Below are 288,358 nucleotides of genomic sequence, written 5' to 3' on the forward strand. Positions count from 1 at the left end.
CCAGTTCTGAGGAAGGGCCACTGGACCCAAAACATTAATTCTGATTTCTCGTCACGGCTGCAACCAAACCTGCTGAGATTGTCCAGCAACTTCTGTTTTTGTTTCTGATTCAACAGATGACCGGTTACAGCAAAACATCTCAATTTCCCAAAACAACTCAATTAACCAAAGACATCTCAATTAACAAAAAACATCCTGATTGACCACATACCAATTAACAAAAATATCCCAATTAACCAAATATAGCCCAATTAACCAAATACAGCCCAATTAACCAAATACGCTCAATTACCCCAAAAAAACCAGTAAACAAAAACATCCCAATTAACCAAAAAAAAGGAGTCATACAAACATTCCAATGCACAAACTTTTCCAATCATTAAAAGTGAGGCACCAAAATATCAAACCTAACTTAAAAAGTATCAACCAAATCGCCCAAATAATCAAAACAGCCAATTAACCACAGCATCACAACTGATCAAAAATGATCCACCAAAACAGCCCCCCCAAGGATGGGCTCTCAACCCCCTGCTGTACTCCTTGTACACCCATGACTGTGTAGCCAAATTCTGAATGAATGCCAACGATAAGTTTGCAGGTGGCACCACCGTGATAGGACAGATATTAAATAATGACGATTCAGAATGCAGAAAGAAGATAGAGGGCTTGATGACGTGGCACCATGATAAAAACCTCTCTCTCTCTCTCTCTCTCTCTCTCAATGTCAGCAAAACAAAGAACTGATCATTATCTTCAGTAGGAAATGATATGGAGGTGTTGGTATTAGACTGGGGTGGACAAAGTCAAAAATCACATGACGCCAGGTCATGGTCCAACAGGTTTATTTGAAACGGCAAGCTTTCAGAGCCCTTGCTCCTTCCACAGGTTGCTAGCTGATTTGTGTCTTGTGATTTTTGACTTCAGAAAGAAAGGAGGAGAACAGGCCTCCACCTACACCAAAGGTGCTGAGGTTGAGAGGGTTGAGCGCATCAAGTTCCAGGAAGTGACGATAACTGACAACCCGTCCTAGACTTCCTGTGTAGATGGGATGGGTCAAGAAGGCACAACAATGCCTTTTCTTCCTCAGGCTGTCTGGGAAAGTTGGCATGTCCATAAGGACCCTCACCAACTTTTGTGGACTGCATTTCTGGAGGAAGATCACAATTTCCAGGCCGCTGAACGTTTCTACAAGAGGTCAAAAGGTCACGAAATAGAGCTGAAGCCAAAAAAAACCCATAGGTCCCCTACAGTGTGAAAACAGGCCATTCGGCCCAAAAGGTCCACACCAAACCTCTGGGGCGGCACGGTGGCACAGTGGTTAGCACTGCTGCCGCACAGCGCCAGAAACCTGGGTTCAATTCCCACCTCAGGTGATTCTCTGTAAGGAGTTTGCACATTCTCCCCGTGTCTGCGTGGGTTTCCGCCGGGTGCTCTGGTTTCCTCCCACAATCCAAAAAATGTGCAGGTTAGGTGGACTGGCCATGCTAAATTGCCCATAGGGTTAGTTGAAGGGGTAAATGTAGGGGAATGGATCTGGGTGGGTTGCGCTTTGGCGGGTCGGTGTGGACTTGTTGGGCTGAAGGGCCTGTTTCCACACTGTAAGTAATCAAAAGTATCCCACCCAGACCCATTCCCTTACTACTCTACATTTACCCCTGTATAATGCAACTCACCTATACATCCTTGATGGGTGGCACGATGGCTCAGTGGTTAGCACTGCTGCCTCACAGCACCAGGGTCCCAGGTTCGATTCCAGCCTTGAGTGACTGTCTGTGTTTGCACATTCTCCCCGTGTCTGCATGGGTTTCCACTGGGTGCTCTGGTTTCCTCCCACAGTCCAAAGATGTGCAGGTCAGGTGAATTGGCCGTGCTAAATTGCCCATAGCGTTAGCTGCATTAGTCAGAGGGAAATGGGACTGGGTGGGTTACTCTTCGGAGGGTTGGTGCGAACTTGTTGGGCCAAAGGGCCTGTTTCCACGCTGTAGGGAATCTAATCCTTGAACATTATGGGCAATTTAGTATGACCAATTCACCTAACCTGCACATCTTTGGACCGTGGGAAGAAACCAGAGCACCCAGAGGAAACACACGTAGACAAAGGGAGAATGTAAAAACTTCACACAGACAATCACCCAAGGTGGAATCAAACACAGGTCCCTGGTGCTGTAAGGAAGCAGTGCTAACTATCAAGCCACAATGCCATCCAGTGCCTCAAAAAGTGCTTCAAAGTTGTGATTTGTTTTGGTGCAAAGTTAGCTCCTCAGTATAAACTTTTATTTCAATAAGTATGATCTGAAATAGCTATCATCAGACCGGGTCACATAGAAATAATGGGAGAGTATTAGGAAGGAATCATTCAGTGTTAATTTACAAAGTAGAGACAGAAGTCTCCAACCATTGGGAAAAGAATGTCACTTCAGCTAAATCTGATTTATTTGTAATCAAAAACAAACCAACACAGGCTGACACCGATTGATCAGGCATTGAAGTCATTCATTATTGGTTACCTTCTGTCTCGATATACTTGACTAACAATGTTCAAGTTCCAAGGTGAAAATATCACCAACAATCTGTCCCAGTACATCCTTGTCGTCGCTACAGTCAAGAAAGCACACCAACGCCTCTACTTCGTCAGGAGGCTAAGGAAATTCAGCATGTCCACAATGACTCTTACCAATTTTTATAGATACAGCATGGAAAGCATCTTATCCAGATGCATCACAGCTTGATATGGCAACTGCTCTGCCCGAGACTACAAGAAACTACAGAGAGCTATGAACACAATCCAGGCCATCATTCAAACCAATCTTCCATCCATTGACTTCATCTACATGTCCCACTGCCTCAGGAAAGCAGCCAACATCATCAAAGACCCCTCCCACCCCGGTTATACTCTCTTCCACCCTCTTCCTTCGTGCAGAAGATACAAAAGTTTGAAAACACGTACCAACAGATTCAAGAACAGCTCATTCCTTGCTGTGATCAGATTTATGAACTGACCTCTCATATTTAATGGAGTTGATCTTTTTCTGCACCTTCTCTGTAGCTGTAACACTACATTCTGCATTCTTTTCTATTTCCCTGATGTACTTATGTAAGGTATGATTTATCTGGTTAGCATGAAAACCAGTACTTTTCACTGTATCTCAGTGCAGATGACAATAATAAATCAATGTCAGAGACTGAATGATTTTGGAACACACTCCTATCATTGTTCACCAAGCTTCCTGATGCCTCGTTGTCCTCACTGAGTCATTATCAGTTCACTATCCTCACACAAGGCCATTGCTTTCCCATAATAATCTGTAAGAGATTTTCAGAAGCGACTTGTGGAAGTTTGCACTATACTTTCTGGACTCAGGGAAAGGATCAGTCAGCATTTAGTATCTGAAATATCTGATAGTAACATTCTATTTGGCAGCAGCAGTAGATACAACCTGTCCTGGACCATCCACATCGTTGCGATCGTCAAGGAGGCACAACAATGCCTCTTCTTCCTCAGGAGGCTAAGGAAATTCAGCATGTCTATAAGGACCCTCACTAACTTCCACGGATGCACCATAGAAAATCTTCTGTCCAGATGCACCACAGCTTGGTCAGTCAACTGCTCTGCCCAGGACCGAAACAAACTACAGAAAGTTGTGAACACAGCATAGACCATCACACAAACCAACCTTCCATCCATGGATTCCATCCACACTTCTAGTTGCCACGAAAACACTGCCAATATCATTCAAGACCCCTCCCACTTGTTATAATCTCTTCCAGCCTCTTCCATCAAGCAGAAGATGCAGAAGCTTAAACACACGCACCAACAGGTTCAAGAACAGCTTCTTAACCTGCTGTTATTAGACTGCCGAATGGGTCTCTCTATTTTCAAATCTTATGTGGATCTTGCTTTTCTACTCCTTCTGTATAGCCATAACTTTGCATTCCTTGCTCTGTTCCATCACTCTATGACCCACATGTCCTTGTGTGGTATGATCTACCTGGACTGTTCACAAAACGAAACTTTTCATTATCCTTAGTGATAATAGTCGATCAAATCAAATCAAATCAATAATGAAAGAACAGTTTAACAGTGAAAGTACAGATTAACAGTGAAAAACAGGCAGACAACCCCAGAACATTGGCTGCTGTCTCTTTTTCTGTGCCATTTTCTTCATTGTAAAAGTCTGTTCATGGTGTTGCACTAGATAGGTTAAAGGTATTGAATACGATTAGATTAGATTACTTACAGTGTGGAAACAGGCCCTTCGGCCCAACAAGTGCACACCGACCCGCAACCCTACATTCCACCCCTTCACCTAACACTACGGGCAATTTACCATGGCCAATTCACCTAACCTGCACATTTTTGGACTGTGGGAGGAAACCGGAGCACCTGGAGGAAACCCAAGCAGACACAGAGAGAATGTGCAAACTACACACAGTTAGTCGCCTGAGGCGGGAATTGAACCCAGGTCTCTGGTGCTGTGAGGCAGCAGTGCTAACCACAGTGCCAACGTGCTGCCCACTTAAGTAAGATAGGAATTTTGTCAAGTCAAAATTGGTGGCTAAAATGGTTCGCAACATACTCCACAAGTGAGAAGAGAAGGATTTTATTGGGGAACTACAACAAAAAACATGGTACTGAAAGAAAAACTTGTATTATGCAGCATATTTCCTGACCTTAGGATGTCTTAAAGGCAATAATACGCTTTTGACGCGGTTGTGGGAAAGTGTGACAAAGAATCCACTTCTGCAAACAGACACACAAGTGCTGCTGTGTAGTATTAAGTGTGCATCTCACTGAAAAAGACAAACATGACATCAAAGCTTTGCCTTCTGTCCTCATCAGGACCAACACAAGAATGCCAAAACTTCGAACACTCACAATCAGTCAAAATCCTTATTCACGTTTGCTGGAAACGATGTATATTCACAGGTAGGGACCCATTCTTTGCAAACAAAAGGAATATGCTCATGCCAGATGCCATTAGGTATAAATTTGAGGGTTGTTTCCATTGGCTTCCACTGTGGCAACACCTCAGCCAATCAGAGTCAACCTCCCAACCAATCAGCAGCTTTTTCTACTAGAGTATATATTGCTATGAAAAATCAACTAGGTAAAAACTAGGTATATATTGCTGTGATCACTTGAAATTTAACATGCTTGAATTTGCCCTGATGGGTGGAAAGATATGAAAGATCAGAAGCAGGTCTCTGTTTTCAACAAGTATTAGAAAAACAAACTACTGCGAATGGTGACTGAAAAATATATGATCTGATTGAAGTCAATGCTGTGGCTGAAAGACCGTAAAGTACCTAATTGAAAGATAAGATTGAGCTTCATTGTAGAGTGTAGGGGGTTGACAGAAATATGTTGCTACTGTAATTTTTACCATGTTATTGATAATGTTATATAAATTGTTAATTGTATTTAATTATATGGTGGTAGAGGGCATTAATTGGAGTTTTCCTTGAACAGATACAAAGAAACATTCATTAAAACTGTGGTGGAGTTGAGGAACAAAATGTATACCTGTTATGTTTCATTCTGGAACTTAATGTTAGTTTGAAAAAACACTATTTCCGATTCTATACTTCACCAATTGACTTGCTGGAGTATAACAACAGCTTTTCACCTGTGTCTGACAGTAAGGAATTGTAAGTCATTTTGGTGCCTTAGCCAGTGAACTGAGGAATTAAAACTGAGAGAACAGTCAGTCTAATTTAGGTGTCGCTGCTATGGTTCAGCCAGTAGTAGACTCACCTCAAAGCAATTAGCTTCTAGATTCAAAAGTCCACTCCAGGACCTGAGCACAAAACCCTACATTTTTTTGATCGACCCTTCAAGAAGGTGAATTGAATTGAATTGACTTTATTGTCACGTGTACCGAGGCACAGTGAAAAGCTTTGTCTTGTGAGCAATACAGGCAGATCACAGAGTTAAGTAGCATAGATAGTAAATAATAGGTAAACAGCAGCAAAACCAAAAATACAGGTACAAGCGAATGTTAAGATTTTGAGAGTCCATTCAGTATTCTTACAACAGTAGGGTAGAAACTGTTTCAAAACCAGCTGGTGCATGTATTCAGGCTTCTGTACCTTCTCCCTAATGGTAGAGGTTGCAGAAAATCATTCAGGGTGGGGTGGATCTTTGAGAATGCTGGTGGCCTTTCCTTGACAGTGGGCCCGGTAGATGGATTCTATAGATGGGAGGTTGGACTTTGTGATTGTCTGGGCTGAGTTCACCACCCTCTGTAACCGTCTCTGATCATGAATGGTACAGTTGCCATACCAGGTAGTGATGCATCCAGACAGTATGTTCTCGATGGCGCACCTATAAAAGTTGGCAAGGGTATTCGCCGTCATGTCCAAATTTCCTTAGCTGCCTGAGGAAGAACAGATGTTGTTGGGCCTTTGTAACCAGTGCATCCACATGAAGAGTCCAAGAAAGCTTGATGTGGATGACCACTCCCAGGAGCTTGACATTCTCCACTCGTTCCACCTCTGTGCTGTTAGTGTGTCGGGGGAGGGGGGGCATGACAGATGTTGAGGGTTTGCATGATGCTGTATTGAGTCTTTGGCGAATTTCTGCAGTGCACCTTGTAGATAGTGCACACTGCTGCTATTGAGCGTCGGTGGTGGAGCAAGTGGATGCTTGTTGATGTGATGCTGATCAAGCATGCTGCTTTGTCCTGGATGGTGTCAAGCTTCTTGAATGTTACCGTTGGGGTTACACCAATCCAGGCAAGTGGGGCGTATTCCATCACACTCCTGACTTGTGTCTTGTAGACGATGAACAGGATTTGGGAATCAGGAGTTGAATTACTCACTACAGAAATCATGGCCTCTGACATGTTCTTGTAGTGACAGCGCTTATATGATAAGTCCAAGTGAGTTCCCGGCCAATGTTAATCCCCAGAATATCGATAGTAGAGGATTCAGCGATGGTAACATCATGAAATTTCAAGGATTTGGTGGTTAGATTGTTTCTCACTTTTGATAATCAGAGCCTGGCATTGTGTGGCTTGAATGTTAATTGCCACTTGTCAGCCCAAGCCTGGATATTATCCAGATCTTGTTGCATTTGAACATGGACTGCTTCAGTATCTGAGGAGACACGAATGGTGCTGAACATTGTGCAATCATCAGTGACCATCCCCACTTCTGACTTTATTATGGAGGGAAGGTCATTGATGAAGCAGCTGAAGATGGTCGGGCCTAGGACACGACCCTGAGGAACTCCTGCGGAGATGTGCTGGAGCCTAGATGACTGACCTCCAGCAACAACGACCATCTTCCTATGTCCTAGGTATGACTCCAACCACCAGAGACTTTGCCCTTGATGCTCATTAATTCCAGTTTTGCCAGGGCTCCTTGGTGCCACTCTTGGTCGAATATGGCCTTGAAATCAAGGGCTGTCACTCTCCCTTCCCTCTGGAATTCAGCTCTTTTGTCCATGTTTGACCCAAGGCTGTAATGAGGTCAGGAGCTGAGTGGCCCTGGGGGAACCCAGACTGGGCGTCACTGACCAGGTTATTGCTGAGCAGGTGCTGCTTGATAGCAATGTTGATGATCCCTTCCATCACTGTACTGATGATTGAGAATAGACTGATTGACCAGGTTAGATTTGTCCTGCTTTTTATGTACAGGACAATTTTCCACATTTTCAGTGGAACATGCACAGTGTTGTGACTGTGCTGGCACAGCTTGGCTCGGAGAGCGGCAAGTGCAAGAGAACACGGTCTTCAATACTAATGTTGTCAGGGCCCACAGCCTTTGTAGCAGCCAGTACCATCAGTAATGCCTTGATATCACATCAAGGGAGTTAAATTGGCTTAAGACTGCCATCTATGATACTGGGGATTTCCATTTGGTATTTTGGCTGAAGATTGTTGCAAATGCTTCAACCTTATCTTTTGCGCTGATGTAGTGGGCTCCCACATCATTGAGGTTATGGAAACTCTATCCTCCAGTGAGTTGTTTAATTGTCCACCACCATTCATGACTGGATGTGGCAGGCCTGCAGAGCTTAGATCAGATACTCTGGCTGTGAAATCCCTTGCTGCTTATGCTGTAAGTAGTCCTGTGTTTTAGCTTCACCATCTCATGGTTGATACCTCATATTTTGGTATGCCTGGTGCTGCGCCTGGCATTTCCTTCTACACTCTCCATTGATCCCCTGGCATGATGGTAATGGTTATGTGGGGCGAACGTGTCAGGGCATGAGATTACAGATTTGTATTGGAGTTTGATACAACTGTTACTGGTGGCCCACACTCCACCTAGCTTGGTGATAGTGCTGGTTGAGATGTTGTAGGCTATTGTCAGTGTGAAGATGTCTCCACAATGACTGCCAAGTGATCAATCCCATCAATATCATCATGGACAAATGCATCTTTGATAAGCAGATTGGTGAGGATGAGATCAAGCATGTTTTTCACAGTCATAGAGTCATACAGCACAGAAACAGACCCTTCAGTCCAACTCATCCATGCCAACCAGATATCCTAATCTGATGCAGTCCCATTTACCAGCACTTGACCTATATCCCATTGCTGGACCCATGGTTGACTCTTAATTGCCTTGTGGGCAATAGGAAAGGGTAATAAATGCTAGCTTAGGTAGTGACGTCCACATTTCATGAATTAATTCAATAAAAGGCTGCATGGAATGACAGATTGGAGAGCTCTTCTCAAGGTTATCGAAGGTTACAACAGGATCTTGATCAATTGGGCCAATGGGCTGAGGATGGCAGGTGGAGTTGAATTTTGGCATTTCATTTTAGTAACATGAACAAGGGCAGGTCTTACACAGTTAATGGTATGGCCCTGGGTAGTGTCGTTGAACAGAGAGACCAAAGGGTTCAGGCACGTAATTCTTTGAAAGTTGCATCACAGGTAGACAGGGTGGTTTTGAAGGTGTTTAGCACACTTGCCTTCATTGCTCAGACCACTGAGTACAGCAGTTGGGACATCATGTTGTGGGGCTCAGGACATTGGTGAGCTCACTTTTGGCGTACTGTGTACAATTCTGTCCACCCTGCGATAGGAATAATATTATTAAATTTGAGAGGGTTCAGAAAACATTTACCATGATGCTGCCAGGACTGGAGCATTTGAGTTTTAAGGAAAGGTTGGATAGGCTGGGGCTTTTCTCACTGGAACACTGGAGAAATGGAGAGAGAGTGTGAGAGACATGGAACACAAGTGAGGCATGAGAGTGTGTGAGATTAAACGGTAGATAAGAAGAAGAACAGGATTTTGGTCATCTGACTTGCTGTCTCCCTCTGTGTCTTTTGTGACAAATATCTCAGACAGATTGTTACTGATATCACTCTTGCAAAGTGCGTTCACATTGCATTTAATTCATTATATAAATGTTACTACTTACAGTAGTTATTCAAAAACGCATGTGCTAATTATAAATCTGTACAATTCCATACTAAATTTCTGCTTCTGAAAGGGATGATATAGTCGCAGATGTTGTATTCTGCAGAACTTATTATCAACTAATTAAAGCTCTCTGTAATATGTACACTGGAATGTATTTCAAGAAAAAGAAGCAACTTGCATTTATAAAGCACCTTTCATGACCGGAGGGCATCCCAAAGCACTTCAAAGAGAACAAAATAATTTTGAAATGTAGCTATTGTAACAGGGCAACCATAGCAGCAAATTTGTGCACACCAAACTCTTGCAAGTAGCAATCTTGAAATAATCAGCCAATCTGATTTTAAGGATATGTGATGGCCGAGCTGCCAGACATAACTTGCCTGCTCTTCAAAGTCATCACGTTGGACCTTTTGCACCAACCTGAAAAAGCAGTTGGGTCCTGGCTTTAATGCCTCACGTGAAAAGAAGAGGCATCTTTGACAGTGCAACATTCCCTCAGTACAGCACTGCAATGCTCGCAGTAAAGGGAAGCAACAAGAGAGAAAAAGTTCCTCGAAGGTGGAGTTGCAGGTAGATTGTGTGGTGAAGAAGGTGTTTGACACGCTTTTTGCTTTCCTTGGCCAAGGTCAAAAGTCACATGACACCACGTTATAGTCCAACAGGTTTATGTGAAATTGCAAGCTTTCAAAGCGCTGCCCCTTCGTCACTTGACGAACCACTTCACCTGAAGAAGTTGGACTATAACCTGGTGTCATGTGACTTTTGACCTTGTGCACCCCAGTTCAACAATGGCACCTCCAATCCATTGTTCAATGCATTGAGCATAGAAGTGGGGAGGTCATGTTGCGGTTGTACAGGACATTGCTGAGGCCACTTTTAGAATACTGCATACCATTCTGGTAACCGATCTATAGGAAGGATGTTGTTATACTTGAGAGGGTGCAGATAAGATTTACAAGGATTATACTGAGACTGGAGGGTTTGAGTTATCATGACAAGCTGAATAGGCTGGGACTGTTTTCCCTGCAGCCGTCAGAAGCTAAGGTGTTATCTTATAGAGGTTTATAAAATCATGAAGGGCATGGATAGGGTAAATAGCAAAAGTCTTTTTCCTGGGGTGGGGGAAGTCCAAAGCTAGAGGGCATAGGTTTAATGTGAGAGGGGAAAGATTTAAAAGGGGTCTGAGGGGCAACTTTTTCACACAGAGGGTAGTACATGTAGGAATGAGCTGCCAGAGGAAGTGGTAGAGGCTGGTACAATTACAACATTTAAAAGACATTTGGACAGGGAGGTTTAGAAGGATATGGGCCAAATGAAGACAAGTAGGACTAGTTCAGATTGGGAAACCTGGTCAGTATGGATGATTTGGGCCAAAGGGCCTGTTTCTGTGCCATTTGACTCTATGACTTCTAGGGATTGGTAATAAATCCTGGCCCAACCAACAATGTTCCCTTGAAGCTGATCCACACATGGCGAACAGCATTGGTATTCCAATCCTGGCACTGACGCCTGGAACTTGCTGCCAGACTGTGGTATCCAGCAGGAAATTTAGAGGGAACACAGTCACACTCACATTCCACGGAAAAATATATTTTAAAAAATCAAACCTCCAATCACTGTCAAAAAGTGCTGCAAAATTCTTGAGTTTCACTCAGGGTTGTTCATCTTGAAGCAAGGGAGTATAGAAGAACAGCAGAAAGTGCTGGAAAAACTCAGCAGGTTTGGCAGCGTCTGTGGAGAGAGATGCTTCCAACATGGGTCGACAAGGATGAGGGGAGTGATTCAACTGAGCAAGATCCTGAAGAATCTTGACAAGTTGAACGTGGGAAATAACGTTTCCCCTTGGAGGTAAACCCAGACCGAGAGGGCACTGTTTAAAAATTAGGACACAGTCTTTCTAGGACAGGGTTTAAGGTGTTTAGCACACTTGGTTTCATTACTCAGACATTTGAGTATGGGAGTTGAGACGTCGTGTTGAGGTTGTACAGGATGTTGGAGAGACCTCTTCTGGAATACTGTGTCCAGTTCCGGTCACCCTGTCATAGGAAGGATATTATCAAATTGGAGAGGGTTCAGAAAAGATTTATCAGGATGTTACTACAACTGGAAGGTTTGAGTTATAAGGAGAGACTGGGACTGTTTTCACCGGAGCGCAGGAGGTTGAGGGCTGACCTTATCAACGTTTATAAAATCATGAGGGTTGTAGATAAGGCGAATAGTAGGTGTCTTTTCCCTAGAGTGGGGTATTTCTAGACTAAGGGGCATATTTTTAAGATGAGAGGAGAAAGGTTTAAGAAATACATGAAGGGCCATCTCTTCACAAAGTGGTTCCTATGTGGAATGAGCTGTCAGAGGAAATGGTGGATGCACAGTTATAAAGACATTTGGATAAGCACATGAATAGGAAAGGTTTAAAGGAATATGGGTTAGGACCAGGCAGGCAGAACTAGTTTAGTCTAGGATTATGTTTGAGATGGGTCTGTTTCTGTGCTGTATGACTCTATGACATGGAACTTCTGCACATGGCGTTTACCGTTTTTATTTCAGGTCTCCAGCTTCTGCACTTTTACTTGAAGTTTAAAAAGGTGATTGCTCAACGATTTCAAAATCACAAAGTGTTTGTCCATGAGTTATTCAGGGGGTCGATAACCGGAGGGGAGCAGATTATTGTGATCTGGAATGTGTCATCTGAAGAGCCAGTGGATGCAGATCCAATCAGAATATTCCAAAGAAAAATCGATCCAATTTTTAAAGGGGGACCTTTAGAGGGCCGTGGGAACAGAAGAGGGAAGGTGAAGCTGATTAGACAGCTGTTTTGAAAAGCCAGTGTATTTACTTGAGTTTAGAAGAATGAGAGAGGATCTCACCTTTGTGGGTGGCACAGTGGCTCAGTGGTTAGCACTGCTGCCTCACAGCATCAGGGAGCCAAGTTTGATTCTACCCTCGGGTGACTGTCTGTGTGGAATTTGCATATTCTCCCCGTGTCTGTATGGGTTTCCCCTGACATTCCAAAGATGTGCAGGTGAGATGGACTGGCCACACCACAAACTCTCAATACATCCTCCCATCCCACCAAAAAAGAGAGAGAAACTTTAAGCCACAGATCAAATTGGAAGACGATCATTAACATCCAAGGATATTATTAAACTGGGAAGGTTTACCAGGATGTCACTGGGACTGGAGGGTTTGAGCTATAAGGAGGGGCTGGATGGGGCTGTTTTCCCTGCATTACAGCATTTAAAAGGCATCTGGATGGGTATATGAACAGGGAAGGTTTGAGGGATATGGGCCAAGTGCTGGTAAATGGGACTAGTTCAGTTTCAGAAACTTGGTTAGCATGGACACGTTAGGCTGAAGGGTCTGTTTCCATACTGCATTACTCTATGATTCGCTCTTGGTTTCCTATTTTCATTCAGCAATTCAAGAGGTAAAAAGGTCATCAGCCAGAAAACATTTTCAATTAAACGCGAGAAACCTTTGACGGTGTAGAATCTATTTTTCACAGAAAGTTGAATGATACTTTGAGACGTGAGACACAATTAAGTTCTTGCAACTTGTTTAGTCTGGGATGTGATTACAGAGCATGGATGGTGAAAATGATCCAGGAATACATTCCACCTGATTGTAAAATCATTGCACAGTCTGTAATCTTCTGAAATAAATGGAAAAAATATTTACTTTTTGATACATATAAATCAGTCTGCTGGAGCAAAACAAAAAATAGCAAGGAAAAAAACCTTTATAACAAAAGGAGTGCTCCCTGTGGTTTATAACACCTACAGAGGTGTTAACGCTTGTCGGGGTCTGGTTCCAGAGAGTCAGGCTTATAGAGTCATAGAGTCATAGAGATGTACAGCATGGAAACAGACCCTTCGGTCCAACCCGTCCATGCCAACCAGATATCCCAACCCAATCTTGTCCTACCTGCCAGCACCAGCCCACGAAGAGAGGGAGGGAAGGAGGTTATGAGAGAGGGAGAAACAACGGGACGAAGGAAGGTCTGGAGGGAAGGTCTTATGAGGAAAGGCTGAGGGACTTGGATCTGTTGTCATTGGAGAGAAGGCTAAGAGGGGATTTAATAGATACATACAAGATGACCAGAGGATTAGATAGGGTGGACAGTGAGAGTCTTTTTTCCTAGGATGATGATGTTGGCTCATACGAGGGGGCATAGCTGCAAATTGAGGGGTGATAAATTTAAGACAGATGTCAGAGGCAGGTTCTTTACTGAGAGAGTGGTAAGGACGTGCAATGCCCTACCTGCCAATGTAGTTAACTCAGCCACATTAGGGAGATTTAAACACTCCTTGGATAAGCACATGGATAGTGTAGAGGGAGGAGCTTAGATTAGTTCACAGGTTGGCACAACATCGAGGGCCAAAGGGCCTGTTCTGTGCTGTATTGTTCTATGTTCTATGTTCTAAGGAAGGAAGAAAGAAAGGAACTTGTATTTATACAGCATCACAGCTCAGTCCATAGGAATAGACCTGACCTTCCAATTGCTTGCCGTTTTAATAAACCCCTGGTTCCCGTGCTAAGGTTTCCACCCGGAGTCCCCTACAATGTTCCAACAAAGCTCAATGCAGCTGGAATGCAGCATTTTACACATCAGTATTTTTTGGCCTCTGGGACTCAATATTGATCAGAAGAATAATGAGCAGAATAGACCATTTGGCCCATCAAGTCTGCTCCACCATTTGATTGTTTCTCAAACCCAATTTCCTGCCTTCTCCTCATAACCCCTTACTAATCAAGAACCTATCTACGTCTGTCTTAAGTACACTCAATGTCCTGGTCTCCACAGCCCTCTGTGGCTATGAGTTCCACAGATTAACCAACCATTGGCTGAAGAAATTCCTCCTCATCTCAGTTCTAAGGGATCACTCCTCCACTCTGTGGTTGTACCCTCATGTTTTAGTCCCTCCTCTGAGTGGAAGCACCTTCTCCATGTCCACTCTATCCAGGCCTCTCAGTATTCTGTAAGTTTCAATCAGATCCCCCGTTCCTCCTTCTAAACTGCATCAAGTACAGAGTTCTCAACCACTGCTCAAGCCCTTATCCCCAGGAGCATTCTTGTAAACCTCCTCCGGACCCCCTCCAAGCCAGAACATCCTTCCTTAGATACGGGACCCAAAACTGTTCATGATTTTGCAAATGTGATCTGACCAAAGTGTTACAATATTGGGTCAGAACCCCCAAGTAGCACAGGAATTTTCAACTCTTAACTTCAACATGTGTTTTTGAAAGGAGGACTGTGATAGACGATTGATAAATGTGCAATATGTGTGAATTCAGTGGTTGAATGAAGGTTTGGCGAAACAAGTAGAAATCAGTCTGAAAAAATGGGAAGGTAATGCAAGAATCAATACTTTGGTCACAGTTGTTTACAAAAAAACATCAATTATTTGAATTTGGGAACGAATGTGATGTTTCTTAATTTGAGGATGACACAAGGCAAAGCACAAGTGTGAGTTTTAGGAAGTTGATAAATGGTTTAAGGAGGATTTGGACAGACTTAGTGATTAGGAAAGAACATGGCAGATGGAATATAATGTGGAAAAATGTGAGGTTATCCACTTATCTTGGAGGAACAGACATAGAGAGTTTTTCTTAAATGGTAGGAGGTTGGAAGTACAAGATCTACAAAGGGACTGAGATGTCTTTGTTAATTAACCGATGCAGGTGCAGCAAGCTGTTAGCCTTTATCTCAGGATAATGAATGGTAGCCTTTATCTCAAGAAGATTTGAGAACAGGAGTACTAAAGTCTAATTTCAAAGTATAGGAGCTTGTTTAGACTACATTTGGAGCACTGTATGCAGTGTTGGTCTTTATATCACACAATCATAGAATTCCTACAGTGTGGAAGTAGGCCATTTGGCCCATCGAATCCATACTGACCCTCAAAAGAGCATCCATCAAGACCCACCTCCCACTCTACCTCGTAAACCCGCCCTTCCCCATGCCTTACCCACCTAGCCTACGCATCCTTGGACACGATGGGCAACTTAGCATGGTCAATCCATCCTAACCTGCACATGTTTGGACTGTGGGAGGAAACCGGAGCACCTGGAGGAAACCCATGCAGACACGGGGAGAACGTGCAAACTCCACACAGACAATCGCCCGAGGCTGGAATCAAACCTGGATTCCTGATGCTGTGAGGCACCATGCTGCCAGTAAGTTTATCTCAGTAAGGAAATCTTTGCCATTTGGCAGGGCACATCAAAGAGAGATTGGGCAAACTGCTCCTATATACTCTAGGGTTTTGAACAATGAGAAGTGGTCTCATTACAAACTACATAAAGGGGTAGATATGGGCAGGCAAGATATCTGTTCCCTGGTCCCATCAATTCAGAAAAAAGAAATCATAAAAGCATTATCCACTCATTTGGATACATGACTATAAGGTTAATTTTGTAAACACACCATAATGCATATGCTATATTTATCTGAATACGCACAAATTCTCCAATCAAATTAAATACTATGAAAACCCAAGATTCTAAGTTAATATAGTCCACAAAAGATAAATGGTAAATAGAGGTTTATGAAGAAGTAATGGAGACTGGTACAATTACTACATGAAAAAGACCTCTGGGTGAGTATACGAATAGGAAGTGTTTAGAGGGATATGGGTCAAGTGCTGGCAAATGGGACTGGGTCAGATTGGGATGTCTGATTGACATGGACAAGTTGGACCGAAAGGTCTGTTTCCACGCTGTGCATCACTATGACTCTAAATTAGAACCACTATTTTTGTATTATTTATATTTTGTTGTTCATCAGTGCTGGAAACAGGAAGCATTTTCGAACTTGTTTCAAGCCAATTTTGTCCTTGATTAACACCAGAATCACCAAGATAAAACACATCGTACTCCATACCGCATCCCAGAAAACTACATGTAAAAAAAGGTTCTCCCCGGTGATTACATTTCGTGTATCCCTCAACCTCTACACCATGACCACTTAAAGCGATTATCTGTCATTATCATGTTGCTATTTGCTGCACTTTGCTCTTGCTCATTTCAGCTCCTGTAATTCCAACATTACAGCCATTCAATCAGCTGCAGATTGTTTTGGAATGTCTCTTTATAAATAGATCATTTCCTTTCCTTCAGTTCTGGAAAGCCAATGGAAAAACCATTACATTATAGTGTTGCAGAGACATCCATTCGCAATTATTTCTATTAATAACAGCTGGAAATTAACATATTTTAACATGTCGGTTCTGCTGCACAAATGGAACCTGATGAGTGACAGAGGATCACAGATCCATTAAAACATAAAAACAAAATATATCTTCAGCGCATGACCTCTGTCCTCCATTTATCTTATATTACCCACCCTCTCCTTTGTTGGCTTTGCTGTCAGCAGAATAATTCCATTTTCTCCTTCTCGCAGCTAACATTAACACCTCTCTTACATCTCTATCACTCCCTTCACCACCATTATCATTATCTTTGGTTTTTGCTCTGGGCACACTCACTGTAGAAATATAGAAACCAGCAGCTGTTGATACTGCCGCTGAGGGACAACCATGCGTGTGTGTACACTTGCAAGCACACACCTCCAGACCCTCTGTGTTGTTGGGCCATGCATAATGTCCTCATAAGGCACATGTACACACAGCAGACATAGTGTGGAAACAGAATGCAGACAGGGTTGGGGTTCCATGGGGATTGGAGGCTGTGGTAGACAAAACAGATTGATCCAGTCTCCCCCCTCCATGGCACATTCCCACCCCCACATTTCCTCATCCCCCTTTCACCCACCTCAGTCCCTTCTCCTAGCCCGGTCTTCCCCCTCCCTGAACTGTTCCTTCCTCCTGCCTTCCTACTGCTTTCTCTTTACCCCCACCCATTCCCGAACACCATCCTCGGCATGGCCCTTCCCACCTCCAACCCATTTTTTCCCCTCGCTGTGGAGGGGAAGGGGCAAGGTTTGGCTGGGGGAGAATGCTGATGGAGCTAGAGCATGGGTGATCCAACTTAATGAAGCTTCCCTTTTCAGCCAGTACAGCCATTCTCAGGTAGGGAGAGACCAAACCTGTCCTGAGCTCTGCTGGTCTGGTCCCAGCAAGACCCTCTTCCACTTTCCCCTTCTCCCCCTCTGCCTAAAGCTTGGAAATAAACATAATTTTCAGTCCTGAGGAAGATTCATATTGGAATTGAAACATTAGATTTAGGTTTAGATTTTATTGTCAAGAGTATTCGAGTACAGTGATATAGTGAAAGTTTACAATGACGTCATTCTCTAGCGCCATCTTACTTTACAAATGACAGGATTAAAAACAGAAATAAAACTAAAAGAAACAGCCAAAAGCAAAGGAAATGCCCAGATCATTCGCCCGTTTCCACCACAGATCCTCGAAGCCAGAAAAACCAAGCTTCAAACTCCATCCCTCAGTCTGTGAACACCCGGGTGCCAGGTGACCCCACACACTGCTACAGCTGGAACGCTACCACTTCCACCATCAGGTACCCAAGCCACAGACAGGGTCTGGAACTGTGTCTCTGCTGGACCTGTGTATCCCCTGGAACTATGTCTCTGCTGGAACTGTGTATCCACTGGAACTGTGTTTCTGCTGGAACTGCGTTACCACTGGAACTGTGTCTCTGCTGGAAATGTGTCTCCGCTGGAACTGTGTCTTCGCTGGTCCTGTGTCTCTCCTGGAACCGTGTCTCCGTTGGAACAGTGTCTCTGCTGGAACTGTCTCAGCTGGAACTGTGTCTCCACTGGAACTGTCTCCCCACTGGAACTGTGTCTCTGCTGGAACTGTGTCTCTGCTAGAACTGTCTCCCCACTGGAACTGTGTCTCTGCTGGAACTGTCTCCACTGGAACTGTGTGTCTGCTGGAACTGTCTCAGCTGGAACTGTGTGTCTGCTGGAACTGTGTCTCTGCTGGAACTGTGTCTCTGCTGGAAACGTGTCTCTGCTGGAACTGTATCTCTGTTGGAACTGTGTCTCTGCTAGAACTGTCTCCACTGGAACTGTGTCTCTGCTGGAAGTGTGTCTCTGCTGGAACTGTGTCTGCTGGAACTGTCTCAGCTGGAACTGTGTCCCTGCTGGAACTGTCTCTCTGCAGGAACTGCGTCACCATTCCTCAGCACCATGGTGCCTCCACCGAGGTCATCAGCGCAATGAGACAGTCCTGGGCTCAAACCCAACACTGTGCCCACCATGCAAAAGCAACCAGTACCCTGTTCTGGATTATGTTGCTACCACTGCCCCCTCCTAGAACTGAATATTTCAGTAAAGGAACACCCCCCTCTCCATTGCCCCCACTCTGGGAAGGAAACTGCCCCCACCCCCACTCCAGGAAGAGGAACTCTGTATCCCCAAAAATGGCAAAAAAAAGAATAAGAGTAAAAGAAGGAGACAGGAAAAAAATTGAATTGAATTTATTCTCATGTGTACTGAGGCACAGCGAAAAGCTTTGTCTTGTGAGCAATACAGGCAGATCACAGAGTTAAATAGCATAGAGCAGTAAATAATAGGTAAACAGCGGCAAAAACAAAAACACAGGTACAGGCGAATGTTTAGAGTTTGTGAGTCCATTCAGTATTCTAACAACAGTAGGGTAGAAACTGTTTCGAAACCGGCTGGTGCATGTGTTCAGGCTTCTGTACCTTCTCCCCGATGGTAGAGGTTGTAGAAAAACATTGCCAGGGTGGGATGGATCTTTGAGAGTGCTGGCGGCCTTTCCTTGACAGCGGGCCTGGTAGATGGATTCTATAGATGGGAGGTTGGCCTTTGTGATTGTCCGGGCCGAGTTCACCACTCTCTGTAACCGTCTCCGATCTTGAACGGTACAGTTGCCATACCAGGTAGTGATACACCCAGACAGAATGTCCTCGATGGCCCACCTAAGTTGAGGACCTTGCATGAACCCTGCTTCTCCGATGATGCCATGAACTGTTTCTCTCTCTCTCTCTCTCTCTCTCTCCACAGACGCTACCTGACCTGCTGAGCTTCTCCAGCACTTCCTGTTTTATTTCCGATTTCCAGCATCTGCCTCACCTTGCTTTTGTTTGCATTATCTTTACTCTAACACAAACTATCCCAAGGCTCTTTGCTGAAGAGGCGTTGGGTAAACATTTGGATAGATCACTTGGGGAAATTCCCCTGGATCAGATCTTGATCCCTTTGGATCTTTTCCATCCTCCTGAATCAAGCCTTGATTTAGTGCTGCATCTGGATGATGCAAGTGGCACATTCCCTCAGGTTGCAAATGTCAGCTGAGATAGACCTGGGAATCAGGAATGGAACTTAAACTTCTGATTCAGAGTCTCGTAACATGGTAATTAATTGGTTTACAATCAAATATAGCATGTGGATAAGGTGATGTCCTAGTGAAATTATCACTAGAGTATTAATCCAGAGACTCACATAAAGTCTTGGGGACCAATGTTCAAATCCAATATGGCAAGAAGTCAAATTTGAATTCAATAACAATCTGGGTTTACGTGTCTATTGGTCACCATGAAACTGTTGCCGATTGTCTGGGGAGAAAACACCCAAATAGTTCACTAATGTCTCTTGGGGAAGGAAATCTGTCATCTTTACCTGGTCTGGCCTACATGTGACTCCAGGCCCACAGCAATGCGGTTGAGTCTCAACAGCCCTCTGTGACAGTTAGGGATGGGTGATAACAACAGGCCTGGTCAGCAAGATCCAGTGAATGAATTTATAAAAATGTGGATAGAGAGACAGGTTCATAGAATCATACTGGACAGCAAAGGCCTCTTGGCCCATCGAATCTATACCAATAAAAGGAGGATCTCACCTGCGGTAGTTTGACTTTCTCAACTTGGCCCATAGTCTTGAATGTTATGTGCTCGTCTCAGTACTTTTTAAAGGTTAAAATCAACTGAGTGAAAGTGAGGACTGCAGATGCTGGAGATCAGAGTCAAGATTAGAGTGGTGCTGGAAAAGCACAGCAGGTCAGGCAGCATCCGAGGAGCAGGAAAATCAACATTTTGGTTCCTGGTGAAGGGCTTTTGCACGAAACATCGATTTTCCTGCTCCTCAGATGCTGCCTGACCTGCTGTGCTTTTTCAGCACCACTCTAATCTTGACTTTTTAAAGGTTGCCAGGTTTCCCACTTTGACTACTCTCTGAGGCAGAGCATTCCAGACCTCCAACCTTCTGGGTGAAAGGTTTTTTTTACCAAAATCCCCTCGAAACATCCTGTCTTTCACCTAAGAAATGTGCCCCCTTGTTCCTGACTCTTTTACTAAGTGGAACAGCTGCTTCCTCTCCATCCTGTCCACATCTCTTGGGATCTTATAGCCCCTCTATCGGGTTAACACACCCCACACCACAACCTCCACTGTTCGAGTGAAAACACCCTACGTCTACCCAGTCTCTCTTTGTCGCTGTAATGCTGAGTCGTGGGCAATATCCCCACTGCACCCTCTCCAGTGCAATCACATCCTTCCTGTCGGCTGCTTTGGTTTGTGTAAATAGACTGAGAGAGGAAAAACTAATCGATTCAGATCAATGGATAATGCACTGGGAACCGGGTTCAAGTCCCACCATAGCAGATGGTTAAAATTGAATTCAATGAAAATCTCCAATAAAGAACTGGCCTAATGGTATCCATCAACAGAGATTTAATAGGGGCAATTTTTTTTTACACAGAGAGTCGTTCATGTGTGGAATGAGCTTCCTGAGGAAGTGGTGGATGTGGGTAAAATTACAATGTTTAAAAGACATTTGGATGGATACATGAATAGGAAAGGTTTGGAGGGATATGGGCCAGGAGCAGGCAGATGGGACTAGATTGGTTTGGGATTATGGTCGTTATGAACTGGTTGGACCAAAGGGTCTGTTTCCACGCCAGATGACTCTATGACTCTACATAACCATTGGCGATTGCCATTCAATTCACTAATGCCCTTTAGGGAAGGAAATCTGCCCTCCTTACGTAGTCTGCCCTGTATATGACTCCAGACCCCTCAAGGCTGATTTCTAACTATCCTCTGGGTAATTAGGGATGAATAATAGATGCTAACCTATGGCAATGCCCACAACCCATGGAAAAATTATTTAAAATGACCACAAAGCTGATATTAATTATCATTAAACTCGATTCTGAGGAAGGGTCACTTGACCCAGAATGTTAACTCTGATTTCTCTCCACAGATGATGCCAAATCTGCTGAGCTTTTCCAGAAATTCTGTGTTCCTACCTGGTCTGGCCTGCAGACCCCCCAGTAACACGGTTAATTCTCAACCACCTTTTCTGGTCAGATCAAGGGCAATTAGGGATGGGAAATAAATTGCTAGCAGCATTCACACCCTAGTGAAGGAATTTTTGTAAAACTACCCCCCTGCGCATTGAGCTGCTCCCTCAAGCTGTGGGATCCACTTGATTACAGTTTCACCGAATCTCTACAGTGTGGAAGCAGGTCATTTGTCCCATCACGTCCACACTGACCATCCCATGCTGACCCATCCTATCCCTGCACTTCCCATGGCTAACGCACCTAACCTACACATCCCTGAATGCAAAGGGCAATTTAGTCTGGCCAATCCATCTAAACTGCACAGCTTTGGACTATGGGAGGAAACTGGAGCACCCGGAGGAAACCCACACAGACATGGGGAAAATGTGCAAACTCCACACAGACCTGAGGGTAGAATCAAACCAGGTCCCTGGCACTGTGAGGCAGCAGTGCTAACCACTGTGCCACCATGCCACTTCTGATTACCTTCTGAAGATGATTGTAATCAGGAAGATTCTATATTGGGTCAGATTGCTGGTTGGTCAGTGGCGGCACAAATTATTCCCACAGGGCAATAATACCATGGTCAGATAAAGTGAGATGGATGAATAGTTTGATTCGCAGATGAGAAAGATTGATTCGTGCCATTTGTCTTTGTTGTTTCACTGTAAGACCACACAAAACAAAGAGTTATAAAAGGAAGCTCAGAAATGTTCTTTGGCTGCTGTGGTAACAGAGACCTTTAATCTCTGATGTTTTGAAAACAGCATTAAAACAGCTTGCCTCGAGCAATCATCTGTTTCCAAAGCTCAGGGCTTGTCAAAGTGCTCTCAGTATCGGGGATCATTGTGCGTTTTGCTCAGATTAAATGCTCAGTTTTACTAAGCGAAGAATAAAGATGAAGTATTTGAAATCTGAATAAAACAATTAGCAGTGGAAGTATATCGTTCTCAGTCCAAGAAATACTGAACCATTTTCATCTTGTTTTGGTCTGAACTTGCCTGATTTGTGTCTCCTCGCGGTGAAGCATGTTTTTATTAAGCATTAAATCATTTTACCTGTCATCATCTTTAATTTGCAAGTCTGATCCTGATCGTTTGCAACTGAATCAAGGTTGTGGAATCACAGATGGCAAATGGTTAGGTATGGATCGCCCTCTAGTGGATTGAATGGTTTCTCACTCCGCGGAATGTTGCATTCACAACTGAGTCTTTGTCAAGTTTATTTTTATTCACACGCTTAATATCATGCTCTGGGTGTTACTGGTCGTACTTGTTCGTTCTCTGTTGTCCCGGAAAGACACTGGTATAACCCAATGGCTCTTGAGGCCACATCGGCGTCATGCAAGAGACAAAAGTAGAAATTGCTGGAAAAGCTCAGCAGGTCTGGCAGCAACTGTGGAGAGAGATCAAGAGTTAACACTTCGGATCCAGTGTCCTTCACTCAGAACTTCCGCAGAGTCATGCATGCTGGTGTGGGATTCACAGTCAAAACATAGAATCCTCACTGAGCATAAAGAGGCCATTCTGCCCACACTGCCTCCTGTCCTCCTCCCCCCGTTCCAAATAGTATCCCACCCACCCATCCCTGTGACCCTACATTTACTGTGGCTAATCCACCTAGCCTGCAAACTACAGGCAATTTTTGTGACAGCCAAACTACACATCATAGTAGGAAACCCACACGGACACAGGGAGAACAGACAAATGCCACACAGTCACCTGAGGCTGGAATCAAACCTCAGTCCCTGGTGCCATGGGGCAGCAATGCTAACCACTGTGCTGCCTAATTGGGACCTATTTGGCTAGGTATTATAAGGGTGCTGAGGTTTGTTCAACACACCCCACCCCCACCTGGTTAAAACATCAATGGACTGCCCCTTCAGGAAAATAGCCACTGCTACACTGCCATGTATCAAATCAGTTTGGAGGGCTGCTGACTAATCGGAGGTGCCACTGGGAGTGTGGTGGTCACTACGGATACTGCATCCCAGTGCTCTGTTAGATGAACACTTTGATTTGGGGGTGAGGGAGATGGGTAGGGGAGATAGGTGGGAGGTCCAATTCTCTTGTCCTGGATGACATTGAGCTTTTTGAGCATTGTTACAATGGAAGGAAATCTGCCATCCTTACTTGTCTGGCCTATACCAACAGGGATAGGTTCTTAATCGCCATCTGGACAAATTACAGGAACGAAAGGAGGGGGAGTGGCTCAGGGGGGAACCAACACTATCATGGTCTTCCCTTATAACTGCTGCCTCTGAGGTGACAGAAGCTACAGGTTTGGAAGGTGCCACTAAAGGTGGGGAGGGGAGGGGGTTGGTGAGTTATTCTGGATGGTACACAATGCTGACGTTGTGGTGGAGGGAGTGAGTGTTGGAGATAGTGGATGGGCACCTTTGTCCTGGATGGTGTCAACCTTCATGAGTGTTGTTGGAGCTGCACCCATCCAGGCAAGTGGGGAGTATTCCATCACACTCCTGACTTGTGCCTTGTAGATGGTGGACAGGAGGAGAAAGTGAGGACTGAGAAGGGCTTATGCCCGAAACATCGATTCTCCTGTTCCTTGGATGCTGCCTGACCTGCTGCGCTTTTCTAGCAATACATTTTCAGCAGATGGTGGACAGGCTTTGGGGAGTCAGTGAGTTACTCGCTGCAGGATTCCTAGTCTCTGACCAGCCGGAGTACTTAATGTTGAAGGTGCCAGATGCACTGATGGTCAAACCAACCATGAGAATGCAGATTTTGAGAGATTCCAAAATTTAAGAGTGAAAGGGTGTTGGTTCCACATTTTAAGGCAACACGGAAATGGGAAATTCAGGGGAAGGAATGGGCAGGATATGCAAGAAATCCAAAAAGGCAGCTGACAAATTTCTGCTACCGAAGAGGACTCAGGATAATTGAACTTAAAGAAAAATCTTGCATTTCCAAAGCATCTTTATGCTATTAAAACATGCCCAAGCAGTTCAGAGGTAGAAAGGCAAAATGATAGAAATCTGAAACAGACACAGGCAACACTGGGGAAACTCAGCAAGTCTGGCAGCGTCTATGGAGAACGAAACAGAGTTAATGTCTGCTCTGACTCTTCTACAAAACAGCAATCATACTGGACTCAAAACGTTAACTCTGTTTCTCTGTCCACAGATGCTGCCCGGCCTACTGAGTTTCTCCAGTGGTCAGTACATTTGTTCAATCTGACACATAAATTACCACTGAGAGAAAAAAGAAACAGGTGAGTTCAACAAAGGGTTTTGAGTAAGGGCAGAGTGACGAGGATGTTTAGGAAGGATGTTCCATTGCTTAGGGCCGAGATGGCTGAAGGCACAACCACCAACAGTGGAATGGAAAACACGAAGGATATAAAAGAGTTGAAGGAATGTAGAGAATGTGTAGGGCTCGAGGGCTGGAGTTGGTTGCAGCTATAAGGGTGGGGAGAGATTGTGGAATGATTTGAACACGGGATCAGAATGTTTAAGTGAGGATGTTGTGGATCTGGGAGTCAGTGTGGGTCAGAGAGAGCAGGGAAACTGATGGATGAAAGAGACCTGGTGCATCCCAGTATGTCCCAAAGCAGCTAGAGGAACAATCCCTTTTCTAAAGCAGGGAAGCAAGATCCCAGAGACAGTCGTGAGGCAAGGAAGACAATTGGTCTATAATTTTATTGTTCACATTTCAAAGTATAGTTTGAGACATGGGGGATGGCGTTTCTTCCATCCATCAAATGGTGCCGTTGACGTTTTTGCCTCTGTACAAGAGGGCAGCGGAAGATGTGGCTTCAGTAGATGTGAACTTTCAAAAGGCTTTCAACACGTTTCCACACAAGAGCAAAATCACGCTCATAGTATCAGAGGTAATGTGATGACGTGGATAGAGAACTGGTTGGTAGACAGGAAGCAGAGAGTTGGAATAAACAGACCCTTTCCAGAGTGACAGACAGAAAGAAGGGCTTATGCCCAAAATGTTGACTCTCCTGCTCCTCGGATGCTGCCTGACCTGCTGTGTTTTTCCAGCACCACACTCTCGACTCTGACCTCCAGCATCTGCAGGGTTCACTTTCTCCTGCTTCACCTCAGTCTATCCCCCTACCTTTCTATTCCTTTGTTGTTCATGTTATCCCTTTCATTGTCTCTCTGTTGTTCATCTCAACCACCCCCTGTGCTGGCGAAGTCCCTAGTGCAGCCACATTCTACGAGACGTTACTCCTGAATGTATTCTTGATTTCCCATCTTCGTTGCTTCTTTTTGTTTCCCCTCAGATATTTCCTTTGAAAGGAGGATACCTTAATTTCTGCCCCAGTCTTCACAATTTTCTTCATGGAGATCCTGCCGCAAACAACGACCTTTGGACATTACAAAGCTTCAACTGAAAATGATAGAACCTACAGGCAGCAACGTCCAAATGAGAGGTTTTATATCGGGGCTGAAACAGTTCCCTCTTTGACTGATCAGGTGGCTATCATTCTGCACAGTTGTGCAATAACGTTCCATTTCATCTCAGAAGTTTTATATTTCAGGCTAAATGCTCCTAACAATTCCATTCCAGTCCCAATCAACAATCTATAGGGAGCTTCCCATTAACTCTCCCGACCAACTGAAGTTTTAGGTGGTTATTCTCTTGCCTTTTAGTCAGAAGGCTTTAATCCCCAATCTGGAGAATTCTGTACATAATCTTGGCCAACACTCCCAAGTGCAATACTGAGGGCCAGCCGCAGTCCTTCCGAGGAGATATTAAACTGAATCCCTGTCTACTCGTCTCAAGTGAATGTAAGAGATCACTCGAGGCTTATTTCAAAGAGACGGAGAGATGTCATTGGTGTCCCGCTCAATGTTCACTGCACAATGAACAATGGAAACAGATTACCTGGTCATCTGCTTCATTGTCATGTATGGAGGAGCCGGTGTTGGATTGGGTTGGACAAAGTCAGAAGTCATATGACACCAGATTATAATCCAACAGGTTTAAATGATCATTTTTGGAAGCTTCCTGTGCACATATTGGTTTCAACAATTCCTACAGTGCCACAGTGACTACTTCATTTGCTGTCAAGTTTGTTGCTGTCCCATGGAAGGTGCTATATAAATGAAGCTCTTTTCAAAGCTCTATTAGGGTTTGTCTTCATCTTTAAAGGTGGCCCGTGGTGACCAAGCCCTTCGTGCCTTCAACATTGAGTCTGAGAGCTAACCGCTTTGACAATGCAGCATGCCCCCCTGCAGTGAACAGGAAACATGTGCTTAAAACCGGGTGGCGTTTGATACACATTCGCCTTCAACATGCACCTTCAGAAGGTTCACTACTGAGCCACAGCTGACAACGAACTGTCAGGGTAAAAACAATGACTGCAGATGCTGGAAACCAGATTCTGGATTAGTGGTGCTGGAAGAGCACAGCAGTTCAGGCAGGATCCGAGGAGCAGCTCCTTGGATGCTGCCTGAACTGCTGTGCTCTTCCAGCACCACTAATCCAGAAACTAACTGTCGGAACAATTGTCTTGCAAATAAAACACACCAAATAAAAACCAAGTGCTCACTCCAAGGGACTGAACTATTTAATTCCCCCTTTCTGACAATTCAGCAACTCAGATCTTCAGGTGGGAACATCCTGATCATTTTCAGACACTCTCATGTTTTTATGTTGTGGTCCTACCTGTGGGATCCATCAAGTCTTCCTTATATTTAGGAGGTAGCCATTTGAATAGCTCCAGAGATGGTGAGCATTCACCTGGGAGAGACACGAGGAACTGCCTCATAAGGGAGAAGAATGTTGGGAGGTCATTGAAGAGAGCTGAAAATGTGTTGCTGGAAAAGCGCAGCAGGTCAGGCAGCATCCAAGGAGCAGGAGAATTGACATTTCGGGCATGAGCCCTTCTTCAGGAATGAGGAAAGCGTGTCCAGCAGGCTAAGGGAGTGGTCTTTTCGGAATGCTGATAGGGGAGGGGAGGGAAATATATCCCTGGCGGTGGGGTCCGTTTGGAGATGGCAGAAATGACGACAGATGATGCACTGTATATGGAGGTTGGTGGGGTGGTAGGTGAGGACCAGTGGGGTTCTGTCCTGGTGGCGGTTGGAGGGGCGGGGCTCAAGGGCGGAGGAGCGGGAAGTGAAGGAGATGCGGTGGAGGGAATCGTCGATCACGTCTGGGGGGAAATTGCGGTCTTTGAAGAAGGAGGCCATCTGGGTTGTTCGGTATTGGAACTGGTCCTCCTGGGAGCAGATGCGGTGGAGACGAAGGAATTGGGAATATGGGATGGCGTTTTTACAGGGGGCAGGGTGGGAGGAGGTGTAATCTCGGTAGCTGTGGGAATTGGTCGGTTTATAGTAAATGTCTGTGTTGATTCGGTCGCCCGAGATAGAAATGGAAAGGTCTAGGAAGGGGAGGGAGGAGTCTGAGATGGTCCAAGTGGATTTGAGGTCGGGGTGGAAGGTGTTGGAACTGCTCCCAGGAGGACCAGTTCCAAAACCGTACAACCCAGATGGCCTACTTTTTCAAAGACCACGATTTCCCCCCAGACATGATCGACGATGCCCTCCATCACACCTCCTCCACTTCCCGCTCCTCTGACCTTGAGCCCCACCCCTCCAATCGCCACCAGGACAGAACCCCACTGGTCCTCACCTACCACCCCACCAACCTCCATATACAGCGTATCATCCGTCATCATTTCCGCCACCTCCAAACGGACCCCACCACCAGGGATATATTTCCCTCCCCTCCCCTATCAGCATTCCGAAAAGACCACTCCCTCCGTGACTCCCTCGTCAGGTCCACACCCCCCACCAACCCAACCTCCACTCCCGGCAACTTCCCTTGCAACCGCAAGAAATGCAAAACTTGCGCCCACACCTCCCCCCTTATTCCCCCACGGCCCCAAGGAATCCTTCCATATCCGCCACAAATTCACCTGCACCTCCACACACATCATTTATTGCATCCGCTGCACCCGATGTGGCCTCTTCTATATTGGGGAGACAGGTCGCCTACTTGCGGAACGTTTCAGAGAACACCTCTGGGACACCCGGAACAACCAACCCAACCACCCCGTGGCTCAACACTTCAACTCCCCCTCCCACTCCACCAAGGACATGCAGGTCCTTGGACTCCTCCATTTCCAGACCATAGCAACACGACGGCTGGAGGAAGAGCGCCTCATCTTCCGCCTAGGAACCCTCCAACCACAAGGGATGAACTCAGATTTCTCCAGTTTCCTCATTTCCCCTCCCCCCACCTTGTCTCAGTCAAAACCCTCGAACTCAGCACCGCCTTCCTAACCTGCAATCTTCTTCCTGACCTCTCCGCGCCCACCCCCACTCCGGCCTATCACCCTCACCGTGACCTCCTTCCATCTATCGCATTTCCAACACCCCTCCCCCAAGTCCCTCCTCCCTATCTTTTATCTTAGCCTGCTGGACACACTTTCCTCATTCCTGAAGAAGGGCTCATGCCCAAAACGTCGATTCTCCTGCTCCTTTGATGCTGCCTGACCTGCTGCGCTTTTCCAGCAACACATTTTCAGCTCTGATCTCCAGCATCTGCAGTCCTCACTTTCTCCTCGAAGGTCATTGAAGAGAGTTGGTCAAAGCCACGAGATGTCATAATAGAAAAGATTGGGCAAAACCCTTCCTGTTGTCAATGGGGTGACAACACTGATCTAATAAGGAGATTGCAAAGGCAACATGAGGAAGAAGTCCTTCATGTAGCAAATCATTAGAATCTGGAATGGACTGTCTGAGAATGTGGTGGTGCAGTTTTACTTTTAATTCAGTCATGAGAGGCTGGCAACATTGGCAGATCCAATATTTATTGCCCTTTGAGAAGGTGGGGCTGAGCTGCCTTCTTTAACCACTGTGGTCCATGTTCTGTAGATAGACCCACAGTACTCTTAAGGGAGGGAATACCAGGATTCTGACCCTGCGGCAGTGAAGGAACAGCAATGCATTTCTAAGTCAGGATGGTGAGTGGCTTGGAGGGGAACTTGCAGGGGGTGGTGTTCCCATGTACCTGCTGCCCTTGTCCTTCTAGATGCAAGTAGTCATGAGCTTAGAAGGTTATGTCTGAAGATCGTTGGTGAATTTATCATAGAGGGGGCACATTGCTGCTACTAAGCGATAGGGATTAAGGAAATGAATGTTGCAGGTGAGAGATTCAGTCACACAGAAAGCAATCAGACACGTGTATAAAGGGAAAAGGTTTGTGAGGCTGTGAGAAAGGGCAGAGGTGTGGAATTAGCTGAGGAGTTTTTCACAGAGAGACAGCACAGACAGGAAAAGCCAAATGGCCTCCTCCTGTACTGTGCTGAAAATGTGTTGCTGGAAAAGCGCAGCTGATCTCCAGCATCTGCAGTCCTCACTTTCTCCTTCTGTACTGTGACCAGTTAATGATTCAGTCACAGGCCAATTAAAGGGAAACAGTTCGCAATTGGCCTGAGGATCATCAGCACAAGAACCGGGTGCAGTGTAAAACAAGGAACAGTGCTTTTACACAGCATGTGATAGTGAACAGGCTCTGATCATCAAACTCAGTCCCCGATCCTACTTTTTCCCCATACCCTTTGATTCCTTTACGCTCAAGAACTATGTCTAACAACTTCTTAAAAACGTTCAATGTTTTGTCCTGTCGCAGAGAATTCCACAGGTTCCCCACTCTCTGGGTGAAGACATTTCTCCCCATCTCAGTCCGTAATGGTCTACCCAGTCTCATTAGACTGTGACCCCCGATTCTAAACTCCCTCTGTGCTTTAGAGTGACTTAATCTGATCTGCTATAGCAACTTTCCTGTCGACCACTAGGAGGGGCACCAGAGCCACTCTTCCATTCAAGATCATCTTCTTTTGTTAAAGAAGTGTCTCATTGAGATGGAAAAGTTTGATTCAATCTTGTACTGGCTCGGAAATTGAATGTGTGAACCGCAATGGAGCTGCTCCAGTGACTGAGATTTGGACGTAACTTTGGGAACATGCTGCTCCAGGATGTGGCAGAGTTCAGAACCTTCTCCCTGGGACTGAATTCCTCCAAGGAACCAGAATCCGAAGTGGGCATTGGGACCCAAGGGTTGCATTGTGCAAACCGCAGGGGTTCCCAGCGGCCAACCAAATAGGTTGGTTGGGGCTGAGAGTCGGGTCCGCTTGGGAATTACTTGGAAATTCCTGATGGGAGTTCAGCAAGAAAGTGGATCATGGTCAACTGAACTTATGTTCATTCATACCCTGCGCTCCAATAGGAATGGATGAGATGTGAAAGGGGGCTGGAGGAGGAGGGGGAACAAACCAAAACCCTACCATCAGTAACCTCCTTGGTTCACTCAATGGTTGTGAAATGGGGATGGGAGACGGTTTGGAGGATGTAGGTGCTGAGGCAGCCTCCCCATCTTAACTCATTGTAAATTCTTGGCTAAACATCCACCCTTGCAAACATCCACCATGACACTCAATAGCAGCACTGTGTACTATCTACACAACGCACTGCGAAAATTCACCAAAGATCCTAGAACAGTACCTTCCAAACACACAATCACTTCCACCTAGAAAGATAAGGGCAGCAAAATCTTGGAACATCACCCCCCGCAAGTCACTCACCATTCGATCATTGACGTTGGGTCAAAATCCTGGACCCTAAGGGCATTGTGGGTCTAGATACAGCACATGGACTGCAGCGGTTTAAGAAGGCAGCTCACCACCACCTTCTCAAGGGACAACTAGGGATGGGTAATAAATGCTGGCCCAGCCAGTGATGCCCATGTTCAGAGGGGGGGAAAAAAGTGACTGGTTCATAGATCAATTTGTTCCAAAAGCTAGTCACTGTGGTTTGTTTTGTAATCTATCACTGATATTACAGCCCACTAGGATAGCTCTCTGTAAATCAAGCCCTGCTTTTCTCAGAGTTGTAACAAATGTAGTATTTCTTTTTTAAGGCATACACAGAGCCCCAATTTACCTGACTTTCAAAATCAAGGTCAACAGAAAACATGCTCCAGATCTATACACAAAATTAGTATTTATTATAAGTAATTAGGCCTTTGTTACAAGTAAATGCATAGAAACCATTGATACAAGCTACAATCGAAAATTGGAATCCCCTTAAAAAATTCCTCAAATGTATACACACAGATACAAACAAATAGGGGAAATAGATTATTATTGAAAGTAGAAAACACTAAACAATCAGTTCTGTGGTCTTTGTCTCCTAATTCTGACGTTGAAACTATTCTTGCCCTTCGTGTTCAGATTACAACAGGATCAGGACCAGATGGGCCAATGGGCTGAGAAATGGCAGATGGAGTTTAATTCAGATAAATGCGAGCTGCTGCATTTTGGGAAAGCAAATCTTAGCAGGACTTATAGACTTAATGGTAAGGTCCTAGGGAGTGTTGCTGAACAAAGAGACCTTGGAGTGCAGGTTCATAGCTCCTTGAAAGTGGAGTCGCAGGTAGATAAGATAGTCAAGAAGGCGTTTGGTATGCTTTCCTTTATTGGTCAGAGTATTGAGTACAAAAGTTGGGAGGTCATGTTACAGCTGTACAGGACATTGGTTAGGCCACTGTTGGAATATTGCGTGCAACTCTGGGTTCCTTCCTATTGGAAAGATGTTGTGAAACTTGAAAGGGTTCAGAAAAGATTTACAAGGATGTTGCCAGGGTTGGAGGATTTGAGCTATAGGGAGAGGCTGAACAGGCTGGGGCTGTTTTCCCTGGAGCATCGGAAGCTGAGGAGTGACCTTATGGAGGTTTACAAAATTATGAGGGGTATGGATAGGGTAAATAGGCAAAGTCTTTTCCCTGGGTTGGGGGAGTCCAGGACTAGAGGGCATAGGTTTAGGGTGAGAGGGGAACGATATAAAAGAGACCTAAGGGGCAACATTTTCAGACAGAGGGTGGTACATGTATGGAATGAGCTGCCAGAGGAAGTGATGGAGGCTGGTACAATTGCAACATTTAAGATACATTTGGATGGGTATATGAATAGGAAGGGTTTGGAAGGATATGGGCCGGGTGCTGGTAGGTGGGACTAGATTGGGTTGGGATATCTGGTCAGCATGGACGGGCTGGACCGAAGGGTCTGTTTCCATGCTGTACGTCTCTATGACTCTATGACGCTATGTGTTTCTCTGTAAGTGTCCATTGACTTGTAAGAAGTATAAAGTCACTGATTCATGTGGAAAATGACTGATTTACCAATCCAAAATTTACAGGTTCACAGCAACCACTGGAGGAAAGGTAACCGCGTTTTCTTCAAGTTGACTTTTACTGCAGAGAACAGACATGAAAATAACTGAAAGCAACAAATGCTGGAGATCACCAATGGGTCAGATAGTATCCATGGAGAGAAAGCAAGCTAACATTTTGGGTTTACATGACTCTTCATCAGAGCTGAAGTGAAGTGTGGAGGGGACAGCATTTATACTATAGTTTGGGGTGGGAGGGTGTGGTGTTAGTGGGTGTAGGGTGCTGGTGAAGAAAAGATGCTGATAGCTCAGATTAAGTGATGGGAATGTGAGAACGGCAGAACATTGGTGTGTCTCCTGCCAGACTGGGAAGGACAGTAACTGGAATGGGGGGAGGGGAGAGAGGACATGATAACAAGCTAAAAGAGAGGTAAGAAATGTTCACAATCTGAAGATGTTGAGCTCAATATTAAGCTCCAGAGGCTGTAAAGTGCCCAGTCTGAAGATGTGATGTTGTTCCTCCAGATTTGCGCTCGGATTCACTGGAACACTGCAGCGTGCTGAGAACAGACACATGGGGCACGCGATTGGACGCTGTGATGAAATGAGTGGCTTTGTAAAGATTGGGGTTCTGCTTGTGCACAGTCGGAGGTGCCCGACAAAGTGGTCACCCAGTCCGTGTTTGGTTTCTCCAATGTAGAGCAGGCCACATTGAGTGCAGTGAATAAATCCACAGGATTGGGAGGAGGTCCACTGGAAATGCTGCTTCCCCTGGAAAGCCTGTTTAGGCCCTTGGATGGTGAGCAGGGAGGAGGGGAAGGGGCACGTGTTGCACCTTCTGCAGTTACATGGGAAGGTGCCGTGGGGAGGGAGGGTGGAGTTGGTGGTTGCGGAATGGACTAGGCTGTCCAGGAGGGAACAATCCCTGTGAAAATGCAGACAGGGGGAGTGAGAGGAAGATGTGTTTGGTGATAGCGTTCTGCTGGAATTGTCTGAAATGGTGAAGGATGGTCCTTTGACTATGGAGGCTTTTGGGATCAAAAGTGAGGACAAAGAACTGTCGATGCTTGAGATCTGAAATAAACAAAATCAGAAAATAGTGGAGAAAATCAGTTGGTCTAGAGGTATCAGTGAAGAGAGAAAACAGAGCTAATGTTTCAAGTCCATAACCCTTCTTCAGAACAGCTTGTTCTAGTTTGTTTCTGCTTGTACAGATTGTCGTGTTCACTGACCTGTGAATCACTCTCACTTATGACTTTGTCCCCTGCTGTTCCTCATCTCCAGCTAAACCAACCCTCCATCCTGATCTCCTGAACCATGGTCATCTGTAACTACTGCACTAATTCCATCTTTGATCTGGAATTCCACACACTGCTTTTACCTAGTTTCCTAGCCTCCTTGAATGTCATATCCCCCTGCATATTCAGAACCAAAGTTCATCAGCTCATATTTACCAGAGCTCAATTCCAACCTAATTTTCCCACCTTCTCCCTTTAACTTTTGATCCCCTTACGAATCAAGAGCCTAGCTATCTGTCTTAATGACATTCAATGACTTGGTTTCCACAGCCCTCTGTGGCAATGGGTTTTTTCGATTCATCACCCTATAGCTGAAGAAATTCCAGTCCTAGGTCATCCCTTCACTCTGAGGCTGTGCCCTCAGCTCTAGTCTCTCCTATTTGTGTAAAAACTTTCTCCACATTCACTCTATCCAGTCCTCTCAGTATTATGTAAGTTTCAATCATATCTCCTTTATCCTTCAGCAGTCCATTGGGAGCCAGAGTCCTCAACCACTCCTCCTCAAGTTCTTCATTGCCTTATAGACCTCCTCCGGATCCCATCCAATATCAGCACATCCTTCCTCAGATATGGGGACCAAAATAAGGTGCTCACAATATTCCATATACAGCCTCAGCAGTTCATCCCTGCTCTTGTATTCTAGCCCTCTTGAAATGAATGCTATCACTGCATTTGCCTTCCTAAATGTCAACTGACCAATATGTTAAGCTTAAAACAGCTAGGACTCCCAAGTCTCTTTGTGCTTCAGATTTCCAAAACCTTTCTCATTAAAAAAAAAGTATACACCTCTATTCTTCCTATCAAAGCACATGACCTTCCACTTTCCCATATTATATTCCATTTGCCAATCCTTTGCCCACTCTCCCAGCCTGTCCAAGTCCTTCTGCAACCTCACCACTTCCTCAACACTATCTGTCCCTCTACCTATCTTTGTGTCACCAGCTAACTCAGCCACTTGCCCAGATCATTAATGCATAATATGAATAGTTGTGGTCCCAACACAGGCCACTGCGAAACTCCAGTCACCGGCTGTCATCCTGAAAAAGACCTTTTTATCCTGACTCTCTACCTTCTGCCAGTCAGCCAGTCCTCTATCAATGCCAGTACCTTGTCCCTAACACCATTGGCACTTACTTAGCAGCCTCCTGTGCAGTACATTGTCAAAGGCCCTCTGGAAATCCAAATAGATCACGGCCACTGGCTCTTCTTTGCCCAACTGGCTCAAAGAAGTCTAACAGATTTGTTAGATATAACTGTGTTGACTGAGCCCTATACTACAAAGCACTTCCAAGTACTCTGCAATCTCCTCCTTAATAATGCACGCTAAAATCTTACCAGTGACCGAGGTCAGACTGACTGGCCTATAATTTCCTGTCTTCTGCCTCCTTCCCTTCTGAAGCTGGGGTGTTACATTAGCTATTTTCCAATCTTCACCTGACTCCAGTGATTCCTGAAAGATCACCACCTCTACAATCCCCTCGGCTATCTCGTTCGGAACTCTGGGGTGTAGTCTATACAGTCCGGGTGATTTATCCACCTTCAGACCTTTCAGCTTTCCCAGTACTTTCTCCTTAGTGATGGCCACTACACTCACCTCTGCCCTGAGTTTCCTGAAGTTCTGGTTTGTTGCTGTTGTCTTCCATTGTGAAAACCGATGCGAAGTAGCTATTCAGTTCCTCCGTCATTTTGTTGTTCCTCATTACTCCTTCTCCAGCCTCATTTTCCAGTGGCCCTATGTCCCACTCTTACCTTTTATATATTCTTTCAATCTTCTCTTCTATTACTAGCTAGTTTGCTTCATATCTCATCTACTCCCCTTCTTATTGCTTTTACGTCCTCTGCTGGTTTTTAAAGACTTCCCAATCCTCTGGCTTCCCACTAATCTTCACCACATTGTATGCTTTTATTTTGCTTTCTGCTGTCCCTGGTTTCCCTTGCCAGCCATGGTTCCCTCATCCTCCCCTTAGTATGTTTCTTCTTCCTTGGAATGAATTTCTGCAGTGCCTTCCAGGTTACCCTCAGAAACTCCTGCCATTACTGCTCCACCATCTTCCCTGCTAGGCTCCTCTTCCAGCACCACTAATCCAGAATCTGGTTTCCAGCATCTGCAGTCATTGTTTTTACCTCCCCATCCAATCAACTCTGGCCAGCTCCTCCCTTATGTCTTTGTTGTTACCTTTACTCAATTGTAATACTGTTACATCTGATTCAATCTTCTCCCTCTCAAACTGCAGGGTGTATTCGATCATATTATGGTCAATGCCCCCTAGGGGATCCTTCACCTTAAGTTCCCTAACCAAGTCTGCCTCATTACACAACTCCAAATCCAGGATTTCTTATTCCCAAGTGGGCTCTCCCACAAGCTGCTCCAAAAAAAAAACATCTCGGAGACATTCCTTTTCTTGGGATCTGCTACCACCCTGATTTTCCCAGTCCACCTGCACGTTGAAGTCCCCCATGTTTATTGTATGAGAGCCTTTAGTACATGTTTATTTGATCTCCTGGTTTACTTTCTGCCCCACACCCTATTACAAGGGGGAGTTGTAAACAATTCTCATCAAGGTCCTTTTCTCCTTTGTGGTCAGTCAACTCAACCCACACAGATTCCATGCCTTCTGACTCTATATCACATTTTGTTGCTGATTTAATTTCATTTCTTCCTGCTGAGGTGTCCCGTCCCCCTCTCCCCACCTTTCGATAGGACAGGCATTCTTGGATATTTAGTTCATAGCCCTGATCGGCCTGTAGCCATGTCTCTTGATGCCCACAACATATACCCCAAGAGATACCCTGTTCTTCCTCCCCATTCAGATGCATCCCCTTTTGCTGATTTTGCCCCTCCTTACTCTTCTTGCTAAAACCAATCTCTTCACACTTACATACTTGATACAGCATCTGCCACATGTCCTTTCCTACCACCAGTCCACGTCCTTATAACCAGAAGACCATAGGAACAGAAGCAAGCCATTCAGCCCATTGAGTCTGCACTGCCATTCTATCATGGCTAATGTGATAATCATCAACTGCACTTCCCTGCCGTTTCTCCCATAATTTTTGGTACCCTCATTGATTAAAAATCTGTCCAGCTCAGCCTTGAACATACTTAACGACCAAGCCTCGATAGCCCTCTGTGATACAGAATTCCACGGATTTACTACCCTCCGAGAGAAGAAATCATCTCTCTCTCAAATCTTTGACCCCTTACTCTGAGATGATGCCCTTTGGTCCTAGATTCTCCCATAAAAGACCTCATTACAACCTTAGTACAAACATGAACAAAAGAGCTGAATTCCAGAGATGAGGTGAGAGTGACAACCTTGACATCAAGACTTCATTCGAGTGACTGTGGCATCAAGGACCCCTGTCAAAACTGGAATCAATAGGTGTCAGGGGGCAAACTCCCTGAGTTGGTGTCATACATGATGCATTGGAAGATGGTTGTGAATGTTGGAGGTCAGTCATCTCAGCTCCATGATGTCTCTTCAGGAGGTCCTCAGGGTAGTGTCCTAGGCCCAACCATCTTCAGCTGCTTCATCAATGACCTTCCCTCCATCATAAGGTCAGAAGTGGGGATGTTCGCTGATGATTGCATAATATTTAGTGCCAATTACAACTCCTCAAATACTGAAGCAGTCCGTGTTCAAATGCAACAAGATCTGGACAATATCCAGGCTTGGGCTGACAACTGACAAATAACATTTGTGCCACACAAATCCATGCTATGACCATCACCAATAATAGACAATCTCAGCACCACCCCTTGGCATTCAACAGTGTTGCCATCACTGATTCCCTGACTATCAGTATCCTGGGGGTTATCATTGACCAGAAACTCAACTGAACTAACCACATAAACACAATGGCCACAAGAGCAGGCCAGATGCTAGGAATACTGCAGTGAGTAACCCACCTCCTGACTCCCCTGTCCACTATCTACACGGCACAAGTCAAGAGTGTGATGGAATACTCCCCATTTGCCTGGATGAGTGCAGGTCCAACAACACTCAAGAAGCTTGACACCATTCAGGACAGAGCAGCTGCTTGATTGGCACCACATCCACAAACACCCACTCCCAAGTTCAGTCACAATAATGTGTACTATATTGAAGATGCACTACAGAAATTCACCAAAGATCCTCAGAAGCCACCTTCTGAATCCACAACCACTTCTATCTAGAAGGACGGGAGCAGCAGATACAGGGGAACACTACCCCCTGCACATTCCCTTCCAAGCCACTCAGCATCCTGACTTGGAAATATATCACCTTTCCTTCAGTGTCATTGGGTCAAAATCCTGGCATTCCCTCCCTTAAGGACACTGGGGGTCAACTCACAGCAGATGGGCTGCAGCGTTCAAGAAAGCAGTTCAGGCCAACCTTCTCAAGGGGCAACTAAGGTCAGGTAGTAAATGCTGGGCCCAGCCAGAGATGTCAACGTCCCACAAATGGGTTAAAAAAAAGCAAAACTGCATCTACCCTGTCCAGCTGTTTTAGCAGCTCATGCGTTTCAGTAAGTCACCTCTCATTCTTTTAAACTCAGTTGAGTACAGGCCCAACCTACTCAACCTTTCCTCATAAGATAGTCCCTCTAAACCTGGGATCCATGCAGTGAGCTTCCTCTGAACTGCCTCCAATAGCAGCCTAACCTTCCACAGATTAGCGACCCAAAACTGTTCATAGTATTCCAGCTGTGGTCTGACTTGTGCCTTGTACAGTTTTGGCAAAACTTCCCTCATTCCTCTTGGTGTTTATGTTGAATAATAAGACTTCAGCAGTTTGAGTAACGATGTGATGACAATATCAGGGTCATGCAATTATGTAGAATGCACTGGGAATGCTCTTGAAGAGAATGTATGCATCTATAAAGCTGTCACTAAAGCGTTCTTGGAGAAAGCCCCTTGGATTCCAGCAACAGAACCTCATGAGACTAAATAATATTAAACCCCCTACTTGTAACAAAACAATCACTGTCTTCTGGGTTTTGCATTTAGATTTTCAGATTTCCTCTCCGTGCCCTGCTCAAGGTCATCAAGCCTGTTATATGGTGCATGATCAGTGATTGGGCAACAGCTCAGGCCGTGATGAGATTAACCCAGGCTGCCCCGCTCTGAGGAAAGGGTCCTGGGCCTTTGTAGCATCATCCAACCTCGGGTAGTCTTCAGCAGATTTCAGCACTGTATTCCAGGACTCATCAGAACGTTGGGATGGATTTTCAAAGCAGTGTCACTCCCATGACCATTTCTGATCTGAGATTCTGGTCATGCTGTTGTGATAATCCACAATGGTACTCCACACTGACACTGTCTGGGACAGACTAACCACATTCCCCTTTACCCGATGTTCCGAGATTGAAAGGTTCTTCGCAGCCACTGTGACAGATGCTGGCAAATGGTAAATATAGACGTGAAGCGCGGTGTTCAGTAGCTTGGGCGGTATGGAGCATGGTGCCAGGTAGACTTGGTGCCATGTGTGTATAGTGCCAGGTAAATAAAGTGCCAAATCAGTATAGTGCCATGTGGATAGGGTGCCAAGTGGGTATAGTTCTAGGCAGAGTGCCAAGTGGATATAGTGCCAGGCAGCATGCCAAGTTGCTACAGTGCCAGGTAGATAGACTGCCAGGTGGGTATAGTGCTAGATAAATAGGGTGCTAGGAGGGTAGAGTCCTGGGGTACCAGGGAGATAGGCTGTCATTTAGGCAAGGTGCCAGGTAAGTAGGGTGGCAGCAAAGGACAGAGTATGGTACCAGGGTTATAATACCAGATGAAAAGGATAACTACAGTACCAATTGTACAGGTTGGATAGGGGATAAGTTTTCAGATCCATCTGATACTAAGTGGGAAGAGAGCCAGATAAGTGATGTAGTGTTTAGAGTAGTTAGGTGGGAGAAACCAGGTCTTATGGGGGGTGGACAAGGGCAAGGAAGGTGGGTGTCCTCTCAGGCAGCAGGAGGGTGCGTATGGGGGCTCGGGTTGGGTCTGATGGTAGGCTGATGGAGAGGGTTCAGGAGCATTCTGACAAGGTTGTGGGACTCGTGGGACATAGGTCTCTCCGGCTGGGCCCAGCATTTATTACCTGTCCCTAGTTGTCCTTGAGAAGATGGGGGTGAGCTGCCTTCTTGAACTGCGACAGTTCACCTGCTGTGGGTAGACCCACAATGCCATTAGGGAGGGAATTCCAGGATATTGACCCAGCAACAATGAAGGACCGGCACTATATTTCCAAATCAGGATGGTAAGTGATTTGCAGGGGTGGTGTTCCCATGTATCCGCTGCCCTTGTCATTCTAGATGGAAATGGTCATGGGTTTGGAAGGTACTGTCTAAGTATCATTGGTAAATTTCTGCAGCGTATCTTGTAGATAGTACACATTGCTGCAACTGAGCATCGATGGTGGAGGGAGTTGGTGTTTGTGGATGTGGTGCCAATCAAATGGCTGCTTTGTCCTGGATGGTGTCAAACTTTTTGAGTGTTGTTGGAGCTGCACCCAACTAGGCAAGTGGGAAGTATTCCATCACACTCCTGAATTGTGTCTTGTAGATGATGAACAGGCTCTGGGGAGCCAGGAGGTGAGTTACTCACAGCAGTGTTCTTAACCTCTGACCTACTCTTGTAGCCATTGTTTTAATGTGGTGAGTCCAGTTGAGTTTCTGGTCAGTGATAACCCCCAGGATATTGATAGTGACGGTTACACCATTGAATGTTAAGGGGTAGTGGTTAGATTGTCTCTTTCAAGAGATGGTACTTGCTTGGCATTTGTGTGGCGCAAATGTTACTATCCACTTGTCAGCCCAAGCCTGAATATTGTCCAGGTCTTGTTATATTTAGCCATGGATTGCTTCTGTGTCGGTGGAGTCATAATTGGTGTAGATCAATGTGGAATCATCAGAGAACATTCCCACTTCTTCGCTAATGGAGGGAACGTCATTGATGATGCAGCTGAAGATGGCGCTGAGGGCACTCCCCTGAGGAACTCCTGCAGAGATGTTCAGGAGCTGAGATGATGGACCTCCAACAACCACAGCCATCTTCCCATGTGCCAGGTATAACTCCAAACAAAGAGCTTTTCCTTTGATTCTCATTGATTCCAGTTTTACTCAGGCATCTTGATGGTTGAATGTGGCCTTGATATCAAGAGCAGTCACTCTCCCCCTAACCTCTGGAATTCAGCTCTTCTGTCCATGTTTGAACGAAGGCTATAATGAGGTCAGGAACTGAGTGGCCCTGGTGCAACCCAAGCTGGGCATCACTGAGCAGGTTATTGCTGACCAAGTAGCTAAAGTGAATGCTGCTTCTTTGGAGAATGAGACTGGGGTGTTAATAATGGAGAACACAGAATTGGCAGAGTCACTTAATCAACATTTTCCCCCAATTTTCATGGTGGAGAACAGATTAGAATTCCTACAGTGTTAAAACAGGCCCTTCAGCCCAACAAGTTCACACTGACCCTCCGAAGAGCCTAATCACATCCAGACCCATTTCCCCTCCACTATATTTACCCCTGACTAATGCACTTCACCTACACATCCCTGAACACCAAGTGTGGCCAATTCACCTAACCTGTATGTCTTTGGATTGTGGGAGGAAACCAGAGCAGCCAGAGGGAACCCACGCAGACACGGGGAGAATATGTAAACTTCAGACAGGCAATCACCCGAGGCTGGAATCGAACCCAGGTCCCTAACGCCGTGAGGCAGCAGGGCTAACCACTACACCACCTGACTAATCTCATCCCAAGAGTAGTAGGTAGTGCAGAGATTATCGAAAGGGAAGGATGTAGAATAATTATCACTACCAGGGAAAAAAGTACTGAGCAAACTAATGGGATTGAAGGTAGACATGTATCCAGGGCTAGATGGACTACAATCCAGGGTCATAAAGGAAATGGCAGTAGACATAGTGAAGCCATTGGTTATAATATTCCCTGGATGTGGGAAAGGCAACAGTGGATTGGATAATGCCATTATAACTCTCCTGTTTAAAATGGGAGGGAAGCAGAAAATAGGAAACTATAGACCAGTTAGTTTAACAAATGTCATTGGGAAATTGTTGGAATCCATAGTTAAGGAAGTAATAACAGGACATTTGGAAAGTCAAAATGCAATTGATCAGAGTCGGCCTGATCTTATGAAAGGTAAATCATGTTTGACTACATTGCCAGAGTTCTTTGAAGATGTAACAAGCAAGGGGAAAAGGAAGGTAAAGGTCACCGCGAGTGTCCCCACTGACTTCATCTGCGGGAAGTGCACCCAACTCTAACTCCTTGGAAACCTCGTTAGGGTACAGGAGCTGGAGCTGGGTGAACTTCGGATCATTCGGAAGGCTAAGGGCGTAATTGAGAGGAGTTACAGGAAGGTAGTCACACCACAAGTACAGAAAAAATGTAGATTGGTTACAGTCAGGGGATGGAAAGGGAACAGGTAGACAGTGCAGGGAGCCCCAGTGGCTGTTCCCCTCAATAACAAGTATACCATTTTGGATACTGTTGGAGGGGAAGACCAACCGGGGTAAGCCATGTGGTCTGAGCTGTTACTCAGAAGGGAAGGGGGAAGAGGATGAGAGATTAGTCATTGGGAATTCCGTAGTTAGGGAGACAGATAGGATATTCTGTGGGAACAAGACAGACTCATGGTTAGTGTGTTGCCTCCAGGTTCCAGGGTCCCTGATGTCTCGGATCATGTTTTCCAGATCCTTAAGGGGGAGGGGGATCAGCCCCAAGTTGTTTTCCACATAGGCACCAGTAACAGAAGTAGGAAAAGGGCTGGGGATGCAAGGCAGAAATTCAAGAGTCTAGGGTGGAAGCTTAGAGCTAGAACAAACTGAGTTGTTATCTCTGGTTTGTTACCCGTGCCACATGCAAACAAGATGAGGAATAGAGAGAGATAGAGAGAGAGAGAGAGAGAGGGGGGGGGGCAATGTTTGCTCTTTGCTAATGCTCTTTGGGAGGATTTTAACTAATGCAGCAAGGGGATGGGAACCTGAATTGTAGCTCCGTTGTACAGGAAGTTGAGAGTAGTGAGGTCAGGAATAAGTTTCAAGGTTGCAAGAGTTCACTGGCAAGAAGGAAGGTGATTTGACATGTGTCTACTTCAACACCAAGAGCATCCAGAATAAGGTGGGTACCTGGGATTTTGATGTTGTGGCCAACATGGTTAGAGTGGGGACAGGAATGGTTGTTGCAGGTTCTGGGGTTTAGATGCTTCAGTAAGAACAGAGAAGATGGTAAAAGAGGGGGAGGTGCAGCATTGTTAGTCAAGAACAGTAATACAGTAACAGAAAGTACATGTGATGAGGACTCACCTACTGAGGTAGTATGGGCTGAGGTTAGAAACAGGAAAGGAGAGGTCTCTCTGTTGGGAGTTTTCTATAGGCCTCCGAATAGTTCCAGAGATATAGAGGAAAGGATAGTAAAGATAGTTCTGGATAGGAGCGAGAATAACAGGGTAGTTGTTATGGGGGACTTTAATTATCCAAATATTGACTGGAAATACTTTAGTTCAGGTACTTTAGATGGGTCAGTTTTTGTCCAATGTGCGCTGAAGGCTTTCCTGACACAATATATAGAGAGGCCAACAAGGGGCGAAGCCACATTGGATTTGGTACTAGGTAATGAACCTGGCCAGGTGTTGGATTTGGCGGTAAGTGAGCACTTTGGTGGTAGTGACCACAATTTAGTCACTACCCCCTCCCATTTATCTCTCCATGCTGAAGGCTCCCTGCCTTCGTTCCTGATGAAGGGCTTTTGCCCAAAATGTCGATTTTCCTGCTCCTCGGATGCTGCCTGACCTGCTGTGCTTTTCCAGCAGCACTCTAATCTAGACTCTGGTTTCCAGCATCTGCAGTCCTCACTTTCGCCTAGTTGATTTTCACCTTACTGAGAATCCTCTTGCAAGGATGCCTACCTTGAAGAAGTTCTCCTCCTCTCTCCACAAGAATCTCAGTCAGTCTCTCTCTCACTGCAACCCCCAGGTCATCTCCTCTGCCCTGAAGCTCTTCAACCACGTCCTGAAACAGACTCGCTACCACAGCCACATCTGCTTCCTCAGTGCTTGCCTCCACAGCCAACTGATCCCACATGGACTCCAGACTACAGTTAAACCAGCACAGTTTGGATCTGAACAGGACAACCAGTGCAGACTACAGATTCAAAACCACCAGCAATGGTTCTCCTTCAGGCTCCTCTGCTCCACACTCACAGCCATGCACCGGAACCTAACCTCTCTACAGTCAGTTATGCCTCACTCACTGAGTGAGGGCCACACTCTCTCAGAACTGCAAAGGACCCCTGTACTATATCCTAAGAAGAATTCATACTCTTAACAAACAGTATTTCAACGCCATTTCAAACATCAAAACTGTAAGTACAACAAACTTTTACATACCCACCTCCATAATCAGCACTCCTCAAACATTCCAGAAGGTTCCCTTGGCCTCCGGAACAACTCAGCCACCATTAGTTATGAGACTGGTACAGCTACCACCCCTATGGTGATTGATGACGTCACTTCTGCCCCCATCATGACTGCTTCCACAGGTAGTTCCACCCCTCACGGTTTCACATTCACCATTTGTGACATCACTTCCGCCCCTCACGTCATCGCTGATGTCACACACTCAGCAACTTCTGCCCCGCCTACTGCGTGTTTGCCACGACTTCCGCCCCCACCAACGCCACTCACCTGCATTCTGCTGACAGCCCCCAAGATCCCACTGTCACTATCCCCACCCCCCCATACCCTGAGGGGAATATTACCCCTGCTCATGACTCCACCCCCATTTCCCCCCCTCACCACACCACTCCAGTAACAGGCTCCGCCCCCACCCCCCCCCCCACTCCCAGCTCCATACCTACACCAGGTCCTAGCTCCAAACCCTGCCGAGCTTTCACCATCCCCGCCGATCTCTCCCTCATTGAGGACAAATGATCAGTCCTCAGCAAAGGCCTTACCTTTATCTCCCTCCGTCCACGCATCAATGAATTTAACACACGCCGTGACGTCAAACACTTCTTCCACCGCCTCCGCCTCCGAGCTTACTTTTACAATCAGAACTCCCACCCCCCTTCCGAGGACCCCTTTACTCACCTTCAACACACTCCATCCACCTGGACACCCCGCCCTGGCCTATTACCTGCCCTCGACCTCTTCATTTCCAACTGCCGCCAAGACATTAACTGCCTGAACCTATCTAACCCCTCCCCCACTCCAACCTCTCACCCTCACAATGCGCAGCCCTCCAATCCCTCTGCTCCAATCCCAACCTCACCATCAAGCCAGCAGATAAAGGGGGTGCAGTGGTAGTTTGGCGCACTGGCCTCTACACCACTGAAGCCAGGCGCCACCTCGAAGACACCTCCTCTTACCGCCCACTCGACCATGACCCCACCTCCCATTACCAAATCATCATCTCCCAGACAATACACAACCTCATCACCTCAGGAGATCTCCCCACCGCCCCGTGGACCAACATTTGAACTCCCCCTCCCATTCTGCCAAGGACATGCAGGTCCTGGGCCTCCTCCTCCACCACTCCCTCACCTCTGGGGTGGAGAGATAAATGGGAGGGGTGTGGGACTGGGGAGAAGATAGCCAAAACTACAATAGGTGGATGGAGGTGGGGATGAAGGTGATAGGACAGAGAGGAGGGTGGAGCGGATAGGTGGGAAGTGAGATTGGCAGGTAGGACAGGTCATGAGGATGGTGCTGAACTGGAAGGTTGGAACTGGGGTAAGGTGGGAGGAGGGGAAATGGGGAAACTGGTGAAGTCCACATTGATGCCCTGGGGTTGAAGTGTTCCAAGGCAGAAGATGAGGCGTTCTTCCTCCATGTGTTGGGTGGTGAGGGAGAGGTGATGGAGGAGGCCCAGGACCTGCATGTCCTTGGCAGATTGGGAGGGGGAGTTGAAATGTTGGGCCACAGGGCGGTGTGGTTGATTGGTGTGGGTGTCCCAGAGATGTTCCCTAAAGCGCTCTGCCAGGAGGCGTCCAGTCTCCCCAATGTAGAGAAGACCGCATCGGGAGCAACAGATACAATAAATGACATTGGTGGATGTGCAGGTGAAACTTTGATGGACGTGGAAGCTCCTTTGGGGCCTTGGATGGTGGTGAGGGAGGAGGTGTGGGCACAGGTTTTACAATTCATGCGGTGGCAGGGGAAGGTGCCAGGAGAAGAGGGTGGGTTGTTGGGGGGTGGGGAGCGTGGACCTGACCAGGTACTCACGGAGGGAACAGTCTTTGCGGAAAGCGGATAAGGGTGGGGAGGGAAATTTACCTCTGGTGGTGGGGTCCGTTTGGAGGTGGCAGAACTGTCAGCAGATGATGCAGTTTATGCAGAGGTTGGTAGGCATCAATATGGACTTCACCAGTATCCTCATTTTCCCTCCCTCCCCACCTTACCCCAGTTCCAATCTTCCATGTGGAATGTCCTACCCAGAGCAACCCACCCAGACCCATTCCCCTATATTTACTCTTTCGCCTAACACTACAGACAATTTAGCATGGACAATTCACCCAATCTGGGCATTTTTGGACTGTGGGAGGAAACCAGAGCACCCGGAGGAAACCCACACAGACACGGGGATAACGTGCAAACTCCACACTGACCATTGCCTGAGGCGGGAATTGAACCCAGGTCTCTGGGCCTGTGAGGCAGCAGTGCTAACCACTGTGCCACCGTGCCCCCCATCTGCAGTAATCACTTTTGTCTCCTTACTTTGGTTGTGGTTAAAGTCTTGGAAAAGGTTATAAGAGATATGATTTATAATCATCTAGAGATGAATAAGTTGATTAGGGATAGTCAACATGGTTGTGTAAAGGATAGGTAGTGCCTCACAAACCTTATTGAGTTCTTTGAGATGGTGACCAAACAGGTGGATGAGGGTAAAGCAGTTGATGTGGTGTATATGGATTTCAGTAAAGTGTTTGATACTGTTCCCCACAGTGGACTATTGCAGAAAATACAGAGGCATGGGATAGAGGGTCATTTAGTCAGTTTGGATCAGAAATTAGCTAGCTGAAAGAAGACAGAGGGTAGTGGTTGACGGGAAATGTTCATCCTGGAGTTCAGTTACTAATGGTGTACCACAGGATCTGTTTTGGGGGCACTGCTGTTCGTCATTTTTATAAATGATCTAGATGAGGACGTAGAAGGATGGGTTGGTAAATTTGCGGATGGCACGAAGGTCGGTGGAGTTATCGATAGTGTTGAAGGATGTTGCAGGTTACAAAGGAATATAGATTAGCTGCAGAGCTGGGCTGAGAAGTGACAAATGGAGTTTAATGTGGAAAAGTGTGAGATAATTCACTTTGGAAGGAGTAACAGGAATACAATGTATGGGCTAATGGTAAGATTCTTGGTTGTGTAGATGAGCAGAGATCTCAGTGTCCATGTACATAGATCCCTGTAAGTTGCCACCCAAAGTTGATAAGGTTGTTAAGAAGGTGTACAGTGTGTTAACTTTTATTGATAGAGGGACTGAGTTTCAGAGCCATGAGGTCATGCTGCAGCTGTACATAACTCTGGTGCAGCCGCACTTGGAGTGTCGCATACAGTTCTAGTCACCACATTATAGGATGGATGTGGAAACATTGGAAAGGGTGCAGAGGAGATTTACCAGGATGTTGCCTGGTATGGAGGGAAAGTCTTATGAGAAAAGGCTGAAGGATTTGAGGCCAGCACGAGGGGACATAGCTTTAAATCGAAGGGTGAAAGATATAGGACAGATGTCAGAGGTAGTTTCTTTACTCAGAGAATAACAGGGGCATGGAATACCCTGCCTGCAACAGTAATAGACTCGTTAAATTTAAGGACATTTAAATGGTCATTGGATTAATGTATGAATGATATTGGAATAGTGTAGGTTAGATGGACTTCAGATTGGTTTCACAGGTAGGCGCAACATTGAGGGCCGAAAGGCCTATACTGCGCTAAGTTCTATGTTCTAAGAGGGGATCCTATGTATAGTATATCTGAACATCCAGAAGGCATTTGATGAGGTGCTACACAAAGTAAGATGATATGGGGTTAGTGGTAATCTATTATCTTGGATACAGGATTAGTTAGCCAACAGAAAGCAGAGGATCAGAATAAATGGGTCTGTTTCTAGTTGGTAAACCATAACTAGTAGAGTAGTTCCTTGGCCCTCAAATTTTTAATAAGTTGGATGCAGAGATAGAATACAACAGTGAGGTTCAATTCCCACACTGGCTGAGGTTACCATGAAGAACTCTTCTTCTTTATCTCCCCTTTTAACTGAGGTATAGTGGCCCTCAGGTTAAACAAACAGCAAACATCACTCTCTTGCTCTCTCTCTTAATGAGACAGTAGCCCGGTAGTCTGGTGAGATAATGGAGACTTTACCTTTATCTTTTTTTAAAAATGTACAATGGTCAAATTTGCAGATGACACGAAGACAGGTGAGTAAGTAAGTTTCAACGTGGAAGTATGAAACTAATAAGTGGATATGGGTAGGTTTGGTGAATGCACCAAAATCTGACAGATGAAGTATAAAGTGGATAAATGTGAGATTATCTATTTAAGTCAGAGGAATAGAAAGGCAACTATTGAAATGGAGAGAAATGTCAGAGTGTATAATGATATGGATGTTCTTGTGCATGGATCACAGAAGCCTAGTATACAAGTTCAGCGGGTAATAAGGAAGGCAAATGGAATTTTAACATTTATTGCTAAAGGTTTGCTAAAGTGTTGCTGCAACTATACAAAGCATTAGTGAGATTACACCTGGAGTATTGCTTACAATTTTGGTCTCCTTATGGATGTAGGTTTGCTCACTGAGCTGGAAGGTTTGTTTTCAGATGTTTCATCACCGTACTGGGTAACATCTTCAGTGAGCCTCCAGATGAAGCACTGCTGGCATAGCCCGCTTTCTATTTATATGTTTGAGATTCCTATGGTTGGTGATGTAATTTCGTGTGGTGACAGCATTTTCTATAGTGATGTCATTCCCTGTTCTTTTTCTCAGGGGGTCATAAATGGGATCCAAGTCAATGTGTTGTTGATAGAGTTCCAGTTGGAATGCCATGCTTCTAGGAATTCTCATGCATGTCTCTGTTTGGCTTGTCCTAGGATGGATGTGTTGTCCCAGTCGAAGTGGTGTCCTTCCTCATCCAAATGTGAGGATACTAGTGAGTGTGGGTCATGTCTTTTTGTGGCTAGTTGACTACAAAACACTTTGCAAGAACTGTAACAAACACTACATTGGACAAACAGGCAGAAATCTAGCCACAAATTGACATCACTAGTATCCTCACATATGGATGAGGAAGGACGCCACTTTGACTGGGACAAGACATCCATCCTAGGACAAGCCAAACAGAGACACGCACAAGAATTTCTAGAAGCATGGCATTCCAACCAGAACTCTATCGACAAACACATTGACTTGGATCACATTTACCACCTCCAGAGAAAAAGAACAGGAAATGACATCATCAACCATAGGAAACTCAAAAATATAACTTGAAAGAGGGCTACACCTCCAGTGCTTCATTCAGAGGCTCACTGATGATGTTACCTAGTATGGTGACAAAACATCTGAAAACGAACCTTCCAGCTCAGTGAGCAAACCTACATCCAGAACCTCAAACTGAGCTACAAATCTTCTCAAAACTTGCTCTGGTCTCCTTATTTGAGGAGGGATGTGGTTACATTGGAGGCAGCTCAGAGGAGGTTCACTAGATTGATTCCAGAGATGAGGGGTTTGTCTTATGAAGAGAGATTGAGCAGTTTGAGAGGCAATCTAATTGAAGCATATGATGATAAAGGGGATTAACAAAGTGGATGTAGACAGCATGTTTCTCCTTTTGGGCAGTCTAGAACAAGAGGTCATAGTTTTAAGATAAAGGGTAGCAGATTTAAAACAGAAATGAGGAGAAATTACTTGTCTTAAAGAGCCATGAATCTGTGGAATTTACTACCTTAGAGTGTGGTAGATGATGGGACATTGAGTCAATTTAAGGAGGAGAAACAGATTTTTAATGAGTTATGGGTTGAAGGGTTATGAGGAGTGGGCAGGAAAGTGGAGCTGGGCCGTTATGAGATCAGCCATGATTGTTTTAAATGGCGGAGCAGGCTTGAGGAGTCGGTTGAATGGCCTACTCCTGCTCCTAGTTCTTGCAATTTTACATTGTCAGTGTTATTTTAAAAAATGGTTAATGACACAATCCGTCACTTTCCTGATGACTGAGAGTAGACTGATGGGGCAGTGACTGGCTGGGTTGGATTGTTCTGGCTATTTGTGTACAGGACATACCAAAGCAATTTTCCATATTGTTCGGAAGATGCCAGGGTTGTAAATATACTAGAAGAGGTTGGCAGGGGATTCGGAAAGTTCTGGAGCACACATCTTCAGTGCTATTACCTGAATGTTGTCTGGGCCTATAGCCTTTACAGTGTCCAGTGCCTCCAACCAAACCTTGCTTTCAAATGAAGTGAATCGAATTAGCTGAAGACAAGCTGCACTTCTGGCTGAAGATTACTGTGAATACTTCAGTCTTACCTTTTGCACTGATGTGCTGGGCTCTTCCGTCAGTGAGGATGGGGATATTTGTCTAGCCTCCTCCTTCAGTGAGCTGTTTAATTGTCCACCACCATTCATGACTGGATATAGCCAGACAGCAGAGCTTAGATGATCCATTAGTTGTGGGATCGCTTAGCTCTGTTTATCACTTGCTGTTTATGTTGTTTGGCATTCAAGTAGTCCTATTTGGTGGCTTCACCAGGTTGACACCTCATCTCCAGGTATGTCTGGCGCTGCTCCTGGCATGCCCTCCTGCACTCTCCATTGAACCAGGGTTGATCACCTGACTTGATGGTAATGGTTGAGTGGGGAATATGCCGGGCCATGAGGTTACAGATTGTGCTGCTATTGATGGCCCACAGTGCCTCATGGATACCCAGTCTTGAGACAGTAGATCTGTTTGAAGTCTATCCCACTTAGCACAGTGCCACACAACACAATAGCAGTTATTCTCAATGCGAAGGCATCACCTTCTCCACACGGACTGTGCGGTGGTCGTTCTTACTGATACTGTCATGGACAGATGCAATATGGAGCTGGCAAATTGGTAGGGATGAGGTCAAGTCTGTGTTTTGCTCTTGTTGGTTCCCTTATCACCTGCCACAGACCTAGTCTAGCAGCTTTGTCCTTTAGGACCTGACCAGCTCAAGCAGTAATACTGCTGCTGAACCACTCTTGGTGGTGGGCATAGAAATTCCCCACCCAGAGTACATTCTATTCCCTTGCCATCCTCAGTGCTTCCTCCAAGTGTTATCCAACATGGAGGAGTACCAACTCATCAGCCAAGGGAAGATGGTAAATGGTAATCAGCGGGAGGTTTCCTTACCCATGAAGCCATGAGACTTTATAGGGTCCAGAGTCAACGTTGAGGACTCCCAGGGTAACTCCCTCCATCCTATGTTTCCAAAAGCTGCTAAAATAGAGGTAATGAATCTGTGGACTTCTTTATTTCTGACAGCTGTTATGTCTTGGTTGTTAAATATATACAGGGTTGTGAAGGCAGATTTGTAATCATTGGGATGAATGGTTAAGGGAAAATCAAGAAAATGGAGTTGGTGATTAGATTAGGCATGACCTCATTGAATGGCAGCAGAGGTTCAATGGGCCGAGTGGTCTACTTCTAGTTAGGAAGGGTGCTCATGTTGTCTGGCTAAAGTTTGATTCTATAAGTATGACTACATCAGGCTGTTACTTGACTCGTCTGAGATGTTATTGTTGGAACAAAATTCCAGCTGTTGACAAAGCAGGGTAGACAGGGTCGAATTTGCCATTGTTAATTCCAGTACTGAGGTCACTGCTTGGCATCATTCCTTCCTTAGCACTTTCCAGCATTCTATTATAACAGTGTGGCTTGCTTGGTCATTTCAGAATCAACCACATTATTGTCTGGAGTCACATACAGACCAGACAAGGTAATGATGGCAGAACCTCCTTTCCCTAAAGGGGCTTTGTGGTCATTTAATACCAGATTTTGTTGAAATCAAATTCCATCATCCACTTGTGGTTAGATTTGAACCCAGAACCTCAGGGCATTTCCTGGATCTCTGGAGTATTAATCCAGTGACAATACCACTAAGCCATTGCCTCCCCACACAGGGACTTTCTCAGAACGGTCGGTTCTGCTATTACGTGTGTTTCTTCAGCACAAATTGGCTTTAATGCGATTGGAGAATTTAAACTGTTATTTGTAGAATGCAAACTTTCCTTACCTGTATTGGCCATAGTGCGATTCTAGTCCCATTGGTTTAAATGGCACGGCTATTGTGCGATTTTCTCATAACGTGGGATCGCAAGGGAACAGAACTACCGCGTTATATCAGAACAGACTATATTAACAACGAACATGCAAGAGTGTATCTAAATTCCCGTACAATTCTACACAGATAAAGTTTAAAATGTCCTAGCCTTACAAATTGTATAGTTTTCCTTAAAAAGTGTTTTGCAAAACTATCTAGAGAGAACTAGAAACGCACATATCTTGTCTGGTCTGAATTAGCAAAATGTTCAGGAAGAATTCTTTCTCCTTAAATAGAACCTCATGTATTTAATGACATGTTATACATAGAACATATTAGAGAGAAACTACAGGCATGAAAATAAAAAGGAATTGGTCTGGGATTAGGATGCAGTTGGAGAATTGCCATGGATGGAATACAGATTTCGGTCCGTAGCTGTGATTTGACTTGGTAAGACAGAAGTGTCTCAGAAACTGTCTTTTCAAAGGAAAATGTGTCCTCACCAACCTCTTTTGCAGGCTGTCACAGGCAATTTCTATCCGCAACCCCACCCTTTCTCCTCCCTCCATCCCACAAACACATACAGCATAGCGAACAACATGACACATGCGTCTTCACACACATGTAGACATATTGACCAGGTCTGCACATGTGATGCAAACACAAATACATGGCACAGACATGCACAAATTATATGATACACACATGCAATCACAAATATATGATACACATGCAAACACATGATCCACACGCAGATATACGTGCACATACTTACTGACATGTCTGACAGACGAGAACAGTGTACACACCCATGCCGTCACAACCACGCACACATGCATGATGCACAAACACACATGATGCATATGTGCAGACAATCACAAAAGCTTGCCACATGCATAGATGCACATGATATACACACACAGGCACAGTAACTCACACATATGCACTGACATACACAGCCCTGCACACTCACGTGCATAAACTCAAACACACACTTGCCCCACACTCATGTACAACTATACACAGACATACATATAAATGCAGTCACACACACACGCACTCACAAGCACACACCTACTCTCACACACACACGTGTGTGCGCAAGCACACACCTACTCTTTCTCTCTCTCACACACACACATACACACACACACACACACACACACACACACGAAAGAAAAGCAAATGTTTTGGGCTTCTTATCAAATGGATGTGTTGTGCATATCACTTGTGCTTTTTGTCTTTCTGGTCTTATTATGACAGATTTCATCGCTCCTCTTGCCTTTGAGATCACAAGTTAATGTTTAGGCTGTTCAGTCAGCGGGAGAACAAGGGACGCAGGGGGTTCACTTTCTCAAAAGCTTCTCATGCCTTTCCTCCCCACACCCCAACACATTTATTTAAAACCCACACCTCCGTCACCCGCACCAGTTTGAAATGAGGTTGTTTGCTCATCACTGCAGTTATGGAATTGCAACAAGCTTTGAGTTCTCAGGCCACTCCTTTGGTAAGATCTCCTCCATGTCTTGCCTCAGTTGTAGTAAACTAGGTGTGTGGGGCTGGCTTTCCTGTAGCCTCCACCTGGCAGGGAAGAAGCCGAGCAGGGTTTAAGGCTCGTGGTTAAAGTCTTCTAGGTGCGGGTCGCCAGAAGGGGTTTTTGGCAACAGCATCGCCGTGCCCCCACCCCCCCCCCACGCCCCAGCCCCTGTCCAAACACAGGGCCTGGTCAGTCACAAGCAGAGACTCAGCTGGCTGCGGATGGTGCATTTCTTGCATTGGACCACACAGCACCAGTGGAAGCGGCAGAGGCAGTTCTCCTCCACCACCACCGTCTGCTCCCGGTAACCCCTGCCACAGCAGAGCAGGTCACAACCACTCACGTCCAGCGCCGTGCTGTTGCAGGTCCTGCCCCGGGTGCCTGGTGAGCCAGTCTTGCGGTTGGGGAGGCAGAAGTCGGGGGAGTTGGCGGAGTAGACCAGATCGTGCTTGTCGGGGGGCTTGATGTTCTGGCCGACTGGGATCAGGCTTTTGCCGTTGTTGCCTCCCATCACTTTGAAGGCACCGTTGAAGCGGTCCAGGAGCCTGGTGCCCACTTCGCGAAGATTGGGCATTTTCTTCCAACACGTCCGGAGGGTGCAGGAACCCGAGAGGCCGTGGCATTTGCACTCAGTTCTCATGTAGTTCTTCACGGCCTACAGCCCGAGAGAGAGAGAGAGAGAGAGAGAGAGGGAGACCATCAACAGGTAGATTGGCACCATAAAACTCAGCAGAAAGTGAGGACTGCAGATGCTGGAGATCAAAGTCAAAAAGTGTGGCACTGGAAAGGTACAGCCAGTCATCCGAGGAAGAGGAGAGTCACTGTTTCGAGCATTAGCTCTTCAACAGGAGTGTGGGTGGGTGGGGTGAGGAGGGGGCAGCAAGGGGGTTGAGAGGTAAATGAGAGGGGCTTGGGGCTGGGGGAAGGTAGCTGGGAATGCGAGTGGAAGATGAAGATGGAGGGGTGATGGGGTCAGAGAGGAAGGTGGAGTGGATAGGTGGGAAGGAACAGGTCATGAGGGCAGTGCCGAGTTGGAGGGTTGGATCTGGGATAAAGTGGGGGGAGGGGCGCTGAGGAAACTGGCTAAAACGACATTGATGCCGTGTGGTTGGAGGGTCCCAAGGTGGAAGATGAGGCGTTCTTCTCTGAACTCATTGAAGGATTCATTCTGATAGCTACATGCAAAGGATTGTCAGGTTCTATCAGTTACATACCTGACTGTATTAATGCACCAAGCCACTGTCAGAAAGGTTTTAGTACCAAAGTTTAATCGTGGTTTGCTGATTATTTCATAGTTTCAGAGTAATAAAAGCAGGAGTAGGCCATTTGGCCCATCGAGCCTGCTCTGCCATTCATTAAGATCACAGCTGATCTATCTATCGTCTCAGCTCCTCCTACTTGTATTTTCCCAATAACCCTTAATTTCTAACATACAAAAACCCAACCGTGTCTTGAATATATTTAATGAAGCTGCCTCTACTGCTTCCTTGGCAGAGAATTCCATAGATTGACTACTCTCTGGGAAAAGCAGTTCCTTCTCATCTCTGTCCTGAATCTACTCCCCCTAATCTTGAGGCCATGTCTCCTTGTCCTAGCCTCACCCACCAGTGGAAACAACGTTTGGAGCGGGAAAATCAACATTTCGGGCAAAAGCCCTTCATCAGGAATAGCCCAAAACGTCAATTTTCCTGCTCCTCGGATGCTGCCTGACCTGCTATGCTTTTCCAGCACCACTCTGATCTGAACTCTGGTTTCCAGCATCTGCAGTTCTCACTTTTGCCTAGTGGAAACAACTTGCCTGCCTCTATCTCATCTTTCCCTTTCGTTTTTTTTAAGTCTGTACAAGATCCCCTCTCAATCTTCCAAATTCTAGTGAGTACAGTCCCAGGCAGCTTAACCTCTCCTCATAGGGCACCCCCTCATCTCCAGAATCAATAGCAAACTGCCTCTGCATCACCTCCATAGCCAGACATATCCCTCCCATAAGTAAGGAAACCAGAATTGCACACAATAGTCCAGCTGCGGCCTCACCAACACCTTGTACAACTGCAGCAGAAACTCCCTGCTCTTAAATTCAATCTCTCTTGCAATGAAAGCCATTATTCCATTTATTAAAAACCAAGGAGGTGAAATCCTGGGAATCCATCACAAGAAAGGTTTAGGATCCAGCGGAAATAATTGAGCTCCCTATCCCTCTCCACCCCGGGCTGTGACTATTTAAGACTCAGATATACTAGAGTCACAGTGGATGCTGCCTGGATCAGCTCTCTCCAAGAATTTCATGAAATATTTTTCCACCGAATATGTGTACTGCAGGCCAGGTCAGCATCATAACTGCCCATGAACTAAGCGTTTGGTTCAGCCATTTAGACTAAAAGGCTACAGGATACTGGTGCAAAATTTTAGGCCAGTCAGCCCATCAGCCATACGATCATTGGTTTCTCTACCTCACTCTCCTGCCTCCTCCCCATAACTCTCAATCCCCTTACTGGGATTATTTTCCCTGGAATGTTGGAGGGTGAGGGAAAGTGACGTTATACAGGTGAATAAAATCATGAAGGGCGTGGAGATGGTGAATAGATAAGGTCTTTTCTCCAGGAGTGGGAGTGTCCAAAACTAGAGGATGGAGGTTTTGGGTGCGAGGGGAAATATATAAAAGGGTCTTAAGGGGTAACTTTTTCACACAGAGGGTGGTGCGTGTATGGAATGAGCTGCCAGAGGAAGTGGTGGTGGCTGGTACAATTACAACATTTAAGAGGCCTCTGGATGGATATATGAATAGGAAGGGTTTATAGGGATGTGGGCCAAGTGCTGGCAAATGGGACTAGATTAATTTAGGATATCTGGTCGGCATGGATGAGTTCGACCAAAGGGTATGTTTCTGTGCTGTACATCTCTATGATTCTCTGAATCTAATCAAGAACTACCTATCTCTTTTTTATATATTCTCAATGACTTGGCTTCCATAGCCCTCTGCAGCAATGAGTTCCACTGATTCAGCACGCTCTGCTGAAGAAATTCTTCCTCATCTCAAAGGCTAGTTCAAACTTAACCATGTTGCATGGAGCTACATAATGGCCACGCTAGACAGGGACAGCAGATTTCCATCGGTGTAGGATGTTAGAGAACTAGATGTGTTTGGTCAGTGTTAGAACATTGAGGCTAGCATTCCACTTTAGACTCAAATTGAATTTAAATTCCAGAAGCTACCGTGGTGTAATTTGAATCCACATCTCCAAGTGTTAGCCTTTCAATAACTTGGCTACTATCACTGAGACTAACTTCCTATTCATAGGAATGAGAGGAGGTTATTCGGCCCATCAAGCTGGTCCTCCACACAATATGGTCATGGCTGATCAAACATAACAATGCCTCTTATCCACACCTTTCCCATACTTTTCTGCCATCCATCAGTAAACATGTATCAACCTTTGCCTTAAATAAACTCAAACACTGAGCTTCCACAGCCTTCTGGGGTAAAAATAATTGGACTTAAGTTGCAACCAGCTACTGTGGTGGGATCTGAACCCATTTGAAACACATGTAGAGAATGCTGGAGCAACTCAGTAGGTCTGGCAGCAACTGTGGAGAGAAAGCAGAGTTAACATTCTAGGTCCAGTGAATACCCCTCCTGTCTTTAGCATCCATCCCACCTTTTCTCAGCTGCTATCAGTCCTGAAGAAGACTCACTGGACTCAAAGTATTCACTCTGTTTCTCTCTCCACAGTTCCTGAATTTCCCTAGCAATTTCTGTTTTTAATCTCTGGAGAACTAGTCCAATGAGGTTATCATCCTGCCGTCATCTCCCTGCTAAATTTATAGCATCCCTACAGTGTAGATAGAGGCCACAAGACCTAGGAGCAGAAACTAGGCCATTTGGCCCATCGAGCCTGCTCCATTGTTCGATCATGCCTGATAGGTTTTTCAACCCCACTTTCCCACCGTAACCTTTGACCCCCTTGGCAACCAAGACTTTGTCTATCTCTGTTTTAAATATACTCATTCAGCCTATCAAGCCTGCACCTGACCTCTGAAGAGCATCCCACCCAGACCTACCCCATCCCAGTAACCCTGCATTTCTCCAGGCTAATCCACCCTAGCCTGCACATCTTTGGGCGCTGTTGGGGGGAAACCGGAGAAAACCCACACAGACACGGGAAGAACGTGCAAACTCCACACAGACAGTGGCCTGAGACGGTAATCGAATCCAGGTCCCTGGCGCTGTGAGGCAGCCACCCTACAGCTCCAAGAGAATTCCAGTTTAGGCATGAAATGCAAAGGTGCCTGGTTGTATGCAAATGTATAATATTCCTTACCTAATGTTCACAAGGCTCTCAATGGCAAGTTGATTCTCCCTGGTCAAAGCTAATAATGGGTTGGGTGAGAATCCTACTCAACACTTGCTGGGCTCAGGGGAGGAAGAGATTTACCAAGAATTTACCATCACAGGAGCCGACTAACCAATTTTTATGCTCCACTCGAGCTCCCTCCCCTCCTCACCTCACCATATCAATGAGTACTTCTATGCTTCTCTCCCTCATCGAGGGCCGAAGGGCCTGTATTATGCCGTACTGTTCTATGTCTTTATCCAACTCCTCCCCTAAAGTGCTAATGTTAGTCAGCAATGAGCGAGTTCTTCATTCTCGTCTCCCTCTTGCTCCTGGGTTCCCTATCAAATCAATTAGTGACTGTCATATGGTGATTGGTGTCCACTGACAGCTATATGCACACAGCATGGGCAACAGGTCAGTGAAATGGGAACAGGCAGAGAGCTGAAGCCAGGACGACAATGCATCTCCAAGGGCATTACTAACAGGTGCTACTGTACACCCAAAAAGGTGTTCTGTCTACCACACATGATCACATTGGTGCTACAGCGCAGCAGGAGGCCATTCAGCCCATCATCTGCTCTTCAAACAAGCATCATTACCTAGTGCTAATTTCCAGCTTTTCCCCTTACCCTTGAATACTATTTCTATCCAAATAATCACCCAATACCCACTTGAAACTCTGAATGGAAGCTGCCTCCACCCGTACCCTGGCAGTGTATCCCATACCTTGACTACAGACTGTGTGAGAATATTACTTTATTGTATCGTGTTTGCTTCTTTTGCAAATCAATTTAAATCTGTTTCTTCTTCCTTTTACGACTGGGAATAGTTTCTCCCTATCCACTCCAAATAGACCTTGAATAATTTTGAAAGCTCGATCAAATCACCTCCCAAATTTCTTCACTCCAAGGAGAACAGTCCAAATTCTTTGCTGTACCCTCACAGAAGTTTCTCATTCCTGAAACCATTCTTGTAAACTACAGCTCTCGGCACGGTGGCACAATGGTTAGCACTGCTGCCTCACAGCACCAGAGACCCCATGGGAGACTAATTAGAAAGGTTAGATCTCACAGAAAACAGGGAGAACTAGCCATTTGGATACAGAGCTGGCTCAAAGGTAGAAGACAGAGGGTGGTGGTGGAGGGTTGTTTTTCAGACTGGAGGCCTGTGACCAGTGGAGTGCCACAAGGATCAGTGCTGGGTCCTCTACTTTTTGTCATTTACATAAATGATTTGGATGCGAGCATAAGAGGTACAATTAGTAAGTTTGCAGATGACACCAAAATTGGAGGTGTAGTGGACAGAGAAAAGGGTTATCTCAGATTACAACAGGATCTTGATTAGATGGGCCAATGGGCTGAGAAGTGGCAGATGGAGTTTAATTCAGATAAATGCGAGGTGCTGCATTTTTGGGAAAGCAAATCTTAGCAGGACTTATACATTTAATGGTAAGGTCCTAGGGAAGGTTACTGAACAAAGAGACCTTGGAGTGCAGGTTCTTGGCTCCTTGAAAGTGGAGTCGCAGGTAGATAGGATAGTGAAGAAGGCGTTTGGTATGCTTTCCTTTATTGGTCAAGAGTATTGAGTACAGGAGTTGGGAGGTCATGTTGCAGCTGTTCAGGACATTGGTTAGGCCACTGTTGGAATATTGCGTGCCATTCTGGTCTCCTTCCTATTGGAAAGATGTTGTGAAACTTGAAAGGGTTCAGAAAAGATTTACAAGGACGTTGCCAGGGTTGGAGAATTCGAGCTATCGGGAGAGGCTGAACAGGATGGGGTTGTTTTCCTTGGAGTGTCGGAGGTTGAGCGGTGACCTTATAGAGGCTTAAAAAATTATGAGGGACATGGATAGGGTAAATAGGCAAAGTCTTTTCCCTGGGGTGGGGGAGTCCAGAACGAGAGGACATAGATTTAGGGTGAGAGACTTAAGGGGCAACTTTTCACACAGCGGGTGGTGCGTGTATGGAATGAGCTGCCAGAGGAAGTGGCGGAGGCTGGTACAATTACAACATTTATGAGGCATTTGGATGGGTATATGAATAGGAAGGGTTTGGAGGGATATGGGCCGGGTGCTGGCAGGTGGGACTAGATTGGGTTGGGATATCTGGTCAGCATGGACAAGTTGGACCGAACGGTCTGTTTCCATGCTGTACACCTCTATGATTCTATGACTCTAAGACCCGGGTTCGATTCTTGCCTCAGACAACTGTCTGTGTGGAGTTTGCACATTCACCACGTGTCTGCGTGGGTTTCCTCTGGGTGCTCCTGTTTCCTCCCACAGTCCAAAAAAAGATGTGCAGGTCAGGTGAATTGGCCATGCTAAATTGCCCGTAGTGTTAGGTGAAGGGGAAAATGTAGGGGAATGGCTCTTCGGAGGGTCGGTGTGGACTTGTTGGGCCGAAGGTCCTGTTTCCACACTGTAAGTAATCTAATCTAATCTAATCTCTACAATGTGTTCTAAACTTTCCTGTAATGTGGTGTGCAGAAGTGTACACAAAACCCCAGCTGAGGTCTAATAAATACCTTGATCAACATCAACTCCTTGCTCTTGTATTCTATGTCTCTGTTAATGAAGCTAAGAACACTGTCTGCTTTATTAACTGCTTTGTCCCCTTATCCTGCCACCTTCAATGATCTGTGCACATAAACCCCCAGCTCCCTCTGCTCCTACACTCCCTTTAGAACAGTACCACCTATTTTGTATTGTCTTTCAGTGTTTTTCTGACCAAAGTATATCACCTCATACTTCTCTGCATTGAAACTCATCTGCTCTTATCCACCCACTCCGCGAACTTATGTTAATGTCCTTTTGGAGTTCCATACTGTCCCCTCACAGTTTATAATTCTTCCAAGTTTTATGTCATCTGCACATTTTGAAATTTCCCCTGTACATCAAGATCCAGATCATCAGTATAGATCAGGAAAAACAAAGGTCCCAATACTGGCCTCTGGGAAATTCCACTAGAAATCTCTCTCCAGTCTGAAAAATATCTAATGACCATTACTCTTTACTTCCTTAACTCAGCCAATTTTGTATCCACTTTGCCACTGTCCCTGTTATTTCTAGAGTTTGTTCCTTAGCTCCAGCCTAATTGATTGTGTCCTTGAACCCTCCAGAAGATCCTCTTTCTCCAGCACTGCAACACCGTCCTTAACCAACACTGCCACCCCACCCACACACCTCCCCCACTGCAACACCATCCTTAACCAACACTGCCACCCCATCCACAACCCCCCCCACTGCAACACCATCCTTAACCAACACTGCCACCCCACCCACACACACACCCCCACTGCAACACCGTCCTTAACCAACACTGCCGCCCCACCCACACCCTCCCACTGCAACACCGTCCTTAGCCAACACTGCCGCCCCACCCACACCCTCCCACTGCAACACTGTCCTTAACCAACACTACCACCCCACCCACACAAACCCCACACTGTAACACCATCCTTAACCAACACACTGCCACCCCACCCACACAACCTCCCCCACTGCAACACCATCCTTAACCAACACTACCACCCCATCCACACCCCCCCACTGCAACACCATCCTTAACCAACACTGCCACCCCACCCACACACACCCCCACTGCAACACCGTCCTTAACCAACACTGCCACCCCACCCAAACCCCCTCACTGCAACACCGTTCTTAACCAACACTGCTGCCCCACCCACACCCTCCCACTGCAACACCGTCCTTCACCAACACTGCCGCCCCACCCACACCCTCCCACTGCAACACTGTCCTTAACCAACACTACCACCCCACCCACACAACCCCCACACTGTAACACCATCCTTAACCAACACACTGCCACCCCACCCACACAACCTCCCCCACTGCAACACCATCCTTAACCAACACTACCACCCCATCCACACCCCCCCACTGCAACACCATCCTTAACCAACACTGCCACCCCACCCACACACACCCCCACTGCAACACTGTCCTTAACCAACACTGCCACCCCACCCAAACCCCCTCACTGCAACACCGTTCTTAACCAACACTGCCACCCCACCCACACACCCTCCACTGCAACATTGTCCTTAACCAACACTGCCACCCCACCCACATACTCCCCTACTGCAACATTGTCCTTAACCAACACTGCCACCCCATCCACACACACCCCACTGCAACACCATCCTTAACCAACACTGCCACCCCACCCACACACACTCCCACTGCAACACCGTCCTTAACCAACAATGCCACCCCACCCACACACCCCCATTGCAACACCATCCTTAACCAACACTGCCGCCCCACCCACACACACCCCCACTGCAACATTGTCCTTAACCAACACTGCACCCCACCCACACACCACCCCACTGCAACACCGTCCTTAACCAACACTGCCATCCCACCCACACACACCCCCACTGCAACACCATCCTTAACCAACACCGGCACCCCACCCACACATCCCTCACTGCAACATTGTCCTTAACCAACACTGCCACCTCACCCACACACACCCCCACTGCAACACCATCCTTAACCAACACTGCCACTCCACCCACACACCCCCCACTGCAACATTGTCCTTAACCAATACTGCCACCCCACCCACACACCCCCCTACTGCAACACCGTCCTTAACCAACACTGCCACCCCACCCACACACACTCCCAGTGCAACATTGTCCTTAACCAACACTTCCACCTCACCCCAACCACCACCAACCCCCCAACCCCCACCCCCCCCCCCCGCCCCCCTTTTCTATCTGTTCAACAGCAACACTTTCATTCATCCACAGGCTGGGCCAGCATTTGTTGCCCAGAGTCATTCCTGTGAGTCTGGAGTCGCAAGTGGGCCAGGCCAGCTAAGGATGGCAGTTTCCTTCGCTAAAGACCATTACTGAACCAGATGGGTGTTTGCAACAACTAACAATGGTTGGCATGGTCATCATGAGGATTTTTTTTTTCTTATTGGTTTTACCACCCTGACGAGAGCTGACCTGGCTGTGTGGGCAGTGGGAGAGGCACTACTACCCTCTGTCTCTTACATTCAAGCTAATTTTGTATCCAATTGCACAGCACCCCCGAATCCTATGTAATCTAACCTTACTAGCCAGTCTACCATGCGGAACCTTGTCAAAAATTTTACTGAAGTCTGTATAAACATCATTCCTGATGAAGGGCTTTTGCCCGAAACGTCGATTTTCATGTTCCTTGGATGCTGCATGACCTGCTGTGCTTTTCCAGCACCACTCTGATCTAGACTCTGTATAGATAATGATTACATCTCTGCCTTCATCAATTTTCTTTGTCATCTCTCAAAAATTTTCAATCAACTTAGTGAGACATGATTTCCCACGCACAAAGCCATGCTGACTATCCCGAATCAGTCTTGCCTTTCCAAACACATGTAAATCCTGTCCCTCAGAATCTCCTTCAACAACTTACCCACCACTGATGTAAGGCTCACCAGTTTATAGTTCCATGGCTTTTCCTTACCACCTTTCTTAAATAATGGCAGCACGTTAGCCAACCTCCAGTCTTCCGACACCTCATCCGTAATTATCGATGATGCATATATCTCAGCAAGGGACCCAGCAATCACTTCCCTAGTTTCCCACAAAGTTCTGAGGTACACCTGATCAAGTCCTGGGGACTGATCTACCTTATTAAGATGTCCAGCCCCTCCACCTCTATATAATATTGACATTTTTCAAGATATCACTATTTATTTCCCGAAGCTCTCTGGCTTCTTCAGTAAATACTGACACAAAGTACACATTTAGTATTGCCCCCCATCTCATGCGTTTCCACACGAAGGCTGCCTTGCTGATCTTTGGTGGGCCCTATTCTCACCCTAGTTACTCTCTTGCCCTTAACATATTTATAAAATCGCTTTGGATTCTCCTTAACTTTATTTGTCAAAGCTACCTCACGTCCCCTTTTTGCCCTCCCGATTTTCCTCTTAAGTATACTTCTACTGCCCTTACACTTGGTAGGGATTCACTCGATCCCAGCTATCTGTACCTGTTAAGTGCCACCTGACCTGATAAGTGGGCGGTACGGTGGCACAGTGGTTAGCACTGCTGCCTCACAGTGCCAGAGACCGGGTTCAATTCCTGACTCAGGCGACTGACTGTGTGGAGTTTGCACGTTCTCCCCGTGTCTGCGTGGGTTTCCTCTGGGTGCTCCGGTTTCCTCCCACAGTCCAAAGATGTGCAGGTCAGGTGAATTGGCCATGCTAAATTGCCCATAGTGTTAGGTAAGGGGTAGATGTAGGGGTATGGGTGGGTTGCGCTTCGGCGGGGCGGTGTGGACTTGTTGGGCCGAAGGGCCTGTTTCCACACTGTAAGTAATCTAATCACTCGCTATTGGCTTGGTGTCAGATTTTACATGGTGACACAGTGATGAGCCCCAAGGCGTGTTGCTATGTCAAAGGTGCTGTGTAAATACGATTTGTTGTTGCATGTACTGTCGGTAACTGCCCAGCCTGTATAATGGAGAAACTATAGGTAGGACCTTTCATGACCTTGAAGGATCCCAACAGGTTTCTTGTGTCATCAGTGCGCAAGGAGGGGAGAGGGGGAGGGAAGAAAGTGCAGTCAAAATTAAAGTTTCCAGAAATCAAAAGGAATGCTTTAAGCAAGTTCAGTTGAACTATTACAGACAATCAAGAACTAGTAATCATTTTAAATGAATCTTTCACTTCTGTCTTCATAAATTAGGATTGCTGGCAATTTCTAAATCAAATTATCTATGGAATCTAAAGTGAATGAGTGTGCGGTAAAGTGTGTAATGAAGAGAATTCAGTGCCTAGAGGCATCTTGAAACAGTCTAAAAGCACTTTAAAATCATGGAGAAAATGAGAGAGGGACTGAATGAAGCTCTGGTGAATGTTCCTAAGAGAGCACTAGGTTTAGGAGTAGGCAATATTGGAGCCAGATTAATACAAAGACAACTAGGAATGGGCAGTACATTTTGGCTCAATCAGTGACTCCACATCCCTTGAGTGAATTTAAAGATAATTACATTTTAAAAAGTCTCATTTAACACCCGCCAACCCAACCCACATTTCCCCCCCTTCTCAAACTATTAAAAACAGCAACGTTTTTTATTCAGCTTTGTGCTCATGGGATGTGGGTGTTGCTGCCTTAGTCACCCTTGAGAAAGCATTGGTGAGCTGCCTTCTTGAACTGTTGCAGTCATTGGAGTGTAGGTAAACCCACAACACTGTCAGGGAAGCAATTCCAGGATTGTGGAACAGGCACTGAAGGACTGGCGATATATTTCCGAGTCAGGACGGGGTGCGACTCGGAGGGGTGCGAGCAGCAGGTGACATTCCAATGCAAGTACTGTCCTTCCGAGAGCCAGAGCTCGTGGGTTTGAAAGTTGCAGCCACAAAACTTTTACACCCTTTATGAATGACCTTATTTTTAAAAAAGAAAGCGAACCTGCATTTACGTGGCATCCTTTGCAACCACAAGATGTTCTAAAGCACTCAGGATTCAATTAACTACTGCTCAAATGTAGTCAATGTTATAATAAGTAAACATTACAAATTTTATCACAGTGTTTTGGCTTTAAATAGAACAATTCCAGCAATAGTATTCTACTTTAGGGGATATCCCAAATTTTCTCTTTCCACATGGGCAACAATTTACCCTTGAATCCTACTATTCAGACATGCAGCTTGGCATCACGATTTCTATTCTAGTTTGTTTAACAGCCAGAATACAGAGGGGTCATGCTTGACAGCACGTCACCCCAGGAGCTGGACTCTATCAGTGCAAATCTAATGAACCTAGAGACCACCAGAAGCTAGGAGCCTGCATAAAGCAATGGGTCACGCCTCACAAATCCACCGGAATCCTCTGTTTGATTAAATTCCGCATCAAAGTGAGATGAAAAGGAGCTGAGAATTGAAGGCGGGATAATTCAGTGGAAAGAAAATGCATCCAGCAGCAGAATGGAGGTGGGGGAGCTGAGAATAAGGGTTTGAATGAGATGTTAGGAAAACTCTGGGATTTTATGGCAGGGACAGGGGGATGTGTAACTGTGCCAATGAATGTTCAGGGCACTCACAGGTCCTTCCATCCACACAGGTTCAGCCAGAAATCCATGGGATTAACTCTCAAATCTGGAACCTTTTCCTTTTCTTACAGATAATTATGTTGAAAGAAAACATTTGTACCTATCATCTTATCCATCAACCCATCCACTTAATTAGCTACCCATCCTTCTACTTATCCTTTTATCCATCCAACTATCTCCACATCAACCTACCCATCTATTTACACATGTCTAGCTATTGGTTAAGCTTTCCATGTCTATTCACTTATCATGAGATGTCTGTGGTTAAGACAAGAATACAGGTAGGGGTAGGTAGATAATGGAGAGATAGACAGATAGAGAGAGAGAGAGAGATTGGAGAAACTGGGCCTGCAGAATTTCAAAGAATGAAAGGTGATCTCATTGGAATCTACAAAGTACTTGAAAGGGACAGCCAGAGTAGATGCAGGTTGGATGCCTCTTCTGTTGGGGGGGCGTCTATAAAGAAGAGATTTCAAAACAAGGTGGGGGGGGGGTCGCTGGTGATGAGGAGGAATTTCTTCTCACACAGAATGGAGAATGTTGCAATTGTCTACCTCAGAGAGCTCGCAATCATTGAGAAAGCTTAAGGTAGAGATTGTCACATTGCTAAATCCCAATGACATAATGGGATTGTATTGGAAAGGGTGCTGATCATGGCTTGATCCACCCCTCACCCCCATGATCGCACTGAATATTACAGTAGGCTCAATGGGCTGAATGGTCTCTCATTGCTCCAATGTTCCTATAAGTTATTAAATTGAGATAAACCTAAAAAAGAAAGACTTGCTTCACCTCTCAAGAGATGCCAAAGGGCTTTCCTGTCAATAAAGTATCTTTTCGAAGTATTGTCAAGATTGTGATACGGTAGTCCAATTTGTGCACGGAAAGATCCCAGAGACTGCAGTGCAATGATTACCAGATAGTCTATGTTTTAGCAATGTCAGTCAGATAACTGGAGACACTGACCAAAATAAAGGAACTGTGGTTGCTGGAAACCAGATACAAAATCAGAAATTGCTGGGAAAACTCAGCAGGTCTGACAGCATCTGTGGAGAGAAAGCAGATTTCACGTTTCAGGTCCAGTCACTCTTCTTCAGAACATAGACCAAAACAGTGCAGTACACGCCGTCTGGCCCTCAATGTTGCGCCGACATGTGGAACCAATCTGAAGTCCACCTACCCTACACTATTACATTTTCATCCATATGACCATTTACATGGCCTTAAAGTTGGTGAGTCTACTACTGTTGCAGGCAGTGCGTTCCATGCCTCTACTACTCTCTGAGTAAAGAAACTACCTCTGACATCTGTCTGTATCGATCATCCCTCAATTTAAAGCTATGTCCCCTCGTGCTAGCCATCACTATCTGAGGAAAAACGCTCTCGCTGTCCACACTGTCGAAACCTCTGATTTTCTTATACGTCTCTATTAAGTCATCTCTCATCCTTCTACTCTAACGATTGGTATATTTGCTGGAGTTTGGCATATATGCTGAAGAGGCGTGGAGAGATAGAGGGGGAGGAGTAAAAAATGGGTGGAAATGGAGCCCAGAGAGAGAGAAAAACAGTTGGGCCAATGAAGGAATGAATAAAGGTCAGCCTGGGGAAAGAATAGCTGCTTATAGGGACCATTAGTGGCTGACAATGGGTTATTTGTGGTGGAAGCCCATGAGATGATAAGGCTTGGTGTATGGGGGTTGGGGTAAGGATGCAAGTGAAGATGCTCAGGCCCCAAATGTATTGAACCTTTACCATTACTTTGCCCCATCTTCAGCACTCCTGTATCTTCAGTCAATGGACCCAACATGTTAACTCTGCTTTCTCTCCCAGACCTGCTGAGGTTACTAGAGTCATTGCCCAACATTTCCTTGCAATGGCGCCCATGGGATCTTTTCTGTCCACCTGAGAGACCAGCCCTGAAAGACAGTCCCTCTGACAGTGCTGTGCTCCCTCAGTAATACACAGCAGTCGCCTCCTGGGCTTTGTTCCCAAATCTCTGGAACAGAATCCTGAACCCACAAGCCCCTAACTAAGAGGTGAGAGTGTTTCCATTGAACCAAAATGGGTTCAGTTACTGAGAGGTTACACAGGCGGCCAGGAACAGTGTATGCCGAGATTTCAAGGATCAGAGGAAGAGTCATACCAAACCCGAAACATGAACTCTGTTTCTCTATCCCCAGATGCTGCCAGACCTGAGTTTTTGCCAGCAATTTCTGTTTTTGTTCATAAAATTAACAAATCTAGAATGAGATCACCGTTTAGAGAATTTGCAAGAGAAGTAAGGACAGATTAAGGACAGGATTGATGGGTATACAAGTTGACAGAAATGATCAAACTATGTATGGGACATGACGGAGCTGCGGTAATGTCATTTGAGGAATGTGGTTGGTCAGCATTGAATAATGTAGGTTTGATGTTAATGTTAGATTAATATCTTGGGTTTACCTTCAGGGCTTGGGGAATAAGTTCATATCACCGTAGTTTCAGTTGTCTTGGAAGGTTTAGCTCCTGCAAAGTCTCTGTCCCTTCAGGCGATTAAATAATGAGTGGATTCTGTAACAGTGCAGGATCTATCAGAGCAATAGGGCCAGTACAACAAGCTGTCTCATCTGCATCTGGAGCCTGCTCCTGTGTTGCTAAAACTGAAGTCTATCCTGTGTTTGTTACAGAGCTGCATTAATGACCCACCTTTGCTCCCTCCACTGCCTGGACAAAGTGGATGCTTCATCAGATCATCCTACAAATCAACCTCAACATGTCTTCTGCTCTGAATGAGGAATGAAAGGATTCAGTAGGGTAGGGGTACAGGATGTTTCCATCGCTGGCTGACACCAGAACTGGAGACCATCAGGTAACAAATTCAGAAGAAAGATTTTTTTTCTTTATCCACAGAGTGAGGGGAACGTGGACCTCGCAGAGAGCAGTTGAGACAAATTGCATGATATATTTAATAGGAAGCTCGCTAAACACATGATAGTGAAAGGAAAACTTGCAGGTTGCTAGTTAGGAAGGCAAATGCATTGTTGACATTTATTTTGAGAAGACTTGAACATAAAAGCAGAGATGTACTTCTGATGCTCTATATGGCTCTGGTCAGGCCACATTTGGAGTATTGTGCACTGTTTTGGGCGCCACATTTCAGGAAGGATGTGCTGGCCTTGGAGCATGTTCAGAGGAGGTTCACGAGAATGGCCCCAGGAATGAAAAGCTTAACATGTGAGGATCATTTGTTGACTCTGGGTCTTTACTGGATGGAGTTTGCAAGGATGAGGTGGATTCTAATTGAAACTCACAAAATATGGAAGGGCCTGGACAGAGTGGATGGTGGGAAGATGTTTCCACTGGTAGGAGAGACTAGGATCCGAGGGCACAGCCTTCGCGTAAAGGGAAGACCTTTTAGAACAGCGATAAGGAGAAACTTCTTCAGCCAGAGAGTGGTGAGTTTGTGGAATTCACTTCTACAGAAGACTGTGGAGGCCAGGTCATTGTGCATATTTAAGACAGAAAAAGATAGATTCTTGAGTATCAAGGGGATCAAGGGTTACAGGGAGAAAGCGGGCGAATGGGGTTGAGAAACATATCAGCCATGATTGAATGGTGGAGCAGACTGGATGGGCTGAATGACCTAATTTCTGCTCCTATGTCCTATGGGCTTATAGTCTAACTATGGTGAGATAAATCGGGGTGGGAGGAAGCCTGTGTGCTGCATCAATACAACATGAACTAGCTGGGCAGAATGGCCTCTTTCTCTGCTGTAAATAATTTGAACACCATGAGGGTGAAGTGTTCAGATGTCCCCTAACAATGAGCCTGCCCAACATGTAATTAATATAATCAGGACAGGACTTACACACTTAGTGGTAAGGTCCTGGGGAGTGTTGCTGAACAAGGAGACCTTGAAGTGCAGATTCATAGCTCCTTGAAAGTGCAGTCCCAGGTAGATAGTGTAGTGAAGAAGGTGTTTTGTATGCTTGGCTTTATTGGTCAGTGCATTGAGTATTAGAATTGGGATGTCATCTGTCCAAGTCTTTTTAAAATTAATTCTTAGGATGAGTTAAACTCAGTTTATTATTAACCCCCTGAGCTGGCCGCAACCATTATTTGAGGAAGAGGTTTCCAAGCTTCCACTAAAATAACACAAAGAACTGCAGATTGTAAAACAAAAACAGAAATTGCTGGAGAAACTCAGCAGACCTGTGCAGAGAGAAAGCAGAGGGATTCTTCATCAGAACCCTGGAATACATAAGACCATAAAAACATAGGAGCAGAAGTCAGGCCATTCAGCCCATCCATTCTGCTCTGCCATTTAGTCATGGCTGATAAGTTTCTCAACCCCATTCTCCTGCTCTCTCCCTATAACCCTTGATCCCCTTGAAACTCAAGAACCTATCTATCTCTGTCATAAATATGCTCAATAAACTGGCCTCCGCAGCCTTCTGTGGCAATGAATTCCATAGATTCTCTAGCTGAAGAAGTTTCTCCTTACCTCCGTTCTAAAAGGTTTTCCCTTTACTCTCAGGCTGGGCCCTCGGGTCCTAGTCTCTCCTACCAATGGAAACATCTTCTCAACATCCACTCTGTCCAGGCCATTCAGTATTCTGTATGCTTCAATTAGATTCCCCCCTCATCCTTCTAAACCCCACTGAGTATAGACCCAGAGTCCTCAAACATTCCTCACATGTTAAGCTTTTCATTCCTGGGACCATTCTCATGAACTTCCTCTGAACATGCTCCAGAACCAATACATCCTTCCTGAAATATGGGGCCCAAAACTACTCATAACACTCCAAATGTGGGAGTCAGGGACTAGATACTAAATTCACATGTTCTTCCTGTGTGGTGTGGTACATCAACATTCTGATGAAGAATCACTGAGCCCGAAACGTTAACTCTGCTTTCTTCTGACAGATGCTGCCAGACTTGCTGAGTTTCACTAGCAATTTCTGATTTTGCTTCAGAACTCTACTACTATTGGTGAGTAGATGAAATACCAATTTCACTTTTGAAATGCCTGCCTCCAACTTTTACACTGTGTCCCTGTTCCTTAATCCCCCAACAATCGACCCTATCTGCTCCTCCCAATATCTTGAAAGGTCTGATCAAATAGTCCCCCAATCTTTTAAATTCCAGGGAATATGTGTAATTTCTTTGCTTAATTTAACCCTTTGATTCCAGGTATTGTTCCAGCCATTTTATGCAACACCCCTTCCAAATCAATGCATCCTTCCCAAAGTTGTGATGCACTCCCAGGTGATATCTTACCTGGACTTGTGTGTCTGTAACTGGACTCAGGAATGAGATACTGAATCCACATCTTACTGCTTTGTGGTGTTGTACACATTTAAAAGTTAACTGTGTCATACGATCATACAGCACAGCCGAGGCCCTTTGGCCCATCCTGCCTATCTACATTAATCTCACTTTCCTGTATTTGTTCCACAGCCTTGAATTTATGACATCTTAAGAGTGGTAATGTCACTGGGCTAGTAATCCAGAGACCAAGGTGAATAATGTAGAAATATAGAAGCAGGAGTAAGCCATTCGATCCTTTGAGCTTGTTCCATCATTCAATATGATTTTGGCTGATCATCAAACTTATTACCCTAATTCCACTGTCCCCCAGATCCCATGATCCCTTCAGCTACAAGAGCTATATCCATCTTAAAGGCATATAATAGAGGGGCTGGTCTATTAATCCAGAGCCCCAGGTAATGCTTTGGGGACTCAGGTTCAAATCCTGTATTGGCAGATGGTGGAATTTGAATTCAATAAAAATCTAGTGTTGAAAGTCTAATGATGACTATGAATTGATTGGAGTCAGAGAAATGTATAACATGGAAACAGACCCTTTGGTTCAACAGTCCATGCTGACCAGATAGTCTGAATTAATCTCTTCCCATTTGCCAGCACTTGGACCATATCCTTCTAAACTCTTCTTGTCCACATGCCTCTTAAATGTTGCAATCGTACCAACCTCCACCACTTCCTCTGGCAGCTCATTCCATACACACATTATTTGTGTGAAAAAAATCACCCCTTAGGTCCCCTCATTCCCCCTCACCCTAAACCTATGCCCTCTAGTTCTGGACTCCCCACCCCAGGGAAAAGAGCTTTTCTATTAATTCTATCTATGTCCCTCGTGATTTTATAAACTTCTATAAGGTCACCTTGTTGGGGGAAAATGGCCTGGTTCACTATTGGGGGCCTTAAGGAGAGGAAACTGCCATCCTTACCTGGTCTGGCCTACATGTGACTCCAAAGCCTCAGCAATGTGGTTGACTCCGAACAGCCCTCTGACCAATAAGGGCTGAAGGGTCTGTACTGCGATGTAACGTTCTAAATGCTGGCCTAGCCAGTGATGCCCTCATCCCCTGAATAAAAAAAAATGTTTTGTTCTCAATCGCTTTCTTTGGTAGTGAATTCCAGAGGCTCACCACTCTCTAGGTGAAGACATTTCATCTCAGTCCTAAAAGATTACCCTTATTCTTAAACTGTGGCCCCTAGTTCTGAACACCCCCACTATCAGGAACATCCTTTCTGCATCGAACCTGCCTGGACCTATGAGGTTTTTTTATAGGTTTCTATGAAATCTTCCTTAATTCTTCTAAATTCCAGTGAATGTATCCTGACTTGACTCAATCTCTCTTCTTATGTCAGTCCTGCCATCCCAGGAATCTAACTGGTAAACCTTCACTGTACTTCCTTTATTGCAAGAACATCCTTCCTCAGATAAGGAGACCGAAACTGCACACAATATCCCAGGTGTGGTCTCATCAAGGCCCTGTATAATTACAACAAGACATCCTTGTTCCTGTACTCGAATCCTCTCACTATGAAAGTCAATATACAGTTTTCCTTCCTTAATATCTGCTACACCTGCACACTTATTTTCTGCAAGGTAAAAACAATGACTGCAGATGCTGAAAATCAAATACTGGATTAGTGGTGCTGGAAGAGCACAGCAGTTCAGGCAGCATCCAACGAGCTGCTTGTTGGATGCTGCCTGAACTGCTGTGCTCTTCCAGCACCACTAATCCACTTATTTTCTGCGACTGGTGCATGAGGGTACCCAGATCTCGTTTAACATTCTCCTCTCTCAATTTATAGCCATTCAAATAATGTGACCTAGAGACATGAGTTCTCATCCTAGCATAGCAGCATGGGCAGCACGGTGGCTCAGTGGTTAGTACTGCTGCCTTACAGTGCCAGGGACCTGGGTTCGATTCCAGCCTTGGACAACTGTCTGCATGGAGCTCGCACGTTTTTCCCGTGTCTTCCTGGGTTCCCTCTGGTTTTCTCCCTCAGTCCAAAGATGTGTAGGCTAGGTGGATTGGATGTGCCCAATTGTCTGTGATGTGCAGGTTAGGTGGGTTAGCCATGGGAAATGCAGGGTTAGAGGGTAAGGTGGGGGTGGGTGGTGAGGGTCAGCGTGGACTCGAATGGCCTGCTTCTACACTGTAGGGATTCTATGAATAACATCTGAAAGTTACTCTCAATAACAGTGATTACAAAATTACCATCAGTTGCCATTGAAACCCCTCTGGTTCCCTTACATTGTTCAGTGAAGGAAATCTGGCCTATTACTGGCTGGGCATGCATTTCTTCCACCTTTGGATGTGTTGTTGTGGTTAAGTCATCCACACCCCACTTGGGGTTTTGCACATCACTTTCCGCTGTTGGTGCTTGGCTACCACCTGTAGCCTGTCACACAAAGACATGAGCAAGGAAGAACAGGAGGCCACTCAGCCCATTGGACCTACTCCACCATCCAGTAAAGATCACGGCTGATCTGACTTCAAACTCAACTCGACATTCCTGCATATCCCCCGATGTCCTTCCGTCACCCTCGCTCATCAAGAGTCTATCAGAGGTGGTTGGTGCCTTCACGCATGTGACCTACGTGTGACACCGTAGCCACAGCAATCTGACTGACTCTCGGCTACCCTCTGAAATGCCACTCAGGTCGAGGACAATTAGGAATGGCCACCAAATGCCTATGATGCCATCCACCCTTGTCCTTGAAGCTCATTTCCTCACAAGATGATGGAAACAGACCCTTTGAGAATGTTTAAGAGAGAAGTGGATGGATCTTTGGTTAGCAAGAGGGTGAAAGAGTCCGAGAATCATACAGCCCTTCGGCCCATTTCATACATGTTAACCATGCTCCTAAACTGAGCTAGTCCCATTTGCCTGCACTTGGCCCATATCCCTCTAAATCTTTCCTATCCATACACCTGTCTAAATGTCTTTCAGATGTTATAATTGTGCCAGCCTCCACCACTTTCTCTGGCAGCTCATTCCACATATGCACCACCCTCTGTGTGAAACCATTGCTCCTTAGGTCCCTTTTATACCTTTCCCCTCTCACCCCAACTGCACCCTCTAGTTCTGGACTCCCCAACCCTGGGAAAAGACCTTGTCTATTTATGCTATCCATGTCCCTCATGATTTTATAAATATCTATAAGGTTACCCCTCAGCCTCTAACGCTCCAGGGAAAACAGCCCCAGCCTCTTTATATTGGAAGGTCCAGAAGAAGGGTTACATGTGAAACATTGACTTCTCCATTTCCTGATGCTGCCTGGCTTGCTGAGTTCCTCCACCCTCTCGCCTGTCTACTTCTTTATGATGGAGATTTACAGGAATATGGAGTTGAGGTTACAATCAGGTCAGCCATGGTCTGATTGAGCTGGCTCACAGGGCAGAATGGCCTCCTCCTGCTCCTAATAGAGACGTCTCACTCAACTTTACAAAGACCAGTGTTGCGCCCCATGTGCTCAGCAACGCCAGCCAGCCTGACCGAAAAGAGAGCGACAAGAATGACTCACCAGCCTTCCAGCCTCATTGTTGTGCAGGTCCACCAGCGTCCTTATGTCGCTTTTGCCCTTCTTCCGCCTGGCATCCATGAACTGCTTGGACTTCTCGTAGCCGAAGTCTACGTCGTCGCCGCAGCCTCCCCACTCCCAGGCGGTGCCCTCCATCCTGGTGCCCACGCCCGGCAGCGGAGGAGAGTGGTTGCGGGACCTGTCACAGCCGCACTGTAGCAGCTCGCCCATGCTACAGGCCTGGGTCACGGTGTGTGTCACACCCGCCGAGGTGATGGCGTAGACAAAGGCCGTCTCCCGGATGTCTGCGTGTGCCGAGGGATGGTGGCAGTGGGGAAGGTGGGAGATGGCAAAGATGGTGCAGGGTTACTGAATGATACAACAACTTTCATTGGAATACCCACCACCCCACCCCCCCACCCATCCTAATAGAATCAATTGGGGTGGCATAGTTGCTCAGTGGTTAGCACTGCTGCCTCACAGTGCCAGGGATCCAGGTTCAATTCTAGCCTCAAGCAATTGTCTGTGTGGAGTTTGCACATTCTCCCCGTGTCTGCCTGGGTTTCCTCCGGTTTCCTCCCACAGTACAAAAATGTGCAGGTTAGGTGAATTGGCCATGCTAGATTGCCCATTGTGTTAGGTGCATTAGTGAGAGGGAAATGGGTCTGGGTGGGTTACTTTTCGGAGAGTCAGTGAGGAATTGTTGGGCCAAATGGCCTGATTCCACACTGTCGGGAATCTAACCCCACTGTACTTCACAGAAATGTGGTCACATCGAACAATCAGGGATCAAAAGAACTGAATCAGAAATTGCTGGTGCACTCAGCAGGCCTGGCAGCATTTGTGGAGAGAGAAAGCAGAGTCAATGTTTCGGGCCCAGTCACCCTTCTTCACAACTCTGGCGTTGGCAGTTCTTTTGTGTTTTGGTGCAGGGAGCAATATTGGGAAGTATGGGAACAGGCTATTGAATTGGATGATCAGCCATGTTAATATTGGATGGTGGACCAGGCTCGAAGGGGTAATAAAGGGCTTTTGCCTGAAACGTTGATTTTCCTGCTTCTCGGCTGCTGCCTGACCTGCTGTGCTTTTCCAGCACCACTCTAATCTAGACTCTGACCTCTAGCATTTGCAGTCCTCACTTTTGCCTTGAAGGGGTGAATGGCCTACTCCCGCTCGTGTTTTCTAATCAACATCTCCAGAGATGTTATCACGCACCTCTGGAACAGGTAGGACTTGAACTCTGGCTCAGTGAGAGGGACACTACCACTGCACCATTCAATCCCGTGCTGTTTTCTAGATTCCAGTGTTTAAATTGGCTCGTTAGTCTACAGGCATAATTCTTACTTTGGCGTGAGTTGGCAAATAAGATACAAGAGGTCTTGGGTTCAAATTCTGTATGGGCCTTTGTTTTACTGTTCAGATGGGCTATCAATTATATAGAAAGGTGCAATAGACAGATCTTTAATGAGTGAGGGAGTCATGGGTTTTGGGGAAAAGACAGGAAAGTGGAGTTGAGGATTATCAGATCAGCTTCAATCATACTTAATGATGCAGCAGATTTGTTGGGTTAAATGGCTTACTCCTGCTCCTATGTCTATAACCTTATAATGAAATATTGGGACTGTTGACCCATCACCAGACAAAGGTGACCTGCTGATGTCCCTCTATTTTTTGGGGTCAGCTTGCAGAGCACAAATTGATTGCTTTGTTTTCCTCCTTACAGGACAACCAGACTACAAACGTTTTTCTTTGCTTGTGGGATGTTTTGCTACCATTTATTGCCTGTCCCCAATTACCCAGGAGGAGATAGTGGTGAGTTTCCTTCTTAGACACCTGCAGTCCGTTTGGTGCTCAGACATCAACAGTGCGATTATCGGAGAGAGTTCCCGGATTTTGACCCACCGACAGTGAAGGAATCTTTGAATTGAATTAGAATCCCGACAGTGTGGAAACAGGCCCTTCAGCCCAACAAGTCCACACCAACCCTCTGACGAGCAACCCAACCAGATCCATTCCCTTACCTGGTTGCTCTACATTTTACTCCTGACTAATGCACCTAACATACACATCCCTGAACACTACGGGCAATTTAGCATGGCCAATTCACCTGACCTGCACACCTTTGGATTGAAGTAGGAAACCGGAGCACCCGGAGGAAACCCATGCAGACACGGGGAGAATGTGCAAACTTCACAGAGACTGTTGCCTGAGGTTGGAATCGAACCCGGGCCCCTGGTGCTGTGAGGCAGCAGTGCTAACCACTAATGGTGATGTATTTCCAAGTGAGTGGCTTGGAGGGGAACTTACAGGGGGTGGTGTTCCCAGGTATCTGTTGCCCCATGTCCTTCTAGAAGGGAGAGGTCATGGATTTGGAATGTTCTGTTTAAGGATCTTTGGTGAATTTCTGCAATGTGCTTTGTAAATAGCACATGTGTCAGTGGTGGTGGGAGTGGCTGCTTGTGGATGTGGTGCCACTGAGGCGGGGGCTGCTTTATCCTGGATGGTGTCAAGCTTCTTGAGTGTTGTTGGAGCAGCACCCATCCAGGTAAATGGAGAGAATTTCATCATACTCCTGACTTGTGTCATGTAGATGGTCAGACTTTAGGGAGCCAGTTACTCACTGCAGTATTCCTAGCTTCTGACCTGCTCTTGTAGCTGCAATATTGATATGGCTCATGGTCAATGCTGATAAGGGGGAACGAAAGTTTCTTGCTTCATCCTTAGCTCCTCAGTAACAACACTCTGGCAGCTCCAGTCATTCCAACAACAGCTTGCATTGTGCAACACCTTAACAGAATTAATCTCAAAGCATGGGAGGTTAGGATGGTGACCTGAAAGATTTGTCAAAGGGGCAGGACTTAAGGAACGTCTTCATGGTTGAGAAGACGTGCAGAAATTTTGGGGAAGAGAATTGTGAGTGTGGGGGCCAGGCAGCCAATAACAGTACTGTGATGGACACCAGAAATGCTCAAGGGGTCAGAACTGCAGGAATGCAGAGTTACCGCTGGATCACAGGAGGTAGGAGTGGGAAGAGGGAGGTCATGGTTTGATTGCAACACACGCATGAAAATTTAGTTGCTTTGCGGCTGTTGGAGGTGTGATTGAAGACGTGAGCATTTCCATTACAGAATATGCACCAGACAGTGCAGAGAAAGTGTTTTTTTTACAGTATTGATCCCACCTATGGGGCTGGAAACTATGCAGTTTACATCCCAATGTCATGGGTTCAGGGCAGATGATGATATTGTGTCAGTGTCATTGAACCAGTAATCCAGAGGTCCACGTTAATGTTCTAGGAACATAATTTCATGTTAAAGGGATTCGTATTCAATGCAATGCTAATCTCTGTCACAGTAATCCCTGAAAGTGTCCTTGATTGTTGCAAAGAAATCCCATCTGATTCACTAACCTCCTGCAGACAGAGAAATCTGCCATCCTCAGCTGGTCTGTCCAACATGTAACTCGATGGCCTAGTGGTATTATTACTGGACTATTAACCCAGAAACTCAGCTAATGTTCTGGGGACCTGGATTGAAAGCTCACAATGGCAGATGGTAGAATTTAAATTCAATGGAAAAAAGCTGGAATTGAGAGTTGAAGGATAACTATGAATCATAGAATCCCTACAGTGTGGAAACAGGCCATTTGGCCCAACAAGTCCACATCGACTGTCTGAAGAGTATCCCACTCAGACCCATTACCCTACCCTATTACTCGATATTTACCCCTGACTAATGCACCTAACCTACACATTCCTGAACACTATGGACAATTTAGCATGGCCAATTCACCTAACCTGCACATCTTTGGACTGTGGGAGGCACCCGGAGGAAACCCACGCAGACAGGAGTAGAATGTGCAAACTCCACACAGACAGTCGCCCGAGGCTGGAATTGAACCTGGGTCCCTGTGAGGCATCAGTACTAACCACTGAGCCAGCATGCCGTCATTGTCGATTTTCAGGAAAAACCCATCTGTTTCATTAATGCCCTTCAGGGAAAAAAATCTGTCATCCTTACCCGGGCTGGCCTACATGTGACTCCAGACCTATAGCAATGTGGTAGACTCTGGGCAATTAGGGATGGGCAATGAATCCTAGCCTAGCCAGAGATGCCCACATCCCTTGAGTTATTAAAAACAAAACTCCACACCTCCAGCAACTTAAGTGTTCTCAAGGGCAATTGGGCACAGGTAATCACTTGTTTGCAACATCCACATCCCATGAGTAAATGAAAACCAAAGCTAGAGGAGGCAATAATTTGGGGCAACAACTGCATGGGACTATGTTCCCCCAGGGAAAAGGAATGCACCCGACACAGAGCACAGGGATATTGACCTTGCTGCTTTTTAAGCTCTACCACAGTTTCCTCTGTTTTAATGGCGTCTCTGCATCCTGGCTCACAGTCCAATATCATTTCTCTCTTCATACTGTGAGAAGCAAAGCTCACTCACTTCAATAATTTCAGTTCGAGACAAGATCTGAAGCAATCAGTATCGTTTATTATACGCTTGCAAGCGTGGTGCCTAAAATAGACACGCAGAGTTCAGCAAGTACATAGTGGGTGGCACGGTGACACAGTGGTTAGCACTGCTGCCTCACAGCGCCAGAGATCCGGGTTCAATTCCCGACTCAGGCAACTGACTGTGTGGAGTTTGTACATTCTCCCTGTGTCTGCGTGGGTTTTCTCCGGGTGCTCCGGTTTCCTCCCACAGTCCAAAGATGTGTAGGTCAGGTGAATTGGCCATGCTAAATTGCCTGTAGTGTTAGGTATAGGGGTAAATGTAGAGGAATGGGTCAGTGTGGACTTGTTGGGCTGAAGGGCCTGTTTCCACACTGTAAATAATCTAATCTTATATAGGATTCACTAATCCAAACCCGGTGCCCATTACTATTGTTTATCTCCTGTCGTATCTGATCTTGAGCATAACAAAGTATAAGTTTTACTTGGCCATTTCAACACATCCTGCTGTGGTCCATTGTTAGGTATATCCTCCTTCACTGCGATCTATTTCCCTTACTTGTGACATTCCCTCCTATTCCTCAAGCATATTGATCCTTATGACCTTTTAATTGGGGTTGGTTTTTTGTTTTTGCAGAAGTGGGAAACAGATGCTTATAACTACTGCTTGTACAAGCATATCTGGCTTAACCTACATCCTCACAGCACCTTATCCTGACCTGGTCTGGCTGATCTTTGACTCCCAAACCTCCAGCCACTGTAGGCCATTCAGCCCTTCGCGCCTGCTCCACCACTCAATAAATGTCATCCAACTTGGTCCCTTGCTGCTGTTTTCCCTCCATTGTTAAAAATCACACAACCCAAGGTTATCGTCCAACAGGTTTATTTGGAAGCACTAGCTTTCGGAGTGCTGCTCCTTCATCAGGTGGTTGTCCACAGCAGTGGTTGGATGATAACCTGGTGTTGCGTGATTTTTAATTTTGTCTGCTCCAGTCAACACCAGCTCCTCCACATCCTTCTCTCCATTGTGCATTGCTTTCGGTTTAGTGATGGAAAATATATAATGGCCTTGCCAGAAACAGGCATGTCCCATGAAAAAGATAATTGATAAAAATGATTGCAGTCAAATCTCCTCCGAATGCGCCTCTGTCCAGCTAATATCTTTCCTTGTAGTTGTATCTTTGCTTTTCTGGGCACCAGAATTATTTCTAGACTCCATGAGCGATCTGCTATGGTTACCATTGCAAGGGATGAAATCCCCTCCTTTAGTTTGCAAGAATAGGCAGCCAGGTTGGGTTGGAGGTGAATACCTTTATTGGAACATGCAAATGCTGCAGTTGACCCCTCCCCCCTGCTCTCAGGGGCTGGTTGTCTTCTGGTACTGCCTGAGACTTCATCCCTCTCATTGTGCCCCAGGCTCACTTCAGCCTGGCTGACCTGACCTTGACTTGAACCCTTAGATCCAGACAGTGTGTGTTGGCCCAAGACAGCGGGCACCCTAGGAAGTAGAGAACGTCCTTTGGTCTCTCTCTCTCTCTCTCTCTCTCTCTCCATTTACGTGAATGCTGACCTGAGCCAATAATCTGAAATATCAACATTTCTGCCCCTCCACTACGGAGCAATGGACTGTGTTAGAATAATCTTTGACCCCTGAACCAAAATGCCCAGAGTGTGCACTTAACCTGTGATGGGCCAGGGAAGGGACAGACAACAGCCATCTCCAATTCCAAAGCACATTCCTGGGTCCTTTAGCCTCACTGGGGCACTGATTGGAACCTGTTTTATCCAGGCCTGCAGATAAAAGCCTATACCACAAGTAAGCGGATTGCGATATCTAGCCCCCTTTTGTAATCAGAGCCCTGTAACAGGCAGGAATGGGAACTGAACAGGTACAAACCTGCTTCCAGTCCTAAACGTGCATTTTTCAAGATGTGAAAAAAATGGATGGGTCAAGGGTCGGTGAGCAGGATATGCCAATTCCTCCTGAGCAGGACTTGTAAAGATAGCCTCTGGTGCATCCATGCCATTAACTCGAGTATATTGATAAGGCGACTTAAATACAGTGGAACGCTTTTAAGTAGCACCTGGGAGCGCGGTGTGAGTGAGTGATTAGCTGACTGGAGCCAGACTGTCTGTAATTTCAACGCTGCAACATTCCCCCAGCTCCCCCATTCCACTATCCCCACACCCACCACACGTCACCCACTCCACTGTACACCCCCCCCCACACCCACCACACATCACCCACTCCACTGTACACCCCCCCCACACATCACCCACTCCACTGTACACCCCCCCCCCACATCACCCTCTCCACTGTACACCCCCCCCCACACCCACCACACATCACCCACTCCACTGTACACCCCCCCCCCCCACCCACCACACATCACCCACTCCACTGTACACCCCCCCCCCACACCCACCACACATCACCCTCTCCACTGTACACCCCCCCCACACCCCCCCCACACATCACCCACTCCACTGTACACCCCCCCCCACACCCCCCCCACACATCACCCACTCCACTGTACACCCCCCCCACACCCACCACACATCACCCACTCCACTGTACACCCCCCCCCACACCCACCACACATCACCCTCTCCACTGTACACCCCCCCCCACACCCACCACACATCACCCTCTCCACTGTACACCCCCCCCCCACACACCCACCACACATCACCCACTCCACTGTACACCCCCCCTCCACACCCACCACACATCACCCACTCCACTGTACACCTCCCCCCCACACCCACCACACATCACCCTCTCCACTGTACACCCCCCCCCCACACCCACCACACATCACCCTCTCCACTGTACACCCCCCCCCACACCCACCACACATCACCCTCTCCACTGTACACCTCCCCCCCATACCCACCACACATCACCCTCTCCACTGTACACCCCCCCCCACACACCCACCACACATCACCCACTCCACTGTACACCTCCCCCCCATACCCACCACACATCACCCTCTCCACTGTACACCTCCCCCCCATACCCACCACACATCACCCTCTCCACTGTACACCCCCCCCACACCCACCACACATCACCCACTCTACTGTACACCCCCCCCCCCACACCCACCACACATCACCCACTCCACTGTACACCTCCCCCCCATACCCACCACACATCACCCACTCCACTGTACACCTCCCCCCCATACCCACCACACATCACCCTCTCCACTGTACACCTCCCCCCCATACCCACCACCCATCACCCTCTCCACTGTACACCTCCCCCCACACCCACCACACATCACCCACTCCACTGTATACCTCTCCCCCACACCCACCACACATCACCCACTCCACTGTACACCTCCCCCACACCCACCACACATCACCCTCTCCACTGTACACCCCCCCCCACACCCACCACACATCACCCTCTCCACTCTACACCTCCCCCCCACACCCACCACACATCACCCACTCTACTGTACACCCCCCCCCCACACCCACCACACATCACCCTCTCCACTGTACACCCCCCCCCACACACCCACCACACATCACCCTCTCCACTGTACACCCCCCCCCACACCAACCACACATCACCCTCTCCACTGTACACCCCCCCCACACCAACCACACATCACCCACTCCACTGTACACCCCCCCCACACCCACCACCCATCACCCACTCCACTGTACACCCCCCCCACACCCACCACACATCACCCACTCCACTGTACACCTCCAACCCTACACCCACCACACATCACCCACTCCACTGTACACCTCCAACCCTACACCCACCACACATCACCCACTCCACTGTACACCCCCCCCCACACCCACCACACATCACCCTCTCCACTGTACACCCCCCCCCACACCCACCACACATCACCCTCTCCACTGTACACCCCCCCCCCACACCCACCACACATCACCCACTCCACTGTACACCCCCCCCCACACCCACCACACATCACCCTCTCCACTGTACACCCCCCCCACACACCCACCACACATCACCCTCTCCACTGTACACCCCCCCCCATACCCACCACACATCACCCTCTCCACTGTACACCCCCCCCCACACCAACCACACATCACCCACTCCACTGTACACCCCCCCCCCACACCCACCACCCATCACCCACTCCACTGTACACCCCCCCCACACCCACCACACATCACCCACTCCACTGTACACCTCCAACCCTACACCCACCACACATCACCCACTCCACTGTACACCTCCAACCCTACACCCACCACACATCACCCACTCCACTGTACACCCCCCCCCACACCCACCACACATCACCCTCTCCACTGTACACCACCCCCCACACCCACCACACATCACCCTCTCCACTGTACACCCCCCCCCATACCCACCACACATCACCCACTCCACTGTACACCCCCCCCCACACCCACCACACATCACCCTCTCCACTGTACACCCCCCCCCCACACCCACCACACATCACCCTCTCCACTGTACACCCCCCCCACACACCCACCACACATCACCCTCTCCACTGTACACCCCCCCCATACCCACCACACATCACCCTCTCCACTGTACACCCCCCCCCCACACCCACCACACATCACCCTCTCCACTGTACACCCCTCCCACACACCCACCACACATCACCCTCTCCACTGTACACCCCCCCCCCCCACACCCACCACACATCACCCTCTCCACTGTACACCCCCCCCCACACACTCACCACACATCACCCTCTCCACTGTACACCCCCCCCCACACACCCATAACACATCACCCTCTCCACTGTACACCCCCCCCATACCCACCACACATCACCCTCTCCACTGTACACCCCCCCCCCACACACCCATAACACATCACCCACTCCACTGTACACCCCCCCCCCACACCCACCACACATCACCCACTCCACTGTACACCCCCCCCCACACCCACCACCCATCACCCACTCCACTGTACACCCCCCCCCACACCCACCACACATCACCCTCTCCACTGTACACCTCCAACCCTACACCCACCACACATCACCCACTCCACTGTACACCCCCCCCACACCCACCACACATCACCCACTCCACTGTACACCTCCAACCCTACACCCACCACACATCACCCACTCCACTGTATACCTCCACCCCCACCACCCGCAACAGTCAGCATCATCCCACAGAACACATCCCCATTCCCCTTACCCATGTCCTTTCCTCTCGTCATCCTTCCAGACTGTGTTCTATTCAGGCAGACTAATAAAGCAGTAAACATTACCTCCTACTGCAGTTTACTCCACCTCACTGAGTGCCAACGTTTATGTGGATCAAGTTGAGTCAAAGCACCCAGCGATATGTGTGGACAGAATCTTATGTCTTTTCTGGGAGGTGGTCCATCAGGTCCTGCATCTACTGTATTTTGCGTTTATGCCCCAGCCTAGATGTTGTCAAGGTCTTGAGTGTTATTGGACCAAACAAGTGGGAAGTATTTTATCACACTCCGGACTTGTGCTTTGTTGATGATGGACAGGCTTTGGGAGTCAGGAAGTGTGTTACTTGCCAAGTATTCCTAACCTCTGACCTGCTCTCATAGCCATTCAAATGGTAAGTCCAGTTTAGCTTCTAATCAAGGTTCACCCCCAGGATGTTCAGAGTGGGGCATTCAGTGAGGGTAAAGCCACTGGATGTCAAGACGTGATGCTTGGATTAACATTGATTACATTGGCAGTGTCATGGCTGCCAACTACATTCCCCTGCCCAAGATTTTACATAGAAAGTGGGGAGCCAACCGCAAGTGTCCAGACGAGACAGACTGATGGCAAGATGAGGAGGTGCCTCCTTTATACTTTACCCTGTGCCTCTGCTCTCGGTAATTCTGCCCACCCAGGGCTTACCCTCTTACCTTCATGCTGCTGATCCCCAATGCCTGCCTTCCCTAGACCAGGTGAGACCTCTGATTCGTCTTCCAGTCTGGCTTGATCATTGTCTTCCGCATCAGGACCGCCCAAAGTTCCAACAGCAACCACAGCTCCCAGTGGCACTGCTGAGCCCAAGAGAGCTGCTGTCCCTCTGATTGGCCAGCAGTGCTTGGAGATGGAATCTCTTTTCCATGTCATTTGGAAACTCATGCAGCATTAAATAGACGCTGGGCAATCTGACCAAACAAGGGTGGCTCATCACCAACTGTCATGTCAACAGCAAGTCAGGAACATCACACCTCAGCCTAAAACTCAGTCCATCACATAATTGGTAAGGGAAGAGGCAGCCAGTGGTCCTGTCCCCCACTGTGCAAGTATCTCTCCAAAACAGCAGTTGAAGATAGAATCCCTACTGTGTGGAAGCAGACCATTCAGCCCATCAAGTCCACACCGGTCCTCTGAAGCCCATCCCACCCAAAACCTGTAACCTTACATTTCCCATGGCCAATCCACCTAACCTGCACATAGAGCCATAAAGATGTACAGGACAGAAACAGACCCTTTAGTCCAACTCATCCATGCCAACCAGATATCCTAAATTATCTAGTCCCATTTGCCAGCATTTGGCCCATATCCCTCTAAATCTTTCCTATTCATATACCCATCCAGATGCTTTTTAAATATTGTAATTGTACCAGGCTCCACCACTTCCTCTGGCAGCTCATTCCATACACGCACCACACTGTGTGAAAAGGTTGCCCCTTAAGTCCCTTTTAAATCTTTCCCCTCTCACCCTAAACCTATTCCCTCGCATTCTGGACTCCCCCACCTAAGGGAAAAGACCTTGTCTGTTTATCCTATCCATGCCCCTGATGATTTTATAAACTTTTGACTGTGGGAGGAAACCAGAGCACTTGGAGGAAATCCATGTAGACACAGGGAGAACGTGCAAACGCCACACAGACAGTCGCCCAAGAGTGGAACTGAACCCAGGTCACTGGCACTGTGAGGCAGCAGTGCTAACTACTGAGCCAATAGGAATAGGAAAATTGATACACAATAAGATTTGGGCTGATAAGTATCTGTCGGTTTATGGGCTGTCATGAATCCCAGTGGGTGGAGATGTCTAGCTGTCAGTTCTGAGGCGTTTTTTATCTAAGGTAACGTGGCTGGTGAGTTAGGTCATGCCATGTCCTTGTCGTGTTTTTTGTCTGTTAGGCAACTATGGACGAAGTTGTGGGGATATCGGTTCTTGGCAAGAACAGACCAGAACCGACCCGATACCCATCATGTGCAAGACAAACGTAGCTTACAAGATTTCATGCAAGAACTGCACGAAACACTGTATTGGGCAAACAAGCAGACAACTAATGATCTGTTAGGTAAAAACAAGGACTGCAGATGCTGGAAACCAGAGTCTCGATCAGAGTGGTGCTGGAAAAGCACAGCAGGTCAGGCAGCATCCGAGGAGCAGGAAAATCGACGTTTCGGGCAAAAGCCCTTCGTCAGGAATACAGGCAGGGTGCCTGCAGGGTGGAGAGATAAATGAGAGGAGGGTGGGGATGGGGAGCAAGTAGCATAGAGTACAATAGGTGAATGGGGGTGGGGATGAAGGTGATAGGTCTAATGATCTGCATCCACAAACACCAACTAGCCACTAAACATTATGACCAGCTGGTCCCAGTAGCCACACACCCAGATGACAAGTTTGACTGGGACAATACAATGATCATAGGACAGCCAGAGAATTTCTAGAAGTATGGCACTTATCCATGGACTCCATCAACAAGCACACAGACCTAGACCCAATATACTAGCCACTACAACGAACTACCAGAACCAGCCACTGAAAGCAGCAGAAACGGAACCAAATACATTCCAGAAGAACACAGCACAGCAGTGCTCCACAGGAGGTTTCTAAGCACTGAAGATGTTACCTAGACAGGGGACGAAATGTCTGCAAATCAACTTCCCAGCTCGGCGAACATACCCACAACTACATGAAGAAGGGCTCATGTGAGGAAAATCTTTATCTTATGGCGAGTAGTTAGGGTCCAGAATGCACTGCCGGGAAATGTGGTGGAGGCAGGTTCAACTGAGGCACTCAAGAGGATATTGGGACATTATTTGGAGAGCATCACTACTCAGGGATTTGGGGGAAAGGCAGGAAACTGGCACTAGATAATAGAACTGGTGCAGTCATGATGGGCCAAATGGTCTCCTTCTATACCATAATAACAAACCTGTGAGCTGTTTCTTGAGGTACCATATCCCATGAGATCCATTGGTCTGGTCCACGGTTTTGCTTGGGTTAGTATGGCGGTGGTTTTGTACAATAGCAGACTGGGAAACTATCCGGTTCAGACTGGCAGCACATGACCCTCTCACAAATTCCCTAACCTCACGTCACTAAAATGAAACAGACTCCCTGGTCAATTGCCGTTTGTGGTATCTTGCTGTGCACTGATTGACTGCCATGGATCCCAGTTACTTCAATGGCTACAGTGCATGAGAGTGTGGCTATGACTCATGGCTGCAGACCAGCATTGTAATTGTGGACATGGCAGCCAGTGGTGAGGTTGGCAGGTGAGGGGGTGGGGAGGATGTAGGGTGATGTTGGGGTCTTGCCAGTCAGCAGAGAGAGAGTGGAATTGCCTCTTCCAGTGAAAACCACATGCCAGTTGGGTAGTGGAAAGACCACTGGTGAACCTAGACCTGAAGCCAAGTCCTCAGGGCAAAGGCACTGCCACAGCTAGAGTTCTCTTGACCAGCTCTTGAGCTTGGCAGTGCCATCAAATTGGGTGGCACGGTGGCTCAGTGGTTAGCTCTGCTGCCTCACAGAGCCAGGGGTACGGGTTCGATTCCAGCCTTGGGGTGATGATCTGTGTGGAGTTTGCCCATTCTCCCCGTATCTGCGTGGGTTTCCTCCCACAGTCCAACAATGTGCAGTTTAGATGGAGTGGCTGTGGGGAAATTCCTTTAGTGTTCGGGAACGCAGAGGGTGATACATGTATGGAATGAGCTGTCAGAGGAAGTTGTAGAGGTTAGTACAATTGCAACATTTAAAAGGCATTTGGATGGGTATATGAATAGGAAGGATTTGGAGGAATATGGGCCAGGTGCTGGCAGGTGGGACTATAATTTCTTTGGGATATCTGGTCGGCATGGATGGGTTGGACCGAAGGGTCTGTTTCCATTCTGTTCATCTCTATGACTCTATGACTCTATGTGTAGGTTAGGTGCATTAGTCAGGGTAAATGTAGAGTAATAGGTTTGGTTCACTCGTTGGGCCAAATGGTCTGTTTCCACACTGTATGAATTCTATGAAAATAGTTGAGGAAGCTGCTGTCAGGATCGCAGAGAGAGCTAAGAACAAAGGAAGGTTAGACATGACGTGTTGGAGGATAGGGATTCAGTGTTTCCAAGTTGGGTATCACTGGGAGAGGGAGCAGCAGAAGCAAAGGCCAGAGCTAGCTCCCAGTGAGGAAGCCCTTAAAACTTAGAACATTAAACACTCCAGCGCAGTACAGAGCCATTGGCCCTCGATGTTGCGCCGACCTGTGAAACCAATCTGAAGCCCATCTAACCTACACTATTCCATTCTCATCCATTTGTTTGATTACTTGATGTAAAGTCCCTCAATCAGGCATTGATAACCTTTCCCCCAGTTCCACTCCCCCCACTCCTCCCAGTTTTAACCCCCACCCCCAGCCAAAGTGACTGCAGGGTGCCAACCCTTGGGAAAAATCACAAGACCAATGAATCCAGCAGCCTCCTGAGGCCTCTCAGTGGACCTTGATTGGCTACTCAAGTCTCAGTTGGTGGTGGGGGCAGGTAAGCCGATTACAATGGACATGGGGGGACCAGAAAGGATTGGAGATGCTCCTACCTAGCTCACCAAATGTCCCTCGGGCCTCCAAACGTGCTAGCACCAGGAACAATAGATACCATTGTTATTGCCTGAAATGCAAACAGACATTGGTGCAAAAGCTCAAAGATGCCTGTGGGGGTCTGTGGAGAGAGAGAGAAACAGACAGACAGAGATAGAGACAGAGAGACACAGAGAGAGACAGAGTGAGAGAGAGAGACAGAGACAGAGAGAGATGGAGAGAGAGAGACAGAGAGACAGAGAGACAGTGAGAAACTGCATTCACGTTTCCAGTTCAACATGGGTCTTCTTTCAAACTTGTGACTGTGGACATTCTGGGAATACTTGACCTGCTGTGGAGAGTTGTGAGACCTCTTTGGAATTGTATAGCACAAAACGAGGCCATTGGGTCCAATTGTGCTTGGGCTGGCATTTTGCAAGGACGATCCACTCTCCATAGCTGTGCGGGTTTAAATTCCCTTTCGAACGTTATCATTAAATCTGTTTCTAGCGAGGTTTCAAGGCAGTACATTCCAGATCACAAAGGCTCACTGTGTAAGGATATTCTTCTCATCTTTCTTTGTTCCTTTTCCAATTACTTTAAATCCACGTCATCTGATTACTGGCTGCCCTGTCAGTGGAAACATTCCCTCTTTGGGCATGTCATCAAAAGTGCATAGAATCTTAGAATCCCTACAGGGTGGAAACAGACCCTTCAGCCTAACAAGTCCACACCAGCCCTCCGATGAGCATCCCACCCAAACCTATTCCTCTACATTTACCCCTGACTAATGCACCCTACCTACAGATCCCTAGACACTGTGGGCAATTTAGCAGGGCCGATTCACCCTAACCTAGGCATCTTTGGACTGTGGGAGGAAAACCAGAGCACCTCGAGGAAACCCACACAGACACAGGAAGAATGTGCAAACTCCACACAGACAGTCGCCCAAGACTGGAGTCGAAACCGGGTCCATGGCACTGTGAGGAAACGGTGCTAACCACTGAGCCACCGTGCCACCCTTATGACTTTGAGCACCTTTCTCCAGTCTCCCATTGACCTTCCCCACTGTAAGGTTTCTGCAGCCTATCCACCTTCACAGATGTCATATAACCCATGTACCACTCTGCAAATCTCCTCTGCACCCTCAGCATCCTTCCTATTGTGTGGTACCCAGAATTGACACAATGCTGAGACCCAACCTCAGGCCTTTCAGTCTTTAAAAAAAGAAAACAGTTTCCACCTAGCAGATGCACCTTGGTAGCAAACCAGGAAAAACGCAGCCAAAAAGGGAACGACAACAACAAAAAAAAAACACCAAGTGTACGGGGCCGTGTCTGGACATGAAAAAGGGAGCAAGGACTGCTAATGTAACTCTGCCGAGAAATTGGAAAAGCAGGGCACACGAGGGGTTAATCTGCTTAAGTAAACACGTTAAGAATGCATTTTTTAAAAAATACTGAAAAAAAAGAACATATTGCAATGATACAGCAATGTTGTCTATAAGGCATGCTTGTGTGAGAGGGGGGCGGAACCCTGTCTTAATACTGAACACTGATGAGTTCACTAGTCCTTCAGGACACAAATTCCGAACAAATTTTACCTGCAAGTCTCTGCCTCAACCTGCCAGGCGCTTTCAGCTAAGTGCCAAGAGAGGACATTGAAGCGAATTTTTTTTTCCATTACTTTACATATTTACATACAAAACCCTGTTTAAAATAAAGCCTCACATTACAAAATCACCCAGGAACACGTAGAGAGAGAAAGAGAAAAGGTTTTTGCCCATTGTTTCTGTTCGATGGGATAGTTGGTAACTCGATCGTTGCGTACCCATGAATATACTGAATAGGGCCTTGCATCTTGAAGAAAGGACAGCACAGATGTTAAGTGCTGGCTTGTGGCAGCTTAGGTAATCTACAGTTGACAGTGTTGTATTTAACTCGAGGTTGAATAGACAACGAAGGCATTTGCCCACAATTTGTTCTCCAGCTGAATCTTGCCAAATTCCAAACTGCTTGCTCCTTCAGATTGTTATGTCTGGCTTGGGGTTTCCGGTTGCAATAGGATTTCAACAAAGGAAAGAGCATTTTTATATATTTTTATCAGACAGTGGCAGAGAAAAGGGTGGAAACTCAATAATAGCTGTGTGTACTATCTATAAGATGCACTGCAGAAATTCACCAAAGATCCTTAGACAGCATCTTCTAAACCCACAACCAGATCCATCTAGAAGGACAAGGGCAACAGATACGTAGGAAAACCACCACCCCCAAGTTCCCCTCCACTCACCATGCTGAATTGGAAATATATCACCATTCCTTCAGTGTCGCTAGGTCAAAATCCTGGAATTCCCTCTCTAACAGCATTGTGTGTCTACCTGCAGCACATGGACAACAGCAGATCAAGGAGGCAGCTCACCCCCACCCTCTCAAAGGACAACTAGGGACAGCAATAAATACATACTCATGTTCTGTAAGGGAATAAAACAAGAACTCAGTGTCCCTCAACTAGTTGGTCCTCTCACACTCCAACCTCATTGCCTTACACCTGACAGAATGACCCTCAGGCAGAGAATGGAACTTTGCTGATTTCAATTAGCAAGGATTTGGTCATTTCTGTATGCAAAGAGATTCGTGCGACACAATGGATACCTGTCTGTGAACCAGAAGCTCTGGGAGTTGATAGCCAAGAGTGGTTCATCCTGAACAGAGTCAACATGCAAATCAGTCAACACAGTCAAGAAGGCACAACAATGCCTCTATTTCCTCAGGCAGCTCAGGGCACTTGGCAAGTCAACGCCACCAACCTCAACAGATGCACCATTGAGAGCATACTGTCCGGGTTCATTACAGTCTGGTACGGCAACTGCTCTGACCGTAAGAAACTACAGAAGGTGGTGTGCACAGCCCAGACCATCACAGAAGCAAAGCTCCAATCTATGGACTCCATTTATACTTCTCGTTCCCACAGAAAGGCTGCCAACATCATCAAAGACTCCACCCACCTCGGTTATGATCTCCTACAACCTCTACCGTCAGGCAGAAGATACAGAAGCTTGAACACATACAGCAGCAGGTTTAGGAACAGCTTCTTCCCTGCTCTTATCAAACTGCTGAATGGACCTCTGTAATTTCAATTCTAATGTTGATCTTGTTAATGGTTATCCTGCTTTGCGCAGCTTCTGTGCAGCTGAAACCTCGCTGTTTCTAAGTACCCTCTGATCAGTATGCCCTTGTATGTTATGATCTGCCTGTACTGCTCACAAAACAGAACTTTTCACTGTACTTAGGTACATGTGACAACAACAAATCAAATCAAATTAAATGTATGCCCATAGCAAACAGCAAGTGTGGCTGAGTTTCCTGGTCTACCATTTGAGAGAAATGGACCCTCTATTATCACTAACCATAGGTTCAATCTATAACAAGCACATTGCTGCAGTGACTCAGATTCTTGGTAATGTACTACCACTGTCATCTCTGGAGGATGATTTACAGAAAGGTAGTAGAGTAGTGGTGTAGTGGTAATGTCATCCAGAATTCCAGGTCAATGGACTTGACCATGGGTTTGAATCCCTCCATATGGAGGTGGTATAATTTGAATTCAGTAACAGCCTGGAAAGAAAAGCTATGCTAATGGCAACCACAGAAACTCTGTCAATCATTGTAGGGAAAAAAAATGATTTTCTGATCTCTGTTAGGGAGGGAATCTATCATCCTCACTGAGTCTGGCTTACATGTGACTCCAGACAGGAGAACGTGAGGACTGCAGATGCTGGAGAGTCAGAGTCGAAAAGTGTGGCACTGAGAAAGCACAGCAGGTCAGGCAGCATCTGAGGAGCATAAGGGTTGACATTTCAGGCATAAACTCTTCGTCAGGAATGATGAAGGGCTTATCTTGCTCCTCGGATGCTGCTTGACCTGTTGTGCTTTTCCAGCACCACACCTTTTGAATAGACTCCAGACCCCAGGAAAATCAGGGTGAGTCTGATGGAGAGTCACCAGATTCAAAAGGTTAACTTTGCCTTCTTCCCATGCTTGCTGCCAGGCCTGCTGAGTTTCTTCAGCAATTTATGATTTTGACCCAGGAAAGCAGTTGACTCTTAACTGCCCTGTTAGGGGTGGGCAATGAATGAATAAAAAACCATGGTTCAAGGTTTTGCCAACAACTCTCTCCCACTCCCCAGTATGCCCTCTCAGTCTCTTCCCTCCCTGTCTCAGAGGAGGACGCAGTAAATTGTGCATTTCTTGTTGTAGTATGTGCATTTGACCAAGAGAAACTGGTATGAAGACTCACTGGACTGATTCCTGGAACGAAGCACTTGACCTAAGAAGAGAGACTGCGCAGACTAAGTCTGTATTCATCCAAGTTTGAAAAAATGAGAGGCAATTTCAGTAAAAACTAGATTATAATTAAAACTGTTGAGAGATTTAATAGAGTGGATGTCAAAAAAATGTTCCCTTAGTGGGATAAACGACCAAAGCGGCAACTTTGTACGCAGAGGGCAGTGTGCGTATGGAATGAGCTGCCAGAGGAAGTGGTGGAGGCTGATACAATTACGGCATGTAAAAGGCATCTGGATGGGCATGTGAATAGGAAGGATTTAGAGGGATATGGGCCAAATGTTGGCAAGTCAGACTAGATTAATTTAGTATGTCTAGTCAGCATGGACGAGTTGGACCAAAGGGTCTGTTTCCATACAATACAATTTTATGACTCTATGTGCATGATTAGGTGGATTGGCCATGCTAAATTGCCCATAGTGTCCAGGGATGTGTAGGTTAGTTGGATTAGCCACAGGAAATGCAGGGTTATGGGATATGGGAAGAGGTTGGTTCTGTGCAGGATACTCTTCAGAGGGTCAGTGTGCACTGGATGGGCCAAATGGCCTGCTTCCACACTGTAGGGATTCCACTGCAGTGAATTTCAGCAGTGCATCTTGCACTTGGCATGTCCCTCAAAGGATGTCATCTCATTGTTATTTCAAATCATTTCATCACTCAAACGGTTGTGAATTATTGGAAATCTCAGCCATGGAGATCTGTAGAAGCAAAGACATTGAACATATTTGCAATAGGCCATCAAGGGTGTGATGGTGAGTGGAGTACATGAATAATCAAAAGTCTTGGTTGATTCTTAGCTGCCCTGTGGGCAATTAGGGATGGGCAATAAATGCTGGCCTAGTCATTGGCACTAATGTTTCATGACCAAATGAAAAACTAATTCATGGATGTGAACATCATGAAATCCCTCAGGCCTGTTCCACCATTCAATGAGATCATGGCTGATCTTGGCCTAACTCCATATACCTGTCTTTGACCCATATCCCTTCATCCTTGTTTAACAACTAAAAATCTATCTCAGATTTACTATTAACAACTGACATGGCACCAACTACTGTGTGTGAAGGAGAGTTCCAGATCTCCCACACCCATTATGTGTAGAAGTGCTTCCTAACATCTCTACTGAATGGACTGGCCACAATTCTCAGACCATGTCCCTAGTTCGAGAATCCCCAACCAGTCGAAATTGTTTATCATTATCTATCCTGTCTTTTTCTGGTACTATCCTTTGAAGACTTCAATCAGATCACCAATTATCCATCTAAATTCTAGAGAAAATAGGGCTCATTTGTATAATCTCTTTTTTATAGCTTAACCCCTAAAGTCCAGGTATCATTCTTGTAAACCTACATTGTACTCCCTCCATCCTCCTTAAGGGGTGGTGCCCAGACAGCACTCCCGAAGTGAAATCTAGTTAGGGTTTTGTACAACTGCAGCATAACTTCTGCATTTTTGTGTTCCAGGAGGAGAAAGTGAGGACTGCAAATGCTGGAGATCAGAGTCAAGAGTGTAGTGCTGGAAAAGCACAGCAGGTCAGGCAGCATCCGAGGAGCAGGAGATCCTGATGAAGGGCTTATGCCTGAAACATCGATTCTCCTGCCCTTCAGATGCTGCCTGATCTGCTGTGCTTTTCCAGTACTATATTCTCGATCCTTGTGTTCCAGTCTAGAATGTAGACCTGGTTCCTTCTACGAAGCCGGCCAACACACAGTCTAATAAAGTATCAGAATGGGAGCCAGCCTCTCAAAGCTTAGATCTAAAAGCCCCTCATTAAAGAAGCAAAGCATTTGTATTTAAGTTGTACCTTTTGTTTCTACATTAACATGAGGGGGAGGGTAAGGGGAGACTTGGCCTAATAATCCAGACTTGGCCTAACAAGCCGAATAATCCAGAATCCCAGGTAGTGTTCCAGAGATCCAGGTTTGAAATCCCACCACAACAGATAGTGAAATTTGAATTCAAAAACAAATCTGAAATAAAGAATCTGATGATGGCCATGAATCCATTGTTGATTGTCGGAAAAACCCATCTGGTTCACTAATGTCCTTGAGGGAAGGATACTGCTATCCTTAGCTGCTCTGGCCTACATGTGACTCCAGACCCACAGCTGTGTGGTTGACTCTTAAACTTGGAGAAAGTGAGAACTGCAGATGCTGGAGAGTCACAGTCAAAACGTGTGGCACTGGAAAAGCACAGCAGGTCAGGCAGCATCCGAGGAGCAGGAGAATCAATGTTTCGGGCATAAGCCCTTCATCAGACATTCATGATGAAGACCTTATGCCCAAAACGTCAATTCTCCTGCTCCTCAGATGCTGCCTGACCTGTTGTGCTTTTCCAATGCCACACCTTGTGACCCCTAAACTGCCCTCTGGGCAATTAAGGATGAACAATAAATGCTGGTCTAGCCAGTGACATCCTCATCCTGTGAATGAATTACTAAAAAATTCCAGAGATCTACACAACCAATTAAGCATTATTTCTGAAGCACAGTCATTGCTGTAATGCATAAAACCTGACAGTGGATTTATCATTTAGGAAGCTCCAAGAAATAGTAATGACATAAATCAGATAAGCTCTGTTTTAAAGATGAATCTGAGCTTCATTCAGGGCAGTAGGCAAATGGTGAGAAGAAGGTGGTAATGTATTAGATGTATCCAGACCACTGTCTAGAGATATGCGTTGAAATCCCACTTGGCAGAAGGTGAAAAATGAAATCAATTAAAGATCTGGAGTTAAAGGCTTGTCTAATGGTAACGGTGTAACCACAGTCAGTTGTGAAAACTCATCTGGTTAACTCATGAAGGAAACTACCATTCTTACCTGGTCTGGCCTATAACTGGGCAAATCCAGACCCACAGCAATGTGGTTGACTCTTAATTAACCTCTGGGCAATTAGGGATGGACAACAAACACTGGCCCAATCAGTGATGGCAACATCCCATGAGCAAATTTTTTTAAACATCCCCCGTCTCTCCTCTGAAACATTCATGTAGACTATGTTACATATAAAGTCATGAACTAGCACCCAAAGTAGGCCCATGTGTCTACTCCACCATTCAAATTGATTTTGTCGAGGATGTTGCCAGGGTTGGAGGGTTTGAACTATAGGGAGAGACTGAATAGTCTGGGGCTGTTTTCCCTGGACCGTCGGAGGCTGAAGGGTGACCTGATAGAGGTTTATAAAATCATGAGGGACATGGATAGGATAAATAGACAAGGTCTTTTCCCTGGGGTGGGGGAGTCCAGAACTAGAGGGCATAGATTTAGAGTGAGAGGGGAAAGATGTAAAGATTTAAAAGGGACCTAAGGGGCAAGTTTTCATGCAAAGGGTGGTACGTATGTGGAATGAGCTGCTAGAGGAAGTGGTGGAGGCTGGTACAATTACAACATTTAAAAAGCATCTGGATGGGTATATGAATAGGAAAGGTTTAGAGGGATATGGGCCAAGTGCTGGCGAATGGGACTAGATTAGATTGGGATATCTGGTCGGCATGGACAGGTTGGACTGAAGGATCTGGTTCCATTCTGTACATCTCTATGACTCTATGGACGGGTTTGAAACTTCACATTCCCATCTACCCTCCCCCCACACACACAGCCATTTCTGTCCGTTGCCTCACATGAACCCATCTTCTTCCACCTTAAAAATATCCAATGAACCCAGCTCCACTGCCTTCTGAGTTCCAAAGTCACACAACCATCTGAGATGAAAGAATTTCTCCCCAAAAGCGTGACTCCGAAATTTTAAACAGTGTCCCCAGGTCTAGAGCTGACCCAAAAAAAGGAAACACCCTTTCCCCATCTATCGTGTCAAGACAGTTCAGAGCCTTATACACTTCAATCAGGTCACTCTTCACAGTTATAAACCTCAGTGGAAATAAAGCCAGTGTGTTCAACCTTTTCGTATATTACCCAACCTTTCCGGTAGCAACCTCATAAAAGATCTTTGACCTGCCTCCAACACATTCCAGATGTGACCTCACTAATACCCTTTATAACTGAAGCATAATAATGTTATGTTCATGTCCAATTCCTTTTGTAAAGAAGTGGCAGATGGAGTTTAATTCCGATAAATGCGAGGTGCTGCATTTTGGAAAATCAAATCATGGCAGGACGTATACACTTAATGGTAAGGTCCTGAGGAGTGTTGCCGAACAAAGAGACTTCGGAGTGCAGGTTCATAGTTCCAAAAAGGTGGAGTCCCAGGTAGACAGGATAATGAAGAAGGCATTTGGAACGCTCGCCTTTCTTTGTCAGTGCATTGAAGAAGAGTTGGGAGGTCACGTTGCAGCTATACAGGACATTGGTTAGACCACTTTTGGAATACTGTATTCTGTTCTGATCACCATGTTACAGGAAAGATGTTGTGAAACTTGAAAGGGTTCAGAAAAGATTTATAAGGATGTTGTCATGATTTGAGGGTTTGAGCTATGGGGGAGGCTGAATAGGCGGGAGCTGTTTTCCCTGGAGCGTCAGAGGCTGAGGGGTGACCTTATAGAGGTTTATAAAATCATGAGGGACATGGATAGGATACATAGCCACGGACCTATCCCCAGGTGAGGGTCTAGAACTAGAGGGCATAGGTTTAGGGTGAAAGGGAAAAGATATAAAAGAGGCCTAAGAGGCAACTTTTTCACACAGAGGGTGGTACGTGTATGGAATGAGCCACCAGAGGATGTGGTGGAGGCTGGTACCATTACAACATTTAAAAGGCATCTGGATTTGTATAAGAATAGGAAGGGCTTAGAAGGATATGGGGCAAATGCTGGCAAATGGGACTAGATTAATTTGGGATATCTGGTCAGCATGGACGAGTTGGACCAAAGGGTGTGTTTCTGTGCTGTGTAACTGTATGACTATGACTGACAGCATTTGTATTTTACATCATTCACCTTCTTAATGACTTACTATACCTACATACGCATTTTACTGTGGTTCATCCTACATCACCAAGATCCCTCAGCACCTCAGAATTCTGTAGACCTTTTCCATTTAAGTGATAATTAATATATAATTTAAATAAGTTTATATCCATCTCAAGGGATAGATGGGGACTCAGTTCATATCACTCTATGGTCTCCCTGGTGTCTGTGTTGTTCCATGAATTGACATTTTATTGAAAGCTGGTAAGTTTTTTTATTAGAATAAAAAACCTTGATGTGTTAAATTCTCCAAGCAACGATGTCAAAAATCCAGAAATCCAATGAGCTGTGAATTCAGGGACCCAGGCTAATTCTTTGGGGGGGTATGGTCTCAAATCCTAGCTCAGTAGCTGGTGCAATTTAAATCCAATTTATTAAAGAAAAACAATAGAATTGGAAACTCGTCTCGGTGATGGTGTTTGTGAAACTACCACTGAACTAACTGGTTCAGTCACAGCCTTCGGAGAAGGAAACCAGCAGCCCTTACCTGGTCTGGTCTATATGTGACTCTAGATCACAATGGTCACCTTGTATATGTTTTTCTGAAAATACTGCACAAGACATTCAGTTCTCAAGGGATGTGTAACAAAGGTTTGCCCTGCCAGTGATGCCCCTGTCCCATGAACACATAAAAAATATTGACATCTTCAAAGCAGGAGTGTCCCTTTAAGAACTAAATTCCAATCATCAATATGGGACATGATCCAGTAATATAGAATTCTGCTTCGAAATGACGTGCAAAGGAGAGATCTATATGTACCTGCAGCCAACTGTATAATTTTTCCAGATTCTGCCAACCCAGGAATCTGGATCCCAATGCATTCAGCCCTGATTTAAATGTTTCTTCAGCTGCTTCCCTTCGATTGTCCGTTTCCTCTGAATTATTCAGCCCTGGTGTAAATTTACTGAACTCCCATGCATTCTAATAAAGTACAGATGGACTGTAACATCAGCCCTTACACCAACTGTTCAAAACATGTCTCCCAAAATGCAAATGTTTGCAAGCAATTTTACCACAGGAATAATTTTTCCCTCTGTGCTCTTTACAGATTTTCTTGCTAACTTTGCCTGCTGCTGTCCCCATTTCCCAATTCCTCTACGTGACAACCCTTTCTGGGAAATCACTGATTCGTAGAATGGTTATAGCATTGAAGGAGGCCATTTGACCCACTAGATCTGTGTTGGCTCTCTGCAAGAGCAATCTACCTGTTGCCATTGAATCACATAGCATGGAAATGGACCCTTCGGTCCAACCAGTCCATGCCAAACATAATCCCAAACTAAACTAGACTTACCTGCCTGCTCCAGGCTCAGATCCCTCCAAACATTTCCTATTCATGAACTTATTCAAAAGTCCTTTAAATGTTGTAATTGTACCCACACCCACCACTTCCTCAGGAAGTTCATTCCACATGTGAACCACCCTCTGTGTAAAAATCTGCTCCTCATGTCTTTTTAAATCTCTCTTCTCCCACTTTAAAAAAGTGCCCCCCTAGTCTTGAAATTCCCCCAATCTAGGGAAAAGAAAACTACCATTAACTCTATCTATACCCCTCATTATTTTATCAATGTCTGTAAGGTCACCTCTCAACGTCCTATGCTCCAGTGAAAAAGTCCCAGCCCATCCAGCCTTTCTTTATAACTCAAACCCTGCAACATCCTGGTATTCTTCCTGTCTACTCTGTCCAGATCAATCGCGGTCTGAACACCCCGATTAAATCTCCTCCCAATCTGCTCTTGTCGAAAGAGAAAAGGGTCCCAGCTTCTACAATCTCTGTAACTGAACCTCCTGATTCCTGGATCCTTTCTCATGAATCTTCTGCCTCATACCTTCACATCCTTTGCAAAGCATGTTGCCTAGAATTGGACACAGTGCTCCTCAAAACTGAAGCCATTGTCTTTCACACTTCATCACTCCCCTACTCCTTCCATGGACTCTGTAAGTTCAGCGATTGGTGAGGCCTCTTCTGGAGTACTGTGTCCAGTTCTGGTCGCCCTGTTCTCAAAAGGATTGTATTAATCTGGAGAAGGTTCAGAAAAGATTTACCAAGATGTTGCTGGGAATGGAGGGCTTGACTTATAAGAGGCTGGATAGGCTGGAGCATTTTTCACTGGAGTGTAGGAGGTTGAGGGGTCAGCTTATAGAGGCTTATAAAATCATGAGGGGCATAGATAAGGTGACTGGCAGGTGTCTTTTCCCTAGGATGGAATATTTCAACACTAGGGGCTTATTTTAAAGGTGAGAGGAGAAAGGTTTAAAAAGGACTTGAGGGGCACAGAGGGTGGTAAGTGCCCTGACAGAAGAGGTGGTAGAAGAACATACAGTAGGAACGTTTAAGAGACATTTTGATAGATACATGAATAGGCAGGGAATAGAAGGATTTGAACCGCGTAGAGTCGAAAGGTTTTTAGGTTAGAAAGGTGTTATGTGTCAGCGCAGGCTTGGTGAGCTGAAGGTCCCATTCCAGCACTGTATTGTTCTTCGTTCTTTGAGAGGTTGAGTAGGTTGGTCTTGTACTGATTAAGATTAGAATAATGAGAGGAGATAAAATATACTGGGGTTTGACAAGGTAGACGTGGAAAGTTTGCTTCCCTTGCGGGAGAGTCCCGGACAAAAGAGAAGACAGTGATGGGGAGAAATTTCTTCTCTCAGAGAGGAGTGAATCCATGGAATTCATTGCCACAGAGGCTAAGGCATTAAGCACATTGAGGACTGCGATGGATAGGTTTTTAATCAGGCAGAGGAATTAAGGATTATGGGGGAAAGGCAGGAAAGTGGAGTTCAGGATTATCAGATTAGCCAAGATCACGTTAAATGGCAGAGTCGATGGGCTGAATGGTCTACTTCTATCCCCTACACCTTAAGGTCTGGGAATATGGGTTTGAACCCTACATGACAGACAGCTAAATTCAAATTCAATTTACAAAACCTAGAAATAAAAGTCAGTGTATATGTTGTAGAAACTCACCGAGTTCACTAATTCTTTTGGGGAAGGAGGGACTGACCTACATGTGACTCTAGACTTATGAGAAACGTCATTGATTCTTAATGCCCTCTGAACAATTAGGGGTGAACAACAATTGCTGGCCTCTCTAGCAAAGTCATCATCCCATATATGAATAAAACAAGTCCTGAAAGGTGTTGATCCTTAGATAAAGCACTACACTCTCCATTGAGAGAAAATGATTTCTCTCAAGCTACCTTATCTGTCTGCTTTAATCTCTTGAAAGCTTCAAAATCACCCCATACCATTCTAAATTCCAAGAAATGCAGTCCTAATTCTCAGTCACTGGGCCAGAGTCCTGAAATTCCCTTCCGAACATGGTCCCTACGTCTTGAGGGCACGAGTAGTTCAATGAGACAACCCAACGCTATCTGTCCGGGGAATCTAGGGATGCGCAATAAATAACAAAGAAAATTAATTGCTGGAAAAGCTCCGCAGAACTGGCAGTATCTGTGGAGAGAAGTCAGAGCCAATGTTTTGGGTCAAGGGACCCTTCCTCAGAATGTTAACTCTGGCTTCTCTCCACAGGTGCTGCTCGACCTGTTGAACTTTGCCAACAATTTCTGCTTTCGTTTCTGATATACAGCATTCACAGATTTTGTTTTTTTGGTTTTTACAGCCAATAATGTCCTTCAAACAAGAGAACTCTCGCAGGGGTCACGTGAAATCTGACCTCCAACGGATTTTGCCAACTCTGCGGTTACTGCAGGTATTAATAAAGGTGAATCTCTCCAGTAAATCAGTCAAAGACTGTACATGATAGCAAGATGTTTTGTCAGCTCCACACGAACTCCTTATACCTTTCAACATTGATGATCCTTCTCTTTCATTGTGCTGTTTCTGATACTCTGTTTAAACTGACATCTCTTCTTACAAATTAGAAGTGTCGATTGGTGCTTTCTAGATGCTGCCTGTGCGGTTTAGTATTCGACATGTAAACATACAAGAAATTAATGCCACAAGGAGGGATTTTGTTTCTTCAATGGTGTTCTCCTGGGACATGGCCCAGGATTAAAGAAACAGGATCCACTTTATTCAGGAATATCTTTCGAGTTCATAGTTGTTGTGTTAGGCACTGCGGTTCAAGAAGCCATTCAAGTGCGGGGAGAGTAACAGGTTGCACTGGACGTAGAGGGCTTGATATTATTCTTTGCAGCAAAGACCAAGAGCCGAGGAAATTCTATGCTACTGGCCCAAGTGTTCAGGACGGGACAGAAATTTGCCATGTGAAGTAGAGGAACCAGTTGAACTTGCAGAGATAGGTTAAGGGGGGGTTCTGAAGGATATCTGAAGAATCTATTTAGGCATATTTGGTAAGAAGGAGGCCAAGAGCAACACTTAAGGTACTTCAGATGCTAAGAAGGATGTTTTGATTCTTGAGGAAGTGCTACAAAGACTGAGTCCTGGGATGCCAGGAAGGGAGACTGGATCAGTTAAGATTATACTCAGCTGAGTTTAGATGAATGAGGGGGACCTCATAGAAACTTATCAAATTGTTGTGGTTCTGTTCGCCGAGCTGGGAATTTGTGTTGCAGATGTTTCGTCCCCTGTCTAGGTGACATCCTCAGTGCTTGGGAGCCTCCTGTGAAGCGCTTCTGTGATCTTTCCTCCGGCATTTATAGTGATTTGTATCTGCCGCTTCCGGTTGTCAGTTCCAGCTGTCCACTGCAGTGGCTGGTATATTGGGTCCAGGTCGATGTGCTTATTGATTGAATCTGTGGATGAGTGCCATGCCTCTAGGAATTGCCTGGCTGTTCTCTGTTTGGCTTGTCCTATAATAGTCGTGTTGTCCCAGTCGAAGTCATGTTGCTTGTCATCTGAGTGTGTGGCTACTAAGGATAGCTGGTCGTATAACACTACTATTATAGGACAAGCCAAACAGAGAACAGCCAGGGAATTCCTAGAGGCATGGCACTCATCCACAGATTCAATCAAAAAGCACATCGACACGGACCCAATATACCGGCCACTGCAGCGGACAGCTGGAACTGACAACCAGAAGCGGCAGAGACAAACCACTATAAATGCCGGAGGAAATATTACAGAAGCGCTTCACAGGAGGCTCCCAAGCACTGAGGATGTCACCTAGACAGGGGACGAAATGTCTGCAACACAAATTCCCAGCTCGGCGAACAGAACCACAACAACGAGCACCCGAGCTACAAATCTTCTCCCAAACTTTGAAAACCTACCAAATTCCAACAGGACTAGACAGTAAACACAGGAAGGATGTTCCCAATGATCATGGAGTCTGAACCAGGGGGCACAGTCCAAAGAAACGGGTGGGCCATTTTGGAATGAGATGAGGAGAGTGTGGGTAGTCTGTGGAATTTGAAATACCTCAGCAGAGCTGGTATCCCGTCACCAAGTCACCCCTGACACTGATCCAGCTCCCTTAGAGCCAGCTCTCATTGTGAACAGAACTTCTGACACTCCTTCTCAAAACTTGCTAACTCCTGTTCTTATCTGCCGGATTAATAGCCCCAATCAGGGAACTCATATTCTATGAGGTCCACCTGGCTGACTTCATGACAAGCATTGCCCAATTCTCTGCCACAGAGAGTGGTTGAGGCCAAACATTTGAATGTTTTCAAGAAAGAGTTAGAAATATATCTAAAGGAGTCAATGTGAATGGGGAAAAGCAGGAACAGGGGATTGAGTTGATTGATCAGCCGTGATCATATTGAATGGTGGACCAGACTTGAGGGGCTGAATGATCTACTCCTACTTCTATTTTCTATATTTTGATTATTCTACTTCATTTCCCTCAAATATTAAACTCAGCTGAAGAGTAACCTCCATATGAGTCCCAATTTTGACCTTTTACCTCCTTCACAATGCAGACCTGTATGTGGAAGAGATTCTTCTCAGACTGAGGGCAGTGGGGAACATGGATGGGGAGTGATACTGAAGGGTGTGCACATCTTTCTGCTAGCAAGGAGGGTATTGCTTACACCCAGCTTGCTCTCCCTCCACCAGTGCCACAACTCTCTTGAAATCAATACAAGTTTTATTCTGTGAAATGTTCCTTGCAGCTCAACGGAGGATTTAATTAGTACCTCATGCCTCTCTTTCTGTTGATCAAAATCCAACGTGCATTCATCAAAAGAAAATAAATGACAAAACCACTTGGTCCTGATCATCTGTGGAAGGAATCCATAATTTTGGAAGTTAGAACGCTGGATGGTGTAACACAGAAAGGTATTAGAGGGTGTTTTATTCATTTAACAGCCCAGCATGTCATTCAGAAACAACCCAATAGTCTTTCAAACCAAGTCTGAAGTCCCATCACTGATGCTCTGCTGTGAAATTTATCAGTCAGTGTTCACTGAGCAAGATTAATTGTCACCACGTCCACAAACAGCCACTCCCTCCACCACCGATACTCAGTAGCAGCTGTGCGTACCAATTATAAGATGCACTGCAGAAATTCACCAAGGCTTCTTAGGCAACACTTTCAAAACTCATGATCACTTCCATGTTGAAGAACAAGAGCCGCAGATACATGGGAACACCACTCCCTGCAAGTGCCTCACTCACCTCCTAGTTTGAAAATAAATCATCGTTCCTCAGTGTTGTCAGATCAAAATCGTGGAAATCCCTCCCTAAGGGCATTGTGGGTCTACCTAGAGCACATGGACTGCTGTGCTTCAAGAAGGCAGCTTACCATCACTAGCAGATACTAAGACCTTTCAAGAGCTGACAGATTTAGTTCAGGAATGTTACAACACAAGCCTCCTCTAATTCAAGGGGCAACTAGGGACAGGCAATAAACGCTGGCCCAGCCAGCGACACCCACATCCTAGGAGTGAATAAATAAAAAGTCGTTATAAAGAGTAAAGTGCCAACTGACCAATACAAGTCAGTAGTGGTCACATTGGACAGACAACTGGGTCAAATATTGCCACTGGCGATCACATAACCATTTCAACCACTTCAGCTGAAAAAGGTGCAGCACTCCAAAAGCTTGTGATTTCAAATAAACCTGGCAGACTTGAACCTGATTTCGTGTGACTTCTGACTTTGTCCACCCCAATCCAACACTGGCACCTCCACATCGTTTCAACAGGAGCAGTTTTTTTTAATTATTCTTTCGTGGTTGGAGGCATCACTGGTGAGCCCAGTCTTTGGTGCCCATCCCCAATTACCCCATGAACTGAGTGGCTCGCTCAACTATATCAGGTGGTGTTCAAACGTCAACAATATTGCTTTGGGCCTGGAATCTCATGTAGGCCAGAGTGAGTCAGAACAGCAGATGAGGCAATGGTGTGTCAGTATTGTTGGTAGATTAGCCATAAAAAGACCACCTGCAAGGTCCTGAGCACCATGGTTCACATCCCACTGTGGCAGATTGTGGAATTCAATAAAATCTGGATTTTTTTACTTTAAACATCTATTAATGACATTTGCAAAATGTTATTGATGCAGTTTAGGAAAGGAAATCTGCCTTCCTTACCTGGCGTGGTCTCCATATAACATGGTTGACTCTTAACTGCCCTCTGGGCAATTAGGGATGGGCAATAGATCTGGTCTAGCAAGTGATGCCCACACATTTAATGAAAAAATAAAACAAAATTCATTCCCGAAAGGATATAGGTGAACCCGGGGGTTTTAGGACAATTGCTACATGGTCACCACTCAATTAGCTTTTAATCCTAGCTTGATAAAATCCAGCCTAATGACACTCATGTAGCCACTGTCAATTATCTATGATTTACCAATGTCCTCCAAGGGAAGGGAATCTCCACTCTAAATCATTGTGTCTGTTTTGTTTTAGTGAGAACTAACCATGTAAACCCATTATGCTGTAATTATGTTGGGTTGAACTGAAGAAAGGCCACTGGGCTCAAAACATTCTCTCCACAGATGCTGCCAGAGCTGCAGATTCTTTTCCAAGATTTTTATTTATTTTAGTTCAAAAGCTTTTGGGCAGTTGAAAGGAGGCCTGACTGAATGCATATGCAATTATATTTTCTCCTAGAAAAGGAGATTGTTTGGAGCAGTCAAGGGAATAAGTTAACGCTGTGTAAAGGTTTCAGTTATGAAAATATCAAGACCAGAAGTGTTTGGTTAGAATGCTGTAGATTGTTAAAAGACTGAGAAAGTTTGAGCTCTCAGATGTGTGAGTATTCCAGTGAAATGACTTTACATTCACGCAACCAGGATCTGAGAAGAGGCAGCTAAGGTAGAGTTACAGATTTGATAAGAAAGGAAAATCTCTCTGGACTTCTGTTAATTTGTAGGTTGGAGAGAAGATAGGATTTTATTTCTTTGTTGTGGATTTTGAATGTTTTCAAACTGTGTGATACTTAGATGCTTGGTTTCTATCATTTCGTTTTCATTTTTACATCTATCATTTCGTTTTCATTTTTACATCTTTTGTGTAATAAACTTCTGCTTTATTGATAAAGCAAATTTGCAGTCTTGTGTGCTTATGTCCCAGTGGAAGTATATCAAATGAAGCAAGAAACAAGACTTATCAAGCCAGATTTCACCCTGGGATATGGTTTGCCCAGTAGTAACATTGACAGGAATCGAAGGAACACAAGAACAGGAATAGCCCACAGAACCTGGCCCACTATTCAATATAATCAAGGTTGGTTGAATATTTGATGCCTTTAAAACTGAAAGAACTGTGGATGCTGAAATCAGAAACAAAACCAAAAATTGCTGGAAAAGCTCAGCAGGTCTGGCAGCATCTGTGGAGAGATATCAGAGTTAACATTGTGGGTCCAGTGACCTTCCTCAGAATCCTTCCTTGACTTTGATGCCTTTAACCTCATCACTCCCATTACCCTTTAGACCACTGGTAAACAGAAATTTATCATTTTTCTGCTTTAAATACACTCAAAGACTGAGGTCTCACAGCCCTCTGAGTTTCAGAATTCCAACGATTTACACAACCCTCTGAGTAAAACAATTTCCCAGTCATAAATGGCATCCCTTTTATTCTTAAATTGAGCCCTCTGATTGTAGACTTCCCACCCAGGGGAAATATCTTACCCTGCACCCATCCTGTCTATCCCTTTAAATATTTTGTAAGTTTCAATGCGGTCACCTCCAAACCTTCACCTCTCGAGAGCACAGGGCAAGTTTAACTAGTGTCTCTTCACATTTCAGCCCTGCCTTCCCAGCAATAATCTGGTGAGCATTTGTTGCACCCACTCTGGCAATAATACCTTTCCTTAGATAAAGAAACCCAAGCTGAACACTGTACTCCACATGCAGTCCAACCAAGCTTCATAGTCTAACCGCGTGCAGTCCAACCAAGCTTCTATACAATTGAAGCAAGATTTTACTATTCCTGTACGTAAATCCTCTTGTGATAAAGGTTACCATTCCATTAGCCTTCCTAATAGCTTTCTGAACCTGCAAATCAGTGTCTTACCGACAAACACACCTAAGTTCCTTTGTACATCTAGACTTTCCAACCTCTTACCATTTAAGAAATAATTTGCACATCTGTTCCTCTTCCTAACGTGCATAATTTCTCCAAATTATATTCCATCTGCCATGTTTTTGCCCACTCACTAAGCCTGTCCAAATCCCCCTGAAGGCAATTTACATCTTCTTCAATGCACACATGCTCACTCAGCTTTTTATCATCCACAAATTTGGAAATATTACATTTGGGCCCCTCATCCAAATCATTGATATATATTGGGAACAGCTGGTGGGCAAGCCCTGATCCCAGCATAGCATGGGAATGACCCATTTACGCCAACTCTGCTTTCTTGTCTGTCTGTCAGCCAATCCTTAATTTATGCCAGTATTTTATCCCCAACCCCATGTGATTTTTTTTTGTCAACCAGCCTAACACTATTCCCTGGGGTTAAGTGAACAAGATGTGATTTGATTGAAACTTACATTTTATTGAAAGGAATTGAATAGTGTAAACAGTGGGAGGATGCTTCCATATCTGGGGTGGGGGAGTCTAGAAAACACTATCATGGCCTCAGAATAAGGGACTGGCTATTAAGATCAGAGATGAGGAGAAAGTTCTTCATTCAAAAGCATGTGGCTTTATGAAATTTTCTCACCTGGTGCGTTGTAGATGCTGTAATGTTGAGTGCATTCAAGATAGATTTTGAGACAGTTGCGGATACAATGGAAACTATGGAGTTTGGGATTGGGTTGGGATGGTACAGTCATAGTGTCATAGAGATGTACAGCATGGAAACAGACCCTTTGGTCCAATCCGTCCATGCCAACCAGATATCCCAAACCAATCTAGTCCCACCTGCCAGCACCTGGTCCATATCCCTCCAAACTCTTCCTATTCATATACCCATTCAAATGCCTTTTAGATGTTGCAATTGTACCAGCCTCCACCACTTCCTTTGGCTGCTCATTCCATACATGTACCACCCTCTGTGTGAAACAAACTGCACGTTAGGTCTCTTTTATATCTTGTCGCTTTCACCCTAAATCTTTGCTCTCTTGTTCTGGACTCCCAGGGAAAAGACTTTGTCTATTTATCCTACCCATGCCCCTCATAATTTTGTAAACCTCTATAAGGTCACCCCTCAGCCTTTGACGCTCCCAGGAAAACAGCCCCAGCCTGTTCAGCCTCTCCCTATAGCTCAAATCCTCCAACCCTGGCAACATCCTTGTAAATTTTGTCTGGACTCTTTCAAGTTTCATAACATCTTTCCGAAAGGAAGGAGACCAGAATTGCACACAATATTCCAACAGTGGCCTAACCAATGGCCTGTACAGCTGCAACATGACCTCCCAACTCCTGTACTCAATACGCTGACCAATGAAAGATAGCATACTATCCTATCTACCTATGGGTCAACTTTCAAGGAGCTATGAACCTGCACTCCAAGGTCTCTTTGTTCAGCAACACTCCCTAGGACCTTACCATTAGGTGTATAAGTCCTGCTAAGATTTGCTTTCCCAAAATGCAGCACCTCGCATTTATCTGAATTAAACTCCATCTGCCACTTCTCAGCCCATTGGCCCATCTGGTCAAGATCCAGATGAGATAAAAATTCAATCAAAGCCTTGTTGAATGGCAAAGGACCAAACACAGCAGGGCAAATCTCCCTACTCCTGCTCCTACTTCTTAGACTCATACTGAGTGATATTGACAGTCATGTCAAGTCCATATCTTTTGTGTCATTCAATCATGGCATGTTTGTATCACTAGCCAGATCAGTATTTATTGTCCTGGAGAAGGGGCAATATTGCCCTTCAGCTTCTTGAACATGTGTTATGGAGACACCCACAGTTCTATTAATGAAGGGGTTCCGGGATTTTGATCTGGCAGCAGTGAAGGAATGGGCGATCTGTTTCCACGTCAGGATGGTTAGCGGTTTGGAGGGGAACATGCAGGGGGTGGCACTCCAATGTATCTGCTGCGATCGTCCTTCTAGATGGAAGTGGTCGTGGGTTTGGGAAGTTTGTCTGAGGAGCCTTGGTGAATTTCTGCTGTGCATTTTGCAGATGGTACACACTGCTGCCAGTGAGCATCAGTGGTGGAGGGAGTGAATATTGTAGGGGGTAGATGTGATGCCAATCAAGCAGGCTGCTTTGCTCTAAATGGTGTTAAGATTCTTGAATGCTGTTGGAGTTGCACTCATCCAGGCATGAAAAGCAGTTTGGGTGATGTAGTATAGGGTGAAATAGCACAGTGGTACAAGCAAGTGTCCACATCTCTGGCTAGCAACCAGTTGGGAGAACTATGATATTTTCCTTTCCACCCTCGGAAGTGGGATTATGAAGATGGTCGACAGCCCTCCTCATAGTTGAGGCTTCATTTGCTGTAGACCTGCGATGTAACCTGATGTTTGCATCACCTTCTGGGACAGATTCTCACCAGCTGCTGGCTTTAGCCAGAGCTGAAACACACCAACGCATTCCAACTTCACACCTGATTACCCACATGGCATCCTAGCACACTCTTCAATGCCCGTCAATATTCCTAGACCAAGCTTATGACCATTTGTCCAGATCCTAGGCAACTTCAAGCCCTGGAAATGATCCAGTGGCCCATGTGACAACCCCAACAAATTATTCCTTTGGGAAATGGATGGGAGCTCATTTGAGAGGGTTTAATTACTGAGTGGTGGGGGGGGGGGGGGATGGATATGGGCAGGATGGAGGGGGGTTTGGGTTTGAAATGTTAATCAGGGCATCTGTCATTGTGTGATTTGAGGTTGATGCAATGTGTGTTTGAGCAGCTCAGAGTGCGGCTTCAATAGGTAGCACTGAAACAGTAACCCCTTCAGAGAACAGTTCATGTACAGGTTGTTCTGCTATAGTGCTTGTTTCATCAATGTAAATTCATTGTAACACGATTGACAAATAGGGACGCTGTTTCTAAAGCATGAACTTTTAAAACGTGTTGGTTAAAGCGCGATTGCAACACCAACACTTTAAATGTTGTCAAGCGATTCTTGTATAGCGTGGGGGCACACAGGAACATGACTATCACTGTATAGAAGAAATTACTGTCATTAGATTAAACTCTGAGCATTAAAGTAAATGTGCCCTTTGATCACTCCATGTCACTCCTGCTTGAGAACCTGATATAGATGGTTCTGATATAATGCGATAATTCTGCTTCTGTGCTATCTCGCGTTATAAGAAAATTGCACAATAGGATCGTCGTTTAAACAAGTGGGACCAGAATCACGTTATAGCCAATAAGGGTAAGGAAAATTCACATTCTACAAATCATCTAAATTCTTCAATTGCGTTAAAGTCAATTCGCGTTGAAGAGACACGCGGTATAGCAGAACCAGCCGTACATGATCCGATTTAGCTCATACCTTGCTGCAGGATTTTCCGGAAGTACTTGTTGTGGATGGTACAGTTCCACCTTCGGTTTCGGAACTGGAACTGGCACTCCCGCACCCCCAGCCTGGCTCCTTTCGCCACCTCACTCACGATCTCCGGCTCAGTCTGACACAGCTGAGCCTGCTTCCCCGCCAGCCGCTTGGTTTTCCGGCAGATACTGTTTGGGTCCATCACCAGGGGACTTCCCACTGCCCTGTGGCCGAAACAGAAGTGGTTCTTTTTTAAAAATCAACACAATTTTGACCTGAAATGTTGATCCCTCATCGAGGCGACTTCACTTTTATCAAAAGTGGGGAGAACCTTTTATTTTATTCATTCGTGAGAGGAGTTTGTCGCTGGCTAGGTCAGCATTTATTGCCCATCCCTAATTTTCTCAGAGGGCAGTTAGGAGTCAACCACATTGCTGTGGGTCTGGAGTCACATGTAGGCCAGACCATTTAAGGAAGGCAGTTTCCTTCCCTAAAGGAAATAAGTGAACCATTTGGGTTTTTACTAACAATGGGTTCACGGTCATCATTGGATTCTTAATTCTGGGTTTATATTGAATTCACCTTCCAACTTCATTTTGTGGCAGGATTCAAATCCAGGTCCCCAGAACATTGCCTGTGTGTCGAGATTAAAAGGCCAGCGATAGTATGCAATAGGCCATTGCCTCCCTGAAGGAGATTCACAAGTATAGAACAGTTTGAACGACTGGCAGTGACTGTACAGAGAGTAACTGTCTCCTCTGGAAAAGACAGAGCTAAGACAAGACCCAATAAGGTGCTGGAAAATGGTGAATTTGACTAAACGCATTCCCACTTGAAAAGTGACCAAAACCATAACATTATAAATACACAATGATCACTAGTAGATCAGGAGAAATGTTTTTAACCAGGAAGGTCAGGAGGTGGAATACAAGGGGCAGTTGAGGGGAAAACCTGCATTTAAGGGGAGCCAGATAAACACGAGAGAGAAAGCACGGAGGAGTATGGTAAACTGGTCAGACCATAGATCAGGAACAGGAGTAAGCCATTTGGCCCCTCAAGCCTGCTCTGCCATTCAGAAGGATCATGACTGATCTAACATTCCTCAAATCCACTTTCCTCGTAATCCTTGATTCCTGAAGTGATCAAAAATCTCTCTATTTCAGCCTTAAATGTACACAAGGACTCTGCTCCCACAGCTCTCTGTGGCAAGGAGTTCCAAGACTCACAAACCTCTGAGAGAAGGGTTAAGTGTACAGGTTAGGTGACTGACAATGCTAAATTGCCCAAAGTGTTCAGGGATGTGTAGGTTAGGTGCATTAGTCAGATACAAATATAGGGTAGGGGAATTGGTCTGGGTGGGTTACTCTTTGGACGATCAGTGTGGACTTGTTGGGCTGAAGGACCTGTTTCCATACCGTAGGTATTCTAAAAAAAAGAAGAAATTCCTTCTCATTTCAGTCTTAAACTATGTCCTTTTATTCTGAGACTATGCCCTCTTGTACTAGACTTACACTTGACCCACTCCAAGTTGCCTATCAGACCATGTCAGATGCCATATTACTTGCCTTTCACTACTCCCTAGAACATCTTGACACCAAGAACAGCTACATAAGAATCCTACTCATTGATTACAGTTCAGCCTTCAACACTATTGTCCCCTTGAGACTGATTAATAAACATAGTGATCTTGGACTAAGCCCCACTCTCTGCAACTGGATCCTCAGTTTCCTGATCCACAGGCCATAATCAATGAAGATTGAGGACAATTTTTCATCTTCAATAACATTCAACACTGGAGCCACCCAAGGGTGCGTATTCAGCCCCCTACTGGACTCACTGTATACCCATGACTGCGTCGCCAAATACCAGATTAGCGCTATTTACAAGTTCACTAATGACACCACCATAGTCAGTCGAATCTCAGACGGCAACGAAACAGACTAAAGACGGAAGGTGGAAGACCTGGAAAAATGGTGCACTAAGAACAACCTAGCTCTCAATATCGGCAAAACCAAGGAACTCATTATTGATTTTCGGCGGGATGTTACTCATACCCCCTTGCACATTAACAGCACAGAGGTTGGATGAGTGGAGAGTGTCAAGTTCCTGGGAGTGGTCATCCACAACAAGCTTTCTTGGACTCTTCATGTGTTACAAAGGACCAACAATGTCTCTTCTTCCTCAGGTAGCTGAGGAAGTTTGGCATGACGGTGAATACCCTTGCCAACATTTATAGGTGCACCATCAAGAGCATTCTGTCTGGGTGTATCACTACCTGGTATGGCAACTGTACCATTTGAGATTGGAGACGGTTACAGAGAGTGGTGAACTCGGCCCGGACAATCACAAAGGCCAATCTCCTATCTATAGAATCCATCTACCAGGCCCGCTGTCAAGGAAAGGCCGCCAGCATTCTCAAAGATCCATCCCACCCTGACAATGTTTTTCTACAACCTCTACCATCGGGGAGAAGGCACAGAAGCCTGAACACATGCACCAGCCGGTTTGGAAACAGTTTCTACCCTACTGTTGTTAGAATACTGAATGGACTCACAAACTCTTAACATTCGACTGCACCTGTGTTTTTATTTTTGCTGCTGTTTATCTATTATTTACTTATCAATGCCACTTCACTCTGTGATCTGCCTGTATTGCTCGCAAGACAAAGCTTTTCACTGTGCCTCGGTACATGTGACAATGAAGTCAATTCAATTCAATTCAATTCACCTGGAGCACGAATGCTGGCAGGAACCAGATGGACCGAACGGCCTGTTTTTTCTGCTGTTGATTTGGTGTTAGATGTGTTTCAGCACATCTCTCACCATCTTGAGATGCTGGGACTATAACCTGGAAAAACATTTGCTGCCTGTTGGACTAGTATGAGCCTCATTTAAGTACAAAATGCGTGCACACACATCCACACACACAAATATCAAACATGCAGCCACATGATCAACAGCTCTGTTTTAAATCAAAGATTAATCCCCAGTGTGCCCCCATGGAATCTTTAACAGCTCTGCAAAAAGGCATAGGCACAGGCAAGCTCTGCCGGATTCTCTGACCATGCTTGAACTCCCTTTACCAACACACAGGGAAAATCTCTGTCTGACAGTAAACTGGAGGGGGAGGTGTGTCAGGGATTGGTGTGAGAGGTACTGCTCATTTCATCCCCTGAGAAACACATAACCTGGTTGCCATGATACATCGGTGCACTTCAGTAATGCCCAGGTGTTAATCAGTCAGGAATGAGTTCCCTTGCGCATCCCAGTCCTCATAGGGAGCTACAGAACAAAGAGATGAAAGGGTGATATGTACAAAGTTAAAAATCACACAACACCAGGTTATAGTCCAACAGGTTTAATTGGACACACTAGCTTTTGGAGTGCTGCTCCTTCATCAGGTGGTTGTATGTATGTCCACACATATTCATATAAACACGGATGTTTGTCATGTGCATATACATAGGAGCATATGTAAGAGTAGCGAAGTATTGTCACAATTGTAGAAAGCATTGGTGAGGCCATAAGATATCAGAGCAGAGTTAGACCATTTGGCCCATCGAGACTATTCCACCTTTCAATCATGGTTGATATGTTTCTCACCCCATTCTCCCCATAACCCTTGATCCCCTTACTAATCAAGAACCCACCCATCCCTATCTTAAAACACTCAATGACTTGGCCTCCACAGCCCTCTGGCTGAAGAAATTCCTCCTTATCTCAGTCCTTCACTGGAGTATTGCGTACAATTCTGGAGGATGTAATTGCATTGGAGGCTGTGCACAAGAGGTTCACTAGATTGATTCCAGAGATGGAAGGCTTGTCTTTGGAGGAGAGTTTGAGCAGTTTAGGCATACACTGACTAGAGTTAGAAAGATGGAAGGACATCTAACTGAGACATATCAGATGCAGAAGGGATTGGACAAAGTGGACTTAGAGAGGATGTTAGCTTTTCTGCAGCAATATAGAATGAAAGGTCATCGTTCTAGACAAAGTAATTGGCAGATTCAAAAGAGAGATGAGGAAGAATTGCTTCTGTCAAAGGGTTGTGAATCTGTGGAATTCATTCTCCCGGAGTGTGGTAAATGCTGGGACATTGAATAAATTTAATGAGGAGATATACAGATTTGAAACTGGTGATGGGCTGAATGGTTATGGAGAGCAGGCAGGAAAATGGAGTTGAGGCCGAGATGAGATTAGTCATGATCGTATTGAATGGTGGAGCAGGCTCAAGGAGCTGAATGGTCTACTCCTGCTCCTAGCTCTTATGTGCTGGTTCTTATGTAATACATGTCTGCCTATTAATATTTTAAATCCTTATGCTTAAGGATGTCCCGTAAGCATGTCCAGTAAGCATGGCACATTTCTTGATCTATTTTCCATGTTTCCATGCTTTCATGCCCCACTTGGCTCAAAGGAAGGAGAGTTTCCAACCAAACAATGGGAAAATCCACCCCCCCTACTCTTTCCAGTTTCATTTCTAACACTTCCATGCAACATGGGCATTATTAGCAAGAATGGTCCATCCCTAACTGCCCTTAAGCTGAGTGCCTTGCTTGAACATTGCAGAGGGTAGTTAGCATGGTCACCATGACTGAGAGAACCTCTAGCTTCCAGAATTCTCTTGTTATTCACCAAAGTCTAATTCCACAAGTGTGGGGTTGGACCCTGTGTTCCCAGAGGTTGCTAGTTCTGTGATTGTGCTAATAAGCTACCATCATTCCAGTTATCAGTACACCACGGCCCCTGGAGAATTCCAGGTCCTGGGAACAACTGGTAGAGACTAGGCAAAATAGGCCACTTGAATTGAATTGAATTTATTGTCACGTGTAGCAAGGCACAGTGAAAAGCTTTGTCTTGAGAGCAATACAGGCAGATACAGAATTAAATAACATAGATAAGTAAATAATAGGTAAATAGCAGCAAAAACAAAAACACACTTCAGAGGGTATTGAAATAATGATACATCTTTATAGCAACATCTTCTTATCAACCTCCTCACAGGTTCATTTAGAGCCTCCAGGCCACCTGCCCAGAAATAGGGAAACTACCACTGCATCACAAGAGCCTAACACACTCTGCTTTGGGTTCTTCACCCTTCAGAACCACCAGGAAGTCTCTCAAATGGAAGTCATTCTCCCAAAGCATCAAAGACCAAGAGGAAAACCATTCAGACTGTAAAGAAAACATTGTGACTTTTTTTCCCTGTTCCTTTGAACTCTTTAATTTATTAGGAATACAACTGCTGTAAATGGGGCTGTAAAGGCTGTTTTACAGCCAGAGGCAGTCGTGGTCAGGAGATCATTAAAAAATATCTCCAGAATTGCATTGAGCTAGACTAAGTAACTCTCCAGTGGGTTAATGTGTGGATATATTGATTGTTAAAAAACAGAATTGCATTAGAAAAACACCTTCGAAAGCCAAATGGAGTTCCAGATTTCGTACATTGGAATATAGGATACACAGCAAGGAAATAGCATTAAATTTCTTTAGCAAGATGCTATGTTGTTGAAGGATTAAAAATAGGATCATATACCTGTAGAATGGCTAACACACAGAAATAGGCCATTTGGTCCACCATGTCAGTGCTGGCTCTCTGCAAGAGCCATTCAAATTAGCCCCATTTTTCACCAGAATGATCCAATTCACTTAGAAGGACATGATTGCACCCATCTCCACCACACTCTGAGGTAGCACATTCCAGATCCTAACTACTCACTGTATGAAACATGTTTTCTCAGGTTTGTTGTTAGTTCTTCTGCATTTACCAAGACTTCATGTTGTCATTCTCCATCCTACAGCTAATGTGAACATATTCTCCTGATTGACTCTGCTTAGATTCGCTGTGATTCGGAACACCTTGAACAAACTTCCTCTGAACCTTCTCGAAGGTGAAATGGGTGGAAACATGAACGATGACGTTCAAGATTGAGAAGTAGAAAGTGATTGACTTTAGAAGGACGAATATGGAAAGACAGTATAAATGGCAGAATCTTGAAAGGTGAGTGGACACACCTTAATGTCTATATGCAGAAATAATTAATGAGGTGGTTAAAAAAGTTCTGAAGAAGGGTCACTGGATCTGAAACATTAACTCTGCTTTCTCTCTCCACAGATACTGCCAGACTTGTGAAGTTTTTCCAGCAATTTCTGATTCCCGAACCAGTTTTTTTTTATTTAAAAAGTTTAATTATTTGGATTTATCAGAGATTCATAAAATAGTTACAGTGCAGAGGAGGCCATTTGTCCCACTGGGTCATATTTGTCCCACTGCGTCATATTTGTCCCACTGTGTCATATTTGTCCCACTGCGTCATATTTGTCCCACTGGGTCATATTTGTCCCACTGCGTCATATTTGTCCCACTGTGTCATTGCTGGTTCTCTGCAAGAGACATCCACATAGTTCCACTCCCTCTTCTGTTCTGTAACCCTGCACACTTTTCTCCTGTGATTTTGATCCAACAATCTTTTGAAAGTCTCCATGACCCTCCCCCACCACACTCTCAAGCAATGCATTCCAGATCATAGAGTCATAGAGTCACACAGACAGGCCCTTTGGCCCAAACTGGTCCATGCTGACCAAAATGTCAGTCCACGCTAACCCCATTTCCCTGCAATTGGCCACATCCTTCCAATCCTTCCCTATCCATGTATTTGTACACGTGCCTTTTAAATGTTGTTAATGTACCCACCTCAACTACTTCTGCTGGCAGCTCATTCCATATGCATACCACCCTCTGGGTAACAAAGTTGCCTCTCGATTTCCCTTTAATTCTTTCCCTTCTAACCTTAAACTGATTCCCTCTAGTCCTTGATTCCCCAACCTTGGGAAAATGAGAGTGCATTCACCCTATCCATGTCTCTCATGATCTTACACACCTCTATAAGGTCCCCCCTCAGGCTCCTATGCTCTAAAGAAAACAATCCTACTTGTCCAACACTCTCCCTAAAACTCAGATTATTGAGTCCAGGCATCATCCTTGTAAATTTCTTCTGCACTCTTTCCAGTTTAATAACATCCCTCTTATAACAAAGTGAGCAAAACTGAACACAATACTCCAAGTGCAGCCTCACTAACATCCCGTATAACTGCAACATAACTTCCCAATTTCTATACTCACTGCCCTGACTGACGAAGGCCAATGTACCAAAAGCCCCCTTCACTGCCCTGTCTACCTGTGACTCCGCTTTCAGAGAACCGTGTACCTGAACTCCAAGGCCCCTCAGTTCCCCTACACTCCTTAAGGCCTTACCATTCCCCATGAAACTCCTCCCTTGATTTGACTTTCCAAAATGTAAGACCTCACACTTATCTATATTAAACTCCATTTGCCATTTCTCAGCCCACTTCCCCAGCTGATCAAGGTCCTGCTGCAATTTCTGATAACTTTCCTCACTGGTCACGATACCGCCTATTTTAGAGTCACCTGCAAACTTACTAATCATTCCTTGTACATTCTCATGTAAACCATTGATATAGATAACAAACAGTAATGGGCCCAGCACCGATCCCTGAGGCCCTCCACTAGTCACAAGCCTCCAGTCCGACAAGCATCCTTCCACTGTTACCCTCTGCTTTCTACCAGCGAGCCAATTTTGTATCCAATTTGGCAGCTCCATCTCGATTCCATGCGACGTAACCTTCCAGAGCAGCCCACCATGTGGAACCTTATCAAAGGCCTTACTGGAATTCATATAGACTACGTCTACTACCCTCGCCTCGTCAACCTTCCTGATCACTTCATCAAAGAACTCTAACAAGTTTGTGAGGCATGATCTCTCATTCACAAAGCCATGCTGACTACTCTTAATCAAACCCTGTCTTTCTAAATGCATGTATATCTTATCTCTCCGAATATTCTCAAGTAATTTGCACAATACAGATGTTAAGATTACTGACTTATAGGATGATTAGAACCCTATAGTGTGGAAACAGGCTATTTGGCCCAAAAAGCCCAAACTGGCCCTCCGAATACTAACCAATCCAGACCCATTCCCCTAACCTATATTTACCTCTGTCTAATGCACCTAACACTGTTGGCAATTTAGCATGGCCAGTTGACCTGACCTACAGATCTTTCGACTGTGGGAGGAAACTAGAGCAGCCGGAGGAAACCCACGCAGACACGAGGAGAATGCGCAAACTCCCCACAGATAGTTACTTGAGGTGGGAATTGAACCCCAGTCACTGGCATTGTGAGGCAGCAGTGCTAACCAGAGAGCCACTGTACCACCCCAATAGTTCAAAGGTTTTTCTTTGCAGTCCTTTTTGAAGAAGGGCACAACATTCACGACCATCCAGTCTTCCAGGATCTCACCCGTGACTAACGATGATGCAAAAATATCAGTCAGGGCCCCTGCAATTTCTTCTCTAGTCTCTTGCAGTGTTCTTGGATATACCTGGTCAGAGCCAGGAGATTTATCCAGCTTCATTGATTCTAATACATCCAATGTCCCCCCTACGGTGATATGGACTGTCCCCAAGATATCACCACTAATTTCCCCAAGTTCCCAGGACTTCGTGTCGGGCGGCACGGTGGCACAGTGATGAGCACTGTTGCCTCACAGCTACAGACCTGTGTTCAATTCCCCCCTCAGGCGACTGACTGTGTGGAGTTTGCACATTCTCCCCGTGTCTGTGTGGGTTTGCTCCGGTCTCCTCCCACAGTCCAAAGATGTGCAGGTCAGGTGAATTGGCCATGCTAAATTGCCCGTAGTGTTAGGTAAGGGGTATGGGTGGTTTGCGCTTTGGCGGAGCGGTGTGGACTTGTTGGGCCGAAGGGCCTGTTTCCACACTGTAAGTAATCTAATCTAATCTTCTTCATGGTAAACACAGAGGAGAAATATTCATTTAGAACTTCACCCATTGCCTGCAGTTCTACATACACATGTCCACTTTGGTCCTTGAGGGGCCCTATTCTCTCTCTATTTATTCATTTTCCTTTGATATACTTAAAGTGCCTGCACACTTACTGATTAATACTTATTGATTTAAAAAGGTTTTCTATGTATCACAATTGCTTCTTTGGCCAACGATCTAAAATCTGTGCCTCTTGCTTCCAAATCCAATGGAACAGTTTCTCCCAATCCACTCTGTCCACACTGCTCCTGATTTTCAGCAGCTCAATTAAATCTGGACTCAAAGTTCTTTGCTCAAGGAGAGCAGCCCTAACATTACCTACATAGCTGAAGTCTTCATCCTTAGAACCACTCTCAATATCTTCTGCATTGTGTCTCTAATATCTCTAACTGTGGGCAATATTCCAGTTGAGGTCAGGCCAGTGTTTGGCATAACTTCCTTGATTTGGTACCATCTGCCCCAGTTGATAAAGCCAATAGGCCAATAAGACACGGGTTCTGGATTAGTGGTGCTGGAAGAGCACAGCAGTTCAGGCAGCATCCAAGGAGCTTCGAAATCGACGTTTCGGGCAAAAGCCCTTCATCAGGAAAGACACGGGCTCAAGTTGTTTTGTCACAGTCAGTGACTAATGCTCCTATATCCGTCTTAGGATTTTGTGCTGTATTTCATTTTGTGCAATTCCAATCAAACCATAACGTTTCACACTTCTCTGCATTGGTCTTCATCTGCCAGATAGTATGGTGGCACAGTGGTTATCACTGCTGCCTCACAGGATCTGGGCTCAATTCCACCCTTGGATGACTGTCTGATGTGGAATTTGCACGTTCTCTCTGTATCAGCGTGGGTTTCCTCCGGGTGCTCCAGTTTCCTCCCACAGTCCAAAGATGTGGCCGTTAGGTGGATTGGTCATGTTAATTTGCCCATGGTGTGCAGGCCAGGAGAGTTAGCCATGGTAAATGCAGAGTTACAGGGATAGGGTAGAGGGTACTGTGCTCTTTGGAGGAACAGTGCAGGGTCAATAGCTTCTTTCCGCACCTAGGCATTCTATGTTTTTATCTACCATCATTTCACTAATTTGTCTTTGTCCTCTTGAAATTAGACACTTTTCTTCCACATCCTTGACAATACTTCCAAGCTTTGTATCAGCGGCAACTTTCCACATTATGCCCTGCACACCAAGGCCTGTGTCATTAATATATATCAAGAAATTCAGTTAATATCGATCTCTAGGGAATTCTAATGTCCTTCCTCTAGTTGAAACGACGTGTTTGCCATTACTGTCTGCTTCCTGTCTCTCAGTCCATTCAGTCTTCATGTTGCCACTGTCCTTTTTACTCCGTAAACACTAACTTTGATCATAAGCCTATTGTCTCAGACACCACATTTAAAACATTGCCCTCACCAACCTGCTCTTCAAAATACTTCAACAAGTTAATTGAACATAATTTGACCTTAACAAATCTGGTTTTCCAGAATGAACCCATATTTGCCCAACTTTATCCTGAATCATTGTGCCTAAACGCTTCCCCCTCACTGAGGTTAAGCTGACTGACCATCTGTTGTTGAGGTACTCTCTACATCCCTCTTGGAATAAAGGTGTAACATTTGCAATTCGCTAGTCCACTGGTCCTCCTGAGACTATTACTGGCAGCGCCTCCACAACTTCTACTCTCACTTCATTCTATCCCCGTGGATGTATTTGATTTGGGCTTGGAGTTTTATCTGACAGTCTCTGTAATCCACGCTCCCTCTAATTTAGTTTTCTTTAAAGTGGATCCAGAAGGTTCATGCTTGACAGTGATTTCCAAAATTTCCAATCAACATTGAGAATGGTGTTGACACACTGGTTGGCAGGTACGGACCCTCAGGATGGGGACATACATGCAACTTAGAGAGAACTTGTCCACAATACTTCCTCCTTATCAGTCTAAATCTTTCACATATCTAAACTCCCTCTATTTCACTATGATAGACTCATAGACTTATAGAAGTCCAGTGCTTGGGAATGGGCCTTCTGTCTAACCTGCCCATGTTGTGCAGTTTTCACAATCGATCTAGTCTCATTTCCCTGTGTTTGGTCCATATCTCTCCATACCTATCCCATCTATGTACCTGTATGAATGTTTCTTAAATGACAGAATTGTACTCGCTTCCACCATTACCTCTGGCATCCCATTCCGGAACTCACTACCCTCTGGGTGAAACAGTTGCCCTTCTGGACCCTTTTGTATCTCTCCCCTCTCACCTTTAACATATGCCCTCTAGTTTTGCACTGCCCAATCCCAGGGAAAAGCTGTTGGGTATCTACCTCATCTAAACCTCTCATGATTTTATAGACCTTTATAAGGCCACCTCTTGATCTCCTATGCTCCAGGGGAAGACATCCCAGCCTAACCAAGTTGGAGCAAATTAATGCAGATACTGGAATCTGTACTGTAAACAGAAAATGCCTGAGATCACAACGGGTCAGGCAGCATCTATGGAGACAGCGGGCTATTTTCTGAATCTAGATGACTCTTCATCAGAATCGAAGTGAAGTGTGATGGGGCACCTAGCCTATCCAATCTCTCCCTATAATTCAAATCTCCCAGTCCAGGTAACAGGGAGAAAGTGAGGACTGCATTTCAGGCATTCCTGAAGAAGGGCTTATGCCCGAAACGTCGATTCTCCTGCTCCTCGGATGCTGCCTGGCCTGCTGTGTTTTTCCAGTCCAGATAACACCCTAGTAAATCTTTTCTGCACTCTTTCTAGTTTAATAATATCTTTTCTGGAGTGGGATGACCAGAACTACAGGCAGGACCTTTGGGAGGATGATGGTGTCATGGTAACATCATCGAACTAATCAAGGCAAAGTCACCAGCGTCTTATCAGACCACAGAACTGCTCAGTTATTTGATCTTAGAGTAGGATAAAAGGTTGGCACAACATCGAGGGCCAAAGAACCTGCACTGTACTGTACTGTTCTATGTTCTATGAGCAAGTGGACGACTGGTGATGGTTTAACCTTGAGGGTCACCACACTTCAGGTGAGCAGAGAAGTTGAGGAGAGTCATTCATGGAAACTTCAGCTGGTGTAGGAATTAAATCCCTGATGTTGGTGTTACTCTACATTACAGACCAGCTGTCCGGCCAATTGAACCAATCACCCTTCCCCTCCCCCAAACTAGCAACCCAGAGGCTAAGGCTGATGTTCTGGGTTCCAATTCCACCAAAGCAGGAGCAGGATTGAAACTGATTTGAGAACTGGTGACCATCACTGATCAGTGCAAAGACGCATCTAATTCATTAATGTCCTTAGGGGAAGGGAATCTGCCTTCCTTACCCAGTCTGGTGTACATGTGACTCCAGACCCACAGCAATGTGGTTGACAATTAACAACAGTCCAAGGTGACCCAGCAAGACACTCAATTCAAGGTCAATTAGGGATGGAGTTGTCAAATGTTGGGCTGACCTCAGGTGAATCAAAAGCAAAACTGAGCAGGCCTTCCCTTCCTTGCTAAAGCCACGTGCAAAATATTTATTTAACCCCCACAGGGTAATGATAAGGAGGAATTATCTTTCTCAAAGTGAAAATCAGTACTCCTGAGCAGGCAGATGCTGGGACACTGAATAAATATAAGGAGGAAATAGATTTTTAATTAGTAATGGGTTGAAGGGTTATGGAGTGCAGAGTTGAGGCCCAGATGAGGTCAGCCATGATCGTATTAAATGGCGGAGTAGACTCGAGGGGCTGATTGGCCTACTTCTGCGTCTAGTTCCAATGTGCTTATGTCTCCCACTTCCACGCATAAGGTCCTTCTTCACCCCTACCTCTCAACAATACCCGTTTTACTATCAACATGTCTGAAAATAGAGGGTCAGCATTTAAAAGCAGAGGATCCCTGCTAGACCTCTTTAAAAAAAAACACAGACTCTAAAATTCACTTGGGAGTATTTCAAACAATTTGGGGCACAACATTTGAAAAAAAGGCATAAAGGCCTTAGAAAGGGCACCGAGGAGATTTACCAAGTTTCAAGGGGTTCAGTTATGAAGAAAAGTTGAAGAAAGTTCTGACTGCCCTCCTCGAAAATGGAAAGGTTAAAAGCTGACTTAGCCGAGCTTTCCAAGATGATGAGAGATTTCAATAGCGAAAGAAAAGAAATTATACCCCCTGGCAAAAGGGTCAATAACCAGATTCAAAATCTTCAGCAAAAGATCCAGCAAGGAGATAAGGAGAAATATTTGTTTTTACAATCTGACAGTTGTCACAGTCTGAGAAGTTATAGCTGAAAGCACAGTGGAAGGTGATTCCATGAATAATTTTACAAGTGGGTTGGACAGGTACTTGTGGAGAAACCTACAGGGTTCCAGACAAAAAGCAGGACCAAACACGACTGTCCTCTCCATGGCTGGTTCTTCCTGTACATTTCCATAAATGCATATGGCCTGTTGCAAGAAGCCTGTTAGAGATTTGTAAAGGGGAGTTTGAAGGATCCCCACACTATGACAGAATTATCTTCAAACAGAGAACTAGAGTATCAAGGCTTAATTTAAAATAACAATTCTATTGAGAAGCCCGAAGGGAAATCTAACTGAAGCCTCCAAAAGTTGAGAAAGACTTTAATAATGAAATTTGTCTTGCAAACGTTTCATCCCCTGTCTAGGTGACATCCTCAGTGTTTGGGAGCCTCCTGTGAAGCGCTTCTGTACTGTTTCCTCCGGCATTTATAGTGGCCTGTCTCTGCCGCTTCCGGTTGTCAGTTCGAGCTGTCCACTGTAGTGGCCGGTATATTGGGTGCAGGTCGATGTGTTTGTTATACCGGCCACTACAGCGGACAGCTGGAACTGACAACCGGAAGCGGCAGAGACAAACCACTACAAATGCCGGAGGAAACAGTACAGAAGCGCTTCACAGGAGGCTCCCAAGCACTGAGGATGTCACCTAGACAGGGGACGAAACGTCTGCAACACAAATTCCAGCTCAGCGAACAGAACCACAACAACGAGCACCCGAGCTACAAATCTTCTCCCAAACTTTTAATAATGAAAGGTTGTTTCCACTGGCTGGTGAATCAGGCAGGAAGGGGTTCAAGTCTTATATGACCATTAATAGAAATTTCAATGATTTTCCAAGTGTCCTTATGGCAAATACAAAAGTATCACTTAAAAATGGACTCAATGACAAACTGAAATGGAAAGGATTCACTTTTAAAAACCGAAAAAACTGTGGATGCTTTAAATCATAAACAAACACAGAGATTATTGGAAAAACCCAGCAGGTCTGACAGCATCTGTGGAGAGAAATCAGGATTAACTTTTACTGCATGGTTTCAGGCCCACACCCATAGGCTTGGGTTCAAGACACACCAACGGAGGAGAAGGCAGGGTCAAAAGACTTTCTTCAGGCTTGGACTTCTTTATTATACTGTTTATTACAAAGCTACACATTACAAAACATGGTACTGATATTAATTTTATAGATGCACCATCAAAAGACTGGCCACAAACACAGCTCAGTCCATCACACAAACCAGCCTTCCTTCCATTGACTCCATTTATACTTCCTGTTGCCTTGGGAAAGCAACCAACATCATCAAAGACCTCTCCCACCCCAGGTATACTCACTTTCACCCTCTTCCATCGGGCAGAAGATATACAAGTTTGTATAAACGCACAAATAGATTCAAGAACAGCTTCTCCCCTGCTGTCATTAGACTTTTGAATGGACCTCTCAAATTTTAAATTTAATGTTGATCTCGGTCTCTGTGTACCTTCTCTTCAGCTGTAATATTGTATTCCTTACTCTGTTCTACTACCTTGTTGCACATTGTGTGGTATGATCTGCCTGCCCTTCACACAAAACAAAACTTTTCACAGTACCTAGGTACATGTGATAATAATAAATCAAATCAAATCAAAAATGATGCATCAGGTTCTAATTATACAGTTACACTATTTAAAGACTGTTCCATAAACTCTGCCACCTAATGCTAGTCAATCTACTTCACATACTGCTCTGCACATTTTTCTAACTTTCACATGAGTAGAGTTGAGGCTTCCACACCAGCTCTCCACCTGTTTAATGCTCCCTCTCTTAACTCCACCCATACAGTGCTATTTATGCTCAGTGAGCAACAGTCTTGTGCCATCGTTGCAAGGTTGCTCTAGAGTCTAGAACCTTGGCTCAAGTCATGTCGGGAAAGTAGTAGACAGAATGAGAATAGGAACCTGTAGTTGAACAACAATAACTGGCCAATTTCCATACAGTAGCTGCTGTTATTGAACAGGTTAAAAACAATGACTGCAGGTGCTGGAAACCAGATTCTGGATTAGTGGTGCTGGAAGAGCACAGCAGTTCAGGCAGCATCTGAGGAGCAGTAAAATCGACGCTTCAGGCAAAAGCCCTTCATCAGGAATAAGGGGCTTTTGCCCGAAACGTCGATTTTACTGCTCCTTGGATGCTGCCTGAACTGCTGTGCTCTTCCAGCACCACTAATCCAGAAGCTGTTATTGAATGGCCCAGCAGAAGTCCATTCAGACTATCACCAGTTAGACTGACCCACTCCATCTCTTTCTCTACAACCCTGTAATTTTATCTCCTTCAACGTTCCATGCAAATTCTAAACACTAGTTGCATGAATTAGTTTTTCCTCATGTCAACTCTAGTACTTTTACCAATCCATAAGACCATAAGAAATAGGAACAAAAGAGGCCATTCGGCCCGTTGAGTCTGCTCCACCATTCAATAGGACCATTGCTGATCCAGCACTCCTCACATCCACCTTCCTGCCCTTTCCCCATAACTCTTAATTCTCCCACTGTTCAAGAATCTCCCTATCTCAGCCTTAAGTATACACAAGTACTCTAGCCCACTACTCCCTGTGGCAAGGAGTTCCAAAGACTCACCACCCTCTGCGAGAAGACATTTCTCCTCGTGATTAGATTAGATTCCCTACAGTGTGGAAACAGGCCCTTCGGCCCAACCAGTCCACAATGACCCTCCGAAGAGTAACTCATCCAGACCTATTTCCCTCTGACTAATGCACCTAACACGATGGACAATTTAGTATGGCCAATTCACCTGACCTGCACATCTTTGGACTGTGGGAGTTAACCCAGAGGAAACCCAAACAGACATGGGGAGAATGTGCAAACTCCACACAGGCAGTCACCCGAGGCTGGAATTGAACCTGGGATCCTGATGCTGTGAGGCAGCAGTGCTAACCACTGAGCCACCGTGCCACCCTAGTTTTAGTTTTAAATTAGCACCACTATGTTCTGAGGCTATGCCATCTGGTCCTAAACTCTACCATGCCCTTTAAGAATTTTACAAGTTAAGCCCTTTAAGAATCCTCTATGTTTCAATGAGATTACCTCTCATTCTTCTAAACTCCTATGGGCGGAGTCCAAATATGTTTAGCCTTTGCTCATAAGACAATCCCTCCATACCCAGGATCATCTCTGAACTGTGTCCAATAAAATGATATGTTTCTTTAAACAAGTGCTCCTGATGCGGTCTCCCAGCACCTTGTACAGTTGCAGTAAGATTTCCCTTCTCTTATACCCCAACCCCTTGAAATTAGGACCAGCATTCCATGAGTCTTCCTGATTACCTGCTGCCCTGTGTGCTTGCTTTCCGCGTTTCGTGTACAAGTCCCACACAAGTCCCTTTGTGTTGCAGCTTTCTGCAATTTTTCTCCATTTAAAAAAAATTGATCCCCCTTCCAAGATGAACAACTTCACATTTTCCCACGTTGTACTCCACTTGCCAACTTTTTGCCCACTTACTTAACCTATCAATATCTCTCTGCAAACTGCTTGCATCCTTCTCACCACATGCCATTCCACCTGTTTTTGTACTGTCTGCCCATTTGACTCCAGTACATTCACTTCCTTCCTCCAAGTTATTAGTATTTATTGTAAACAGTTGCAGTCCCAGCACTGATAGCTGTGGAACCCCACTAGTCAAGGGTCACCAATCTGAAAAATAACCCCTTAGCCCTGCTTGCTGATCATGAGCTAATTCTCTGTCCAAGCCAATACACTCGACAGCATGGGCTCTTATTTTCTTACTTATCTTTTTATGAGGTACCTTCTCAAATACCTTCTGGAAGTCCAAGGACAACACATCTACTGGTTCCCCTCTATCCATTCTGGTTGAGACTTCCTTGAAAGACGCAAATAAATTGGTCTGATGTGTTTTCCCTTTTCATGAGGCCTTGCTGACTCTGCTTGATTAGATCATGATTTGCTAAATGTTCTGCTGTCACTTCCTTAATAATTGTTTCCAATACTTTCCCAACAATAGATGTTAGGCTAACTGGCCTACAGTTACCTGATTTTTGCCTGCCTCCCTCCCTTTAGGGGTGGCACATTGGCAGTTTTCCACTCCTCTGGTACTTCTCCAGAATCCAATGATTTTTGAAAAATTACAACCACCAATCACAAGAATGCTAATTCATTTAAGGCTCACCTCAAACATGTGTCTTCCAATTATCAACTCTCCATTTACTGCAAACAGCTCCTTTTTATTTACTCTCTCGAAGTACTTCAGGATTTTAACCATTGCTTTGATCTAAATACTCTTCAGATTAAGATTTCACTGTCAATGAATATCATGTTTCATTAAAACCTCAAGACCACTCTTCTGTATACATTCTTCATCTGTTCCCAATTATTTTGGAGTCACATTTCTGCCTCCCTTTTCCAAGTGACACGATTGTACTCCTACATGTTAAACAACAACTCCCAGCTTTTAGAAACTTCCTCAAACTGTTCCAATTGTTCTGCCAACTTTTTCTCACGGCTGATGTTGCTTCCTGATTTACCACCAGCAAACAGATGAAATTTATTCCTGGATACAGAATGGGCTTGAAGGTTAGTAATCCAGACAACAACTGAGTTTGAATCCCTTTGCGTTTGTTCAAGAAGTCGAAATAAATCTTTTCGCAAATGTGGAAATAAGATGCTGATGTCAGGAAAAGTAGCCATGAAGCTTTTGGATTGCTGTTAAAAGCCTCTCCTGGTTCTCTAATGCCCTTGAGGGAAGCTAATATGCCATCCTTTACTAGACTGAGACTATATGTAACTCCAGACTTCATAGCAATGCGATTGACTTTCCACAGCTCTCTAAAACTTTCCCAGAGTGGGGGATTCAATTACTAGGGGTCACGAGTTCAGGAGTGTGGTGCTGGAGAAGCACAGCAGGTCAGGCAGAATCTGAGGAGCAGTATCTGTTCCTCAAATGCTGCCTGACCTGCTGTGCTTCTCCAGCACCACACTCTAGACCCACGAGTTCAACATAAGAGGGGAAAGGTTTAAGGGAGATATGCATAGAAGGTTCTTTATGCAGAGGGTGGTGGGTGCCTGGAATGCGTTGCCAGTGGTAGAGGCCAGCACCATAGCGTCACTTAAGATATATCTAGACAGATATATGAATGGACAGACAGCAGAGGGATACAGATCCTTAGAAAATAGGCAACAGGTTTAGATGGAGGATTTGGATCAGCGCAGGCTTGGAGGGCCGAAGGGTCAGTTCCTGTGCTGTAATTTTCTTTGTTCTTTTTTCTTTGAAACGCTACAGTAAGCTGTTGGGAAGGTGATGATGGTACAGTGGTAATATCATTGGGCTAGTAATGTTTTGTATCTGGGACATGGGGATCGCTGGATGACCAGAAATTATTACTCATCCCTAGCTGCGCTTGAACTGACTGGCTTGCTAGGCCATTTCAGAGGGCAGCTGAGAGTCAACCACATTGCTGTGTGCCTGGAGTCACATGTAGGTCAGACTGGGTGAGGATGACCGATTCCTTCCCTGAAAAACATGAGGAACCCCAAGTGGGTTGTTTTTTCTGACAATCGACAGATTCTTAATTCTTGATTCTTAATTCTTCTTCATGAAATTTAATTTCTACCATCTGCTGTGGTGTTATTCACACCCAGGTCCCCAGAATATTAATTGAGTTTTTGAATTAATAATCTAGCGATAATACACTAGGCCATCGCCTCACCAGATGCTTCTAATAATCCTGTTGCATTAAAACTCTTGGTTACATGGGTTCCAATCCCATGACCATAGGTGAAATGTGAACCTGGTTGCTAAAGCTGGCACCTAAAACCTATTACTGGATTAGTGGTGCTGGAAGAGCACAGCAGTTCAGGCAGCATCCAACGAGCGGCGAAATCGACGTTTCGGGCAAAAGCCCTTCATAAGGAATAAAGCTGCTCGTTGGATGCTGCCTGAACTGCTGTGCTCTTCCAGCACCACTAATCCAGTATTTGGTTTTCAGCATCTGCAGTCATTGTTTTTACCTAAAAGCTATTATTGATTACCATGAAAACTCATCTGGTTCACTATCCCTTTTGGGGAAGGAAGTCTGCTGGCCTACATGTGACCAGACACACGGCAACGTGACTGACTTCTAACCACTCTCTGAAATAGTCCAGCAAACCACTCAGGGATGGGCAATGTGTCCACATCCCATGAAAAATATAAAAGAGCACATTTGTATGAAGGTCTTATCCAGCAAGAAGAATCTGATCTTCTCCAGGGCAACTACAGGTGGGCAGGAAATGCTGGCCCAGCCAGTAACACCCACTTCCTGTGAATAAATACATTATCATTGATACTTGCAAGAATGATTTGCTTTTTAACTTGCAATAGCCTCAAAGTGGATGATGGAGTACACAGCAGCAACAGTATCTGGAGAGATAGAGACTGCGCCTTTAATAATTCCTCTCTCCATCTCCTTATCCAACTAATTTGCAGCCTCTTCACTCTGTAATTTCCTACAGGATCATAGAGTCCCTACAGTGCAGATAGAGACCATTCATCCCATCAAGTCTACACCGACCCTCCCGCCCTATCCCCGGAACCCCACATTTACCATAGTTAACCCACTAAGTCTCCACACCCCTGAACACTATGGGGCAATTTAGCATGGCCAAAACATTCTCTAACCTGCACACCAATTGACTGAGGGAGGAAACCCACGCAGACATGAGGAGAATGTGCAAACTCCACTCAAACAGTCACCCAAGGCTGGAATCGAACCTGGATCCCTGGCACTGTGAGGCAGGAGTGCTAACTACTGAGACACCGTGCCCTCCATACTTATCATTTGCTATTGCCCTGGTTTCAGAAGAAAGCACGGGGGGGGGGAATCATCATCACTTACACTTCACACCTTCATTGTTATTGTTATAATTGCTACTAAGAGACACATACGCCACAGAAACAAAGTAGTTATGAGCATTCATAAGATAGTTTGGCCTCAGTTGGAGCATTGTGCCAACAAGGGTTTAAGAAGGATATGAATGGTTTAGAGAGAGTGCATAAAAAATACGCAAGGATGGTTCCATTGATAAGGAGCTTCAGTTGTGAAGATAAATTGGGGATGGTGGGAACATTTGGAAAAAGAAGGTTGAGAAGTGATCTGACAGAGGTGTTTAAAATCATGAGGGGTCATAGAGTTATAGAGCCACATAACACAGAAACAGACCCTTCGGTCCAAGTTGTCCATGACCAGCAAGTTTCCCAACTTAAACTGGCCCCACTTGCTTGCTTTTGGCCCCATATCCCTCTAAACCTTTCCTATTCATTTACTTGTCCAAATGTTGTGACTGCACCCACATCCACCATTTCCTCTGGCTTGTGATTTTCAAATGAACCTGTTGCACTGTAAACGGGTTTCGTGTGACTTCTGACCTTGTCCACCTGTACCTCTATCTTAACACTGAAGGGAATTAGCCAAACCGCAGGTATTTTTTTTAAACAATAATTATTAAGACTAGCTTTACATTAAATTCACTGCTGCGGTGGTGAAATTTGAACCTATGCCTCAACATTACCTTTGGCCATTGGAAATTACATAACCATTATGGCACCGACTCCCTGGATTCCTTCCCCACAGAAGCTGTGAGAGTTGCTGAGTTTTCTGGGGTTTATTCTGTAGTGGGGGAGGACTTTCAGCAAATTTGGGACGGGACAGTCAAGTTTTGGTTTGTTTTGCAACACTAAGTTGAGATCAAGGGACTTGAGATTGAGCACTTTTGGGGTTAGAAAGTTTGAGATTGGGAATGTTTGAATCTTGTTCGATTTGGGATTTGAAAGATTCGGGATGAAGTGGATTTGTGATTATTTAAATTTCAGACGAGGAAGGTTTCAGATTAGTAAATTAGAGTTAAGAAAGTGGGTTCAGTAGATTTGCGGTCAGAAAGATTTTTAAGAAAGGTATTTAAGATGATAAGGCTCACTTTATCCCAAAAGATTTACATGGCATTTTGAAAATATTAAAAACTTGCAAAAATTGGAATGCTAATTTGAATTAACCATAGTTTTCAGAAAGAATACTGTGTTATTGTCTGTTGGCACATCACTCAAATCTCCAAGCCTTCTCAAATTTGATGCAATTAACAAGAAGCCATACGTACTTAGATTGAATTAAACAAGTGAGTAACTATCAAGGCAATTGGAATTTCTTGGGGATTAAAAAATAAGGAAGTCTTGGTACAATTGTATAGGGTGTTGATGAGGCTACATGTGGAGTACTGTGTACAGTTTTGTTCCCTGTACTTAAAGAAAGGATGTAGTTCCATTGCAATGATTCCTGGGATGAAGGAATTACCTTATCAGGAATGGCTAAACAATTTATGTCTTACTCATTAGAGTAAGGGGTGACCTTATTGAAACATCCATGTTCTCGAGAGGGAATCTCAACCTAGGAGATATGTCACAGGATAAAGAGTCATTCATTTAAAACTGTGATGCACAAGAATTCCTTCTCTCAAAAGGTAGTGAATTCTGTAGCTCTTTACCTTAGACAGTTGTTGAGGCTAGATCACTAAAAATTTTTTTAAAGATGAGGCAGCAGAGTTTTTTTTTAAATATTCAGGAGTTGAGGGCTATGATGGGTATGTATAAAACAGGAGTTGAAGCCTGGGGAAGATCAACAACTGTCTTGTTGAATGTTAGGACAGTATTGAAGGGCTGAATGTCCTTCTCCTGCTCCTATTTCATACGTAGAGATGCTGCAGTATGGTTTTAGGACCCTAGAGCAACCTTGCAATGATGTCAAAGAGCTGCTTCTCACTGGACATAAATAGTACAGTGTAGACAGAGTTAAAGAAAGAAGAAAGAAACAGATGAAGAACTGGGCTCAACAACAAGCATACTTTTTTGGATACTGTTGGGGGGGATGACTTACCAGGGGTAAGCATTGGGGCACAGGTCTCTGGCGCAGAGTCTGTCCCTGCTGCTCAGAGGGGAAGGGGGAAGAGGAGCAGAGCTCTAGTCACTGGGGACTCCATTGTTAGGGAACAGATAGGAGGTTTTGTGGGAACAAAAGAAACTCACAGTTGATGTGTTGCCTCCCAGGTGCCAGGGTCCATGATGTCTCTGATCTTGTATTCGGGATCCTTGAGGGTGAAGGGGAGCAGCCCCAAGTCGTGACCCACATAGGCACCAACGACATAGGTAGGAAGAAAGGTGGGGATTTAAGGCAGAAATTCAGGGAGCTAGGGTGGAAGCTTAGAGATGGAATAAACAGAGTTGTTATCTCTGGTTTGTTGACCATACCACGTGCTAGCAAAGCGAGGAACAGGGAGAGAATGAAGCTGAACACATGGCTGCAGGGGTGGTGCAGGAGGGAGGTCTTGGATTCTTGGATAATTGGGGCTCTTTCTGTGATAGGTGGGACCTCAACAAACAGGATAGTCTTCACCTGAACCAGAGGGGTACCAATATCCTGAGAGAGGGAGAGGGAATTTGCTAATCCTCTTTGGGGAGGATTTAATCTAATGCAGCAGGGGGATGAGACGCTGAATTGTAGTTCCAGTGTATAGGAGGTGGAGCATAGTGAGGTCAGGGATAGGTTTACAAGGTCGCGAGAGGACACCAGTAATCAGGATGTTGGTTTGAAATGTGCGTACTTCAATGCCAGGAGCACCCAGAATACGGTGGGTGAACTTGCAGCATGGGTTGGTACCTGGGACTTCAATATTGTGGCCATTTCAGAGACATGGCTAGAAGAGGGACAGGAATGGTTGTTGCAGATTCCGGGATTTAGATGTTTCAGTAAGAACAGAGAAGATGGTAAAAGGGGGGTGGGGAGAGGGTAGCATTGTTAATCAAGGGTAATATTACAGCAGCTGAGATAATGTTTGAGGACTCATCCACTGAGGTAGTTTGGGCTGTGGTTAGAAACAGGAAAGGAGAGGCCACCTTGTTGGGAGTTTTGATTAGATTAGATTACTTACAGTGTGGAAACAGGCCCTACGGCCCAACAAGTCCACACCGCCCCGCCGAAGCGCAACCCACCCATACCCCTACATTTACCCCTTACGTAACACTACAGGCAATTTAGCACGGCCAATTCACCTGACCTGCGCATCTTTGGACTGTGGGAGGAAACCGGAGCACCCGGAGGAAACCCACGCAGACACGAGGAGAATGTGCAAACTCCACACAGACAGTCGCCTGAGGCGGGAATTTCTATAGGCCTGTGAATTGTTCTAGCGATGTCAAGGAAAGGATAGCAAAGATGATTCTCAATAGGACCGAGAGTAACAGGGTAGTTGTTATGGAGGACCTTAACTTCCCCAATATTGAGTGGGAATACTATAGTTCAAGTTGTCTGGATGGATCAGTTTTTGTTCAAAGTGTGCAGGAGGGTTTTCTGACACAGTATGTAGACAGATCAACAGGGGGCGATGACATATTGGATTTAGTACTGGGGAATGAATCCAGCCAGGTGTTCGATTTGGAGGTAGGTGAGCACTTTGGCGATAGTGACCACAATTGGGTTATGTTTACAATAGCAATGGGCAAGGATAGGTACATACCGCAGGGAAATCAGAGGGTTAGATAGGGTGGACAGGGAGAGCCTTTTTCCAAGTATGGGGACGGCAAGCACAAGGGGGCATAACTTTAAATTGAGGGGTGATAGATATAGGACAGATGTCAGAGGTAGTTTCTTTTACTCTGAGAGTAGTAAGGATATGGAATGCTTTGCCTGCAACGGTAGTAGATTTGCCAATTTTAAGTACATTTAAGCTGTCATTGGACAAACATATGGACGTACATGGAATAGTGTAGGTTAGATGGGCTTCAGATTGGTATGACAGGTCAGCGCGACATCAAGGGCCGAAGGGCCTGTACTACGGTGTAATGTTCTATGTTCTATAGCAAGAGAATCAACATTTCGGGCATGAGCCCTTCTTCAGGAATGAGGAAAGTGTGTCCAGCAGGCTAAGATAAAAGGTAGGGAGGAGGGACTTGGGGGAGGGGCGTTGGAAATGCGATAGGTGGAAGGAGGTCAAGGTGAGGGTGATAGGTCGGAGTGGGGGTGGGGGCGGAGAGGTCAGGAAGAAGATTGCAGGTTAGGAAGGCGGTGCTGAGTTCGAGGGATTTGACTGAGACAAGGTGGGAGGAGGGGAAATGAGGACACTGGAGAAATCTGAGTTCATCCCTTGTGGTTGGAGGGTTCCTAGGCGGAAGATGAGGCGCTCTTCCTCCAGCCGTCGTGTTGCTATGGTCTGGCGATGGAGGAGTCCAAGGACCTGCATGTCCTTGGTGGAGTGGGAGGGGGAGTTGAAGTGTTGAGCCACGGGGTGGTTGGGTTGGTTGGTCCGGGTGTCCCAGAGGTGTTCTTTGAAACGTTCTGCAAGTAGGCGGCCTGTCTCCCCAATATAGAAGAGGCCACATCGGGTGCAGCGGATGCAATAAATGATGTGTGTGGAGGTGCAGGTGAATTTGTGGCAGATATGGAAGGATCCCTTGGGGCCTTGCGGGGGGAGTAAGGGGGGAGGTGTGGGCGCAAGTTTTGCATTTCTTGTGGTTGCAGGGGAAGGTGCCGGGATTGGAGGTTGGGTTGGTGGGGGGGTGTGGACCTGATGAGGGAGTCACAGAGGGAGTGGTCTTTTCAGAATGCTGATAGGGTGGGGAGGGAAATATATCCTTGGTGGTGGGGTTCGTTTGGAGGTGGCGGAAATGATGACGGATGATACGCTGTATATGGAGGTTGGTGGGGTGGGAGATGAGGACCAGTGGGGTTCTGTCCTGGTGGCGATTGGAGGGGCAGGGCTCAAGGACGGAGGACCGGGAAGTGGAGGAGATGTGGTGGAGGGCATCATCGATCACGTCTGGGGGGGGATTTGCGGTCTTTGAAGAAGGAGGCCATCTGGGTTGTACGGTATTGGAACTGGTCCTCCTGGGAGCAGATGCGGCGGAGACGAAGGAATTGGGAATATGGGATGGCATTTTTACAGGGGGCAGGGTGGGAGGAGGTGTAATCTAGGTAGCTGTGGGAGTCGGTCAGTTTATAGTAAATTACCGTGTTGATTCAGTCACCCGAGATAGAAATAGAAAGGTCTAGGAAGGGGATGGAGGAATCTGAGACGGTCCAGGTGAATTTGAGGTTGGGGTGGAAGGTGTTGGTAAAGTGGATGAGCTGTTCAACCTCCTCGTGGGAGCACCAGATGGATTAATCCTTGGATTCTCTGGGAAGCCAGGGAGGAGACTGCAGAGCCTTTGGCTTTGATCTTTATGTCATCATTGTCGACAGGAATAGTAAATGTTGTTCCCTTGTTTAAGAAGGTGAATCAGGACAATCCCGATAATTAGAGGCCAGTGAGCCTTACTTCGGTTGGGAGTAAGGTGTTGAAAAGGTTAGAAGAGATAAAATTTATAGTCATCTTGAAAGCAATAATTTGATTAGGGATAGTCAACACAATTTTGTGAAGGGTAGGTCGTGCCTAACTAACCTTACTGAGTTCCTTGAGAAGGTGACAAAACAGGTGGATGAAGGTAAAGCAATTGATGTGGTGTATATGGACTTCAGTAAGGCATTTGATAAGTTCCACACAGTAGGCTATTGCACAAAATACGGAGGGGTTGGAGCTGGGTGGAAGGTAGCAGAGAGTGCAATAGGTAGATGGAGGTAGGGGTAATTGTGATAGGTCAGACAGGAGGGTGGACCAGATAGTTGGGAAGGAAGATGGGCAGGTAGGACAGGTTATGAGGGCAGTGCCGAGTTAAATTGTTGGATCTGGGATGAGGTGAGGGGAGGGGAAATGAGGAAATTGGTGAAATCCACATTGATGCCCTGGGTTTGAAGGGTCCCGAGGCAGAAAAGCACTCTGTGAGTGAGCGTCCTGTGTCCCCAATGTAGAGGAGACCACATCGGGAGCAACGGATACATAACAGGTGTGGAAGTGCAGGTGAAACTTTGATGGGTGTGGAAGACTCCTTTGGGGCCTTGGATGGAGGTGAGGGGCCAGGTGTGGGTGTAGGTTTTGCAATGCCTGCGGTGATAGGGGAAGATGCCAGGAGGGGAAGGTGGGTTGATCGGGGACGTGGACCTGACGAGGAAGTTGCAGAGGGAGCAGTCTTGATGGAAAGTGGATAGCGGTAGGGAGGGAAATATATCTCTAGTGATGGGGTCCATTTGTAGGTCCGCCTTCAGAGCCCACCTCTCCAACCGCAACAAGGATAGAACCCCGCCCCCCAATCCTCAACTTCCAACCATCAACCTCCGTATACATTGCATTATCCTCTGCCATTTCCGCACCTGGACTACATCTCCTGCCACCCTGTCTCCTTAAAAATGCTATCCCTTTTTCCCAATTCCACTGCCTCAGCTACATTTGCTCCCAGGAGGACCAGTTCCACCACAGGACACCAGATGGCCTCCTTCTTCAAAGACTCCAATTACCCCTCCCATATGGTTGATGATGCCCTCCAGTGCATCTCATCCACATCCTGCACCTCCGCCTTCGAACCCACCCCTCCAACCGCAAAAAGGGCAGAACTCTCCCAGTCCTCTTCTTCCACCCCACCAACCTCCAGATACATTGCATCATCCTTCGCCATTTCCGTAACCTACGAATGGACCCCACCACCAGGGATATATTTCCCTCCCCCACCCATCCACTTTCTGTGAAGACCAGTCCCTCAGTAACTCCCTCGTAATTTCTCCTTCGAATCCTCCCACTTCCACCAAACCAAAGGGGTAGCCATGGTCACCTGTATGGGCCCCAGCTATGCCTGTCTCTTTGTTGGCTACATAGAACAGTTGATCTTCCGTAATTACACCGGCACCACTCCCCACCTCTTCCTCCGCTACATTGATGACTGCATTGGCACCAGTTCGTGCTCCCGCGAGGAGGTTGAGCAATTCATCAACTTCACCAACACATTCCACCCTGACCTTAAATTTACCTGGACCATCTCTGACATCTCCCTCCCCTTCCTGGACCTCTCCATTTCCATTAATGATGACCGACTTGACACTGACATTTTTTACAATGCCACCGACTCCCATAGCTACCTGGATTACACCTCTTCCCATCCTACCTCTTGCAAAAATGCCATCCCGTATTCCCAATTCCTCCGCCTCCACCGTATCTGCTCCCAGGAGGACCAATTCCACCACAGAACACACCAGATGGCCTCCTTCTTTAGAGACCACAATTTCCCTTCCCACGTGGTTAAAGATGCCCTCCAACGCATCTCGTCCACATCCCGCACCTCCGCCCTCAGACCCCACCCCTCCAACCGTAACAAGGACAGAACGCCCCTGGTGCTCACCTTCCACCCTACCAACCTTCGCGTAAACCAAATCATCCGCCGACATTTCCGCCACCTCCAAACAGACCCCACCACCAGGGATATATTTCCCTCCCCACCCCTTTCCACCTTCCGCAAAGACCGTTCCCTCCGTGACTACCTGGTCAGGTCCACGCCCCCCCTACAACCCACCCTCCCATCCTGGCACCTTCCCCTGTCACCGCAGGAACTGCAAAACGTGCACCCACACTTCCTCCCTCACCTCCATCCAAGGCCCTAAAGGAGCCTTCCACATCCATCAAAGTTTTACCTGCACATCCACTAATATCATTTATTGTATCCATTGCTCCCGATACGGTATCCTCTACATTGGGGAGACTGGGCGCCTCCTAGCAGAGCACTTTAGGGAACATCTCCAGGACACCCACACCAATCAAACCACACCGCCCCGTGGCCCAACATTTCAACTCTCCCTCCCACTCTGCCAAGGACATGGAGGCCCTGGGCCTCCTTCACCACCGCTCCCTCACCACCAGACACCTGGAGGTATAACGCCTCATCTTCCGCCTCAGAACACTTCAACCCCAGGGCATCAATGTGGACTTCAACAGTTTCCTCATTTCCCCTTCCCCCACCTCACCCCAGTCCCAAACTTCCAGCTCAGCACTGTCCCCATGACTTGTCCTACCTGCCTATCTTCTTTTCCACCTATCCACTCCACCCTTCCCCCCGATCTATCACCTTCATCCCCTCCCCCACTCACCTATTGTACTCTCTGCTACTTTCTCCCCACCCCCACCCTCCTCTAGCTTATCTCTCCACCCTTCAGGCTCTCTGCCTTTATTCCTGATGAAGGGCTTTTGCCCGAAACGTCGATTTTACTTGTTTCGATAAGATCCCCCTCATTCTTCTAAATTCTAATAGATATAATACCTATCTGCTCAGTCTCTCCTCATAAACCAACCCCCTCAACTCCGGAATCAATCTAGTGAACCTCCTCTGCACCCCATCCAGTGCCAGTACATCCTTACTCAAGTAAGGAGACCAAAACTGCACACAGTACTCCAGGTGTAGCCTCACTAGCACCCTATGCAGCTGCAGCATAACCTCCCTGTTTTTAAACTCAATCCCTTTAGCAATGAAGGACAATATTCCATTTGCCTTCCTAATTACTTATTGCACCTGCAGACCAACTTTCTGTGATTCATGCTCAAGGACCCCCAGGTCCCTCTGTATAGCAGCCTGCTGCAATTTTTTACCATTCAAATAATAATCCTTTTTACTGTTACTCCTACCAAAATGGATGACTTCACATTTATTAACATTGACTCCATCTGCCAGACCTTTACCCACTCACTTAAACTATTTATGTATGTCTGCAAAATTTCACAGTCTGCTGCACACTTTGCTCTGCCACTCATCTTGGTCTCTTCCACAAACTTTGACACACTACTTGTGTTCCCCAACTCCAAATCATCTATGTAAATTGTGAATAATTGCAGTCCCGACACTGATCCCTGAGGCACACAACTAGTCACTGATTGCCGACCAGAATAGCACTCATTTTGTCCCACTCTTGGCTTCCTGTTAGTTAACTGTTTCTCTATCTATGCTAATACATGCATCTTTATCTTATGCAGTAGGCTTTTGTGGGGGACTTTGTTGAATGCCTTCTGGAAATCTAGATGCACCACATCTACTGGGTTGCCTACAAGAACAGGTCAGAGGTTAGGAATACTGAGGCACATAATTCACCTCTTGACTCCCCAGAGTCTGTTTACCATTCATAAGGTACAGTGAGGAGTGGGATGGAATACTCCCCACTTGCCTGGTTGAGTGCATCTCCAACAACACTCAAGAAGCTTGACATCATTCAGGACAAAAGCAACCCACTTGATTGGCACCACATCCACAAACATCCACTCCCTCCACCACCAATGCTCAGTAGCAACAGTGTATACTATCTACAAGATGCACTGCAGACATTCACCAAAGATCCTTAGACAGCACCTTCCAAGCTCATGATCGCTTCCTTCTGGAAGGACAAGGGCAGCAGACACATGGCAACACCACAACCTGGAAGTTCCCCTTCAAGCCACTCACCATCCTGACTTGGAAATATATTGTCTTCCTTCAGTATCTTTGGGTCAAAATCCTGGAACTCCCTCCCTAAGGGTTAACTTACTGGGTTCTGGAGTGAAAAGAAATTGGTATTTATATTATCATGTTATCATAGCCTCAAGATAACTTCAATACATTTTCCAACCAACAAATGTCAATACATGGTCACTGTTGTAGGAACCCTTTTGGCTCATTTGAGCATAACAGGCTCCCACAGGCAGTGGTATGACATTGACCAGATCATTGATGATGGCAATATTGGTTGAGGAGCAAACATTGGCCAGTCACTCAACTTTGTTGAGTTCTTGAAACTGAGAGGACAGCTGAGAGTCAGGAGCAGCAACAAAGGAGGTCTGTCAGCAACCTTTGAAAAATCTTCATTAAATTATCTTCTCTCCCACCACTCCTAGCCATTCATGCTGGATTTGTATCACAAACTGATCACAAAGAAAGTGACTTGTTTTGGTGTGTTCTTGGTTTGAAACAGTGATTGCTATGGCACCCATGCAATATTTTATATTGTATGCTGTCCTGAGATATTTAATGACTCAACAAATCCAAAGCAATTGTTCTGCAACTGTTATTCTCTCAATATAAACATTGTCTTACATCATTGGCATCAGTAGCCAGCAAAATCACTTTCCAATATTATTTTTGTACTTAGAAGGCCTGTAATACATTTTGTTGATTATATATCTATATAATTTTGTTCCATAATTGGTTATGTCATTCCCAGATATCCATTGTTCAATATACTCTGCTTTATTCTGTCACAGACTGTTGCTGGCAATACCAGCATTCATTGTCCATCACAAACCAGATGTAAACCAGCTGAACTTCCTACCCCACCCTCCCCACACTCACCCCACCTTCATTAGATTCCAGCCTCCAGGATATCCACTGATCCAAATATACACCACCCTAACAACTCATAGAGTCACAGAATTGCCCATCACAGAAACAGACCCTTCAATCCAACTCATCCATGCCAACCAGACATCCTAAATCAATCTAGTCCCATTTGCCAGTAATTGGCCCATACCTCTCTAAACCCTTCTTATTCTTGTATCCATCCAGATGATTTTTAAATGTTGTAATTGTACCAGCCTTCACTATTTCCTCTGGCAACTCATTCCATGCACACATCATCCTCTGCGTGAAAAAAGTTTCCCCATAGGTCCTTTCTCATCTTTCCTTTCTCATCTTAAACCTATGCTCTCTAGTTTTGGACGCACTACCCCGGGGAAAAGATCCTGTCTATTCAAATTATCCATGCCCCTCATAATTTTATTAACCTCTCTAAGGTCACCTCTCTGCCTCTGACGCTCCAGGGAAAACAGCCCCACCCTATTCAGCCTCTCCCTATAGCTCAAACCGTCCATCCCTGGCAACATCCTTGTAAGTCTTTTCTGAACCCTTTCAAGTTTCACAATATCCTTACTCTAGTAGGGACATCAGAGTTGAATACAGTATTCCAAAAGTGGCCTAAAATGTCTATTATATTAGAACCTTGACCTTACTGCCAAATATCCATTGTTCAACATATTAGATTACCTACAGTGTGGAAACAGGTCCTTCAGCCCAAACAGTCCGTACCAACCCTCTGAAGAGTTACCCACCCAGACCCATTTCCCTCTGACTAATGCACCTAGCACTATGGGCAATTTGGTATGGCCAATTCACCTAACTGCACCTCTTTGGACTGTCGGAGGAAACTGGAGCACACGGAGGAAACCCACGGAGACACAGGGAGAATGTGCAAACTCCCCACAGACAGTCGCCCAAGGCTGGAATCGAACCTGGGTCCCTGGTGCTGTGAGGCTAACCACTGAGCTACCGTGCCATCCCAAAACCATCTGAACACACACCACCCTCCCCGACCCCATTATGTTCCAAACTGTAACTTACTCCTCTCGCTCACATATCTAATATATGTTTTGAGAAGGGTTTAGACACAGTTCTTAGGACTAAGGGATCGAAGGGTATCAGGAGAAACAGGGGACCGATCTGGATGATCAGCCATGTTCAGATTGAATGGCTGATCAAAGGGCCGAATGACCTACTCCTCTTATTTTCTATTGCCAATCATGTAATGTATAAAGCCTGAGCTGCATAGTTTTGTTATGCTTTCACCAGTGTCTGAGTTCTGACTCTGCTGCACGATCTCCCTGCCAAACACTCAGCAATTAATCCACCCAGTGTATATATGTGATGCAAAAATATCATTTAGCTGACACTAAGCAAAAAGCTGTAATTCAATCTTCCAGCTAACATTTGTGAACCATTCAGGCATTGCATTAGGACTGTCTGTTTAGATTTCAGACTTGTAATGAGCTGCTGATTATCTCCTATATAAATTCCTATCCTGTGTATAGTGCAGATCATATTTTAACTGTGTCTCTTGCAGAAACACTACACTCTTCCTCAGTTAAAAATCGAAATCGATAGAAGTAACGTCACTGATCACATATCCTGACTGATTCCTGAACTCTGAGCCAATCACGAATGTCTCAATATTTGCACTCTCTGCCATCTGTCCTCTCTCTCATGCATTCTCCATATCCTCATATATAACCAGGTCCAAGTTTCAAAGATATTAATAATGACACAGGGGAAAATAATCATTTCAGACTGTTTCTATTCCCCCCTAGAGTCTGAGTAAACAATTTCCATTTGCAACAGGGGTGCAACAATTGAACTCTTCCTAACCTCGGGTTGCTGACTGACATGAATAAGACTTTATAGCGTTAGAGGTTAAAGCCACTGGAACTCAATTCTATAGTAGCAGGAGATTTAGAGTTGTGATGGAAAGGATGGTGAAGCATCATCTCTGAACTAAGTTGGCTCACTTTGGTCCGTGGATATAATTTTCATCCTCCCCCAGGTCACACAGCAGCCTCCAAACCTGCATAAAATGAGCCCAATAGACAACAAAACAGTCCTTTATCAGCTGCACTGCAAACTGCCATTCAGATCACCACATGTTGTGAGCAAGATTCCTAGTGGGCTGAAAATGACACAGAAAACAGTGGGGAGTCCTAGACTTCCCACCCAGATGCAACAGTCAAGAAGGCACAACAAGGTCCCCTCTTCCTCAAGAGGCTCAGGAAATTCAGCATGCCCATAAGGACCCTCACTAACTTCTACAGATACATCATAAAAAGCTTTCTATCCAAGTGCATAATGGCAACTCCTCTGCCGACAGAGAGTTATGTGCACAGCCCACACCATCACAGAAACCAACCTCCCATCCACAGACTCCATTTGCACGGCTCACTGCCACAGAAAGGCTGCCAACATCATCAAAGACCCCTCCCACCCAGATAATGCTCTCCTACAACCTCTTCTGACAGGCAGAAGATGCAGAAGCTTGAACACGCACGTTCAGGAACAGCTTCTCCTCTGCCATTATTAGACTAATGAATGGACTCTCTAACTCCAAACAATGTTGAACCAAAAATAGAATTTGCAGGAAACGCTCGGCAGGTCTGGCAGGATGTGAAAAGAAATCAGAATTAATGTTTTGGGTCCAGTAACCCTTCCTCAGAATCAAAAAATGTTGATCTTGCTTTGCACACCTCCTATGCAGCCATAACCTTGTATGCCTCACTCTATCTCAGCACTGTATGATCAATATGTCCTTGTTTGCTAGGATCTGACTATGCTGATCACAAAACAAAACTTTTCACTGTACATCGGTACATGTGACTACAATAAATTAAGTCAAATCGAATCAAATCTCTTGCATGTTGCTTCGTTCTGGTCTGGACAATCCATCACATCAATATATTGGTTACAATTGTGCAAAAAAGGTGAGCAGACAATTACCAAAGTTAAAGCACATACTAATGCTGCACAGGACATAAATATTTCAGCAGGTCTTATTATGTAAAAAGTGCCGATATAACAACAACAACAACTGAGTTTTTAAAATAATTTATTGTCTGTGAAATGCTTTGGGATGTTCTGAGGATCTGCAAACACTTTGTCCATATGAGTCATTTAATACTGAAGGGAACACAATGTCTTGTCATTCACATTAAAATAACACCAAATTAATACTAACAGGGTGGCACGGTGACACAGTGGTTAGCACTGCTGCCTCACAGCGCCAGAGACCCAGGTTCAATTCCTGCCTCAGGCAACTGACTGTGTGGAGTTTGCACATTCTCCCCGTGTCTGCGTGGGTTTTCTCTGGGTGCTCTGGTTTCCTCCTACAGTCCAAAATACAATGTGCAGGTTAGGTGAATTGGCTATGCTACATTGCCCGTAGTGTTAGATGTAGAGGAATGGGTCTGGGTGGGTTGCTGTTCGGAGGGTCGGTGTGGACTTGTTGGGCAGAAGGGCCTGTTTCCAACTGTAAATAATCTAATCTTAAAATAGCATTAAAGATTGTGCCTGGTGCTAGATTTATGATGATGACTCTGTTCAGGACACAATATTATGAAGTATTAATGTCAAACTTTCAGTCTTTTTTATCATTATTTCCCATCTCCATCCCTAATTGCCCTTGTTAAAGATGATGCTGAGCTGCCTTCGGCTGGAGTTTTTGTGAGTAGGATGACAATGCTTTTAGGGAACTCCAGGATTTTGACCCAGCAACACTGAAGGAATGGCAATATACTTCTAAGTCAAGATGGTGAGTGGCTTAAAGGAGAACTTGTGGGTGATAGTGTTCGCATACATCTGCTGCCCTTGTCCTTTTAGGTGGAAGTGGTTGTGGGTGTGGAAGGTGGAGGCTTAGGGGTAACTGTCACTTAAAACAAAAGGTCATGGGTTTTTCGAGTTGTCTTCCTCAAAAGAGGTTAGGATGGATTCTCTATGCTAAACTTTCCCACAATGTCCAGGGATGTGCAGGCTGGGTGGGTTAGCTAGAAAAACACATTACTCATTTATTCTTTACCCAGAGAGTGGTGGGGGCATGGAATGCGCTGCCTGTGGGAGTGGCAGAGTCAGAATCATTGGTGACCTTTAAGCAGCAATTGGATAGGTACATGGATGGGTGCTTAAGCTAGGACAAATGTTCGGCACAACATCGTGGGCCAAAGGGCCTGTTCTGTGCTGTATTGTTCTATGTTCTATGTTCATTTGTCTGACCAGGTTAACAGCCCCAATCAGGGAACTCATATTCTATGAAGGCCATCTGGCTGACCTTGTTACAATCACTACATCCCTCCTCTGGACTCTAAGGACATAGGTCACTTATAGAGTCATAGAGATGTACAGCGTGGAACCAGACCCTTCAGTCCAACCCGTCCATGCCGATCAGATATCCCAACCCAATCTAGACCCACCTGCCAGCACCCGGCCCATATCCCTCCAAACCCTTCCTATTCATATACCCATTCAGATGCCTTTTAAATGCTGCAATTGTACCAGCCTCCACCACTTCCTCTGGCAGCTCATTCCATACACCCTCTGCATGAAAAAGTTGTCCCTTGGGTCTCTTTTATATCTTTCCCCTCTCACCCTAAACCTATACCCTCTAGTTCTGGACTCCCCCACTCCAGGGAAAAGATTTTGTCTATTTATCCTATCCATGCCCCTCATGGTTTTATAAACCTCTATTGGATCACCCTTCAGCCTCCAATGTTCCAGGGAAAACAGCCCCAGCCTGTTCAGCCTCTCCCAATAGCTCAAATCCTCCAACCCTTTTTTTGTAGCTCCACTTGGAGGCACAAGGGGGGGTGGACTTGGGTGGGATGCTCTTTGAAGAGTTGATGTAGACTCAATGGGCTGAATGGCCTGCTTCCAAACTGTGGGGATTCAAAGATTCCAGAAAAAGGTGGTGGTAGCAGTCTCCGAGACTGTTTATTAAAGCAGGGCTCGAGTCTTGTTGAACAGGTGATGAATGAGTATCTGCAATAGGCTGGGATACAGATTTGAGATCAAAATCAGATCCACTATGAATGTACTAAATGACAGAGTAGTCTCGAGGGGTGGAATGGCCTACTCCGGCTCTTACTTCATGTTTTTAAATGAGGCCCCACAAAAAATATTTACTACACTGAAATGAGAGGGTCATCATTTGAGGAGAGATCAAGCAGGCACAATTTTCATTCGCTTGAATTTAGAGTCTCTACAGTGTGGAGCGATTCAGCTCATTGTGTTCACACCAACTCCCTGAACAGCATCCCACCCCGACTCACCCCACTAACCCTGAAACCCTGCATTTTCCATGGCTAACCCACCTAGCCTACACATCCCTGAACACTATGGGCAACTTAGCATGGCCAATCCACCCTCACCTGCACATCTTTGGACTGCGGGAGGAAACTGGAGAACCTGGAGGAAACCCATGCAGACACGGGGAGAGTGTGCAAACACCACATAGACAGTCACCCGAGGCTGGCATCGAACCCAGGGTATCGGCACTGTGAGGCAGCAGTGCCAACCACGGAGCCACTGTGCTGCTGAGTTGAAAAGGCAGAGGACTGTTCTCATTCAAACACATTGAATTCTTAAAGGATTTGACAGAATATGAGCTGCCTGGCTGTTTACCCTGGTGTGAAATCCTAAATTACCATCTCAGAATAAGGAATCAGCCACTCAGAACCGAATGAGATGGGGAGGCTGAGGGGTGACCTTATACAGGTTTATAAGATCATGAGGGGCAGGAATTGGGTGAATAGATAAAGAGTTTTTCCGAGGGTAGGAGAGTTCAAAAGTAGAGGGCATAATTTTAAAAGGACCTAAGGGGTGCAAAAGGTGGTACACAATGTGGAATGAACTGCCAGAGGAAGTGGTAGATGCAGGTACAGTTACAACATTTAAAAGGCATTCAGACAGTTACATGAATAGGAAAGGTTTAGAGGGATATGGGCCAAATACAGGTAAGTGGGACTAGTTTAAGTTTGGGAAACCTGATCAGCATGGACAAGTTGGACCGAAGAACCTGTTGCCATGCTGTAGATTTCTAGAGTCAGAGCATGATGAATCTTTGGAACTTTCGATTTTTGAACCTAATGATTCTGAAGCAATGAATACTTTCCATACAAAGGTCAGTAAATTATTGGATTCTCTGAGAAAATGAGGATTATGAGGATAGTGCAGGGATGTAGATTTAAGATAGATGAGTGGCCATGATCTTTTTAAATAGTAAGGCTTTTTGATGGGCCAAATGGCCTCCTTCCACTGCTATTTCTTATATTTTTACACTCTGGGTTAGGATTTACTGTGGCTCATGGATGGATACACCAGCCAGTGGAGCACTGTGCTATACAGGGGTTGCTATCCCAATCCCTGATTGTTGCTGATAGTTGGTTATCAGTCGGGAAAGCATGGGTGGGGACAGTATGGTCCCATTTATCTAGATAAGGCAACACCAGGCAGGGCTCTTCCTCCTCACTACTATCCTCACTATCACACACAGGCTGAGCTCTCAGCTTGAACAGGAAAAGACAGTTCAGGATTGGTCGCTGGAGCCTATCCAGGACTCAGGGAAATGGAGTCCAGGAGGAGTCAATGCCATTGAGAGGTAAGGGCAGAAACTGTAGGCCCAGAGTAATCTGAGTCCAGGATAAAATTGGTAGCACTCAATACTCTCTTTAAGGAGCATCAGTGAAAGAAAAGGCAGCTGGCAGCAGGAAATAAACTAAAGGAACTTCCAAGGTTCAATTATTAGTGGAGTTGATAACGTCAATTCATGTGGCCAGAGAACCTGGCTCTGTGGAATGTTCCTCCTGAAATAGGTGGCAAGTCAGGGACACTTTCCGTTATCCATGCTGACGACGTGTTCGCGAAGTGTGTTCAGATGCAGTTCCTGGTTTGTCACATGGAGCGTCTGGAGATGCAGATGGTCTCACTGTGCAGCATGCTTGAGGTTGAGAACACCATGGACAGCACGTTTCGTGAGCTGGTCACACCAATAAGGTTTGCAGAGAAGAGCTGGGCGGCACGACACCTCAGTGGTTAGCACTGCTGCCTCACAGCACCAGGGACCCAGGTTCAATTCCAGCCTCAGGCAACTGGCTGTGTGAAATTTGCACATTCTCCCCATGTCTGCATGGGTTTCCTCCCACAATCCAAAGATGTGCAGGTTGGGGTGAATTAGCCATGCTAAATTGCCCATAGTCATAGAGATGTACAGCATGGAAACAGACCTTTCAGTTCAACTCATCCATGCTGACCAGATATCCCAACCCAATCTAGTCCCACCTGCCAGCACCCGGCCCATATCCCTCAAAACCCTTCCTATTTATATACCCATCCAGATGCCTTTTAAATGTTGCAATTCTACCAGCCTCCACCACTTCCTCTGGCAGCTCATTCCATACACGTACCACCCTCTGCGTGAAAACATTGCCCCGCAGGTCTCTTTTATATCTTTTCCCTCTCACCCTAAACATACGCCCTCTAATTCTGGACTCCCCCATCCCAGGGAAAAGACTTTGTCTAATTACCCTATCCATGCCCCTTATGATTTTATAAACCTCTATAAGGTCACCCCTCAGCCTTCGACGCTCCAGGGAAAACAGCCCCAGCCTATACAACCTCTGCCTATAGCTCAAATCCTCCAACCCTGGCAACATCCTTGTAAATCTTTTCTGAACCCTTTCAAGTTTCACAACATCTTTCCAACAGGGAGGAGACCGGAATTGAACATAATATGGCCCGTATTGGTATCACCAACATAGGCAGGAAGTGAGATGAGGTCCTGCGAAGTGAGTTCAGATAGCTAGGTAGGAAGTTTGAAAAGCATAGCATCAAAGGTCGTAGTCTCAGGATTACTTCCTGTGCCATGTGCCAGTTGGGCTGGGAAAAGGAAGATAGTAGTTAAATACGTGGCTAAGAATCTGGTGTAAGAGGGAGGGTTTCAGATATCTGGATCATCAGAATGTCTTCCAGGGCAGATGGGACCTGTACAAGAAGGACAGAGCAGCTAAACTGAGTGGCACCAACATCCTGGTGGTTTGCTAATGTTAATCAGGAGGATTTAAACTGGTGTGGCAGGGATTGTGGAAACCAGAACAGTAACTCATAGAATCATAGTATCCCTACAGTGTAGAAGCAGGCCGCTCAGCCCATCAGGTCCACACCAACCCTCCGAAAAGCATCCCACCCAGACCCACTCTCATACTCTAACCCTGTAACCCTGCATTTCCTGTGGCCAATCCGCCCTACCCTGCACATCTTTGGACTGTGGGAGGAAACCGGAGCACCCGGAGGAAACCCACACAGACACGGGGAGAACGTGCAAACTCCACACAGACAGCTGCCCAAAGCTGGAAGTCAGCAAGTGAGATAACTAAAGGAGGAGTTAGAAATGAAGTCTAAGTGGAAAAACAGACAGGGGAGAGGTTACTGAATACTGACAGTCTGAGATTTACTTGTTTCAAAGCAAGGAATATGATATGGTGAGGCAGATGAACTTAGAGCTTGGAGTAATACATATAACTATGAAATTGTTGCTACTGGAGACTTGGTTCAGAGAGGGCCAAGATTGGCAGCTTAATATTCTGGGAATTAGATATTTCAGGCGAGGTAGAGGGACGTAAAAAAGGTGGGAAAGGTGTGTTACTGATGGGGGAGAATATTACAGCTGTACTGAGGGAGGACACCTTGGAGGGTTCATCCAGTGAGGCCTTATGGGTAGAGTTCAGGAATTGGAAGGGTGCAATCACTTTGATGGGATTATGCCACAGACCGCCCAACAGCCAGTGGGTGATAGAGAGACAGAAATATGGGGCAGATTATGGAAAAATGTGAAAACATCAGGGTTGTTTTGTGGGTGATTTTAACTTTCCCCATATTGTCTGGGACTCCCTTAGCACTGGTGGGGGGAGCGCCGGTGGTTGCTAGGTGCATCTAGGATGGTTTTCTTTGAAACAAAATGTAAACAGTCCAGCTCGAGAAGAGGCCACAGTAGACCTGGTATTGGGAAATGAGGCCAACCTTGTCATTAAAGTTTCAGTGGAGGTGCATTTCCACAACAGTAACCATAATTCTGAAAAGGTTTCAGTTGCTTATGGCTAAGGATACGAATAGAGATGTACAGCATGTAAACAGTCCCTTCAGTCCAACTCATCCATGCCGACCAGATATCCCAACCCAATCCTTGAGTAGAAGTATTAAACTGGGGAAGGCTAACCACCACAATATGAGACAGGAACTGGGAAAGATAGATTTGAGGCAGTTTGAGGGTAAATCCACATCTGGCATGTGAGAATCTTTCAAAGGCTAATTGTTTAGAGTCCAGGACTTGTATGTTCCTGTGAAAATGATAGAAAAGGATGACAAGATTCGGGATTCTTAGCTGCCAAAAGAAATTGAGGGCTTAATCAAAAAGGAAAAGGAGACATATGTAAGGTTTCAGAAACTGAAGACAGGCAGAACCTTTGAAGAATGCAAAGATAGCAAGAAAGAACTCCAACAAGGAATTAGGAGGGGTAAAAGAGGACATGTAAAGTCATTGGTAAACAGGATTAAGGAAAGCCCCAAGGCATTTTATATGTATATGTTGAGCAAGTCCACTCAAGGAAAAAGGAGGAAATTTATACGTGGAGCCAGGGGAAGTGAGTGACATCCTTAACAGATACTTTGCAATGGTATTTATAAAGGAGAAGGACCTGGTGAACGATGAGTCTTGAGAGGTGTATATTGATATTCTAGGGCATCAGTATAAAAAAAGGAGGTATTATTGGGTGATTTGAAAAGTATCAAGGCTAGCAAACCCCTAGGACCTGATGGAATCAATCCCAGAATGCTGAGGGAGGTAGGTGAAGAAATTGCTGGGATCTTGTATGAAATCTTTGCGCCCTCTTTAGTCACAAGACAGTTCCCAGAGGATTGGAAAATAGTCAATGTTGTTCCTTTGTTTAAGAAGCGAAACAAGGAAATTACAGGCCAGTGAGTCTCATGTCAGTGGGAGGGAAAATACTGGAGAAGATTCTTAGGGAAAGGATTTACTCACGTTTAGAAAAATATGGACTTATTAGCAAGAGGCAGCACGGCTTTGTGTGAGTAGGACATGTCTCTCAAATTTGATTGAGCTTTTTTGAGGAAGTGGCAAAGATGATTAATGAGGGCAGGATGGTGGATTTGAGTCAAGATTAGAGTGGTGCTGGAAGAGCACAGCGGTCAGGCAGCATCCAAGGAGCAGGAAAATCGATGTTTCAGGCAAAAGCCTTTCATCAGATCATTCCTGATAAAGAGCTTTTGCCCGAAGTGTCGATTTTTCTGCTCCTCGGATGCTGACTGATCCGCTGTGCTTTTCCAACAGCACTCTAATCTTGACTCTGATCTCCAGTGTCTGCAAGTCCTCACTTTCGCAAGGGTGGTCGATTTGTCTACGTGGACTTGAGCAAAGGTCCCTCATGAAAGACTGGTACAAAAAGTAAAGTCACATGGTAAGATGGATACAGAACTGGACTGGTCAGAAAAAATGTCGAGTAGCAGTCGAAAGGTGTTTTTCTAACTGGAAATCTGTGACCAGTGGTGTTCCAAAGGGATCAGTGCTGGGACCTGTTGTTTGCAATACATATGAACAATTTGGAGGAGAACATAGGTGATTAGTAAGTTTCTGGACAATACAAAAATTAGGGGAGCTGCTGATAGTGATGGAGGAATGCCAGAGGATACAGTGGGATATAGATAAGCTGGAATCTTGGGTGGAGAAATGGCTGCTGGAACTTAATCTGGACAAAAGCGAGGTGATACATTTTGGAAGCTATAATGCAGAAGGGAAGTATGCAGTAAACAGTAAAACCCTTAGTAATATTATGGTAGACAGGTCCACAATTCCTTGAAAGTGGCAATGCAAGTGGGTACTGTGGTCAAGAAGGTGTATGGCACACTTGCCTTCATTGGTTGATGCATGGAGTATAAAAATTTGCAGAAATACAAAACTTTCGTTTGGCCACATTTGCAATATTGTGCACAGTTCCTTGTTGCCTCACTGCCAGCAGGATGTGAAGCGTTTGGAGAGGATACAGAAACATTTTATCAGGATGTTGCCTCAGTTGGAAGGTATTAGCTTTGAGGAGAGATTGGACAAACTTGGTTTGTTTTCACTTGACCATCAAAGGATGAGGGATGACCTAGTCGAAGTTTACAAAGTTGAGAGGCATGGATAAAATGGATAGTTGGAGTCTCAACTCCTCTTTCCTATTTGTATCTCCTCCCTCCTCTTAACATCAGATACCCTTGCCCATTAGAAATCTATCAAACTCACCCTTGAATAAACTTTAGGACTCAGCCTCCACCAGCTTTTTGGGGAATGCAAGAATGTTTAATCTCACAAGATGTCACGAAAGCCTTTGAATAAAAGCCACTCTTCATTGTTTTACAATCTTTGGGATGCAGCGCCTAACCACATATTGAGGAATGTAAATTATCAATCCTGAAAGCTGCAATTTCTTCCTTTTCTATCTCTCTCCGACTATTCCCTACCTTTCCATGATGAAGGACATCAATATTATATATAAGGCCGATGAAAGGAATCACAGTTGAATGGAGTAGATCTAAGCAACTCATGCAAGATCACAATATGAAGAACTTACAAATAAAAGTAGAGCCTATTAAGATTGAATTACAATCTTTCAAACCACAGGCATTTATCCTGCCAAAATCTCATACCGTATCCCTGAATCTCTCCCAGTACTTCAATGCTCAATCAGATTCCGCCCGCACTCACTGTGTCATGTTCAATCAACATTGAGCTGGCATTCTAACCCCACCCTCTGATTCCTCTTTCATTAAACCCCACTGCTCCAACCTCTGGCACATTGCACGTTTCCCATGGGACCCCATCCTCACTGCCATTGATAGCCACATATATCCATCCATCACCGTCAGACAAGACCTTCCAAGTTGTTGCTCCTGAACTCCAACTCACCCCCAATGTCGTTACATCCATCCCAATTCGCATTAAGTCCCTTTGCAGAAGTCGCCCTTGTCTGTTTTTGGATGTGTTGAATTCAAAATCTTTTCCCTCAGCTACAAATCTACCCACAAGACCATAAAAAACATACAAGACTTCGCCATTCAGTCTGTTGAGCCTGTTCCTCCCTTCAACATGATCATGGCTGATCTGACATTCCTAATGTCCACTTTGCTGCCAATTTCCTGTAATCCTTTATTCCCCAATTGGTGAAGAATCTATCCCAGCCTTACACAAGGATTCTGCCCCCACAGCTCTCTCTGTGGAAAGGAGTTTCAAAGACTCACAACCCTCTCCTTCCCATCTTAATCCTAAACTGGCTGTTTTATCCTAAAACTGGCCCTTTGTTTCCCGCTGGTATTATACTCGCTCATGAGGGGAAACCCCCTTTCAGTATTTACCCCATCAAGCACCTTAGGAATCCTGTACGTTTCAATGAGATCACCTCTCATTCCTCTAAACTTCACTGAGTTCCAGTATGTTTAGCTTTGGCTCATAAGACAATACAAGGGATCATCCGAGTGAACCTCCTCTGAACTGTCTCCAATGAAATGATATCTTTCCTTAATTCCACATGTCCTTGCACCCTCCCTCACAAATTTAATTCATCCCAGCTCCTGCATTATTCCAAAAGTCTTGCATTTAATATTCCCTTTAGTTTGCCATCAGTCACTCAGAGGAGGATTATGGTTACAAAGCGTTTCATGATCTCAGCTTCCTAAATTACTTGGCAAGGCAATGTTTTGAAGCAATATGGTTATAATGTACGAAACATGACAGCCTATTTATACACAGCAAGTTCCCACAAACAGCAGTCACTAACGACCAGAAAATCTGTTTTTGTGCTATTGATTGAGAGAAGAAGGTTGGTCAGGACACCAGAGAGCATTTTCCAGCTGTTTTTTTTTCAGAAAAGTGATTGGGGGTTTATTATCTTATTCAAAAGACAGTACGGCTGACAGTCCAGTTCTTCCTGAGTACTTCTTAGGAGTGCCAGCTTGGTTTTGTACTGGAGTGGGACTTGAAGCCACACATTCAGACTCACAGCAAAACTTTCAACCATCTTGGCCCTACACTAGAGCATACTTGTCATTAGATTCATAGGCTCTGCTCCATCTCACCTCTCCTTCAAAATGTTTTTTTTTTAACTCACCCGTAGAATGTGGTGTCACTAGCTGGGCCAGCATCTATCGCCCTTTCCTAGTTGCCCCTTGAGAAGATGGGGACGACCTGCCTTCTTGAATTGCTGCAGTCTGTCTGCTGTGGGTTGACCCATAATGCTCTTTGAGGGGGAATTCCAGGATTTTGACCTAGTGACACTGAGGGAACAGCAATATATTTCCAAGTTGAAGCTTTTCACAGTATTTTACTGTCTTGCTCATTGTGGAGTACAAGTGACAATAAGTCATTCATTCAAGTCAGGATGGTGAGGGGCTTGGAGGGGAACTTACAGGGGATGACATTCCCATGTATCTGCTTCCCTTGTCCTTCTAGAGAGATGTGATTGTGGATTTGGAAGGTGCTCGCTAAGGGGCATTGATGAATTTCTGCAGTGTATCTTGCAGATGGTACACACAGCTGCTACTGACCATTGGAGGTCAGGGAGTGAATGTTTGCAGATGTGATGCCAATCAAACTTCCTGATAATCTTTTGTCTCTCCAATCTTTCCATGGGACTTTCAGCTGTCTGAGTCAATGAGTTCTGAAATTCACGCCCTAACCTGGACCTCTCTACCTTCCTCTGAAAACCTGACTCTTCAACTGAGCGTTTGATATCCAGTCAAATGCAGCTTTAGTGGCTCAGTGTCAGAATTCATTCGATAACTCCCTTGTAAAGTGTTTTTTTTGAGGGGGGAGGTGGTTGACTTCTTGCTACGTTAAAGGAATCAGATGAATGAATGAAAGTAGTTGCTATTGTCTGCTCAACCCAAGTCGACGCTAATTAATACCATCATGAAGGTTTCATCAGAATGACGCTTTGCTTGTCAAAATTCAAAGTCAGAAAGAACCAGCAGGACATGACTGATTTTCTTTCCTTTCAGATGGTTCAGTGGTGATTTGTGCGTGTTTGAAACAATCTGTGACGTCTACGATGCACCGACACATCTGCTGATTTTTTTTTCCCAAATAAACTATTCCGTCCGTAACCTTTTTACAAAACTTATCAGGTCATCACCAGATGGTGATGTGAGGCGATGCGCAAATGTTTCGATGTTCAACAGGCAGGAATGTTCAGCAGTTTGTACAGTCCCTGAAAAGCTCTGTTCTCTCCTCACGTCTTCATTTAACACATGTCACATGAACAAGAAACTGATTGAACTCTGCCAGGAAACCAGCACCTGCTGTTTCTCAGTCCTGGGCTCAACACACCGTGCTCCAACACTCCTCAAAAGACTTTTAACAAACTTTTTAAATCCCAAACGTAGTCAAATGTGCTGTTTCACTGTGTTTCATGCAAATACAACCAGTGGGATTTTATTTTTAAATGTATTCATGGAACGTGGTTGTTGCTATCTGCCAGTGTTTAATACAATTCCTTGTTTCCCTTGAGAAGGTGAACTGCCTTCTTAAATCACGTTAAAAATCACACAGCACCAGGATGTAGTCCAACAGGTTTATTCGGAAGCACTTGCTTTCGAAGCACTGCCCTTTCATCAGGTGGTTGACAGGATGAAGGAGCAGGGCTCCGAAAGCTAGTGCATCCGAATAAAACCTGTGGGACTCTAAACTAGTGCTGTGTGATTTTTAACTTCGTCCACCCCAGTCCAACACCGGCACCTATACATCAATTCTTGAATCACTGCAGTCATGTGTTGTAGGTAGATCGTAAAAAACAACAAAGACATAGAACCCTGAGATATGTTGAATCACAAGGAATTTACAGCAGAGGAACAGGCCGTTCGGCCCACCAGGTCCAGTGCAGGAGCCAAATGAACATCCTACCATCCTGGTTCAGATACCTTTAACAGCAAAGGACGCAAAAACGCTTACAGTCTCTAAACAGGCCATCTGTGCTCAGCAATGTTGGCAGAAAATAAAAGCTGTTCCTTAATACTTTCTAAGGAATTTGAAGAGCAGGCAATTTCAAAGAGCAAAACATTTTGTTTTTACTGTATCCCTCAACCCGTTCTTTCCCCAAAACCACAGCTGGTCAACTTTAAACAAATTTGCATGATTCAATAGAATTGCAGCCACGTCCCCAACAGTAACTTACTCTGTAGGTCCAAAGGAGCTTGGAACTCTTTACTGACTCCTCCCTAAGACTACACTTTAAAAAGTGCTTCACTTTTCTTCGATGACCCTTGCTGGGAATGCCTGTGACTCTGGATGTTGAGGGAGAAGGGAAAGCACCTTAGCAATATCATTGACCACCATCTATCACCTTGCCAACACTCATCTATGTTTCTGAAGAATGATCAGTTATTTGAGGTACCAGAGGGAAGAAATGCACTTATGTAGTGCCCACGCCAAATTCAGGATATCCCAGTTAAGTACTTTTAAAGTGTGGTTAGTTCTAGGAAATGCAATTTTACACGCAGCAAACTCCCACACACAGCATTGTGAGAATGATCTGCTAATCTGTTGATTGAGGGATACATATTGATCAGGACACTGATGGTAATTCCCTCGCGCTTCTTGAATATATTGGCTGTAGCACCTTTTACTGGCAGGCAACTTTAATATCTCATCTGAAAGATGGAACTTCTATCTGTATAGCACTCCCTCAGCACTTAGAGTCTTAGAGTCATAGAGATTATACAGCATGGAAACAGACCCTTCAGTCCAACTCATCCATGCCGACCAGATATCCCAACCCAATCTAGTCCCACCTGCCAGCACCCGGCCCATATCCCTCCAAACCTTTCCTATTCATCTATATCCATCTAGATGCCTTTTAAATGTTGCAATTGTACTAGTCTCCAACACTTCCTCTAGCAGCTCATTACACCCTCTGAGTGAAAAGGTTGCCCCTTAGGTTTTTTTATATCTTTCCCCTCTCACCCTAAACCTATGCCCTCTGGTTCTGGACTCCCTGACCCCAGGTAAAAGACTTTGCCTATTTACCCTATCCATGCCCCTCATGATTTTGAAACCTCTACAAGGTCACCCCTCAGCCTCCGACGCTCCAGGGAAAACAGCCCCAGCCTGTTCAGCCTCGCCCGATAGCTCAAATCTCCAACCCTGGCAACATTCTTATAAATCTTTTCTTGTCGACTCTTTGAAGGGGTTTACTGATGCAATAAACCTACACCACTTGAGGATCAATACCTTCAGCAGAGGGCATCTGTATAAATGAACTGAATTTGAATATTGGATGCATGGTGAGTAAGTTTACAGATAACACCAAAATAGGTGGTGTAGTGGACAATGAACAAGATTATCACAGAGTAAACTTAAAATTGGGAAAATCTAATTGTGAAATCAGAAAGCAATTCCCTGCATGAACATCAGTGGAAATTTCAACCCTCTGCACTAAAAAGGTTAAACAAATTGGGGACGAGTTGAAGTTGAGAGTGAGTAATTCTTACTGGCTGGTGGTACAAGGAATAGGGAGCAAAGCCAGGTGAATGGAGTTGAGGGAGAGATTGTCTTGGATCTAATTTGGGCTGAATGGCCTCTTTACTGTTCCTAGGTGCTTAAGAATGCAAATGGTCTGGAGATGACCCAACTGCTTTCCTTATCCATCCCGTTTTCTGGGAAACCAGGTCTTATTTCTCACCTACAACACAATCCAGACAGCCCTAAGTCTGTCATGGAACACAAAAGCTCTTCATATCGAACTGCTGGTCATTGTGATTTTCTGTTAAATTCTTTCAGCAGCTAAGGGTCAGGATGTCATGCCTGTCTGCTCAGTCCAGTTTCACACTTGGCAAAAGGTGACAGGTCGCCAATGGGGATTGCACACTCACCGCTTGGAGTCTGTCGCACATTCTCTGTTGAGCAGATGGAATGAATGGGGAAATGTTTCACTGTAACACAGACTGTGCAATTAATACTTTACTGGCAATAGGGAGGTTGATTGTAGGCTTTCTGAAAATTGAACACAGGGTGGACTGACAGCTTTCTCTCTCTCTCTCTCTCTCTCTCCCGTTCTATTTTGGAACACATTCACTGGGCACTGACATCAGTCTCTTTCTCGATTGTTGGAGTGGAATAGATGGAGGAATTGAGCGATTGGTGGAGATAGAAATGTCAATCCCACAAAAGATTTTCAGAACACTTGTGCTGATGGAAACAAATTCTACCAAACATATCTCTCCCCGCCCCACTTTGGTTTTTTTGTGGGTTTGGGGGTAGAAAAAAAGGATTTATTCATGTTGAATACCATGTGCAGAAACATATCTCCATCCTGTCCTGGTCTCCCTGCAATAGGAAAGATGTTCAATTTGAAAGGGTGCAGAAAGGATTTACAAGGATATCAACAGGGTTGGAGGGTTTGAGCTATAAGGAGAGGCTGAATAGGCTGGGGCTGTTTTCCCTGGAGCGTCGGAGGCTGAGAGGTGACCTTATTGAGGTTTGTAAAATCATGAGGGGCATGGATAGGGTAAGTAGATAAGGTCTGTTTCTCAGGGTAGGGGAATCCAAAACTAGAGGGCATAGATTTAAAGTGGAAGGGGTAAGATTTAAAAGAGATCTGAGGGGCAATTTTGTGCACTGAGGGTGGTGTATGTGTGGAATGAGCTGCCGGAGGAAGTGGTGGAGGGTTACAGCATTTGAAAATCATCTAGATGGGTATACGAATAGGAAGGGTTTAGAGGGATTTGGGCCAATTGCTGACAAATGGGACTAGATTAATTTAGGATATCTGATCAGCATGGATGCATTGGCTACAGGGTCTGTTCACCTGCTATGACTCTTTGACTCTTACGTGTTCCTGGATCAAAGTCCTAATCTGGTCGGCATGGACGAGTTGGACCAAAGGGTCTGTTTCCATGCTATACATCTCTATGACTCTATAAATCCCTCCCCAATTGCATTGGGGGTCCAAAAAAGGACTGCAGTGGTTCAAGAAGGCAGCTCACCACCACCTTCTCAAGGGGCAACTAGGGACAGGCAATAAGTACTGGCCCAGTTAGCAACACCCATGTCCCGTGCATTAATTTGTTTTTTAATTCTGAGGGGTCTATTTTGGGCAGATTCAACACTGTGTTTACAAAACAAAAATCCATTCTTTTCTGGAAAATTGTGCCCTACAATTGTATAAATTACCATGTCTTGCTTTTCTCTCTTTCTCTCTCTGTCCATTAAGATGTCAGGGGATAGTTTAGACAAAGGAGAGTCCAAATAAACGGAGGGATAGAGACAGCGGGAGAGGGAGTTATGGTCGAGGGGGGAAAGCAAAGGGAGAAATGAGAGAGAGACAGAGAAAAGAAACAGGAAAAGCGAGAGAGGAGGGAAAAGAATTGAAAAGAAAGGAAGACAGAGAGAAAGGCAAGGAGGCAAAGGAAGAATGATTTGAGTGCAGTCACTTACCACCAGAGGCTGATGATGTTGGCCGGACACAGTAGGAACAAGAAAAGAGCGAGTTGTACCCGGGACAGCGACTCCATGCTCCGGCAGTCGGTCGCCCACCCTTCCCGGGCGAGCTGCCGGCGTCCACTCGGCCCTGCGCCGGATGCTAGCCGTGCAGTGGATCAGCTGGCGGTGAGCTGGCTTCTGTGGGACTCCCGGGCGAGCGGAGCTGGACTTTACTGATGGGATCCTGGAGTGGATCTGCCAGCAATTTCTCTTCGGAGGGAGAGGTGGGGAGGGTGTGGGTGGAGGAGGGAGGGGAGGGAGGGGGGGGGGAGGAGGAGGAGGGGGTAAGTTTCAGTGAGTTAGAGCCGAGCAGTGAGAGAGAGAAGCTGCAGCCCCGGATCCAGGCACAGAGAGGGAGGTGGGGGGGGGGGGGGGGGGGGGGGGAGATAGGGAAGAGAGACAGACTGGGGAGTGAGGAATGGAGCACCACCCCCCTCACAACACCCTCACCTGGATCCCCCAGGGGCTCATATTCTGACCCAGTCAGTCCTCCAAGGCGCTGTGCGGATTCCAAATTATCTCAATCACCCCGGGGTAGGGAGTCTTTCACCCTGCACCCAGTCTCTTCTCCACAGCCCCTTCTCCCTCCCCCAATAACCTATTCTCCCTCCTCTACAGCTCCTTCCCCTTCACCAATAACCCCTACCCTCTCCTCTGCCCCATCTCCCTTCCCACAATAACCCCTTCCCTACAGCCCCTTCCCTCTTGTCTCTCCTTTCCTGTCCCTTCCTCCTCACCCCAATAACCCCTTCCCACTCCCTACAGTACCTTCCCCGGAATAACCCCCCTTCCCCCTCCACTACAGCCCCTTCCCGCTTCCCCCGATAACCCTTTCCGTCTCCCCTACAGTCCCTTCCCCCAATAACCCTTTTCCCCTCTCCCCCTCTCCGACAGCCCCTTCTCTCTCTCCTCTTCCTGCTTGGGGATTCTATTCCCCCAAGGATTAATGATCAATCTGAGAGGAGTCCATCACAGGATTGGGAGAGAAAGATTGGGGGCCGGGGGGTGGGGGGGGGGGGGGGGTGGTTGGAGATGTCTGAGGGGTATTGAGTAGGGACAGGCGTATTCCTCGCAAAATGTGTCTCTCTGTCTGTCCTCCGTCCCTCTCTCTGTCTCTCTCTGTCTCCCTGTCTCTCACTCTCCTCGTCCCTCTCTGATTTTCTCTCTCTCTGTCCCTGTCTTTCTCCCTCTCTCTCCCCCTTTCTGTCTCCCCCTCTTTCTATATCTCTCACACTCTCTCTCTCCCTCTCTCCGTCTCTCACTCCCTCTCTCTGTCTGTCTCTCTCTAAGGGCAGTCCATACTGAGGGTGAAATTGATAATGTCCTCTGTCAGTTTCTCTGCTCCCGGTCAGCAACCGCTCCTCTCTCTGTCCCACTCCTTTCTCTCTCTCTGTCCCACTCCTTTCTCTCTCTCTGCTTCTCCTCTCTCTCGCTGTCCCACTCCCCTCTCTCTCTCTGTCCCACTCCCCCCTCTCTCTCTATCCCTCTCCTCTGTCTGTGTGTGTCCCGCTTCTCTCTCTCCCTCTGTCCCTCTCTCTCTCTCTCTGTCCCACTCCTTTCTCTCTCTCTCTCTCTCTCTCTGTCTCCCGCTCCTCTCTCTCTCTCTCTCTGCCCTCTCTCTTTTGGGGAAGTTGCCAGTGAAGGGACAATTACTCTCTTCTCCCACACATTCGCTCAACTTACGCCCTTCGCTGACGTCTCTCAACGATCAAAAAAAAACCCCTATTTGTGTGTCAGTCAGGGAAGCGGCTTTAACACTTGCGGGGAACTGGGTGTGTGCCAGGGTCGCTGGGCTATTGTGTTAACTGTCAGCACTGAGGGAATGGAGAGGCAGACATCAGAGAGCGGGAGAGAGAGAGAGAGAGAGATAAAGGTCTCGGGTACTCACCTGGGAAACTCAACAGGTAGAGAGAGAGAGAGAGAGAGAGAGAGAGAGAGAAACCTGAAGGGAAAAAAAATTGAGAGGGCGGGTGAAATAAAACTTCAGAGACTTGAGAGAGAGAGTGTGAGAAAGCTGGGCTGTGAGATTCAGTGAGAAGGGTGGTGAGCCGAGTCTGTGAGGAAGGGAGTGTGAGACTAACAGAGGGAGACTGGGAGAGAGAGTGAGAGTGAAAGAGAGGGAGACTGAGGCTAACAGAGAGACTGTAGCGGAGGAAGAGTATGAGTGAGTGAGAGAAAGTGAGCGGTGTGAGACTGACAGAGAGACTGTAACGGGGAGAGACTGGGAGGGAGAGAGAGTGGGAGACAGACTTTAACAGTGGGAGGCTCAGAGTGAGATGGTGAGGGAATTTGAATGAGTGCAACACTGATGGAGACAGAGAGAGTGAGAGATGAAGAAGAGGAGAGACTGGGTGTCTGAAAAGGAAAGTTAGAGGCTGAGAGAGAGAGAGAGGTTGAGGGGCAGAAGGTCTTAGAGAATGAGATTGTGAAACAGAATGTGCAAATGAGAGACTGACAGTCTGTGAGACAGAGAGAAACAGAGAGGCTGACAGTGAGAGAGCGCCTGAGAGAAATTGAGAGCCTGAAAGAGGTAGCGTGATTGAGGTGGGGGTGGGGTTGGAGGAGGAGGGGGTGGGAAGAAAGCCATTTTAAGACAACAATGAAGGGTATTCATAAATAACAAGAGAAGGATAAGAGAAGCAGATTATTTACCTGAAAAAAGTGTAAAATGGAAAAGAAACAAACAGCAAAGAGGAAGCAAGAAAAATAAATAACGAAATTGTTAAGTGTCCTCAACTGTTACTGTCTAACTTAGGGGGGGAATGCCATTTTCTACACAGCAAGATCTCACAGAGAGCAATGTGATATCGACAAGTTAAATTGTGATGTACTTAGAGTCATAGAGTCACAGAGTCATAGAGATGTACAACATGGAAACAGACCCTTCAGTCTAACCCGTTCACACCGACCAGATATCCCAACCCAATCTCGTCCCACCTGTCAGCACCCGGCCCATATCCCTCCAAACCCTTCCTATTCATATACCCATTCAGATGCTTTCAAATGCTCTAAATGTACCAGCCTCCACCACTTCCTCTGGCAGCTCATTCCATACTGTGTGAAAAAGTTGCCCCTTAGGTCTCTTTTATATCTTTCCCCTCTCACCCTAAACCTATGCCCTCTAGTTCTGGACTCCCCGACCCCAGGGAAAACACTTTGTCTACTTATCCTATACATGCCCCTCATAATTTTGTAAACCTCTATCAGGTCACCCCTCAGCCTCCAACGCTCCAGGGAAAACAGCCCCAGCCTGCTCAGCCTCTCCCGATAGCTCAATCCCCCAACCCTGGCAACATCCTTGTAAATCTTTTCTGAACCCTTTCAAGTTTCACAACATCCTTCCAAATAGGAAGGAGACCAGACTTTCACGCAATATTCCAGCAATGGCCTAACCAATGCCCTGTACAGCTGCAACATGACCTCCCAACTCCTGAAGTCAATACTCTGACCAATAAAGAAAAGCATACCAAATGCCTTCTTCACTATCCTATCTACCTGTGACTCCACTTTCAAGGAGCTATGAACCCGCACTCCAAGGTCTCTTTGTTCAGCAACATTCCCTAGGAGCTTACCATTAGGTGTGTAAGTCCTGCTAAGATTTGCTTTCCCAAAATGCACACCTCGCATTTATCTAAATTAAACTCCATCTGCCACTCCTCAGCCCATTGGCCCACCTGGTCAAGATCCCGTTTAATCTGAGGTAACCCTCTTCGCTGTCCACTACACCTCCAATTTTGGTGTCATCTGCAAACTTATTAACTATACCTCTTATGCTCAAATCCAAATCATTTATGTAAATTACAAAAAGTAGAGGACCCAGCAATGATCCTTGTAGCACTCCACTGGTCACAGGCCTCCAGTCTGAAAAACAACCCTCTGCCACAACCCTCTGTCTTCTACCTTTGAGCCAGTTCTGTATCCAAATGGCTAGTTCTCCCTGTATTCCATGAGATCTAACCTTGCTAACCAGTCTCCCATGGGGAACCTTGTTGAACGCCTTACTGAAGTCTATATAGATCAGATCTATCGCTCTGCCCTCATAAAGCCTTTTTGTTACTTCTTCAAAAAACTCAATCAAGTTTGTGAGACATGATTTTCCATGCACAAAGCCATGGGGTACCTTTATTATCCAATCTGTAAAGCCCATTCTAGGGCATACGGAATTTTGAAAGATGACCATCAATGTATTAATTATCTCTGTAACCACATCTGTCATGTAGATCATCAGGTCTCGGGTATTCATTCATTTTATGTCCTATTAATCTAACCACTCCTCGATATAATTTGATAGTGTAGAGTTGAGGTTGGTGGTGAAGAGTGAGATGAGAGTCAGAGGCTGAGGGGTGATCTTATAGAGGTTTATAAAATCATGAGGATAGGGTGAATAATCAGTGTCTTTTTCCCAGGATAGGGGAGTCCCAAACTAGGACATAGGTTGAGGGTGAGAGGGAAAACATTTAAAAGGGACCTAAGGGGCAACATTTTCACCCAGAGGGTGGTACGTGTATGGAATGAGCTGCCAGAGGAAGTGATGGAGGCTGGTACAATTACAACATTTAAAAGGTATCTGGATGGGTATATGAATAGGAAGGGTTTAGATGGATATGGGCCGAATGCTGGCAAATTGGCCAGGATTAATTTAAGAATCTGGTCAGCATGGACAAGTTGGACCAAACGGTCTGTTTCCATGCTGTACATCCCTGAGACACTGTGACTATATAAAGGCATGTTTCCTAATAGATTGGAAGGATAGAAATATTATTTTGGCAATCTAGATCTTTAAAGATGGGAAATCAAGTAGAAAAATTAATAAAAGTAGAAAATCAAATGTTTTAGGACAAAGAGGATTGTAAATTTGGAATTCATGTTTTCAAAAAGCAATGGCGACTTGGGGTCAACTTGGGTTCAAGCCAAAACTGATAGAATTTCTTTGGGATGGGCTATCAGGGCTTATGAACACAGTTACTTGACAAAGCATCAATGATGCAATGGGATGGTGGTGCTCAGTCAGAATGGCCTCCTCTTATTCCTTAGTTTCTGGGGCTAGGAAACTCTTCACAGTTGTTCCCACTTCCAAGCAGTGTTCGTTTTTGTTGATGAAGCTCATAACAATTAGTATCTAATACTAAAGGATGCATAAAGATTTTGTGGATGTCCCTGTCTGTAATGAGGAATAAAAATAGGCAATGCAAAAATCACCTTTCCCAGACAATTCCAAGTGTAGAATTCCCAGTGTATTGCCAGACAAACTTACTATTGCTGACATTGAAGCAGCTCAGGGGAGATTCCCAGCTTGGTTCTGTAAACCAAATGCTGAATATAAAAGCAAATAAGAGATGTTGAATTGGGAATGGGGCCATGGTTGGCTGGATATAAGTCAGGGAAGGAGTGCGAACAACTCCAGGAAAATTTCCAGCCTTGGGATTGAATCTTCCTGTTTTCATGTCCATTTCTGGGCACTCCATGCAAGAGGAACATAGCAGAGGTGAAGAAGAAGAGGTGGGGAAAAAAATGATGAATAAACTAGAATGTTTTCCATTGGAACTGAGAAGATTAATTGGGCACTCTAATAGAAGCCTTCAAAGGCATTTTCAAAAAAAGCGCTGGCAGGGAGGTAAAGGATGAAAGCTTGTTTGTTGGCAGGGTGGTGATTCAGAGATGGAGAGCGTGAGCTATAAGCAGGGAGTGAACTGTTAAAGGATTGTTCTCAGTGAAGGAGCTAATGAAATATTAGAGATGTCTGACAGGGAATTAGACCAACATTCAAAAAGAAAGTGCGTTAGAAGACGTGGAGATAAGACTGCAAAATGGGAGGACATGCATTGTAAGAGCTGAGGTCAGACATTGGCACATAGTAATGGGCCAAATGGCCTCGGTTCTCACTTTGATATCTATAAGAAAACTAATCATTCTTCCAATCCTACCCCTCATAGTGACTATTTCCACTTACTTCTATTCATAATGTCAACCATCTCTACTAACATAATCTCACTGAGTAGACTCAATACGCTATATAGTCCTGAAGAAAGGTTATGCCCAAAACATTGACTCTCCTGCTCCCCAGATGCTGCCTGACCTGCTATACTTTTCCAGCACCATGCTTTATCAACTTTGACTCTCCAACATCTGCAGTCCTCACTTTCTCCTAGACTGTAAAACCTACCTCGGTCCTATGTCTTATGATTTTAAACCTATCATTATTGGGGAGAGTTTTTGCCTACTGTATCTCTCTTGGTGACACTGCTTGCTAACTCTTTTCCCAACTCTGCTGCTTGGAAAATCTCATCTTTGCAGCATCGTCATCCAAATCTATGATTAAATCCCTCTCCTCTCAGACATGTTGGCTTTCCCCTCGAGTTGGTGTTTCTTGCAAATTGCCCTGAAGACAAAAGACTTCCACAACATGCCATTTTCAAGCATGACTTAATTTATCTGGTTGAAAGCAAAATACTGCAGTTGCTGGAAATCTGAAACAAACACAGAGAATGCTGGAGAAGCTCAGCTGGTCTGGTCTGTGGGAAGAGAGAAACAGAGTTAACATTTCAAGTCCAGTCAGAACTGAAGAAGAACATACCAGACTCAAATGTTAACTTTGTTTCTCTCTCCACAGATGCTGCCAGACCTGCTGAGTTTCTCCAGCATTCTTTGTGTTTATTTTAAATTTGCTTGCATTGGTTCTCCAGGAAACTTTCAAAATATTATTAAATGCATTGAAAACAACAACCATTTGTCCCATCTGGTCTTTGCTATACTTCACTGACTCTTCTCCTATTCCACCCAGCATACCTTTTGATCCCATACTTTCTTTTGCATTTGTCTAGCTGCCCTTCAAACCCATCCACACTCCACCCCTCCACCAGAATTCCACATTCTTGCAGTAATGTGGGACTTTGAAGCTCATTCATGACCAGCATTTATTGCCTATCGTCATCTCCCAGCGAGCAGTCCACATTGTTGTGGGTCTGGAGTCACATGGAGGCTAGAGCAGGTAAGACTGGCAGTGGGCGGCACGGTGGTACAGTGGTTAGCACTGCTGCCTCATTTCCCGCCTCAGGCGACTGACTGTGTGGAGTTTGCACGTTCTCCCCGTGTCTGCGTGGGTTTCCTCCGGGTGCTCCGGTTTCCTCCCACAGTCCAAAGATGTGCAGGCCAGGTGAATTGGCCATGCTAAATTGCCCATAGTGTTAGGTAAGGGGTAAATGTAGATGTAGGGGTATGGGTGGGTTACGCTTCGGCGGGGCGGTGTGGATTTGTTGGGCCGAAGGGCCTGTTTCCACACTGTAAGTAATCTAATCTAATCTAATCTTTCCTTCCCTGAAGGACATTAGTGAATCAGATGGGTTTTCCTTCCTGACAATTGTCAATGGTTTTATGGCCATCATTAGACCCTTAATGCTTTTTTTTTGTTGAATTCACTTTCCAACATTTGCATTGGTGGGATTTGAACCTCGGAATATTACCTGTGACTCTAGATTAACAGCCCAGCGATAATACCATCAGGCCATCACAGTGGAGACCTTTCTTCTGACAACCTCAGGAGTGTTATTAATACCATCAGCACAGTCCACAAATCACTGACAGAAGCAAACACTGCATGAAAGAAAGATATTGAGGAGAAACTTTTCATCCCTCTGCAGGAGTGACTGCAGACTGCAGACATAGTGGCTCAGCGGTTAGCACAGGACCTGGGTTCAATTCCACCCTCAGGTGACTATCTGTGTCGAGTTTGTTCATTCTCCCCGTGTCTGTGTGGGTTTCCTCCCATGTTCCAAAGTTATGCAGGTTAAGTGGATTTGCCGTGGGAAATGCAGGGATATGGGGGCGGGGTCTGGGTCTGGGTGGGATGCTGTTTCTGGGGTCAGTATGGACTCGATGGGCCAAATGCTTCCACACTGTTGGGATTCTATGACATGAGAAAAGAGGTCAACGAGTAGCAGCACATTAAATTCTTTGAGTGTTCCCACATAGGGTTATTTACAGGTGAAAAACATTGGGTTTTACAGCAAAGAATCGGGCCGTTCGGCCCATCTGCTCTTCGCCTGTACCATAACAGCCTCCTCTCTCTTCATCTCCCTTTCTCCTTGATGCGTTCATCCAAGCTCCCGAACATGAAGGAGCAAGCCGCCGGACAAATACACCCGGTCACCTGTAGATTTGGAAGTTCTGCAGAGCTCCGCAGCTTGATGGACTGCCCTTTAATAACAGCCCCTTCCTTCACTTTCACCCAGCTCTTCTCCAGAGACCACTTTAGGTCTGGGTCCCAGGTTAGCTCGACAGCGACACCCCGCGGGGACACCGCTCACGGCCCAACGTGTAACCAGCGACTCCAGGGGAGGCGAGCCCTCAGTTTGGGAAAAGTTATGTGGGAATATTTGGGGGGGAAATTAACCGGAACTGGGGAAAGGGGCGCGTCGATTTGTAGCTGGAAGTTGGCAGAGAAATGAAAGCCCCCCCCGCCCCCCTCCTCCCTCCCATCCACACCCTGAATCTGGTTGAGTGATTTCCTAGGCAAGCAATAGCAGCAATTGCTGGAGAAACTCAGCGGGTCTGACAGGATCTGGGTGAGAGAGAGCAGATTGTCTGAAGAGGCCAATGGAGTCGAATTGCTTACGCTTCTCCAGCAATTTCTGTTTTTGTTTAATATTTCCAGCATCCACACTTGCGTTGCTTTTTTTCTTCAAATAGATTTGAAGCACTTTCTAGCCCAGTTAAACCCTCTCTGGATTTAGTTGTTGCCTCCATTGTGGCCAACAAAGTCTCATACCGTTCAGTATCAGAACTCCCTGGCTTTCTTCTCGTTCAGAGTCAAAGAGTGTGGTGCTGGAAAAGCAGGCAGCATCTGAGGAGCAGGAGAGTCGACGTTTCAGGCATAAGCTCCTGATACTCCAAACGTCGATTCTCCTGTTCCTCGGATGCTGCCTGTCCTGCTGCGCTTTTCCAGCACCACACTTTTCAACTCTGGTCTCCAGCATCTGCAGTCCTCACTTTCTCCTAGTTGATCTCCACTCTGATCTCCGACATCTGCAATCCTCACTTTCTCCTCCTTCAGCCAGCTTTTAATCTTCATTAGAAATCCATCTCCTGACTCAAAGTTTCTGGAAACTGCACCTTCCCATTAAATCTAAAATAGAAGCAAAATATTGTGGATGCTGGAGATTTGAAATAAAATGCTAGAGACACTGGCAATATGTTTCCTTGTAGTCCAGAGTGGTGCCAGAGGACTGCTGTTCAAACCCGAACAGTGTAAGGATAAGTATAGTAATTTCAGGAATAGATTACATTCCCTACAGTGTGGAAACAGGCCCTTCAGCCCAACCAACCCCCCACAGAGTAACCCATCCAGACCCAGTTCCCTCTGACTAATACACCTAACTCTATGGGCAAATTAGCATGGCCAATCCACCTAATTTGCACATCTTTGGACTGCAGGAGAAAACCAGAGCATCCAGACACAGGGAGAACGTGCAAACACCACACAGGCAGGCGCCCAAGGCTGGAATCAAACCTGGGGCCCTACTGTTTTGAGGCAGCAGTGCTAAACACTCAGCCACCTTGCTGCCCCAGAGAACTCAAGAGATCTGAAACAAAAACAGAAATTGGTGGAGACATTCAGCAGATAGTGTTTCAATCCCTACATGGAATTTACTGAATGGGTAATCTTCCACAGCCCCCAGGGTAGAGCATTCCAAATGATTCACTGCCCCTTAAATGAAGAAATTCCTCCTTATCTCAGTCATAATTGCTTGCCCCTTTTTCTGAGATTGTGTCCCCTGGTTCCAGACACCACCCCCACATATCCCAGCTAGAGGAAAACAATCTTCCTACAACAACTCTGTTGAGACCTGTCAAAAGTTTGAAAGTTATTTCCAACTCTATGGAATATAGGTTCCATCGCCCCAATCGTTTCTCATGGGACAATCTAGTGAACCTCTGTTACACTCCCTCTATGGCAAGTATATCCTTCTTAATGTTATGGGACTAGAACTATATGCAATACTCCAGGCGCAGGTCAAGGTTATATATAAATGAAACAAGAGCTGAAAAATGTGTTGCTGGAAAAGCGCAGCAGGTCAGGCAGCATCCAAGGAGCAGAAGAATCGATGTTTCGGGCATAAGCCCTTCTTCAGGAATGAGGAGGATGTGCCAAGCAGGCTAAGATAAAAGGTAGGGAGGAGGGATTTAGGGCAGGGGCGTTGGGAATGCGATAGGTGGAAGGAGGTTAAGGTGAGGGTGATAGGCCGGAGAGGGGGTGGGGGCAGAGAGGTCGGGAAGAAGATTGCAGGTCAAGAAGGCGGTGCTGAGTCTGAGGGTTGGGACTGAGATAAGGTGGGGGGAGGGGAAATGAGGAAGCTGGAGAAATCTGCATTCATCCCTTGTGGTTGGAGGGTTCCTAGGCGGAAGATGAGGCGCTCTTCCTCCAGGCGTTGTGTTGCCATGGTCTGGTGATGGAGGAGGCCAAGGACCTGGCATGTCCTTGGTGGAGTGGGAGGGGGAGTTAAAGTGTTCAGCCACGGTGCGGTTGGGTTGGTTGGTGCAGGTGTCCCAGAGGTGTTCTCTGAAACGTTCCGCAAGTAGGCGGCCTGTCTCCCCAGTGACCTGCAATCGTCTTCCCGACTTCTCTGCCCTCACCCCCTCTCCGGCCTATCACCCTCACCTTAACCTCCTTCCACCTATCGCATTCCCAACGCCCCTCCCCCAAGTCCCTCCTCCCTACCTTTTGTCTCAGCCCGCTTGGCACACCCTCCTCATTCCTAAAGAAGGGCTTATGCCCGAAATGTCGATTCTCCTGCTCCTTGGATGCTGCCTGACTGGCTGCGCTTTCTCCTATAAATGAAACATTGCCAGTTTTGGAAAACCCAACTTGCATTAAAGGCCCGCCTGCCATTTGCGTTTCTAATTGCTTGCTCTACCTACGCATAGGAACATTATCAAGCCATCACAATGCAGGAAGCCATTCCACCCCTCAGTCTGACACATCGGGCAGCTGGAAGGTCACTTTAGGAAACCTGGTCAGCATGGACAGGTAAGGCCAAAAGGTCTGTTTCTGTGGTGTATGAAAATACCAACATGTCTGGAGATCAATCAAAGGTGAACAAAAACGGTACAGTGCAGTTTCACAACTGAGAACTGACTATCAGAACTACAACACAGCAGCTGGGAGTGATCGGTGATTTCTAAGCCTGGTCAGCTAAGTGTTTGTGTCAGAGGCCGAGGGTTGACCTTATAGAGGTTTATAAAATCACAAGGGGCATGGATAGGGTAAATAGTCAAGGTGTTTTTCCCAGAGTCCCAAACTAGAGGGCATAGGTTTAAAATAAGTGGGGAAAGTTCTTAAAGGGACCTAAGGGGCAACTTTTTCACTCAAAGAAAAGTGTGTGTATGGAATGAGCTGCCAGAGGAAGTGGTGGAGGCTGGTACAATTATAACATTTAAAAGGCATCTAGACGGGTATGTGAAATGGAAGGGTTTGGAGGGATATGGGCCAAATGCTGGAAAATGAGACTAGATCAGCTTGGAATATGTGGTCAGCATTGATGAGTTGGACTGAAGAGTCTGTTTCTGTGCTATATGACTCTATGACTCTATATTAGCTCATTTATTTCTTATTATGTATGACTCCTGTAATTTTAATTAAGCACTGCAATATGGCAACTTATAAAACTTCTCACCGTGTTTTTGTAAAAATACACATGACAATAAAGTGCTGTTCTATTCTATTGTTGATCAGTGAGATCATGGCTGATCTGATAATCCTCAACTCCACTTTCCTGCCTTTCCCCGTGTAACCCTTGATTGCCCTTTCTGATTAAAAATCTGGCTCTCTCAGCCTTGAATATACTTAATGACCCAGCCCTCTACAGTAAAAAATCCCATAGACTCACCATATATCAAGATAAAAAGATCTCCTCATCTCTGTCCTAACCAGTTATTCTGAGATAAAATACCCTCTGGTCCTCCACTGCCCCACAAGGGAAACATCCTCTCTGTATCTACCTTGCTAAGTCCCCTGTGAACTTTATATGTTTCAATAAGGTCTCCTCTCATTCTTTTAATAACCACCCAGATTCACTAATTCTGGTCCATTGGGCTTGGGGTGGCATAGTGGCTCAATGGTTAGCATTGTTGCCTTACTGCATTAGGGTCCTGCCTTTGATTCTACCCTCAGGTGACTGTCTGTGTGGTGTTTGCACATTCTTCCTGTGTTTCTTTCCACAGTCCAATATTGTGCAGGCTAGGTGGATTAGCCATGGGAAATAGGAATAGGGCAGGGGGATAGGTCTAGGTAGGATGCTGTTGGGAGAGTCGATCTGGATCTGATGGGCCAAACAGTGTGCTTCCACACTGTAGGGATTCTACAATTCAAGCAAACAAAAAAAACACTTCCAGTTTCCTAAAGTTTCATTATGTCTTCAGCTGGCAAGGCCCTGAGCTCTGAAAGTCCCTTTCACTAAGTCTCTCTTCCTCTATCTCCTCCTTTAGGACATACTCATCAGAGCACTCTATAAAAAAGCATACTTTTTAAACCACACTGTCAGTAAGTGGTCACATTTAATTCACACATGGGATGTAGGTATCACTGACTGGTCCAGCATTTATTACCCATCTTTAACTGCCCCTTGAAAAGGTGGGGGTGAGCTTCCTTCTTGAACCACTGCAGTCCGTGTGCTGTTAGTTGACCCACAATGCCGTTAGGAAAGGAATTCCAGGATTTTGACTCAGCAACAGTGAAGTAACAGCGATACATTTCCAAGTCAGGGTGATGAGTGGCTTGGAGGGGAACATGCAGGTGGTGGTGTTCCTATATATCTATTGCTCTCGTCCTTCTAGATGGAAGTGGTCATGGGTTTGCAAGGTACTGTCTGAGGATCTTTGGTGATTTTCTGCAATGCATCTTGTAGATAGTACACACTGCTGCTACTGAGCATTGGTGGTGGAGGGAGTGAATGTTTGATGCTGTGGCGCTGATCAAGCGGCTGCTTCGTCCTGGATGGTATCAAGCTTCTTGAGTGTTGCTGGAGCTGCACCCATCCAGGCAAATGATCAGTAGGCTATGCCTGAGTGAGATAAATTCAGTGAGCAGCAAATTAGGATCATGGGGGAATTTACTGTGGGCTGCTTTGAGTAAAGATGATTGATTGATTGATGAATTGATTTGTTATTGCCATATGTACTCACATACAATAAAAAGTGTTGCTTTGCATGTTAATCAGTCAAATCATACCTTACATAGGTACATCAGGGTAATAGAACAGAATGCAGAATTTAGTGTTACAGCTGTAGAGAAGGCGCAGAAAAAGATCAACTCCAATCTATGAGAGGTCCATTCACAAATCTTGGTTGATAACAAGTCTGATTGCAACCATTAAATGAGTTAAAAATAAGTTGGATTTACCAGTACTAGTAACCTTTGCCAATTGTTGTAGAACTTATCAAATTACAGTCAAGTAAAGCTATTGTAAGTAAGCCAAAGTAAGTGAAATTAATCTCAGTGAAATAAGGTTAAGGTCTGGCTTAGGGCAGTTTGATCTTGTAGAGCTCTGGAAAGCTATGGGTGTTATTGATGACCTGGACAAATACATGTGTAAGAAGTTGCAAAAACCTGAACTCCAGGTTTCAGAGCTCAACTGGCAGTTGGCACAACCTTGTGGAGGGTCTGCACATGCTGACTGATATAAGTATGCACCGGATTCTCTGAGGTCTGTGCAAGAGCAGGAAAAATGAGAGGGAAAGTAGGACTTCAACCACTCTAGAATCAACTGAGATACAAACAGTGTGAAAGGCACAGATGCCATAAAATTCTCAAATTGCTTTCAGGAGAATATTATCTTTCAGCCTGTGTGTAGCAAATCCAACAAGCGAGAGTATAATTCTAGATTTTGTCTTAGGAAGTGAAACTGATCAAGCAACTGGAGGAGCCATGGGTGACCATTTTGGAAATAGGGATCTCAGGACAGTTAGCTTTATCATCATTCTGGAAAAGGACAAAGATATAACAGGTATGAGTTCTAAACTGGAGGAAGACAAATTCTATTAAACTGAGAGGTGGTCTGGAGAAAGTGGACTGGAAAAGTGTATTGTCACAATGAAACAATTGGTACTGTGAAACTCAAAGTCCCCTAGTAATCCACAAGCATTGAGGATAAGGTAAAGCAGAAAAGAAAAATCACAAAAAAGACCTAATGCTGTAGAAAACCCACAGTAGTTTAGAAAGTACAGGGTGAAGTCAAAAAAGAACTTAGGAAATTAGGCAGTGGAAGCAAACATTAATTGGCAGGTAACATTAAAGAAAACCCAAAGATGTATACATTTAGAGTAGGTAACAGCAAAACGATGACAAAAGAAAGGATAGAGACTATCAGAGAGTACATAGTGACTTGTGCATGGATGGACAAGATTTGGAAGGTTATTAATAGATACTTTGTCTCAATCTTTACAAAGGAGTTAGTGAATGCAGACGTTCTAGTTAGAGAAGAGATATGTGAAGTATTAGTTACCATTAGTGTAATTCAAGAACAAATACTAGAGGGACTGATATCTTTGAAGTGGATAAATAACCAGGGCCAGATGGACTGTATCCAAGTTGTTAAAGAAAGTCATGGAGGAAATAAGGACCATTTTCCAATCCTCAGAAGATATAGATGAGTGACATGAGGACTGGAACTCCGTGAATATTGCACCACTGTTTAAAAAGGGTGCAAATGACAGGCCACATACTTACAGGATAGTCAGTCTGATCTTGGCAATGGGCAAACTAATGGAATCAATTCTTATAAATAGGTTAAACTATCCTTTAAAAAGGTATTTATTAATTAGAGGTGGTCATCAGAGGTTTGTTAAGGGAAGATCAAGTCTTACTAAATTAATTGAACTAGGAGAAGGTTTCGGAGAAAGTGAGGACCTCAGGTGCTGAAGATCAGACTCAAAAAGTGTGGCACTGGAAAAGCACAGCCGGTCAGGCAGCATCGGAGGAGCAGGAGAATTGATGTTTTCAAGCAGAAGCACTTCATCAGGAATGTTATTCCTGATAGAGACATATAGTCATAGAGATGTACAGCATGGAAACAGACCCTTTGGTTTATGCCAACCAGATATCCCAACCGAAAACGTTGACTCTCCTGCTCCTTGGATGTTGCCTGACTGGCTGTGCTTTTCCAGTGCCACACATTTTGATGAGGAGCAGGTGTAGACCATTCAGCCCCTCGAGCCTGAAGTGCCATTCAATACTATCACGGCTGATCTCATCTCAACCTTAACTTCACTTTCCTGCTCTCTCTCCACAACCCTTCAAGCCATTACTAATTAAAAATGTGACTATCTCCTCCTTAAATTTATTCAATATCCCAGCATCTACCACACTCTGAGATAGTGAGTTTCACAGATTCACAGATTGGAGAGAAATAATTTCTCTGCATCTCAGTTTTAAATCTGCCATCCCTGAGCCTAAAACTATGACCTCTCATTCTAGATTACCCCACATGGGGAAACCTCTCTACATCTACTTTGTCAATCCCTATTAGCATCTTATATGCCTGAATTAGATCTCCCTCATTCTTCTAAACTCAAGAGAGTATCAGCCTAAACTGCTCAATCTCTCTTCATGAGGCAAACCCCTCACCCGTGGAATAAATCATGTGAACTACATCCCTCTCGGGCATGGAGACCAAATCTATACACAACACTTCAGGTACAGTCTCGTTAATGCCTCATATTTGTTGCAGCAATACATCCTATTTTTATACTCTTCCTTTAGCAACAAACGCCAAAATTGCCTTCCTTATTATCTGTTGTATCTACACAAGCTTTCTGTAATTCATGCATGATTGAGACGATAGTGAAGTGAATGTTTTCTATATAGATGTTTGTAAGGTTGTTACTGAGCACCCACATGACAAACTGGGCATAAAAGAAAACTCCCAAGCGATACAGGGAAATGAAACAAATTGGATCCAAAATTGCCTGAATCACCATAAATGCAAGGATAATGTTTGACAGAAACTTTTGTGAATGGAAAGCAGTGGTGCTCACAGGGCTTCGTACCGTGTGCCTCGCTAATTGTTTTATATATATATAGGTGAATGATTTTAGTAAGACCTTGTCAAGGCAGACTGGTCTCAAATGTAAAAGCCTTTGGGATGCAAGAAAATGTGGCAAGTTGGATTCGAAAATGGATCAAAAGTGGGAAGTAAACGAATATGGTCAATTGATGTTCTTTGCGAATGGAAAAAATGCTTTCCAATGACATTCCACAGTGCTCAATGTTGCACCCCCTGGCTGTTTGCAGTAAATATTACTGACTTGGACATAAATGTGGGAAGCATGGTGGGGAAACTTGAACACAACACAAAAAATTGACCGAGTAGTCAATAGTTAAAAAGGATGACTGTTCCTTGCAGGGTGTTATCAAAGATTGAGTGATCATTCAGTCTGGAGCAGATTTACACAATAGCAAACAAAACAAGAGAATATACAATAAATGGGTTAGTATTGAGAGGAGTGGAGGAAGTGTAATAGGAGGGCACATCTACAGGCTGCTGAAGATGGCAGGGCAGGGCAGGTTGATGAGATGGTAAAGAAAGCAGCTGGGATCCTTTCCCTTATTAGACGAGATATAAAACACAAAGGTGGGGATGTAATGCTGGGCAAACTAAATCCCTGATTAGGCCACAGCTGTAATTTTGTGTATAGTTCACCACTTTATGCCAAAATATCCTCTTCTCAGTTCCAAAACTTTTCTGTGTATTTAAAAGGCTCTTTAAAAACCAACTCAAAGTTTTTGGTGGCCTCTCCCAATATCTCTTTACATGTTGCAGCATCAAATTCAGTGCGGGGGATTTTATGATACTGAAGGTGTTGTATAAACACAATTTGTTGTTGATATATGCTTTACAAGAGAATACTTTGAGACTAAGATCAGGGGACTAATGGGATAATCCTTTGGATGAGCCAGCAAGGGCTTTGTGAGTTGAATGGTCTCTGCTACATGATTTTATAATAGGGCAGGTGAACAAGTATTGGAAGGAAGGGTTTACAAAGTGAAGAGAGAGGCAGAGATAATGCTAGACACTGGAGCTGAATCTAAGTGTGTCACTAGAGCAGCACACAGTATTAAAGCGACATATTCCTCATGCAGTGGTGAACTGTTCTCTTTATTGAAAAATAAATTTCCTTTGGATTTATCACAGGATATATCTCAGCGGTTGGAATGTGGGATGGTCGCAGAGAAGGAACCTGTATTTTCACACCTTCCTTATTAAAATTCTAATTGACTGGTTACAAAGACTCAGATTTAGTCTGAGGGCTGCCTGAGTTCGCAGAAGCCGCTAATGAACAAATAACTTTTAATATTAAAAAAAAGTGCCTGTCCGGCACCACAACAAAGGCAAATGATTAACAACCGACAAAGTTGTTACTTCCCATGAATAGACTCGATTGTAACATTGTTTCCCGAGGCTGGTGCGCTCCAAATTTCATTAAAACTTCAATTAAATTCTGACCGCGAAAGGAAAGAAACAGGCAGAACCTGATTGCCTGGCTGAGAACATTATAGGGAGCAAAGATTACAAAGTGCACCTTTTGTAATAAGCTGGGCAGTGCATGGTTCTCTCATGACTAATTTCACAACCCCATTACCCCAACGCCAACTTGACTGCAGTAACTTTTTCAGAGGATGGATCTTTACATGCTGAACAGCAAAAGACAATCAGTTTTCTGCCTCCTTTGCTTTAATTTTGTCTCCCCCTTCCTACATGTTAATTCCCGGGGCCAGGAGTCTGAACTGAGCAAGTCAATGATGAAACATGGCCAGTTTCTTCAAATTTCTCCTTGGCTTCCCCCAGGCAAGTGAAATAGATTCCAGGAGATCTGACTCAAACACATCACTAAACAGACTTCAGTTAACCCTATACTCACACCCATCACACCAACAAACAGAAAAGAAGGATGTTTGCATTTCCACGACATGTTTCCCAAAGTAAAGACATCCCAAAAGCTTTTTGTCTTATGAACAAAGGTTAAGCAGATTGGAACTCTACTCACTGGAGTTTGGGAAAATGGGAGGTGATCTCCTTGAAACATGTAGGGTGATTGATGAGAGGATATTTCCCCTCATGAGAGAGTCGAGAACCAGAGGGCATAGTCTCAGAATAAAGGGGCACCAATTTAAGACTGGGATAAGGGGGAATTTCTTCTCTCAGAGGCTTATGAGTTTTTGGAACGTTATGCCATCAAGAGCTGTGAGTGTAGAGCATATATTTAAAGCTGAGATAAATAGACTCTTGATCATTCAGGGAATCAGGGCTATGGGGAAAGGGCAGGAAAGTGGGTGTGAGGGGTGTTAGATCACCCATGATTGCACAGAATGGTGGAGCGGTCTCAAAGGCCTGAACTCTGTTCCTGTTTCTTATGGCTTTATGAGTTATTTACCAAGCGTCATCTCTCTAACAGCATCAGGATTAGAAGTTTAATGGAAGCATTAGACCCTAGCCCCTTCACAAATTTTATGAGTTTGTTCTCTGTAAGTACTTGACCATTAATTGTTCTTCCTCAGAAAGGATCAAAGGAAAGTTTGTTGGTAACATAAAGACAGGTAGGAAAGTGTTTTGTGAAGGGGACATAAAGATGTAATGTAAGTAGTATAACTGTTTGGATAGAGATGTGGCAAATGCAGTCTACTGTGGAAAAATGTAAAATTGTCCATTGTGGCAGGAAGAATGATTTAAAAAAAGAAGCATATTATCCAAACAGTGAGAGATTGCTGAGTTCTGAATTGCAGAGGGATCTGGGTGTCCAAGTACATGAATTACAAAAGTTTATTGCAGGTACAGCAAATAATAAGGAAAGCTAATAGAATGTTATCATTTATTGAAAGGGACTTGAACACAAAAGCAGGGAGGTTATGCTTCAATTATACAGGGAATTGGTAAGACAAGATCGGGAGTACAGTATACAATATTAGTCTTCTTTTTAGGGAAGGATATAAATGCATTGGAAGAAATTCAGAGAAGGTTAACTAAACTAATACCTATGCAAAGACTGTATCTTTTTTATATTTTTCTGCACTTTTGTTTGAGGACTGAGATGAGAAAAGGACTGTTTTTAAAAGCTGGGATATGGAAAGGATCACTGCACCAATTAGAAACCGCTGCAGTAATCCTTTCACTGACACTCAGTGTAAATGCTGTTTACATAGTTGTTTGTTCAAGCAATTGGGGAAGGTGCTACAAATGAACTGGAGTGAGGGAGTATATGAACATAAGTTCGACCAGCAACAAGTTGCTGATTGATCTGTTGAGTGGAGATCAGCTGTTGACGACAAAGACCTTTTGCCTGCCAACAATAATGTATTTGGCTGCCAGGTACTTGAACAGGTGTGAATGTTTGGTGAGAGCCATTGGAACTTTGAGAAGGAAAGTGCCGTCCTTTCTCTCTGCAGTAAAAGCACCTCAAGCCTAAAGAAGACCATTTTTTTTCCACCAGTTGCTGTGAGTTGCAGCTTTTAACAAATTAGTCAGAGACATTTTTTATATTCGGTCATAGGATGCGGGCCTCACCAGCATTCATTGCCTGTCCCTAGTTGCCCTTGAGAAGGTGATGGTGAGCTGCCTTCTTCAAACCCTGCAGTCCACCTGCTGTGGGTTGATCCACAATGCCTTTAGGGGGGATATTCCAGGATTTTGACCCAGCGACACTGAAGGAATGGCAATATATTTCCAAGTCAGGATGTTGAGTGGCTGAGAGGGGAACTTGCAGGGGGTGGTATTCCCATGTATCTGCTGCCCTTCCCCTTCTAGATAGAAGTGGTCATGGGTTTGGAAGGTGCTGTCTGAGGAGTCTCAGTGAATTTCTTCAGTGCATCTTGTGATACACACTGCTGCTACTGATGGGCAGTGGTGGAGGGAGTGAATGTTTGTGGATATGGTGCTAATCAAGTGGGCTGCTTTAACCTGGATAGTGTCAAGCTTCTTTTGAGTGTTGTTGAAGTTGCACCCACCCAGGTAAGTGGGGAGTATTCCATTGCACTCTTGGCTTGTGCCTTGTAGATTGCGAGTCGTGAGATGAGTTACTCTCCGTGGTAGTCTTAGCCTCTGACCTACTCTTGTAGCCATTGTCTTTATGTGGGGAGTCCAGTTGAGTCTCTGGTCAATCCCATTGATAGTGCGGGATTCAGTGATTGTAACACCACTGAATGCCAAGGGATGATGGTTAAATTGACTCTTATTGGAAGTGGTCATTGCCTGCCATTTGTGTGGTGTGAACATTACTTGTCACTTGTCTGTCCAAGCCTGGATATAGTCCAGATTTTGTTGCATTTGAACATGAACTGCTTCAGTACCTGAGGAGTCACAAATGGTGCTGAACATTATGCAATCATCAGTAAATATCCCCACTTCTGATCTTATGATGGAGAGAAGGTCTTTGAAGAAGTAGCTGGAAATAGTTGGGACTACCCTGAGGAACTCCTGCAGCGATGTCCTGGAGCTGAGCTGACTGACTTCCAACATCTGCCAGGTACAATTCCAATTGGATATCCATTGATTCCAGTCTTGCTCAGCCTTCTTGATATCACGCTCAGTTGACTGAAACCTTGATGTCAGGAGCTATTCCTGTCACCTCACCTCTAGAATTAAACATTTTTTGTCCATGTTTGAACCAAGGCTGTAATGAGGTCACTGAGTAGGTTATTGCTGAGCAGATGCTGCTTGATAGCACTGTTGATGACACCTTCCGTCATTTTCCCAATAATCAAGAGTAAACTGATGGGGTGGTAACTAGTCGCATTGGATTTGTCCTGCTTTTTATGTACAGGACATACCTGGGCAATCTTCCACACTGTCAGGAAGATGCTAATGTTGTGACTGTAATGGAACAGCTTGGCTAGGAGAGCGACAAGTTCTGGAGCACAGGTCTTCAGGATCTCAATCACCCTTCACCTCCTACAAACCAATTGAAAGTAACTGGAGAAGGAAGATCGGGGAGTCCTGATGAGACACAAGAGTCATCACAGTGAAGCCTATGGCCTTCCCAGTCTTTCCCTCCACTTGCAATACCCCTTTTGTGTCTATCTGTACGTGTGTGCAGGGGTGCATTTTTTTCTAACAGGGTTAGAGTTTTAACTAATTGAGTTAAATAGTTCACAATTATTTGTCTGTAGCCAAGGTCTATCTATTTGTAGTAAATTTTTTTTGTCAAGTACTGAAACCTGGTCTCTGCTTTCTGTTAACCTGGGTCTAAAAGACACGTACGTTGGTAAATCTTTGCAAACAATTGTAAACTCTTTAAATTCTGTGACAACTTCACGAATAGCAAGGCTTGATTTCCAGAGTGTGAGTGACATCTAAAAAAGGGCAGGTTGTCTGAAGAGGAAACGCAATGCCAGCCTTAATTTCAAAGGGATCAGAATGTAAAACATCAGGAGGTTTTGCTAAAAATTATGTAAGACCTTGGTCACAACTGAAGTACCATGAACAGTTTTGAGTGCCTTATCTAAGGAAAGGTACAGTTATTGCTCCATTTCTGAGAATCCCCGCAAATGATAAAATTCACAAAGACAGAGCTCATGCAAAAATAGGTTAAAAATCTCAGAATTTTGCCAGGGGAATTTTGTTGTCCCTTATATTTTGGCACGGATAGGCAAATTTGCGATTCGTGATACAAAGGATTTACTGGATACTGGCATTGGAGACAATCCGGAGAAGATCCACTAGGATTATACAAGTCATGAAGGGGTTGTTTTATGGGGAGAAGTTGAGTAGTTTGGGCCTGTACTCATTGAAATTTAGAAGGATGAGAGACAACCTTATTGAAACCTACAAAGATTCTCAGAGACCTGAGAGGATAGATATGGAAAGGTTGTTTCCCTTATGGGAGGGTGTAGGATCATCAGGTACAAACTCAGAATAAAGGGTCACACATTTAAGACTGAGATGAGGAGGAATTTCTTCTCTCCAAGCGTAGTGGATCTGTGGAATGTTTTACTGCAGAGGTCTGTTGAGGCTGGGTCATTAAGTATATTAAAGGCTGAGATAGACAGAATTTTAATCAGAAAAGAATCAAAGGTTATCGGCAAAGGCAGGAAAGTAGATTTTTTTTTAGATTTAGATTAGGTTACTTACAGTGTGGAAACAGGCCCTTCGGCCCAACAAGTCCACAGCGACCCGCTGAAGCGCAACCCACCCAGACCCATTCCCCTACATTTACCCCTGCACCTAACACTACGGGCAATTTGGCATGGCCAATTCACCTAACCTGCACATTTTTGGACTGTGGGAGGAAACCGGAGCACCCGGAGGAAACCCACGCAGACACGGGGAGAATGTGCAAACTCCACACAGACAGTTGCCTGAGTTGATGATTATCAGAGCTGCCGTAGAATCCCTGGAAACAGGCCCTTTGGCCCAACAAGTCCACACCAATCCTCCAAAGAGTATCCCACCCAGATCCATTCCCCTACCCTAATACCTACATTTACCCCAGACTAATGCACCTAACCTGCACATCCCTGAACACTATGAGGAAATTAGCATGGCCAATTCACCTAACCTGCACATCTTTGAAATGTGGGAGGAAGCTGAAGCACCCGGAGGAACCCCGCACAGACACAGGAAGAACGTGCAAACTCCACACAGACAGTTGCCTGAGACTGGAATCAAACCCTGGTCTCTGGCGCTTTGAGGTAGCAGTGCTAGCCACTAAGCTACCATGACACCATGTTGAATGGCAGAACAGATGCGATGGACTGAATAGATTAGAGTGGTGCTGGAAAAGCACAGCAGGTCAGGCAGCATCTGAGGAGCAGGAAAATCGACGTTTCGGACAAAACCCTTCATCAGGAATAGAGGCAGAGTGCCTGCAGAGTGGAGAGATAAATGAGAGGGGGGTGGGGGTGGGGAGAAAGTAGCATAGAGGACAATAGGTGAGTGGGGGTGGGGATGAAGGTGAGGAGGGTGGAGTGGATAGGTGGAAAGGAAGATAGGCAGGTAGGACAGGTTATGAGGGCGGTGCTGCTGTGGTAGCGAGTCTGTTTCAGCACATGGTTGAAGAGCTTCAGGGCAGAGGAGATGACCTGGGGGTTGCAGTGAGAGAGAGAGACTCACTGAGATTCTTGTAGAGAGAGGAGGAAAACTTCTTCAAGGCAGGCATCCTTGCAAGAGGATTCACAGTAGTGTCAGCGATGGATTGAATAGCCTATTATTTCTGATCAGAGTCTTTGAATATTTTCAAGGCAGAGAGAATCAATTCTTGATCAATAAAGGAGGTGAGAAGTTATTGGGATATAGGTAGAAATGTGGAGTAATCACATCAGTTGGCATTTATTGAATGGCAGAGCAGGGGGCCACATGGACCTTTCCAATTAGATTGGAAAGGGTATAAAAAAAAATTTACAAGGATGTTACTGTTACTGGAACATTTGAGTTATAAGAAGAGGTTGGATCGGCTGGAACTTTTTTCCCTGGCGTGCGGAGGCTGAGGGGTGACCATATCGAGGTTTATAAAACCATCAGGGGCTTGGATAGGGTGAATAGAAAAGGTATTTTCCGCAAATTAGGGGAGTTCAAAACTAGAGGGCATAGGTGTAAGGTAAGAGAGGAAAGATTTAAAAGGGACCCAAGGGGCAACCTTTTCACACAGAGGGTGGTGCGTGGGGCTATTAATCTGGTCCAGTCGGGGAGCCCTGGCTGACAGATAAGAACTGCAGTGTCAGACATCCCATTCACCCTGAGAGCTGGCTCTAAGGGAGCTGGGTCCGTGTCAAGGACTCTCCACGCATAAATAAAGGGTGAATTAGTGACAGGATACCGGCCACTGTGGAGTTATTTCAGGTTTCTCTCCTTCAGTTTACTCCTCCCCATTGGTTTCTCCTCTTACCCCTCTCTCGGTTTCCTCTCCCTCAGTTTCCACTCAGTTTCCCCCTTATCCCTTCCTCAGTTTTCCCTCTCTCAGTTTTCGCCTCCCTCAGTGTGCCTCCCTCGGTTTTCTCCTTCCTCGGTGTCCCCTCCCTTGGTGCCCCCTCCCTCAGTTTTCCCCTCTCTCAGTTTTCCCCTCCCTTGGTTTTCACCTCCCTCTATGTCCACTCTCTCGGTGTCCCTTCCCTCTGTTTTCTCCTCTGTCTGTTTTCCCCTCCCTCGCTTTCCCCCCCTCAGCATCCCCTCCTCGGTTTTCTCCTCCCTCAGCGTCCCCTCCCTTGGCTTTCCCCTCCCTTGGTGTCCCTTCCCTCAGTTTTCCCCTGTCTCGGATTTCCCCTCCCTCGGTTTTCTCCTCCCTCAGTTTCCCCTCGCTTGGTGTCCCCTCCCTCATTTTTCTTTTCCCTCGGTTTTCTCCTCCCTCAGTGTCCCCTCCTTCGGTTTCTCCTCCCTCGGTGTCCATTCCCTCAGTGTCCCCTTTTCTCAGTGCCCCGTCCCTCGGTTTTCCCCTCCCTTGGTGTCCACTCCCTCAGTGTCTCCCTCTCCTGATGTCCCCTCCCTCGGTTTTCCCCTTCCTCGGTTTTCTCCTCCCTCAGTTTTCTCCTCCCTCAATTTTCCCCTCCCTCAGTGTCTCCTCTCTTGTTGTCTCCTCTCTCGGTGTCTCCTCCCTTGATGTCCTCTCCCTCAGTTTTCCCGTCCCTTGGCTTTCTCCTCCCTCGGTTTTTCCCTCCCTCGATGTCCACTCCTTCGGTGTCCCCCTCCCTCAGTGTCCTCTCAGTGTTCCCTCCCTCGGTTGCCTAGCTCACTCTTTGATGATCCTCCCATTCAAAAGCAACTGGCACCAAACTACAGACTAAGATTGCGCCCTGTGGGTACCCAGCCAGTGTTCCAAGGGAAATTCAATAATATCATATGATCATCTGTCAACAATCAGTCATCAGATGATCAGACATCATATGGTCAGTAATGATGTGTTTGAATCTCCAGAAATACCTCCAAACAGAGTTGTCTCGCTGATCCAATATTACAAACATTGAGCAATCAAATTCTTCGACGTTTACCTTCACCTTGCTCTGATCGCAGCTGATGTTATCACTGGAAAAGTCAGATCCCAGACTAAAATCTGGTTTCACAGATCATTGTTTGTTTTGTTTTGGCTTTAATGAGGTTGTCTGTCATTCAGACAGAAGCACGCAATGTTGCAGGTTTTGATTTCGCCACTAAACAGAAGTGCATTAGCAAAAGAAATTTAAGTAAAATAGAACAAACCAGCCTATTAAATATAACAGAAATTCAAAGAGCCTAAAACACACAGCAAAAGTATATTCCCACCACTTCACGACGATTGTTAAAGAAATCACTTGCACAGTATTCACACTAAAACCCCTTTCTCTGTTATAAAGATAAAGTTACTATGGTCCCAAAGGGCTGCTCTCCCATTAGAGAAAGAGATGAATGGTGATGAGTTCAACCTTAGAGTCACCGTGCCTCAGGCAAGGAGTAAGTTAGGGCCTTCACAGTAACCTCAGCCTGTGCAGGAATTGAACCCACACTGTTACTATCAGACAGACTAGCTAACCAGACAGCTGAGTTAACTAACACCTTGTTTCTCTACCACCTTGATATGTGTGAGGTAACTGAATTTAACTCCTACCTTGGAACCTCTGAAAGCTTATTCCTGGAATTATCATACATTTAAATAAATTCAGCTTCAACTCCTCTTCATGGTTTTATCTCAATACTTGCCCACTGGAACTATCACTGGAATTATCATTCCTCTAAGGTCAATTGGTTGAATGGCTGGTTTGCAATTCTGAGTGATGGTTCAACAGTGTGGGTTCAATTCATACACTGGCTGAGGTCATTATTCTTCTTCTCACCTCTCCCTTTATCGGAGGTACGCTGACCCTCAGGTTAAACCAACACTAGTTGCCTCTCTGTCATGAGAGAGCAGCCCTACAATCTGTTGGACTCTGGCGAATTTACCTTTACCTTCTACCTGAATCCATTAGTTGGGACGTTTGCGTTAGACAATTCAGTGTCCCTGAGGATTTGTTAAAAGTTGCCTTCCTTTCTCATATGAATTTCACTTTTGAGAGAAAGGGGTTAACTGAGCTTGTCACGTTAGCTTCTTCAATGGAAGGCTATCCTCAGGACAAGAACATTGCTGTCAAATTAACAGGTTTTCCTGCGTTTACCATGGCAACAAACTTGCGCGCTTTCAAACTGGGGGTGGGTGGAGCATTTGCTGTTTATAATATATAAAGAGAGAAGTCAGATGTGACTTAACTTGGAGCTTGTTAGGTTTTTCTTGGGAAGTGAAACTGGCTAGAAGGTGAAAACATTATGTTTTATTTTGTTAACAAGAAGCTGACTTGGTGGAAATGGACAAGAAATCTCGCCCTCTACTGGAAAGGGTCCAGGCAAAGCTATCTTGAAGGGTTGGAGAGGAGTGGCAGCTGGTTTTTGAAGAAGATAGACTTGGTGTTTATTTCACTCAATCGTCACCTTTTCATGCCTGGGGGTGTGTAGTCACTGTCGTAACGGAGGAAACACAGAAGGTAGTTTGTGCACAGTGAGATCCCACAAGCTGCTATGCGATGGATGAGCAGATAACACATACTTAAGTGAAGTTGGTAGAGTGATAAATATCAGCCTCGATAGGACCGAGAGGAATAGACCTTTCCCCCACTTTGTCTGGCCATAAGGATCTCAAATGCTTATGAGCTGAAATGATTAGAGAAGGAGAGACAAGTCAGGTTATGTCAGCAGTCACTTTTGTAGTGAAAGCCCTCACAACCCAACATCTTACAGCCATAGAAAGTTACAGCACAGAGGAGGCCACTTGGCCCATTGTGTCTACCCACTTTCTTTATCTACAGCCTTGTAGATGTTCATCTAAATGTTCTTTGAATGGCTTCCTTACATACCACCCTTTAAGGCAATGAGTTTCAGATCCCCAGTACCCTCTGGGTGAAAATATTTCCTCTCTGAACTTTCTACATCATCATTTCTTGGCCCAAAGACAGCTCCCAAAAACTGGGCCATAGGCAGTTCCACAGATATAGCAAGGGCATGAGGTTTCAAAACGACCTCAGCCAACGTAGCAATTAACTCCATTGTGAGGGATGACAATCTGATCCACAACGGCAGTTCAGCCAGCTGAGTTAACCAATCACTCGAGGAGCCTGGGTTGTTGTGACAACACACTTGGATGTGCATTGTGGGAGCCTGAAGCTACAGATAGAGGCACCCATTATTTTCCATCACATGTCTGACCCGCTTTCACTGCCTGTCATTGACATGTGTAGGAAGGATTTGTAGACTGATACTCACCTGGTTTGACTGTGTTGTGAACAATCTTTCTTGACCATCCCAGGTCCTGGAGTGCAACTCAAACCCAGAGCCTCTGGCTCAAGACAGGAACACTACACACCATGCCAGGAGTTCTTCAAACATCTTTCCTGTATCTATACCCCCCCCCCCCCCCACCCCAGCTTATGGCCCCCTCAGCCATGGGGAACTCAAACTGTCTATCCACTTTATCGAGATGCTCGTTATTTTGGATGCATTAGTTATTTCAAATCCCTCTGTTCCAAAAAGAAACAGCCCCAGCCTCTCTCATCTTTCTTCATAATTAAAACGCTCCAATTCAGGCCATATGTAAATCTGCTCTAGTTCCTCTCTGGTGCAATCACAGAGATTCTATAGTCCAGAACTGCATTCAATATTCCAGCTGTAATCGAACCAATACTTGCTACTGCTCTTATATTTTTCCCAATTAACCTGTTGGATATATTAGTACACATTACTGCAGCAGGTGAGACTTGAATCTGGGACTCCTGGCTCAAAGAGGGTGGCACAGTGGCTCAGTGGTTAGCACTGCTGTTTCACAGTGCGGGTCGCCTCGGGCGACCGCCTGTGTGGAGTTTGCACGTTCTCCCCATGTCTGTGCAGGCTTTCTCCTGTTTCCTCCCACAGTCCAAAGATGTGCAGATTGGAATTGACCGTGCTAAACTGTCCATAGTGTTCAGGGATGTGTAGGTTAGGTGCATTAGTCGATGGTAAACTTACAATAATAGGGGAATGGGGCTGGGTGGGATACTGTTCGGAGCGTCGGTGTGGACTTGTTGGGCCGAAGGGCCTGTTTCCACACTGTAGGGATTCTACAATCTAAGGTGGGTGACTACCACTGCACCACAAGATCCCGTCAGGGTAGCTTTTAACTCCAGTTTTTCCCTTTAACCAAATTTAAATTCTGGTGTCAGTCATGATGGGATTTGAACCCATATCATCAGAAACTGAGGCAGGGCTGAGCAATCTAGTGATGTTACCTCTAAACTGCCTCCTCCCTTGTGCCCTCTTCACCTGTTCATTATCCTATAGGAGGTCTGTGGACAGAATTTACAGGAAAGGTACAGAGGAAGCAGAATACTTGAAATACATTCAGGGGAATTATCATTATAGGTGCTCCGATAGAACCCATCACTGTTTTGAACCCACACCTCTTGCTGAGATGGTGAGTATATACTTCTGATGAAAGACCAAACAAGCTGATGCCCTGTTCTCTCGGGGTGACCTAATTGATTTTGAAGGGGCTTCATAGGACAGATGAAGATAAACAGTTTCCGCTTGTGGGAAACTCCAAAACTGTGGGTTTGATAGCTCGGTTTGGAAACTCAGGAGGAACTCATTTGCCCAGGGAATGGTGTCAACATGGAACTTGAGATGGCACAGTGATTTATTTAAATTCATTTATGGGATGTGGGCTTCAATGGTTAGGTCAGCATTTATTGTCCTAAGGGCCGTTAAGAGTCATACACCTTGCTGTGGGTTGGGAGTCACATGGAGACTGGATAAGGAGGACAGTTTCCCTCCCTAAAGGGCATGAGTGAATTAGATGGGTTTTTCCTAACAATTGACTCATGGTCATCATTAGACTCTGATTCCAGATTTCTAATTGAATTCAAATCCCACCATCAGCAAGGTTGGGATTTGAACCTGGGTCCCTGGAACATTACCTGGGTTTCTGGATTAACAGCCCAGAGATAATACCCCTGGGCCATCACCTATATTGGTGCATTGATGAGGAAGCTATGCAAGAAAGAGCACCTGAAACAAGGATCAATGAAGAAAAGTGTGAAGATGTTCATGTGGAGCATAAATACTAGCGTCTACTCACTGAATCACCAGCTTTTACATCGAGGATCGCATGCAGTATAATCATGACCCATTTGATATTCACCGCATCAAACCCTGATGGATCCCATTGCAAAGAACAAGGCAGGGATAGACTGCAAGTGAAAAGACAACTGATGAGAACAACATTTAACCCTGCTTACCACCTTTAACCATATTTATCATTTGTTCCTGACTGTGTTGATGTTACATAGTTCCTCAGAGTAACTGTCTCACATCTAGGATCTGTCCAGTGTCAACAGATTTGCCTTGAGGGGTAGGTGTCCAGTGGAGAGGCAGCACAGTGAGGGCAGAATCGTCAGAAGCTCTTGCACATATTACCTAACAGCAGGCTGTCAAACAACCTTGGCAAAGACCAATGAGACGGCCACATTGCCAGGCCACACACAGCAGGGACTAATGGATACTGAGGGGCTCTGGAGGGGGAGAGGTGGGTAACTTAAACAGTGGGAAAATAATTTAGAAGAAAGAAGAATGTAAGTATTGTAAAAGAAAAATATTGTGACATGGTTCGAACAGCAGGAATATTGATATTAAATGATTATTGATGCCATTCCTTCTCCATATTCTGAATCAGATGAGTTTATATAGTGGCTCTGCCTGTAAGGTTCAACTTTCACCCTTCTTTTTTCAAAACCTTTGAGATCAGCATTCACTAAATTTTCCATGCTTCCAATCCTGAAATGACCTATAGTTGACATCTTACCAACATCTAGAACCCAGCGCCTCTAGCCCTTGCCATAATCCCAGCGCTCCCACAACAATCTGGCACCCAACCCAGCTCCAGCTTTTGTTCAGCTTGTACGTCTGCTCGCTGAGCTGGAAGGTTTGTTCTCAGACATTTCGTCACATACTCGGTAACATCATCAGTGAGCCTCCAGTGAAGCACTAGTGTTCTGTCCCACTTTCTATTAATGTGTCTTGGTCTGTTAAGGTGGGTGATATCATTTCCTGTTCTTTTTCTCAGATGATGGTAGATGGGGTCCAAATGGATGGCATGGTGGCACGGTGGTTAGCACTGCTGTCTCACAGCGCCAGAGACCTGGGTTCAATTTCCGCCTCAGGTGACTCTCTGAGTGGAGTTTGCACATTCTCCCTGTGTCTGCATGGTTTTCCTCCGGGTGCTCCGGTTTCCTCCCACAGTCCAAAAATGTGTAGGTTAAGTGAATTGGCCATGCTAAATAGCCCGTAGTGTTAGGTGTAGGGGTATGGATGGCCCTTCGGATGGTCGGTGTGGACTTGTTGGGCCGAAGGGCCTGTTTCCACACTGTAAGTAATTTACTTTAATCTAATCTAATCAAATCAATTTGTTTATTGATGGAGTTCTGGTTAGAATGCCAGGCCTCTAGGAATTCTCGCGCATGTCTCAGTTTAGCCTGTCCTAGGATGAGTGTATTGTTCCAGTTAAAGTGTGTCCTTCTTTGCCTGAATGCAAGGATACTAGTGATAGTGGGTCATGTCTTTTGGTGACTAGTTGGTGTTCATGTATACTGGTGGCTAGTTTTCCGCCTGTCTGTCTGAAGTAGTGTTTGTTACAGTCCTTGCATGGTATTTTGTAAATTACATTCATTTTGTTGGTTGTTTGTATAGGGTCCTTCAGGTTCATCAGCCACTGTTTAAATATGTTGGTGGGTTTGTGGGCTATTATGATGCCAAGGGGTCTGAGTAGTCTGAAAGTCATTTCAAAGATGACTTTGATATATGATAACATGGCTGGAGTTTCTGGTCACATTATGTCTGCTTGTTTGGGTTTGCTGTTGAGAAATCGGCAGCCTGTGTTTATTGGGTACATGTTCTTCTTTTTCTTCTGCTGTTTGTGGTTCCTGTGTGCTGCAGTGTGTTGTGGCCCGTTTAAATAATGTTCTGATGTAGCTCCCTTTGTGGGTGTTGGAATGATTGTTTCTGTAGTTAAGTATTTAGTCTGTGTGTGTCGCTTTCCTGTAGACACTGGTGTGTAATTCTCCATTAACTGTTTGTTCTACTGTGACATCTAGGTATGGTACTCTGTTGTTGTTCTCTTCCTCTTTTGTGAATTTTACGCCGGTAAAGGTATTGTTGATGATGTAGATTTCCTTTAATTTATTCCATTTTCTGATGACAAATGTGTGATCCGCATAGCGGACCCAAAGTTTGGGTTGGATAGCTGGAAGGGCTGTTTGTTGGTGTCTCTACATTAATGCTTCTGCTAAGAAACCTGATATCGGAGATCCCATGGGTGTTCCATTGATTTGTTTATAGGTCATGTTATTGAAGGTGAAGTAGGTAATGAAGAACAGGTCGACTAGCTTGAGGATGTTGTCTTTACTGATGAAATTGGTGCTGTCTGGTGGTTGAGTCCTTGGTTCCTCTAGTAGTGCAGTCAGTGCTTCTTTGGCCAGGTCGATGTTAGTTGATGTGAACAGGGCTGTTACATCAAAGGAGACCTTTATTTCATCCTCTTCTATCTTGGTGTCATTGATGGTGTTGACGAATTCTTGGGTGGAGTGGATGGAGTGGTGTGAGTCTTCTGCTGGATATTTCAGTGTTTGGTGGAGATCCTTGGCTAGTCTGTGTGTTGATGTTCCAGGTCGTGAGACTATGGGTCTGAGGGGGGGCCCTGGTTTGTGTACTTTAGGTAATCCATAGAAGCAGGGTGTGGTCGATCCATCTGGCTTCATTTTTTGGAAATCTGTCTTGTTTATTTGTCCTGATTTACAGTCAGAGGGGGGTGGGTTGCTTTTCGGAGGGTCGGTGTGGACTTGTTGGGCCAAAGGGCCTGTTTCCACAAAACAAAATTATGAACTCTTTTTAATGCAGATGTGACACGGTTTTCTAGTTTGACGGTATTAGGCAAGAACTTTCGAAAGCTGACTGAGGGCTTCAGAAATGAGCTAATGAGAACCCAGAGAAAGTATATTCCTGTCAGGGTGAAAGGGAAGGCTGGTAGGTATAGGGAATGCTGGATGACTAAAGAAATTGAGGGTTTGGTTAAGAAAAAGAAGGAAGCATATGTCAGGTATAGACAAGATAGATCGAGTGAATCCTTAGAAGAGGATAAAGTAAGAGTATACTTAAGAGGGAAATTAGGAGGGCAAAAAGGGGACATGAGATAGCTTTGGCAAATAGAATTAAGGAGATTCCAAAGAGTTTTTACAAATATATTAAGGACAAAAGGGTAACTAGGGAGAGAATAGGGCCCCTCAAAGATCAGCAAGACGGCTTTGTATGGAGCCGCAGAAAATGGTGGAGATACTAAATGAATATTTTGCATCAGTGGAAAAGGATATGGAAGATATAGAATGTAACGAAATAGATGGTGACACCTTTCAAAATGTCCATATTACAGAGGAGGAAGTGCTGGACGTCTTGGAAAGCATAAAGGTGGATAAATCCTCAGGGCCTGATCAGGTGTACCCTAGAACTCTGTGGAAAGTTAAAGAAGTGATTGCTGGGCCTTTTGCTGAGATATTTGTATCATCAATAATCACAGGTGAGGTGCTGGAAGACTGGAGGTTGGTTAATGTGGTGCCACAGTTTAAGAAGGGCGGTATAGACAAGCCAGGGAACAATAGACCAGTGAGCCTGATGTCAGTGGTGGGCAAGTTGTTGGAGGGAATCCTGAGGGACAGGATGTATTTGGAAAGGCAAGGACTGATTAGGGATAGTCAACATAACTTTGTGCGTGGGAAATCATGTCTCACAAACTTGATTGAGTTTTTTGAGGAAGTAACAAAGATGATTAATGAGGGCAGAGTGGTAGATGTGATCTATATGGACTTCAGTAAGGCGTTTGACAAGGTTCCCCATGGGAGACTGATAAACAAGGTTTGATCTCACAGAATAGAGTGAGAACTAGCCATTTGGATCCAGAACTGGCTCAAAGGTAGAAGGCAGAGGATGGTGGTGGAGGGTTGTTTCTCAGACTGGAAGCCTGTAACCAGTGGAGTGCCACAAGGATCGGTGCAGGGTCCTTTACTTCTTGTCATTTACATAAATGATTTGGATGCGAACATAAGAGGTATAGTTAGTACGTTTGCAGATGACACTAAAATTGGAGGTGTAGTGGACAGCGAAGAATGTTACCTCAGATGACAATGGGATCTTAACCAAATGGGCCAATGGGCTGAGGATTGGCAGATGGAGTTTAATTCAGATAAATGCGAGGTGCTGCATTTTGGGAAAACAAATCTTAGCAGAACTTATGCACTTAATGGTAAGGTCCTAGGGAGAGTTGCTGAACAAAGGGACCTTGGAGTGCAGATTCATAGCTCCTTGAAAGTGGAGTCGCAGGTAGATAAGATAGTGAAGAAGGTGTTTGGTATGCTTTCCTTTAGTGGTCAGAGTATTGAGTACAGGTGTTGGGAGGTCATGTTGCAGCTGTACAGGACATTGGTTAGGCCACTGTTGGAATATTGCGTGCATTCTGGTCTCCTTCCTATCAGAAAAATGTTGTAAAACTTGAAAGGGTTCAGATAAGATTTCCAAGGATGTTGTTAGGGTTGGAGGATTTGAGCTATCGGGAGAGGCTGAACAGGCTGGGGCTGTTTTCCCTGGAGCGTCAGAGGCTGAGGGGTGACCTTATAGAGGTTTACAAAATTATGAGGGGCAAGGATAGGATAAATAGGCAAAGTCTTCTCTCTGGGGTTGGGGAGTCCAGAACTAGAGGGCATAGGTTTAGGGTGAGAGGGGCATTAAGAGGCATTTGGATGGGTATATGAATAGGAAGGGTTTGGAGGGATATGGGACAGGTGCTGGCAGATGGGACTAGATGGGGTTGGGATACCTGGTTGGCATGGACAGGTTAGACTGAAGGATCTGTTTCCATGCTGCACATCGCTATGATTTTGTTGTGGAGTTGGGTCTATCGCCACCTGTTTGTAAGTATTGGAATCTACAAGCAGTGAGTTCACTTTTTCAATGTGCTCTATTCTGTTAAGGATGACAGTTATGTGCCCTTTGTCTGCATTTTTTTTTTAGTCTTTTTGAGTCTTTCTAGGGCTTTCCTTGCCTGTGCATTGAGGGTTTTCCCTTCCCTTTCCTGCTTAGCATTGGTGCAACTGTCTGGTGGTCTGCTGGGTTTCCTCTGTGAATCCGTTATCCTTCAGGGTTAATTGTAATGCTGCTAAGAAGTCCTTTTGTTCAGTGACTCTCTAGTTGTAGTTCATCCCTTGTGTTTCTTTTTCTTTTTTAAAATTTTCTCCCATACTACCACCTGATAGCGGCCGTGCTTATTCTTCCCTAGCCACCATGTCACGCGCGTGCAGGTGTCAGACCCATAAAAAACAACAAGTGTGTCAATCTTTATTTATATTCCACCTCCAGGAAGCAAGGGAAACCCGAGTGACCAGTGACAAGCAGTGCCCGTCTCAGAGGGCAATACTGCATGATCAAACAGTGAAGGGAGGGCAGGGATTAAATCAAAATAGAGTTGGAGGGCAAAATAATACACTCCATTCCCTGTAGTGCCCACCTCTCCCTGAAAACCTCGAGGGTGTTGGTGGACACTGCGTGCTCCTTCTCCAGGGACACCCGGGCTCTGACATAACCTAGTTCATCCCTCTTATTGGGACAGCTTTTTCTGTATCTGTTAGTGGTTGGTCTGATAAGTTTTTAATCCAAGCCTGAGTTGTTTATGTTACTCTATTGTGTGAGCTTGTCCAGTTTCTCCTGTAGGGTGTTTTTCCATTTTCTGTGGGTTTTTTTAATATATATATTTTTTTGTATATTTATATATTTTTTCTTTTCTTCTTTTTAAACCCCTACCGGTAGTGCTTATTTTTTCCCCAGCACCCATGGTGTGTGTGTGCAGGTGTGAGACACAGTGAGAGACACAAGGTATACGAATCTTTATTCAATTTCCACCTCCAGGAAGATAGGAAAACACCCGAGTGGCCAGTGACAAGCACCGCCCTTCACATCAAAGGGCAATGCTGTGTGAGCAAAACAGTGGAGGGGAGGGGAGGGTAGGGACTAAATCAAAATAGAGTTGGACGGGGAAAAAATACACTCCACTCCCTGCGGCGCCCACCTCTCCCTGAAAACCTCGAGGGTGTTGGTGGACACCGCGTGCTCCTTCTCCAGGGACACCCGGGCTCTGACATAACCTAGTTCATCCCTCTTATTGGGACAGCTTTTTCTGTATCTGTTAGTGGTCGGTCTGATAAGTTTTTAATCCAAGCCTGAGTTGTTTATGTTACTCTATTGTGTGAGCTTGTCCAGTTTCTCCTGTAGGGTGTTTTTCCATTTTCTGTGTTTGCTGTTGTTTGATGATTATTACTCATTCTAGTCTGTCTGCCCATTCATGATCTGTCTCATTAGTATTTAAAGATTTTTTGGCGCAAAATTTCTTGATTGTATTTATGGAGTCAGTTGTGGGCATCATTAATCATTTCTTGCAACATTCTGTGGCCATTCTGTTCAGCTATACTTTTGGCTAGTGGGCTGTTGAGTTGTGATTTGTATTTTAGACATTTTGGTAGTATCTGTTCTCTGAGGCATTCATGCAGGAAGTATAGTTGCTCATGGATGGCACTCACTTGGATAGTTTTAGTGTATTATGCCCATAGGTGTATGCGATATTTGAGAAGGTTTGTAGCTCAGGTTGAGGTTCAGGTTGTAAGTTTGCTCACTGAGCTGGAAGGTTTGTTTTCAGATGTTTCAACACCATCCTTGTAACATCATCAGTGAGCCTCTGGTGAAGTGCTGGTGTTATGTCCCGCTTTCTATGTATGTATCTTGGCGTCAAGGTGGGTGATATCATTTCCAGTTCTTTTTCTCAGAGGTTGGTAGGTGGGGTCCAAATCGATGTATTTATTGATGGAGTTCCAGTTAGAATGCCAGGCTTCTAGAATTCCTGTGCGTGTCTATGATTAGCCTGTCCTGGGATGGATGCGTGGTGCCAGTCGAAGTGGTGTCCTTCGTCTGTGTGTAAGGATACTAGTGATACTGGGTCATATCTTTTGATGAATAGTTGGTGTTCATGTATCCTGGTGACTGGTGTTCTGTCTGTCTGTCTGTCCGATATAGTGTTTGTTACAGTTCTTGCACGGTATTTTGTAAATGACATTCGTTTTGTTGGTTGTTTGTATAGGGTCCTTCAGGTTCATCAGCTGCTGTTTAAGTGTGTTGGTAGGTTTGTGGGCTACCATGATCCCAAGGGGTCTGAGTAGTCTGGAAGTCATTTTAGAATTCTTTGATGTATGGTTTCCAGCTTTTGTCTTTCACCAATGAATCAGGGCAGGAGTAGGCCATTCAGTCTCTCCAGCCTACTCTATAATTTGGTAAGATAATGACTGATGTAATGACTCCATATTCCCACTGACCCACAATAAACTTCCATTCCTTTGATTATCAACTATCTGTCCATCGCTGTTGATAAAACGTTGAGCTGGAAAAAGCACAGCAGGTCAAGCAGCATCGGTGTAGCAGGGGTGTCGCAGGGGAGGGGGAATGGGGGCCGAGAGATAAATAGAGGGAGGGGTGGTGGGGCTGGGGGTAAGGGTAGATGGAATGGCGATGGGTGGATGCAGGTAGGAGGTGAATGTGCTTGGTCAGTGGGAAGGCTGGAGCGGATAGGAGGAAAGGAAGCTGGACAGATTAGGTCAGGTCAAGGGGGCGGGACGGAGAGGGAGGGCTGAGGTGCGGGTGAGGTGGGGCTGATTTGGAAGCTAGTGAATTCTACGTCATGGCCATATGGCCGTATGCTCCGGAGGTGGAAGGTGAGGTGTGCTTCCTCCAGTTTGCGTGTGGCCTTGTCTTGAGGCTGAGGATGGACATTTAATCGGGGAGGGGGAGGGGGAGAGGGAGGTGAAATGGCTGGCAACTGGATGTTGGGTCTGGTTGGAGCGTATGGAACACAGATGTTCTCTTAACCAGTCTCTGATTTTGTGCTCAGTCTCTCCGATGAAGGGGAGACCACATTGGGAGCGATGAATGCAATAAGTCAGGTTAGAAGAATTGCAAGTGAATCTCTGCCGGACTTGGAATGATTCTTTGGTGCCTCAAACTGAGGTAAGAGGAGAAGTGTGAGGGCAGGTGTTGCACCTCCTGCAGCTGCAGGGAAAGGTGCCAGGTGGTTGTGTGGGGTGGAGGGGCGCAGAAGTGGGGTGGGGGGGAGGAGTTTAGGTGTGGCCCTATTGAGGGAATCATAGAGGGAACAATCCCTATGGTAAGCAGATAGGAATGGGGAAGGAAATATCTTTTTTGTGGTGGGTCAAACCACAGGTGGTGAAAATGGTGGAGGCTTTGATGCATTGGATTTGGAGATTAGTGGGTGGAATGTGAACACCTAGGGACTCTATCCTTGATGTGGTTGGGAAGGGGCTGGGGTTTGAGGGCAGAGGTGTGGATCTGTCTGTTTTTGCCTTAGGAGCATTCAAGGACTCTGTATCCACCTCTTTGAGGAAAAGCTCCCTGTGAAAAATAAAAATTGTCCTCATCTCCATCTTAAAGGGGTGACCCTGTTCTTTGAAGCAAGAACCCTATAGTCGATGGCATTGTGGCAATCAGCCCCTGTTATATTGTTTGCTGATTGGCTACTTTTTTTCCTCTGGCATTGCCTTTTAATTGGCTAGTGTTATCTGGCATCTAATATTTGATTCGTTAATTTTGTCCAGCATTGTTTGCGAATTGTTTATTTCCAAGAAGGCAGGTGAGTCCTCCATGATGTCTAGGCCGTCATGTTTCCCCCAGAGTCGCTGAGTAAATTGGGCCTTTTTCTCTGGAGTTTAGACAAATGGGAGGCAATTTCATGAAGGGGCTTAAATAGGGTTGGCCCTGGGATACATTTTGCACTGTTTGGGGAATCTATTACGTGGGGCACAGTCTTAGGATATGGGGCCAATTATTTAGGATTGAGAAAGGAAGAAAGTGTTCCAGTCAAAAGGTTGTAAATCTTTAAATTTCCTACCCCAGAGGGCTGTGGATACACCATAGTTGAGTACATTTAAGACCAGATGAAGAGATTTTTGGTCCCTCAGGAATCAGGGGATGTGGAGAACAGGTTGGAAAATGGAGTTGAAACCCAAGTTCAGCCCTGAAAGTATTGAATGGTGGATCAGGCATGATGGGCTGAATGGTCTCATAGACTCACAGAATTTTACAGAAGGAAGCCACTCAGCCCATCATGTCTGTACCAGCTCCCAAAAGAGCTACCCAGCTGGTTCCACTTCCAGCCCTATCTTTGTAGAGCTCTATGAAATCATAGTCTCCTGCTCCAATGTTTGTGGTCTCAGCCAACATCACTAACGCAGATTGGGCAATATCAGTGGAGCAAGAACCAGAGTTAACATTTCAAGTCTAGTATGACCCTTCTTCAGGTCATCTCTGCTTCACAGGATTTAATTAATTGGACAAATATTGATCATCAATAGAGGATCAAGATTCATCTTCCTGTACATGTCCACTGTGGTACAGGGATAACACTCAAAAGTTGGAAGGCTGTTGGTTTTTTCTCTCATAGAATCATACAATCCTAGTGTGGGTGTAGCCCATTTGGCCTATTAGGTCTATGCTGACCCTCAGAACAGCATCCCACCCAATCCTTGTAACCCTGCATTTCCCGTGGATAACCCACCTAGCCTACACATCCCTGGACATTATGGGACAACTTAGCATGTCTAACACACCTAGCCTGCGCATCTTCAGACTGTGGGAGGAAACCGGAGCACCCGGAGGAAACGCACACAAACATTGGGAGAATGTGCAAACTCCACACAGACGGACGCCCAAGTGTAGAACTGGGCCCAGGACCTTGGCACTGTGAGGCAGCAGTGCTAACCACTGAGTCACCATGCCACCCTATGTGGGTTATTTTTAACCAGAGGCAAACAATCAGGGTAAGGCAATGTAATGTGAAAGATCACACAAAGAGGAACAGAAACAGGAAAGATCAGTTGCATGAGTTTGTAAAAGAAAGACTTGCTTTAACCTACCACCCATCATAGCAGCTGTTCAAATTTGAATTCAATAAAAATCTGGAATAAAAAGCTAGACTAATGGAGACTATGTAACTATTGTCCATTGTTACAAAAACCTAAGTGGTTAATTTATGTCCTTTAAGGAAAATATTCTGGTTTATATGTGACTCCAGATCCACAGCAATGTGGTTGACTCTTAACCACCTTCTGAATTGGCCCAACAAGCCTTTCAATTAGGAATCGGCAACAAATGCTGTCTTTGCAATTAACAACCACATACTGTGCATGAATAAAAGAAAACTTCATGTTTTGGGTGAGCAGAGAATTAGACTTGGTTTAGTGCAGCCACAATGTTCATGAAAGAGGCACTGGATGTAGACATTGCTGAAACCATACTCAATGTGAGACCGGAATTGGAGAGGGAAAGAAAAAAGTCAATTTCTCAACATATCAAACAGAGCAGCTGAATCAGGTAACCTTAGCTGAGCCATTCTGAACATTTGCTTTCTGTCAGTTCCAGTTTTCTCTTCATTGTAAACATAAGGATTATGGAGGCAGACCTATCCCAGCATCCTTTATCATTGTGAAAGCCCCCTATTGAAGATACAGTTTAGAAAAGGGCTTTGTACAAACAGGACAAACGCTAGGATTGCTCTAACTTTGAAAAATTCTCTGTTCTCAGGTAGTAAAGCCTAAAAGTACCAGGTAGTTCAGCCCTTTATTTTGAAATCACCGCACCACTATACTACAGGAAGTTTAATCATGTAACACTGGAAGGCCATTTTTTTAAGGTTTGGTAATCTGAGGTGCACTTCAGTAACTTCCAACTGGGTCAGGAAGGAGACAGCTTCAACTTTGTCTAAGAAAATCCACGGAGAACTTACACCAAAGGCTGCTTTCTCTAGTCAGTTTTAATGTAATACATGCTCAACAGAAACTTAAATTGCTTTCTTTAATTGTAGCACTCTCATCTTTGATTCAGAAGGTTTTAGTCTCCATTCCAGAATATTAGACACACAAACCAGGCTGGCATTCAAGTGATATTTGGAAGGGCCTTGTAGTGATTGGAACCATGTTGACCTCATTGACTATGAAGTCATTGACTGGGGTTGTTAACATGGGCCAGTCAGGAAACTCCCAGCCCAACTGCTTGTTCTGTGGTGCTGTGGAGTTCATGGACCATGTGTATATGTATATGGGGTGTGGGTGTTTGCACTCCCTCTTTAGTTTTTCTGGAGAACCTTCTCCTCTGCTTTTGGCTGTACTTCAGTCCCACGTTCCTGATCTTTGGGCACCCGGTGCGGAGGGGGGAGGGTAGGTCAGCGATCTCCTCGTGGGTCTGCTCCTGGGCCTGGCCAAACTGGCCATTAACAGGTCCAGGCAGCGGGCCATGGAGGGGCCGTTATGACCATTTGCCTGCCCCTCTTCCGTAGCTACACCCGAGCCCGGGTGTCTCTGGAGAAAGAGCACGCAGTGTCTAACAATTCCCTTGAACTGTTCAGGGAGAGGTGGGCACTGCAGGAAGTGGAGTGTTTCATTTCCCCTGCCAACTCTATTTTGATTTAATCCCTGCCCTCCCCTTCACCTTTTTGTTCACATAGTATTGCCCTTTGATGAGAAGAGCATTGCTTGTCACTGGACATTCGGGTGTTTCCCTTTTTCCTGGTCGTGGAAATTGAATAAAGATTTGTACACCTTTTGTCATTCACTGTGTCTCACACCTACACACACACACACACACACGTGGGTGCTGGGGAAAAGATAAACACTACCGCAGTTAGGCAGTAGTGTGAGGGTGTTAAAAAACAAGGAAATATTGAACCAGGAGATTAGAATCTCCATTTACAAAAATAAACAAGAGATTTAGGGGAAAAAGTCAGGAGATTAGAATCTCCTCAGTCCAGACGAGTGACTGAGCTGGCTGGCCACAGCCTGTGTAGTACATACAACTACATAAAGGGGTGACGTGGTGACAGGATACCAGCCTCTGTGCAGTTACTTCAGGCTGTCTTTCAGAAAAGATCGGGAGCCTGTTTTCCCTCTGTAGTAGATACCGTTATTCTATAGAAAATGATAGGGGTGTCCTCTCAGTAATTTGTCCTCAATGAACATTGATGGCTTTTGCCCGAAACGTCGATTTCGAAGCTCCCTGGATGCTGCCTGAACTGCTGTGCTCTTCCAGCACCACTAATCCAGAATCTGGTTTCCAGCATCTGCAGTCATTATTTTTACCTTGTTTTATTTCTTAAAAACAGACTGCCTGTTTGTTACCATACTGCAGTGAATTAAGCTTGCTGCATGCTATTTGGCCTGCCATGTTTCCTCCATTACACAGGCTTCAAAAGGTATTGCATTGTCTGTCAAATGCTTTGGAATATCCTGAAGTTGAGAAAGGCACTACACAAAGGCAAGTCTTTTTTTTTGCAGCCTCCCCCTTCCTCCTACAATGTGCAGTCACTTAAAGACGAAACTTGGCATCAGCTAACAGCTGATTTATCTCAAACTCTTTACTAGCCTACATTGTTGTCCACTGTGGATCTTATGTCTTATTACATTTCTCAATGTGAAACAGTTGTATTCAGTGTTTCCATACCACATGTAATGATGGTATTTTTCTTTGCAGCTGCTTCTTTCGTGTACACACGCACCCTCTGTCTCCTTGAATGGTGAAAGCTATAATTCAAAAGTCACCAAGAAATAAGTTTTAAAAAATAGTTCATAATGACATCCTTCTGCTTGCCAGGAATAATACCCAAGCTTGGAGCTGCAAGCTGTAATAAACTGTGCAGTTTTGGGGAAGATTTAGTAATCGAAAACATGTTTCAGCTGCCCTGGTTTCTGAACTGATTACAAGCACTGTCTTTCTAAATGTGTTCTGTTAAAATACCAGGTTTAACTAAAGCACCAGACACTTGATAAATGCAACCAGCGCCCTCTGCAGTGCCTCCAATACATAAGCATGCCAATTCAACCCTCTGATGGGAATACAGAGGAACCTCGATTATCCAAATACCAATTATCCGAAAATCGGATTATCCAAAGGAGATCTCGAGGTCCCGACAAAAACATTACATCAAAGACGTACTTCCAACAATGGTCGCGTCTTTTGTTTACAGTGATTAAACAGGCACCGTATCCAAATGACTGACCTCCCACCCACTCTGTCTCCCCACACTTTCCCTGGAGTTCTGCACAGGTGTGTACCCTAAACCACATCCCACCCCTTCCCCAGATCATCTCTACAACATTGTCCTGTACAGGGCAAACGTGGAACCTGTCAAAAAGGTGCAGTGAAAAGTTGTGTGTGTGGCTGTCTCGCTCTGTCTGCATCTGTCTGTGTCTGTCCGTGTGTGAGCATACGTATGGTATTTGAAGACTTACCCCACAAAGGCAGCAGCAGCAGTCTTGTTGTTGGTGTACAGTCCGGCTGCCCTGGAGAGGTGGCGGGGGTGGGGAGGGAGCACGGTGCATGGGCTGGGGAGGCAGCGATGGACAGGGGCGGGGCGCGGTTTTGGGGGGGTGGGTGTGATGTGGTTTTGGGGGATGGGCAGGGAATGATGTAGGATGGGGTGGGGGGTGGGGGGGCAGTGTTGGGGTGGTGGGTGGGGGATGGTTTTGGGGGATGGGCGGGGACGATGTTGGATGGGGTTGGGAGTTGGGGGATGGCGTTGGAGGATGGGTGGGGGTGGCTTTGGGGAATGGGCAGGGGACGATGTTGGATGGGGTGGGGTGTGGGGGGGCAGTGTTGGGAGGGTGGGTGGGGGATGGTTTTGGGGGATGGGCGGGGGACGATGTTGGATGGGGTTGGGGGGTGGGTGGGGGTGGTTTTGGGGAATGGGCAGGGGATGATGTTGGATGGGGGTGGGGTTGGGGATGGGTGGGGGTGGTTTTGGTGGATGGGCGGGGGACGATGTTGGATGGGGTTGGGGTGGGGGTGGGGTTGGGGATGGGTGGGGGTGGTTTTGGGGGATGGGCAGGGGACGATGTTGGATGGGGTTGGGGGTGGGGGGCGGTGTTGTGCGGGCGCTGGTGGACTGGGTTGAGGGCAGCGCCTTGTGGGCTGAGTGCTGCTGCAGTCTCCTAAATGGGGAGCAAACTTTAAAAACTCCAAGCCCCAGAGAAAAGGCAGTTAATCGATTAACCGGATAATCGATTATCTGAACGAAATAGTGCCTGCCCATCTCGTTTGGATAATCGAGGTTCCCCTGTACTGACTTTGGGATGGTAATTTTTAAAAATTCATTCATGGATGTGGTCGTCGCTGGCTGGGCCAGCATTTATTGTATGTCCTTGGTTACCCTTTGAGAAGGTGGTGCTGAGTTGCTTTCTCGAACACTGCAGTCCACGTATTATAGATTGTCCCACAACATTGTTAGGAAGGGAATTCTAGGATTTTGACCCAATGGCAATGAAGGAACAGCGATATATTTCCAAGTAGGGACAGTGAGTGGCTTGGAGGGAAACTTACAGAGAGTGGTGTTCCCATGTATCTGTTACCCTTGTCCTTCTAATTGGAAGTAGCTGTGAGATCGAAAGTTCCTGTCTAAGGACTTTGGTGAATCTTTGCAGTGCATCTTGCAGAGAGTACACACCGTTGCTACTGAGTGTCGATGGTGGAGGGAGTGGATGTTTGTGGATCTTTGTGGACTGCAGCGGTTCAAGGTCTCGCCACTTTCTCAAGGGCAGCAACGGACAGCAATTAAAATGCTATTCAGTTCACAATACTCACACCTCACGAGTAACAAAAAGATTGGAGTGCCGACCAAGTGGGCTGCTTTCTCCTGGATGGTGTCAAGCTTCTTGAGTGTTATTGGAGCTGCATCCATCCAGGCAAGGGGGTGTATTCCATCCCACAACTGACTTGTGCCCTGTAAATGGTGGACAGGCTTTGGAGATGGGTCACTCACCATAGTATTCCTAGCCTCTAACCAGGTTTTGTAGCCATTGTGTTTATATGTCAAATCCAGTTCAGTTTCTGGTCATAAGATTGTACCTCTTCTTCACGTTCATTTTTCAATGTCACTAGTAAAGAATGCATTTGATGCCAATTCCTAATTGCACTTGACAGCAGTTGTACACCACATCAATATGAGGCTGGAGTCACATTAAGGCCAGACCAGGCAAGATGGTAGATTTCCTTCACTAATGGCATTAGTGAATCAAATGGATTTTTAGTCACCATATGTTAACTAGTTTTTCCAACTCCAGATTTTCTGTTTAGAATTAAACTCCACCAGCTATAAGGTGAGAGTTAAGCCCATTTTGCCTGGTGTCTACAATGCCACTGTCTCACCCAAGATATCTCCTCTTGCATTTACATAGTGACTTTAATGCTGCTGCAAGGTTCTACACAGCGAATGCAAAATCAGTCAAAAACTGACACAGAGCGAGAAGGAGAGACTGAGAGGAAAGTGATAGGGGTTTGGGAGATGTGGGCCTTGATGAGACACAAGAAATCTGGCAAGGTCCATTCCAATGTTGTGATCATCTTGCTCCATTATTTACACTTTCCACAAGTGACACAGTGAGATTCTCACCATGCAGTGGAGAGATGCCAATTGGCAGGATTAATGCATGCCAATGCCACAACTCTCCTCATTGAGGACTCTGGGTCTGTACTCGATGATGTTTAGAAGGATGGAGGGAGGCGGATCACACTGTAACTTACAGAATACTGAGAGGCCTGGATAGAGCAGACATGGAGAGGATGTCTCCACTAGGAGGAGAGACTAGGACCCGAGGGCTGAGCCTCACAGTGAAGGGACGAATCTTTAGTTGCTTCAACCAGAGGGTGGTGAATCTGTGGAACTCGTTGCTGCAGAGGGCTGTGGAAGCCAAGTCATTGATTGTCTTTACAACAGAGTTAGATAGGTTCTTCATTAGTAAGATTAGTAAGAGAAGGCAGGAGAATGGGGTTGACAGCCGTGATGGAATGTCAGAACAGGCTCGATGGGCTGAATGGTATAATTCTGCTTCGATATCATTAATATTCCCCCTACCCCATGATACCCCCACATTGGGTAAATGTGAGAAGGAAATCAGACAGTGTATCCAGTTGATTCAAGCTGCCTGTTTGATCTGAACAATTTCCGAAATGCCTATGGGCAACAGCAGCCCAGGGAGGGATTAATAGGCACCTGTTGTCCCAGGAGAAAGTGAGGACTGCAGATGCTGGAGATCAGAGCTGAAAATGTGTTGCTGGAAAAGCGCAGCAGGTCAGGCAGCATCCAAGGAGCAGGAGAGTCGACGTTTCGAACATAAGCCCTTCTTCAGGAATCAGGTTTCCTGAAGAAGGGCTCATGCCCGAACCGTCGATTCTCCTGCTCCTTGGATGCTGCCTGACCTGCTGCGCTTTTCCAGCAACACATTTTCAGCTCTGTTGTCCCAGCCTGACCATTTTGTCATTTCTACTGTTCACTGGCAGTGGACTGATGAAGCACCTAGCAGGACACACCAGTGACGAGCAGTGGACAGAACAGCACCCAGCATGCAGGGTGGATTAGGCTACGTCTCAGGGCTGCTCCCTTAGCACATTCACTTTGTGCTTACCTGCATCTCCGCCCTGTCTTGTTTTGCCATGACAATTAACACAGTCATGAAAATGGGCAGCTTGCCTTGCCAGTACGCAGGCCTCTATCGAGGGGATGTACATCTTTCTGCGTGGCAGTGTATCACGTCAACTCACAGCTGCACCATGTGCTAGCAGCAAGCAGACTTCACGGATAGCAGCTCTGTCTCAAAGTCTGAGGAGAGTAGTGCTCACTGAAGTCCATGGAGGAACCAATCAGGTACTGTAATTTAAGACCAGCCTCCAATACCAGCACAGGGATTGGTCATGGCCAGGCATCCATTCAGGATGATCCCAGTCAGGGAGTTTGTGCTTCTGTAATCCAGGGACTTTATCCAATGGCTCCTTAGCAATAAATCCAGGGACTTTATCCAATGGCTCCTTAGGGCTGATCTTGTCAGGGACATGTATAAGCACCAGATACAAGTCTGGCTACATCTTAACCCTAGAGCTGGCCGGTCTTATCAGTCAAGGGGGCAGGTAAGGACAATGATCATGTCCGTTCACAGACATTAATGGGGAATGGGGGCACTGCGATGTGTGTTTGTGGGTGTATGTGTGTTGGTGTCTGCATGTATGTGTATGCATGATTGTGCATGTGAGTGAGTGACGGTGTGTGCGTATGTGTGCATGAGACTCATAGTGTATGTGAGAGTCTGTGTGTTTGTGTGTGAGGGTGTGTGAGAATGTGTGTGTTTGTATGTGAGGGTGTTTGAGAATGTGTGTGTCTGTGTGTGTGTGTGTGTGTGTGAGAGAGCATGTGTAGAATGCGTATGTGCAGTGAGCCAGGTGTGGCCTTTGCTATTGTACCAAGCCTCAGCAAGTTACCCTTTAGGATTGGAGGCTGCAGGCAGTGTATGTGTGTGTGAGAGAGAGAGAGGGTGTGTGTGTGTGTGTCTGTATGAGAGTGTGTGTGTGTATGTGTGTGTGGTGAGCCAGGTGTGGCCCTTGCTATGATACCAAGCCTCAGCAAGGATTGGAGGCTGCAGGCACCAGTAAGAGAGCAGTACAATTGTAAAGGGACATTGCAAGCTGCTAATATGGTAAGGCCTGGCTGGAAGCGTATAATGCAGGCAAGGTGCTGTCCATAGTCAGGAGCAAGGAGTGGGGCCATGGCTCAGGCCCTGGTTGGGAAAGGGAAGCAGATTGTAGGAAAATGTAAGTCGAAAAATGTAGTGCTGAAAAAGCACAGCAGATCAGGCAGCATCAGAGGATCAGGAGAATTGGCCTTTCGGACAGAAGCCTTTCATCAGGAATGTGGGGTGGGTGGGAAGGGAGCTGAGAGGTATAGGAGGGTGAGGGTAAGGTTGTGGGGAACATAGCTAGGAAGACGATAGACGGATGCAGGTGGAGGATGATGGTGATAGATCGGAGAGGAGGGTAGAGCGGATAGGTGGGAAGGATTTTGGACGGGTAGGACAGTTCAAGAGGGCGGTGCTGTGTTGGAGGGTTGGATCTGGGATGAGGTTGGGGAAGAGGAGATGAGGAAACTGGTGAAATCAATGTTAATGCCATGTGGTTGGAGGGTCCCAAGGCAGAGGATGAGACATTCTTCCTCTAGAACATGTAAGACAGGTCGGGTGGGGATTTGGAGGAATTGTGAAGTCTCTCAGTTTAATTAATCTGTCCATTAGGAAGGTGATGTGGATGATTGGAGGCTTTGGCCCATACAACGTACAGCACACAAGCTGCCTACTCTCTGATCAACCTACAGCACTGATTCTGACATGGCTACTGCTAGACAACTCTTTGGCAGCTAGAATGCTACAGCACAGTGGAGGCCAAATATCAAGCTGTCAAACGAGGAGGGGCAGAGAGTTCACCAGGACCTAATGTCATGTTTACACATTGTTCCCTGTGCTTCACCATGGTGCAGTGGGCTCTCAGTGCCCTGTATAAGTCTTATATCTCTCCCTCCCACTTAGTACTCTCTCTGGTTCCCCTGTTGGAGTGCACGAAACTTGCTCAGTAGTGGAGACAGTTGGCCCCGCAGTTTGGATGGGATGAGTCCAGGGGCGCATGTGTCTGGTTGGGCTGGACAATGCCATAGGTCTTCTTGCCAGAGGCAATTCAATCCTCCTTGGCTTGAACTTCCAAGGATTGGCAGGTAGCAGGCAAGGTGAAGATGGAGGTCCCAGTCAAACCTGGAATGAGAGGGGCCTGTATGTGGTTCCTTCTGTGACTTGCTGCCTCCTGGTGCCACCCTGACTCCATGTGAGGGAAGGGGCAGCTGGATCCGGGTCAAGGCTCCCAGTAGAACTATCACCCTGTCTGCGGTGGTGGAGAACAATGGTTGGGCTGATGCACTGAATCTGTGAGCTTCTCCCCAGTATTTTCTAGATCCACCTGACCCCATCCCATTGTCCTTGACCCCACCTCCTTGTCCCTGACACCGCCCCCACGTCCCTGATTCCCAACCCTGTTCCTGACACCATCCCCTGTTAGGAGAAAGTGAGGACTGCAGATACTGGGGATCAGAGCTTAAAAATGTGTTGCTGGAAAAGCGCAGCAGGTCAGGCAGCATCAAAGGAACAGGGGAATCGATGTTTCGGGCATAAGCCCCTGTTCCTGACCCCATCCCCTGTCCCTGATCCTAAACCCTGTCCCTGATCCTAAACCCTGTCCCTGACCCCATCCCCTGTCCCTGACCCTAAACCCTGTCCCTGATCCTAAACCCTGTCCCTGACCCCATCCCCTGTCCCTGACCCCATCCCCTGTCCCTGACCCTAAACCCTGTCCCTGATCCTAAACCCTGTCCCTGACCCCATCCCCTGTCCCTGACCCCATCCCCTGTCCCTGACCCTAAACCCTGTCCCTGATCCTAAACACTGTTCCTGACCCCATCCCCTGTCCCTGACCTCCACCCCTATGATTGACCCCCACTGCCCTGTCCTTAACCCCATCTTCACTCACTGACCCCTCCCTCCCTTGACACTCGCTCCGGCAAGGCGGACGGACCCCACACCTGCTCCCTGGCCCGACCTGGTTCCACGCCCCCTGTCCCGCCCCCTTCTGAATCCCCGCCCCCAGTTTAGCTCCTCCCCCTCCCGTTGTGTCACCCTCACCTCGAACTCTGACCCCTCTTTCCTGGCTCCTTGGCCACCACCCTACTCCTTCAGCTCCTCCCCCTCACACTTAGCCCCACACCCTCTTCTTGCCTCACTCGTCCCTCCTGGCACCACGCCCTTCCGATCTCCACCCCTTCACATCCTGCCTCCCCCCCTTTCATTTGGCTCCTCCTCCTCCCAGCAACACTCCGCCCTCCTGGCCCACCCCCTGTATTTGGCTCCACCCCTTCCCCGTGCCTCTCCGCCCTCCTGGCTCCACCCCCTGCATTTGGCTCCACCCCTTCCCCGTGCCACTCCGCCCTCCTGGCTCCACCCCCTGTGTTTGGCCCCACCCCTTCGCCGTGCCACTCCTGGCTCCACCCCCTGTATTTGGCCCCACCCCTTCCCCGTGACATTCCGCCCTCCTGGCCCCACCTCCAGTATTTGGCCCCACCCCTTCCCCGTGCCACTCCTGGCTCCCCCCCCTGTATTTGGCCCCACCCCTTCCCCGTGCCACTCCTGGTTCCACCCCCTGTATTTGGCCCCACCCCTTCCCCGTGCCACTCCAGGCTCCACCCCCTGTATTTGGCCCCTCCCCTTCCCCGTGCCACTCTTGGCTCCACCCCCATCCCCCATAGACCCTCCCCTTCCCCCTCCTGCGGTAAGATGGCGGACTGGGTGGATTCGCTCTTTGACTCTCGCTCCTTCCCGTGCTGTGGGCTCCAGGAGTTCAGTGTGAGTGTTTCCACCTCGTGTTGATGTTTGCCTTCTCCCAGCTCCCGGGACACGGGGAGCCCGGTTCCTGCCTTGGGCCCTTGGCCTCGGACTCGCGTGCGCCCGTTGCCCGGCGCCGAGTGCACTACCGCCGGCCGAAGCCCGCCACGCAAGCCCGGGGATGGGGGAGGGAGGGCCTAGTGATTCCCAGGGCCCTGGGGCCGCCGTTATCGTCCACTTACTGTCAGTAGCTTCTAAATGTGGTGCTGCCATTTGAGTGTTGTGTAATATTTTAAGGAAAAGTTTGTAATTTGGCGAGTTACAGGGGTCAAGAATGAGGGTAATTTAATCATCATTTGTTGGGAATGGGGGGTCCATGGAGCAGAGCCTGAGCCTCATGGACAAGCTGAGCTTGGATTGGAAGGTAATGATCAGAAAGAAATTAGAGGTTGAGGTGGTTCAGGCCTTGGCCACTGGAACAAGTTTGGACAAGGGGAAGGGTTGGAACTAACAAAGTCCTGCCTTTGGTGGGACCCAGATTTGTAAACCTTTTAGCACATCAGCGGGATGTGGTTGGGGAATGTAGAGGAAGGGTTTAAATTAGAATTCAGACCAGATTAGGAATAAAATTCAAGATAATTTCTTTATGCAAATAAAGTGATGGGAAATTGGAATTCTAATGGCATTTGATGCTCGGTCAGTTGTCTGAGGTATTTTGCAAAGTGAAAGGTACAAAGGGATGTAGGGGAAAGGTGAATGTATGGTATTAGATTAACGATCAGGTTTGGAGTCTGAATTTACAACTCCTGGTTCTAGTGACACCAAGCTCATAATGAACAGAGGAGTTCAGTGAGAAGTCTATCAGATAACAGTCCAAAGAATGCCCTTGCTCTGCAGGACAATCCTTAAATGATTATGATTAAACTGGTTCATTGGTTAATCCAACCACGTGTTAATCATATTCGAATCAATATGATCCTTGGGTTTAGACTATGGAGAGGTAAAGTAATGGTTATGTTACTGAAGGTCAGGTGAATTGGCCATGCTAAATTGCCCATAGTGTTAGGTGTAGGGGAATGGGTCTGGGTGGGTTGCGCTTCTGTGGGTCGGTGTGGACTTGTTGGGCTGAAGGGCCTGTTTCCACACTGTAAGTAATCTAATGAACTAGTAATCTAGGAGCCAGAATTATCTCAAGACACATCCCATGGCAATTGTGGAAAATAAATGAAATAGATTAAAATAAATCTGAAAATAAAAAGTATCAGTAATAGTGTCAACAAAGTCCTCTGATTCTATAATAACCCATCAGGTTTCCTTAAGGTCTCTAATCTGGCCAATGTAAGACTCTCGATACATAGCAATGTGGCTGACTTTTAACTACCCTCTTCAGTTACCCTTTCAAGAAGGTAGCGCAAGATCACCATCTCAAGAACAATTAGGGATGGAACTTGAATGCTGACCTTGCCTTCAATGGCCACATCCTGTAAATAAATTTAACGCAAAAAGCATTAAATGGTAATGGTGGTGAGTGTGCCATGGAGAAGAACTTGGACAGGTGATAATTAGCATTTGGCTGGGCATGGACAACAAAGGAAGGGAGGAAATGATTGAACAAAAAAAGATTTGTAGAAATATCTTGGCAAATGATTAGCCAAAGTCTGTGTATTTGTAGTGTTTGTTGCATTGTGTTATTGTGTTTTAGTATTGCTGTTCAGTATGACAGAGTGAATGTAGTTATTGTCTATTGGCTGTCATTTGTATGCCACTGTGAAGTAATTTCAATTGACAGTTGGAACACCAGTCTGGTCAAAAGGTATTGCTTCAAACCACTTGGACTTGACGCCTCAATGCAGTGTCAGAAAACATCTAATACGTAATTAGGAAGGGCCCTTTAGATTTGTTGGGTCATCAATGAACCACATCAGTTTTTTTATGTATCTGTTAAGCAGCTCAGCACTCTACTCATATTTCCACAAAGTTCACAAAATTGCTGAGTAGGAAGCAGAACTTTACCAAAGTGCGTCTGTCGTTTCAGACCATTAGCACAGAGTGACCCCGGCTTCAGGCACCCCTTGTTGAGCCAGGCTGAAGTTGAAATGTTTAGCAATGGAAAAAATAACATGTCACTTGCTACTTGGGCAGCCAAAGAAAAGTTTGCCATGCAGGCAGACCTTCCAACCCGATGAAAATTTTATGAGGATAAAGATTCAGCCAAGTGTTAACAGTGTGAGATGGAGTCCCATATGGGGATTCGTTGGCTTGCTTAATACATCCGAGTACTCGCTGGTCTCTGAACCAGTGTGATAGTCATGCCAGTAAGATTAAGTAGTCAGGAAGAAGTGAGAAATAAAATTGATTAATTCATATGAAAACTGAAAGAACTGCAGGTGCTGGTTTGGAACATCTAAATAGATTTTTTAATAAAAAATGCTTTGAATTTTGAGATAAATTAAGGAACACTGTTTTTACTGGCTGGTGAGTCGCTATTTTACAGCATTGAAGAATGATGGGAGAAAATGAAAGTAATATGTTCTAACCACTGCAATATCCTGTCAGTAGCAGTTGGGGAAGTTATCAGATATTGAAGAGGAGATGGGGTAACATTTATATGATGTGCAGCAGTAAAAAAGGTCATTTAGTCCAATGGTTCATGTTCCACACAACAGCAGTGAAGATGGTTAACTGTCCAGGGCAAAGCAACCCTCTTGATCTGCACCACGTCAACAAATATTTCTTCCTTCCACCACCGATGCTCGGTAGCAGTAGTGTGCACCCATGTCCAACAAGAGAATAAATGTTGTCCTCTTTCACGTTCCTTCACCTCATCTGTCCTGTTCCTTGGTCCATTGTGCATTTCACTTCAAATGCCTATTGATAAGGATATTTCAATGACAGACCAGTTCATTTAGTTCCATTCCTATAAGTCGATAATGGAAAGCAGAATGGTCATAGAGTCATAGAGAAGTACAGCACGGAAACAGACGTTTCGGTCCAGCCCGTCCATGCCGACCAGCTATCCCAACCTAATCTAGTCCCACTTGCTGGCACCCAGTGGGTCTTAAGGTTGCTTTGGCAAATTCAGTGATTTTTAGGGCATTCAAAAGGGCTAAATCACTCCTTATGGAGGAATTGTCCAAAATTATTTGGGGCATTCACAGTTGCGTACTGTCTTTCACATGAAAGTTTCTAAGCCAGAGAATTATAGATCAGAAGAGACTTGTTGGGGTTTGAAGGGTCCTTTAGATCCCATAGTAATATGTCAAGCTCTTGATATCTAATTCCAGGCGAATGCTATTACTTCTGAGTGTGTGCACAAGTCAGCTGCGAAGGTGATTCCTGGCATCAGGCATGTTTACTTGTTTCAGAAAGTTACAAAAGCACATTGTTTGCAGGAGGAATGCAGCTAGTAAGGCTGAAATCTTTGAAAAGGGCATAATCCAGAAATCAGGAAGTGTGGTGCAGGAAAAGCACAGCTGGTCAGGCAGCTTCCGAGGAGGAGAGTGGACGTTTCCGCAAGTTAAAGCCTAACATTGGTTATGACTTGGGTAAATGATGCAGCAACCTTTTGCTGCAAGACCAGACTAATAATAATGAGTTGTGACAAGTCGTGAGATTAAATTAACTAAACCTAGCAATTTGTGACCTTGAACCAGAGAATCAATGACCATGAATTTGAATTAACTTTATTGTCACATGAACGCAGTGAAAGTTTACAAGTTGTCACTTATGGTGCCATCTTAGTTACAAAAGTTTCTAGGTACAGATTCTTGAGTACAAATTCTTAGGGGACCAAAAAATAGAAAAATAAACCATCCAGCATTAGAGACCTTCAAAAATAAAAAGCCTTGGGAACAAATTAGAAAAATAAAGAAATATAAAGTTCAGAATAACAGTCCTTCCACAATTGTATTAAAAAGAAAGAATTTTTTAAACAAAGAGAGAATTTTTGACAAAGTCTTCTTAGTTCATTTCATGGCAGTGGGCTCGATGACTCAAACCACCTTTTGGGATCCCAGGCCAGACCTACATGATGTCAAAGAAAAGCCGCATCGAGTCACAGATTATTGCTGAAGCTGCCATAAGAACACCCAGACTGATGCCAATGAAAACCGCCACTGAAGCCACCGAAAGGAGACCCAAGTTTCTGCCGAAGCCACCGATGAGGAATCCCAGGCCAGCCACTGGAATCCAACCTGGACTTGCCTCATCTTCAAGGCCCCAGTTGAGCCTATTCCAAGGACCCACCAGGACACAATCAAGAGGAGCAGCTGTATCCATACTGCATTCTCTGCTGCAGCAGCCTCTCGGAGCATCCTTCCTTACCCGAAGCCGGCAAAAGACAACAAGATGAACTTGATGTAAAAGAACAAACTTTTTAAAAAGGATGCGGCAGGCCTGGTGATAGGAATCAGCCAGGTTTTCATTAAAATCAAAAGTTCTTAAAGGATCTTGCAATCACCTCTACCACCTAGAAAGACCAGGAGAATAGATACATAGGACTACCTGTAGCTACAAGTACCCGTCAGGATTGATGTAAACTTGAGAGGCAGGCACGAGTAGAAACAACTGAAGCTAGATTCAATTACATATTCAGCTCATAGAGGCCTTAAGTGGAATTATAGATAAATAGCTAAATCGGAATAGCTGAATAATGAGTAAATGTAAGAGAGAATCAATTCTCTTAGTGACAAGTTTCATCATGTTCTCTGAATGTCACAAAATACAAGTCTTCCAAATTCCAGTGGATGCAAGCCGAATCTGTCAAAGCATTCCTCATAAGCCAGTCCATTCATCCCAAGAATCAGTCGAATGAGCCTTTGATTAGACTGCATCTGTGCTGTCCTCAAATAAGGAGACCAAGATTATGTGCAGTCAGTGGAGTATAGTTGCTGTTTTGCTGTCAGAGTAAGGTGGATGATTTGTGCACCGCCATTTTCCACAAACCGTAATGAGATGATGACTAAACTAACTTTTTAGTGAGGTTGGTTGAGAGTTATGTTATACACTGAGGAGAATCTTTCTGTTGTTTTTCTTTGAATCTTTTGTGAACGACAAAGCAGCTTTTCGTTTTGGTTTATGTGATGCCTATCTTGTTTAATCTTATATCCTTCACTTTGAACCAGACGACAAAGTGTTACAGGATGTGCGCACAGCACAGTACAAAAGCTTTCTAAAATCAGCATAAAGAGTTTCAAAAAATGCACAATGGACCAAGGAACAGGACAGATGAGGTGAAGGAACGTGAAAGAGGACAACATTTATTCTCAGGCTAAATGCTAATGACCTTGCCTGTTACTATTGGTCCTTGAATGGTGAATCAAGGTATGATAGGAGGGAACAAACAGCCAACACACACTTTACACTTTGGTAAAACATCCAGTTCACAGAAGAGAAAAAACGTGGGTCAGAGTTAGTGTTGCTGTGACCTGAATAATCAGATTGTGTAACATGCTATATGACCAGTCCTTGTAGAGACTGCCTTAACTGTTTCAAAAAACAATGTCAGATTTTGAATGATGTACCTGATATCCATTGGAGAGAACTGTTAATTCTCAGGCATTATCTGCAAGGCAGTAATTTGATCCAAAAAGTTTAGAATCATTCCCATGTACTTTATTTTAAATGATACATTGCCAGTGCAGTTTCATGGCTCAGATGGTGTCATGACAAATAATTCTTGTTTACTGTGTAATGTTACAATTCTGCTGCCTTGACTGTTGCATTATCTCTACGAGTGGAAGGACTGAAAACATCCAATTGAGTAGTTTATTTGGAAATAACAACGTAGAGTCATAGAATCCCTACAGTGTGAAACTGGCCCTTCAGCTCAACAAGTCCACACCAACCCTCTGAGTATCCCACCCAGATCCATTCCCCTACTTTGTTACCTACGTTTACCCCTGACTAATGCACCTAACCATCATATCCCTGGACAATTTAACCTGGTCAATTCACCCAACCTGCATATCTTTGGGTTGTGGGAGGAAACCAGAGGACCCTGAGGAAACCCACACAGACACGGGGAGAATGTGCAAACTCCGCACAGGCAGTCGCCCGAGGCTGGAATCGAACCTGGGACCGTGGTGCTGTGCCGCCCCATTTTTAGCATGGTATCAGCATATGTCATGTGTTCAAGATAACTATCAAAAGAAATTGTTTGTCCTTTATATTTAACTTGGTAAAAGTCTGCTGATTTTAAAAATTCTTTATAAGTTGCTCTCGCAAATGTCTGCACTTCGTCTATGGGTGACTAACAAGATAATGGCCTGGATTTTGATTTGTAGTTTGGGCATCAGTTTCTATGTGTGCAGTTCAGTGTGGAATAGATGAATTCCACGTAGATGAATTACCAGGAAATGGAAATATTTACAAATCATTTGAATTGACGCGGATTTCCATCTTTTAGACAATTAATCTTGGTCCAAATTCATTGAAAATGTTAACCTGTTGAACAAGTTGCAACCGGGGTTTTCAATAATATACTAAATTCATAATAATTGTTAAATAATCTCTCTGGTCCTATAAAACTAGTTTTATGTTTGCAAAATGTTCAGATGCTAAAAGCAATTAGAGCTTGGAAAATTTAAATTTATACATTAATTTCATATATAGGTTCTAATCTTTATTTTTTTCTCAGTAATATAATTACATGTGTGAAGGATCATTGATGGTTTTTGCTTCATGTGCCCAGTTTGATAATTTCTCTGTGTGATTGCTGGTCACCAGAGATTCTTTGGGTTGACTCTGGAATCAAAGTCATACTGTACAATGGGAAATCCACCTGCAAAAATCGTTAAATCTCTATGGACAGCCCTTTCTTCACGGCCAGCGTATTTTCATCTTTTGTTCACGTACTGTGTCTTGTAAAAGGCACTCATTCATTTAATGGTGCTGTTCACAGGGTTAAATGATTATTCTGCAGCTTAACACTCAGCCTCCAATTCTAGCCTCTTGTACATTTGTGTCATCAGCTCTTTCAATTCAAGGACAATTAGAGACTGTCAACAGATGCTGTTCATGCCTATAATTCCCACAAACCATACAAATATAAAGAAAGCTGAAGAAGGTTAAATATTCTCCCTAAACTTGTCAGACATTGTCTCTCTTTTTTTAAGGTACAGGTAGTTCTCCTGTAATGTGTTCCTGTGCAACACTGTTATAGAAAACTGTGCAACAGAAATAATGGGGCCCAGAGGAAAAAGAGTTGGGGCGAACTGCCAAAAATAGCAGAAAAAATCAGACCAAAAATAATAGCTAACACAAGCGATAACGCAGTCTAAGTAAATCTTTAAATCATATATTATTAATGAAATAATACAGTAAATTTAGTACTAAAATCACTGACCACAGCATTATACCTTTCATGAAGTTCTCCACCAGAAAGCATGCAAGCTGAGTGACCACATGATGCCGACGTGGAGGTCCAGTCTTCCTCCAGATTCTCTCCTGCTTTGAACTAAAGTTCCTTATAAATGTAGACTACAATTTCTAGTTTCAAGGCTTGCAGAGCTGATTGCGTTACTGTTTTAGCTGAGCACACTAAATTTGCATTTTGCAGACAGAGGATTGTGAGACTGCATTTTGTTGTTCAGCTAGTGCCAAGGATAGAATCGTATAACAGCGAACAGGAATTTGCTTTATAAAAAATGGTCCACAATTCATTAAACGCGTTACAGAAAAATAGTGTTTAATAAATGTGAGTTTTAGGGGAAACAGTGCTTTCCTGATCTCATGATGTGACTCAGTTTGAAATTTATCTTGATAGTCATCCCTGTGAAGAGCCTCAGTGTTTTTATAGCTTCAAAAGTACTCTGTAAATGGAAATTGTTGTTGTAATATTGCTTGGCTGCAATTCTTGTCATCTTTTATGGAGTTATGAATAGTTTAAAGTTACACTTGAAGACAATGGGATCAATGAAGGTTGTCTCCACAGTTGATGCCAGACCTGAATTTTCCCAGTCACTGAGGGATGTGTCACCTCCCACTCTCTTATTGCCCCCTACAGCTGCTTCCTGGCCACAGCAAGTTGACAGAGAGAGTGAAAAAGCGGCTCTACTATGGTCGAGATATGGATTACAATATGGATGCTCTGTCCTGTCCTGTTACCGGTATGTAGACGCGTTATAGTGCATATGGTTGGACTTTTGATATTTCAAGGTTCTAGAAATATGAAAAGTGGGATGATCCCAGTGTTAGCTGATGCATAAGGGCCCCTAGGGCACTTAATTGAATCATATAGTGCAAGTTTTACATAAGATGTTGTGGTGGTTAGCTTTCTGATCACAGCTTTCTCCTGTTGTCAGAACAAGGGCTGTCATTCTGAACGCACATTGCCAATCAATTTCAGCCAGTAGAGTGTATATGTGTTGTTTTTTTAAAAAGGTACTAATAGCCAGAGGTGCTGCTTTTCACACCCTGGTGACGCTGCCTTAAGTACTGTGGTGTCTTGGCACAACTCCTTAACGTGAAATGTGATTTATTGTGGCCTTTGCTTCCCACTTTAACTCCCACTCCTTGTGGCTGCCTTACCAGTCAAGATTCTACCAGACATAAATATATTCAAGTGACTTACACAGGCTTACTGCCCTCTGAGAGAAAAGAAATGCTGCCCTTTTCTTGTCTTAAATGGCAGAAGTCTTATATTTGTACTGCATCCCCTATTTCTAATCTCTCCCACAACGGGAGACTTTCTCTCAACATCCACCTTTCAAATTTCATCAGAATCCTTTATTAAGCGGTGGCACCGTGATTAGCACTACTGCCTCTCGGTGCCAGAGACCTGGGTTCAATTCCCACCTCGGGCAACTGTCTGTGTGGAGTTTGCACATTCTTCCCGTGTCTGCGTGGTTTTCCTCCAGGTGCTCCGGTTTCCTCCCACAGTCCAAAGATGTGCAAGTCAGGTGAATTGGCCATGCTAAATAGCCCATGGTGTGAGGTGCATTAGTCAGAGGGAGATGGGTCTGGGCGAGTTACTCTTTGGAGGGTCGGTGTGGACTGGTTGGGCCAAAGGGCCTGTGTCCACATTGTAGGGAAGCAAATCTATTCATTTAGGAACCCATCCATATCCACTGGCTCTGTCCACAGGTTGGCCCTTTGCTCTCAAATAGGTCCCACTTTTTCTCTGGTAATCCTCTTCATACACTGAAAAAAAGCCTTGGGATTTTCCTTGATATAATCTGCCAAAGATATTTCATTGTCCCTTTTTGCCCTCCTAATTTCCTTATTAAGCAACCTACTACACACACTATCCTTTTGAAGGGCTTCCCTTGGTTTTAAATACACTGTAATGACATATGTTTCCCTCTTCTTTATCAAACTCTCAACATCCTTTGGCATCCAGGGCTTGTTGACTTTACCCTTCATTCTTAGAGGAACAGGTTGGTTCTGAATTCTCAATGTACTACTTTTTAGAAGACCCTCATATTCCAAATGTAGACTTATCTTCAATAAGCTGCTCCTAGTCTATGTTTGCCAGATCCTTTCTAATAATATTGAAATCGGCACACCCCAATTTAAATGCTTAACTTCTGCATACCTTTATTCCTTTGCAGAATGACTTTGAAACTTTTGGTCACTATCCCCAAAATGCTGCACTGAAGCTTCAATCGCTTGATCAGCTTCATTCCCTCGGGTTAGAATCTAACACTATCTCTAGTAGGACTATCTACAAAGTGTTCTGGGTGCATCTTAAAAATTCTGTCCAACCGTTTTAAAAAAAGGTGATTCTAGTTAATGTTAGCAAAGTTGAAGTTGCTGACATCTATAACCCTCTTTCTTTCACGCCTTTTTATGATTTGCCTACATATTGCTCCTCTCTCTCCTCCTGACTTTTGGAAGGCAAACAGAATAGAAACGCTCCACTGGTAACTTTGATAAGATTGTAGGTAGGTTGTGCACAAAGCCAGTGCATCCTGGCCTGCAGTTCTGGAGTCTCTCTGTAACCATTATTGGAACAAGTCATCACAGAGCTCTCAACTGCATACTACTCAAAGAATAGGATGTTCTGGCTTCTATTGAAAGGATGTTGTTAATCTTGAGAGGGTGCATAAAAGATTTACAAAGATGTTCCCGGGACTACAGGGTTTGAGCTTTAGCGAGAGGTTGAATGGGCTAGGGCTTTTTTCCCTGGAGTGTCGGAGACTGAGGGGTAACCTTACAAAGTTTATAAAATCATGAGGGCGTGGGTGGGGTAAATAGCCCCGGTCATTTTCCTGCAGTAGGAAAGTCCAAAGCTAGAGGAATAAGTTTAAGGTGAGAAGGTAAAGACTTAAAAGGACCTGAGGGATAATGTTTTCTCACAGAGGGTGGTGCGCGTGTGAGATGAGCTGTCAGTGATAGTGGTGGAGGCTGGTACGATTACAACGTTTAAAAAGAATCTGGATGGGAATATGAAGAGGAAGACTTTAGAGCGGTGTGGACCAAATGATGGCAAATGGGACTAGGTCAGATTGGGACATCTGGTCAGTGCAGATGATTTGTTTATGTGTTGTATGACTCTGACCAGCATTCAATTAGCCTAATTGGTCATAGGCTAAAATATATTATCAAGAAGGATATAGTAGACACTTGAAAAATCCTAATGCAGTTAGGTAAAGGTCCCGTGATTTTGTTAAAGTAAAAGTGTGTCTCGAATTTATTAGAATGTTTTGGGGAATTAAGTATAATGTGGATAACGGGGAACCTTTTGATATAGTGTACATAGATTATCAAGAAAATGTTTGATAAGGTGCCTCGTCAAATGTTACTGCTCAAAGCGAGATTATATGGTGGAGAGGCTAACATTATGAAGGAAGATTGTTTTTTGTTGGCCATCCAGAGTGGAGGGATGAAAGGTCATTTTTTTGGTTGGCAAGCTGTAACCAGTGGACTGTCAGGGAATCAGCACTGAATCTCAACCATTTGCAATATGTATAAATGACTTGGATGAAGGAAACAAGTGTATGAAAGAAGGAAAAGATGAAGGAAAAAATCTTAAAGTAAAGGAACACTTAGGAAGCAGTGATCATAATATGGTAGAGTTCAGTCTGGAGTTTGAAAGAGAGAAGGCAAAATCGGATGTAATGGTGTTACAGTTAAATAAAGGTAATTATGAGGACATGAGAGAGGAACTGACAAAAATAGACTGGAAGCAGAGCCTAGCGGGGAAGACAGAGCAAAAATGGCAGGATTTTGTGGGTATAATTGAGGACACTGAACAGAGGTTCATCCCCAAGAAAAGAAAGATTATCCGGGGAGGGATTAGACAGCCATGGATGACAAAGGAAATCGGAAATCTATCAAAGAAAAAGAGAGATCCTATAAAGTGGCCAAGAGCACTGGGAAATCAGAAGATTGGGAAAGCTACAAAAACAAACAGAGGATAACAAAGAGAGAAATAAGGAAGGAGAGGATCAAATATGAAAGTAGGGTAGCCAGTAATATTAGAAATGATCATAAAAGTTTCTTTCAATACATAAGAAACAAACAACAGGCAAAAGTAGACATTGGGCCACTTCAAACTGATGCTGAAAGCCTAGTGATGGGAGATAAGGAAATAGCTGGAGAACTTAATAAGTACTTTGCATCAGTCTTCTCAGTGGAAAACATGAGTAATATCCCAACAATTAAAGGGAGTCGGGGCTGAGTTAAGTATGGTTGCCATTACAAAAGAGAAAGTGCTAGAAAAGCTAAAAGATCTTAAAATTGATAAATCTCCTGGCCCCGATGGGCTACATCCTAGAGTTCTGAGGGAGGTGGCTGAGGAAATAGCGGAGGCGTTGGTTGAGATCTTTCAAAAGTCACGAGTCAGGGAAAGTCCCGGATGATTGGAAGATCGCTGTTGTAACCCCCTTGTTCAAGAAAGGATCAAGACAAAAGATGGAAAATTATAGGCCAATTAGCTTAACCTCGGTTGTTGGTAAAATTCTAGAATCCATCATTAAGGATGAGGTTTCTAAATTCTTGGAAGAGCAGGGTCAGATTAGAACAAGTCAGCATGGATTGAGGAAGGGGAGGTCGTGCCTGACAAACCTGTTGGAATTCTTTGAAGAGGTGACAAGTAGGTTAGACCAGGGAAACCCAGTGGATGTGGTCTACCTAGACTTCCAAAAGGCCTTTGATAAGGTGCCACACGGGAGGCTACTGAACAAGGTGAGGGCCCATGGTGTTCAAGGTGAGCTACTGGTATGGATTGAGGATTGGCTGTCTGTGCCTTTAGGAATTCCCTGGCTGTTCTCTGTTTGGCTTGTCCAATAATAGTAGTGTTGTTCCAGTCGAATTCATGTTGCTTGTCGTCTGTGTGTGTGGCTACTAAGGATAGCTGGTCGTGTCGTTTCGTGGCTAGTTGGTGTTCGTGTATGCGGATCGTTAACTGTCTTCCTGTTTGTCCGATGTAGTGTTTTCTGCAGTCCTTGCATGGGATTTTGTACACTACATTGGTTTTGCTCATGTTGGGTATCGGGTCCTTTGTTCTGGTGAGTTGTTGTCTGAGCGTGGCTGTTAGTTTGTGTGCTGTTATGAGTCCTAGTGGTTGCAGTAGTCTGGCTGTCAGTTCAGAAATGCTCCTGATGTATGGTAGTGTGGCTAGTCCTTTGGGTTGCGGCATGTCCTCGTTCCGTTGTCTCTCCCTTAGGCATCTGTTGATGAAATTGCGAGGGTATCCGTTTTTGGCGAATACTTTGTATAGGTGTTCCTCTTCCTCTTTTTGTAGTTCTGGTGTGCTGCAGTGTGTTGTGGCCCTTTTGAATAGTGTCCTGATGCAACTTCGTTTGTGTGTGTTGGGGTGGTTGCTTTCATAGTTTAGGACTTGGTCTGTGTGTGTGGCTTTCCTGTAAACCTTTGTGGTTTACTGGAATACTGTGTCCAGTTCTGGTCATCCTTGTATAGGAAGGGGATACTATTAAATTGGAGAGGGTTCAGAAAAGGTTTACCAGGGTATTGCCGGGATTGGAGGGTTTGAGTTATAAGGAGAGGCTGGAAAGGCTGAGACTTTTTTTTAACTGAAGCATAGGAAGTTGTGGGGTGACTTTATAGAAGTTAGTAAAATCACGAGGGCCATAGATAAAGTGGTCTTTTCCCTAGGTTGGGCATATTTTTAAGGTGAGAGGAGGAAGATTTAAAAGGGACCTGAGGGGGCAACCTTTTCAAACAGTGGGTGGTTCGTATGTGGAATGAACTACCACAGGAAATGGGAGATGCAGGTACAGTTGCAACATTTAAAAGACATTTGGACTGGTACATGAACAGGAAAGGTTTGGAGGGATATGGGCCAAATGCAGGCAAGTGGAGCGAGTTTAGTTTGGGAAACTTGGTCAGCTTGGAGGAAGGGTCTGTTTCCATATCTGACTGTATGACAGATCAGTTGTGATCTTGTCAAATGGCAGAGCATGCTCAAAGGGCTGAATGGCCTCAACCTCTGAGCTGATACATTCTTATATTCAGCCAATTATGAGTCTGTCTGCTTAATGGGAAAGCACTGAAGGATTTGGGTGCACATAATGAAATAGGACCTCAAATCCAACTCTCCTTGAAAATTACAAATCAGATGGGTGAAATAGTTGAACAGTTCTAGACAATCTTATACTTTTAGATGTGGGATATAGTTGGAGAGTAAAGAGTAATGATGAATTTACATGAGTCACCTTATCCAGCTTTTGGATGAGGTGTTATAAACAAAGGCTGTGACCTCAGTACAATTTAAAAAAAAACTCATAGCACCTTTTTGATGAAGAGAAAGGAATTTCACAACCGTGTCCTGATCTCTATTAATCCCTCAATTAAATATTAACAGAACTTCACAGTTCAAAATATATCTGATACATAGACCATACACCCCACTGATTAGCTGACTGAAGTAGCCCATGTGTGCAAATCTAAAACTAACCATCTGTAGCTTGTCTAAAAAAACATCTATTGTGATTCTGCAATTGGGCAGCATTTGCTGAACAATCCTGAGAGCACATATTTTGGTCACTTACAATTGCTAGCAGCAGAGCAGGGACAGGTTCTTTGCAGACTAATGGAAAATGCTCAAACCTTGTCTCTCTATTGAATCCTCCAGGAATCTGAGTAATCTATAACTTCCCTTGCACTGTCCATGGCAATGCTTCAGTCAATCGGAGTTAACGTACTAACCAATCAGCACACTGTTTCCCTTGTATAAATCATTGAGTGTTTGAACTTTGGCATTTTTGCATTTGCCCTGATGAGGGCAAGACCAACAGTTCAGCAACATGCCTTTCTTTTGAGTAAGATTCACATTCTGAATTGCCAAGCAAATGAACTAATTCAAAGATATTGTCTTTTTCAGACATTGCAGTTGAACTGCTTCAGAAATCAGCACCAAGTCCCATTCGAAAACTCCAGAAGAAATATGCAGCTCACGTGGCTAGGTATATTTCCACATTATGTTGCAGTGCTGTAATAACTGTTTCTTGCGTAGTAGGGCCTGAGAGTTGCTTAAGTTGCCAGTAGCGTCGTACTTGTTCTCCAACGGTAATTGAAAGTCCTGAACAATGCACTTTTTGTCCTGTCATGTATTTCTTGGAACATAACTTTTAGAAATGAAGAACTTGTAACAACGAGAAGTTACAAGAGATAAAAGTTGGAGAGGGATCAAGGACAGTAGTGGAGTTGGCTAGTCAATAACTGGGTTTGGGTTCTCCTCTAAAACTGTTAAATGTATGATTTTGTTTTTATTTTACTTGGTTCTGGGTTCTATGTTCTACTGACACCAGATTTATTGCTCATCCCCGATTGCTGCAGGAGGATGGTTATCTTTGATCATTTTAGCTTTTTCATCAGATAAGTAGAGGCACAGAACAAAAATCTTAAAATTCCATCTGAAAATCATGAACAAAATGATGAATTCTTGCTTGCAAACAAAGCTCACTGTATTCCAACACAATCTGCAATAGAAGTTAAATCATTCAGTCGAGTGAAATGTGGCTGGTGAGAGTAAATAATTCAGTTGTTATCAGCTTCAGGCTTGATATTGTTTCCAAATTTTGCATAAAGCTGGACTTTAAGATTGAATGCACCTGTTGAATTTTCTCCACATGTCTGCAAAGTATCTGGATCTCATCTTGGGAACTTTGATTTGTAGACATTGTAGCTTTGACAACACTTCAGTTTGGAGCCTAGAGCGTTACTGAGCTGTAAGATATCTCAAGTAATGCACGGTCATAAACTGCATTTGCCACATTGAAATTTTATTAGTGATATTGATACGTCAGTGTAATTTAAAGTAGTCTGTAAATCTGTCCTTTTCTCTCTCTTTTCCAAGCCTAATCACCACCTAATGTACAAGATCATCAGTGTGCACTCAAAACCTGAGGAATAATGATGTGTCCGTCTTTTCCACAGGGAGGCCTGTATCTCGCCTTGTGCAATGATGCTTGCTCTCGTCTACATTGAACGACTACGACACCGAAATCCAGAGTACCTACAGCAGATCTCCTCGTCTGACCTTTTTTTAATATCCATGGTGAGTGAGACCATGACTTCACTCGGTTTTTGTGCCTTCAGGCTATGATTAAGATCGACTTAGAAACATGTAGTGTCTTTCACAAATCTGGCTTGTTCCTAAACACTTCACAGTCAATGAAGAACTTTAAAGGTATAGTCAATGTTGTAATATAGAAGGAAGTGCTGCAAGTTAGCACACAGCAGGCTCCCAGAACAGCAGCTGTCACTGCCCAGATAAGTTCTGCTAGGGCCATGGATTGAGGGAGAAAGATTAACTAGATCGTCAAGGATGATTCCCTGTTATAGAATCATACAGCTATTGCACAAAAACAGACCTTTCAGTCCAACTCGTCCATGCTGACCAGATGTCCTAAATTAATTTACTTCCATTTGCTAGCACTTGGCCCATATCCCTCTAAACCCTTCCTATTCATGTATCCATCCAAATGCCTTATAAATGCTGTACCAGCCTCCACCGCTTCCTCTGGCAGCACATACGCACTACCCTCTGTGTGAAAACTTTGTCTCTTGGATCCCATTTAAACCTTTCCCTTCTCCCCCTAAATCTATGACCTTTTGTTCTGGACACCCCCACCCTGGGAAAAGACCTTGACTATTCATCCTATCCATACCACCTATGATTTTATCAAATTTTCCAAGATCCATGGAAAATAGCCCCAGTCTATTCAGCCTTTCCCACAGCTCAAACCCTGCAACCCCAGAACAGTGCTTGTATATCTTTTCTGCACTCTTTCAAGTTTCACAACATCTTTCCTATAGCAGGGAGACCAGAATTATTCTTTGAAATGGGGCCATAGGATCTTTTACAGCCATCTGAAAGGGCAGAGGCAGTCTGTTTTTGTTTGAAATGAGATCGCTCTAAGACACCCTCAGTACTACAATGAAGCTTAGATTTTTGTCATGAAGTTCTTATTGATGCATCTGAACAGCAAAAGTTTTAACTTGTTGAACAACTTGTGAAGCTTTGCTGTTTCCTTGGTGGTGTTAATTTGTAGCAATGATTCTGTTATGTATCTGTCCTGTTTCCCATCATAGCTCCAACTCTAGATTGTCTAAGATCAAATGAATCAGGAATTTTCTCTACTATTCTGTCCTCACTGTAGAAACAGGAATAATTTCCTGCATCAACTTGCTTAAAACTGTTCAGAATATTGATTGAATAGTTCTTCAGAGTAATTAACTGTACAGGATAAATGCTGCAATGTTTCCAAGGCCTGAGATAAGGCACTATAATCATTGTAAATTATACCTTTACTACTTCAGCAAATGCTTGAGACTGGCCATGATCTGTTAAAAATCTTCTTAACTCATCTTCTGATCCTAATTAACTCAGCGAATCATACAACATGGAAACACATCCTTTAGACCCATCAGTCCATGCTGAGCATAATCCTAACTATGCTAGTCCCATCTGCCTGCGCTTGGCCCACATCCCTCAAAACCTTTATTATTCATTTATTTATAATTCATGTACTTATCCAAATGTCTTTTAAATGTTGTAGCTGTACCCACATCCTCCACTTCCTCTGGAGGTTCGTTCCCCACACAAACTACTCGGTTAAAAAAAAGTTTCCCTTCATGCCTTTTTTAAATCTTTCTCTTCTCACTTTTAAAATATGCCCCCTAGTTTTGAAATTTCCCCGCTCTTGGGAAAAGGACACTTACCATTTACTTTATCTACACTCTTCATGATTTTATGAACCTCTATAAGGTCACCCCTCAGCTTCTGCGCTCCAGGGAAAACAGCCCTAGCCTATTTGCCTCTATGACTCAGTCACGAAGCAAAAAAACTGACCTAACTCATCCGTGCCAATGAGGTTTCCTAAATTGAACTGGTCCCATTTGCCTGCGTTTGATTCATATCCCTCTAAACCTTTCCTTTCCATTTTCCTGTCCAAATGTTTCAATTTATTTTCTTTCATTTATTTTTCCAAATTGTAATGGAATTTATCTTAAGATAGTTCAGGCTCCTAGAATACTAGTCCGGTGACATAACCACTGTTCTACTAGTCCACTGTCTAAACCAAAGGACAATCCTATTTTGAAAATGTTTAGTGCATGGTTGGACTAACCAGTGACCCATGAACCACCAATTTGGTCATAATCACTTAATGATTATACCATAGAGCAGGGGCATTCCTTGGACTGTTATCTGATAGACCTCTCACTAAACCTTTTTCTGTCCGTTCTTTCCATTCTCAGCTTTGATTCAATTGGAATTGAAAATGCAGACTCCCAAGCTGATCCGTAATCTAAAACAGTATAACTACCTTTCTCCTCCACCCTCGTCTACCTTTCACTTTGCAAAATATCAGTCTTAGACAACTGACCTAGCATCAATTGCTATTTGCAGAAGAGAATTCCAATTTTAGAGTCATAGAGATGTACAGCATGGAAACAGACCCTTCGGTCCAACCCGTCCATGCCGACCATATATCCCAACCCAATCTACTCCCACTTGCCAGCACCCGGCCCATATCCCTCCAAACCCTTCCTATTCATATACCCATCCAGATGCCTTTTAAATGTTGCAATTGTATCGGCCTCCACCACTTCCTCTGGCAGCTCATTCCATACACGTACTACCCTCTGTGTGGAAAAAGTTGCCCCTTAGGTCTCTCTTTATATCTTTCACCCTAAACCTATGCCCACTTTTTGGACTCCCTGACCCCAGGGAAAAGACTTTATCTATTTATCCTATCCATGCCCCTCATGATTTTGTAAACCTGTATAAGGTCAAGAGGTGATCCTTAATTTCATTCCTGATCTGATCTGGCTCTCCTTTTTAAACTCTTTCTATCGACTCTCCAATCAATCCACCCCATCTGCCAAAAGGTTTTTCAAGGACGTTGTACCGTGTCCCACCAAGGGTAGGACTTTGTTAGCTCCAACCCTTCCCCTTGTCCAAACCTGTTCCAGTGTCCAAGGCCTGAACCGCCATTTCTTTTCTCTAATTGCTTTCTGACCCTACCATCCTAGCTCAACTTCTCCATGAGACCCATGCTCTGCTATATGGGTCCCTATCCCCAATAAGTGATGAACATTGAATTCCCCACCCCCATCCTTCATTCCCTCAATTCCCAACTTTTCCCGCCTCAGGCGACTGACTGTGTGGAGTTTGCACATTCTCCCCGTGTCTGCGTGGGTTTCCTCCGGGTGCTCCGGTTTCCTCCCACAGTCCAAAGATGTGCAGGTTAGGTGAATTGGCCATGCTAAATTGCCCGTAGTGTTAGGTGAAGGGGTAAATGTAGGGGTATGGGTGGGTTGTGCTTCGGCGGGTCGGTGTGGACTTGTTAGGCCGAAGGGCCTGTTTCCACACTGTAAGTAATCTAAGCTAATAACCTTTCATTAAAATATTCCACAATAATTAACTGGCAACACCATACTTAAAGACAACTGAAACTATTGATAATGCTGTCCCATCTTGGAAACTCCACAGACTGAACCACCTTGGTTGAGGGGACACTAAATAAAATAAGATACTATGGATTGTGAAACTCTGAAACAAACGTAGAGAAACTCAGAAGATCTGGTGGCATCTATGGACAGAGAGAAAGAGTAACGTTTTGAGATCAGTATGACTCCTCTTCATATCTTTTCTCTTGTAATTATTGTGTATGCTGCAGAGGTGACTGGTTCCCCTGAAGTCAAAACTTGATTATTGTGAACGGAGATGTTGCACTGTCTGCTCTGAAGTCAAAACTGAAGTAGTGACCTGAATGTCAAAAACTCAACAATATAAACATTTATAATTTCACACCGCAGGAGTTCCTCCAGGCATTTACCGCATATACTCGAGTAATAATCAAATTTTTTTGACCACTTCTTAAGATTAAATTTATGGGGTTGACTATTACATGGATACTACTTTTGAGGGGCAGAAATCCATGCCCATCAAATTTCATACCGTATCATTAGCAGAAACCCAAATGGTTTCTAAATGAATAAAGAATTAAAAACAATGACTTATGGTAATTCTGAAAACCCAGAGCGGAACACAATAGCCAGCGGACTGGAAGACCAGGCACGGAGCAGAACAACCGGCAGGCTGGAAAGGTGGAACAGGATGTGACGGCCGGCACACTGATAAATATTGATTTGTTATCTGTGAAGAACTAGGGTCAACGTTTACACAAGATATATGGAAAATTCCAGGTTATTTGGCCAAATTGGGGGTTAACATTTAAATGGGATTGACTATTACTCGAGTATATACAGTAACTACAATCACATACCACTTGGAAATGATACACATAAGTCATTATCCAAATTACTTTGAAAAAAAATTCTTCACAGAACTGAAGGATGCACATCCATAGACCTCTGTTTCAAATCCAAATTTCAAAATAGAATATGTATTCTGAATCTTATAACATACTTACCACTGAGAGAGTACAGAAATTCATTTCAAAGGGCAATATTATTTCTAGCCGTTATTCCTGATGTTTCCCTATTAGTGCTTGTTTTCATGCTTCTTTTGGCTTTGTTGCAGATGGTTGCCAGTAAATACTTGTATGATGAAGGAGAAGAGGAAGAGGTGTTTAATGACGAGTGGGGAGCCGCAGGCAAGCTGGATGTTCAAGTGGTCAACACTCTGGAGATGAACTTTCTGCGAGCAATTGTAAGTTATCTGAACTGTCCATTCAATGGGGTTATGAGATTTGAAGAATGTACATACAGTTAAGCTTATGCTTGAAACATCTTATCTGACTTGCTGGGCTTTGCTCGGTGGAATACAGTATCGCCAGTTTACCACCAGTGGTCTATAAGGGGTCTGGTGTAACATGCAGTCAGTTCTGCTCTAATGTGGTAGTTCTGTTCTCATGCAATCCCGTGTTATAAGAAAATTGTGTAATAGCAGCACCATTTAAACTAATGTGGCCTGAACCGGGTTAATAACCAATATACACTTTAAAACATTGTGCTTTAGAAATAGGGTCCCCAATTCATCAATCGTGTTATAGCGAATTCATGTTAACAGAGTACTTTGTATATCAGAACGACCTTTAGTTATTTAATGGTGTGGAGCTTCACCAGATTATAGTCCCAGTCAGAGCTGGGACAAGAGCAGTGTTGAACTGTGTAACCCATTGGCCTTACTCCATCAGCAGCAGATCCTTATGAAACTGTTTTAACTATTTGTCCTAAGCTCTGTTTGGAAACGAGGATCAGTAGACCATCTGAATTCTCGTGATTTCGTGGAGTCACAAAATATTATACAAGCAAAAAAAACATTGTGATTGTTCCTCGTTTTTACTCCCTTTTTCTTCCCAACCTTGTAATTTTCCTTCAATGAATGATGGTAATTTATTTGTTGAAGTTACCATCAAATATTATACCACCACCCCTTCAAGTATCACATTCCAGATTACACAACTTTTAAAAGAAGATTTTATCCATTTCACCTTTGGTTCCTTTATCATTGCCTTAAATACATGTTCATATTTTGAGTCTTTCTACCATTGGCACAGTTACCTCCCTGTTGACTATTCAAATTCAGGATTTAGAACAGGTCTGAAGAGATATTCTCTTAATCTGATGCTTTGAAGAGAACAATCCCAGTTTCTCAAATTAAATACAGGAATTGCTGGAAAAACTCAACAAGTCTGGCAGCATCTACAGAGCGAAAGCAGAATTACCTTTTCAAGTCCAGTGACCCTTCTTCGGAATTAATTGTAGTTAGGAAAAGGTTAAATGTAAAGAAGAGGTGATGGGGAAGGGTAAGGAGTAAACGCTAGATGGAGCTCAGAGAGAAAAATAGTTGAGCAGGCAAAGGAATGAGTAAAGGTCAGCCTGGGAGAATAGATAGCTGCTCATGGGGACCATTAGTTGCTGACAGTGTATTGTTTGTGGAACCAGATTCTGGATTAGTGGTGCCCTTCAAGGGCTTTTGCCCGAAACGTCGATTTCGAAGCTCCTTGGATGCTGCCTGAACTGCTGTGCTCTTCCAGCACCACTAATCCAGAATCTGGTTTCCAGCATCTGCAGTCATTGTTTTTACCCTGTTTGTGGAACCAGCCCATCTGATGACAAGGCCTGATGTGTGGGGGTTAGGGTAAGGACATGGGAAAAGGTATTTAGGTCATAATATTTTTACACTTTTTAGGTAACGTACTTTAATCAGGACAGTGAGAGCCAGTGAAAGTTTACTCACAATTTATTCTCCATCGACTGCTGACCAACTAATTCAGAGGGTGAGCTAAAGTAATTACAAAGGAGGTGTAATCCTTGATAGAGATTTATAAAATCATAAGGGGCATGGATAGGGTGAATAGTCAAGATCTTTTTCCCAGGATAGGGGCTTGGTTTAAGGGGAAATATTTAAAAAGCACCTGAGGGGAAACTTTTTCACACAGAGGATGGTACGTGTGTAGAATGAGCTACCAGAGGAAATGTTGGAGGCTGGTACAATTACAGCATTTAAAAGGCATCTGGATGGGTATATAAATAGGAAGGATTTAGAGGGAAATGATTAGATTAGATTAGATTACTTACAGTGTGGAAACAGGCCCTTCGGCCCAACAAGTCCACACCGCCCCGCCGAAGCGTAACCCACCCATACCCCTACATCTACATCTACCCCTTACCTAACACTATGGGCAATTTAGCATGGCCAATTCACCTGACCTGCACATCTTTGGACTGTGGGAGGAAACCGGAGCACCCGGAGGAAACCCACGCAGACACGGGGAGAACGTGCAAACTCCACACAGTCAGTCGCCTGAGGCGGGGATTGAACCCGGGTCTCTGGCGCTGTGAGGCAGCAGTGCTAACCACTGTGCCACCGTGCCGCCCACAAATGGGCCTAGATCAGATTAGGATATCTGGAGGGCCTGGACAAGTTGGATGGAAGAGTCTGTATCCATGCTGTACAACTCTATGCTTTAGAAATTTGACTTGAAAGTAACCTTGCTTTATGGGTCTTCAGGCTGAGGGTCTCTTTGTAATCTGTCTCCTTGTGTCCCAAACTGGGAGGATGAGTTGCAGGTGTCAGTCCTAGGCCTGTGTTGAATTGTGGGAGCCTGTGCTTGCCATGAAACTGAAAAACCGTATCCCTTACCGAGTGAGAAATATCGCCAAGGAAACATTAATTTCCAAATTGAAGGTCTCCCAGTAATTTGGCAAGTTGTTTTAGCAAAGCACATCAATGTACAATCTCTTTTTAATTTGAAAATGGAAAAGTACTTTGAATAAAGTGTAACCTGCCCAAGATCAGTAAACTGTCTTAAGTTTGATGTCATAGATTCTTAAGTTTCTTGTATTTGTTGTACTGTGAATTAAAGATAATGTCAGATATGCTGCAGGAGAAGGGTTGAAAAGGGGTTTATGGGTTAGATATCTGTACAGGGACAGTTTATAACTAAAGGTTTATCTCTTTTCTATGCTGCAGGACTGGAACTTGTACGTAAACACCCAGGAATTCTTTGAGCTTTTGAGTCGATTGGAGGGAAGGTGAGTCCAGGGCATTGGTGAGAAACACTTGCTTTGGTGTAAATTGATGTGTTCCAAAGCTGTAATTGGTAGTGGTAATATGTAAAGTAATAGAAAGTCAGATCATAGAATCCCTACAGTATGAAAACAGGTCAGTTGGCCCAACAAGTCCACATCGGCCCTCGGAAGAGTAACCCATCCAGATCCATTCCCCTACCCTATTACTCAATATTTCCCCTGACTAATGCACCTAACCTATGCAGCCCTGAACATTATGGACAGTTTAGCACGGCCAATTCACCTAACCTGCACATCTTTGGACTGTGGGAGGAAACCGCAGCAAACCCACGCAGACACATGGAGAATGTGTAAACTCCACACAGATCTGAGGCTGGAATCGAACCCGGATCCCTGGCGCTGTGAGGCAGCAGTGCTAAATGTTAGAAAAAAAAACTACTGTCCTGTTGTCATAGGACTTATTATAGTATGTAGAGATACTCTGACTTTGGTGTTGTCCAATATAACTTTAGACTTGCGTATGTTTGTTTCATTCACTTGTGGGATGTGGGTGTCACTGCTCACCAGCACCTGTTGCCAGTGACATAAAAACCACCACTATTCAGCAAACAATGAGATAAATTAATACTGTATCACAATTACCATTTACCTTGCCATTTAGTTTTAGGGAGGTGATAGCCGAGAGTGTCATTGCTAGGCCATTAATCCAGAGACCAGGTAAAGTTCTAGGGGTCGGAGTTCAAATCCCATCATGGCAGATAGAATTTGAGAATTTGAAATCAGTAAAAATCTGGAATTACGAGTCTAATGATACTGTGAAATTATTATTAGATTAGATTAGATTATCTACAGTGTGGAAACAGGCCCTTCGGCCCAACAAGTCCACACCGACCCGCCGAAGCGCAACCCACCCATACCCCGACACTTACCCCTTCACCTAACACTACGAGCAATTTAGCATGGCCAATTCACCTGACCTGCACATCTTTGGATTGTGGGAGGAAACCCACGCAGACACGGGGAGAATGTGCAAACTCTACACAGTCAGTCCCTGAGGCGGGAATTGAACCCGGGTCTCTGGCGCTGTGAGGCAGCAGTGCTGACCACTGCCACCGTTGATTGTCAGAAAAACCCAACTGGTTCACTGTTGCCCTTCGGGGAAGGAAGCTGCTGTCCTTTCTTGGTCTTGCCTCCAGATCCACATCCTTTGAATGAATGAAAACAAAACTAACAAACATACAAGATAGTTGTTTGTGATGTATAGGCCATGTGAATGAATAGTGACATCATATGTCCAATGGCACAATCCATTCCTTAATTTTATGTACTGAAATGCAATTTGCGACATCCAAATTTCCAATTAGCTAAATGTCTAATACAATAGCCACTGGCCACAAAGTCATGTATTATAGACTGACTCCAGATCATTTGGAACGGAATAAGCTGTCCCAACAAGCAAAAACCCATTTCAGAATTGACTGTTCCCACAGTGACTACACTGTGAAAGTAGTTCATTACATGTAAATCTCCTTGAGACATTTAAAGGTCACAAAATGACATTAGTAGGAGCTGGAGTAAAGCATTCTCTCTCTCCACTCTGCTCCGTTACTCATTCAATTAATTCACAATTGGTCCTCTACTTCCCTGCTCTTATCCCTACACTTTTTGATTTCCTTTGAGTCCAAGATGCTATCAATTGCAATCTTTAATGTATTCAATGACTGTCCATTCCCAGCCCTCTGCGGTAATGAAATCCCAATATCCACAACCCTCTGAATGAAGAAATTTCCCCTCATCGATCAGAAACTATCAACTATTTTTTCTTCAGACTTTGATCCCCTCGTCTTAGAGCCAGGGCAAACAGCCTCTCAGCGTCTAAACATGAAATATAAACTCACATTTTCTTTCATGCACCATTATTTTAACACTGCTCACAGTCATAAGAGAATCTCCTACTGTAAGAATAATGTCAGTGTTGTCAGCAGCTGCATGTACAAGGCATCAATTGAGAACCTGCACTGAACCTTGGGCTATGAATGGCACAGGAACAACCTTTGCATTTGTTGTTCCTCTAATGGGTGTAGGTTTTTGCTTCAGCTGGCTTTTTGTGGAGCTGCTTCTGAGCATAAACTCCTAACTGGAGCATAGGGGCAAAAGAAAATCAATTATTGCACATGTCAGTGTCTGGATATAGTGGAAATTAAGATTTTATTAAGAGGAGTTACAACAGGACTAAGATGATACAAAAGCAGAGATTCTGGAGAAAGTCAGCCAGTCTTGCAGTATCTGTGGAGAGAGAAACAGATTTAACATTTTGAATCCAATATACCACTACAGGACTCCAGTTCAGGAGAAGAGTCATAGAGTCACTCAGCACGGAAATAGACCGTTCAGTCCAACCCATCCATGCTGATCAAGTTTCCCAAACTAAACTAGTCCAGTTTGCCTGTGTTTGGTCCATATCCCTCTAAACCTTTCCTATTCATGTACCTATTCAAATGTTGTAACTGTACCTGCATCTACCACTTCCTGTGGCAGTTCATTCCACATATGCACAATTCTCTCAGGCAAAAGTTGTCCCTCAGATCCCAAATAAATCTTTCTCCTCTCCCCTTGAAAAATATATCCCTAGTTTTAAACTCCCCAAGCCTCGTGAAAGACCTTTTGCTATTCACCTTATCTATGCCCATCATGATTCTCTCTCAACAGATGCTGCCACACCTGCTGAGTTACTTCAACATTCTGTGTTTGATCAGATTTCCACTATCTGCAGCACTTTATTTTTATTTGAGTTGTACAGCCTTACATAAAAACGTCATACCGAGCTTTTTAATTTTTAATCTATGCCTTTGTATTTTGCAGAGTTGCTGAGTCGCAAGGACTGAAACGAGGCTGGTTTACATACACTGACCTGTGTGTAATACTGGAACAGGCACTATGGCAACAGGCATTTACAGAGCTCTACCAGCATGTTGTTAAGGTAGTGTGCAATTACACCCTTATTACTAATTTAATCTTTTATCAAAGGGAAAGAAGCTGTCGCGAAACAAGCCGCACACATTAATTGGCATTTAATAGCAAAGCTTCTGCATAAGACAACTAACTGCAATACAGGCAGTCCTAGAATTACTGCAGGTGTATGATGAAGTCAGAAGACCTGCTGTGACCACATTTTTAATTCAGTTGAGTGTATTCTTGGGAAGTGGATGATGCTGGTGTTACAGTGCTTCATGGAGTCACTCCAACACCATTGTCATTTTGCAGAAGTGTGATAATTACCTGGTAATTTTTCTAGAGCTCAGTGAAAAAATATAATTTGATACAATATCCCAAGTTGTAGCAGTGAGGTTCAAAGTCCTGGCATGCTAGTCCAGGTCCATAGCCACTGCATCACCACTCTGGATGGGTACCCTTCTAGACAAGGCTGGATTGGGACGCTTGATCAGATTCAAATATGTATCCATTATCTTCCTAATATCTTCATCCATGATAAAATATCAGGAAAGAAAGAGGCAGTCCCTTCCAGCAATCCCACTGGAAACTGCTGCCATTAAAGCACCTAACTGAATGGGTGCCTGGTTTTAAAACAGCTGATTTCCACTTTGTCCAATATGAAAAGGCAAAGGTTACTTGACAGAGAATTCCTAGAGTGTCTCACGTTTCCTAGTATTGTTAGAGCTGTATTAAGGCAAAGTAGCGGGTATATTACTAGGCTAATAATTAAGGCTAAATCTCAGGGATGCAGAATTCACCATGTTAACTGGTAGAATTTATCACATAATCATAGACCCCCATACAGTATGGAAGCAGGCCATTTGACCCATCAAGTTAACGTCGATCCTTTGAAGAGCATCCCACCCTTTACCTTGTCCCTGTAAGCCTGCATTTCCCATGGCTAACCCACCTAGGCTGCACATCATGGGCAATTTAGCACAGCTAATCCACCTAACCTGTGGGAGGAAACCGGAGCACCCGGAGGAAACCCAAGCTGACACGAGGAGAATGTGCAATCTCCACACAGTCACCTGAGGCTGGAATCGAACCTGATTCTATGAGGTAAGCAGTGCTAATCACTGAGCTACCTAATGTAGTATAATTTTTTTTTTGAAAAAGAACTGAAAGATAGTATCTGTAATGATAGGCACGAACTGATCATTGATTGTCACAAAAACCCATCTGGTTCATTAATGTCCTTTAGGGAAGGAAATTTGCCATCCTCCTCGGGCCTGACCTACACATGACTGTAGATCCACAGCAATGTGATTTACTCTTCATTGCCCTCTGAAATGGCCTGAGAAGTCACCCATTTCCAGGGCAGTTGGAGATGAGCAGCATGTAGGGCTTGCCAGTGGCACCCACATTCCTGAAAGACTTAAAAGCAATTGAGGGTTCCTTTGTCTTGAAGAAGGGCTTGTGCCCGAAATGTCGATTCTCCTGCTCCTTGGATGCTGCCTGACCTGCTGCGCTTTTCCAGCAACACATTTTTCAGCTTTGTCCTGGAGAAGACCTGCACTCCAAACAGATGATCAAATATCTGAGTTTTGGTCAGAAGAAAGAGATAATGTGTTTCTTTCCATATATTGGGTCAGACCTAACTTTTCAGCTGGTGACTTGTGCTGCTGGAAGAATGGCTTTTTTTTTGCCATAGTTCCTAAACCGTCGGTTACAGACTATACAGCACAGAAACAGACCCTTTGCTGCAACTCGTCTGCATCAGTCAGGCATTCCAATCTGACCTAGTCCCATTTGCCAGCATTGACCCATATCCCTCTCAACTTTTGCTTTTCATATACCCGTCCAGATGCCTTTTAATTGTTGTAATTGTACACTCCTCCACCACTTTGTCTAGCAGCTCGTTCCATACCATGCACCAGCCTCTATGTGAAAAAGGTTACCCCTCAAATCCTTTTTTAAACTTTTCCCTCTCGCCTTAAACAATACCTTCTGATATCAGACTCTCCGCCCTACAGAAAAGACCGTGGATGTTCACTTTATCCATGCTCCACTTGATTTTATAAGCCTCTATAAGGTCCATACTCAGCCTTCGACACTTCAGGTAAAAAAAGCCCCAGCCTATTCAGCCTCTCCCTATAGCTCAAACCCTCCAACTCTAATAACCTCCAATTCTTGTAAATCATTTCTGCACCCTCTCAGGTTTAACAGCACCCTTCTTATCGAAGGCTGACCCGAATTTTACCCATATTCTGAAGGTGGCCTCACCAATGTCCTGTATAGCCACAGCATGACAACCCAACTCCTATACTCAGTGCTCTGACCAATGAAGGCACACATGCCAAAAGGAACCTTCACTGTCCTGTCTACCTGCGACTCCACTTTCAAGGAACTACGCACCTGCACCCATAGGTTTATTTGTTTGCCAACATTCCTCAGGCCTCTACCATTAATTATAAAAGTCCAACTCTGGTTTGCCGTATTAAAATGCAGCACCTCACATTTATCTAAATTAAATCTCCATCTGCAACTCTTCATCCCGTTGGCTCATCTGATCAAGGTCCCATTATACACGGAGATGATAATCTTCACTGTCCACTACACTTCCTGTTTTGGTGTCACCTTCAAACTTACGAACCATGCCTCCTATGTTCACATCCAATGATTTATATAAATGACAAAAAGAAGTGGACCCAGCACTGACCCTTGCAGCACACCGCTGGTCACAGGCCTCCAGTCTGAAAAGCAACCTCTGTCTCCTACCTTCAAGCCAATTTTGTATCTGGCTGGCTAGCTTCGTCTGGATCCCATATGATCTAACCTTACTAACTAGTCTACCACGTGGAACCTTGTCGAACACTTTGCTAAAGTCTATACAGACAACGTCAACTGCTCTGCCAAGCTTCTTTGTCACCTCTTCAAATCAAGTTAGGGGGACAAAATTTTCCACACAAAGCCATGTTGACTGTCCCTAATCAGTCTTTGCCTTTCCAAATGCATATTAATCCTGTCCCTCGGAATCCCCTCCAACAATTACCCACCACTGATGTAAGACTCACCGGTCCACAGTTCCCTGGCTTTTCCTTACAGCCTTCATTAAATAAAGGCACCAAGTTCGCCAACCTCCAGTCTTCCAGCACCTCACCTATGGTTGTTCTCGATACAGATAGTTCAGCAAGGGACGTGGCAATCTCTTCCCTAGCTTCCTATAAAGTTTTGGGAAGCACCTGATCAGGTCATGGGGATTTATCACCTTGATTCATTTTAAGACCTCCTCTTTGGTAAAATGAACTCTTTCAAGACATCACCATTTATTTCTCCAAGTTCCCTAGCTTCTGTGTCTGAATGCTCACATCTGGTGTTGTGATATTGCCCTTCTCCAGGGTAACAATGGCATTTGTGAAGAGGAAACTGCTCAGTCTGGAGACTCAGGCAGGACACTCCTCCAGGTTAATGTTGGTGAAAAGTACAAGCCTAAAATCCTCTTTAACTTTGCAATCCACTTGCAGCAGCTCAAGTTGTCTGCATGCTAACTTGGTTCAGGCAGAGGCTGACAGACATAACTCCAAAAATCACAGAGTAGGTGAGGGGAAAAAAGCCTGAGGTGAAGTGGTTGAGCTGGGGAGCTGAATGGTGGCCTCTATCTGCACATTATTCACACTTTGTTTTTCTGGCACTGGCAACTACTCCAAAAGGGGATAAGGGTCAGTGTATATTTGTGTATGTGTCTGTGGTGGACTGGTATAAGGGGTGCCAAATGAGTGGGATTTGGGAATACAAATTGCTGAGTGAATGAGTGGGGGGATGGTTGGGGAGAGGGACTGCCATTTCGGAAGACAGGCTGTTGTGAGTGTGACAGTGGGTTGGGAAGAGGGGCTAATGAGGGAGAGAGAGAGAGTTGGAGGGGTTTGGGAACTGTGATGCTGAGGAAGAGTCTGTGGAAGCAGCACATTTCAGAAGTGTGTCTCTGTGTATGAGTGTGGGTGAATACCATGTGAAATTATGCAGAAGCAGGGTTGCCTGTTGGAAAGGGCCTTCATTGTCTCCTGTCATCGGGCAATATGGCAGAAACCGACCGAAGTATGTAAAATAATTACATTGTTACAAGTGCTTTAAAATGTTCTTATATCTGATGAATTGAGACTTTTCAGTAATGATATACTGAATGTTCCTGGGCTGCTTTATTTCTGCTTTGCGCTTGCTCATGTCTGGAGTTATACTAATTTTCATGTGTTAAAATAATGTCAATGGAAGATAAGTTGGTTATGTTACTAATTTAGAAATCCAGGGGCTGGGATTAATGACTTGGGAGCAAGTTCACGTCCAACTGCAGCAAATGGGGAATGTAAATTCATTTAATTAATTTTAAAATTTATTCTTTCTGGGATGTGGGCGTCACTGGCAGGCCAGCATTTATTGCCTGTCCCTGGTTGACCTTTGAGAAGGTGGTGGTGAGCTGCCTCCGTGAACCATTGTAGGGGCACCCACACATGCTGAGAGTTCCATGGTTTTAGTATGTAGAATTAAATGTTAATAATGGTTACAATGATAACATGAGCAAAATCCTATCCAGTTCACTAATGCCTTTTGGGAGGGGAGATCTATCATCTTTAACCTGTCTGACTCCAGACAGGTTATGTGACTCCAGATCCATGGCAATGTGGCTGGCTCTTTAACTGTCATCTAAAATCGGTGTAATTACTCCAAATACCGAAATAGCTACAAGCTCCTCTACGCATGCATTCAGAGCCAGTAGTGTCATCTGGCCATACCAGGCTTCAGGATACGTTTGTGCATGAGTTGCTGATGCAGAAGTGGTCAGCACCAATACTTCTGCAGACTGCTTCACCCTTGTTTCATGTTAATCTGTTTTCAAAAGTGATAGCCAAAGCCCGTGCTGCCTCAAACACATCCCCTCATGCTCTTTTCTAGCTCCTGGTGCTGATACCAATCTGCGGCAGGGCACAGTCAAGAGCTCTGGTTAGTCCCTCACGCTGTCGGTTTTGTTCTCTTTTGACGTTTTTACTGAATATATGAATTATCTAACTCGCCGCAGAGCCTCAGTGAATGCCATCTATTCTGTTTAAACTTTGTAATAGTTAATTCCTGAAAACATCAGAAAGATTAATCTCCAATTCACTTCACAAATAGTTTAGCAAAACAATCTTAGAGGCCAAAAAAAATTGTCAGTTTCCTATTTAATTTGGAAAACTAATTACAGTCATTATAAAGTTCTCTGTCACTTCCAAGTGACGTTGGCGTGCTCATAAAATTTCAGATCTCCAGTATTTATTGACTCATTAATTCCCTTGGCTCAGTTTAAAATCTTGATTTTTCTTTAAGGGAACGCCAGCGTTTGTTGATCAACCCTAATTGACCTCTCGTGACTTACTAGGCTATTTCAGAGGGCTGCAAATGATTCAAATGCCTGTTCTAAGTGTCACAAAGCACATGTGTCTAAAGAGCTAGGTTATGTGCCATTATGCAGCAAAGACTTCTGAAGGACATTTTTTTTATTCCCAGATATCGCCCACATTTTCTACCAATGAAGTTGCACTTTGGAAGAGTTGCTGTTTTATATATACATAAATAAGAGAGAAAAAAGACAAAACCACAGATGCTGAAAATATCATATACAACAGGGAATACTGGAAATATTCAACAGTCTGTGCAGAGAGAAACAACTCGTTTCAGGCTGATGACCTTCCAACAGAATTTTAAAAAGTTAGGATCGTTTGTGTAGATTTTTGTGTCTGCACCACACCCATTACCACTCTCTGCTTTTTGCAGCATGAAATCTTTTGTCATTTTTCTCCTCTGGCCTCCACCCTATAACAGACTCCCTTGTCATTCTTGCCCCTTCCCCTTTTCTGGCATAAGACTTTTCTAATTCCATATTCCTGCAGTTTTGCTGAAAGATCATCGACCTGAAACAATAACTCTTGTTTCTCACTCCGTGGATACTACCTAACCTGCTCGATGTAGCCAGCACTCCTTGCTTTTACAACGGAAGGGAGGGTCTGTGTTAGGGTGGAAAGGCAGGAGAGTTTAAATTGAAGTTGAGGTGCTGAACATTTTACACCAGCATCTTTAGTGTTCAGGAGCTTTGCTTTATTTTTCAGCATAAAGCTCATGCAGATTTGGAGAGGAAGAAGCTGTGACCAATTCTCTCACCCTCCCACATATACAGCCATAGAACGTAGTGCAGTAGAGCACAGGAACAAGCCCTGTGGCTGACTGTGCTGACCACGATATCATTTTAAACTAATCCTATCTGCTTGCATGTAGCGTGTGTCCCTCTATTTCTTGCCTGTTCATGTGATTGTCTAAATGCCTATCAAACTTTGCTAGGATCTCTGCTTCTACTACCCCTCCTAGCAGTATGTTTCAGGCACCTACCGCCCTCGGTGTTTTAAAAAAAAAATTGCCTCTCACAACCCATTTTTCTCTCTTCCCTTTAACCTTTGTCCCTCAGTATTTGATATTTCCAGCCTGGGAAAAAGACTCTAACTATCCACCCTATCAATGCCTCTCATAGTCTTATTTACTTTGAGGTCGACTCTTCACCTCCGATGGTCTATTGAAAACCAATCCAGGCTACATCCTGGTCAACCTCTTTATCACCTTTTCCAAAGCTTCTACATCCTTCCTATAGAGTGGCAACCAGAACTGCACACACTACTTCAAATGTGGCCTACCTAAAGTTTTATATAACTGCATTGTGACTCGCAAACTTTTATTGGAGGCTCTGACAGACTCAAAAACGGACAAATCCCCTGACCCGGATAAATTTCACCCCAGGCTGCTGTGAGAGGTGACACAAGAAATTGCAGGGGCTCCGACACAAATTTTTAATTCCTCTCTGGTGATAGGGAAGGTTTCAGAGGTTTGGAGAACAACTGATGTGGTTCTACTTTTCAAGTTAGGTGGTAGAGATAAAATTACAGACCAGTGAGTCTCCTGTCTGTGTTAGGAAAGCTATTTGAGAAAAATCTGCAGGAGAGAATTAATGTCTACTTGGAAAAGCATGAGGTAATTAACGATAGTCAGCATGGCTTTGTCAGAGGAGGTCATGCCGAACAAACTTGTTAGAATTTTTTGAAAAAATGTGATCAAGTGTGTGGATTAGGGAAGTTCAGTTGATGTAGTTTATGTGGATTTTAGCAAAGCTTTCGATAAGCTACCTCTTGGGAGACATTGAGAAGAATTTGGGGAACCTTGATGAGATGGATCAGAAATTGGCTTAGAAGTACAACACAAAGTGTAGTGGTAAAGGGCTGTTCAAGTGTCCGGAGACTGGTGTCCAGCAGTGTACCACAGGGATCAGTACTGGGACCCTTATTGTTTGTTATATAATGAATGGCAGAACACAGGAACTGAAGGATCTTGGGGTAATTATCCATTAATCCTGGAAGTTTGCAGAACATGTCAATAGGATAGTTAAGAAGGCATGTGGGACAGTTGCATCAGTTGTGGCATAGAGTATAATAGCAAGGAGATAGAGTCATAGAGGTGTACAGCACAGAAACAGACCCTTTGGTCCAACTCGTCCATGCCTACAGAATATCCTAACCTAATCTAGTCCCATTTGCCAGCACTTGGCCCATATCCCTCTAAACCCTTCCTCTCATGTTGAAGTTGTACAGTGTGTCGGTTAGGTCACAGCTGGAGTACTGTGCACAGTTTTGGTCACTTTGCTATAGGGAGTACAGAGGTTGTTCACCAGGATGTTGTCTGAGATGGAGCAATTGAGCTTTAAGGAGAGATTAGGTAGGCTTGGATTGTTTTCTTTCGAGCAGAGAAGCCTAAGGTGGGGACATGATTGAGATGTATAAAATTGAAGGGCATGGATCGGGTGGGTAGAAAGCGACTGTTCCCCTTGAGGAATCATTCACAGGAAGGTGTAACTTTAGGGTAAGGAGCAGGAGATTGAGGGATTTGATTAAAAAATGTTTTCACTGAAAGGGCTGTGGGAATCTGATAGTGGAGATTGCCCCTAAGGGTCCTGCCATTTACTGTATATTTTCGTCTTGCATTTGACCTCCAAAAATGTATCACCTCACACTTGTCTGGAATATTTCACCTGTCATGGACTTTTTGACTGATCTGTATTCTGGTGTATCCTTTGACTACCTTCCTCACTATCCACAACTCCTCCAATTTGTGTCACCTGAAAACTTACTAATCAGACCACCAATGTTTCCATCCAAACCACTACAAATGTCAAAGGTCCCAGCACTGATCCTCGTGGAACACCGCTGGTCACAGACCTCCAGTCAGCAAAACACCCCTCACAACTATCCTCTGTCTTCTATGATCAAGCCAATTTTGTATCCAAATAACCAACTCACCATGGATCCCATGGGACTTAATCTTGTGAACCAGCTTACCATGAGGACCCTTGCCAAATGCTTCAGTAAAGTCCATGTAGACACCAGCCATTGTCCTACTCTCATCAATCATCCTCGTCACATCCTCAAAAGAACTCAATCTAATTTATGAGATAAGACCACCTCCGGATGAAGCAATGCTGACTATTGCTTAGAAGTTCATTTCTTTTCCACCAGTGAGTATACCGTATCCCTAAGAATCTTCTAATTTCCCTGCTACTAGTGTTAGACTCATTGGCCTATAATTTTCTGGATTACCATGATGTTGAGGTGCCGGTGTTGGACTGAAGTAAACATGGCCAGAAGTTACATGACACCAGGTTATAGTCCAACAGGTTTATTTGAAATTACAAGCTTTTGGAGCGATGCCCCAGACGAAGGGACAGCGTTATGAAAGCTTGTGATTTCAAATAAACCTGTTGGACTGTAACCTGTTGTCATCTGATTTCTGACTGTTTCTGGATTATCAGTCAGGCACAGAGATTGGATATCAGTTGCTAACAACACAGCATTTCTGGTGTAGTAAGAGAACTCTGGGCAATTAGTCTGGAAGCTTGTCACTTGTTGATGACTAACGTTTGCTTTGCCCGCTGCTGTGCCTTATGTTGATGGTTAAGTAAAGCTTTAGCATGTCGAAATGCTCTGTTAGTGTACTGGGGTGTATCACAGTACTCCGTTAGCCAATCCAGTCAATCTTTCAATGGTAATCACAATCTGTTTCCACAATGAATCTAATAAATTGTATAGATTTTGTGCAGATTCCAGGAAGGATTGATGAGTGAACTGGGTTTGACCGATTATTACATTTGTTCTTTTTTTCTCACTGCAGGTTGCTTGCATGATGGGACTTGTGTATCTTACCAGTGTTGCAGGAATTATTGCTGGAACTGCAGTCCTGCGCCAAGCAGTCTTTTCAAAGGGTCAGATATGTGTGATTTCCCAGAACCAAGAGCCTGTTTTGAGCCAGGGGGTTATCCTGGACCCAGTGGAATGCACCCAGGAGGCCGAGACCTTTCTGTCAACACCATTTGAAGCAGCAGCCGGTAATCTGGTCCAGTCTCGAGACTCTCCTTCCGGTCTTCCGTGCTGTATCTTAGAAGCTGATGGTAGCAGGCCGAACTCTGGCATCGGCGTAACCGCATTGTGTCTTTGGGGGACCGTCCTGACTTCACTCACTTACAGTAATGACGTGAGGGCCACCCGAGAGGGAGCTAGAATCACAGCGCCCACTTCTTGTTCGAATTGTTGTAAGCTGCACAGTGAGGCCGGGCTGGCCGTTAAATGCCGGTCATCAAACCAAACATCTGTCCAGATTGCCTTTCGTCACAGCCCATTGGAAGCATATGCCTCCATCCATTCACACACCCTGCCTCATGTTGGATGCAATGGTTGTACAAAAGACACTGAGTTAAATGGAAAGCCCCCTCACAGCATTGAGCGACTGATGGACCTCCTGTGTCTCCCTGGTTCCCTAAGGATGAGTCAATGCCCTGTGGAAACAGCATTGGCATTTAACCAGCTTGTTATGCCAGTCTTACCCAGTTAGGAGCATCGCGCTCCCATCGGTCAGATTTTTGGAATCGCTAATTACGGCTATATCGGACTGAACTGTTTTTTCTTCTTTGCCCACACCCGAATCCGACTTATGATCTTTTGAGTAATCTGTAAATCCGGCCATGAAATTAGCAAGACAGACATTAAAATCGCAATATAACCTTAGTCAACCACAAAATCTGTTCTCCAGAATTGGCAGCTATACCTAATCTAAACACCAGTGAGAAACACCATAAATCCACCAAATGTTGCCAAGTTTATGCTTGGTGAGAAGCTGATCATTTTGTCTCCAAGACAAAAATTATAGACATGGTGTGTAATATGAGCAATAAATTTGATTTATAAGAAGACACCATTGGTGTCGATCCATGTATCAAATCAAGGTGCTTTGCATACAATGAATTACCTTAAAGTGCAGTAGTCCCTCACGTAGGAGAACACAGCAGCAGCCTTGTGCATAGCAGGTTCCTCCAAAGGAAAATGCAAAGAATGTTATGTTTTGATGCTCTTGGGTGAGAGAGGGATGTTGACTTGGGCAAGAGAAAAGCAGAGCGGTGGGCTTTTCTTTCACATCCAGGCTAACAAACTGGAGTGAGCAGACAGTAGGTCTCTTTGACATTTCAGCTGAAGGACAGTATCTCTGGCAAAGCAGCACTCCTGCACATCCGCAGTGTGTGCTGCCATGTATTAAATGGAGCCTGAATCAGAATGTTTTCACTTCAAATGAAGGAAGATGTGATGCAAATGCTGTTGGATCATTGTACTTTGTTTACTTCTGATTCATGGGCCCTGCTGCGTCTGGGATTTGGAGATTGTAAATCTCTTTTATTTTATTCTGGTGATTGAAGGGCTTCATTAATGAAAAGGTTTAATGGAAGAGGCTAAGAAATGGGCATGGGATTCAAGAAAAAGTCTATATTTCTGAAATCTTAGCCATATGTTGATCTCTGTTGAGAGACGTGAAAAAAGGAGACACCACTTTTAACGTTGGGAACTTAAATCTGTATCTTTCCTAAAACATCTTTTGTGCTATCCGAGTGTCAACTGTATTCACTATATAATACTGTGTATTGTATTCACTACTGGGCTGGTTACTGAGTGATTGAAGGATAAGGGAAGCAAAAAGAGAAGTTGCTGGAAAAGCTCAGCAGGTCTTGGCAGCATCTGTGAAGAGATCAGGGAAGCGCTGGAGGTTTAAGTTAAATTTTGTAATTAGCACTTGGTTTAATTCGGTCATCACTTAACCAGAACGTAGCTGCAAAGATTACCTTTTGATTTCTCCCATCCAGATTTAATTGTGCTCTGCTAAGTGTACAAGATGCCGTCGAAATGTAAACAGTTCCCTCCTCATCCCAAATGTGTAATTCAGTATTTTTGGTGCGTCCCGCCCCCATTTCTTTTTTTGTAGCGTTTGTTGTAATTTAGAGCAACAGCAACTTAGAGAGTAAACTTCATTCCCTCCTCAGTCCCCAAGCCTATTGTCTGGTCTTCCTGGATTACTGTCTCGTTATTGAGTAAGTAACCAATTCCCTTTAACTGCCTTGATCCTGGTTTTTGTTTTATAGAACAGTACAGCACAGAACAGGCCCTTCAGCCCACAATGTTGTGCCGACCACTGATCCTCACGTAGGCACCCTCAAATTTCTGTGACCATATGCATGTCTAGCAGTCTCTTAAATGTCCCCAGTGACCTTGCTTCCACAACTGCTGCTGGCAACGCATTCCATGCTCTCTCAACTCTGTGTAAAGAACCCGCCTCTGACATCCCCTCTATGCTTTCCTCCAACCAGCTTAAAATGTTAGTCATTTCTGCCCTGGGAAATAGTCTCTGGCTATTGACTCTATCTATGCCTCTCATTATCTTGTATACCTCAATTAGGTCCCCTCCTCCTCCTTTTCTCCAATGAAAAAAGTCTGATCTCAGTCAACCTCTCTTCATAAGATAAACCCTCCAGTCCAGGCGGCATCCTGGTAAACCTCCTCTGAACCCTCTCCAAAGCATCCACATTTTTCCTATAATGGGGCAACCAGAACTGGATGCAGTATTCCAAGTGTGGTCTAACCAAAGTTTTATAGAGCTGCAACAAGATCTCACGACTCTTAAACTCAATCCCCCTGTTAATGAAAGCCAAAACACCATATGCTTTCTTAACAACCCTGTCCACTTGGGTGGCCATTTTAAGAGATCTATGTACCTGCACCCCAAGATCCCTCTGTTCCTCCACACTGCCAAGAATCCTATCCTTAATCCTGTACTCAGCTTTCAAATTCGACCTTCCAAAATGCATCACCTCGCATTTATCCAGGTTGAACTCCATCTGCTACCTCTCAGCCCATCTCTGCATCCTGTCAATGTCCCACTGCAGCCTACAACAGCCCTCTATACTGTCAATGACACCTCCAACCTTTGTGTCGTCTGCAAACTTGCTGACCCATCCTTCAATCCCCTCATCCAAGTCATTAATAAAAATTACAAACAGTAGAGGCCCAAGGACAGAGCCCTATGGAACACCACTCATCACTGACTTCCAGGCAGAATATTTTCCTTCTACTACCACTCGCTGTCTTCTGTTGGCCAGTCAATTCTGTATCCAGACAGCTAAGTTCCCCTATATCCCATTCCTCCTGACCTTCTGAATGAGCCTACCATGGGGAACCTTATCAAAAGCCTTGCTGAAGTCCATATACACCATATCCACAGCTCGACCCTCATCAACTTTTCTAGTCACATCCTCAAAGAACTCTATAAGGTTTGTGAGGCATAACCTGCCTCAAAGTCATATTGACTGCATTTAATCAAGCCATGCTCTTCCAGATGGTCATAAATCCTATCCCCCAGAATCCTTTCTAACACCTTGCAGATGACAGACGTGAGACTTACTGGTCTGTAATTGCTGGGGATTTCCCTATTTCCTTTCTTGAAGAGAGGAATTACATTTGCCTCTCTCCAGTCCTCATGTACGACTCCAGTGGAGAGCGAGGATGCAAAGATCTTCGCAAGTGGCGAAGCAATTGCATTTCTCGTTTCCCAAAGCAGCTGAGGACAAATCTGGTCCGGGCCTGGCGACTTGTCAATCTTAATGTTTGACAAAATTTTCAGTACATCAGCTTCCTCTATCTCTATCCATTCCAGCATGCACACCTGCTCTTCAAAGGTTTCATTCACTACAAAGTTTGTTTCTTTCGTAAAGACAGAAACAAAAAACTCATTTAGGGCTCCCCCTACCTCCTCAGACTCCACACATAAGTTCCCTATGCTATCCCTGATCGGCCCTACTCTTTCTTTGACCATTCTCTTATTCCTCACATAAGTATAAAATGCCTTTGTGTTCTCCCTAATCTGTTCTGCCAAGCCTTTCTCGTGCCCCCTCCTGGCTCTCCTCAGACCATTTTTGAACTCCTTCCTCACCTGCCTGTAATCCTCTAGAGCTGAGCTTGACCCTAGCTTCCTCCACCTTATGTAAGCTACCTTTTTCCTTTTGACGAGAAGCTCCACCGCTCTCGTCATCCAAGGTTCCTTTATCTTACCCCTTCTTGCCTGTCTCAGAGGGACGTATTTATTCATCATTTGCAACAACTGTTACTTAAACATTCTCCACATGTCTATAGTGCCTTTACCATGGAATAATTGCTCCCAACCCATGCTTCCTAATTCATGTCTAATCGCATCATAGTTTCCTCTTCCCCCAATTAAATATCCTCCCATTTTGCCTAATCCTCTCCTTCCCATAGCTATGTAGAATGTGAGGCAGTTGTGGTCACTATTACCAAAATGCTCTCCCACCACAAGATCTGATACCTGCCCTGGCTCGTTTCCGAGCACCAAGTCTAGAATGGCCTCTCCCCTTGTCGGCCTGTCAACGTACTGAGTTAGGAAACCCTCCTGAACACACCTTACAAAAACAGCTCCATTCAAATCTTCTGCTCAAAGGAGGTTCCAATCAATATTGGGAAAGTTAAAGTCACCCATTACAACAACCCTACTATGTCCACACTTTTCCAAAATCTGCCGACCTATGCTTTCTTCCATCTCCCTGCTGCTATTGGGGGGCCTGTAGCAAACCCCTAACAAGGTGACTGCTCCCTTGCTGTTCCTAATTTCCATCCATACTGACTCGGTAGGCAGATCTTCCTCGACAATGGAAGCTTCTGTAGCTGTGATACCCTCTCTGATTAGTAATGCTAGACCCCCTCCTCTTTTTTTTCCCCCCTCCCTATTCTTTTTAAATGTTCTAACCCTGGAACATCCAGCAACCATTCCTGCCCCTGAGAAACCCATGTCTCTGTTATGGCCACAACATCATAGCACCAGGTACTGATCCATGCTCTAAGTTCATCACTTTTATTCCTGATACTCCTTGCGTTAAAGCAAACACACTTTAACTGATCCCTTGGTTCCTTCCCAGGAAAATCCTTCCCACGAGCTGGTCTACCTCTTGCTATTGCCTCATCTGCTTCAACACTCACCTCCAGTATACAGCTCAGGTTCCCACCCCCCCTGCCATACTAGTTTAAACCCTCTCGAACTACTCGAGCACTCCTTCCACCCAGGACATTGGTCCCCTTTCAGTTCAGATGTAACCCGTCCTTCATGTACAGATCCCACCTTCTCCAGAAGGCATCCCAATTATCTACATATCTGAAGCCCTCCCTCCTATACCAGCTGCGCAGCCACGTATTAAGCTGCGCCTGCTGCCTGTTCCTCACCTCGCTATCTCGTGGCACTGGTAGTAAACTAGAGAACACTACTCTGTTGGTCCTGCTTTGCAGCTTCCATCCTAACTCCCTGAAATCACTTTTTATACCCTCGATCCTTTTCCTGGCTATATCATTAGTGCCAATATGTAACACGATTTCTGGCTGTTCGCCCTCCCCTTTTAGAACCTTATACACCCGATTGGAGACGTCCCGGACCCTGGCACCAGGGAGACAACGTACCTTCCGGGAATCCCGATCCTGACCACAAAATCTCCTGTTAATTCCCCTAACTGTCGAGTCCCCTACCACGAGTACTTTTCTATTCTGCCCCCTTCCCTTCTTTGCCAAAGTGTCAGGCTCAGTGCCAGAGAATTGAGTGCTATGGCTTTCCTCTGGTAGGTCATCCCCCCCCCCCCCCCCCCAAAGGAGTATCCAAAACGGTATACTTATTGCTGAGGGGAATGTCCACAGGGGATCTTCGCACTGTCTGTCTGTCCCCTTTCCTCCCCCTGACTGTAACCCATTTATCCTTGTCCTGAGCCTTAGGAGTGACCACCTCAAGGTAACTTCTCTCAATTACCAGACAGAAGTGATGGAAGGTAAGATCTAGCAGGACCACTGCTTCTGATCATTACCTAAGTAGGCCAGGCCGGCCAGAACGTTTTCATTGGCAAGGTTGTAACAATGGAATTTGTCCTGCCCCTGCCCCTTGCAGTTTGAGTGTGCCAAACATTGATTGGGTTAAATGGGTGTACCTGAAAGAGCTCAGCCCAGCAAGGATCATATGCCTCAGGAAGCATGAGGCTAAAAAGAACCATCCCTTAAGACATTTCTTCAACATGTGTCCCCCTAGCAAGTGAAGTATCTTATAAAAACAACTGTCCATCCACCAACTATTTTGAATCCAGGAATTGAGGTTTTGAAAACTTCAACTAGTCATTGAATTAGATGTGACAGTTAAATAATCAGAGCACTTTTTGCTACAAGCATCATCACAGCAAGTATACAATATAGTGCAACAATAGGACTAGCGTTCTAGAAAGATGCAGTTGCCTTCCTTCCTCTGATCTCATTCGATGGCCAGAGGTTTATGATCATAAAGGATAATCTACATTCAATAAGCAAGTAACATTTTTGCTATAGTGAAAACTTTGCTGGAGAAACTCAACAGGTCTGGCAGCATCAATGGAGAAACAGAGTTAATCTTTCAAGTCCAACATGAATCTTCATTGAACTCAACTTTCAGTCTCGATAGCTGCTGCCAGGCTCCCTGCATTTCTCCAGCACTTTCTGTTCTGATTTCAGCGCTCCAACATCTGCAATATTTTGCTTTTATTTTGATGTTTTTGCTACGATGGATATTAGTTTTTCAGAACTTTGTGTTAAACTTAAATATCTATGCACCAATACGTCAGTGCTGGTTCCAACAGGGCTGCAGACCCAAAAGAGAAGACTAAGTAAAACATGCTGGAAATCTGAAATAAATGCTGGAAACGCACAGTAGCTGTTTTTGGATGTCTTTACACAAAGACACTTCAGAATATGGCTTCCAACAAATAGCAGCCATTGATCGTTAAAGGCATTTGATGTACCAGCTGTGTTGGTTCTGCTCACATTAGGTGTTTTGAAGTGATTTCACAATTAAGTATTGATCAGCCATGAATGACACACATGCTGGAAATTCTCAGCAGGCCAGGCAGCAGAGTGAGAAACACAATCAAAGTTATTGTGGTTCTGTTCGCCGAGCTGGGAATTTGTGTTGCAGACGCTTCGTCCCCTGTCTAGGTGACATCCTCAGTGCTTGGGAGCCTCCTGTGAAGCGCTTCTGTGATCTTTCCTTCAGTATTTGTAGTGGGTTGAATCTGCTGCTTCCGATTGTCAGTTCCAGCTGTCCGCTGCAGTGGTCAGTATATTGGGTCCAGGTCGATGTGCTTATTGATTGAATCTGTGGATGAGTGCCATGCCTCTAGGAATTCCCTGGCTGTTCTCTGTTTGGCTTGTCCTATAATAGTAGTGTTGTCCCAGTCGAATTCATGTTGCTTGTCATCTGCGTGTGTGGCTACTAAGGATAGCTGGTCGTGTCATTTCGTGTTGCACGAAATGACACGACCAGCTATCCTGAGTAGCCCCACACAACACTAAACGACACGACCAGCTATCCTTAGTAGCCAAACATGCAGATGACAAGCAACATGAATTCGACTGGGACAACACTACTATTATAGGACAAGCCAAACAGAGAACAGCCAGGAAATTCCTAGAGGCATGGCACTCATCCACAGATTCAATCAATAAGCACATCGACCTGGACCCAATATTCCGACCACTGCAGCGGACAGCTGGAACTGACAACCGGAAGTGGCAGATTCAAACCACTACAAATGCCGGAGGAAACATCACAGAAGCACTTCACAGGAGGCTCCCAAGCACTGAGGATGTCACCTAGACAGGGGACGAAATGACTGCAACACAAATTCTCAGTTCGGCGAACAGAGCCACAACAACGAGTACCCGAGCTACAAATCTTCTCACAAACTTTGAACACAATCAGTGTTTCTGGTCAGTGACCTTCTGTTTTTATTTCAGGTTCCTGGCATCTGTGGTGTTTTGCCTGTATGCCACTTGTAAATATTAAACGCCTTTCCATCAAACTGGCTTGTGAGGAACACGGCGTGAATAAAGCTTGCATTTTTCAGATTCAATTCAATTCCATGGTGAAAGTGCCGATCGACTTGCTTAAACAATGTAATTGTTCAGAGGAAGCTGAAACTTTTAAAAATACTACTAGTTTTTGATTTAACATTTTAGAATACAGTTCCAATCTTGCAGTGCAGGACATGTATACTGTCTCCAGTATTTCTAATTCTTTTCATTAGCATAAAATGCTGATTAAAGGAGCACATCTGAACTATTTTCAATTTTTTTCAACAGGATTTATTATTCCAGTACACTTATCCTTCCACAGTATTCAAGTGACATTCTTATTTGGTTAGTAATACAGTTGTCATAGAGACATACTTCCATTTGTTGTAGTTCTGCTTCACTTGGTAAAGACACGCCCATTTATGTTATACTTAACACTTTTGAAATTGTTACATGCTAGTATTAAAAACTGCAGAAGTTTCCTGCATTTTTGTGGTTTTGCTAGTCTTGTACTCTTGTCAGTTCCTTGTGACGCATCTAAATTTTTCAGGGTTATTTGCTCGACTCTGGGTCGCATTGTTTTCGTACAGATTGTTTGTTTCAACTAGCTTATAATAAATGATCTCAATCACATTTAAGTTCATTTTTGTGTCACACACTGATGTCCATGTTTACAAATTAGATTATGAATGAATTGTCACCGACAGTACTGCTTCAATCTCACTGTGTGATAGAAAGTAGGAACACCAATAGGCCACTATTCAACATGACCATGGCATCAATCTCCACGTCATACTTCCACAGTTTCCCCATCGTCTTGACTCCTTTATCTTCAAGAAATCTATTTATTTCTTTTGTAAAAGGTTAATGGAATTATTACAGCGCAGAAGGGCCCTGCACCAGTTCTATTTATCTAGTCTGACTCTATTATCTCGTGCCAATCTCCTACCTATTCTCCATGGCCCTGTATACCATTACGTAGAACATAGAAAAGTACAGCACAGAACAGGCCCACGATGTTGTGCTGAGGATTATTCCTAAACAAAAATGAATAACCTAACCTATGCACCTCTCAATTCACTGCTGTTCATTTGCTTAAATGTCCCTAATGACTCTGTTTCCACCACTACCACTGGCAATACATTCCATCATTCACAAATCCCTACACAAAGAACCTGCCTCTGACGTCTCCTCTATATTTTTCTTATGTCTGTGACCCATCATGCCAGTCAATCTTGCCCTGGGGAAAGGTCTCTGGCTATCGACCCTAACCATGCCCCTCATTACCTAGTATTCCTCGATCAGGTCACCTCTCTTCCTCCTCCTCTCCAGAGAGAAAAGTCCAAGCTTAGTCAACCTCTCCTCATAAGACAAGCCTTCCAGTCCAGGCAGCATCCTGGTAAACGTTCTTAGCACCTCTCCAAAGCCTCTGCATCTTACCTATAATAGGGCAACCAAGTGTGGTCTCACCAGAGTCTTCTGTAGAGCTGCAGCAAAACCTCATGGCTCTTAAACTTGACCCCCCTGTTAATGAAAGCCAAAACACCATATGCTTTCTTAACAACCCTGTCCACTTGGGTGGCAACTTTGAGGGATACATGCACTTGAACACCAAGATTCCTCTGTTCCTCCACACTGCCAAGAATCTTGTCTTTAATCCTATATTCAGCATCTTTTCGCATTTATCCAGGTTGAACTCCATCTGCCATTTCTCAGTCTAGCTCTGCATTCTGTTGATGTCACGCTACAGCCTGCAATAACCCTCAATACTATCAACGGCACCTCTAACCTTTGTGTCATCGGCAAATTTACTAACCTACCCCTCAACCTCCTCATCCAAGTAATTTATAAAAACTACAAAGAGCAGAGGCCCAAGAATAGAGGCCTGCGGGACCACACTCAACATTGTCCTCCAGGCAGAATACTTTCCAACCACAACCACTCTCTGCCTTCTGTCAGCCAACCAATTCTGAATCCAGACAGCCAAATCTCCCTGTATCCCTTACTTCCTGACTTTATGAATGAGCCTACCATGGGGAACCTTATCAAATGCCTTGCCGAAGTCCATTTACACCACATCCACTGCTCGATCTTTGTCGACCTATCTCATCACCTCCTCAAAGAAATCAATATGATTTATGAGGCATGACCTGCCCCTCACAAAGCCATGCTGACTGCCTTTAATCATTCTATGCTTTTCTAAATAGTCATAAATCCTATCCCTCAGAATTCTTTCCAGTACCTTGCTGACCACAATCGTAAGACTGGTCTGTAGTTGCCAAGGATTTCCCTATTCCCCTTCTTGAAAAGAGGAACAACATTTGCCTCCCTACAATCCCCCGGTATGACTCCAGTGGAGAGTGAGGAAGCAAAGATCTTCACCAGTGACTTAGCAACCTCCTTTCTCACTTCCTGGAGCAACTTAGGATAAATCTGGTCTGGCCCTGGGGACTTACCAATCTTAATGTTTGCCAAATTACTGTCCAAAAAAGCCCTTTTGAATGCCTCCATTCTGAAGGAGTAGTTTCTGTGAGAAGCCTTTTTCTCACATCATCCTTGCTTCATTTGCACATCACTTTAAATCTATTCTCGTTTCTTTTGCAAGCAGGAGCAGCTTCACCTTTTTACTCTGTCCAGCCTGCTCTTGATTTTGAAAACGTCATCAAATCTTCTCTCAGTCGTCGTCTTCTTTCAAGGGAGAACAGTCCCAATCTATCCTCCGGGCTGAAATTTCTCATTTCTGGAGCAATTCTCGTGAATCACTTCTGCGTGCTCTCCAATGCATTTGCATCTTTCCTATAATGTGGCACCCACAACTGTACACAATATTCCAGCTAAGGTCTGGCAAATACTTTTGACAACCCCCAGATGACAAGGCTGCACTTAAGTGATCTTTCTGCGTCTGCAAATGAGCCTGAACATATCTTTTCCCATAATGTCTTTAATAGAACTCTGGGATTGTACTACTTGTTGGTTTTAACCAGATTGAGATTTAATGTCTCCCCCTTACTCTTTAGACAGTGGTGCTGTGTTCCCCCACTGTCCTTGTTTGTGGACTCTGATGTTGTAGTGACCTCAACAGCATCATTGGAATGTTATACGTGAAATACTGTCTACATTACAGACACTTGGATGCAGGTGTTTGAGGAGGGGCCAGGGGCATGAATATTTCACAACATAGCCACACTTACAAATACAAAAGGTGAGGTCAAATCGAAAGGATAAAGGGGTTATTCAATGAGGAACAATTTGAGTACAGGTCCCCTGGTCTACATTTGGTCTCCCCGATAGAGACAGGACTGGTTCCTGCAGCATCTGTGCTCTGCATGCATTAACCAACCCGACCTTCCAGTTGCCACTTTAATTTCCCCCTCCCTCTTCCTCCGGTGACATGTCCATCCTCCACAGTCAGAGTGAGGCCAAATGGGAACTATCGCCTGTGGTGCTTACAGCTCAATGACCTTCTAATGGACCAGGTCAGACACCCTCAAAGTAGTCTGGACTCTACCTTTGCTAGTTGTTTTAAACAGGTGCAACACAGATATTCCAGGAAAGATGCAGCTGATCAAACGACTACGTTTTAAACAAAACAATTTATTTACAGGATTACTCAACGCAACACCAACAAGAGAGAACAGAATACCAAGTAACTTAACCAATCCGAAACCCCAACAGATTATCCCAACTTAATGATACTGTTCCCATAAATATCTCTTGGCACAAAAGGTAAAATCAAACGCAGGGTGTTACAGAACAGAAGCTGGAGAGAGAGGATCAGCCTGGACCTGCTGCTTGGGGGTCCAGCAGTTTTTCTAACTCTCCTGTGCTCAAACCAAACCAGAGAAATGCTGAGCTGGGAGAACTGGCCACTCCCCTTTCATTGCACAGTTTTTTTTTCCAAAACCTTGAAAGCCTTTTTTCCTGAGGCAGTATCCATTAGCTATAATTAAACTGGCCCTAAAACCCATCAACTTAAGACTTTCTGGAGTCTGTGTTGTTTAAGACCTCTCTGGGGGACAAAAAAACAACAAAAACATAATCTCATTAAAGGAGTAGAATTGTCACAACCTCAATATTGACTTCACCAGCTTCAAAATCCTTCCTCCCCCAGCTTTATCCCATGTCCAGCCCAACCCCCTTCTCCTCCCTGATCTGACCTGCCTTTCTTTGTTTCTGTTTTTTTTCTCTCTCTCTCTCTCTCTCTCTCTGTAAACTCCAGCTGTATTTTAACCTTTTCCAGTTTCTGTATGACAAGACATTGATTGGTTTCCACTTCTAATTCCACTAGGAGAAAATGAGGACTGAGATGCTGGAGACCAAAGTTGAAAAATGTGGTGCTAGAAAAACACAGCAGGTCAGGCAGCATCCGAGGAGAAAGAGAATCAACATTTCGGGCTTAAGCCCTTCTTCAGGACTTCTAATTCCACATTAATCTGGTCAGATTGTGAACACTGCCGTTGGTGCTCATCCACCATTTAATTCCATTGTCCCTTGTTGGGGAGTTGTACTTATAATTCCCTGGCTTCAACATTTAGTTGGACTGTACCCAGGGCAGCTAGCATTTCAGCAGTTAAATTATCCTATACTAGAAGTATCTCTGAATCAGAATGTGTCATTTTCTAATGTTATAGTAGAAGGTTTTGTTGCAGCTGTTGATTTCATTTTAGACATCACTTCAGATCCTAATTTTCCCTCTTTGACACCCAATAAGTTTATTTGACTTGTTTCTTATATTTGGACTTTTATCAAAGCTCATCTTTCAAAATCATGGGTTTATTTTGGAATTAAAGCCCCAATTTCTGTTACAAACAGATTGCGAGTTTTAAAATGAATCTCTCTCCCTGTTTTCACATGTTCATAAGCAGAATAAGATGCAATTTTTCCCTGTTTTAAATAGTGGTGACGTGTTTCCCCTGTTCCTCTGTTGATTGACCCTGTGAACACTGTTATGAAGTTAAACTAGAAACAAGATTTATTCACACATTCTTAGATGTGCAGGGACAGGAAAGTACATCTCAATGCAGTTACTTGCAATCATACAAGGTGAAATCAAAAAGCTAAAGAGGCTTTTTTTAGATTAGATTTCTTACAGTATAGAAACAGGCCCTTCAGCCCAACAAGTCCATACCGATCCTCTGAAGAGTAGCCCACCCAGACTCATTCCCCTACCCTACATTTAACCCTGACTAATGCACCTAGTACTATGGGCTAGATTAGAGTGGTGCTGGAAAAGCACAGCAGGCCAGGCAGCATCCGAGGAGCAGGAAAATCGACGTTTCGGACAAACGCCCTTCATCAGGAATAACACTATGGGCAATTTAGCATAGCCGATTCACCTGGCCTGCACATCTTTGGATTGTGGGGGGAAACTGGAGCACCCGGAGGAAACCCACACAGACACAGGGAGAATGTGCAAACTCCACACAGACAGTCACCTGAGGCGGGAATTGAACCCAGGTCCCTGGCGCTGTGAGGCTGCAGTGCTAACCAAGTAACAAAACATAATTAGAAACGACTGGGAAATATTAGGTTATCACTGGCATTGCCTTTAAGATGGAGTCAATGAATCCAAAGCTTGAGTTAGCAACAGGAATTCTTTTATAGCGACTGCTGATCAGCAAGCTGTCCATTCAGGATTTGTAGACCGTTTCTTCTCCTTAAAGTTCCATACCAAGGTCATCTGAGTAATATTGTTTAACACTTTACTTCTATTTCACTGTTTTAATGAGAGAAGGTTGATCACTTGAGGACAGCAAAAAATTCAGGGCTTTGGTTAGTTATTTTTTACAGGACATAGCCTTTTTCTTTGCAGTGGGAAGTTATAGAGTCATACAGCCCTTTGGTCAACTCGTCCATGCCAACCAGATAATTAATCTAGCCCCATTTGCCAGCATTTGGCCCATATCCCTCTCAGCCCTTCCTATTCATATATCCATCCAACTGCCTTTTAAATGTTGTAATTGTACCAGCCTCCACCACTTCCTCTGGCAGCTCATTCCATACACGCATCACCCTCTGCATGAAAAAAGTTACCCCTTAGATCCTTTTTAAATCTTTCCCCTCTATCCCTAAACCTATGCCCTCTAGTTTTGGAATCCTCTACCCTGGGAAAAAGAGATTGTCTATTCACGCTATCTATACCTCTCATAATTTTATAAACCTCTATAAGGTCACCCCTCAGCCTCCGACGCTCCAGGGAAAACAGCCCCAGCCTGTTCAGCCTCTCCCTACAGCTCAAACCCTCCAACTCTGGAAACATCCTTGTAAATCTTTTCTGAACCCTTTCAAGTTTCACAACATTCTTCCTATAGGAGGGAGACTAGAATTGCGCACACCATTCCAAAAGTGACCTAGCCAATGTCCTGTGCAGCTGCAACATGACCTCCCAATTCCTATATTGAATGCACTGGCCAATAAAGTAAAGGGTACTAAATGCCTTCTTCACTATCCTATCTACCTGCACTCCGCTTTCAAGCAGCTATGAACCTGCACTCCAAGGTCTCACTGTTCGTCGACACTCCCCAGGACCTTACCGTTGGGGATTTTGATATTGTCAGTAGATATTGAATGAGATTGTGTCAGTCCTTTAACTGACTAGAGTCATAGACATACAGCATGGAAACAGACCCTTTGGTCCAACTGGTCCATGCTGACCATGTTCCCAATTTAAACTAGTCCCACTTGCCAGCATTTGGCCCATATCCCTCCAAACGTTTCCTATTCATGTATCTGTCCAAATGTCATTTGAATGTAACTGTAGTTTCATAGTTTCAGAGTAATAGAAGCAAGAGTAGACCATTTGACTGATCTAACCATCGTCTCAGCTGCGTTATCCCCATTTCCCTTAATTCCCCTATCATGCAAAAACCCATCCAACTGTATCTTGAATATATTTAATGAAGCTGTCTCTACTGCTTCCTTGGGCAGAGAATTTGATAGGTTCACTGCTCTTTGGGAAAAGCAGTTCCTCCTCATCTCTGTGCTAAATGTACGTCACTTAATCTTGACGCCATGTTCCCTCGTCCTAGTCTCACTCAACAGTGGAAACAAGTTGCCTGACTCTATCTTATATATTCCTTTCATAATTTTATATGTTTCTATAAGATCCCTCTCAATCTTCTAAATTCTAGCAAGTACAGTCCCAAGTGGTTCAACCTCTCCTTATAGGGTAACCCCCTCATCCCCAGAATCAACCTGGTGACCCTCCTCTGCACCAGTGTATCCCTCCTCAAGTAAGGAGACCAGAACTGTGCACTGTACTCCAGGTGCGGCCTCACCAACACCTTGTACAATTGGAGCAGAACCTCCCTGCTCTTCAATTCAATCCCTCTAGCAATAAAAGCTAATATTACATTTGCCTTCCTGATTATCTGTTGCACCTGCAAATCAACTTGCAGCGATTCATGTACGAGTACTCCTAAGTCCCTCTGCATGACATCATGCTGCAATCTTTCACCATTTAAATAATACTGACCCTACTATTTTTACTTCCAAAGTGGATAACCTCATATTTACCAACATTGTACTCCATCTGCCAGACCCTTACCCACTCACTTAACTTATCTAAATCTCTCTGCAGACCCTCCACATCCTCTGCACATTTACCTTTCCACTCAATTTAATGTCATCAGCAAACTTGGATACGTTACACTCAGTTTCCTCTTCCAAATCATTTATATATCATGAACAGTTGTGGGCCCAACACTGACCCCTGCATCACCCCACTGACCACTGATCTCCAACCAGAGAAACACCCATTTATCCCAACTCTCTGCTTCCTATTGGTGAACCAGTCCTCTATCCCTGCTAGTACATTCCCTGCAACTCCATGCATTTTTATCTTATGGATTAGTCTTTTATGTGGCACTTTATCGAATGCCCTCTGGAAATCCAAATATACAAAATGCACCTGTTCCCCTCCATCCACCTCACTTATTATCCTCAAAGAGCTCCAGTAAATTAGTCAAACACAATCTTCCCTTCCTGAATCCATGCTGCATCTGCCTGATGGAGCCCTTTCCATCCAGATGTCTCTCTATTTCTTCTTTAATGATAGTCTCCAGCATTTTCCCAACTACAGATGTTAAGCTAACTGGCTTATCATTACCTGCCTTTTGCCTACACCCCTTTTTTTTTAAACAGTGGTGTGACATTCACTGTCTTCCAGTCTACCTGGACCTGCCCAGAGTCCAGTGAAGTTTGGTAAATTACCACTAACACAGCTACTATAACTTCTGTCACTTCTTTCAGCACCCTGGGATACATTCCATCAGGACCAGGGAACGTATCTACCTTTAGACCTTTAGGTTTGCTCAACACTACTCCATTAGTGAAAACAATTGAATTGAGGTCCTTACCTTCCATGGTCTCCGTAACATCATTCTTTGGCATATTAGACATTGTGAAGATGTACACAAAATAGTTATTCAAGGCCTCAGCCATTTCAGCATTACCCAATATTAATTCCCTTTCTCGTCCTGCAAGGGACCTATGTCCACTTTAGCCACTCTTTTCCATTTTATATATAACCCTCCATTCCCAGCAATACCCTGGTAAATTTTTCTGAACCCTCTCCAATTTAACCCTCTCTTTCCGATAACAGGGATACCAGAACTGCACACAATACTCCAAAAGTGGGCTCATCAACACCCTGTACAACCCAAACGTGATGTTCCAACCATTATACTCAAAGGTCTGAGCAATGACGGCAAGCATGCTAAATGCCTTCTTAACCAACCTGTCCACGTGTGACGCAAGTTTCAAACAATAATGTACCTGAACCCCTAGATCTCTCTGTTCTACAACACTACCCAGGGCTCTACTATTAATTGTAAATGACCTGCCCTTGTTTGTTTTATCAAAATGAGTCTCATCTCTCCAAATTAAACTCTGTCTGCCACTCCTCGGCTCATTGGCTACTGTTTCAAAATTTGGTCCTTAAAAAGCAATTCGGGTTAATCACTGAGAGCTGTGGTCAAGCATCCCTTTGTGGGATAGGAAGGACACAGTTACCATCACGACAAAGGATTGTATATGATCAACTTTGCCAACCCATCTCAGATGTTACGTAAGGCCATTTAACTCATTGTCTTATGGAATAAGGATAACGTGATTCTTTTGCTTTAGGGTTTTTCTTAGAAATACATAGGGCTAAATTTTACTTGCTATTGGCTGCATTCATTGTAGTGAGTTTCGTGTGGGATTTCTCTCAGTAAGGCCTGGTGAGAGTTTTCATGTTCCATTCCAAAACTCACCTTATCTGTGCACCTTGACTCTGCGGCAACTCACCTGTAATATCTTCCCCCTGATTAGAAGTGGATTCATTCACTACAGCTGGGATATCCAAGATTCCCAGGGATGGCACCAACGCCATATTTAACATGCAGTTATACACACCATATCAAGTCCTGTCAGTGCAAAGCTGTTTTTCGTGGTTCTTTCCTCTGAGGATTTGTCCTGGAGATGGCAGACAACGGCAACCTGGTACCCCAAAAGAGACTTAAAGGCCCTAGTGGGCAGGATAGTGCAGAGTGCAGACTTCGTCTGCAGGAAATGCAGTCAGATCCTGCTCCTCACCAAACGAGTTAGGGAACTGGAGCTGGAGTTGGATGAACTGAGGATTATTCGAGAGGCTGAGAGGGTGATAGATAGAAGCTACAGGGACATAGTTACGCCGGAGAACAGAGGTAGCTGGGTAACAGTTAGAGGTGGGAAGGGGAAGAAGCAGGCAGTGCTTCCTAAATAAGCAGCGTTCCCCTAAATAATAAGTATACAGCTTTGGAAACTGTTGGGGGGGGACAGCCTTGCAGGTGTAAGCTGCAGTGAAGGGGTCTGTGGCATGGGTTCTGGCTCTGAGACTCAGAAGGAAAAGGGGGAGAGGAGGAGAGCGCTACTTATAGGAGACTCTCTAGTTAGAGAGAGGGACAGGTGGTTCTGTGGACATGGGCGAGACCCTCGGATGGTTTGTTGCCATGGGCGAGACTCTCAGATGGTTTGTTGCCTCCCGGGTGCTAGGGTCCGAGACGTCTCGGACCGTGTCTTCAGAATCCTTAAGGGGGAGGGTGTGCAGCCAGAAGTCGTGGTACACATTGGCACCAACGACATAGGTAGGAAGAGGGGTGGGGAGGTCATTCAAGAGCTTAGGGAGTTAGGCTGGAAGCTAAAAGCTAGGACGGACAGAGTTGTCATCTCTGGGTTGTTGCCGGTGACACGTGACAGTGAGGCAAGGAATAGGGAGAGAGTGCAGTTGAACACGTGGCTGCAAGGATGGTGTAGGAGGGAGGGCTTCAGGTATTTGGACAATTGGACTGCATTCTGGGGAAGGTGGGACCTGTACAAACAGGACGGGTTGCACCTGAACCAGAAGGGCACCAATATCCTGGGGGGTAGGTTTGCTAGCACTCTTCGGGGGGGGTTTAAACTAATTTGGCAGGGGGATGGGATCCGGACTTGTAGTCCAGCAAGCAGGCTAGCTGTGTGTCAGGATGTCCAAGACTGTAGGGAGGCTGTGGAGAAGGTAGCACTGACAGGGAATACTTGCGGACACAGAGATGGGCTCAAGTGCGTATACTTCAACGCAAGGAGTATCAGAAACAAGGTGGGTGAACTTAAGGCATGGATCGGTACCTGGGACTACGATGTTGTGGCCATCACGGAAACGTGGATAGATGAGGGACAGGAATGGCTGTTGGAGGTTCCTGGTTACAGATGTTTCAGTAAGATTAGGGAGGGTGGTAAAAAAGGAGGGGGGGTGGCATTGCTAATTAGAAATGGTATAATGGCTGCAGAAAGGAAGTTTGAGGGGGATCTGCCTTTGGAGGTAGAATGGGCTGAAGTCAGAAATAGGAAAGGTGCAGTCACCTTGTTGGATGTTTACTATAGGCCCCCCGATAGCAGCAGAGATGTGGAGAAACAGATTGGGAAACAGATTTTGGAAAGGTGCAGAAGCCACAGGGTCGTAGTCATGGGCGATTTCAACTTCCCAAATATTGATTGGAAGCTCTTTAGATCAAGTAGATTGGATAGGGCGGTGTTTGTGCAGTGTGTCCAGGAAGCTTTTCTAACTCAGTATGTAGATTGTCTGACCAGAGGGGAGGCCATATTGGATTTGGTACTCGGTAATGAACCGGGACAAGTGATGGGCTTGTTAGTGGGTGAACATTTTGGTGATGGTGACCACAATTCTGTGACTTTCACCTTGGTTATGGAGAGAGATAGGTGCACACAACAAGGTAGATTTTACAATTGGGGGAAGGGAAATTACGATGCTGTAAGACAGGATTTGAGGAGCATAAGTTGGGAGCATAGGCTGTCAGGGAAGGATGTGGTGGAAATGTGGAACTTTTTCAAGGAGCAGATACGACGTGTCCTTGATATGTATGTACCTATCAGGCAGGAAAGAAATGGTCGTGTGAGGGAGCCTTGGTTGACGAGGGAGGTTGAATGTCTAGTAAAGAGGAAGAAGGAGGCTTACATAAGGTTGAGGAAACAGGGTTCAGACAGAGCAGTGGAGGAATACAGGATAGCCAGAAGAGACCTGAAGAAAGGGATTAGGAGAGCTAAGAGAGGGCATGAAAAATCCTTGGCGGATAGGATCAAGGATAACCCCAAGGCATTTTATGCGTATGTGAGAAACCTGAGAATGACGAGAACGAGGGTAGGTCCGATCAAGGACAGTAGTGGGAGATTGTGTATTGAGTCGGAAGAAATAGGAGAGGTCTTGAACAAGTACTTCTCTTCAGTATTTACGAACGAGAGGGACCGTATTGTTGAAGAGGAGAGTGTGAAATGGACTGGTAAGCTAGAAGAGATACTTGTTAGGAAGGAAGATGTGTTGGACATTTTGAACAACTTGAGGATAGACAAGTCCTCCGGGCCTGACGGGATATATCCTAGGATTATGTGGGAAGCAAGAGAGGAAATTGCAGTACCGTTGGCAATGATCTTCTCGTCTTCACTGTCAACGGGGGTGGTACCAGGGGACTGGAGAGTAGCGAATGTTGTGCCCCTGTTCAAAAAAGGGAATAGGGATAACCCCGGGAATTACAGGCCAGTTAGTCTTACTTCTGTGGTAGGCAAAGTAATGGAAAGGGTACTGAGGGATAGGATTTATGAGTATCTGGAAAGACACTGCTTGATTAGGGACAGCCAGCACGGATTTGTGAAGGGTAGGTCTTGCCTTACAAGTCTTATTGAATTCTTCGAGGATGTGACTAAGCATGTGGATGAGGGTAGAGCAGTGGATGTAGTGTACATGGATTTTAGTAAGGCATTTGATAAGGTTCCCCATGGTAGGCTTATGTGGAAAGTCAGGAGCATGGGATAGAGGGAAATTTGGCCAATTGGATAGAAAACTGGCTAACCGGTCGAAGTCAGAGAGTGGTGGTAGATGGTAAATATTCAGCCTGGAGCCCAATTACAAGTAGAGTTCCGCAGGGATCAGTTCTGGGTCCTCTGCTGTTTGTAATTTTTATTAATGACTTGGAAGAGGGAGTCGAAGGGTGGGTCAGTAAATTTGCAGATGATACGAAGATAGGTGGAGTTGTGGACAGTAAGGAGGGCATTTGTCATTTGCAAAGGGACTTAGATATGATGCAGAGCTGGGCTGAGGAGTGGCAGATGGAGTTCAACCCTGCCAAGTGTGAGGTTGTCCATTTTGGAAGAGCAAATAAGAATGTGGAATACAGGGTTAATGGTAGGGTTCTTAGTCAGGTGGAGGAACAGAGGGATCTTGGGGTCTATGTACATAGATCTTTGAAAGTTGCCACTCAGGTGGATAGAGTTTGTAAGAAGGCCTATGGTGTATTATCGTTCATTAGCTGAGGGATTGAATTCAAGAGTCGTGAAGTGGTGTTGCAGCTGTACAGGACTTTGGTTAGGCCACATTTGGAGTACTGTGTGCAGTTCTGGTCGCCTCACTTTAGGAAAGATGTGGAAGCTTTGGAGAGGGTGCAGAGAAGATTTACCAGGATGTTGCCTGGAATGGAGAATAGGTCGTACGAGGATAGGTTGAGAGTTCTCGGCCTTTTCTTGTTGGAACGGCGAAGGATGAGGGGTGACTTGATAGAGGTTTATAAGATTATCAGAGGAATAGATAGAGTAGACAGTCAGAAACGTTTCCCCGGGTACAACAGAGTGTTACAAGGGGACATAAATTTAAGGTGAAGGGTGGAAGGTATAGGGGAGATGTCAGGGGTGGGTTCTTTACCCAGAGAGTGGTGGGGGCATGGAATGCGCTGCCCGTGGGAGTGGTAGAGTCAGAATCATTGGCGACCTTTAAGCGGCATTTGGATAGGTACATGGATGGGTGCTTAATCTAGGATAGAAGTTCGGCACAACATCGTGGGCCGAAGGGTCTGTTCTGTGCTGTATTGTTCTATGTTCTATGTTCTAGGAGGGCAGTCCTCTTCCTTCTGGACTGGCAGGAGAGACCACACCATTACACTCTGCTAGCCTGGCCTGGGGCTTTCATTACTCTAAGTGCCAATTCTGTAGTCCACCATCTACAAGGTACAAGTAAGGAGTGTGATGGAATGCTCCCCATTTGCCTGAATAAACAATATTCAAGAAGCTTGACACCATCCAGTACTAAACAGCACACTTGACTGACACCACAACCACACTCACTTGGAAATATATCATCCTTTCTTCACTGTTGCTAGGTCAAAATTCTGCAGCTCCCTCCCTAATGCCATCATGGGACTATATACAGCACATGAACTGAATTGGGTCAAGAAGGCAATGGTCATGGTTCACAGAGTGAGTCTCAGACTCAGCTTCTCAATCTAGGTTGACCTCCCCCCCCCGCCCCCGTGCAATCTTCATATTCCCTTCATGGTTTCTCTCCGTGACAATCCCATCAGCTTTGACCTTCACCATTCCCACCCAATCCATTTACTAAACTGTCCATCTCCCCCACTTTACCACCACCACGCCCCTCCATCCCCCACCCCACCCCAGCCCCAGATGTTCCGGATTAAGATGACACACTGTTTTCCCATCGAAGTTAGGGGAGATTTGATGATGGATGACCCCACCTCTCACTCCCCTATTCCCTCCCATTCTTTATCAACTCCCCCCTTAAATGTTGAGTGGCCTCTCTTCACAATTATTGTCCCCTTTCCTTCCCAACATGCTGCTTCCAATTCCCAGAATTGACTTCCTGAATTTCCCTACAACAGCAGTAGCCCTTGATAAACCCCCGTTGATTTTCATCAAGTTGACCCAGGAATGATCAACTTGTATGGACAGCAGCATGGACTGCCAATTGACCAGATCCTTGACCAGTAAACTGCGCAGCTCCCTGACTGATCCACCGCAATTCTGCAGACTCGAGATACTGGACCTGTAGGACTGAACATAGCCAACTCCCTGGTTGTTATGATACTGACACCCTGACCTTAACTACCTCAAGCAGCCAACTGGCAGTGTCTAAGGCACTGGATAGATATCAACACTGCTTTGACTTACTGTGTCTGGACTACCAGGTTGAAGGCTCCTTTAGTTTTACTGAAGACTCTTAAGTTACAAGAACATAAGGAAGAGGAACAGGAATAGACCATTCGGTCCCTAAAGTCTGCCTTGCTCAGCTGTTCTATGCCATCTTAGCATAGCCATCAGCTCCCGAATATTTCAAATATCATTGAAATACTTTCTATGATCTCGGCTCCACAGCCCTCTCTCAGACGTTTAGGGCATTTAACAACATTAAAGGCATGCAAATTTTTGGCAAATTTGAGCTCATCACATTGTCTGTAATCTAACTCTCATTATCCCATTCACCCATCAGCTGCTAACCAGATGGGATTTTGTTTTACCATGGAAAGCCAAAGTGGGGTTATGGGATGGGTTAGAGGTATGAGGTGCTCAGTATAGACTTGATGGGCTGAATGGCCTCTTTCTGCACTATTGGCCTCTTTCTGCACTATTTATGATTCTATGTTCAATATCACCTCCTCACTCTTGTACTCTATGCCCCTATTAATAAAGCTGAGAACACTATTCTGTATTTATTGCTGTCTCTCTACCTCTCCTGCTGTTTTTACTAACTGTGCACATATACACTCAGGTCCCTCTGCTTCTCAACTCCCTTGGAATTGCACTCTGTGTTATCTTTGTGTTCTTCGAACCAAAGTGAATTGTATCAATCTTTTTTGGGAAGTCAACCCTGTGCTGTGGGTACCAATCTGATCCACATTGGCATACAGCCAACAGAGCCAACCAGCCCATAGACTCGGTGACCAGTAGGCAAAGAGATCCAGATAACATTTGTAAACTGAAAGAACTGCAGATGCTGGAAATCAGGAACAAAAATAGAAATTGCAAGACAAGCTCTGGCAGCATCTCATAGAATCCCTACACTGTGGAAGCAGGCCATTCAGCCCATCAAATCCACACCAACCCTCTGAAGAACATCCCACCCAGACCTATTATCCCCATAACTCTGCATTTCCTGTGGCTAACCCACCTAGCCTGTACATCCCTGGACAGTATGGTCAATTTAGCATGGTCAATCCACCTAACCTGCACATCCTTGGACTGTGGGAGGAAACCGAAGCACCCGGAGGAAACCCACACAGAAATGGGGAGAATGTGCAAACTCCACACAGTTACTCAAGGCTGGAATCAGGGTCCCTGGCGCTGTGAGGCAGCAGTGCTAACCTCTGTGCCAACGTGCCGCCCTGTGGCGAGAAAGCAGAGTTCTAAGGAACGGTCACTTGACCTGAAATGTTAACTATGATTTCTCTTCACGGGTGCTGCCAGACCCGCTGAGCTTTTTCAGCATTTTCTGTTTTTGTTCCAGATACCATCCCCCGCTGAAAGCACTTATCCTCAAATATCTCTTAAACCTCGTCCTCCTTACCTTTAAACTGTGACCTGGGTCACTGACCTCTCAAGTAGGGGAAAATGTCCCTGTCTGTTCTATCCATGCCCTTCATAATTTTGTACCACTCAATCACGTTCCCGCTCCCCTCACCCACCTCACCTCAGCTTTCTCTGCGCTGAGGAATACAATCCCAGCCTAGCTCGCTGAATCACTCCAGCCTAGGCAACAGTCTGGTGAAGCTTTGAATCTGCTCTCTCATGCAATCAAGTCCTTGCTACAGTGTGGCGACCAGAACTGATCACAGTACCCCAGCTGCGGCTGGACAAATACTGTGTACAGCTGCACTCTCTCCACAGATACTGCCTGGCCTGCTGTGATTTCCTGCATTGTTTGTTGCCATGGCATCATTAACCTCCTTGCTCCTTTATTCCATGCCTTGACTCTTAAAGGCAAGTATCCCCTATGGTGCCTTAGGCACCTCATCGACATGTCCTGCTGGCTTCAAGGATCTGTGGACATGCACACCAAGGTCTCTCTGATTCACTGTACTTCTGAGGGTCCTACCATTCAATGTGAATCCCTTTGCCTTGCTAGTCCTCCCAAAATGCATCACATCACATCTTTACAAAATTAAATTCCATTTGCTATTGTTCAGCCCATCTGTTTATCGTCCTGTAGTCTAAGCCTTTTTCTCTTCGTTATTTACTAAATAACCAATTTTTGTGTCATCTATGACCTTACTGATCATGCCTTTACTTTTGAGACTATATCATTAATGTACATAACAAATAACAAGGAACCCAGCACTGAATACAGTGGAATGCCACTGAATACAGGATTCAAATCACAAACGCAACCTTCAAGCCAGTTCCCTCTGGTTCCCACCAAACCAAATTAGGATTCAATTTGTCATTTTCTAAATGTTAAAAGCCACACAACACCAGGTCATAGTCCAACAGGTTTATTTGGAAGTACAAGATTTCGGAGCGCTGCTCCTTCATCAGGTAGCTAGCAGGGCAGGATCATAGGACATGGAATTTATAGTAAAAGATTAAAATGTCATACAACTGATGCGATGTATTGAACAAACCTAGATTGCAGTTAAGTTTTTAATTACTTAGAATGGGTTACAGGTTTCGATTCATTAATATGTAAATCCAAGAACTTCTTTCAAGTCACATTCCCGAAATAAAACATAGAACATTGCAGCGCAGTACAGGCCCTTCAGCCCTCGATGTTGCACCGACCTGTGAAACCACTCTGAAGCCCATCTAACCTACACTATTCCATTTTCATCCATATGTTTATCCAATAACCATTTAAATGCCCTTAAAGTTGGCGAGTCTACTACTGTTGCAGGCAGTGCGTTCCACATCCCTACTACTCTCTGAGTAAAGAAACTATCTCTGACATCTGTCCTATAACTATCATCCTCAATTTAAAGTTGTGTCCTCTTGTGCTAGCCATCACCATCCGAGCAAAAAGGCTCTCACTGTCCATTTTATCTAATCCTCTGATAATCTTTTATGTCTCAAATAAGTCACATTTCAACTTTCTTCTCACTAACGAAAGCAATCTCAAATCCCTCAGCCTTTCGTCATAAGACCTTCCCTCCATACCAAGCAATTTCCTGGTAAATCTCTTCTGCACCCTTTCCAATCTTCCACATCCTTCCTACAATGCAATGATCAGAACAGTACGTAATACTCCAAGTGAGGCTACACCAGAGTTTTGCACAGCTACAACATGACTTCATGGCTCCGAAACTCAATCCCTCTACCAATAAAAGCTAACACACCATTTGCCTTCTTAACAGCCCTATCAATGTGAGTGGTGTTATGGATTAGGTCAGACCACTCAAAACATTCTTAAGCAGGCAGCCCCAGACCATAATTTTGCAATTTGTTTCAGTAAGTGTACAGTGAAAATTACCTGGAGTAAGTTAGCTAGGTTGACTACCAGATTTTAAAACAGACAACACTTTATTCAAAAAATTACACAATGAAGCACAAAGAACAGAATAAAGAACCCCTCCAGAACTCAGCCTATCCAAACTAGATTTAATTAAACTGTTCTGAATATAAACAACAGCCCCAATAAGCAAACCTGTTTTAAAGAACAGTAAAGATGCTATTGATGGTTACAGGTTGAAGTCAGAAGAGCCAAAGGAGAGAGAGAGTTTCGCAACCTGTTTCTACATAGCTGAACTCCCAACTAATCCTGGACTGAACTGCTCAGCTAGAGAGCTGACCACTCCCCTTTCATTATACAGGCCACTTCTAAACAATGACCCCTTTGGCCTGAAGTCTCAACTGTTTATATATAAACAAAAAGCCTCTCAAAATACTTTTTCATCTCTGTACTAACTAGTCATCTCAGAGCCGGGAGAGTTTTATGACCCCTCTGAGAAAAAATTAAGATCACAGTAACCTTGAGAAAAAGGACCAGCTTTGTGACAGTGGTAACTTTCAGGGATCTATGTACATGGACACCAAGATGTCTCTGCTCATCCACACTTCCAAGATTTTTACCATTAGCCCAGTACTCTGCATTCCTGTTACTCCTTCCAGAGTGAATCACCTCACACGTTTCCACATTAAACTCCATTTGCCACCTCTCAGCCCAGCTCTGCAGCTTATCTATGTCCCTCTATAACTTGCAACATCCTTCAACACTATCTACAACCCCACCAGCCTTAGTGTCATCCGCAAATTTACTAACGCATCCTTCTTACAATCTCATCCTGGTCATTTATAAAAATGACAGACAGCAGTGGCCCCAAAACAGATCTTACACCACTAGTAACTGAATTTCAGGATGAACATTTCCTATCAACCAGCATCCTCAGTCCACTTTCAGCTAGCCAATTTCTGATCCAAACTGCTAAATCACCCTCAATCCCATGCCTCCATATTTCCTGCAATAGCCTACTGTGGGGAATCTTATCAAATGCTTTACTGAGATCCATATACACTACATCAACTGCTTTACCCTCATCCACCTGTTTGGTCACCTTCTCAAAGAACTCAATAAGGTTTGTGAGGCATAACCTACCCTTCACAAAGCTGTGTTGACTATCCCTAATCAACTTATTGTTTCTAGATTATTATAAATCCTATATCTTATAATCCTTTCCAACACTTTACTCACAACTAAAGTATATAATTACCAGGGTTGCAATCCTCCAGTCTTCTGCCACTATTCCTGCAGACAATGACAACATAAAGATCAAAGCCAAAGATTCTTCAATCTCTTCCCTAGCTTCCCAGAGAATCCTAGAATAAATCCCATCTGACCCAGGGGGCTTATCTATTTTCAAACTTACCACAATTGCTAACACCTCTTCCTTATGAACTTCAATCCTGTCTAGTTTAATAGCCTGTATCTCAGTATTCTCCTCGACAACATCGTCATTTTCCTGAGATAACTTAAGGTTTTAAAACAAAAGTGACATCTCAGCTCAGACAATGCACTAAAGGTGTGAGGTTAGAGTCTGTCTGTGTTCCAACCTTCAGTCAAACCAGTTCTATTTCCAAAGTAGGAATTTATAAAACGTCACATGGACTGATTACCCACAAATTGTGTGCTTTTTTGAACAAAATAGAATGTATCTGCAAATATAAATTTGCAAATGTAATTTTACCCCATATACTTATGTGTGTGTGAGAGTGCGTGTGAGGGAGAAACAGAGACAGAGAGAGTGTGTATGTGTGCAAATATGATGGAGTATATGCCTGTGAGATGGTGTGCACATGAGTGTCTGTGTGTGTATGACAGAGGGCCTGTGTGTGTATGTACTGTATATGTGTGTATGCTTGTGTGTGTGTATGTGAGAGAGATGAGAGAGAGAGAGTGTCTGTGTATAGTGCAGTGGGTCACCTGTAGTGTGACATGAACTTAACGTCCCGGTTGACGCTATCCCTGTGGGTACCAAACTCGACTATCAGCCTCTGTTCGGCCACTTGGCGTTGTTGCCTGTCCTGAAGTCTGCCTTGGAGGATGGTCACTCGAAGATCCAAGGCCGAATGTCCTTGACTGCTGAAGTGTACCCCAACTGGGAGAGAACATCCCTGCCTGGTGATTGTTGCACAGTGTCCATTCATCTGTTGTCATAGCATCTGCTTGTTCTTAGCAATGTACCATAACTTGGGGCATTCTTGTCTGCAGCGTATGAGATAGACAGTGTTGGCTGAGTCACATGAATGGGTGGCATTCCCATTTGTAATGGTGGTATCCATGTCGACACTCTGTCAAGTCTTGCAGCAGTTGCCATGACAGGGTTGTACGGTGTTGTGGTCGGTGTTGTCCTGAAGATTTGGTAGTTTGCTGCGAACAATGGCATGTTGAACGTTCAGCAGTTGTTTCAACTCAAGAAGTGGAGGCATAGGGAAGGTCTTGGCAAGGTGCTCATCCTCATCGATAATGTGTTGCAAGCTGCGAAGAACATGGCATAGTTTTTCTGCTCCAAGGAAGTACTGAGCAATGAAGTGTACCCTATCGATCGTATTCCCATGTCTGTCTCCTGAGGAGGTCATTACGGTTTCTCGCTGTGGCACGTTGTAATTGGCGATTGATGAGTTGGACATCATATTCTGTTCTTATGAGGTCATCCTTCAGCACCTTCAGGTGCCTGTCACATCCCTCCTCATGTGAACAGATTCTGTGTATGTAAATGGCTTGTCCTTAGGAGATGGCTGTTTTAATATGTTGAGGGTAGAAGATTGTGAGGTTATCTGTGGGTTTGCAGTATAGTGAAGTACTGAGGTGCTTGTTCTTGATGGAGATGCGTGTGTCCAAGAATGAAACAGATTCTGAACAGTAGTCCATGGTAAGTCTGATGGTGGAATGAAACTTGTTGATATCACCGTGTAGTTGTTTCAATGACTCCTCACATGGGTCCAGAGGAAGAAAATGACATCAATCTATCTGGTATTTAGTGTTGGTTTGGAGGTTCTGCGTAGAGAAGAAGTCTTGTTCAAATCTGCACATGAAAATGTTGGCATACTGGGGTGCAAATGTGGTCCTCAAGCCTGTTCCATGTTGAGTGTGTGAAGCTGGAAAAGCACAACAGGTCAGGCAGCATCCGAGGAGCAGGAGAATAGATATTTCGGGGGCTTATGCTCAAAATGTTGATTCTCCCGTTCATCAGGTACTGCCTGACCTGCTGTGCTTTTCCAGCATCACACTCTCAATTCTGATCTCCAGAATCTGCAGTCTTCATTTCTCCATGGCTATTTCATTGTTTGGATGATGAACTCGTTGTGAAGGCATTGTGGGCGAGGACGAAGCAGATTAGTTGTAGGATGGTGCTTGGAGATTGGCAGTTGTTGGTGTGGAGTAGTGATGCTGTTGCAGCGATGCCATTTTATGAGGGATACTGGTGTAGGGTGTCGAGATGTCCATTATGATGAGGAATGTTTCTGGTTTGTGGGTGCTGAATTTCTATAAGAAGTCTGTAGCCCTGCGACAGAAGTTGGTGGCCCCCTGTACATTCACAGAATGAGGCTAGCATCACTAGCTAGGCTGTATTTACTGCCCATTCCTAACTGCCAGAGAACATTAACCCCATATCAATGTGTCTGGAGTCACCAGAACAGGTAAGGATGGCAGACTTCCTTCCCTAAAAGACATTTGTGAACCAGATGGGTTTTTGGTGATAATCAGTAATGGTTGCATGTTCGACTTTAGGCTAATGCTTTGTTTCTGGTGTTACTGAATTCTAATTTCACCACCTGCCATGGCAGGTTAAATGTGTGTGCAAATCTTTAGCAAATGGAATCTAATCTGGGAAAGTGTGAGATTATCCATGTTCGCAGGAAGATGAGTTGGATTTAGTATTATGTAAACGGGAGAAAGCTGCAGCACACAAGGAGTTGGGGAGTGTTTCTCATGTTTGACTCTGAAAAAGCTAGTACAGATCATTGTCTTATAACGCACGTTTCATCAACACAAATTCACTGTAATGTGATTGATTAATTGGGAACTGTTTCTACAGCATGAACATTTAAAACATGTGTTGGCTGTAACATGATTACAGCGGCAGCACTTTACATGCTGTTTCTAAAGTATGACTTTTCTATAGTGCAGGGTTGCACAAGAGCACAACCACTAGGTTACAGAACCCAGGGCCGGCATGTAATGGGAAAGGCAGATGGAATGCTGGCCTTTATTTCAAAGGGAGTGGAATGTAAAAATAGAGAGGCCTTGCTAAACCTATACAAGGCCCAAGACAATCACAGCTGGAATACTGTGAACAGTTCTGATCTCCTTATCCATGTAAATGGATAAGGAGGCAGCCCAGAGAAGGTTCACTCGGCCGATACTGGGATTTTCTTATGAGGAGAGGTTGAGTCGGTTGGGTTTGCTTGTCCCTTCCAGAGAGCAATTAAGGCTGAAAATGTGTTGCTGGAAAAGCGCAGCAGGTCAGGCAGCATCCAAGGAACAGGAGAATCGACGTTGCGGGCATCTGCCCTTCTTCAGGAATGCCCTTCTTCGGGGCTGATGCCCGAAACGTCGATTTTCCTGTTCCTTGGATGCTGCCTGACCTGCTGCGCTTTTCCAGCAACACATTTTCAGCTCTGATCTCCAGCATCTGCAGTCCTCACTTTCTCCTCGAAGAGAGCAATTAAGGGTCAACCATATCAATGTGGCTGTGAAATCATATACAGACCAGACCCGATAATGTTTCCTTCCAGAAGGGACTTTAATGAACCCATTGAATTTTTAAGATAATTTGATTTCTTTACGGTCACAATCAGTTCGATCTTCTGCAGCTTATAAATTACTCAGATATGAATTGGCTGCATTGTGTTCTTGCAGTCTGTGATGTCATCTGACTCATTGCACTGATGCATTCCAATTCACTGCCAGTCCCTCTGTCAGCTTCATGAACAGTAACGTCGCTGGGGCCAGTTAGACAAGTCCCAGTTAATGCTATGGGGACGAAGGTTGACATCCCATCCAAGACAGCTGGTTACCTTTAAATTCAATGAATAATCCTGAAATTGAAAGCTTGTCTCAGTAATGGTGCCCTTGCAATTATTGACTGTCAATTGTAAAAAAACATTTTTTTTTCTTTATTCATTCACGGGATGTGGGCATTGTTGAGTAGGCAACATTTATTGCCTAGAGGGGAGTTAAGAGTCAACCACATTGCTGTGGGTCTGGAGTCACATGTAGGCCAGACCTGGTAAGGATGGCAGTTTCCTTCCCTATAGGACATTAATGATCCAGACGGGTTTTTCCAACAATGGAATCATGGTCATCATTAGACTCTTTAATTCCTGATTTGGATGTGAACATAGGAGGTATATTTTGTAAGTTTGCAGACGACACCAAAATTGAAGGTGCAGTGGACAGAGAAGAAGGTTACCTCAGACTACAATGGGATCTTGATCAGATGGGCCAAGGAGTGGCAGATGGAGACTATTTTAGATAAATGTGAGGTGCTGCATTTTGGAAAGGCAAATCAGGGCACAACTTATACACTTAATGGTAAGATTCTGGGGAGTGTTGCTGAACAAACAGACCTTGGAGTGCAGGTTCATAGTTCCTTGAAAGTAGAGTAATAGGTAGATGGGATAGTGAAGAAGGCATTTAGTATTCTTGTCCTTATTGTCAGAGCATTGAGTATAGGATTTGGGAGGTCATGTTGCGGCTGTACAGGACATTGGTTAGGCCACTTTTGGAATATTTCTTGCAATTTTGGTTTCCCTCCTACAGGAAGGATGTTGTGAAACTTGAAAGGGTTCAGAAAAGATTTACAAGGATGTTGCCAGGGTTGGTGAGTTTGAGCTACAGGGAGAGGCTGAATAAGCTTGGGCTATTTTCCCTGGAGCATCGGAGGTTGAGGGGTGACCTCATAGAGGTTTATAACATCATGAGGGGCATGGATAGGGTAAATAGACAAGGCCTTTTCCCTGGGGTAGGCAGGTCCAGAACTAGAAGGCATAGGTTTAGGGTGAGAGGGGTAAGATATAAAAGGGACAACATGTTCGCGCAAAGGGTGATGCATGTATGGAATGAGCTGCCAGAGGAAGTGGTGGAGGCTAATACTATTACAACATTTAAGACGCATCTGACTGGGTATATGAATAGGAAGGGTTTAGAGGGATACGGGCCAAGTGCTGGCAGGTGGAACTAGATTGGGTTGGGATATCTGGTTGACATGGATGAGTTGGGCTGAAGGGTTTGTTTCCATGCTGTACATCTCCATGACTCTATGACTCTAAATAGCAAATGAATGAACAGAAACTAAAATCTTTGTTTTGAATGCATCATTGCAACACCTAATTGAATGTTAAGACAATAAGACTCAGTGTGAGAATATTCGCTGTTATGGTTTCAGATGGTGTAATACATATTATCTGTGAGAATTCAAAATCTTAGAATTTGATTTAAGAAAACAGGCTATGTTTTTTGCAAACTTGGCTGGATGATTGGAGCCAAAGGATCTGATAAAAGCATGGAGTTGCCCTGGGAGCCCTCAACATTGACATTGTGCCCTGTGGCATTTCGTTGGTCAAACATGATTAAGGCAACCTCTTACTGATTATCATGTACCCCCCCTCTGCACTTTGAATCAGTACTCCTCCATTTTGTAACCCAATTGGAAGAAACACTGAGGCTAGCAAGGAAATAGAATGTACCCTGGGTGGGGGATTTCAAAGTCCATTACCAAGAGTGCCTTGGTAGCACTACCAGTATTGACCAAGCTTGTTGGGTCCTAAAGCTGCTAGGCTTGATCTGCAGCAGATGATCATGAAACCAAGCTCAAAGCATACTTGACATTATCCTCACCCATTGCAGAAGCACCTGTTCATGACAGTATCAGTAAGAATGACCACCCTTCAGTCCTTGTGGTGACAAAGTCTCATACTCCCTTTGAGAATACCCTCTGTTATGTTTTGTGTCATTAACAATGTGCTAAATGGGATAGATGTCAGAGATCTAGCAACAAAAGTCAATGTGGGTCATCAGTAGCAGTAGAACCGTACTCAATGCAATCTGCAACCTTATGCCCTGGCATATCCTCCACTCTACCATTACCATCAAGCCACAGGCTTGGTCCTAGTTCAAGGAAGGATGCAGGAGGACACACCTAAAGTTGTGGTGTCAACCTGATGAAGCAAAATCACAGCTACTTGTGCAGCAAACAGCATAAGCAGCAAGTGATTCTACAGCCAACAAACTGAATCTCAGTTCTGCAGTCCTGCCATGTGCAGTCATAAGTGTACCGCTCAGTGATAGAGGAGGATCCACAAATATCCCCAAATTCAAAGGGGGAAGAGCACAGCGCATCAGTGCAACAGATAAATCTGAAACATTTGCTCCAATCTTCAGATAAAAGTGCCAAGTGGATGACCCACCATTCATTCTTCACCGGTACCGAGTGTCCAAGATACCAGTCCGAAGCCAATTAATTTCACTCCAGGAGATAGCAAGTACCAGCTGAAGGCAATAGATACTGCAAGGCTGGGTCAATAATGATCTGTACTGAAGACTTGAGCTCCAGAAATTGCCGCTACCCTAGCCTAGCTGTGAAAAATGTGGAAAATTGCCCAGGCAATTTATGTTGACAGAAAGCAGTAAAAGTCCAACCCAGCCAATTACCACCCCATCAGTCTACTCTCGATCATCAATAAAATGATTGAAGATGTCAACAAGCAGCACCTACTCAGCAATAACCTGCTGAGTGATGCCCAGTTTGGGTTCTGCCAGGACCACTCAGCTCCTGACCTCATTACAGCCTTTGTTCAAACACAGATCTCCACTAAATAGTTACCAGCACTTCAAGAAGGCAGCTCACCACTACTTTCTTAAGGACAACTATGGATAGGCAGGAATTGTTAACCTAGTTAACGACACCCACATCCAATGAATGAATAAGAATTTTTTAAAACCTGGAATTTCCTGTTCTCTGATACACAATGGATTAGATTACTATTCTGAAAGGATTGACTGAATTTTTTAAAAGTCCTTCACAGAAGTAACCAACACTCATATACAAACAACAAAGAAAATTTACAGCCAGGAAACAGGCCTTTTGGCCTTCTAAGCCTGAACCGATCCAAATTCACTGTCTAACCTAACACCCAATTCCTGAGCATCTGTATCCCTCTGCTCCCCACCTCGTCATGCATCTGTCCAGATGCACCATAAATGAATCTACCATGCCTGCCTCTACTATCTCTGCTGGCAACACATTCCAGGCAACTTCCACCATCTGTGTAAAGTATTTTCTGCGTGTATCCCCCTTAAACTTTTCACCTCTCCCTTGAACGTGTGACCTCTTGTTATTGAATCCTTCACCCCGTAAAAAAGCTTGTCTCTCTGCACCCTGTATATACCTTTCATGATTTTGTAAACCTCAATCATGTCCCCCCTCAATCTCCTTTTTTCTAATGAAAACAATCCTAACCTACTCAACCTTTCTTCATTGCTAGCACCTTCCATACCAGGCAACATTCTTGTAAACCTTCTCTGCACCCTCTCCAAAGCGTCCATATCCTTTTGCTAATGTGGCGACCAGAACTGTACACAGTATTCTAAATGCGGCCGAACCAAAGTGTTGTACAATTTTAACATGACCTGCCAGCTCTTATACCCCGTCCGATTAAGGCAAGCATACCATATGCCTTCTTGACCCCTCTATCCACCTGTGCAGGCACCTTCAGGGTACAATGGACGTGAATTCCCAGAACTCTCTGCTCATCAACTTTTCCCAAGGCTCTTCCGTTTACAGTATAGTTCACTCTAGAATTAGACTTTCCAAAATGCATCACCTCACATTTTCCTGGATTGTTCTCCATCTGCCACTTCTCTACCCAACTCTCCAATCTATCTATATTCTCCTGTATTCTTTGACAGTCCCCTATGCTTTCTGCTACTCCACCAATTTTCGTGTCATCTGCAAACTTACTGAGTTTTTTGAAGAAGTAACAAAGAGGATTGATGAGGGCAGAGTGGTAGATGTGATCTATATGGACTTCAGTAAGGTGTTTGACAAGGTTCCCCATGGGAGACTGCTTATCAAAGTTAGATCTCATGGAATACAGGAAGAACTAGCCATTTGGATACAGAACTGGCTCAAAGGTAAAAGACAGAGGGTGGTGGTGGAGGGTTGGTTTTCAGACTGGAGACCTGTGACCAGTGGAGTGCCACAAGATTTGGTGCTGGGTCCACTACTTTATATAAATGATTTGGATGTGAGCATAAGAGGTACAGTTAGTAAGTTTGCAGATGACACTAAAATTGGAGGTATAGTGGACAGTGAAGAAGGTTACCTCAGATTACAACGGGATCTTGATCAGATGGGCCAATGGGCTGAGAAGTGGCAGATGGAGTTTAATTCAGATAAATGTGAGGTGCTGCATTTTAGGAAAGCAAGTCTTATCAGGACTTATACAGTTAATGGTAAGGTCCTAGGGAGTGTTGCTGAACAAAGAGACCTTGGAGTGCAGATTTGTAGCTCCTTGAAAGTGGAGATACAGGTAGATAGGATAATGAAGAAGACGTTTGGTATGCTTTCCTTTATTGGTCAGAGTATTGAGTACAGGAGTTGGGAGATCATGTTGCAGCTGTACAGAACATTGGTTAGGTCATTGTCTGAATATTGTGTGCAATTTTGGTCTCCTTCCTTTCGGAAAGATGTTGTGAAACTTGAAAGGGTTCAGAAAAGATTTACAAGGATGTTGCCAGGGTTGGAGGATTTCAGCTATAAGCAGAGGCTGAACAGGCTGGAGCTGTTTTCCCTGGAGCGTCGGAGGCTGAGGGGTGATGTTATAGAGGTTTATAAAATCATGAGGGACATGGATAGGGTAAATAGACAAAGTCTTTTCCCTGGGGGGTTGAGTCCAGAACTAGAGGGTATAGGTTTAGGGTGAGAGGGGAAAAATATAGAAGAGACCTGCGGGGCAATGTTTTCACACAGAGGGTGGTATGTGCATGGAATGAACTGCCAGAGGAAGTAGTGGAGGCTGGTATAATTGCAACATTTAAAAGGCATTTGGATGGGTATATCAACTGGAAGCATTTGGAGGGATATGGGCTGGGTGCTGGCAGGTGGGAGTAGATTGGGTTGGGATATCTGGTCGGCATAGACAAGTTGGACTGAAGGGTCTGTTTCCTTGCTGTACATCTCTATGACTCTATAACATTGCCCTCTTCCAGATCATTTATGTATATCACAAACATCAGTGGCCCCTACACTGACCCCTGTGGAACACCACTGGTCACCTTTCTCCATTTCGAGAAACCCCCTTCAACTACTACTCTCTGTCTCCTGTTGCTCAACCAGTTCTTTATCCACCTAGCTAGAATACCCTGCACACCATGTGACTTCACTTTCTCCATTAGTTTACCATGGGGAACCTTATCAAACACCTTACTAAAGTCCATGTATGCAACATCTACAACCCCTCCTCATCTCTCAACTTGGTCATTTCCTCAAAGAACTCTATTAAGTTGGTAAGGCATGATCTCCCCTGCACAAAACCATGTTGCCTATCACTGATAAGCCCATTCTTTTCCAAATTTAAATACATTTTATCCCTCAGTACCTTCTCCAGCAACATTCCCACCACTGACGTCAGGCTCACTGGTCTGTAGTTACCTGGAATATTCCGACTACCCTTTTTGTACAGGGGGACAACATGAGCCACCCTACAAAGGGTAGCTACAAAGATATCTGTCAGAGCCCCAGCTATTTCCTCTCTCACCTCCCTCAGCAACCTGGGATAGATCCCATCCGGTCCTGGGGATTTGTCCACCTTAATAACCTCTAGTCTACCCAACTCATCTTCCCTCCTTACGTCAACGTGACCCAGAATAAACAAACTCCTATTTCTAATCTCAACATTCATCATGTCCCTCTCCTCAGTGAACACTGATGCAAAGTAATCATTGAGTGGACCAGCCCTTTCTCTAGTTACCCTCTTGCTTCTTATATATGAATAAAAAGGCCTTGGAATTCTCCATAATTCTGCTCACTAAAGTAATTTCATGACTCCTTTCAACCCACTTGATTCCTTGCATAAGATTGGTCCTACTTTCCCAATATTCCTCCAAGGCCCGTTCTGTTCTTAGCTGCCTGGACCTTATGAACACTTCCATTTACCTCTTGGCTAGTCGCATGATTTCTCCTGTCATCCACGGTTCACAAATCTTTCCTTTTATATCCCTTATTTTCAAAGGGACATGCCTATCTTGCACTACCTTCAACCTATCTTTGAAAACCTCATATGTATGGGGAGGTGATGGCCGAGTGATACGATCACTACAGTCAATCTAGAAGCCCAGCAAATGTTCTGGAAACCCAAACTCAAATCCCACTAGCAAATGGTGGAATTTGAATTCAATAAAAACATTCAGAATTAAGCATGTTGTGGTCCAGGCCAGACCCCCTCAAAACATTTCAAGAAAATAGCCCGAACCCTATATTTGCTCATTGTTTTAAGCAGGTGTAGGGTGGATATTCCAGGAGTGATGCAACTGGCCCAACCACTCACTTTTAAACAAAACAAAATTTATACACAGAACACTGAATGAAAGATGGGCAAAAGAGAACAAAAGTTAGAATAATGTAACCTGTCTGAAAACCCAATCGACTCAATCACAACTTAATGACGCTCTTCCAAATACTTGAAACATCCCCATAAACACCCCCTTGGCAAGAAAAGGTAAAATCAAACACAGGTTCTTACAGGAGAGATATCAGAGTGAGAGGAAAAGCATGGAACTGTTTCTTTGACCAGCAACCTCAAAAGGACAGCTTGTTCAAACCAAACCAAACCCTGAACTGGGAGAACTGGCCACTCCCCTTTTATTCTGCTACTGTTTTAAAAGAAAGACTTTTCTCAAGCAGACATATTGGAACCTCTGCCTTTACAACACCTTTGGAAAAAAAAACCAAGGTGCCCATAACATTGTTAAAGGAGCAGCATCACACCTACCCCCCCCCCCCCCCCCCCACTAAAGAAAATGAACCATCAATATCCAAAGATGGTTTCATTTTAAGACTCCTTAATCTTATACTGTTAGTATTCTACATCACAAAAATGTTACTATGACCATGAAAACATGCACTACTACATTCTATTTCAAGCCTATCTCCTGAAGTTGGTCAAACAATTCTGATAAATGTTGCAAATGTTCCTTCCACATGTGACTAAAAATCACCAGGTCAACAATATAAACTACACAATTGGGTAATCCTGAAATGACCTTATTAGTTAGTCTTTGAAAAGTGGCTAGCACATTTTTCATACCAAATGGCATGATTTTAAATTGAGAAAGTCTATTTGGCGTTACAATAGCAGAAATTGCCTTCACTCTTTCAGCCAAAGGTGCCTACCAGTTTCCTGTGAGCAAGTCCAACTCAGAAATGAAAGTTGCTTGTCCCACCTTTTCAACACACTCTTCCAAACATGGAGTCAGATATGAATCAGTCTTTGAAACTGCATTGACCTTGCGATAGTCCACACATAACCTTTGGATACCATCTGGTTTTGGCACCATTACTATGGGTGAGCTCAAGTCACTTTGATTATGTCGTCTTGAAGCATGCGTTCAATTTCCTTTTGAGTCTCTGTGTCAACTTTACAGGGTTATGCCTATAAAGATGTTGCTTAATCGGAACAGCATCATGCATAATTAGGTTAGTATTTCCCAGCCGATTTCCACATATCTTCCCATGCGATGGCAACAACTCTTCCAGATCATTTTGATTTTCCACTGGAAGATAACTTAATAATTTATCCCAATTTTTGACAATTTCCTCATTGTCCAATTTAATTTGAGGAATGTCCAATTCAGAATCCTGTAAACTTGGTTCTTCACTCTGTGTTGTAACTAATGGCACAGTCTCCTTTGGCTTTCCTTCCCTGTCAAAATACCTTTGAGCATACTCGCATGACACACACTGTGAGATTTCTTTCTGTCTGGAGTCCTTACCAAATAATTCACCTTACTCAATCTCCTTTTGACTTGATAAGGTCCACTAAATCTTGCTTTTAAAGGTTCACCTGTCACTGGAAGTAATGCTACTACCTTATCTCAGATAGCAAAATTGCGAGTTTTTGATTTCTTCTATTTCATTGTCTGCTCTGATACTTTAAATGCTGTCTGGCCAACTCCCCCGCTCTGTTTAACCATTCCCTAAAATTTTATACATAGTCCAAATACATGGTCTCTGAACTATGACTTAGCAATTTCTCCTAAATCAATTTTAGTGGTCCTCTCACTTTATGCCCAAAAACTATTTCAAATGGACTGAATTTGGTCAATTCATTTGGTGCATCTCTGATCGCAAAAAGTACAAATGGAATTCCTTTATCCCAATCATCTGGATAGTCTTGATTATAAGCCCTTAACATGGTCTTTAATGTCTGACACCACCTTTCTAGCACTACCTGTGATTATGGATAGTACACAGCAGATTAGGTTAGATTCCCCTTGAACTGATTGTATCTCTGTGGGTAGTCCATATGTAGTGAAAAATTTGAGTCACTTCTCTACAATCCTTTTTAGCTGTAAACTTGCACAATGGAATGGTCTCTGGAAATCTATTGGACACATTTATTATTACTAACAAAATACTGATTCCCAGTTTTTATTCTAGGTAGGGGTCCTACACAATCAATTAAGACTCTTGTAAAACGTTCCTCAAATGCAGGAATAGGTATTAAAGGTACGGGTTTTATTACTTCTTGTGGTTTATCATTTACCTGACATGTATGATACGCCTGGCAAAATTCAACTACTTCCTCGTGCAGTCCAGGCCAGTAAAAATGTTTTTGTATTTTAGCTTGAGTTTTTGTTATCCCTGAATGGCCTCCTACTGGTAGTTCATGTGCTACCCACAACACCTCCTTTTTATAACCCACTGACAATACAACTTCATGAATTTCTGCCCATTTCTCATCTGCCTGAATAGGTGATAGTCTCCATTTCCTCATCAAGGCATCACTTTTAAGATAGTAGCACTCAGGGATACATTTGGATTCTTCTTCCTGTATCACTTAATATTGTAACCTCTTTGCCTGCTGCTCCTGGTCTATGTGAGTAAACGTTACCTTCGCAGGTATATGGTTTAAGATCTGGCACTTCCTCCTTAACCAACCTCTGACCGGCTTGTACATTCTGGTGCAGCTTTCTAGCCTCCACTGTGCTTTCCATCACCACTCCACAAAATTCACGGACTTATCCTGTTTTCCTACATCTGGCTTCCCAATGCTTTTTCTTACTCACCAACACTGTGACTTTATGTGGCCTACTTTATTACAGTGAAAACACTGGAGCTTTTTAACTTCTCTTTCCCCTTCAGGGGTTTCCGTTTTACCCTACGATAAGTTATCCTTACGATCTTCATCAAGATCCACCTTTCCCTTTCCACGTGAGGATTTCTCTTTTCTCTACTTTCTATCAATCATGGATTGAAATTGATGTTGGAAGTCAAACTTTAATTTATGGACCAACTCATGATAATCAGCCGTTTCGGCTGCTAAACTTGCCGGTTTAACTCTCTGTTCTTCCACATGAGTTCTCACTGCCTCAGGAAGTGAATCTTTGAACTCGTCCAAGAAAATTGTCTCTCTCAGAGCGTCATAGGTTTGCTCTATTTCTAATGCCCTTATCCACATAAAAAAATTACTTTGTTTGATCCTTTCAAACTCAGTATAAGTTTGACCAGAGTCCCTCCTTAGATTCCTGAAACGTTGTCTGTAGGCTTCAGGCACAAGCTCACATGCACTTAAGATGGCTTTCTTCACCGTCTCATCCACCCCAGATATGTCCTCTGATAGTGATGCGAATACTTCTCTAGCTCTACTTACAAGTTTTGTTTGGATCAACAAAACGCATATGGTCACTGGCCACTGCATTTGTTTCACAACCTTCTCAAATGAGATGAAAAAGGCTTCCACATCCTTCTCCATCAAATTTAGGCAATACTTGAATATATTTAAAAAGACCACCACCAAACATTTAGCTACCATGAGTTTGCTCATCCTCACTCTCTTCCTCACTAAGCTTACCTTCAGCCTTCATCTCCACTCTTTTAAGCTGACTCCCCCGTCTGAGTGCCAATTTCTGAAATTTAAACTCTCTCATTCTTCCTTTCTTCTCTTTCTCTCTCTTTTCTCTCTTACTCTTTGTACCTCTTTTTCTTTTGCCTCTAACTGAAGCTGCTTCATTCTCAATTGAACTTTAGCCATCTCCAAAGATTCCAATGGCACTTCCAGCAAATTTAAATGCTGATCTATTCCTGTAATTATTTCTCCTTTTCTTACAGATAAAGATAACTCCAACTCCAGCGTGACTGCTAACTACAGCAGCTTTGTCTTGTTTACCTTTTATAAAATCCCCAAAGTCACTTTGGAACAAAAGACGCTAACACCTACCACTCGCCCCCTTGGAGTCCAACAACCCTAATCCCAAATTGGACCTGTAGAACAGATCCTGCAAAGAGCCCCCAATCTATTATGGACCAGGCCAGATCCCTCAAAACATTTCAAGAAGGTAGTCCAGATGTTAACTTGTCTTAAGTTGTTTTAAGCAGGTGTAGAGTGGATATTGCAGGAGTGATGCAGCCTGCCAATCTCACAATTTTAAACAAAACAGAATTTATTTAGACTACTAAATGGAACATGAAAAGAAGAGAACCAAATTTAGAATAACTTAACCCATCTGAAAACCCAGTCAACTCTATCATAACTTAATGATGCTGTTCCAAATACTTACATTCCCATAACATTCCCTTGGCAAAAAAAGACAAAATCAAACACAGGTTCTTACAGGAGACAGAGATCACAGAGACCGAGTGAGGATAAGCATGGAGTTGTTCCTGTGACCAGCAGCTTCAAAATAGACTGCTTGCTAAAACCAAACCAAAACCCTGAACTGGGAGAGCTAGCCACTCTCATTGTACAAGTGTTTTAAAAGAAAGACTTAAAAACACTCTTAAATAGATATTTCCAGACATATCTGAACCTCTGCCTTTACAACCTCTTTTGAAAAAAACCAAGGACAACATAACCTTGTTAAAGGAGCAGCATTGTCACAAGTATCCACTGATGACCATGAAACTGTTGGCAATTGTCAGAAAAACCTGTCTGGTTCACTAATGTCCTTCAGGGAAGGAAATCTGCCATCCTCACCTAGTCTGGTCTACATGTAACACTACGCCCACAGCAATATAATTGACTCTCAACTGCCCTCTGAAATGGCCTAGCATGTGCAGCTAGGGATGCGTAATAAACACTGGCCAATGATTGACGTCCACTTCCCGTGAGTGTACAAATGAAAAGAAGAAAATAGAGCCATAGTGTTATAGAGATGTACAGCATGGAAACAGACCCTTCGGACAAACCCATCCTTGCCGACCAGATATCCCAACCCAATCTAGTCCCACCTGCCAGCACCGAGCCCATATCCCTCCAAACCCTTCTTATTCATATACCCATCCAAATGCCTCTTAAATGTTGCAATTGTACCAGCTGCCACCACTGCCTCTGGCAGTTCATTCCATACACGTACCACCCTCTGTGTGAAAACGTTGCCCCTTAGGTCTCTATTATATCTTTCCCCTCTCACCCTAAACCTATACCCTCCAGTTCTGGACTCCTCAACCCTAGATAGACTTTGCCTATTTACCCTATCCATGTCCTTCATAATTTTGTAAACCTCTATAACGTCACCCCTCAGCCTCCGATGCTCCAGGTAAAACAGCCCCAGCCTGTTCAGCCTCTCCCTTTAGCTCAAATTCTCCAAACCTGGCAATATCCTTGTAAATCTTTTCTGAGCCCTTTCAAGTTTCACAACATCTTCCCGATAGGAAGGAGACCAGAATTGCACACAATATTCTAATAGTGGCCTAACCAATGTCCTGTACAGCCGCAACATGATCTCCCAACTCCTGTTCTCAATACTCTGCCCAGTAAAGGAAAGCATAACAAATGCCTTCTTCATTATCCTATCTATCTGCGACTCCACTTTCAAGGAACAATGAACCTGCACTCCAAGGTCTCTTTGTTCAGCAACACTCCCTAGGACCTTACCATTAAGTGTATAAGTCCTGCTAAGATTTGCTTTCCCAAAATGCAGCACCTCGCATTTATCTGAATCAAAGTCCATCTGCCACTTCTCAGCCCATTGGCCCATCAGGTCAAGATCCTGTTGTAATCTGAGGTAACCCTCTTCGCTGTCCACTACACCTCCAATTTTGGTGTCATCTGCAAACTTACTAACTGTACCTCTTATGGTCGCATCCAAATAATTTATGTAAGTGACAAGAAGTAGAGGACCCAGCACTGATCCTTGTGGCACTCCACTGGTCACAGTCCTCCAGTCTGAAAAACAACCTTCCACCACCACCCTCTGTCTTCTACCTTTGAGCCAGTTATGTATTCAAATAGCTATTTCTCCCTCTATTACCTGAGATCTAACCATGCTAATCAGTCTCCCTTGGGGAACCTTGTCGAATGCCTTACTGTAGTCCACATAGATCACATCTACCGCTCTACCCTCATCAATCCTCTTTGTTACTTCCTCAAAAAGCTCAATCAAATTTGTGAGACATGAGTTCCCATGCACAAAGCCATGTTGACTATCCCTAATCAGTCTTTGCCTTTCCAAATACATGTACACCCTGTCCCTCAGGATTCCCTCCAACAACTTGCCCACCACCGACGTCAGGCTCACTGGTCTATAGTTCCCTGGCTTGTCCTTACCACCCTTCTTAAACA

The 288,358-nt window shown here is 44.9% G+C and overlaps 2 protein-coding genes across 2 annotated transcripts; one reads left to right on the top strand and one right to left on the bottom strand.

Moving 5' to 3' along the window:
* Positions 1-52,618: 52,618 nt before the first annotated feature.
* LOC140482442 (protein Wnt-6-like) lies at positions 52,619-160,572 on the bottom strand. Its single transcript, XM_072579946.1, has 4 exons — positions 160,271-160,572; positions 111,393-111,613; positions 75,100-75,401; positions 52,619-54,522 (listed from the first exon to the last, which is right to left on the bottom strand). Exons 1-4 carry the CDS (start codon positions 160,345-160,347, stop codon positions 54,061-54,063), a joined length of 1,062 nt encoding a protein of 353 aa, XP_072436047.1. The 5' UTR covers positions 160,348-160,572; the 3' UTR covers positions 52,619-54,060.
* A 48,994-nt stretch (positions 160,573-209,566) lies between these two features.
* Positions 209,567-246,634, top strand: cnppd1 (cyclin Pas1/PHO80 domain containing 1). Its single transcript, XM_072579947.1, has 8 exons — positions 209,567-209,660; positions 217,645-217,747; positions 223,927-224,008; positions 224,982-225,102; positions 229,597-229,725; positions 232,495-232,556; positions 235,416-235,533; positions 244,725-246,634. Exons 1-8 carry the CDS (start codon positions 209,592-209,594, stop codon positions 245,439-245,441), a joined length of 1,401 nt encoding a protein of 466 aa, XP_072436048.1. The 5' UTR covers positions 209,567-209,591; the 3' UTR covers positions 245,442-246,634.
* The last annotated feature ends 41,724 nt before the right edge of the window (positions 246,635-288,358 follow it).

The sequence above is a fragment of the Chiloscyllium punctatum genome, chromosome 10 (assembly GCF_047496795.1).
Source record: "Chiloscyllium punctatum isolate Juve2018m chromosome 10, sChiPun1.3, whole genome shotgun sequence".
Taxonomy (NCBI): domain Eukaryota; kingdom Metazoa; phylum Chordata; class Chondrichthyes; order Orectolobiformes; family Hemiscylliidae; genus Chiloscyllium; species Chiloscyllium punctatum.

Excerpts from the sequence above, each read along its gene's own strand:
- cnppd1 (XM_072579947.1), top strand. The coding sequence starts at position 209,592 with ATGGCGGACTGGGTGGATTCGCTCTTTGACTCTCGCTCCTTCCCGTGC. Across the intron at positions 232,557-235,415 it reads TTGAGTCGATTGGAGGGAAG|AGTTGCTGAGTCGCAAGGAC; the intron begins GTGAGTCCAGGG and ends TGTATTTTGCAG. Across the intron at positions 235,534-244,724 it reads TCTACCAGCATGTTGTTAAG|GTTGCTTGCATGATGGGACT; the intron begins GTAGTGTGCAAT and ends TTCTCACTGCAG.
- LOC140482442 (XM_072579946.1), bottom strand. The coding sequence starts at position 160,347 with ATGGAGTCGCTGTCCCGGGTACAACTCGCTCTTTTCTTGTTCCTACTG. Across the intron at positions 111,614-160,270 it reads AACATCATCAGCCTCTGGTG|GGCAGTGGGAAGTCCCCTGG; the intron begins GTAAGTGACTGC and ends TTTCGGCCACAG. Across the intron at positions 54,523-75,099 it reads ACAATGAGGCTGGAAGGCTG|GCCGTGAAGAACTACATGAG; the intron begins GTGAGTCATTCT and ends CTCGGGCTGTAG.